Source organism: Bufo gargarizans, chromosome 3, assembly GCF_014858855.1.
Source record: "Bufo gargarizans isolate SCDJY-AF-19 chromosome 3, ASM1485885v1, whole genome shotgun sequence".
NCBI lineage: Eukaryota > Metazoa > Chordata > Amphibia > Anura > Bufonidae > Bufo > Bufo gargarizans.
This window is the reverse complement of record NC_058082.1, coordinates 127537015-127797518: the sequence shown is the minus strand read 5'-3', so window position 1 is coordinate 127797518 and position 260504 is coordinate 127537015. Positions and strand designations below refer to the sequence as shown.

Sequence of the window (260504 nt, the reverse complement as noted above, 5' to 3'; positions counted from 1 at the left end):
AATGCTATGGTGGGTCCCCCGGACACAGTTGAGGTGTCACCACGTGTTGCTGCTCTCTGGAAAGGATGGTAAGGCAAGGTCCACCCCAATGGGAAATAAGTCCAGAGAATCAGGGTCTGCAGTTAACCAGTGTGCTTCTTTACTGGAGGAATTTAGGTGCAAAACAATACAGGTGAGGCATAGGGCTGGCTTCTCGAGTCTCCTCCCTGGCAGAAGAAGGGTTTGATGCTGAGGAAAAGCCTGAGCTAGCTGTCCCCCTCTCTCTCAGAAGGCTGGTACCCTGGCCAAAGGCTATCTAGGTTCACGGTCTGTGGCTCCTTGGTCACAGTAATGGTGACACATAGTCTGTGGCAGAGCTGTGGAGTCGAGGAGTCAGAGGCAATTTTGGGTACCTGGAGTCGGAGTCAGCAAAAATTAACCGACTCCGACTCCTACAAAATTTAAATTGGAATAAATAAAAAGCAAGTTTAAATGTCCCAATTCACAAAAAGTTATAATTAATTACTTTTCTACTGTAAGAATAAAGGCCAATGCATGCAGTGCATCACGTTATCGCAAAACAAACACTCTAAGTGACCATGAAGAAGCATGACCTTGATTAAGTAAATATGTTTTTTAATGTGCTAATAGAAGTTGAAAAGTATGATCGCTCATCAAAACTTACTGTAGAAGAAGCCATCCTTGTTTATCCAGAGATCATTAGTGATGTGGCCAGTATTGTTACTGCAATGCCACCCACCCAAGTCAGTGTTGAAAGATTATTTTCAGCTCTAAAAATAATAGTCTGATTTAAGAGCCTCTATGAAAGAGGATCTGACAGAGGCAATTCTCTTCCTTAGAACTCTACATTGAATTGATTTTAAATTGCATTTGCTATAACTGCATTCCAAGATTAATATAAACCATTTCTAGGTTTTACAGATTTTGTTTTTGTTCTAAAACAACCAAATAATGTGGTTTGCATTTTTGAACTGGTAAAGTTCCTGTTCCTGATGTTTCTGCCTGCTGCTACTATCCAGCCACTTGATAAAAAATAAAATAAAACTTTGTTGTTTTCATTGTGTTTGTCTTTTGTTTAAACTGTTCAATACAGTAGACTGTTGGCTTCCTAGCCAGTAGTTCTGTTGTAATGACATGTATGTTGCCTTTCTTTCCTTCAAGGAATGTATAAAATACATTTGCATATTAAATACAGAGGAGTCTGAGTCGGAAGTACCAAAAACGTTGAAGTCGGAGCATTTATCTACCGACTCCACAGCCCTGGTCTGTGGTTCAGCGTCCCCATCTCAGCGTGTTCTTCTGGTCACTCATGCAGACTGGAATGCGTCTCCCCTCCAAGCACTGGTCCCTAACTGCAGAACACTAGGGCCTCTGACTGCTCTCCTTATACAGTTGCAAGAAAAATGTGAACCCTTTGGAATGATATGGATTTCTGCACAAATTGGTCATAAAATGTGATTTGATCTTCATCTAAGTCACAACAATAGACAATCACAGTCTGCTTAAACTAATAACACACAAAGAATTAAATGTTAATTGAACACACCATGTAAATATTCACAGTGTAGGTGGAAAAAGTATGTGAACCCCTAGACTAATGACATCTTCAAGAGCTAATTGGAGTGAGGTGTCAGCCAACTGGAGTCCAATCAATGAGATGAGATTGGAGGTGTTGATTGCAGCTACCCTGCCCTATAAAAAACACACACCCGTTCTGGGTTTGCTTTTCACAAGAAGCATTGCCAGATGTGAATGATGCCTTGCACAAAAGAGCTCTCAGAAGACCTACGATTTAGAATTGTTGACTTGCATAAAGCTGGAAAGGGTTATAAAAGTATCTCCAAAAGCCTTGCTGTTCATATACTACAACTGCAACTACAGGAAACGTTTGGTTGAAGTTATTGCTGCCAAAGGAGGTTCAATCAGTTATTAAATCCAAGGGTACACATACTTTTTCCACCTGCACTGTGAATGTTTACATGGTGTGTTCAATAAGAACATGGTAACATTTAATTATTTCTGTTATTAGTTTAAGCAGACTGATTGTCTATTGTTGTGACTTAGATGAAGATCAGATCACATTTTATGACCAATTTGTGCAGAAATCCATATCATTCCAAAGGGTTCACATACTTTTTCTTTCAACTGTATACAGTTTCTAGCTAGACTGGAACCTTCTAGTGGGAAGGGTGAAGTTGAGAAGCTCAGCACAAACAGATTAATTGTAACACTTTCCGTCTCTCATAGACCTTCAATGATACTCCATGGCAATGACACAGCAGTTTTTCCCCAAACAAAAATAAGTTTCCAGACATAACAACAGAGCTAAAATCAGACACTCAAAAGGTCAATCTGGTTTTGGTGGTAAACAAGTCTAGGTTTTTCCCTCCAAAACATGCTCTTCTTTAGCCCGTTCGCCACCAGCGCGGTACTTGAACGGCGCTGGAGAGATGTGTAAACATGGTGCACGTGCAGTGGGCGTCATGGCAGGCAGATCTCTGCTGTTTCAAACAGCAGAGATGTGCGGATAATTACCGTGACTGGCAATAATGCTGATCGCAGTAATTAAATACTTTACAGGCCGTGATAAAGTGAGATCACAGCATCTCGTGCCTCGGGGCTTCCTACCGATGCCCCAATTGGGGTATCGGTACTTGCGCTGAACAGCTGAAAGTGTTCATGTTGCAATTCTTATTTTGGCCACCATATGGCAGGCCAGGATAAGAAATGAGCAAAATCGAGTTTAAATTGCATTTTTAAAATCCCTGATAGACCAAAATGAAAAATTTAAAAACATAATTTATAGGCTCAATATAAGCCATAAAATAAATAAATAAAACGTAAAAAAATTATATAAAAAATATAAACGTTTAAATCACCCCCTGTCCGTATAATTAAAAAATAAATACCTAAATAACAATAAATATAAACATTATGGGTATCACCACGACCGAAAGAGCCCATACTATTATACTAGCGAATGGCGTAACGGAAAAAAGGGTCAAAACGGACGATTTGCCATTTTTTTCATTGCTTCTCTTACCCAAATTTTTTTAATAACATGAAAGTCATGCACACTTCAAAATGGTATCAATAAAAACTACAGATTGTTCCACAAAAAATGAGCCCCTAAACAGCTCAGTAGACATAAGTATAAAAAAGTTATGGGGGTCAGAATATGGTGATGTAAAAATAAAGAAATTTATCGAAATTAAAATTTATTTTTTACAATATTTAGACATAAAGAACCTATACATATGGGGTATTGTTGTAATCGTACTGACCCAAAGAATGAAGGGCATGAGTCAGTTTTGCCATAAACTAAACGCTGTGGGAACAAAACCCATAAAACTGTGGAGGAATTGAGTTTTTTTCCAATTTCATCCCATTTTGAATTTTTTTTACCGATTCCCACTACATTTTATGCCATAATTAATGGTGGCATTAGAAAATACAACCTGACCCACATGGCAGCTGTGGAAAATTACCAGCTTCTCATTCAAAGTCCCAAAAGTCTCCCAGTTCATTAACCCTTTCCACATAGCCTTGCAAATACAGTACAAATGAACAGGGTATATAAATAAAAAATAAAATAAAAAATATATATATATATATAGTACAGACCAAAAGTTTGAACACACCGTCTCATTCAAAGAGTTTTCTTTATTTTCATGACTATGAAAATTGTAGATTCACACTGAAGGCATCAAAACTATGAATTAACACATGTGGAATTATATACATAACAAAAAAGTGTGAAACAACTGAAAATATGTCATATTCTAGGTTCTTCGAAGTAGCCACCTTTTGCTTTGATTACTGCTTTGCACACTCTTGGCATTCTCCCGATGAGCTTCAAGAGGTAGTCACCTGAAATGGTTTTCACTTCACAGGTGTGCCCTGTCAGGTTTAATAAGTGGGATTTCTTGCCTTATAAATGGGGTTGGGACCATCAGTTGCGTTGTGGAGAAGTCAGGTGGATACACAGCTGATAGTCCTACTGAATAGACTGTTAGAATTTGTATTATGGCAAGAAAAAAGCAGCTAAGTAAAGAAAAACGAGTGGCCATCATTACTTTGAGAAATGAAGGTCAGTCAGTCTGAAAAATTGGGAAAACTTTGAAAGTGTCCCCAAGTGCAGTCACAAAAACCATCAAGCGCTACAAAGAAACTGGCTCACATGCGGACCGCCCCAGGAAAGGAAGACCAAGAGTCACCTCTGCTGCGGAGGATAAGTTCATCCGAGTCACCAGCCTCAGAAATCGCAGGTTAACAGCAGCTCAGATTAGAGACCAGGTCAATGCCACACAGAGTTCTAGCAGCAGACACATCTCTAGAATAACTGTTAAGAGGAGACTGTGTGAATCAGGCCTTCATGGTAGACTATCTGCTAGGAAACCACTGCTAAGGACAGGCAACAAGCAGAAGAGACTTGTTTGGGCTAAAGAACACAATGAATGGATATTAGACCAGTGGAAATCTGTGCTTTTGGTCTGATGAGTCCAAATTTGAGATCTTTGGTTCCAACCACCATGTCTTTGTGCGACGCAGAAAAGGTGAACGGATGGACTCTACATGCCTGGTTCCCACCGTGAAGCATGGAGGAGGAGGTGTGATGGTGTGGGGGTGCTTTGCTGGTGACACTGTTGGGGATTTATTCAAAATTGAAGGCATACTGAACCAGCATGGCTACCACAGCATCTTGCAGCGGCATGCTATTCCATCCGGTTTGCATTTAGTTGGACCATCATTTATTTTTCAACAGGACAATGACCCCAAACACACCTCCAGGCTGTGTAAGGGCTATTTGACCATGAAGGAGAGTGATGGGGTGCTGCGCCAGATGACCTGGCCTCCACAGTCACCGGACCTGAACCCAATCGAGATGGTTTGGGGTGAGCTGGACCGCAGAGTGAAGGCAAAAGGGCCAACAAGTGCTAAGCATCTCTCAGAACTCCTTCAAGACTGTTGGAAGACCATTTCAGGTGACTCCCTCTTGAAGCTCATCAAGAGAATGCCAAGAGTGTGCAAAGCAGTAATCAAAGCAAAAGAAGGCTACTTTGAAGAACCTAGAATATGACATATTTTCAGTTGTGTCACACTTTTTTGTATATAATTCCACATGTGTTAATTCATAGTTTTGATGCCTTCAGTGTGAATCTACAATTTCCATAGTCATGAAAATAAAGAAAACTCTTTGAATGAGAAGAAACTTTTGGTGTGTACTGTATATATAGATCACAACATATAAAATGCAGTAACACAATATTAAACAGTGCAACTTAACCCTTTCAAGTGAAATAAAGTAAGAAGTTTTAACTTTGCATAGGGGAAACAGGGGAAGTACCCCTTGCTCAAGTCACTACTACAGAAACCCACATTCTCCCTTGGAGAGACGAGGCACGGGTCTTTTGTTTTCCACTCTGTCATTTATTATGAGACCAATTTAAACAATCACAAGTCCAGGTTTGGTACACTGATTATAACACGGTAGAAAACTACAGACTAAGTTACACGTCCCTCCCCTTCTAAAATCAGTTTGGACTAAGTGTCTGAAATGCGTCAACTGGTATTGGAGTGTGAGGTTTTGATCCACATGCTGTGATTTTGCTGCCACAAATAAAGAGACAAGCAACAACAATAACTTTATCATTGTTTTGCTACCAAAGGACTTAGTTACAGGTACCGTGCACCAGGGGCTGATTAAATCTTCTCAAGGTGAGCTGGAATTTTACTATGGATATTATTATAAGTCCTATTTAAACAATCACAAGTCCAGACTAAGTTACACGTCCCTCCCCTTCTACTACCACACTGCACACTGGTGTTGACAATTTACAATGGAACATATATTGACGCATTATAATGAATTTAGTTAAACTTGTATAGTAATGCTGTAAAATGTGTTGAATTAAACTGGTATATTAGTGCATTAAAATGTGTTGAATTAAACTGGATTATATATTGGCGCAGTAAAATGTGTTGAATTAAATGAACATTTGCTCTGTACTTTATTATGGCAAAACGTAACTCCCTGCACAGTTTTCATTGTTACACAGGTGCAGCAGCACTTTATATGGAATGCATTTCATAAATATATATATATACAAATGGAAAAAAGCCAGTAGCACACCTTGAATTTCAAAAGAACACGTGCGGTTTATTCACCCAGTGTCAGGTAGCAGCTACCTGACACTGGGTGAATAAACCGCACGTGTTCTTTTGAAATTCATGGTGTGCTACTGGCTTTTTTCTATTTGTATCTAATTGCACCGCGGTGCTGGTCCACACCGGCCTGGCTTTGCACCCGATCAAGAAAGTGTGCTGCATCTTCATTTTCCCAAGTTTATATATATATATATATAATCTAGTCTATATATATATATATATATATATATATATTTAGTAGAAAAGACCGGCCCTCGCTGTAGATGAATCTTTGTGTTTATTCAGTCACATATACAGGCAATAAGTGACACGTTTCGGTGCTACCGCACCTTCATCAGACTTATCATCATACAAGAAACATCTCGTGTTTAAATAAAGAACCCAAACACAGGGAAATGACATCACACAGAAAACCACACCCACCAATCAGTGTTAAATCAAAAACATATGAACTAAACGAAAACACACTTTATAGTGACATTTCTCTGAATTCACTCTATATTATTCCTTCCTTATTGTGTTCTTCTTTCCTTAGGTCTGCTGTAAAAAATATATAAGAAAAAAAGATCTGTTTAATTTTTTTTCAAAAAATATTTTTTGTTACCCTTGGTGGAGAAATGTGCTCTTGACCAGTTACTGGAGGATAAGTCCCTTGTATTTAAGCCAACGGACAAAGGGGGTGCTTTGGTGGTTCTTGATAAAACTTACTATGTTTCAGAAATTTTGTCCCAATTAAGCGATGTAAATACATATCAGATTTTGCAGAATGATCCGGTATATCGTATTAAAGAAATGATCCAAATTGCTGTGAATACTGCCACGGAGGAGGGGGTCATTGATGCCACATTGGGCAGTTTTTTGGTCAACCAACACCCAATTACTCCGGTTTTCTATCCATTACCAAACCGCCTGGCCGTCCCATTGTGGCACCTACTGATTCAATCGTCTCACCTTTGGCAGTTTTTCTGGAAAAAATTCTCACACCCTTTACCAAATTGTCTCCCTCGTATTCACGTGACACTGAGCATTTTTTACAGGAAATCAAATCCTTGAACTCAGACAAAGATGATATACTTGTTACCTTTGTATGTAATTTATACACATCCATATCACATGAGAAAGGTTTGAAAGCAATTCATACACTTTTACGATCAAGTCACTATAAAAATGCAGAACGTGAATTTTTTCTGACGTTATTGAGGATTGTTCTTGAACAAGATTACTTTTTATTTCAGGGTTCTTTCCTTCGATCCTTTCAACAATTCACTCTTCACCTCAATTCCGTCTGGCCTGAATTAAAATTCACCCTGCATTTTGACGTACATAGAATTTCATTCCTGGACACGTGGGTAATTAAGGGAGACACGAGTGGGCTATACACGGATTTATTCACAAAAAGCACAGACAGGAACAGTTTACTTAGCTACACGAGTAACCACCCAGCAGCTACAAAAAAATCTCTTCCCTGCTCCCAGTTTCAAAGGGTTAAACGCATAGTGGGCGAGACTGAATTATGCAAGGTTAGACTAGATGAGATGACTCAGAAATTTAGGGAGAGAGGCTATCCCGATCATTTATTACAGGAACATAGGAACAGAGTTGATGAAATACAGCAGGATAAACCTTTGATACAACCACGGATCCCACTTGTAGTCAAGTATCATCCATGGACCCAAAGATTGAGAGGGATAATAAATAAACACTGGCATGTGGTATCAATATCTTACCAACAAGTGGTGGAATTTAGACAACCACCTATGATGTGCTTCAAAATAGCTAGCAACATATGTGACAGGATAGTACGGGCAGATATTGGCAGCAATAGAACTGGACCTATACAGAGAGTACTGGCTACCCCTAAATGGGAACTTTTCCCTGTTTAAATTGCGTTCACTGTTCCAGCGTCATCAAGGGTACACATTTTACACACCCACAATCGGGTGAACGCATACCTATTAAAGACTTTTTTACATGCGACAGTCGCTTCGTTGTATACATCTTGAAGTGCCCCTGTGGTCTATTGTACGTGGGTGAAACTTCCACGAGGATGAAAGATAGATTAAGCAATCATAAATCTACCATTAGAAAGCAAAATGTATTATTTCCTGTACCATTTCACTTTCATGAACATAGACACACAGTGGCACAATTGCGTTATCAGATCATTGAAAATGTACCCCTTCCACGCCGGGGTGGAGATAGAAACAAATTATTGCTTCAAAGGGAGGCTTATTGGATACACCGACTACAAACAATTGAGCCCCGCGGACTTAACCGTGAATATAATGTACAAAGCTTCCTTTGATAGATCACCTTAATAAAAAATATAATAAACAAAATATAATTTTTTCTTGATAAAATGTTTTAAAATCTCATTTTTGGAAAATAAGCAATAACAATCTTTATAAATATTATAGTTGCATAACAAATGTTTTTTTTTAAACCAATTTTTTTTGGGAAAAACAAAAAATATTTTTTGAAAAAAATAAAAGATCTTTTTTTCTTATATATTTTTTACAGCGGACCTAAGGAAAGAAGAACACTAAGGAAGGAATAATATAGCGTGAACTCTGAGAAATGTCACTATAAAGTGTGTTTTCGTTTAGTTCATATGTTTTTGATTTAACACTGATTGGTGGGTGTGGTTTTCTGTGTGATGTCATTTCCCTGTGTTTGGGCGCTTTATTTAAACACGAGATGTTTCTTGTATGATGATAAGTCTGATGAAGATGAAACGCGTCACTTATTGCCTGTATATGTGACTGAATAAACACAAAGATTCATCTACAGCGAGTGCCGGTCTTTTCTACTAATTTTTATTGGGAAGCCATCCCATAGACCCGTGCACTGCGACTTAAAACAGCAGTGCCGACCTGTGATTATTATTATATATACATGTATATATATATAAAAAAAAAATATATATATATATATATACACACAGTCTGGTCCATAAATATTGGGACATCGACACAATTCTAGCATTTTTGGCTCTATACACCACCACAATGGATTTGAAATGAAATGAACAAGATGTGCTTTAACTGCAGACTGTCAGCTTTAATTTGAGGGTATTTACATCCAAATCAGGTAAACGGTTTAGGAATTATAACAGTTTCCATATGTGCCTCCCACTGTTAAGGAACCAAAAGTAATGGGACAGTTGCCTTCTCAGCTGTTCCATGGCCAGGTGTGTGTTATTCCCTCATTATCCTAATTACAATGAGCAGATAAAAGGTCCAGAGTTTATTTCAAGTGTGCTATTTGCATTTGGGATCTGTTGCTGTCAACTCTCAAGATGAGATCCAAAGAGCTGTCACTATCAGAGAAGCAAGCCATCATTAGGCTGAAGAAACAGAACAAACCCATCAGAGAGATAGCAAAAACATTAGGCGTGGCCAAAGCAACTGTTTGGAACAGTCTTAAAAAGAAGGAACACACCGGTGAGCTCAGCAACGCCAAAAGACCCGGAAGACCATGGAAAACAACTGAGGTGGATGACCAAATAATTATTTCCCTGGTGAAGAAAACACCCTTCACAACAGTTGGCGGTATCAAGAACACTCTCCAGGAGGAAGGTGTATGTGTGTCAAAGTCAACAATCAAGAGAAGACTTCACCAGAGAGAATACAGAGGGTTCACCACAAGATGTAAACCATTGGTGAGCCTCAAAAACAAGAGGCCAGATTAGAGTTTGCCAAACAACATATAAAAAAACCTTCTCAGTTCTAGAACAACATCCTATGGACAGATGAGACCAAGATCAACTTGTACCAGAATGATAGGAAGAGAAGAGTATGGAGAAGGAAAGGAACTGCTCGTGATCCTAAGCATACCACCTCATCAGTGAAGCATGGTGGTGGTAGTGTCATGGCGTGGGCATGTATGGCTGCCAATGGAACTGGTTCTCTTGTATTTATTGATGATGTGACTGCTGACAAAAGCGGCAGGATGAATTCTGAAGTGTTTCGGGCAATATTATCTGCTCATATTTATCTGGTGATGTCTATGCGTTCCAGACTTCAGGCTGTAATTGACTGCAAAGGATTTGCAACCAAGTATTAAAAAGTGAAAGTTTGATTTATGATTATTATTCTGTCCCATTACTTTTGGCCCCTTAACAAGTGGGAGGCACACATGCAAACTGTTGTAATTCCTACACTGTTCACCTGATTTGGATGTAAATACCCTCAAATTAAAGCTGACAGTCTGCAGTTAAAGCACATCTTGTTTGTTTCATTTCAAATCCATTGTGGTGGTGTATAGAGCCAAAAATGTTAGAATTGTGTCGATGTCCCAATATTTATGGACCTGGCTGTATATATTAAAGTATATATATATAGAGAGAGAATGAGAATGCAACATATGGGATCATAAGCTAAAGAAGCAAAAATTATAACATCTATGAATATAACAAGCTATGGGCAAAAAGGATAGCTTCTATGTACAGTTAAAATTCCTGCTTCCAGTATTAAAGTATAACTCATATTTTTTTATTTTTTTTGTATTGGATTGTGGTGATTAATATCTCCTTGGTGGCCCTATTTCAACTTTTCACTGTGTATTCAATTACCCCTTAATTCCACAGTTTTGTTCCCTGTACTGCCTACTTTTAACTGTGCTTAAAATAGGGTTGCTAGCAGGGGTCAAGTCCTGGGAAAAAAAGTGTGGGAACTCACCCAAGATCCAGTGCCTCCGCGTGAAGTCACGGCACGCGGCGTACGCAAAGGGCTGGGAAGGTCACTCTCTTTCTCCCCCCTCCCCCCCTCTCTTGTCACTCTTTCTCCCCCCTCCCCCCTCCCCCCTCCCTTGTCACTCTCTTTCTCCCCCCTCCCCCCTTCCCTTGTCACTCTCTTTCTCCCCCTCCCTCCCTCCCTTGTCACTCTCTTTCTCCCCCCTCCCTCCCTCCCTTGTCACTCTCTTTCTCCCCCCTCCCTTGTCACTCTCTTTCTCCCCCCTCCCTTGTCACTCTCTTTCTCCCCCCTCCCTTGTCACTCTCTCTTTCTCCCCACCCACCTCGGGTGTAGCGTGGCCGAGCTCTGTCCGGTCCGTGATACAGGAGCATTTGCTGTACCCGGCCGGACTGACAGGAAGTGCACACTAAGTGAGCACTTCCTGTCAGTCCGGCCGGGTACAGGAAACAAAAGCTCCTGTACCACGGACCGGACAGAGCTCGGCCACGATACACTTGAGGCGCTTCCCTTCTGTCAGTCCCTCTCTTCATGCTGCGCCAGAGTGGGGCGCCGACAGTGTTGAGGGGCACAATGCGCTGCCCTGCTGAAAGGGAACGGCGTTCCTGCTAAGAAAAAAGTGCAGGAACGCCGTTCCCACACGTTCCTGCAGGACTTGAGCCCTGGTTGCTAGGCATGGTCCGTCTATGTGTTGAAGGACGGAGGAAGCAGAATCAGGCAGCGTGCAAGGTCACAGTACTGACAGCCAGGGACTGTAAGTAAATGATTAAAGCCAGGTCTTCCCCAGCAGCTGATAACAGTGCCTGGGCTGTGTGCACTTCTCCCTGTCCCTGCGCTTGGCAGACGCTCCCTCACTCAGCATAGCTGGAGAATGCAGAGTCGAAGCAGCGCAGACCAGGGAAGGGAGATCTGCCGTCCGCTCAGTGTACAAATGAAAGCCACATGTGGTAAGAGGACCCCTTTGTGCTGCAATAGATTAACCCTTTGGGGGGGGCTCTGGTTACTGACACTTTTGGGGGGCTATTGTTACTGGCTAGTGAGGGCAGGCGGGATTAGCCTCAGGGTGAGGGCAGTGGTGGCCATCTTAACTGAATAGTGAAATTGCAGTTTTATGCAGACTGGTTGCTAAGGGCTGAATCTTATTAAATATGGGGTAAGTCAGTCTAATAGTAACTGATTCTGGAATATCATGTTATTAGTAACTACATATACACTCACCTAAAGAATTATTAGGAACACCGTACTAATGCAGTGTTGGACCCCCTTTTGCCTTCAGAACTGCCTTAATTCTACGTGGCATTGATTCAACAAGGTGCTGATGGCATTCTTTAGAAATGTTGGCCCATATTGATAGGATAGCATCTTGCAGTTGATGGAGATTTGAGGGATGCACATCCAGGGCACAAAGCTCCCGTTCCACCATATCCCAAAGATGCTCTATTGGGTTGAGATCTGGTGACTGTGGGGGCCATTTTAGTACAGTGAACTCATTGTCATGTTCAAGAAACCAATTTGAAATGATTCAAGCTTTGTGACATGGTGCATTATCCTGCTGGAAGTAGCCATCAGAGGATGGGTACATGGTGGTCATGAAGGGATGGACATGGTCAGAAACAATGCTCAGGTAGCCCGTGGCATTTAAACGATGGCCAATTGGCACTAAGGGGCCTAAAGTGTGCCCAGAAAACATCCCCCACACCATTACACCACCACCACCAGCCTGCACAGTGGTAACAAGGCATGATGGATACATGTTCTCATTCTATTTACGCCAAATTCGGACTCTACCATTTGAATGTCTCAACAGAAATCGAGACTCATCAGACCAGGCAACATTTTTCCAGTCTTCAACAGTCCAATTTTGGTGAGCTCGTGCAAATTGTCTTGTCCAATTTGTAGTGGAGATGAGTGGTACCCGGTGGGGTCTTCTGCTGTTGTAGCCCACCATTCTTTCCCATTCTGACATTCAGTTTGGAGTTCAGGAGATTGTCTTGACCAGGACCACAACCCTACATGCATTGAAGCAACTGCTTGGTGTTGGTTGACTAGATAATCGCATTCATGAGAAATAGAACAGGTGTTCCTAATAATTCTTTAGGTGAGTGTATGAAAGTTTAAATTAGGGTCTAAGTGTGACAGTTATCCTTTAAAAAGCAATAAAACCTTTGTACAGTATGTGTTTTTAGAGGGTTTCTGTAAAAGCAGAGTATGAAAGCATGGAAGACTGTAGATGATCATGTGACTATCACATAAAATAGTTCTCTTATCAACAACCATGTTTTACAGTATGGACCTCCATTATTTATTGCCAATAGGGCAAATTTACTAATGTGATTGGAGTTTGACTTTCTCACGAAATGCCCCCAGCTTGCCAGTTTCAGTTTTCCAGCTTGACAAGTGGTTTGGCTTACAGGGGTTGTCCAAGATTTAGAAAAATATGTCTTCTTTCTTTCAAAAACAGCACAACCCCTGTCCCTGGTTTGTCTGGTATTACAGCTCACCTTCATTGGAATTAGCGGGGGAAGAGGTGAAAAACGGCAAGCAACCTGTGGACAGGTGTGGTGCTGTTTTTGGAAGAAAGCAGCCATGTTTTTCTATGCTTAGAAACCCTTTTAAGGTTCAACAACATGTGCCAAAACTTTGCCATAAAGTTAGACTAAATGGTGTAGCCATGCACCAATATTTTTCATCCAGTGTAAGCAACTGTGAAACATGTGCAACATCTTTAGACAGCTTATGTTTATGCTGTCTACAGTCGTGGCCAAAAGTTTTGAGAATGACACAAATATTAGTTTTTACAAAGTTTGCTGCTAAACTGCTTTTAGATCTTTGTTTCAGTTGTTTCTGTGATGTAGTGAAATATAATTACACACACTTCATACATTTCAAAGGCTTTTATCGACAATTACATGACATTTATGCAAAGAGTCAGTATTTGCAGTGTTGGCCCTTCTTTTTCAGGACCTCTGCAATTCGACTGGGCATGCTCTCAATCAACTTCTGGGCCAATTCCTGACTGATAGCAACCCATTCTTTCATAATCACTTCTTGGAGTTTGTCAGAATTAGTGAGTTTTTGTTTGTCCACCCGCCTCTTGAGGATTGACCACAAGTTCTCAATGGGATTAAGATCTGGGGAGTTTCCAGGCCATGGACCCAAAATGTCAACGTTTTGGTCCCCGAGCCACTTAGTTATCACTTTTTTCTTATGTGCTCCATCATGCTGGAAAATGCATTGTTCTTCACCAAACTGTTGGATTGTTGGAAGAAGTTGCTGTTGGAGGGTGTTTTGGTACCATTCTTTATTCATGGCTGTGTTTTGGGGCAAAATTGTGAGTGAGCCCACTCCCTTGGATGAGAAGCAACCCCACACATGAATGGTCTCAGGATGCTTTACTGTTGGCATGACACAGGACTGATGGTAGCGCTCACCTTTTCTTCTCCGGACAAGCCTTTTTCCTGATGCCCCAAACAATCGGAAAGAGGCTTCATTGGAGAATATGACTTTGCCCCAGTCCTCAGCAGTCCTTTCACCATATTTTCTGCAGAAGATCAATCTGTCACTGATGTTTTTTTTTGAGAGAAGTGGCTTCTTTGCTGCCCTTCTTGACACCAGGCCATCTTCCAAAAGTCTTCGCCTCACTGTGCGTGCAGATGCGCTCACACCTGCCTGCTGCCATTCCTGAGCAAGCTCTGCACTGGTGGCACTCCGATCCAGCAGCTGAATCCTCTTTAGGAGACGATCCTGGCGCTTGCTGGACTTTCTTGGACGCCCTGAAGCCTTCTTAACAAGAATTGAACCTTTTTCATTGAAGTTCTTGATGATCCTATAAATTGTTGATTGAGGTGCAATCTTAGTAGCCACAATATCCTTGCCTGTGAAGCCATTTTTATGCAACGCAATGATGGCTGCACGCGTTTCTTTGCAGGTCACCATGGTTAACAATGGAAGAACAATGATTTCAAGCATCACCCTCCTTTTAACATGTCAAGTCTGCCATTTTAACCCAATCAGCCTGACATAATGATTTCCAGCCTTGTGCTCGTCAACATTCTCACCTGAGTTAACAAGACGATTACTGAAATGATCTCAGCAGGTCCTTTAATGACAGCAATGAAATGCAGTGGAAAGGTTTTTTGGGGATTAAGTTAATTTTCATGGCAAAGAAGGGCTATGCAATTCATCTGATCACTCTTCATAACATTCTGGAGTATATGCAAATTGCTATTATAAAAACTTAAGCAGCAACTTTTCCAATTTCCAATATTTATGTAATTCTCAAAGCTTTTGGCCACAACTGTACATTGGACAGCAAAGTGGTCAAGTGTGTAAACCATGTGACCACTACCATTTTGCTTATCAGGAACCCGGTGGCTGTGGCGGTACGATGTTTGCATAGACAATGATCTGTTTAAATTCTTTTTTTATTCGAATTTTCAGGTTCAAAGAACAAATTTGTATTACAATAAAATGATAGTGTAAATCAATATTGTTTACGTAAATCAGAATGGTGAACATATCATTAATGTCATGACGTGTTACAATGAAAATATATAACAAACAAGTAACGAGATAAAAGTATTAAGTTTTCTAAAGCAATTGAACCTATGACTATTAACGCTGAGGCGACAATCAAACAAATAGCAAATTAGGACCGCAGTCTTTATTAACTAGATGATAGCATAGTTGCCATTTGTTATGCTCTTACGTCGCTACAGTTGCCCAGTATTGTGGTATTTAGCCAACTTCTTAATTACTGCATGTGACAATATTGTCGGGCCATCCCAGCTACATCACAAGAAGAACTATAACTTGGGGGGGGGGGGGGGGAGAACAATTTAACATGGAGTACATGAAGAATGGGGGGGGGGGGGCAGATCAGGCTTAATTTAACCTTATGGTTACAGGGTCCAGGCGTGGAAGCTAAATATTTAAAGATGTTCAACTATGGCATTTTTTTTCTAGAAGTTTGATCCAAGGGTCCCATATTTGGTGGTACCTGGGTATTATTATCATCTCTAATTAATCTCAGTTTCTCGTAGTTGTGTAAGATATGCATCTCCTTCAACCATTCTGAGAAGGATGGAGGCTCTTTTTCCTTCCATAGTTTGGGGATAAGTAGTTTGGCTACGTTTAACATGTGTAGTGTTAAAGGATGTCTAATATTAGAAGTTTGTATATTGAATATACTGAATAGAATCAGGTTTGGTGAAATATTTGCTATCGTGTTAAAGGTTTTACTTATTATCGTTTCAATGGATTTCCAAAATATTTCTAGTTTTTTGCAGTGAACCCAGATATGGGATATAGTACCCTTATCTGTCTCACACCTCCAGCACAACGGGGAAATGTCTGGGAGCATACGATTAAGTATAATAGGGGTTCTATACCAACATGAGACTATCTTGAAGTGAGTTTCCTGTATTTTGGGACTAATTGATTTAGATCTTGCATTTGAAATGATGTCTTTTATCTCAGAGCTATTGAACTCCCTACCTAGCTCTGCTGTCCATTTTCCGAGGTATGAGGGGGTGAGGTGGGATTGTTGAGTATGTTGTAAGTAGAGGAGATAGCTTTTTTTATCGGGGTATTATTTTTGATTCATTTTTGTATTGTCGTTAAGGGGTTGGCAGGAGAAGTGATACATTTCTGACTTTATTACATGGTCCTTGAGCAGCGAGTATTCCCTGAAGGAAATATCTAATTCCGGAAAGTAATTGTTAAGATCTGTATATGAGATGAAGACATTATCATATGCTAAATTCCCTATTTGTGCAAGAAATAATTCTTCCACCTTCATTATCTTATTTTTTAGATCTTTGAGATGGGGAGGGATCAATGTTCCGACCGGGGTCACTGCCACATCAGAAGTCAGACATTGCGTTTTCTTATTAGTTTTATGGCAGATTTTTAAGGAAAAACTGGTCAGAGGATCTCCTGTTTTTTTTGTTTTGTGAGAATAAAGGTTTTCTACTGATTTCCACAGCAACAAGCGGTGTTCAGGGAGCAGCGATTCTCTTTCTACATCTATCCATCTCTTTCTGGAAGGTTTAATAAACCACTCCATTAGTTTAGCTATGTGTATTGACTGGTGATATTTTAGGAAATCGGGTACTCCCAGACCACCGCTCGCCCTAGGCATAGAAACAGTACTATATTGTATCCTATTACTATCTGGCAGCTGGGGACTTCCTAACAGAAGTTGAGGTGAGATGAAAGCATGCTGTGGTATTATTCTGCTACAGCACACACTGTGTGGACATATCAGAAATATTCTTCTAAAGTGGACTACCCTTTTAAACAGGATTAGTAAATCTGTGCAAGCTATCATGCAGCAGTAAAACTCTTCTTATTCAGCTTCTTAACCGCTTCATTACCAGGGTGTTTACCCCCCTATTTTTCTATTGCTGGTTCTATGGCACCGTACTGCGAGAAAAATTTTGTACAGCGCCAAAACGTTATAAGCCCCCTCAAAGTGCCTTTTTTATGTTGTTCCTAAAAGTATTCATGTTGGCGAAATTTTGCATTTTTTTTTTTTATAAATGAAAAAATGTGCGTGATTGTATATGTTATGCAGAAAGAAAACCTGCTATACAAAATATAGCTAAAAAGAATATCTAGATTTCTAAAATATTAAATGTGTATGTTTGTATATCTTACACACACAAATACCACTATACTATAAAACTAATAAATACTGTATATAATATATCCCAGATCATCTGTGCCCTCTTCCCCTTTGGTTACGCTATTCTCCTAGACACCGAATAGTTGCACTCTACATAAGAATTCGAAAAAACAGTACCACCCCTGTCCATGTGTTGTCTGGTATTGCAGCTCGGCTCCACTGGAGACAATGGGACAGAGATCATCACACACATGGTCGTGACTCCTGATCCGCATGCGGTTGCCTGCGGTTTGGTGTTGTCAACCACATGGTGATGGCTGCTTGTCTGTTGTGGTTGCCGCTGGCAACATGGTTACATTTGGCAGTATAGCAGCCTGAGCTGTTGCTGGGCAGTTTGCTGCCAGGTCCATGCGGTTGTACCCGGAAACCTGTCTTTATAGGTGTGCCTTTTATCCGTTTGGTGTGCACAGGGTTTACTGTATATGTGTGTGTGCACTGTGTTGTTCCTTTCAATTGCGGTTGTCTGCGGCAACGTCGTCTCTCTGTACATGTGGTGGCAGTGTCTCGGCTCTCTGGCTGTTTCCAGGACATGGTTGCCACGCATGTCATTGCCGGCGGTAACAGCTGCACTGTGATACTTGTGTGTGTATTCCCCTTTAAGTGGTTTCACTCCCCTGGTTTGTGTTGGATGGGTTAACTCCCTTTCTTGTGTGTTTCTGTCTGGGTGTGGCCACTTTGGGCTATAAAGCCTCTGTGGAGATCAGAAGTCTGAGGGGTACTTCAGGCATGTTGCTGGAGTCATCCTCCTGGTATCCTATTCCATCTGCCAGTGAGGGCCACGCTTGTGGTCATAAAACCCATGTATGATGTCTAGTTGATGTGTTCCTTTCGATGTTTATTACAGCTATAGATGTCCTGGTTTCCTGTGTGTTTTGTGTGTTCTGTCTCCTTAGTGTTTGTGTGGACAGCAATACCTGGTGCATGGGTTCCAGTCAGCAAGGCTGTGGCAGATTAGTTTGGAACTAGTGTTGTTCACCTGCCATATCTATATGTCTGTATATGTCTCCCCTTCCTTGCAGCTTGGCCAGTGAGACTCCCGTTCCTCCGTATCCAGGAGGAACAGGTCGTCTTACCCTGCTCCTAGTAAGGGCCACCCTGAGGGCTAGTAGGGACTTAAAGGTTCCAGAGTATGAGCCCTCCCACCATCAGGGTTGGCTCATACAGCTAGGAGTCAGGGTCAGATTAGGGACGTTATAGGAGGTGACCTGCTCCCTGACCCTGTGCTCCTGGCCAAGTGGCGACTGAGCCACTAACATCTTCTGGCATCGCATGGCTGAGGGTTTTCCCCATCCTCAGCCGGGACACAGGAGTGCTGTTGTTTTTCGAAGAAAGCAGTCATGTTTTACTAATCCTGGACACCCCATTTAATATAGGAGCATCAGGCACGTATGCACCTGGTCAGCATCCGCATGTGCCCTCCTGAATTCAGCTATAAGTCTGTATGTAACTGTTGTCCTCAGAACAATTATACCGTTTCATATTTGGTTTTGCTAGGGGTGGTATTTTGTTCTGCACTAGGGTATTGCTGGCGCTGCCTATTTCTGTGGTCCCAGCCTACATGTGTTGGAGTTGCCTTCTGTCAATTTGGACCTGCCTACAACATGGGGCTACTTTTAGTTTTTTTGTGAATAGCATGATGAGGAGGACTGTTTAAATACCAATTCTAATTTAACCAGGAAATTTATTGGGCGATTCATGGATCAAACACCTGTTAAAGCTCCTTGTTAGAGAACAGTGCATTTTAGGTTATTCCTTAAATTTCACCCACAAACCAAATATCCCTAACTTTTGTGAGTAGTGTATGTCCAAACCTTCACTTGGAGGCGTAATTTGGGAAATTTTCAGATGGAAGGTTCAAAGTTAATTTAGGCCAAACATTAGTAATTCTCCTAATGAGATTTCGTTGGACCAGGAATGATCACTGAATCTTATAACTGAGCAAAAACAGCAAGTTGATGCTCCACATGTTACTTGTTTTTTTTACAGTATAACTCCAGGCAGAGATTTCACTTAGATGAATGGCACCACTAAGAGTTCCGGGTGTCAGACCCCTACCGATTTGATATGGATGACCTATCCTAAGGACTGGTCATCAACACCTTAAGGGTCCATTCACACGTCCGTTGTTTCTTTCCTGATCTCTTCCGTTTTTTCAGGAACAGATCTGGACCAGATCTGGACCCATTCATTTTCAATGGATCCTGAAAAAAATCGGACAGCACAATGTCTGATTTTTTTTTCAGGACCCATTGAAAATGAATGGGCCCAGATCTGGTCCAGATCTGTTCCTGAAAAAACGGAACAGATCAGGAAACAAACAACGGACGTGTGAATGGACCCTTAGGCAGGGCCGGCGCCACCACCCGGCAAACCCGGGCAAGTGCCGTGGCCCCCTGCTCCTGGGGGGGCCCACTGTGCACGCTCACTCCTGCAGCTGTGTCCTGCCTGTTCTGAATTCTAGGGCAGCTTACCCCAGCAATGCAGACAATTTTCGCCATGTGCACTGCTGGGGTAAGCGGCCCCAGGACTCAGAACAGGGTAGATGGAGTTGTTTCGGTAGATGATCGATCCTATGCTAGAATGTAGTTGCTAGAAGGAGGTATGTGACATCACTGGTCACATGCTCCTTCATGGTCACATGACAGACCCTGATGGCAGCAGCAGCTTGTGGAAGGAGGAGGGGCTGTGTGGCTGCAAGAGTGAGGTAGGATGTGCTGCTGGAGAACATAGAACTTGTGAGGGGAAGCATATGGAGCTCATATATGAGGGGGCAGGTGGAGCACTCAGGGGCAGTAGGGTTCAAGTGGAGTGGAATCTGGTGCAATTAAGGGGGGTTATCATACAGATCCAGGTGTATTCTGAGGGCCATGATGTGTGTCTGTCTATCCCTGTGTGTGTGTGTGTGTGTGTGTGTGTGTGTCAGTCTGTCTATCCCTGTGTGTGTGTGTGTGTGTGTGTCAGTCTGTCTGTCCCTGTGTGTGTGTGTCAGTCTGTCTGTCCGTGTGTGTCAGTCTGTCTGTCCCTGTGTGTGTGTCAGTCTGTCTGTCCCTGTGTGTGTGTGCCAGTCTGTCTGTCCCTGTGTGTGTGTGCCAGTCTGTCTGTCCCTGTGTGTGTGTGCCAGTCTGTCTGTCCCTGTGTGTGTGTGCCAGTCTGTCTGTCCCTGTGTGTGTGTGCCAGTCTGTCTGTCCCTGTGTGTGTGTGCCAGTCTGTCTGTCCCTGTGTGTGTGTGCCAGTCTGTCTGTCCCTGTGTGTGTGTCAGTCTGTCTGTCCCTGTGTGTGTGCCAGTCTGTCTGTCCCTGTGTATGTGCACCAGTCTGTCTGTCCCTGTGTGTGTGCGTGCCAGTCTGTCTGTCCCTGTGTGTGTGCGTGCCAGTCTGTCTGTCCCTGTGTATGTGCGTGCCAGTCTGTCTGTCCCTGTGTATGTGCACCAGTCTGTCTGTCCCTGTGTATGTGCACCAGTCTGTCTGTCCCTGTGTGTGTGTGCGCCAGTCTGTCTGTCCCTGTGTGTGTGTGCGCCAGTCCGTCTGTCCCTGTGTGTGTTCGCGCCAGTCCGTCTGTACCTGTGTGTGTGTGTGTGTGCGCGCCAGTCCGTCTGTACCTGTGTGTGTGTGTGTGTGCGCCAGTCCGTCTGTCCCTGTGTGTGTGCGCCAGTCCGTCTGTCCCTGTGTGTGTGTGTGCGCCAGTCCGTCTGTCCCTGTGTGTGTGTGTGCGCCAGTCCGTCTGTCCCTGTGTGTGTGTGTGTGCGCCAGTCCGTCTTTCCCTGTGTGTGTGCCCCTTTCTGTGTCTATGGCTTCATGCACACCGGCCGTGTGCATCACGGATGCGGACCTATTCACTTGAATGGATCCGCAATCGCTCAATGGGAATCCGTAGTGCTTCCATGGTGTTTCCGTCCATGCCTCCGCACTGCAAAAAAATAGAACATGTTCTATTTTTTTGTGCGGATGGATCATTAACCCATTCAGGTTGAATGGGTCTCAATCTGTCCCGGCCGCCGCATGGACGTTGCCAGTGCATTGGGGACCACAAATTGTGGTCCCCAATGCACGGAACGGACGCATAACGGCAGTGTGCATGAGGCCTGAGGCATTGCTTAGACTCCATCCCACAGTCTAGCCAGTGCCTAATGGGTTACAGTTTAGACCACCTTCTGGTACATGTTGATAATTCCCTTTTAAACCTCAGTCCATGTCTCCTTAGTACTGGGTATCAGTGGGAGTCATATTAGAAGGTAACAAAAGGTTGGAGCATAACTAAAGGTGGAATTCCCTTTTAATGTCCCCTAAAGGTGGCCACACATTAGATAGAAGTTGGTTGATGATCGCACAGGTGTCTGTCCCCGTGTGTGTGTGTGTGTGTCTGTCCCCGTGTGTGTGTGTGTGTCTGTCCCTGTGTGTGTGTGTGTGTGTGTGTGTCTGTCCGTGTGTGTCTGTCCCTGTGTGTGTGTGTGTCTGTCCCCGTGTGTGTGTCACCATCACCATGCCTAGAGTGTTCCTTTTGTCTTGACGCAGCTGCATCAGGACATTCTGTGCGGGGCAAGATGAAGATGGAAGAGGAGGCAGCACCACCAGCATGGAGTCCGTGGTAGAGGCACAGGGAGGCACACTAAGGACGCAGGTAACACTACTATATGATCTACACTAGTGTTATCTGTGGTTTTACATAGGACTGCAGGTAACACTACTACATTTTCTGTACTCAGATAGCCATGACTGTGTTATCTATGCTGTTACATAGGACTGCAGGTAACACTACTACATTTTCTGTACTCAGATAGCCATGACTGTGTTATCTATGCTGTTACATAGGACTGCAGGTGATATCTACTGTATTATCTGTACTCAGAGTTATCACTGTTTAAGGGGGCCCACTGAGACTTTATCGCCCAAGGGCCCACATGATCCTGGAGCCGGCCCTGCCTTAAGGGCTCATGCACACGAACGTATTTTTTTTCCATATCTGTTCCGGTTTTTGACTCGGTGTGCATTCCGTTTCCGTATATCTGTTCTGCAAAAAATAGAACATGTCCTATTATTGTCCGCATTACAGGCAAGGATAGTACTGTTCTATTCGGGGCCAGCTGTTCCGTTCCGCTAAATACGGAATGCACACAGCCGCTATCCATGTTTTGCGGACCTCAAAACAACAATGTCGTGCATGAGCCCTAAGTCCTGATAAACCTGTTTCATTTCGAATTTGAACCCCAATGGGAACAGGAACCGATGTTACTGAAGACAAACTGTGACCCAACACTGTGGAATATGTTGGCACTATATAATTTAATAAAATACTAATAATAACTGATCATCCCTGTCATGAGCCACTTAGGGAGTCGCATAGATCAGTGTTTCCTAACCAGTGTGCCTCCAACTGTTGCAAAACTACAACTCCCAGCATGCCCGCACAGCCAAAGGCTGTCCGGGCATGCTGGGAGTTGTAGTTTTGCAACAGCTGGAGGCACACTGGTTGGGAAACACTGGCATAGATATTAATTCAACTGTCAATGCCTCCATAAGGGCTCATGAAGAAGACCACATTAATGCCGCCACCTCCATTCCGCAATTTCAATCCCCGCAAGAAAGATAGAACATGTCAAAGAATAGTAATTTCTATCATATTGCTGGCCATGTGCGGACCGCAAAACACTACGACTGTCTGAATGAGCCTTAACAGTCTATCAGCCCTGTAATAAACCCAGCCATGTACTTTTCTATTTCCAATGGTCTCTTTTTAGTAAACCTAAAATTTGGCAGATTTTAAAATTATAGACTGAAAATATTCTACACTATAATACCAATATCGGTAAATTTCGTGTGTCCAGCTTAAAGTGATTATCCTATCTTTAATCCCTTAATGACCAGGTTTGAAAAGGCCTTAATGTCCAGACACTTTTTTGTGATTTAGTGCATGTGGTGACACATTGGGCTTTTTATCAATGGGTTTTTGTGCACTATTTTTTTTTCTTTTAATTGGGTAAAACTGCAAAACATTTTAAAGGGAATCTGTCACCTGCTTTTAGCATTTTAAGCTGTCACCATTGTCATGTTCACTAAAGTACCTTATTTCCTGCAGTCTACTTCTTACTTTATTTTGTTTTGTCCTTTTGATTAAAAAAAAGCCCTTTTTATGATATGCTAATGAAACTTCAAGGTGCCCAGGGGGGTGTTTTTTCCTCTCTGGTGCACAGTGACGCCCCCCCGCCTTAATTTGAATCTAAAGAACGCCTCCTGATCCTGAAATAACCTCCCACAGCCCCGGCAAACGGTTCCGCCCCCTCCCCACGTCATCGTCTACCTTCTAGAAATGCCCCGTCCTCCTTCCTGTCGGCGGCCAGAAATCTTGCGCAGGCGCAGTACCGCCTGCGGCCTACGCCTGCGCGATCATCAACCTCCTCAGGGCAACAGCCTCAAAAGTCTCACTGGGCATGCGCCGAGCCCAGTGACGTAATCTGCGCTCTGTTGCCCTGAGGAGGTTGATGATCGCGCACACGCAGCCCGCAGGCGGTACTGCGCCTGCGCAAGATTTCTGGCCGCCAACAGGAAGAAGGACTGGGCATTTCTAGAAGGTAGACGATGACGTGGGGAGGGGGTGGAACCGTTTGCCGGGGCTGTGGGAGGTTATTTCAGGATCAGGAGGCGTTCTTTAGATTCAAATTAAGGCAGGCTGGGCACTGCAGGGGGGCGTCACTGGGCACCAGAGAGGAAAAAAACGCCCCCCTGGGCACCTCGGAGCTTCATTAGCATATCATAAAAAGGGCTTTTTTATCAAAAGGACAAAACGAAATAAAGTAAGAAGAAGACTGCAGGAAATAAGGTACTTTAGTGAACATGGCAATGGTGACAGCTTAAAATGCTAAAAGCAGGTGACAGATTCCCTTTAATGTTGTCTACATCAGCGGTTTACAACCGCGAGGCCGCGGCCCAGAACCGGGCCCTGGAAGATAGTTTGCCAAGCCACAGAGGAGAGGGGAGCGCAGACGCGCCCGACACGCACATCATGCCAGAGTCAGTGGAGAAGGAGGGATAGAGGGAATCCCAATACAATGAGCGGGCTCTGACACTGCCCGCACCACTGCCATCAATGAATGTGTGTCTAATATTAAAGTAGGAGGAGGGACGGGTGAGGGTTTACCGCTGCACCGTCTCAGCCTGTGCTCAGTGAACAGCGGCAGCCTCCTCCTGATTCTTGTGTTTTCCAGCCATTACTGTTCTGAAAAGCGCAGGTACCCATCCCACACATTGTCCCACACACTGCAAGAGTATTAGCCTGCCTCAAAATAAAGGCAGGCAAAAAATATGTATCAGGCAAAAAATATGTATCAGGCAGCCAGCAAGAATTGGGGTTAATGTGACTCATTAACCGCAATGTTGCCAGTAGCCATAATTTGAGAAGATGGGGTCACCTATTATTAATCTGAGGTACATGGTGCAATTACATTAGTACCCCCATGTACCTAACATTAAAAGTAAGTGGCCCCAAGCATCTCATCAAATAATGGCCAACATTGGGTTAACCATTAATGTGAGGTACACATGATGAGGTTACTTACTATTAATGTGAGGCACATGCAGGTCCAAATTGATAAAACAATGTGCCTCATACAGTCCTGATCAAAAATTTAAGACCACCTGAAAAATGGCAAAAAATCATATTTTACATTGTTGGATCTTAACATGGTTCCAAGTAGAGCTTCAACATGCAACAAGAAGAAATGGGAGTGAGACAAAACATTTTTTGAACATTCAATTAATTTAAAATAACGATTAAACTGAAACAGGCTGTTTTTCAGCTGATCCAAATTTTAGGACCACATGCCACAATAGAGCTTCAGGAAGTGCAGGGGCGTCAAACGGCCTCTGGCTATGTCCAGATGTTGCAGAGAGCATTCCTCATGACTGAGGGCCCTCGTCTGTGTGGTAATGATTGGGTTTTTCAACAGGACAAGGGTACAGTACACAATGCCCGCAGGACAAGGGACTTCTTCCAGGAGAATAACATCACTCTTTTGGCCCATCCTGCGTGTTCCCCTGATCTAAATCCAATTGAGAACCTTTGGGGATGGATGGCAAGGGAAATTTACAAAAATGGACAACAGTTCCAGACAGTAGATGGCCTTCGTGCGGCCGTCTTCACCATCTTGGAGAAATGTTCCCACTCACCTCATGGAAACGCTTGTATCAAGCATGCCGAAACAATTTTTTTAAGTGATAAACAATAACGGCGGAGCTACTCATTACTGAGTTCATGTTTGGAAGTTGGATTTCTGTTATGGTTTTTTTTTTGTTTTTTTTTGGAGGTGTGGTCCTAAACTTTTGATCAGCTGAAAAACAGCCTGTTTCAGTTTATTCGTTGTTTTCAATAAATTGAATGCTCAAAAAATGTTTTCTCACTCCCATTTCTTCGTGTTGCATGTTGAAGCTCTACTTGGAGCTTGTTAAGATCCAGCCATGCTAAATAGGATTTTTTGCCATTTTTCAAGTGGTCTTAAACTTTTGATCAGGACTGTATAAACAGCAAGTTACTCCAGCATGTACCTGATGCCATTAACCCCATCGTTATATAGTGTTATATATTTTAATATGCACCTTGTGTTTTGTTATGCGTGTGAATTAGTCAGCATCGACCAGCACCCCATAAGCCCCACCCCAGAACCCACCCCCACCCCATCCGGTCCCTGGGAAAATTGTCTTGCATTAAACTGGTCCTTGGTGCAAAAAAAGGTTGGGGACCACTGGTCTACATGATAAATGCTATTTGCTCAAGTGAGAAAAATGCTTTAAATAGACCAACTAATAGGTGGAAGAAATGTAGGCATTGTAAAGATGGTATTAGCAAATGTGCCACAATACCTTTTATAGTGGTCATTTAAGATACTGTCCTGCAAAAATGAATTGCCAAAAAAAAATCCCCTCCCCAGCAGTACATTTTGCGACACATGCAAATGCAGATGAGACTTTATAAAGGTCACTATGACAGAAATGCCGTCATTGCACTTCATCTGTGAAACAATATAACATTCAGAACAACAAATTATTTCATATACTGCTGGGATAATGGAGAATTATATGTAAACACTTGATAAAGCAATAATTTACAAACTCAAAATTGCATCTACCGGTACTTACAAAATCTTACTTGCCTCATGATCCCCATCCTCTTCAGCCTCTGCAGGACTCTGCTTCCTGGTCTCTGCTTAATAAACAGGAAAAGCTTGGAGATGCCTGCTCAACTAACATATCCCAGGACATTTAACCTCTTACGGACACAGGGTGTACCTGTACGCTCTGATGTCCTGGTACTTAAGGACACAGGGTGTACAGGTACATCGTGTGTAGTTCCGATCATCTCCAGTTTCCAATAACTCTTGTGGTTAACAAAGTTTGTAAAATCTGTTTTGAATACCTTAAGGGATGTAGTTTGTAAAATGGGGTCATTTTTGGGTGGTTTCTATCATGTAAGCCTCACAAAGTGACTTCAGACCTGAACTGGTCCTTAAAAAGTGGGTTTTGGAAAATTTCAAAAAAAATTGCACTGGGATGTGGGCCGGGGGAGACTGATGTGTTCAGCAGAGCAGTGTTTTGTTGGCTGATGTATGGACGCCGGCTAGGGCCCCCGCGCAAGACGCAGATTTATTGGCTTGGCGTGGATGCATTTGTTAAGAGAACAATATATGAAAGGAACATGCGTTTGTTGTCTCTAGTGCGCCTGATCAGCCACTGGAGATAAATATGAATGAGGATCATAGTAATTTTATCTGGCATTGATCACTGAGCAAGGCTGGATAAAGTTAGCTCCAGTGGTAATGGTAGGTTATAGTATACATGTGTTTGTTGGCTAGGGTATTCTAAATGATGGTGTCTTGTCTTCCTATGTCATCACTTCCTGTATGTCATCACTTCCTGTATGTCATCACTTCCTGTATACTTGTTATGGGCAGCCCCTTTTACACCTTTTGTGAGTAAATAAAAGAGAACAGACTGAGCAGGGCGGGGCAGATGCTCAGCAGAACTTAATATAAGAACAACTTTGTCTGACTGCGGTTGAGATTTTTACCTTTCCTTACTCAAAGACATTGGAGAGCGGATTTCTAATATTAATATTTTACAACAGATATTTCTACAACAGTGTGAATACACACATTAAAATGAATGTGTATGTGTGCTGTCCATGGAGAACATGTACAGCACACGTCCATGAATCACTGATGTGTGAATGAGGCTTTACAGTTGCCCCCCCCCCCAAAAAAAAAAAACACATCCCTTCCCTGTTTCTGGTTTGCCCAGCCCCTTTCTCAGGACTACTTGCAACTATCACTGGCTGAAGTGAGTAACCACTGCAGTCAGTGATTGGCGGATCAGGCTTCTCCTGCCATTTCCTCTGTGTTGAGATGGGACCAGGAAGCAGAGCTCAGTTACAAAGAGCAGTTGCAGTGGTATGAACACCCTAGTAGAACTGTTACGGTATTATGTGACGTGCTACCTCATTGATATTGTGTGGCACTTAAAGGGGTTATTCAACCCCTATAATGCACCCCAAAATGCCTGGGCCACTCACACAGTTTGTAATTACCTCGCTTTCCAGCACCAGCATCGCTTTTGATGCCCGCACGGCCGCCGTTGCATCTCCCCATCGGGCGGATCAGCAGCCTATAGCCTGTGATGGGGACGAGCCTCGCCAGTATTTTGGGGGCATTATAGTGGTTGGATAGCCCCTTTTAGTGTGCTACATAAGATATACCATTCTGATGTTCTGATGTGCCTATAAGCCGCTGTGAGGTGCCAGTGAGGTATTGAGTAGTATGCGTAAAGCCTGTGAAACACAGACCGTGTGATACTGGCCTGGATTTTTTCTGAGTGCAGGAGCGCACGGTGTCATTGGTTGCTATGATCTATACCAGTGTATTGCTGTACTGCGACGGCAGCAGGAAGCGCACAGCGTCATAGAAACCAATGACACCGTGCGCTCCTGCACTCAGAAGAAATCCAGGCCGGTATCACACGGTCCGTGTTTCACGGACGTGTGCATGAGGCTTAATACTGTGGGTTAAACACTTTGTAAATGGTGGCCATATATAATGTACTGTCGTGGCCAAAAGTTTTGAGAATTACATAAATATTGGAAATTGGAAAAGTTGCTGCTTAAGTTTTTATAATAGCAATTTGCATATACTCCAGAATGTTATGAAGAGTAATCAGATAAATTGCATAGTCCTTCTTTGCCATGAAAATTAACTTAATCCCCCAAAAAACTTTCCACTGCATTTCATTCCTGTCATTAAAGGACCTGCTGAGATAATTTCAGTAATCGTCTTGTTAACTCAGGTGAGAATGTTGACGACCACAAGGCTGGAGATCATTATGTCAGGCTGATTGGGTTAAAATGGCAGACTTGACCTGTTAAAAAGGAGGGTGATGCTTGAAATCATTGTTCTTCCATTGTTAGCCATGGTGACCTGCAAAGAAACGCGTGCAGCCATCATTGCGTTGCATAAAAATGGCTTCACAGGCAAGGATATTGTGGCTACTAAGATTGCACCTCAATCAACAATTTATAGGATCATCAAGAACTTCAAGGAAAAAGGTTCAATTCTTGTAAGAAGGCTTCAGGGCGTCCAAGAAAGTCCAGCAAGCGCCAGGATCGTCTCCTAAAGAGGATTCAGCTGCGGAATCGGAGTGCCACCAGTGCAAAGCTTGCTCAGGAATGGCAGCAGGCAGGTGTGAGCGCATCTGCACGCACGGTGAGGCGAAGACTTTTGAAAGATGGCCTGGTGTCAAGAAGGGCAGCAAAGAAGCCACTTCTCTCCAAAAAAACCATCAGGGACCGATTGATCTTCTGCAGAAAATATGGTGAATGGACTGCTGAGGACTGGGGCAAAGTCATATTCTCCGATGAAGCCTCTTTCCAATTGTTTGGGGCATCAGGAAAAAGGCTTGTCTGGAGAAGAAAAGGTGAGCGCTACCATCAGTCCTGTGTCATGCCAACAGTAAAGCATCCTGAGACCATTCATGTGTGGGGTTGCTTCTCATCCAAGGGAGTGGGCTCACTCACAATTTTGCCCCAAAACACAGCCATGAATAAAGAATGGTACCAAAACACCGTCCAACAGCAACTTCTTCCAACAATCCAACAACAGCTTGGTGAAGAACAATGCATTTTCCAGCACGATGGAGCATCGTGCCATAAGGCAAAAGTGATAACTAAGTGGCTCGGGGACCAAAACGTTGACATTTTGGGTCCATGGCCTGGAAACTCCCCAGATCTTAATCCCATTGAGAACTTGTGGTCAATCCTCAAGAGGCGGATGGACAAACAAAAACTCACTAATTCTGACAAACTCCAAGAAGTTATTATGAAAGAATGGGTTGCTATCAGTCAGGAATTGGCCCAGAAGTTGATTGAGAGCATGCCCAGTCGAATTGCAGAGGTCCTGAAAAAGAAGGGCCAACACTGCAAATACTGACTCTTTGCATACATGTCATGTAATTGTCGATAAAAGCCTTTGAAACGTATGAAGTGCGTGTAATTATATTTCACTACATTACAGAAACAACTGAAACAAAGATCTAAAAGCAGTTTAGCAGCAAACTTTGTGAAAACTAATATTTGTGTCATTCTCATAACTTTTGGCCACGACTGTATATTAGAAGTAGTGACATTATACATTGTCCTTCACCTGGAGATACACCCAGAAATACATACGTGACAATGTCAGGGGTATGTGTAGCTGTCATGTCAAGAGCGTCTCCATGCACCTAAGCATGCTTCTAATTTTTACAAATAGAGATGGCTCTAAGGACCATGTCAGAAGTTACATGCAGAGAACGCCGAGAGCAATCACAAGAGACAACAATTCGAAATTCGTGAGAACCAGCTGCATCATGCTTGGTAGTTAGCTAGCTAGTGGAGGTGAGTAGTGATTGTCAATTAGCACACTTACCCATGGCCTATATACAGTAGTAACAACTGAAGCATGGGTAGCCAACTTGCACTTTCACACCCTTCAGTCAGTGGACCTGTAAATAACTACTGGTGGCACACTGGCTTGTCTATGCCTCTTCACCTAAAGAAAGACCTGTATGAAGAATGGCATTCCAGACTGTATGTGTCATAAGCAGCAATACAACAACCTGTGTACCGTGTGCATCATTGTGTCACAAGGAGAGTATATTGAGTGCTTCATGAGTAGTTGCCATGACCTTTAACTGTAAGCCAGCGGCATCATTGTTGACACAGATAGGAAGACTCTAGGGCAGGATTGACATTGCTGGAGGACTTTGAGTGCAATGTCAGAAGACAATGTGTGCCTCTTGCCAAATAGAGACTGTGTATTTGTCAAACCTGTTGCCTAAAAGGGAGACTGTTGTAACCACATGAGCTTGTAACCATCAAGCCATTTGCCTCTGGAAAGAACACTGTACCCTCAAAGCTGGTTGCCCAACGTAAGATTGGTAAAGCCATAGTTCTGTGTCTGCCAGTTTTCATCCACCATCCTTGAGTGGAGATCTACATATACCACTGAAAGATCAAAAAAATCCTATATAAGGGCTAACCTTTACATTGTAATGTTTATTTTTTTAACCTATTCTGATCCTTATATAAAAATAATAAAATGATCCTGCTGGACATCCCCTTCAATGGGTCGATTGTTTATGGGGTCGTCAGGAGAGATAGCTATCAGTCACAGGAGGATCCAGCCAACAGCTATTCAAGCTGTATGGGCACCTTTATTCTAAAGTGCACTTTTTTCTGGACGATCATTGCAGACCTCCTAAATGTCCCTCTTTTTGTTCTGAGGTATAGATTTGCAATATTGCATTATTACAATAAAAACAACTAATACACTGGGCACTCTCGGATATTGTGACCAATATTGAATTTATTAAATAATACTATGTGCTACCGGATGATAATGGGTACTAGGCACAATAAAAAATCGAAAACATACACAATCGTAACAATAAAATCTATAAATATTTGATTAAAAAATCGTTAGATAAAATCGCTAATTGTAATGCCTATATAAATATTCGCATTCAATAGCAGCATTCATAGGTGTAAAAGTATATGACATTCAAATCTAAATGTTCGATCCGAACTAAGTGTAGGAAGACAAGAGTCTCAGTCCCATATGGATAACTTCGAATAAACAAAAGTAATCTCTTAAAATTGAATATAACTTGTGGTGGATTGTTCGCTCAAAGTTTGTCCAAGCGGCGACCCGCTATAATTGGGTGCTCAGCGGCGATGCAACAAATGCCCTTGCGATGCTCTAGACGTTGGCCTTTCGATGTAATCAACCGTAGTCTTGCGAGTTATACGAATGACTTCTGTCTGAATTCCCCCACGCTGGCGGATTGTTTGCACGTGGACTTCAATATTTGTGCACGATCTTCACTTCATCAAGCTTTAAATCGCCTATTGCGTAGCAGACAGTATTTGGACGGGCAATTTCTTATATCAATATCCCATTGCGCTTGGCAAGTGATCCTTTGGGGGGTTTGAACCAGACGCGTTTTGGGGTATTGGATAACCCCTTGCTCAGTGGTCAGTGGTCCTGGTACCACTGAGGAAGGGGTTATCCAATACCCCGAAACGCGTCTGGTTCAAACCCCTCAAAGGATCACTTGCCAAGCGCAACGGAATATTGATATAAGAAATTGCCCGTCCAAATACTGTCTGCTACGCAATAGGCGATTTAAAGCTTGATGAAGTGAAGATCGTGCACAAATATTGAAGTCCACGTGCAAAAGAAGCCACCGGCGTGGGGGAATTCAAACTCGCAAGACTACGGTCGATTACATCGAAAGACCAATGTCCAGAGCATCGCAAGGGCATTTGTTGCATCGAATGGTAAGACTGTTTGAATTTTTATATCATCTTATTTGTGTTGGAAATACACATTAAAGCATTTCAGCGAGACGCCGCTGAGCACCCAATTATAGCGGGTTGCCGCTTGGACAAACTTTGAGCGAACAATCTACCACAAGTTATATTCAATTTTAAGAGATTACTTTTGTTTATTCGAAGTTATCCATATGGGACTGAGACTCTTGTCTTCCTACACTTAGCTCGGATCGAACATTTAGATTTGAATGTCATATACTTTTACACCTATGAATGCTGGTATTGAATGTGAATATTTATATAGGCATTACAATTAGTGATTTTATCTAATGATTCTTTATGGAATAGTTTTTGATTTTATTATTATGATTGTGTATGTTTTTGATTTTTCATTGTGCCTAGTACCCATTATCATACGGTAGCACATAGTATTATTCAAGAGAGTGCCCAGTGTATTAGTTGTTTTTATTGTGATTCTATTGAATAAATTGGGTGAATCTACTCTACTGCGAGCACCTCATTTGATCTCAGGTTTATCCAGTGCATCACATTATTTTATATTTGTCCAGCTTAGGAACTGACTTATCCTAGCAGTCACGCTTTCCATTGCTGTGGCCCCCTTCCTGACCACTTTGGGTCCCTGCCAGATGTAAAGGGGGAATATTAATCACCAATATTATGCGAATATCGATAATTAATATTCCTAAATAGGAGGAGCCGTCTAGTGATGACTCCGCCTATTTATGCCTTTATATAACAATTACACAATATCTTCGCTATGCCTTACACTAATCACTATACTAGCTGCATGCGCCTTACTTACTACCGCTAACAAATACACACTACACAAAGGGTACAAGTAACACAGTATTTATTAACACCTGACACTACGCACACAATACAGTAACAATACAATACTCAACTACACTACACGTTCCCAAATTCCACCCACAAACTAACTATACAATACACACATACAGGTATAACAACCCACCCCACCTGACTACTTCTATCCCTGGGTATACGACGAGGATCTACGGTGGTCTTGCTGGGGTTAAGCAGACCACAAACACAAAAGGTTTAACAATGGGGAGCTGTACAGCAATGCAGGGGTGAAGTATTCTGCAAGTGTACAGTGAGGGAGGGGTGTGTGCAGGGGTTAATAATGCACAGAGTTAACCAGGGGAATGGGGGTGTGGCAGGGGTTAACCAGGGGCACAGAACCCGGGGAAAATGGGGGTATGGCAGGGGTTAATCAGGGGCACAGAACCAGAGGAATGGGGGTATGGCAGGGGTTAATCAGGGGCACAGAACCAGAGGAATGGGGGTATGGCAGGGGTTAATCAGGGGCACAGAACCAGATAGTGGGGGGGGGGGGGTAGATAGAATGGGGTTTAGTGGGGGGTTAATAGCGTTGGTGGGATAATGGGGGGGGGGTTAATAGCGTTGGTGGGAATAATGGGGGGGTTAATAGCGTTGGTGGGAATAATGGGGGGGGGGGTTAATAGCGTTGGTGGGATAGTGGGGGGTTAATAGCGTTGGTGGGATAGTGGGGGGTTAATGATACTTAAGATCCTGCTCGTTGTCCAGGGGGGCTCGTCGGTCCAGGGGATGATCCTCAGGGAGGGTGGGCGGTCGGCTCTCTTCTGCTCTAGTGTCGGGCCAGCCGGACTTATATGTCCAGCCGCCCGCACTCCGTGCCGCCCACACAGCGGCGCGCGAGCGCGCACCACTGTGAGGGACACGTGGGCCGGCGCGGTGAGATGACGTCACCGCGCCTGCCTGCGCGCCGCAGGGCCGCGTGTACTTGCTCACAGGCGGGAGATCCTTTGATCTCCCGTCTGCAGCTCTCGGCATTCCGGACATCGCAATGGTAATTGCGATGCCGGAATGCGCATAATAGAGGGGCTGGAGATAATTAGATAATAGCCGGGCTGGAGATAATTAGAACAAAAGGATTCAAATTCATTAGAATTTGAATCCTTTTGAGGTCACCAGAATGACCGGACCTTATCCGGTCATCCTGGCGCCTTTACTCAGAATACATCAATGTGAATGCTTGGGCCACATTCACATTGATGCATCTGGGTCCATGTAGGGGGGGTTTATGTGATATGGGGCTGTGTGTGGCATATTCCGGGGGCACATTACTTCAGGGGGCATGAAGGGGCACATATATATATATATATTTATTGATTGAAGGGGCACATATATATATATATATATATATATATATAAATCCGGAAGAATGAGCGGCACTCCAATGGTAGAAAAAACAAGTGAACCTTTATTCACCCAGGTGCAACGTTTCGGCTCTGCTCTTGAGCCTTTTTCAAGCATGCTCAAGAGCAGAGCCGAAACGTTGCACCTGGGTGAATAAAGGTTCACTTGTTTTTTCTACCATTGGAGTGCCGCTCATTCTTCCGGATTTACTAATTGGGGTAAGAAGCCTATTCCCCCAGGGACGTGCACCCTACCTTTTGCAACCATATTGAAAACACCAGTGCCGCCATTTTTTCTTGAACTATATATATATATATATATATTTATTGATTGAAGGGGCACATATATATATATATATATATTGATTGAAGGGGCACATATATATTGATTGAAGGGGCACATACATACATATATATATATATTGATTAAAGGGGCACATCACATTAAAGGGGCACATAGGTATATATACATGTGTATATGCATTCGCAGGCCACACTATATGAATTCCCACAGGGGCATGGATGAGCCCCTGGGGAATATCGGAGGCGGATGGGCGCAGGTGCTGGGCACATCTGCGCACATCGCCCTCTGCACCGCCAATACATACACATACACACACCCATACAATACGCGCCACCCTTCCTCAACACCAGACCATAATTAGCTTGGTCCTGTGACTGCCATAGCATTCACTGCTAGTGGGAAGGGGGTGTGGTGCTGGAATGGCGGGACTGTCGATTTTGGCCGTGCCATTTTTTGCGGTCCGCAAACCGCAGATCCCCAAAAAACGGAAGCTGTCGGTGTTGCCTTCTGCAATTTGCGGAACGGAACAGGTGCTGGCAATATAAATGCTTATTCTTGTTCGCAAAGCGCGGACAAGAATAGGACATGTTATATTTTTTTTAGCGGGGCCACGGATGTGGACAGCACACAGAGTGCTGTATGCATCTTTTGCGGCCCCATTGAAGTGAATGGGTCCGCATCCGAGCCGCCGTTTTATGCGGACCCAAACAACGGTCGTGTGCATGAGGCCTTAGGGTCCATTTACACGTCCGTAAGTGTTTTTTGGATCCGCAAAACACGGACACCAGCAATGTGCATTCCGCATTTTACGGACCGCACATCGCTGGCACTATAATAGAAAATGCCTAATCTTGTCCGCAATTGTGGACAAGAATAGGACATGTTCTATATTTTTGCGGAAACGGATGCGGACAGCACATTACGGCCCCATTGAAAATGAATGTGTCTGCACCCGTTCCACAAAATCGCGGAATGGATGCGGATGTGTGAATGGACCCCTATTCTGAGGAATTGGTAAATTTTCTCCTAGGCCAGACAACCCCTTCGTCTATCAATATTGACAGGGAATAATAAAAATAGGAATTTTAGGTTTTCAATAGTAAAAATAAATAAATACACAATGGCTTGAAAAAGTGAACAAAAACAACTAAAAATATTTATTTTTATTAGGAAAAAACGGTGCCAAAATTTACAATGGCTTAAAAAACGTGAACAAAAACGGCTAAAAACATTTAGCTATAAAAGGGTTAAAAAATAACAGGTGTCGTATCGCCCATAGTAAAAAAATTAAGAGTGAATCCAGGAATCTGTTTGGCGGAGCAGGCTGTACATCGGTCACTGTACACGGCTCTGACTACAGTGTGCGCACAGCCGCCAACCAGCCCTGCCAACCAATGCGCCGGAGCGTGCGCGCCCGCTAATGACGTCAGAGACGTCAGTGGTTGGAACCACATCAGCTCGTCAGCTGCGCAGAGGATCCTGCACGGTGTCCGGGCTCTGCTGGGGATGCAGCGGCGGGCAGCACGAGCTCTGATCTCCGGTCCCTGATCTGCTGCAGCCCTGGGCAGGGACAGCAAGCAGGAGGGCTGCTGGGCCGCAGCTGTCACCGAGCACCGGCGGAGAGCTGAGGGGGCCTGACCCTGAGCGGATCATCTGGTAATGATGGCGACGGCAGCAGCAGCGCCTCTGTCACTTCTTTCCTTCTCCCTGTGTCTGGTGGGGCTGCCCCTGCATCCAACATGTCTGCCCCTGCATGATGTATAATGAAGGACACTCTGTCTGACAATATATTAGTATTGTTCCCTGGGAGGTGTCGCCTCTCCTGAGCCCCTTCCATCCATGTGTGACAGGAGCTCTGCAGAAGGTAGATCAGGATGAGCTGTAAACTGGTAAGGCTCAGTTCACACCAGTGCTTTTACGTCCCATAGAACTGATTGGTGGGCCCCAAGCTGATTGGACACTTCTAGGTGTTTGTCATGGGACCACCCCTCACACTGGCATTGGCATACATTGGGGGCAGCATTCTGTGTTGAGGGTCTTCCATGGCCCTGTACGGTGATCTGTGTGTTCTGTATAGTTTGTGCTCTCGGAGTGCGCAGGGGACTTTTATCGGACTGAAGACTTGTATGGGGGATTGTAGCTCAGTCACTTTCACTTCTATTCAGCTGAGCTGCACTATTAGATACGACCCAAGACCAGATGTGGTCACGGGTCACACTACATTTTATTTCCCAGCAGAGTATTAATACTTCTCTGCTTGAGAAGTATTTTCAGCCATGAAGGAGTATGAAATATTACAGTGCATGGCAGTTTTTTTTTTTTCTGGCCATAACAAGATTTTTAGTGACACTAATTTGGTGTCACTGTACCTCGTAACTAGTGTATTCTATGGGTCCGTACGATTCTGGCGATATGTATAGCTCTTATGTCACTGCATTCCAACAACCGGAACCATTTTGCGCAGATGTCGCTGTATGAGGACTTGATTTTTGCAGGGCGACACATGGTTTTTATTGGTGCCCTTTTTTAATAAACCCTTTATTTTTTTATATTAACAGGTAGTTTAAAATATGTTATCTTTATTATACGGATTCTGGTAAACAGTGTGATATCTCATGTGAGCTGTGTGTTTTAGCTCTTTATAAAAATAAAACCACTTTTTATGGTAAGGGTCCATTGACACGTCCGTAGTGCATTGCAGATCCGCAATACACCCGGCTGGCACCCTCATAGAAATGTCTGCGGACAAGAATAGGACATGTTCTATTTTTTTTCCGGAGCTCCGGACCAGAAGATCCGAAGTAATGGGGGCGGCTGGGCTCCAACTGCCGGAGGGACAACCCCTTGGGCCCCTTATTGAGGTACTTTGCATGTTAATAAAACAGATTTTATATACCAAATAAAAGACACAGGGCAGTAATACTAGTATATTTTAATGTAAATCGTGGTGATGTTATTAGCTCAGTAAGTAAAATCCAGGTGACAGTGTCCCTTTTAAAGGGGTTGTGTCACTTCAGCAAATGGCATTTGTCATGTCAACGAAGTTAATACAAGGCACTTACTAATGTATTGTGATTGTCCATATTGCCTCCTTTGCTGGCTGGATTAATTTTTCCATCACATTATACGTTTCTCGTTTCCATGGTTACAACCACCCTGCAATCCATCAGTGGTGATCGTACTTACAGACTATAGGAAAAAGCACCAGCCTATGTGAGCTCCCACAGTCCCGGCCATCAGAGAGGCTGGTATTTTTCTCCTATAGTGTACAAGCACGGCCACCACTTATGGATTGCAGGGTGGTCGTAACCATGAAAACGAGCAGTGTATAATGTGATTGAAAAATGAATCCAGCCGGCAAAGGAAGCAGTAAGGATAATCACAATACATTAGTAAGTGCTTTGTATTAACTGTCTCTACATAATAACTGCTATTTGTTGAAGACAACCCCTTTAAGCAGCTGGCCGTTACAGCGGAGCGGCCAGGCAGGGATATGTGCAGCCGCTCCTTTAATTTCTGTGGGAGTTCCGTAGATGGCTGAGCGCTGTACTCGGAACTCCCATAGTAATGAATGGAGTGGCTGCACATATGTCCAACTGTTTTGTCTGTTCATTTTGGGGGCTTCGCAGGGTTTGGAGTCCCAGTTCTTGTGATCGGCCCACCAGGAGGACCTCAATGATCTAATAGTTTTCATCTATGCTGTAGGAGATAACGTTACATAGCTGGAATATCCTTCTAGATTGCTCACAATAGCTTTTATGAAAGGTTCTCTAAACCAGTGGTGACCGTATGCAGACGTGCAGGATATGCGTATCAGTTGTGGATAGCTCTTCATGTCTGTTATCATGGACACTTGGTTTGGCGAGAGTGCCTAGCGTGCCAGCTTCTGACCAGTCTGATAACTAGGCCAATCCGGCATCAATGCTGAGATCAGTTACTGGATTACAGATGCCTCCTTCTATAGTCGCAGAGCTTTGATATTTCTTTGTCTGGAACTTCATATTTCTGCAAATGTATGTACATGTACAGTGCTGTGCAAAAGTTTTAGACAGGTGTGAGAAAAAATGCTGCAAAGTAAGAATGCTTTCAATTATAGGAGTATTATTAGTTTATTTTTATCCATAAAAAATGCAAAGTGAATGAGCAAAGGAGAAATCTAAGGGTACTTTCACACTTGCGCTAAACTTTTCCAGTTTGAGTTCCATCCTAGGGGCTTAATACCGGAAAATAACTGATCGTTTTTTTCCTAATGCATTCTGAATGGAGAGCAATCCGATCTCTTCAGTTCAGTCACTGTACAGTTTTTGGACAGAGAAAATACTGCAGCATTCAGTCCAAAATTCCAGAACACTTGCTAGAATGCCGGATCCGGCGTTATTTTCCATTGAAATGCATTAATGCCTGATCCGGCCCCAAGTGTTCTGGAAAAACGGATTCGGTTTTGCAGTCTGCGCATGCGCAGACTTTTAAAAATGTGAAAAAGATAAATACCGGATCCGTTTTTCCAGATGACAAACGGAGAGACGGATCCGGCAATGCAATGGGGTATCCGTTTCTGTTTGCATACAGATTGCCAGAATCCAACAACGCAAGTGTGAAAGTGCCCTAAATCAAATCAATATTTCGCGTGACCTCCATTTGCCTTCAAAGCAGCATCAGTTCTTCTAGGTAGACTTATACACAGTTTTTGAAGGAGCTCTGCAGGGAGGTTCTTCCAAACATCTTGGAGAACTAATCACAGGCCTGTCTCCATGTAATCTCAGATAGACTTGATGATGGCCAGGACCTCTCCGGTGGCTGAGACCATGGCCAGTGCTTTTTCCTATAGTGTGCATGCACAGCCACCACTGCTGGATCACAGGGTGGTCGTAACCCCTTGGATAGGAGAAGTGTACAATGTGATGGAAAAATGAATCAAGACAGCAAAGGAGACAGTATGGACAATCACTATACATTAGTAAGTGCCTTGTATTAACTTCCTCTACATAATTGTAATTTGCTGAAACCCTGAGCAAATCCTCAACTCCATTTTCTGAAATGCAGTCCTAAACATGCAGGTTGCTCCTCCACCATGCTTATTCTTGCCTGCAGACCCTCATAGTACCGCTCTCCAGCCCTTCTGTTAACGAACTGCCTTCTGGTACAGCCAAATATTTCAGAAGAGCACCTGCTGCCATTTCCTGCATCCCAGTTCCTAGGTTTTTGTGCATAGATGAGTCCCATGGCCTTGTTCCACGTAGAAGGTATCACAATTGGCCGCAATGTTTCCATATAGACTACGTCTGGACAGACTTCTACAAATGGCTGCTGGGTATTCCTGGCTTCCACTGGTTTCTGCCAGTTCTGAGCTGATGGCAGTGCTGGGCATCTTCCGATTTTGAAAGCAAAATGGTCCAGATTTGCTAATTATAAAGATGGTGTAAGCTTTGACAGGCTGTCTAGACCTGCGCCAGATTTATCACAGTGCTTCAGGCTGGACCATAGAGGTGTTGTAGGGCTAGACACTTTTCTCTGTCTCTGTACCAACTATTGGTTGGCTAAGACAGATGTGCTGAAACGTAGGTGCAAAATGGTTCATCTTAGACCTGTATGTGCAAAATTTTGTGGAACGTGTACAGACCCATTAATTTTCAATGAAGCTGGAATCTGCTGTCCGCATCCGTGCTTCCATTGCCTCTAAAAAATAGAACATGTACTATTCTTGTCCGCAATTGCGGACAAGATTAGACATTTTCTATTATAGTGCTGGCGATGTGCGGTCCACAAATTGCGGAATGCACATTGCCAGTGTCCGTGTTTTGCAGATCCGCAGAACACTTACGGACGTGTGAATGGACCCTAAGAACTTTCTTCAGTGTGAACAAGAACAAGGAGTCCTGGAGGTGATGATATGGCCCCTAAAGAGCCCTGATCTCAACATCGAGTCTATCGAGACAGAAGGATTTGAGCAAGCCTACAGCCACAGAAAATCTGTGATTACTTCTCCAGGATGTTTGGAACAACCTCTCGTCTGAGTTCCTTCAAAAAAAGTGTGCAAGCGTACCTAGAAGAATTGATTCTGTTTTGACGGCAAAAGGAGGTCACCTCAAATATGGATTTGATTTAGATTTCTATTTTGTTCATTCACTTGGCATTTTGTCAGTTGATAAAAATAAACTAGTAACACTTTATTTCACACTTTGCATAATACTGTGTTTCACTATGGTGTGGTGATGCTTCAGCTCTCTACCACATCACTTGCCCTATGTGTGGACTAAGTCTTCAGGCTGTTTCACACGAGTGATGCAGTCCTGATCCTCCGTTCTGGACACTGCTCGTCTTACAGGAGCACATGGCATTATACTGATTTATAATGCTGTGCGTCTCTGCATGACCTTATTGCTACAGAATCATAGTGGCAGCTTTATGTCAGTATGATCCTGTAGAAGGAAGGTCATGCAGAGACACACAGCATTATAAATCAGTATAATGCCATGTGCTCCTGTAAGACGAGCAGTGTCCAGAACGGAGGATCAGGCTCACGCACACAGAGCGTGATTTCCGGACTGCATCACTCGTGTGAAAGAGACCTTGTAATGCAGTGGGAACCTCATTTCAGTGACTGACATGAAGCTCTCCTCTGGAGATATTCTAAATTATGGTACATTGACTGCTATTACAGATGTGACTAACTGTGGAGCACAAACAGCTGCTGACTGACCCCCACTGACTTTAGTGGGTCCCATTAGGTTTCTGTATTTTTGTTGGCAAGATTAGCACTGCAGACAGTTCTGGTCTTCAAATACCAGAAGGAATGAAAATCCTATATCACAATGTTATCATGTTAGTTTCACGGACTACATTATTGGTTAACATGAGGGTCCTCTAAGGTGGAAGTTAGTTAGGTTTGGTTGTGGATTCTAAAGGGGGTCTCGATGCTACAGATATTGATGACCTATTCCCTGCTGCTGCGGCAGCTGAACTGGGAGAACATCACATATCTGATTAGGGTTGTTGCGGGTATCGAAATTTCGATACCCAATCGATACTTTTGTCCCGGTATCGATACGATACCGGGATTTCCGTTTTTTCGATACTGGGCTGCGCTTCTGCGCAGTCTAGTATCGCTGAACATGAGCGCGCTGCTATCGGCGCGCTCATGTTCTCTCAGCAGCACGGGGAGAAGGAAGCTGTCCTCCCTCCCCCCTGTGCTGCTGCCGCTGCCACCAATGAGAAGAGAGGGGCGGAGGAGGGGCAGCAATGCAATGAGAGAGGGGCGGAGGAGGGGCAGCAATGAGAAGAGAGGGGCGGAGGAGGGGCGGCACCACGGAGGAGGGGCGGCAATGAGAAGAGAGGGGCGGAGGAGGGGCGGCAATGAGAAGAGAGGGGCGGCAATGAGAAGAGAGGGGCGGAGGAGGGGCGGCACCACGGAGGAAAGGCGGCAATGAGAAGAGAGGGGCGGAGGAGGGGCGGGCGCACTGCGCCACCAATGATAGGATTATTTCCACACAGAGCGGCGCCCAGCGATGTCCCAGCACTCACCATTAGTCCTGGGCGCCGCTCCGTTCGCCCGCAGTGCCCCATTACTGTCTCCTCTCCTGCTCCACATGCTGCTGATTACTATCGGAGCGATGGGAGGAGACATCAGCTTCACTAGTGGGCGTTCCTTTTCCCTGCGCTGCGATTGGACAGCGCTACAGCCAGGGAGAAGGAACGCCGACTAGTGAAGCTGATGTCTCCTCCCATCGCTCCGATAGTAATCAGCAGCATGTGGAGCAGGAGAGGAGAGCAGTAATGGAGCACTGCAGGCGAACGGAGCGGCGCCCAGGACTAATGGTGAGTGCTGAGACATCGCTGGGCGCCGCCCTGTGTGGCCTGATAGTGAAAGTCTGGAGTCCCATATAGTAGTCAGTCTTTAACACATACAGGAGGCGGGTGCTGGCAGCAGAATCGCATTGCCGGCACCCTGCCCCTGACAGGGAGCTGCGATCAGCGGCAGTTAACTGCCGCTGATCTGCCAGTACCCGCCTCCTGTATAAAGGGGTAATTATCATTGGTAGTGCAGTGTGCCCCCCAACCCATTAAAATCATTGGTGGCACAGTGCGCCGGCCCATCTCAACCCCCCAGTATTAAAATCATTGGTGGCAGTGGCCACAGGGACCTCTCCCCTCCCCCTCATTGGTGGTGCAGTGGCAGCTTCTGATCGGAGCCCCAGCAGTGTAATGCTGGGGCTCCGATCGGTTACCATGGCAGCCAGGACGCTACAGAAGCCCTGGTTGCCATGGTAACATCCCTGATGCTGTGTGCACAAAGCACAGAGCAGCAGGGACAGTGTGAAGTCCTATTCACCCTGATAGAGATCTATCAGGCTGAATAGGAAAAGGGATGAAAGATCCCAGGTTCTAGCCCCTAAGGGGGGGAAATAGTTATTAAATAAAAAGTGTAAAAAAAAAAAAAAAAAAAAACACTAAAATATGAAGTATAAATCACCCCCTTTTCCCAATTTCACATATAAAATATATAAATAATAAACATATTACGTCGCCACGTCAGAAAAGTCCAAACTATTAAAATATAAAAAAAAATCTAGTTGGTGAATGCCGGAACAGAAAAAATAAAATAAAAACTGCGCGATTCGCCATTTTTAAAAATGAGGAATGCACGTGGCTTTTTTTTGTTTATTTTTTTTGCATGGTATCGAGTATCGCAATACTTTTTCATGGTATCGAAACCGAATCAAAAATTTGGTATCGCAACAACTCTACTATTAATAACCTATCCTGAGGATAGATCTCAATATCTGTAGCTGGGAGAACCCCTTTAAAGGGTAATCAGAGCTAATGTGAAAAAGACTATTTATAAAATACCTTTAATGTATCTCATAGATGGGTAAGGGAACAAATGTGCCCATATTAAAATTGCTGTATAGCCAGTGACAAACTCCCACACAAAAAAGTAAAAAAAAAAGAAAGAAATCTATAGAGTGAACAATGAACATATATGCAGTAGGGAGGTCGGGGGATGAGATTTGGTGTATATATTTAGGAGTGTGTATTGCTCCAGTATTCTATTCTTGTAGGGCTGCAATAGGGATATATCAGCTTTAAGGAACGGGAACAGGGAGCATCCACCATCAGGGGGTCTCCCTGGGCTAAGGGATATTCCGGAATGACGTAGGGACAGGTCACCAAATCTCATCCCTCGGTCACCCTGTATATCCCTTAGCCCAGGGGGACCCCCTGATGGTGGTGGCTCCCTGTTCCCGTTCCTCAAAGCTGATATGTCCCTATTGCAGCCCTACAAGAATAGAATAATCGTTAATTTCTAACAATAATTTGTTTTCCCTTAGTCCTAACAGCAGCACAGATGGGGTTAACTGCCCCCTGTGGACTGGTAGGACCGGCGGAATTTTTAATGAGCCCAAGAACCAATAAACGATCTTCAGCTCCCTGAAAGGGAGGAGATCGTCCCCCAGCCCACCGTGTTTTTAACGAGCATAATGTACTTGGGGTGGGATATTTGTGTGCTGCTGTTAGGACTAAGGGAAAACAAATTATCGTTAGAAATTAACGATTCCCTTACGTCCTACCAGCAGCACAGATGGGGAGATAGCAAGAAGAATCCCCTAGGGAGGGTCCTCATGCCTGGCAGAACTAAGAACTGTCTGCCCAAAGGCCGAAAACTCTGCCATCCTAGCATCTATCCTATAATGGGAGATGAAGGTTGATTCAGAACTCCAGGAAGCCGCCTTACAGATCAACTCTAAGGGGAGAAGTCTTCTCTCCGCAACAGAGGTGGAGACAGCCCTAGTAGAATGGGCTCTCACAAACTTCGGAGGATCTAGGGATTGGTAGACGAAGGCCTCCCTGATGGCTTCCTTAATCCAGCGACTAATGGTAGCTTTAGACGCTTTACGGCCTTTAGACTTACCGGCAAACAGGATGAGGAGATTCTCGTCTATCCTGAACTCTCTGGATCTATCCACATAGACCTGGAGGCATCTAGAAATGTCCAGCGGGTCTCTAGCTGGAGTATCCGAGGAGGAGGCTGAAAACAAAACTGGTAAAGAGATTACCTGGTTGATATTTTGGAAGGTTGGGACCTTAGGCCTGAAGTAGGGTAAAAACTTCAGGAGTACTCTGTCCTGCAGAAAAATGATATAGGGGTGAATTGCGGAAAAAGCCTGTAATTCAGAGATTCTTTTGGCTGAGGCTACAGCCAGAAGAAAAACCATCTTTAAAGTAAAATATCTGAATTCCACCTCCTCCAATGGCTCGAAGGGGGGAGATGCTAGCCCCCTGAGCACTACTGAAAGATTCCACTGGGGAATAGGTTTCAGTATAGCAGGCTTTAGTCTTTCAGCTCCCTTAAGGAAGCGTTTGATGAGTGGGTCCCGAGAATGTGGCCTGTTAAGACAGGCCGAGATGGCACAAATCTGTACCTTTCAAGGTAGCTGGAGAAAGACCTTTATCTAATCCATCTTGAAGAAATTGTAATATCGCAGGAAGGGGCGGATCTGCAGACGCCACCTGTTTGGAATCACACCATGACATGAAGATTCTCATGATCCTGGAGTAGGCCTTCTTCGTAGACTCTGCTCGGGAATGCGACAAAGTTCTCAGGACCGACTCGGAAAGCCCTTCTATGTTGGGAAGGGACTGATCAACCTCCAGGCTGTCAGGTTGAACCTGTGCAGATCTGGGCAGAGGTGAGTGTCCCACGACACCAGGGTCTGCTCCGGGGGGAGTCTCCAGTATTGTCCCCGACTCATCTGAATGAGCTGGGTAAACCAGGATCTCTTGGGCCAGAACGGTATGATGGCAATTACCGAGGCCTGATCCTGACGGATTTTCGTCAATACCGTTGGTATCATGGAAAACGGAGGGAAGATGTAAGCCAGCCTGAACCTCCACCGTATCGACAGAGCATCTATCACCAGGGGGTTGTCTTCCCTGTATAGGGAACAGAACCTCAGAACCTTGGCGTTGAACCTGGTTGCCATGAGATCCACCTCTGGCATACCCCATCTGTGAACTAACTGCCTGAAGATCTCCGGGTGCAGAGACCACTCCATGGTCGGTAATCCTCGGCTTAGGCGGTTCGCTATCATATTGAGGGAGCCTCGAATATGAGTGGCAGATAGATGGGAAAAGTTCGACTCTGCCCACCGAAGAATTACCCCGATCTCTGAAAGAAGGGGCAATGATCTTGTGCCTCCCTGCTTGTTTATATAGAGAACCGCAGTCATATTGTCTGACTGGACTTTCACAGCTTTGCCCCGAATCTGAGGGGCGAAGTGAAGGAGGGCTAGCCGGATAGCTCGCATCTCGCGAAGATTGGAGGAGAGACGCCGCTCCAGGGGAGACCAAGATCCCTGTACCGGGGATCCGTCTAGGTGAGCGCCCCAGCCTACAAGGGACGCGTCCATAGTCAATATGAGCTAAGCTGGTTGGGTCATAGACTTCCCTGCTGGCAGATGGAACCACCATCTGAGGGAATTCCGGGTTTGACCGGACAGGGAGCACAGAGAATCTAGCCCCGCAGGGCTGCCGTTCCATAAGCGTAAGAACTCCGACTGAAGAGGACGGAGGTGCCATAGTGCCCAAGGGACTGCGTCCGCAGCCGCTGACATGAGCCCCAGCATCTTCATGAGAGTCCGGATGGAGACTCGACGAGGGACATAAAGCACCTTTGCCAGGTCCTGAATCCGCACTCTCCTTTCTAGAGTCAACCGGAGGGACATCTCCACAGAGTCGACCACGAATCCTAGATAATGGATTGAAGTCGATGGGCTCATATTCGACTTCTGCCAGTTGATGATCCAGCCCAGGCGGAGGAGAAAGGAGATTGCGATCTGAAGATGGTGGGTAAGGATCGGAACTGAAGAGGCTATGAAAAGCCAATCGTCCAGATAGGGAATAATAGTCAGTCCTTGAAGTCTCAAAGCTGCCACCACCTTGGTGAAGATAAGGGGGGCGGAAGAGATTCCGAAGGGAAGCGCGGCGAACTGAAAGTGCCTGCGAACCCCTAAAATCTAGACCGCGATCCTGAGGAACTTCCGGGAAGTGGAATGGATCGGGATGTGAAGATACGCATCCTTGAGGTCCAGAGTAGCCATGAAGTCCCCAGAGTTGAGGATATGGCTGACTGACCTTATGGTTTCCATACGAAACCTGGTTTTCCGTATAAATTGATTGAGGAATCTCAAATCGATGATCATCCGGAGATCTCCCGTCTTCTTGGGAACCAGGAACACTGGAGAATAAATCCCTAGGCCTCTCTCCCCTGCCGGCACCTCCTCCAGGGCTCCCTTGGAGATATAGTCCTGAATATAAGACTCTAGGATCTTCTGTTTGGCCGACCCGAAGTTTCGCGTGGCGATGAATCTCTCTGGGGGGGGTGGGGCGAAGAGATGAGATCTACCCGGTAACCGGCAGAAATTATATCCTGAACCCAGGGGTCTGCAATTTGCTGGGCCCAAAAGTCTTTGAAGTGGGAGAGACGGCCCCCCGCGAAAATCTGTAGTCATCCATAGTCAGGAGGGTTTCGCCTCCCTGGTGGGTTTGCAGGAGCGTCCCCCCCCCCCCCCCCAAATCTCTGCGCTTAGCCTGCTGCCCTGAACGGTCTCTGCCTTTTTTATCCTGTCTGGGGCGTCCCCGAAAGGGCTGCTGGGGAGACTCTTCCCTTTCTTATCGGAGAGTCCCTCCATGATTTTGTCCAATTCGGACCCGAACAGCCTGTCCGGCTCGAAGGGGAGCCCACATAAATTAAATTTGTGCGCGTTGTCCGCGATCCACGGCTTCAGCCATAGTGGTCTGCGGGCAGCCGAAACTAGAGCCATTGTTTTGGCCGCCAGTTTCAACTGTATCTGGGAGGAATCGCACAAGAAATCCACGGCCAGATTGATTTAAACGCTGTCAAGATGTCGTCTCTAGAAACGCTCTGGTCCACGTCTGTCTGGATCTGATTGAGTTTGGAGCGTAAGAAGGAGGCTACTTCAGTGGCTGCAATGGATGTCGATGCGGAGGCAGCAGCCGCCGCGTAACCCCTTCTAAGGGTGCACTCTGCCCTCCGGTCTAGAGGGTCTTGCAGGCTAGACCCATCGTCTGCAGGGACCAGAGTGCGCCTGGACAACTTGGCTATTGCCATGTCCACCTTGGGAACGGAACCCCACGATTCCACCAAGGTTTTAGCCATTGGGTACATAAGCTTAAATTTCCTGGTGAGGACTGGACCTTTTTCAGGCTTTCTCCACTCTGTACGCATCACAGAGAGAAGGGTCTCATCCGCTCTAAAGACACGTTGTGTCCGTCCGGCGGGATCGGAGGACTCCCCCATGTCAACATCCTGGTCCCCCGACCTGATGGACTTCAGCAACATCTGCGTTTTCTCTGGAGGAAAAAAGCAAGAAGTTGATTCTTCCTCCTCAGAAGAAGACCCCACCGAACAGGGGGTAGGTCTCTCGACCGGTGCAGCCACTTCCATGGGAGTCTGAGAGGATCCTGGTAGCCTCTCATTAGGCAGGCACACTACTCCTTTAATGGAATCATCCACGTAAGTTTTCGTCCACTGGAACATCTTTTGCATTGTGGGTTCCGTGGATGCCTGTGTGCGACAACTTTCACACCTTGAGTAAGGGCAGTTGTCGTCCAAAGGTGTGTTACACTCGTAACAGGCCAAATGCTTCCTTTTGGCGGTGGACTTCCGCTGATCAGAATCCCTGGGGGAAGCCATAACTGTAAAGAAAAAGAAAAAAACAGGTCATAACACCTACAAACACCAGGTGGAGGTGAAACGAGACCATATGGGTGCCCACCAGCACTGAAGCAAATAGAGCTGTGAAGAAAAATACCCAAGCGAATCAATATATGTATGATAATTTATCAAGCACAGGGAACTCTGGAGCTAGCTTGTGAAAGTGATGCAACCAGAGCACTGAATGACAGGCTCTGGGCGTTTAAAAAAGGGAAGCCCTGCCCCCTGGGCGGGGCCTCGATCGGAACAAGCCCAGAGAAGTAAAAGAGCCTAAATGAGGCTCAGCTGGACCCTATATGTCTCCCCAAGCTATCCTGACAATTCAGGATGTATAAAAGGAGAAAACAACCGAGCGTGAGAAGAAAACCCCACCGCATTGGAGATAGCAAAAAAAACAGAAGTGACGAAGCGCAGCTGGTGCGCGTCACTTCCGGAAGATGGCGGCGCCCAATAGCGGCAGGGAGAGAACGGGACACCGCAGAGACGCCAAAATCCAGGCGAGATAGAAGAGGGGAGGGGAGACAGTTCCACCATGAAACAGTTCAAGGATCATATATATCTGGGGCTGTTGACCGACTTAACAGGTAAGGGTACTTTCACACTCGCGTTTGGTACGGATCCGTCATGTATCTGCACAGACGGTTCAGATAATACAACCACATGCATCCGTTCAAAACGGATCCGTTTGTATTATCTTTAACAAGACTATTGTGTCGTAGAAAACGACTCTGTCCTCATTGACTTACATTGTGTGTCAGAACGGATCCGTTTGGCTCAGACGGACACCAAAGCGGAATGGAGACGGAACGGAGGCAAACTGATGCATTCTGAGCGGATCCTTTTACATTGAGAATCCATTAGTGCCAAACTGACCCGTTTTGTTGTAAAATTATTTTTATTAAGGGTTTTACATGAAGTCTTAAATAACATACATTGAAATACAAGCGTATATAAAAATAAGCGCCATTAAGACATAAGAATATATCAGATATACACTGGCAATGAGGTAGTTATATTCAAATGGCTCAGGTGTTAGCTTGACCTCTCAACAATGTATTTTTACAGTTCAATATAGGTAACAAGTAATGAGTCCTAAAGGAACACAACCGGGGATATAAGGGGGTCAGAGGGGAAAAAAAGGGGGGGGGGGGGGTTAGATGTGATTGGTGTAGGTCTGTTATATATCATCACAATTTGACAGTCTTGCAGAAACATCAAAACCCTACATCTTATTGTCACTAATGGACTATCTTTGCCTTCAAACTGATCCGTTTTGGACTGCTTGCTAGAGCCCATGACGAATCTCCTAAACGGAAAGCCAAAACGCCAGTGGGAAAGTAGCCTAATGTGAACCTGTAATCCTCTGTAGTGTAGCGTAAGCAAGGTAAGACTGAAAAGAGGACTCAAGGATGTAATAAACATATTATCTGGGGTAAATGTGTCATCTCAGATCCTGTCATCTCATATTATCTGGGGTAAATGTGTCATCTCAGATCCTATTTAGCATTCTAGTACTTCAGCCACATTAGAGGTATACAAATCGTGTTCAAATTGCAGATCGAATATATCCCTCATTTGAAACATTAGCACTTCTGATCTACCGTTCAGAGTCAGGTGTCTCAACATTCTCCTCTGAAAGCTGCCTCTCCTTCACATGAGTCAACCAAGTCTTCAGGAGGCCTTTTCTATTATGTTCCCACCCTACTAGTTCTTCCATGCGACACATATTACTCATTTTCTCATACCACATGGCAATAGTAGGTGGCTCAACTTCTCTCCATTTCATCGGTATGAGAAGCTTCGCAGCGGATATCATGTGTGTTGGTTAACCTTCTTTTGTCGGGTCTATATGTGTCAGTTGGTTTCCACAATAATACTAATGGGGCCGAGAGGCGTAATTGAGTGGAGCATATCTGGTTTATGGACCTTTCAACTTCTGACTAGTGTTGAGCGAACTTTTGTTTTAAGTTCGGCGTCTAAAGTTCGGGTTTGGGTTATCGAAGAATCGCGTTATGGATTCCGCTACCACGGACATGGTCCGTGGTAGCAGAATCCGTAACGCGATTTTTCGATAACCTGAACTGTAGACGCCGAACTTAAAACAAAAGTTCGCTCAACACTACTTCTGACCAAAACTGTCTCAGTGCTGGCCACGACCCCCAAATATGGGAAATGCTACCTGTGCCACTGGTAGTTGGAAGAAGGTGTTTTCTATGTAGGAATTCAGGTGTCCGATACCATCTGGTCAGTATTTTCAATGAGTTTTCTTGAATATTTATACACCTGGAAAATCCATGTGAATGTGATATTATAAACTTTTTACTGTTATCCAATTTTAATATTTAGCTCTTTCTCCTATGCGATTAAGTATGTAGGAACCTGCTGATCTCTAGTGGTCAACAGTTGTTTATATATCATCGAGAGACACTTTGGTGGGAGAGAGGGTAACTCTGTGTCATTTTCTAACCAGGGAGAGGCAGGAATTTAGATTTTTTATTTAGCGCATGAGATCTCAAAGTCCCATTTCTGCAGAGTATTCTCTTTGTTTAATGGTTTCCCCGTGAGTGCAACATAGTAATCCTTGGATGCTGTTAAACGTACTAAATCTCCCATTTTTAGACCTGATACCGTCGACCAAATTGTTGTCGCTTGCAAGGGACGTTCAAACAGGATTTGTGGGAGTAAATAAAGAGGCGCTAAAGGTGATAAGTGGTTCCCATATAAGTTAAGTGCATTTGATTTACGGCGTAAACTGATGGTGTGGCTCATAAGCTCACTAGTCAGCTTCTCCCTGTCTCTTTTCCTCATTAAGCCATCTTAAATGTTCTCTATTGTTCCCTAATAAAGCTTTTTCCATATCTATATGTATAGAAGCCGGAAAGGGTCTGGTCAAAGCTAGCCATCTCTCCAAGTGGATGGCTTGAATATATACATTTATTTCTGGGAGAGAGATACCACTGTGTTTTCTTTTCCTAGTGAGTAAAGAAAAGAACAATCTAGCCTTCTTGTCAGCCCACAGGTATTTGCTCATGATCGCCTTCAGCTTATGAAGGTCTATTTTGGGCGGTATTATTGATTAAAGAGCGTAATGTGTATAAAAACTGTGGTAGGATATATGTGGTTAATACATTCTTTCTTCCCAACCAAAACAAGGGGAGTCAGCTGCTGGTCCAAAAGGCTTGTATCTTCCCTAATAATGGAGAATAGTAGCTTAGGGTTGCTAGGGATGTTGATTTCTAGGTATTTGATTGCACTAGGAGGCCATTTAAATGGAGTCATGTCCTTAACTCTCTTCTGTCGTATCGAGGATAGAGAAACTCCTAACGCCTCAAATTGATCTTAAAATTGGAGACCCTGCCAAACACCTCAGATTCTCTGGCATAGCCTCTTCTGTATTGTGATCATTAACAGTAAGTTGTTTGCAAAGGCAGCCATTTTATGGGGGAAGTTACCTACATGCAAGCCTCTAACTCTAGGAGATTGTCTAAACTTTAAAAGCCAAGTCTCTAAGGTAAGTATAAAAAGTGTAGGGGAAAGGGGAGGTCCTATCAGTGATTGACAGCCTTCCCTCTATGGCTGTGTATACAGAGATAGCTGTCAATCACTGATAGGACCGCCTCCTGGACTTCAAACATGTTAGGAGAGGATGGAGTTCCTCATTAAGGTTCTGTCCACACTAGCATCATGACTTTAGTTTCACAGGATCCATTCTGTGTATTAAGTGACTGTTGTTAAGGGGGCATTCACACGACTATATCAGTCCACAAAACATGGATACCGGCTGTTTGCGTTCCACATTTTGCGGTTCAGTGAATCCCACCCTTTGGATAGAATTGAATGGGATCACAGCGGAAGTTGCAAAAAATCCAACACCTCTGTGATCCCAGAGTTCACTGGAAAGGAAGGAAATACTGGAAAGAGTGATTTCATTCAATTATTGTGCGCATGCAAATTCACCCAGCATATGCAGTGCCGAAAGTTACATGAAATGAGCTTTTTACTTTTATATATATTTTTTTTTTAGTTTTACAGTGTAAATTGCTTGTATGGTCCTGATCCACACACTTGCGTGCCAGTGATATGGTTCTCAGCCTGATACCACAACCTGCTTTGTTTTTTCACACCTGTGCTATGATCTAGGTAGCTAGATACAGACATACATAACGAAAGCCACTGATGTGTTCAAGTTCTACCTTTCTCAGACCGTGCTGTTGAATTTGAATTTGTGAGTCTAGTCATTGAATAGGTGACAAGTGTGTGACCATAAATTCATCAAAAATGGGAGTAATAAGAAGTTGGGGCTGTGCTTCGTCTGAGGCCGCACTCGTCAGTGACCTTATTTCTGTTGTTCTGCTCTATCATAGGAGCAGAACAATAAAAATAACGGAAGCACAGGATCTGTCACGTGACTGTCACAATGTCATCCGACAGATGCTTTTGACTATAATGGAGTCCATTTGGTCTCCATTATCACAGCCAGCATTTTAGCAGACAGACTAGAGTAGCACCTTGTGCTATTTTGTCCCAGATTTTTACCAGAACCTGCACTGGGAACCCTCTGGAGCCCAGAACTTTGTTTCTGTCCATATACAAACCTTGAAATCTTGTTTTCACACTGGCTGCTAGAGCAGACTCCTTTCTATTTTCTGCAGCTCACCTGTCAGCTTTCCTGTGTAGACTGGGACAAGGTCAACTGAGGGCAGGGGATTTATTGGTAGCTTCACTGTACTGGTAGAGGCCTTGATACGTAAAATAGTAACACTTCACTGTATAGTCGTGGCCAAAAGTTTTGAGAATTACATAAATATTGGAAATTGGAAAAGTTGCTGCTTAAGTTTTTATAATAGCAATTTACATATACTCCAGAATGTTATGAAGAGTGATCAGATGAATTGCATAGTCCTTCTTTGCCATGAAAATTAACTTAATCCCCAAAAAACCTTTCCACTGCATTTCATTGCTGTCATTAAAGGACCTGCTGAGATCATTTCAATAATCGTCTTGTTAACTCAGGTAAGAATGTTGACATGAACAAGGCTGGAGATCATTATGTCAGGCTGATTGGGTTAAAGGGGTTATCCCACTTAGAGTTTTCATACTTACCTGCTGCCACCGCGCGTTCACTTCCTGGATTCTGGCTGGGGGCGGGCTTCATCTTGATTGAAGTCTTCTCCCAGCCGTGCCGCGCGCTGGACTGAATGCGCATGCCGCCGCGCATGCGCAATGGTGACTTATTCCTACAGAGCCGGCGTGCGCGTTCGCAGCTCTGTACTATTCTGGTTGGGAAGAAGTCACTGTCGCGCATGCGCGGCAGCGTGCGCGTTCAGAACAGCGAGCGGACCGGCCGGGAGAAAAGGAGTCGTCTTCTGGGCAAGCGCGACCTTCCGGCTTTTGGAGAAGAACAGTGGTCGTAACCAGGGGAGACCGAGTCACAACAATCAGGTAAGTGGGGATGAATTTTATCCTAATCGGTGGGGATTTGTTAATAAAGTATATTTACAAAAATGATCACTGTCAAATCATTAACAGATTTAACAGTGATCATTATGATGGGATAACCCCTTTAAAATGGCAGACTTGACCTGTTAAAAGGAGGGTGATGCTTGAAATCGTTGTTCTTCCGTTGTTAACCATGGTGACCTGCAAAGAAACGCGTGCATCCATCATTGCGTTGCATAAAAATGGCTTCACAGGCAAGGATATTGTGGCTACTAAGATTGCACCTCAATCAACAATTTATAGGATCATCAAGAACTTCAAGGAAAGAGGTTCAATTCTTGTTAAGAAGGCTTCAGGGCGTCCAAGAAAGTCCAGCAAGCGCCAGGATCGTCTCCTAAAGAGGATTCAGCTGCGGGATCGGAGTGCCACCAGTGCAGAGCTTGCTCGGGAATGGCAGCAGGCAGGTGTGAGCGCATCTGCACGCACAGTGAGGCGAAGACTTTTGGAAGATGGCCTGGTGTCAAGAAGGGCAGCAAAGAAGCCACTTCTCTCCCAAAAAAACATCAGGGACAGATTGATCTTCTGCAGAAAATATGGTGAATGGACTGCTAAGGACTGGGGAAAAGTCATATTCTCCGATGAAGCCTCTTTCCGATTGTTTGGGGCATCAGGAAAAAGGCTTGTCTGGAGAAGAAAAGGTGAGTGCTACCATCAGTCCTGTGTCATGCCAACAGTAAAGCATCCTGAGACCATTGATGTGTGGGGTTGTTTCTCATCCAAGGGAGTGGGCTCACTCACAATTTTGCCCCAAAACACAGCCATGAATAAAGAATGGTACCAAAACACCCTCCAACAGCAACTTCTTCCAACAATCCAACAACAGTTTGGTGAAGAACAATGCATTTTCCAGCACGATGGAGCACCGTGCCATAAGGCAAAAGTGATAACTAAGTGGCTCGGGGACCAAAACGTTGACATTTTGTGTCCATGGCCTGGAAACTCCCCAGATCTTAATCCCATTGAGAACTTGTGGCCAATCCTCAAGAGGCGGGTGGACAAACAAAAACCCACTAATTCTGACAAACTCCAAGAAGTGGTTATGAAAAAATGGGTTGCTATCAGTCAGGAATTGGCCCAGAAGTTGATTGAGAGCATGCCCAGTCGAATTGCAGAGGTCCTGAAAAAGAAGGGCCAACACTGCAAATACTGACTCTTTGCATAAATGTCATGTAATTGTCGATAAAAGCCTTTGAAACGTATGAAGTGCGTGTAATTATATTTCACTACATCACAGAAACAACAGAAACAAAGATCTAAAAGCAGTTTAGCAGCAAACTTTGTGAAAACTAATATTTGTGTCATTCTCAAAACTTTTGGCCAGGACTGTACACAACGTTAAGGCTAGTTTCAGACAAGTGAGTTCAATGTGAGAAATTTGCAGCATGTGCGAGTATGATTTTCCAATTCTAACCTCTGCTCCTCTGACAGGATTGCACGGCATTATGATGTATAATGCTGTGTGACCTGCCAAACCTGGAATCTACTGAATTGCATTGATGGCATTATATCAGAACAATTCAGTAGATTCCAGGTCCGGCAGAGACACACAGCATTATAAATAATTCTAATGCTGTGTGATCCTGTCAGAGTAGCAGAGGTCAGAATAGGAAATCACGCTTACGCGTGGTGTGTTTCTCGCATTGAGCTCACTCGTCTGAAACTAGCCTAATTCTGGTGATAGATGTTCTTTAAAAATGTAAGACATTGCCATTGATACTCCACCTCCAATGGTAAGCTTTTGTAGCCTAGCAGTTCAGATAAGTACCTGGAAATTGTTTCCTGTAAGGCAAGTGATTGTGAACAGCACAAGATAACAATTTCCTTGTAGCACCCAAATAATCAGCCACTCAACAGATAGACGGCCATAGAGTGGTTGCTTAAACCAGGACAAAACAACGCTGCTGCCTCAATTATGGTGAATAGATGGGTGAAAAGGTGGTATCCTTGGTGGCATAGGGTAGTGGAACGGTAGATTGAAAGGGCTTTTCTTTGACTTTAGAACTAATGACTATCCTATCCCCTGGATAGGTCATCAGTAGTGTTGGGCGAAGCGAGTTTCGGATGATTCATCCAAAGTCTCCTCGTTCAAAACTTTGGAATAATACTGTACGGAGATACGTCTCCGTACAGCAGGCATCCTCAAAATGCGGCCCTCCAGCTGTTGTAAAACAACAACTCCCACAATGCTGGAGTGATACCTGTAGGCTGTTCAGGCATGCTGGGAGTTGTAGTTTTGCTGGAGGGCCGCAGTTTGAGGATGCCTGCCGTACTGTATTAGAATATATGGGCTCCAATGAGCCAAAGTTAGTTCACGAAGTCGCGCTTGACTTTGTTGAATAACTTAGGTAATTGACTTTTAAAGTGGAAAATCTTGAAATGTAACTCTGCTTCGGTTCAGACTAATATCTCGGAAACGACGCTGAGTTCGGTTTCAAGTTTTAAACGGCTTCTGTCACTCCACTAAATTCATATATTTTTTTTTGGTCTCCCTACAATCCTTATGCTGCGATTTCTTAGTATATATAGCTATTACACTGTTTGGTTCAGTAGTTCTATCAAAAAACTGACTTTTATATTATGCAAATTACCTCTCTAGCAGCAGGTAGGGCGGCTACCTGCTGCTAGCAGCCGCATCATCCATTCATAATGACGCCCCCTCCTCATGTTGATTGACAGGGCCAGCGGACGCGCTAGTCCTCTGACTGGCCCTGTCTGCGTTTTAAATCTCGCGCCGGTCTTCAGTTGGCGCAGGCGCACTCAGAGGAGGACGCTCGCAGGGCCGCTCCATCCTCTGTGCGCCTGCGCCGGGTGTACATGTGACGTCATCGGCACAGGCGCGCTGAGGATGGAGCGGCTGAGCGAGCGTCCTCCTCTGAGTGCGCCTGCGCCAACTGAAGACCGGCGCGAGATTTAAAACGAAGACAGGGCCAGTCAGAGGACGAGCGCGTCCACTGGCCCTGTCAATCAACATGAGGAGGGGGCGTCATTATGAATGGAGGATGCGGCTGCTAGCAGCAGGTAGCCGCCCTACCTGCTGCTAGAGAGGTAATTTGCATAATATAAAAGTCAGTTTTTTGATAGAACTACTGAACCAAACAGTGTAATAGCTATATATACTAAGAAATCGCAGCATAAGGATTGTAGGGAGACCAAAAAAAAAAAATGAGTTTAGTGGAGTGACAGAAGCCCTTTAAAGTGTTTTTCCACTTTAAAAATCAATTACCGAAGGCAGAGGTCGCACTACATTTTTTCTGTAAGAGTAAAAATACTCCTCTTACCATTTTTGAGGAGTATTTTCAGCCGATGAGGAGTACGAAAGTTGCAGTAATTAAAATGGTTAATACGAAGGCCTACATAACATTAAGGGGTTGCTATTTATGCAGGGAGACCATTACTAGTACTCTAGAACCGTCTTCCATGCCTAAATAGCAAATTTAGACAATTTTAAATTTAGCCTAGGTTGCTAATATTTTATGATGTTTAAAGGGTTTGTTCTAAGATCAATATTTATCACCTGTCGTTAGAGGACCCCTCACCTCTCCTGATTTTGTCTGTTTTGGTAACTACTTGCACCTCTAATGTAATAACAAACCTGGAGCATCTATTCTTATGACCTTTATGTTGCACAATTTCTCTGTTATTCCTGTTATTAGTTATGAATGACTTGCTGGCAGTTTGCAGTGAAGGTCCAGATGGGGGTGTCTCTGCACGGCCTGACATTATTCAATCAGTGCTGTCAACTGGTAATATCCAGCTGGACCTTTATTGCAGACTACTAGCAATTTGTTCAAAATCTAGTAGGAATAATAGAGGAATGGTACAATCTAGAGTCACAAGAATTGACTCCCCACAATTGTTATTGCATTGGAAATGCAAGTCGTTACTTAAACAGACATGTCCCCTTCAAGTACATGATTGCTGGGGGTCCAACCTTGGTTACCATGTTCTAGTGTTCTCTGGGTCAAGTATGGATAGTTAAATAGTGTTGATCTTGGGACAATCCCTTACATTTTTGCTGCTGTTTCTGTGCCGCTGGTCGCTGGGGTATGCCATCTATCACGTGGCTATTGCTGCCCACCAAAGTTAAGTCCTTGTAGATGAGCTTTCAGGTGGGTATGTCGGTGCCCCCGGGGCTATTGGTAGACTCTGGAGAGACCTTGGGCACTGGCAGAGCAGGACACAGGCACAATGGATGGTGGTGCATGCTGGTGCCAAGGGCACAAGCGAAAGACCTTGGCACATACCTTGCACCGCCACAGTCACATGTTGTGGATCTGGGTGACATCATCACGCAGTGATAACCACTGATCTAGGGTGCAGCAACCTTTGGCACTCCAGCGCTGCTGTGAAACTATAACACCCAGCATGCACACTTGTAACCCCCAAAGAAGTGAGAGGAGGATACTGTGAGTTGTAGTTTCCCAACAGCTGGAGCGCCTGAGGTTGCTGATCCCTGATCTAGAGGCCTTGATGGATTCATAAGAAAGCTGACAAGTGACATGGGTAGAGGTCTACAGGTGACAGGTCTGTCAGTTATGGAGGTTGTATCGAGGTCTCCTGTTGGCGTGTCCAGCGCTGGGACCCTCACTGACTTGAAGCGCTCAGCCACTCTTCCTCACTGCTGAGCGCGGTAGTGAAGACGGTCCCATAGACCTTCTATTGAGGCCATCTTCACTACCGCACTCAGCAAGGAGGAGAGACAGCACTCGGCTGAGCGCTTCAGACTCCTCATTAGAGAGGAAAACAAGGCGCTTATATCTGGGACCCCTACTATATTTTCACAGCAAGCCCACTTACCCCGCCAGTGAGGATCGCGCGCCTCCTTCCTCCCTTCAGAGGGGTGTGCCAAGCAGCCCGCTCAAACTGAAGGAGCCTTGTTATTGGCTGTTTCAGGCATCAGCAGTATCGCTGCGCTTATGAATGGCAGGGAAAAGTCTAAGGCGTATTAGTATGATGCTTTTACAGGCGTTATTGCGACCTCTGACCGAAGGTATTCAATGAAGTCACGCGCTCAACAGTATCTGATCGTGAGGGGCCCAGGTGTCAGACTCCCACTGATGAGATACTGATGACCTATCCAGATAGGTCCTCAGTTCAAAAGTCTTGGAAAGCCTTTTTAATATCTCTTGTTGGTAATATAGAGATTGTTTCATACCCAGTGTCCTGTAGGTTACTCGCCTCTCCAGGGTATAGAGTTGGCCACTGTCTGTGACAGGACTATGCTCGCAGAGATCAGTGCAGAGCAGGGGCTGGAGAGTCCTGTTTTAAGTTTTTTTCTTTGATTGTCAGATGCTTCATAACTGTTCTGTCAGATCTCCAAGGAAGAGTTGTGAAGTCACTGTGTTAGTACATAGTTTTCCTGGATGGGAAAAAAATTGAGGAGAAATGCAGTCTTTATCTAGTGAATGGACCTCTTCTGATCTGCAGGGATATTTCTATGCGATTACCTATCGAAATACATGAGCAGTAAGTTTGGCCACATGATCTAATATTTAGGTCTGTTTCTTGCGTTATTAACTTAAGGCATTAACTATCCCTCCCAGAATTCCCTTTCCTGCCATGGTGGATTGTAGTGTAATGTTATGTTCGCTGCTGATGAATAATGCATTCCGGTCATAGGGCTGTCTTAATTGCTCCGCAGGGATAATATTTCTGCTCCTTTGCTACTTGAGGCTTTTTATACATCTGAATTGTTTGGGGAATAGAGATTCTAGAAAACAAAGAAACCAGAAGGGAAAATTGCAGTCGGAGACAATATAGGGTACAGAATGTGCCTGCATGTTTTTATAAATAGAAGCTGGTCGATTGCAGGAGGTCCAACTTCTCTAACCCTGCCACCGGGGCAGCAGCAGAATCTCTGTACTTGTGCCGATACTTGGAGCAGTGGCGCAGGATTGTCTTGGCCAGGCGAGACGTCTGGCCCTGTCAATCAAATGGCAGTGGGTAGCCTCTTGAGAAGCTGGAACAGCATATGCACTTACTTCATCTGTAGTGGCCCCTTTCTTAATTTCACTGAGGGCCACATGACACGTGATGTCAGCTTCTCTCCCTGTTCTGATGATGTTTCGTGCACAAGCCTGAGAGAGCGTGTCCGTGTCTCTGTCTGGTCACTGCACTGGCCGAGGTCCTGTCTTCCTCCCACTGGATTCTTCAGGAAAGAGTAACCCCTTCAGCAGCAGAGAGGCCTGGAGGCTTTGGTGAGAAGCTGCAGGCACTGAAGAGACACAGGATCCTCATCCTGCAGACACAGAGCTGACAGACTGGAGGAATCCTGCAGAGCATTGCACAAGAATAGGTAGGAGGAAGATCCTGTGTGCATCAGCAATGTGATTGTACAGCTGGTACTTGTAGTCCTACACATATAACATGCTGCTGAGTATCTTGGCACTCGGACATGTCATTCACGGCAGCACTTTTTTTCACTCCCTTTGCAGAGCAGTGGGGAAGGGGCAGATATTGTTGTTTATCACTGAGGTCAACTACCTAAAATTATAGCTTTTAATAAGTAATATTAAAAATTACCGTAAATCCCTCACATGGGGAATAATATACTAAACAGACAAACAAACAACAATGGGCTAAAATAAGGACAGGGGGGTAGGTAATATTGATGGAAGGAGGGCAGGCCAAAGGGGTCCCTAGTATAGCCCTAGGGTGTCCCTTACTCGTACTCTGCCAAGAGATGCACCCAGATGGTAGGAGCACTCTGTCCCCGTGCCTAACCTGTCTGTCCTTAAAACACCCCTACAACACAAAGTGGACCCTTATGGATGCCCGGGTCATATAATACTATTCAGAATTGGATACAAAATGATTGTCTAAACAGATGGTTCTCGTCTCGACGCGTTTCCCCTTATAGATTAGGTTTGTCAGGAGACAACTAGAAATCAACCAAATAAAACGCTGCCCCTCCACAGCGTATACACAATGACAATCCAAAAAAGAAAACAAAATAAACCAAAATACTGGAGCACCCGCAGGACGATGTCCAGCTGCCAGACATACAGGCAGTTGTGCAAAGATAATGCAGCTAAAAGGAAACTGTATAAGCAGAGCATGTGGCGGAAGGATGCAAACATCAACCTAAATGAAGATAATGCTATACTTATCCGATGATGTATGTCCGGCGGCTTGAGGTGCTCCAGGGGGCACTAAAATGAGGCTCCAATATGTGATCTGCGCCATTACTATTTAATCCTTATGTGGGAGGTTCCTACTTACACTGCTCCAATCGGGTTATGGGGATGGGTCACATGACCCCCCTATATATCCCACCTGTTGTAGGTACACTGGGTAACCAGGAGTTCCCTACCAAAGGTGTAATATACTATGTGTAAGGCTAATGAATTGTGTTACCCCCCGATTTTAAAAAAAATATATGGGGCATCAAAGCGGTGGTGAACTATATCTTTTATCTTCCAGGTGGAACGCACGCCGCTTTCCCGAAATGGCCGTGCGTTCCACCATGGACCTATCCGTACTGTGAGGTGAGGTGCAGGCCGGGATCCTACATGGCCATGCGTTCCACCGCGGGCCAATCACTCTCGATTGCGTGGAACGCACGCCGGAATCCAAAATGGCCGTGCGTTCCACCGCCCAGGAAGTGCCCAAAGCGTCATGTTCCTGTGCCTAGGACTCGAGTGCGGTGGATTTTTGCCTTGATCAGGAGTAACCCGTGAGTGTAATCGGGTGCCTTCTCACAGAATCGGAGTAAAGGAGGTCTTGGTGATCAGATGGCAAAGAATATATATATAAGAGCATAATTATAAAAATAATAAAATTGCCCACGGCCAATGCCCGATCGCCAATTAAGAGGTGTCAGCCCATATATCAGAGGTATATCACCCCCATCACAAGATATATGTCAGAGGTATATCGCCCCATTTAAGAGGTATATCAGCCCATATATCAAGGGTATATCACCCCCATCACTAGATGTATAGAGGGGTATCTCACCCCCATCACTCGAGGGTCCTACAAATCTCCAACAATACGTGCAATGATCCAACGCTCTATAAAAATTGTGTGGATCACCAATATTGCATATCACTGTCAATATGCGCACTAGTAATAACTACCTAGATCTAAATGGACTATCTTGGTCCCCCATTCCGCCCAGGGTAAATGCTGGCAGGGATGCGAGACCAAGGCAGTGTATGACAAATACAATTATGTCACCAAGATATTCCTACATAGCTCAAGGAAAGAGTATGCTCAGGACAAAACGGAATGGACCGGGACCACACTGATTGATATAATATAGAGTTAATGGCTTATCAATTGTTGGTGCTGTCTAAATACAATAATTAAACAATTTTATGGGTATGCCTGATAAAGGAAAACCCTAAGATTTACATATTTGACACTTCTTGTGTCGATATCAATTTCTGTCGTGTGAGGACGGGAAGTAGACTGGGGATAATCCCCAAAGACAGGAATGCCTAGGTCTTCTAAAGGAAACATGTAAATGTGAGTAATTCATTCAGGCCCCCTGGTGTCTGTGACCGAAGCCGGAAGATCCATTCGGTCTCTTTTTGGAGGATCTTGCGGTCCCAGTCACCCTTTCTTGGGAAGGGGCCGGTCAACTCTAATGCCGAAAAATTAATAAGTCGGGGGTCTCCATTGTGATGTTCCCACATATGGTTGGCTAGAGGGGTATCTTTCTTGTTCTTGATGTCATTTATATGTTCAAGGATACGCCTCCAGAACTCCCTAAATGTTTTCCCCACATAATCGTGGGGCGTTAAATATTTATCCATCGGGTTCCCGTGCAAGTATTGATGTTGAAGCATTGTATAGCTCGATTCCCCATGATAAGGGTCTGATGGCATCGATGGAATTTCTCAATACCAGAGCCGTCTGCCATAGATTGCACAGTAACTTTGTGGTGACCCTCCTTGAGTTTGTCCTCCAAACATAATTTCTTCCTCTTCAACGGATAGTTCTTCCACCAGCTCAGGGGGACCGCAATGGGGAGCCTGTGTGCCCCCACTTATGCAAATATTCTTCTGGGCTGGTGGGAGGATAAAGTGGTCTTCCCGGATATATACACCTGGTGGGATGACAAGATCGTCTTCTGGACCCGATACATCGACGATGTGTTCATCATCTGGAATGGCACTCGGGAGGAATTTGACCTATTTATCAGGGCTCTTAACATTAACGAATTGGGACTTTCGTTTACCTCCGAGTGTCATCCAGAATCCTTAACCTTTCTCGATGTTAGAGTAACAAAAACCGGAGGCGGTCTTGTCACCTTCAAGACGACCACGGCCACCAACAGCTTACTGCACTGGAACGGTCACCATCCATCTAGTTTAAAGAGGGGTATACCCTGTGGCCAATACCTGCGTATGAAGAGGAACTGTTCTGACAGAGAAGGGTTTCACCAAGATGCTAGGAAACTACAAAAGAGATTTACTATGAGAGGTTATCCACAACACGTCCTTAGGGAAGCATTCCAACATGTGTCTGCGTGCGAACGCAATACCCTGTTGGTCCCGAGAGAATCAAAAGAAGAAAATAAGGAGGTCATTAGAATAATCTCGAACTTTGATACTATGAACCAGGAAGTGAGGAATATCATCAGTAAATACTGGCCCATTCTGTTGATGGACCCGGATGTGTCGGATAAACTCTCTCCTCGACCAAGCATCTCATTTAGACGCGGTAGATGCCTTCGTGATCGACTTGTTCACAGCCATTATACAGGGTCTGCACCGAAGGGTACCTGGCTTGATCGTAAGCCCTTGGGTACCTTTCGTTGTGGATCCTGTCTGGCGTGTCGCAATATTAGGAACTCCAGGCATAACACCTGTTCAGTCACAGGAAAAATCTATGACGTCCGTAACTTTGTGAACTGCCGAAGTAAGGGGGTGGTGTATCTAGCCCAGTGCACCTGTCCAAGACATTATGTGGGGAAATCGTTTAGGGAGTTCCGGAGGCGTATCCTTGAACATATAAATGACATCAAGAACAAGAAAGATACCCCTCTAGCCAACCATATGTGGGAACATCACAATGGAGATCCCCGACTTATTAATTTTTCGGCATTAGAGTTGATCAGACCCTCCCCGAGAAAGGGTGACTGGGACCACAAGATCCTCCAAAAAGAGACCGAATGGATCTTCCGGCTTCGGTCACAGACACCAGGGGGCCTGAATGAATTACTCACATTTACATGTTTCCTTTAGCAGACCTAGGCATTCCTGTCTTTAGGGATTATCCCCAGTCTACTTCCCGTCCTCACACGACAGAAATTGATATCGACACAAGAAGTGTCAAATATGTACATCTTAGGGTTTTCCTTTATCAGGCATACCCATAAAATTGTTTAATTATTGTATTTAGACAGCACCAACAATTGATAAGCCATTAACCCTCTATTATATCAATCAGTGTGGTCCCGGTCCATTCCGTTTTGTCCTGAGCATACTCTTTCCTTGAGCTATGTAGGAATATCTAGGTGACATAATTGTATTTGTCATACACTGCCTTGGTCTCGCATCCCTGCCAGCATTTACCCTGGGCGGAATGGGGGACCAAGATAGTCCATTTAGATCTAGGTAGTTATTACTAGTGCGCATATTGACAGTGATATGCAATATTGGTGATCCACAAAATTTTTATAGAGCGTTGGATCATTGCACGTATTGTTGGAGATTTGTAGGACCCTCGAGTGATGGGGGTGAGATACCCCTCTATACATCTAGTGATGGGGGTGATATACCCTTGATATATGGGCTGATATACCTCTGACATATATCTTGTGATGGGGGTGATAAACCTCTGATATATGGGCTGACACCTCTTAATTGGCGATCGGGCATTGGCAGTGGGCAATTTTATTATTTTTATAATTATGCTCTTATATATATATTCTTTGCCATCTGATCACCATGACCTCCTTTACTCTGATTCTGTGAGAAGGCACCCGATTACACTCACGGGTTACTCCTGATCAAGGCAAAATCCACCGCACTCGAGTCCTAGGCACAGGAACATGACGCTTTGGGCACTTCCTGGACGGTGGAACGCACGGCCATTTTGGATTCCGGCATGCGTTCCACGCAATCGAGAGTGATCGGCCCATGGTGGAATGCATGGCCATGTAGGATCCCGGCCTGCACCTCACCTTGCAGTACGGATAGGTCCATGGTGGAACGCACGGCCATTTTGGGAATGCGGCGTGCGTTCCACCTAGAAGATAAAATATATAGTTCACCACCGCTTTGATGCCCCATATATTTTATTAAAATCGGGGGGTAACACAATTCATTAGCCTTACACCAAGTATATTACACCTTTTGGTAGGGAACTCCTGGTTACCCAGTGTACCTACAACAGGTGGGATATATAGGGGGATCATGTGACCCATCCCCATAACCCGATTGGAGCAGTGTAAGTAGGGACCTCCCACATAGGGTTTAAATAGTAATGGCGCAGATCACATATTGGAGCCTCATTTTAGTGCCCCCTGGAGCACCTCAAGCCGCCGGACATACATCATCGGATAAGTATAGCATTGTTTATCTTCATTTAGGTTGATGTTTGCATCCTTCCGCCCCATGCTCTGCTTATACAGTTTCCTTTTAGCTGCATTATCTTTGCACAACTGTCTGTATGTCTGGCAGCTGGACATCGTCCTGCGGGTGCTCCAGTATTTTGGTTTATTTTGTTTTCTTTTTTTGGATTGTCATTGTGTATACGCTGTGGAGGGGCAGCGTTTTATTTGGTTGATTTCTAGTTGTCTCCTGATGAACCTAATCTATAATGGGAAACGCGTCGAGACGAGAACCATCTGTTTATACAATCATTTTGTATCTAATTCTGAATTGTATTATATGACCCGGGCATCCATAAGGGTCCACTTTGTGTTGTAGGGGTGTTTTAAGGACAGACAGGTTAGGCACGGGGACAGAATGCTCCCACCATCTGGGTGCATCTCTGGGCAGAGTACGAGTAAGGGACACCCTAGGGCTATACTAGGGACCTCTTTGGCCTGCCCTCCTTCCATCAATATTACCTACCCCCCTGTCCTTATTTTAGCCCATTGTTGTTTGTTTGTCTGTTTAGTATATTATTCCCCATGTGAGGGATTTACAGTAATTTTTAATATTACTTATTAAAAGCTATATTTTAGGTAGTTAACCTCAGTGATAGATAATTCTGTATACAACTACCAGTTACGTATTTTTTCAGTGTTGAAAAATTTTGCAGATATTGTTGTTATTGCAGGTAAACAAAGGGCCAGAAGAGAACCAGGGAAATGAGGAAATAGAATTTTATTTTATTTTTTGCCTAAAACTTGCATAGCTTTATTTTATTTTGCTGCCCATCAGATTTACAGTGCTATATATTTTTTTTTCATAACTCGGTCAACCCCTTTATTATATGGTAAACATTTTGATGCACTTGTCCCATTAAAAGCTATGTATACCTTTTTTGAGGAAAACATTTTTGTGTTTGCATTTTACTTATTTTGGGCTAAAAAAAATTGGAATTGGTCTTTATAAAAATGTTAAGCCTGTCTGGTAAGGAATCTAAAGAAAAGTCCCCTTTTAAAAGTTTGACCATTTTCAGTGGAACTCTGGTGACATGCCCCATATGGACAACATATCCTTGTTTCCTTCTCCTCTGCTACGGCTGAGCTTAGTAATATTTTTGCTTATTACTTTATACCAATGACTAGTTGCATAAACCTGATGTGTTTTTTTTTTTTTTTTTTTTTTCCATTACAGATATCCAGACTATCTGAGAGAATCTTTGGCTGCTCATCATGGACTCTTGTACTCAAAGCCAGTGTTACCAGATGAAACCCAAATTATCTGTGAAAAAAGAAGTAAGTTTCTGATGTGATTATGAAGTCCAGTAACACAGCCCGTCTTATACGTGCACAGCTGAACAAAGCAGGGATTCATACTGTGTGGGAAAAGAAAACCTACCATGACATGACATGCGCTCCTTATTCCCCATGATGTTTTCTGTTAACCTCAAGGGAACATTCGAGATTTTACCCTGAATTACATTCCAGGATATAGTAGTGCTCTGCATTGTTATACAGTGTTAGGCTGCTTTCACATTTGCGTCGCCGGAACGGCCTGCCGGATTAGGCAATCTGCATGCAAACGGACAGCATTTGTAGATGGATGCGGATCCGTCTCACAAATGCATTGCAAGAACGGATCTGTCTCTCCGTCAGATCACGGTGGGCAGTTGTTAAAAGGGCTCTCTGGGAATTAAGAAAATAAAATGACTGAAAATACTTAAATATTACTTTATTATAAATATATTCCCAAATACCTTTCATTAGGTATAATGGCTTGATCTGTTTAGGAAATAATTATCAGGGGAAATAGAATGGGTGCCGTCCTATTAGTACACACACAACCTGTCCTTTATCACACAGCAGGAAAAGCTACTTCAGAACTGTGCTGAAGAGCTGCCTCAACCTTCTCACTGCTCTGAGTGTCAGGGATTATGATCCTGAATTCAGATGAGATCTGCTGATTCCCTGTAGGAGACATGAAGTACAGAGAGGAGGTGGGGGTGTGGCTAATGAGCATGCAGTCTCCATTACCATAATCTGTCGTGTCTGTCCTCTTTCTACTTAATGTCATCTCATGAACTCCATTCCTACAGAGATTCAGCTGAAGATCTTATCAGTTGTATTCAGGATCTTAATATCTGACAAGTAGAGCAGAGGAGGAAGCGGATGAGGCAGCTCTTCAGCTCAGTGTTGTGAAGAAACTTGTCTTCCTATGTGATTAGGACAGGTTTTGTGTGTACTATTAGGATGGCGACCATTTTATTTCTCCTAATGATTGCTCTCTAGACAAAATAAGCTATTATAACAAATGAAAGGTATTTGGTAATATATAGTAATATTGAAGTATTTTTCATTTTCTTAATTCTCTGAGAACCCCTTTTAAGGAGTTAAGAATACCTTGGCAGCAGTGACCTAGGACCTCCTGTAAGGCTTTGGTCATTTACTTGCATCTGTCTGTTGAAGAGCCATTCTGCAAGAGTATTGAAAGAGATGACTGACATCTTGATGTTGCCCCTTTGTAGTCCATGCAGAAAATGGTTCTGCCACCATGAACGGTATCACCATGATGGATTCTCTTAAAGGACTTATCCAAGACCTATAATGCCCCCCATATGTCCGGGCCCCTCATACAGATTTTCCGTCCCTTGCTCCCCGGCACCCACATCGCTTCTTTATTATGATTGCACGGCCACCTCTGCATCTCTCCGTCTTGCGGATCAAAACATCTGGCGACGGGGCAGCCAATAGAAGGCCAGGAAGGGAGCGAGCCTCCCTAGTGTTACACACGATGCTAGGGAGGCTTGTTCCCGTCATGGCCTGCTATTGGCTGACACCCCCGCGCTGGATGTTTTCCATCGGTGAGATGCAGCAGTGGCTGTGTGGGCCACTGGAGCGACACGAGGTAAGTACAACTTCTGTGAGGGGCCAGAGCATATGGGGGGCATTATAGGTTTTGGATAATCCCTTTAAGGTGTAACTCACCTTATTTTCTACCATCAATACACGGTGTATAGATTTCCATATGTTATCTCGGGGATGTCCTGCTTGGTGATGACTCCTAATAAAGTTCCTTGCTCCATAGCATGTACTGTATTCATGTTTGGTAGCGCTGACTTCTTTCACTTCACCTGTCTTTTCTGCAGTGTGTCAGCGAGGGGCTGCTGAATTCTGTGAAGTCATTACTACAGAGCAGGAAAGAGCTCTGCGCCATCACAGAGGGCTTGAAGAGTAACAATGCGGGGGATTTTATTGAGGTTAGTTCTTTCCGTCCTCATTTTAACCACACTTCAGAAGTAATGTTACTTTCTGCAGGCTTTATAGCAGAGCATTATAAAGGGTTTCAAGAACTGAGCAATTGTTTGCTCGCTTTGAAGATATCAAGCAGTTCTACATAAACCTGTTAGCCGGCTAGAGCGGGCAGGTCTAAAGTTCAAATCTAGCCAGACTATCTGGAAAGTGGCCGATAAGTAGCCCAGTGTTGATGACACATTTTATTACATACAGGTTAGGCCGAATTTACATCTGCATTTCTGTTATTCTGTTTTGTCAGACAAACAGCAAAATGGGGGGAAAAAAGTTGGCTTCTGCTTTCCACAAAAATAGCAGAAACCGAAGTCTGAAAATAACTTTATTTTCCACCGTGATAAAATTATGGCATTTTTTTTTTTGTTCTATAGTCAATGGATGATGGATAGAAATGGAAGTGTTCTGTTTGGATAGAAATGGAAGTGTATTTAAACGAAAAGATATATACAGGCGGCACTCACCGTTCGGTGCAAACGTTCTTTATTTCCTCCATGTCTGAGTACATAAAACTGGGTACATCACGGCAGGATACATAAAAGCTGGATACATTAATGGCTCGGGGCGGGCAAACATACAGTGCAGTGTGAGGATGTACGGCAACGGCCGTTTCATGCCTCCGCGCTTCTTCGGGCCAGTAACATAAACAACGCCAATGTTTAAATGTCAGCTCCCATGCGTTATCTGCATGACCTCACCAGCAGCATCGCAAGATGGTGCTTGCATGTGACGTCACACTGGGGTCGGCATTACGTAAAGTGTTACAAAACACAATTTTTTTTAAAACATAATCCTACATTAAGACATACTTGATATATTAAAAAAACACTCCAAAATGTTCCCCCCCCCCCACCCTTTAGGTCGCCATCCTTCTAGCCAAGTGCCAGTTTTATTTTCTATAAATCGGCTCCGGACCAACCTGTCCTTTAACGTGTGGCACCTCCTAAATGCTATGATTGGATGAGTTCCCCTAACATCTCTAAGGTTATCATCTCCTTCCAATATAGCCCAGTTGTCTCTTACTATCTTAATTTGGTCAGCAATGGGGCTGTATTTAAAGGAAAACACAAAGGGTCGTAAATTGGCCTGCTGGTGCCTTATCCCACCATCGTCCACTATGGAAAAGACAAAATAACTAAAGCTCGTGAGCGTCCAATAATGAAAAATAGTATACTTTATTAATTACAAAAAATCTATGGATAATAAATACCATAAAACAAGGGAGATAGGGAGCACAAACACCATGCCAGCATTACAGTGTCGACATGAATAACGTCAGCAATAGTAAGCATGAAATTAATAAACATGAGTCCCAATATTGAAACATCATGGCAATTACCGGACAATATAACTGTAGCAGGTAGTATCCAGGGGGTATGTCGCACAAAAACCCGCAAGCAAAAGCGGTTGTATGAGCCCACTGGAACTATGTCCTGCCTATATAACGCGCGTTGAGGTAACGCCATCCCAGGCATCCAGGTCGCTGCTATCTTCTGGTGAGTCCATGTTATTTCCATCTTCATCCATGGCTTCTGTTTATATAGGCAGGACATAGTTCCAGTGGGCTCGTACAACCGCTTTTGCTTGCGGGTTTTTGTGCGACATACCCCCTGGATACTACCTGCTACAGTTATATTGTCCGGTAATTGCCATGATGTTTCCATATTAGGACTCATGTTTATCAATTTCATGCTTACTATTGCTGACGTTATTCATGTCGGCACTGTAATGCTGACATGGTGTTTGTGCTCCCTATCTCCCTTGTTTTATGGTATTTATTATCCATTGATTCTTTGTAATTAATAAAGTATACTATTTTTCATTATTGGAAGCTCATGAGCTTTAGTTCTTTTGTCTTTTCCTTGTATTTAAAAGCTTGTCTAGTCACATAGAATGTTGGGAAGTCTACTTATATAGCCACACCACCGTAGTGTACACTCAATTGGATATTGACACCCATGGTTGTGTTTCGTGTTTTTATCATTGTCAAATATGGTAGCTCTCTTTTACTGATCTAAGTGTGTGGCCTTAATTATTGCATCATTTAGTACATTTATGGGGTAACCCCTGGAAAATAATATCCTTTTTAACTCGGTGCATCTCTAATGAAGTCCAAAAAGACCACACTTTTGTCAGTATTGCTAAGGACTTCCATTACTGCTTCTATGCCTTCATCCTGTGGGATACGCGTGTGAAGGCTCTCCACATCCAGGGACACCAGCTGAAATACCTCCTGCCACTGGACCGACTCCAGAGCCAGTAGTAAATCGGCCATGTGCCTGAGATGTGAAGGTGCAAAACGCACCATTGGTCTGAGCAACCATCGTTTGCACCGAATGTGAGTGCCGCCTGTGTGTGTGTGTGTGTGTGTGTGTGTGTGTGTGTATTTTTTTTTTTTTTTTTTCGTTTAAATTGGCTACAAGTCTTCTGTGGGCGGAGCACCGTCAGGTGGCTAAAGTTCGCACCCGTGTTGCACATGTGACATAGCCTGTTTACAGGGCAGAGGAAGTTAAACGCAGTGCCACTCTAACAGTTTTCTAACACTAGCCTAGAAATAGAAGTGTTCTGTTTGCTTCTGTTATTCAGTCTGTTTAAGGATACATTTTTGTTTCCCCTGTTACTCTGATGTAAGAGAACAGCTTAAAGGGGTTGTCCGGGTTCAGAGCTGAACCTGTGGAGGGCACTTATGGGGGATACCTGTGGAGGGCACTTATGGGGGATACCTGTGGAGGGCACTTATGGGGGATACCTGTGGAGGGCACTTATGGGGGATACCTGTGGAGGGCACTTATGGGGGATACCTGTGGAGGGCACTTATGGGGGATACCTGTGGAGGGCACTTATGGGGGATACCTGTGGAGGGCACTTATGGGGGATACCTGTGGAGGGCACTTATGGGGGATACCTGTGGAGGGCACTTATGGGGGATACCTGTGGAGGGCACTTATGGGGGATACCTGTGGAGGGCACTTATGGGGGATACCTGTGGAGGGCACTTATGGGGGGATACCTGTGGAGGGCACTTATGGGGGATACCTGTGGAGGGCACTTATGGGGGATACCTGTGGAGGGCACTTATGGGGGATACCTGTGGAGGGCACTTATGGGGGATACCTGTGGAGGGCACTTATGGGGGATACCTGTGGAGGGCACTTATGGGGGATACCTGTGGAGGGCACTTATGGGGGATACCTGTGGAGGGCACTTATGGGGGATACCTGTGGAGGGCACTTATGGGGGATACCTGTGGAGGGCACTTATGGGGGATACCTGTGGAGGGCACTTATGGGGGATACCTGTGGAGGGCACTTATGGGGGATACCTGTGGAGGGCACTTATGGGGGATACCTGTGGAGGGCACTTATATAGCATCTTATGCTATATATGTGTCATCCACGGATATCCCCCCCCCATAACAGTGCGTCATCCACGGATATCCCCCCCATAACAGTGCGTCATCCACGGATATCCCCCCCATAACAGTGCGTCATCCACGGATATCCCCCCCCCATAACAGTGCGTCATCCACGGATATCCCCCCCCATAACAGTGCGTCATCCACGGATATCCCCCCCCATAACAGTGCGTCATCCACGGATATCCCCCCCCATAACAGTGCGTCATCCACGGATATCCCCCCCATAACAGTGCGTCATCCACGGATATCCCCCCCCATAACAGTGCGTCATCCACGGATATCCCCCCCATAACAGTGCGTCATCCACGGATATCCCCCCCATAACAGTGCGTCATCCACGGATATCCCCCCCCCATAACAGTGCGTCATCCACGGATATCCCCCCCATAACAGTGCGTCAGCCACGGATATCCCCCCCCATACCAGTGCGTCATCCACGGATATCCCCCCCATAACAGTGCGTCATCCACGGATACCCCCCCCCCATAACAGTGCGTCATCCACGGATATCCCCCCCATAACAGTGCGTCATCCACGGATACCCCCCCCCCATAACAGTGCGTCATCCACGGATATCCCCCCCCCATAACAGTGCGTCATCCACGGATATCCCCCCCCCATAACAGTGCGTCATCCACGGATATCCCCCCCCCATAACAGTGCGTCATCCACGGATATCCCCCCCCCATAACAGTGCGTCATCCACGGATATCCCCCCCCCATAACAGTGCGTCATCCACGGATATCCCCCCCCCATAGCAGTGCGTCATCCACGGATATCCCCCCCCCCATAACAGTGCGTCATCCACGGATATCCCCCCCCCCATAACAGTGCGTCATCCACGGATATCCCCCCCCCCATAACAGTGCGTCATCCACGGATATCCCCCCCCATAACAGTGCGTCATCCACGGATATCCCCCCCCCATAACAGTGCGTCATCCACGGATATCCCCCCCCCATAACAGTGCGTCATCCACGGATATCCCCCCCATAACAGTGCGTCATCCACGGATATCCCCCCCATAACAGTGCGTCATCCACGGATTGCAGTACGGAAGGATTGCCATCCAAAATCATCCTGTCCCGCAGTATGTTAAAAACACACTCTGGGCTCATGCCCACGAATGTAAGGGCGCCGTGCCTGTGCTGCGGACCTCAAATAGCGGTCCGCAGTGCACGGACACAGACCATGGGGCAGCTGCATGAGGATCGCGGACCCATTCACTTGAATGGGGTTCGCGATCCGCATCCGATTGCCTGCACCGCAAAAAAGTAGCGTATGCTGAAGTGAATGGGTCCATGATGTGGGCTGCACACGGCCAGTGCCTGTGTATTGCGGACCCGCTGTATGCAGCCTGCAATATGGCAACGGTGGGCACACGGTCGTGTGCATGAGCCCTAATAGTCCTCACTGGTACTGTTGACGCAATATTTTAGGTTTTAAAAATGTGGCTCTCAAAAGAAATTTCAATCGTGGTTTTGGCGATATTTGGTTCAGTTGACAAAAAAGTTTGCCCACCACTGATCTTTTAGTTTATACTTTCAGGAACAGGAGCCAGCATCATTACTAGAGCAGAGATTGTCTGCTTGTGATGCTGCCCCCTGTTGGCTGTACTTGTAATGTGTTCAATAAAATTGTTGTAGACAGACACTCTATATTTAGAACCACCCAGGGACTTGAATATACAGTCCTGATCAAAAGTTTAAGACCACTTGAAAAATGGCAAAAAATCATATTTAGCATGGCTGGATCTTAACAAGGTTCCAAGTAGAGCTTCAACATGCAACAGGAAGAAATGGGAGTGAGACAAAACATTTTTTGAGCATTCAATTTAATGAAAACAACGAATAAACTGAAACAGGCTGTTTTTCAGCGGATCAAAAGTTTAGGACCACACCTCCCAAAAAAAACTACCCCCCCCCCCCCCTCCTTTCAAAACAGAAATCCAACTTCCAAACATGAACTCAGTAATGAGTAGATCTGCCGTTATTGTTTATCACTTCCAAAATTTGTTTTGGTGTGTGGGAACATTTCTCCAAGTGGTGAAGACGGCCGCACGAAGGCCAGCTACTGTCTGGAACCGTTGTCCATTTTTGTAAACTTCCCTTGCCATCCATCCCCAAAGGTTCTCAATTGGATTTAGATCAGGGGAACACGCAGGATGGGCCAAAAGATTGATGTTGTTCTACTGGAAGAAGTCCCTTGTTCTGCGGGCATTGTGTACTGTTGCGTTGTCCTGTTGAAAAACACAGTCATTACCACACAGACGAGTGCCCTCAGTCATTAGGAATGCTCTCTGCAACATCTGGACATAGCCAGCGGCCGTTTGACGCCCCTGTACTTCCTGAAGCTCCATTGTTCCACTGAAGGAAAAAGCACCCCAGACCATTATGGCGCCCCCTCCACTGTGGCGCGTAGAAAACATCTTGGGTGGAATCTGCTTGTCAGGCCAGTAACGTTGGAGACCATCAGGACTATCAAGGTTAAATTTTTTTCTCATCAGAGAATAAAACTTTCTTCCACCTTTTGAATGTCCCTTGTTTGGTGCTCTCTTGCAAAGTCCAAGCGAGCAGTTCTGTGGTGTTCAAGGAGACGAGGTTTTTGAAGATGTTTTTTGTTTTTGAAGCCCTTCAGTCTCAGATGCCGTCTGATGGTTATGGGGCTGCAGTCAGCACCAGTAAGGGCCTTAATTTGGGTCGAGGATCGTCCAGTGTCTTGACGGACAGCCAATTGGATCCTCCGGCTCAGTGCTGATGGAATTTTTTTGGGTCTTCCACTTGACATTTTTGTTCTATAACCCTAGGATCATTTAAGAAATTCCAAATGACTGTCTTACTGCGTCCCACCTCAGCAGCTGTGAGAGACCCTGCTTATGCAGTTCAACAACCCGACCACGTTCAAAAAGGGAGAGTTTTTTTGCCTTTGCCATCAAAACGTGAGACTACCGGACAGAAAAAGACGATGAATCCACATCTTTGCACAGATTTGGCAAACAAATAAGGGCTTGAAATATCTCGCTTTGCATGTAATGAGTCTATCTCTATCACCTTTTAAGTTGCATTACTGAAATAAATTAACTTTGCATGATATTCTAATTTTTCAAGTCTTACCTGTATATAGGTAAAAGTAAAAAATAAATACAATAAAAATAAAGGTAAAATTAAAAATGGAAAATACAATAAAAAGTTCAGTTTATACTTGTATGTGGTATACAGTCAGGTCCATAAATATTTGGACATTGACACAATTCTAAAATTTTTGGCTCTATACACCACCACAATGGATTTGAAATGAAACGAACAAGATGTGCTTTAACTGCAGACTGTCAGCTTTAATTTGAGGGTATTTACATCCAACTCAGGTGAACGGTGTAGGAATTAGAACAGTTTGCATATATGCCTCCCACTTGTTAAGGGAACAAAAGTAATGGGACAATTGGCTTCTCAGCTGTTCCATGGCCAGGTGTGTGTTATTCCCGTATTATCCCAATTGCAATGAGCAGATAAAAGGTCCTGGGTTCATACGACCTTCATACGCATCGGTGAGGTCAGCAACACCAAAAGACTCAGAAGACCACGGAAAACTGTGGTGGATGACCGAAGAATTCTTTCCCTGGTGAATAAAACGCCCTTCACAACAGTTGGCCAGATCAAAAACACTCTCCAGGATGTAGGTGTATGTGTGTCAAAGTCAACAATCAAGAGAAGACTTCACCAGAGTGAATACCGAGGGTTCACCACATTGGTGAGCCTCAAAAACAGGAAGGCCAGATTAAAGTTTGCCAAACGACATCTAAAAAAGCCTTCACAGTTCTGGAACAACATCCTAAGGACAGATGAGACCAAGATCAACTTGTACCAGAGTGATGGGAAGAGTATGGAGAAGGAAAGGAACTGCTCATGATCCTAAGCATACCACCTCATCAGTGAAGCATGGTGGTGGTAGTGTCATGGCGTGGGCATGTATGGTTGCCAATGGAACTGGTTCTTTTGTATTTATTGATGATGTGACTGCTGACAAAAGCAGCAGGATGAATTCTGAAGTGTTTCGGGGAATATTATCTGCTCATATTCAGCCAAATGCTTCAGAACTCATTGGACAGCGCTTCACAGTGCAGATGGACAATACCCAAAGCATACTGCAAAAGCAACCAAAGAGTTTTTTTAAGGGAAAGAAGTGGAATGTTATGCAATGGCCAAGTCAATCACCTGACCTGAGTCCGTTGAGCGTGCATTTCACTTGCTCAAAACACTGTTCACCTGATTTGGATGTAAATACCCTCAAATTAAAGCTGACAGTCTGCAGTTAAAGCACATCTTGTTCATTTCATTTCAAATCCATTGTGGTGTTCAGGTGGTGTATAGAGCCAAAAATGTTAGAATTGTGTCGATGTCCCAATATTTATGGACCTAACTGTAGGTCCACCTGAACTCTTATTGCCTCTCTATCTGGATCCAGAAAGAGGATCTATAGCTATTATTAGCTGATTCTCATGAGTTATATAGTGTGATTATATTGCAACCACATTTACTTATAATCAAGTTATAATCCAAAATATCCTCTTCTTATTAATATTTCACCTTTTATAGATATAGTGTCAGTCCTTATAACATTTCTTAGTATATTAATAGAGAGCTGGCGTAGGGTAGTGTAATACGTGAAGATACGAGATGTGCATCACCTGAAACTACGGATACTGGAAGCCTGTGCTAGCATTTCTCCTGCGGTGTTGCTATCAGTGTGTGAAGAGTGGGAGAAGAGGGTTGCATTGACAATCCAACACAATGGGCAGCACATTGAACACATTTTATAAGTGGTCAGAAACTTGTAAATAACTCATGAAAGAATAAGTTACGTTAAAACCAAGCACAGCATTGTTTTTCTTCTGAAATTCCCAAAAAGTTTGATGTCACATGACCCTCTTCCTATTGAAAAAACAAAAGTTCGATTCAAAATGGCCAACTTCAAAATGGCCACCATGGTCACCACCCATCTTGAAAAGTTTCCCCCCCTCACATATACTAATGTGCCACAAACAGGAAGTTAATATCACCAACCATTCCCTTTTTATTAAGGTGTATCCATATAAATTGCCCACCCTGTAGAGTACTGTATTTTCCTGCGTATAAGACTACTTTTTAACACATGAAAATCTTCTCAAAAGTTGAGGGTCGTCTTATATGCCGGTATACGGCGTGCTGAAACTTGCTTCCTAGCTGGACTGGAGGCTAGCTGAGCCACCGTGCGCTGCATCCAGGCCAGCCGCTCCTGAAGCAGCCCCCTCTCCCTGCTCTCAGTGGTTTTCTCATGCCGGCAGTGCCACATTGCGTACTACCGCTCAGATCGTCTTGAAGACAGGGAGGGCTGGGCAGGCAGGGAGAGCTGACCCACCCAATCCAAGCAGGCTTTGTATGCATTGTGCACAGAAAATACCGGTACATCGCTTGCCGTGATTGGCTGGTTGTTGTATACTGGGTTGGATTGGCGATTCTGAGGGAAGGCAAGGGGAAGCAGGAGCATCTGGACTTCAGCCAATTCTAATGTTGGAACGGCGGATCTCTAATGAAGTTTGGTGTGCATCTTATCTGTGGTGAAAAAACTGAGTCTATCTGGGGAGCAGATACATGTGGTGGTAAATACAGTACAGCACCAGTATCTGTACCGGTTCATACAGTACAGCACCAGTATCTGTACCGGTTCATACAGTACAGCACCAGTATCTGTACCGGTTCATACAGTACAGTATACAAATGGCTAACAGTCAAGACCCCATCATGGCTCTACCAGCAAGAAGAAAGAAATATGAAGCCAGTTTCATACTTACAGTTGTAAACTTTGCCATGGAACATAATGACTGCACTGCTGCAAGACAATATGGAGTAACAGAAAAGATGGTTTGGGACTGGAAAGCAAATGAAAAAGCATAAAAGAGTATGCCAAGGGGTAAGTGTGCATTAAGAAGAGGCACCCCACATTGGCCAGAACTCGAAAAACATGTAGCAGACATGGTGAATGACCATCGCCAAAACAGTTATGTAGTGACACAAAATAAAATACGTTTGTTTGCATTTCAGTGGGACAAATCTAACCCAGATTACAGCCACAGATTTAAGGCCACTGTATCCTGGTGTACTAGATTCTTGGAAAGGCAACTCCTGTGCATGCTCCTGATGAGGTGGCGGACGGTCTCCTGAGGGATCTCCTCCCAGACCTGGACGAAAGCATCTGCCAACTCCTGTACAGTCTGTGGTGCAACGTGACGTTGGTGGATAGAGCGAGACATGATGTCCCAGATGTGCTCAATTGGATTCATGTCTGGGGAACGGGTGGGCCAGTCCATAGCATCAATGCCTTCGTCTTGCAGGAACTGCTGACACACTCCAGCCACATGAGGTCTAGCATTGTCTTGGATTAGGAGGAACCCAGGGCCAACCGCACCAGCATATGGTCTCACAAGGGGTCTGAGGATCTCATCTCGGTACCTAATGGCAGTCAGACTACCTCTGGCAAGCACATGGAGGGCTGTGCGGCCCTCCAAAGAAATGCCACCCCACACCATTACTGACCCAATGCCAAACCGGTCATGCTGGAGTGTGTTGCAGGCAGCAGAACGTTCTCCACGGCGTCTCCAGACTCTGTCACGTCTGTCATGTGCTCAGTGTGAACCTGCGTTTAGCTGTGAAGAGCACAGGGCGCCATTGGCGAATTTGCCAAACGTCCTGCATGGTGTTGGGCTGTAAGCACAACCCCCACCTGTGGACGTCGGGCCCTCATATCACCCTTATGGAGTCTGTTTCTGACCGTTTGAGCAGACACATGCACATTTGTGGCCTGCTGGAGGTCATTTTGCAGGGTTCTGGCAGTGCTCCTCCTGTTCCACCTTGCACAAAGGCGGAGGTAGCGGTCCTGATGCTGGGTTGTTGCCCTCCTACGGCCTCCTCCACGTCTCCTGATGAACTGGCCTGTCTCCTGGTAGCGCCTCCATGCTCTGGACACTACGCTGACAGACACAGCAAACCTTCTTGCCACAGCTCGCATTGATGTGCCATCTTGGATAAGCTGCACTACCTGAGCCACTTGTGTGGGTTCTAGACTCCATCTCATGCTACCAATAGAGTAAAAGCACCACCAGCATTCAAAAGTGACCAAAACATCAGCCAGGAAGCATAGAAACTGAGAAGTGGTCTGTGGTCACCACCTGCAGAACCACTCCTTTATTGGGGGTGTCTTGCTAATTGCCTATAATTTCCACCTGTTGTCTATCCCATTTGTACAACAGCATGTGAAATTGATTGTCACTCAGTGTTGCTCCCTAAGTGGACAGTTTGATTTCACAGAAGTGTGATTGACTTACAATGGAGTTACATTGTGTTGTTTAAGTGTTCCCTTTATTTTTTTGAGCAGTGTATGTGTGTGTGTGTATGTGTATGTGTGTATATATATATATATATATATCTCTATCTCTGTCTATATGTCTCTTTATAAAGATGTGTGCCGCGATGTCACCATGATGGATGCCGCCTCGACACTAGATGTGCCATCCATGTTTTCACAATCAAACTTATATTGAATCTCTGGTCCTAATAGATCTGTCAGCCTATACCGATTTACTTATCTAGATGGTCTCACTGATGCTTTTTTTTACTTTGAGTTGTTTATAAACTTGTCCAGTACCTACGGAGACTGGACACACCCCTGTGGTGGATTGGCTTGGGTGGAGTCACATGGTTCGCTCCTTTCCTCCTCATGGTGCATGTGACGTGGTCTACGTCACTGCGCCTCCGATCACGTGGGCGAGTGTTGTGAGCCGCGCCGCTTGCGTCTGGGAGGATGGGGTGGAGTGTCGGGCCCCACGCTTGTGCATACAGGGACGCCGAGTACATGTGGCCACACTGAACCACCAATGGTAAGCTGGTTTTGGTTTTTGAAATATATTAGATTTAATACAGCTGCACCTTAATCAGTTGGGGATGCATTTTTAACCCTTTAGATCAGGGGTGTCAAACTCAAATTCATCTGGGGCCGCATCAGCAGTTTGGTCACCCTCAAAGGGCCGGTTGTATCTGTAGGACTTATGTGTCCACTCTTTATTATCATAAATTATTGTCAATAATGTAAGTAATAACTAGCTCTGAAAGCTTGACCTGCAAGCGCTGACTGGGGTCACATAGCATTATACTGATTTATGATGCTATGTAACCCTTACAGTTCTGGAATGTGTTGGATAACACTGACATAATGCTGTCAGTGTTATCCAACACATTCCAGAACTGTAAGGGTTACCGTATTTTTCGCCCTATAAGACGCACCGGCCCATAAGACGCACCTAGGTTTTTGAGGAGGAAAATAAGAAAAAAAAAATTTGAACCAAAAGGTGTGCTTTTGAACTAATTGTGGTCTGTGGGTGGCACTGTTATGGGGGATCTGTGGATGGCACTGTTATGGGGGATCTGTGGATGGCACTGTTATGGGGGATCTGTGGGTGACGCACTGTTATGGGGGATCTGTGGGTGACGCACTGTTATGGGGGATCTGTGGGTGACGCACTGTTATGGGGGATCTGTGGGTGACGCACTGTTATGGGGGATCTGTGGGTGACGCACTGTTATGGGGGATCTGTGGGTGACGCACTGTTATGGGGGATCTGTGGGTGACGCACTGTTATGGGGGATCTGTGGGTGACGCACTGTTATGGGGGATCTGTGGGTGACGCACTGTTACGGGGGATCTGTGGGTGACGCACTGTTACGGGGGATCTGTGGGTGACGCACTGTTACGGGGGATCTGTGGGTGACGCACTGTTATGGGGGATCTGTGGGTGACGCACTGTTATGGGGGATCTGTGGGTGACGCACTGTTATGGGGGATCTGTGGGTGGCTCTTATGGGGGATCTGTGTATGACAGTTATGGGAGGGATCTGTGGATGACACATATATAGCATCTTATGCTATGTGTCATTCACAGATCCCCTCCATAAGTGTCCCTGTAGTGAATAACCCTCAATACACGGGCTAGGGGCCGGCATCTGCTTTTATAATGACAGCGGGGCCCGTGCAGTGACTGTATCTACTACACGGGCCCCGCTCACTGTATAATCCTATGTCTAATAGTTAATTGTATGTAATCGCATAATCAGCGCTGTGTATTACGGTACTTACAACTACAAGCGCTCGCCGCTCGGTAGGCAGAGAGGAGGGAGGAGGCAGGCCGGGAGGACAGGCGCTGGCAGCGTGAGTCATACGTCATGTGCCCACGCCGCCTGCTTCATTCATAAAGTGGGCGGCGCAGGCGCGTGACGTATGACTCACACTGCCAGCGCCCATCCTCCCAGCCTGCCTCCTCCCTCCTCTCGGCGAGCGCTTGTAGTTGTAAGTACCGGTAATACACAGCGCTCCTTATGCGATTTATTATCACTTCCTGCAGGGGCCGCCTGCAGGAAGTGATAATAAAAGGTGAAGGCTGGCGGCCGACGGCGGCTACGCGGGCCACATGACGAGGTCTGGCGGGCCGGATTCGGCCCGTGGGCCTTGTGTTTGACACCCGTGCTTTAGATACTATGCACTTGCACTTTAGCACTAATGCACAGGCTCACATATCAATATTTTGATTATGTGTCATATTTATTATGTCTTCACCATAATTATGGAGATTCTTTATTAATTGTAATGTTTTTTTATGACATCTATGCAATGTTTTATTTTTTACTACTCTGTAATAGTCTTGGATACCATGTGATCAATTGTCTATTTGATGCATCTATTATGTGTTCAATTATCACTTAGTATGTATCATGTGATTTACTCACACTTTGGAATTATGGGTATGTATACTCACTTGGGACACTATTGCTTTGCTTGACAAAGGCCTCATTGAGTGGGCCGAAACGTTGCCTGGGAAATAAATTGGGTCATCACTTTTTCACCTGAAGTTGGAGTACTGTCTAGTTTTAATTTATTTATTTGAATATGAAATAAAGAGACATATAGATAGATCCTATCGCCAAATCCGGCGTTCGGAAGTTGCTGCTGCGCAAGGGCCAGGTTGTGTCAAAGACCTACTGCATGAGGTCACAGAGTACCGTATGTGGAGCATGCACTCTAGCTACAGGCGTATGGCCATTTTACAATTGGTCGAGACATCTGCTACCGTGCACGCATGCCCATTCGTGCTAAGATGCGGGCAGCGCCATCACGGGGTATGGCAGTTAACACAACATCATGTGTACAGGGTATCTTAGAGGATATATTTACGGGGAGGCTGTACCTCGTCAGAGGTATAGACCCTCTACCCAGGTGGGCATAGTGTGTCGGCAAGTATGACAGGGCACGCCACGCTTATCTCCACAAAGCCCTCAATTCGCCTCTATTTTATACCCCTATCAGGAATTTCCTAATAACCAAAGGTTAATATTCAGCAAAAGATGTGTGTATTTGACACAACCTGGAATACAACATAATTGCTGTTGATAATATATAATATAACATAAGCATGTGGACACTCTGTTCCTATGCAGGGCACGTCCGATCCTCATTCTCCAGCATCCATCCCATCTGTGAAAATATAAAAAATATGAAAATGAAAACAATAAATATAAGATATAGCTTGTTTGTGTTCATAATCCACTATCTACACCGAGGATCACGACTATATCATACATGCAGAAACATTGTAGGGCAAACCTCCTCCCTAAGAATACAGTCCCGGATTGTAATCCATGTTAAGCCCATTAGGTTTCAAACAATCCAAAGTATATATCCAATATAACTCCTTCTTTTTCAACATCAATACTCTATTTCCCCCACGCCTAGGCATGGGAATATGATCTATGATCCAGCATTTGAGATCCTTCTCCGAATGTTTGAAATCAGAAAAATGTTTCGGCAAATCTTGTCTTTTTTTTACGTATCGTGTACCGATGGTTATTTAGGCGCGTCTTTAAATCAGTAGACGTTTCTCCCACATATGACAGCCTGCATGGGTTTGGCGATAGTTCGCATGTGGGACTCAGGTGTTCCTGCAGGGTATGTCATTGTCCCCTCTCTCTGTTGTGCAGATTTCCATGCATCACATCACTCCTCCCACTTATCAATTGTTGATGCACACATGTATTCTATTGATGGCACTTGGCACTTTTCTGTGTAATTTATTATGATGGTTATCATGTATGCACTTCATCTTTATATGGGTATGTCCTCACATGGACCGTATGCACTTTATATGAATGTGTTTTTAATGTTTTTGTCACATTCTAATTTATGCTTAATATGTTGATTGATGTTTATTGCTTTGTTGATTATTGTATGGAGGGGTTGGACTATATATACCCCATGATGCACTTGTGTTCATTGCTTGAAAAAGGCTCTTTGTATGAGCTGAAACGTTGCCTGTACCACATGGGTGAATAAAATAACTTCTTTTTTACCTGGAGGGATGTCCGGTTTTCTATCTATTTCATCGGGTAAGCAGCTACACCCTTGGACCTAGCACCCGCCAGCTTATTTCTTGTCCAGTGCCGCCATTTCTATTTTGTGTGTGTGTGTGTTGTCGGGTATATAAAGCAAATGCTTTATATCAATATAAAAAAAAAAAATTATCGGGTCAAAAGAAAAATTATGCAAACTATATTGACCCAGTTAGATGGACATAAACATCTTAAAGAGTTCAATCAAGCACCTGATTATTTTGTGCAATCAGTAAAACAGGGTACAAGCGTCTATGCAAAAATATAAATGGTTTATTATACAATAGGTTAAAATACAAACGAAAATGAATCAATATAAATTTCAATAATATACAATGATATGCAGTACCCAGAATTCACCACTATATGATACCAACAAAACACTACTCAACCAACACAAGAATAGTATGCAATACAGCTTTAAATCTGTGAGAGATATACAATCAATGGATTATGCGGAAAACTCAATCAAGAAGATGACAGGTACAAGCCCTTGCTCTGCCCAAAAATGATGACCAATCTTTCAGATAATGGTAGTATTGCAACAAAACTTATAAATTATTGGCTTGATATAAAACTAGGGAATTCAAAGATTCCCAACAAAGAGTTTCTCCAATATTATCCCCTTCTTTCAGTTATATGCATCGTAACTGAAATCAGAGAAAATACGGATGTAGCAACTAACGTTACACGTCCGCAAATGAGCGGGTATCTGGCTAAGTATCAAGCCAATTAATTTAGATCAATACTACATAAAACAAAATATACATTACCCAAGGGTCAAGTGATGTGCAGAGTCTTGGGGCAGCCAGCTCTCAAGAGTTTTTCCCGATAATCCAAATGATTTTCCAGAGATCTATAATCCAAATGTTTGTTTCTCTTTTTTTTTTTTCTTCCTTTCCTTTTCTTCTTTTTTTCTGGTAACTGGTTTCTTAACCCAAAACTTATCAGATGAACACGCCCTCCGAGTTTGGAACTTACCAATCATTGTTGGAGGGGTGTGTGCATTGATAAGGAGCATGGCGTCATAATACTACCCAGAATGCAATTTTGCTACTGATGTAGTATTAACCGCTTATATCTAGATGGCACTGTTGTATAAGCAATAAGCATCATACCATTAAGGGTTAACTCATACATGCCTAATATTTTCACTACTTCACACCTCTGACATCTAGAGGCCTTGTCTCAGGGCTGAGGGACAAACTTTGATACATGAATATATACTTTGAGGAACATCTAGACCATTCTCACACTGTAGAATTCATGTTCAGATAGGAAAAACAATGAAGCCTCAGAATCTGCAGGTGCGGTGTATCTTCTAACTTTCTAAATGTATAATATATTGTTACAATAACAGTAGCTTTTGAACAGTACAGTAATCTTCTCATGGACTTACTTTGGCCTACATGAAACTTCATACAAAACAGTGAATATAAATCAACATTGCTCTTAAAGGCAATGAATACCCATTATAACTAAAATAAGTAAATATAACTGTTTAAACTTATGAAAAAGCACAACAAAATCCCCCTTCATTACAATGTAATCCAATAGAGATGTTGGGTTACATTGGAATGTCACAATGGGGTTTTCATTCAGAGTCTTTAGAGACATTAGTTCTTGTTTAAACTGTTCGTGACTCTCATGAAGATTCATTGAATGAGTCAATAACTTTGAGTGAAAGTCGGTGGTGACGACAGTATCCTCTACAACGGAATATAAGTCCGATAAATGTTTTTTCTGGTTCTCCATCTCTGCATGAATACTCATTAGGTTCCTTTTCAGTGAACCGATCTCAAGTTCCAATGTCTTAATAGAGATGGAATTAACAGCTGATACACCGGTGGCAATGACAGTGCCCACTACGGCAAAGATTATGGCGGCTGTAATTGCAGAAATGAACCGCTTTGGTCGTCGACTTGTTGAAAACTGTTCTCTGGTCATGGTTTTCCTTGTCTGTTCCAGGATCTGTGTAACTCTTTCTTGGGAATAGCCGATGTGCATTTGATACCAAATCTTTATCTCCGGAGACGAAATCTCAGAAATGTTGAACTGTCTCTCGACGAAGACACGTGGGTCCAAACTGACGTAGATCTTTTGGGATAGAATCCTCTTATTCGTCAAGATGAATCCCGTGGTATCCTGTAGCATGATCCCAGATGAAGGGCCTGGTACAGCAATCGGCTCGGCCTGGAACTCCTTCCCCAAGATCAGGACGATGTAGATAACGGCAACAACCCTCTGTGCCATTTTGCACCTGTAATACATTGTATGACAAATATAAGTACATACACCTTCCACTTTTTATCACTCCTGCAAGAAAAGAGTTAATACTACCATACATCTTTGATTTGGTAACATTTCTTTTCTTGGACAGAGCAAGTTCTCGATACAAAAGTGAGTCAAGAGATAATTAGTTACAGAGGAAAATACATGAGGATAGGTTAGTTCATGTGTATGTTCATACTATACCAATCCTGGGTTTCCGTCTTTAGCTGGAACCTTGTTATCTCTTTACTCTTCATCATCCGGCAATCCTTCCATTTGGCGAAGTTGTGACCTAGGATGACAAACACGTAATTGATTAATGTGCACCCATTTCTCTATAAATTCATCCCCCTTAGGAATTTTGATCTTGTAGACCACAGGTGACAATTTGTCAGTGACGACATAGGGTCCCTTCCAGGAAGGCAGGAACTTCCTTTCCTTCACCTGATCCCGGGCGAAGTTATAGAGATAAACCTGATCAGAAATTTGGTACTCCTTTTGAGTAGTCTTCAGATCATAGTAGGTTTTGGCACTCACGGCTGCTTTCTCCAGATTCTTCTGGGCAAATAACTATATGACAATATAGTGGCTTGTGATCCTGTGTCAAGTAAACCCCTGATTGGTCCGATAAGTTCATCTTGGAGATAGGAATCAAGAAAATATCGGCCTTCTATCTGAAACAAATCACATAAAAAATTAGGGTGATCACTTATTTGACATTTGTTAAGGATTTGACCTTTCTGCAGCGTCGCGACCTCTGATGAATTCTTGGAATTCCTGCTGCTCGCGGTGGCAGCAGCAGCAGCCCCCACCTTCGGAGAACACTGGATCACATCACAGCTTACAGGCGGCAGCTCACAGGTGGACGCTGAGATGATAGGATCACTCACTGGAGAAGACACATTAGTGCAGGAATCATCGTGATTAGACTGTAACATAGACAACATGTTAGACATCTCCTCCTTGGCCTCAATTTTAGGGTCAGGAACACTGCAAGGCAAAGTAGGATTAGAAATCACATCAGATTCTTTTACAACCATCTCAGTAGCCTTGCACCGGCCTGGGCTCTGACCCTGCCCTGCCTGCATTATGGGGCTGAGCTGGGTCCTGCAGTTGCCCCTAAAAAAGACTCAGGCTGTTTTCCAGTTGACACCTGGGACATTTTACTAACGATCTCCTGTAATTTGGCCACTTGATCTGCCAACTGATCCAAACGATTGTTTGGTTTGCGCACAGTTTGGACCTCTGGTGCGCCCTTATTAGAAGTGGGTGACCGACTTCTAGGTGAGGTAGGGGATTCAGGCCTATTTTCCTTCTGTTGTCTGGGCCTGTTGTTCCAGCGTCTGTATCCCCCCTGGGGACCCCTATTGTAATATTGGGGACGGTAGTTAAACCTGCCAGCACTGGAGTTATCCCCCTCTGGCCCATTGGGGCTCTGAGGTCTTGTTTGCTTGGGTCCTAACTGTTGTCGCTGGGTTTGTTGGACAGGTCCTGTAGACTGAGGGTACTTACGTGGCTGCGTTTCAAATTTGAAGCTAGGGTTTACCTTAGCTTCTGCTATGCTTTGTTCTGGGGACTTTTTATATCTCCTCTCACCTGTAGCATGGCATTCACTGATGTTATACAGTGAGGTGGCAGCCGTCACCAACCTGTCCAAGGGAGCTTTGAGATCAAGATCTCTAGCCAAGCTAAGTTTAATTTGCATGGGCATTGCATCATAAAACAGCTTTTTGAACTCCTCAGACTCCCAGTTTGGGGATCTATACGCCAACCCATAGGCATTTTTAAGGATAGGGAGGAATTCACGGGGACTCTGATTGGGTCTACATGTAAGTTTATAGATATCACGTTTTGCAGCAGTAACAGTACGGTAAGGTCCAAATTCTAATTTGACCTCATGCAAAACATCCTGCCAATCCTGAATTCCCCTCTCCCTAAATGAAATAAAGTAGTGGCGATATTTACCATCAAATGCCCATGGTAGGAATCTGATCCTGTCCGCATCAGAATACAATTTTAAAGAATCCATGGTGGACTGGTACAGTTCTAAGTGATTGGCAATTTCAGGAGAACCCTTTTTAGAGAATTTGGGCACAGTGACATTTAAAAACTTAATAATACTCGAGGAGTTCTGATCCTTTTCTGAACACTGAGTATTTTTCTTTCTAGAGACCACCTCAGCATATGTTGGTCGTCTGAAACTCTCATCCCCCTGATGGGCAATCTTATGCCTGCGTGGTAGGGAATGGATCACATGCTTTCCCACATCACTGTCACAATCACTCATGCTCCGCTCACTTCCATCAGACCCACTTGGCACAGGTGACTTAACCCTAACATTCCTCCCCAGGGGAGGACGTGGAGGGGCACTTCTGCGGCCTTTTGCGTCGCTAGCGCCTAGTAAGGCGGTTACAGCTTGACACGCCTGACTGAAATGGGTTAAGGCCTCCTGTGTAATCATGCCATCACCCTCAGGGGGCTTAAGGTCTCGGATGGATTGCGCTTTAAGAGCATGTGATGATGACATATCTACATTTTGGGGTGTGAGAATTGGGGGGTCTGGATATCCCTCATGATCAGACAGATCACCTTGAACATCAGCTACAGTTTGGCTTAGTTCATTTGTTAGCTGCAGACTGCTATAACGGATGTGCAGCTCCTCTGCCTCACTTTTTAATTTGTGATAGGCAGCATGGCGGTGATCGAGCTCACATTTTAACCCCTTAAGGACCGAGGACGTACCGGTACGCCCTATTTCCCGAGTCCTTAAGGACCGAGGACGTACCGGTACGTCCTGACTTAAAATCTGCATTCCGGCGCCGCGGGGGTTAATCGGAACGGGACGCCGGCTGAAATCATTCAGCCGGCATCCCGTAACAATGCAGGGGGGGGTCATTTGACCCCCCCGTGTCGGCGATCGCAGCAAACCGCAGGTCAATTCAGACCTGCGGTTTGCTGCGCTTTTTGCAGTTTCTGATCCCCGCGGTCCCTGACCGCGGGGATCAGAAACTTCAGAGTGCCTAAAATCAATATTGCGCACCCCCCCCTGCACCCCTGCATGATTTGATGGCGGCGGGTGGTGCAGGGGGGGTGTCGCAGGCAGTGGGGGCGTTGCGGGAGGCGGGCGGTGCGGCAGGCGGGATCGCGATCCCCCGCCCGCCTCCCATTGCATAATCGTTGGCGTCTAGTGGGTTATACCAGGGTGCCAGCACATTGCTGGCACCCTGGTATAAACGGCTGACATCGGTGATGCGATGTCAGCCGTTTAACCCTTTCCATGCAGCGGTCCGTACGGACCGCTGTATGGAAAAGGTTAACAGCGCAAGGAGCTCCCTCCCTCTCCGATCGGGGGGCTGCTGTGCCTTTGCAGCCCCCCGATGGGAGAGGGAGAGAGCCCCCAGAGAGCCCCCCGAAGCCCCGTCCTCACCCTTCCCCGTCTGCGAAGTTGTGACAGACGGGGAAGGTTCCCATGGCAACAGGACGCCTGCTCAGGCGTCCTGCTGTCCATGGTGCTGAACAGATCTGTGCTGAAAGCATAGATCTGTTCAGTGTAAGTAAAATACAGTGCAGAAACCTATATAGTTTCTGTACTGTATTTTACAGACATCAGACCCACTGGATCTTCAAGAACCAAGTGGGTCTGGGTCCAATTTTTTTTTAAAAAAGTGAAAAAAGTTAAGATAAAATAAAAAAACATTTATCACTGAATAAAAATAAAAATAAAAAAATACACTACACATATTAGGTATCGCCGCGTCCGTAACGACCTGATCTATAAAACGGTCATGTTACTTTCCCCGCACGGTGAACGCCATAAAAATAAAAAAATAAAAACTATGAGAAAATTGAAATTTTGCCCACCTTACTTCCCAAAGAAGGTAATAAAAGTGATCAAAAAAGTCGCATGTACGCCAAAATAGTACCAATAAAACCGTCATCTCATCCCGCAAAAAATGAGACCCTACTCAAGATAATCGCCCAAAAACTGAAAAAACTATGGCTCTTAGACTATGGAAACACTAAAACATGATTTTTTTTGTTTCAAAAATAAAATAATTGTGTAAAACTTTTATAAATAAAAATAAAGTATACATATTAGGTATCGCCGCGTCCGTATCGACCGGCTCTATAAAATTATCACATGACCTAACCCCTCAGATGAGCACCGTAAAAAAAAAAGAAAAAAAAAGTGTAAAAAAAGCAATTTTTTGCCATCTTACGTCACAAAAAGTGTAATAGCAAGCGATCAAAAAGTCATATGCACCCCAAAATAGTGCCAATCAAACCGTCATCTCATCCCGCAAAAAATTAGACCCTACTCAAGATAATCGCCCAAAAACTGTAAAAACTATGGCTCTTAGACTATGGAGACACTAAACAATTTTTTGGTTTTAAAAATGAAGTTATTGTATAAAACTTACATAAATAAAAAAAATTGTATACATATTAGGTATCGCCGCGTCCGTGACAACCTGCTCTATAAAATTACCACATGATCTAACCTGTCAGATGAATGTTGTAAATAACAAAAAAAAAAACGTGCCAAAAAAGCTATTTCTTGTTACCTTGCCGCACAAAAAGTGTAATATAGAGCAACCAAAAATCATATGTACCCTAAACTAGTACCAACAATACTGCCACCCTATTCCGTACTTTCTAAAATGGGGTCACTTTTTTGGAGTTTCTACTCTAGGGGTGCATCAGGGGGGCTTCAAATGGGACATGGTGTCAAAAAAACTGTCCAGCAAAATCTGCCTTCCAAAAACCGTATGGCATTCCTTTCCTTCTGTGCCCTGCCGTGTGCCCGTACAGCAGTTTACGACCACATATGGGGTGTTTCTGTAAACTACAGAATCAGGGCCATAAATAATGAGTTTTGTTTGGCTGTTAACCCTTGCTTTGTAACTGGAAAAAAAATATTAAAATGGAAAATCTGCCAAAAAAGTGAAATTTTGAAATTGTATCTCTATTTTCCATTAAATCTTGTGCAACACCTAAAGGGTTGACAAAGTTTGTAAAATCAGTTTTGAATACCTTGAGGGGTGTAGTTTCTTAGATGGGGTCACTTTTTTGGAGTTTCTACTCTAGGGGTGCATCAGGGGGGCTTCAAATGGGACATGGTGTCAAAAAAACTGTCCAGCAAAATCTGCCTTCCAAAAGCCGTATGGCATTCCTTTCCTTCTGTGCCCTGCCGTGTGCCCGTACAGCAGTTTACGACCACATATGGGGTGTTTCTGTAAACTACAGAATCAGGGCCATAAATTAATGAGTTTTGTTTGGCTGTTAACCCTTGCTTTGTAACTGGAAAAAAAATATTAAAATGGAAAATCTGCCAAAAAAGTGAAATTTTGAAATTGTATCTCTATTTTCCATTAAATCTTGTGCAACACCTAAAGGGTTGACAAAGTTTGTAAAATCAGTTTTGAATACCTTGAGGGGTGTAGTTTCTTAGATGGGGTCACTTTTTTGGAGTTTCTACTCTAGGGGTGCATCAGGGGGGCTTCAAATGGGACATGGTGTCAAAAAAACTGTCCAGCAAAATCTGCCTTCCAAAAGCCGTATGGCATTCCTTTCCTTCTGCGCCCTACTGTGTGCCCGTACAGCAATTTACGACCACATATGGGGTGTTTCTGTAAACTACAGAATCAGGGCCATAAATAATGAGTTTTGTTTGGCTGTTAACCCTTGCTTTGTAACTGGAAAAAAAATATTAAAATGGAAAATCTGCCAAAAAAGTGAAATTTTGAAATTGTATCTCTATTTTCCATTAAATCTTGTGCAACACCTAAAGGGTTGACAAAGTTTGTAAAATCAGTTTTGAATACCTTGAGGGGTGTAGTTTCTTAGATGGGGTCACTTTTTTGGAGTTTCTACTCTAGGGGTGCATCAGGGGGGCTTCAAATGGGACATGGTGTCAAAAAAACTGTCCAGCAAAATCTGGCTTCCAAAAACCATACGGCGCACCTTTCACTCTACGCCCCGCTGTGTGGCCGTACAGTAGTTTACGGCCACATTTGGGGTGTTTCTGTAAACAGCAGAGTCAGGGCAATAAAGATACAGTCTTGTTTGGCTGTTAACCCTTGCTTTGTTAGTGGAAAAAATGGGTTAAAATGGAAAATTAGGCAAAAAAATGAAATTCTCAAATTTCATCCCAATTTGCCAATAACTCTTGTGCAACACCTAAAGGGTTAACGAAGTTTGTAAAATCAGTTTTGAATACCTTGAGGGGTATAGTTTCTTAGATGGGGTCACTTTATGGAGTTTCTACTCTAGGGGTGCATCAGGGGGCTTCAAATGGGACATGGTGTCAAAAAAACTGTCCAGCAAAATCTGGCTTCCAAAAACCATACGGCGCACCTTTCACTCTACGCCCCGCTGTGTGGCCGTACAGTAGTTTACGGACACATATTGGGTGTTTCTGTAAACAGCAGAGTCAGGGCAATAAAGATACAGTCTTGTTTGGCTGTTAACCCTTGCTTTGTTAGTGGAAAAAATGGGTTAAAATGGAAAATTAGGCAAAAAAATGAAATTCTCAAATTTCATCCCAATTTGCCAATAACTCTTGTGCAACACCTAAAGGGTTAACGGAGTTTGTAAAATCAGTTTTGAATACCTTGAGGGGTGTAGTTTATAGAATGGGGTCATTTTTGGGCGGTTTCTATTATGTAAGCCTCGCAAAGTGACTTCAGAGCTGTAGTGGTCCCTAAAAATTGGGTTTTTGTAAATTTCTGAAAAATTTCAAGATTTGCTTCTAAACTTCTAAGCCTTGTAACATCCCCAAAAAATAAAATATCATTCCCAAAATAATTCAAACATGAAGTAGACATATGGGGAATGTTAAGTCATCACAATTTTTGGGGGTATTACTATGTATTACAGAAGTAGAGAAACTGAAACTTTGAAATTTGCTAATTTTTCAAAATTTTTGGTAAATTAGGTATTTTATTATGCAAAAAAATTTATTTTTTTGACTTTATTTTACCAGTGTCATGAAGTACAATATGTGACGAAAAAACAATCTCAGAATGGCCTGGATAAGTCAAAGCGTTTTAAAGTTATCAGCACTTAAAGTGACACTGGTCAGATTTGCAAAAAATGGCCTGGTCCTTAAGGTGAAAATGAGCCCGGTCCTTAAGGGGTTAATTCCTCGATCGATGCATTTGAAGATTCTAATCTTTCTTCCATATGGGATATATATGCTTTCATTTTTGTTATATGCATATGTCTACTCTCTGAGAAAATGCTGACCTCTAATAATGCATACAAAATTGATGGCAACATCTTTAAGAGGTGTTGGTTTTTACCTGCGGTATTTCTAAGCACATCAATATAAGTTAGTTGTCTCCTGACTGTGCCAAGTGGCGTCCATACATCCACACATTCTCTCTTGGCTTCTGCCTGCAACTCACTTATCCATGCAGCCACATCATGATCCAAATCTAAATGTGAATTTACATATTCAACAACGTTATGGATTAACTGCTCCGGGCTAGATGGACAATCTCCTGTTGCAACATCACAACCGGCTTCACTACCGGCTGCACTCATTTTCTTACAATAAAGTTATACACTGATCTATGAATAATCTGGGTAGCCAAGAAACGTATGGAACGGTTTACTATTTGCACAAATAATCAAAGAATTAACTCGATCTCGCTGGGGCCTCCATTTTATGTCGGGTATATAAAGCAAATGCTTTATATCAATATAAAAAAAAAAATTATCGGGTCAAAAGAAAAATTATGCAAACTATATTGACCCAGTTAGATGGACATAAACATCTTAAAGAGTTCAATCAAGCACCTGATTATTTTGTGCAATCAGTAAAACAGGGTACAAGCGTCTATGCAAAAATATAAATGGTTTATTATACAATAGGTTAAAATACAAACGAAAATGAATCAATATAAATTTCAATAATATACAATGATATGCAGTACCCAGAATTCACCACTATATGATACCAACAAAACACTACTCAACCAACACAAGAATAGTATGCAATACAGCTTTAAATCTGTGAGAGATATACAATCAATGGATTATGCGGAAAACTCAATCAAGAAGATGACAGGTACAAGCCCTTGCTCTGCCCAAAAATGATGACCAATCTTTCAGATAATGGTAGTATTGCAACAAAACTTATAAATTATTGGCTTGATATAAAACTAGGGAATTCAAAGATTCCCAACAAAGAGTTTCTCCAATATTATCCCCTTCTTTCAGTTATATGCATCGTAACTGAAATCAGAGAAAATACGGATGTAGCAACTAACGTTACACGTCCGCAAATGAGCGGGTATCTGGCTAAGTATCAAGCCAATTAATTTAGATCAATACTACATAAAACAAAATATACATTACCCAAGGGTCAAGTGATGTGCAGAGTCTTGGGGCAGCCAGCTCTCAAGAGTTTTTCCCGATAATCCAAATGATTTTCCAGAGATCTATAATCCAAATGTTTGTTTCTCTTTTTTTTTTTTCTTCCTTTCCTTTTCTTCTTTTTTTCTGGTAACTGGTTTCTTAACCCAAAACTTATCAGATGAACACGCCCTCCGAGTTTGGAACTTACCAATCATTGTTGGAGGGGTGTGTGCATTGATAAGGAGCATGGCGTCATAATACTACCCAGAATGCAATTTTGCTACTGATGTAGTATTAACCGCTTATATCTAGATGGCACTGTTGTATAAGCAATAAGCATCATACCATTAAGGGTTAACTCATACATGCCTAATATTTTCACTACTTCACACCTCTGACATCTAGAGGCCTTGTCTCAGTGCTGAGGGACAAACTTTGATACATGAATATATACTTTGAGGAACATCTAGACCATTCTCACACTGTAGAATTCATGTTCAGATAGGAAAAACAATGAAGCCTCAGAATCTGCAGGTGCGGTGTATCTTCTAACTTTCTAAATGTATAATATATTGTTACAATAACAGTAGCTTTTGAACAGTACAGTAATCTTCTCATGGACTTACTTTGGCCTACATGAAACTTCATACAAAACAGTGAATATAAATCAACATTGCTCTTAAAGGCAATGAATACCCATTATAACTAAAATAAGTAAATATAACTGTTTAAACTTATGAAAAAGCACAACAGTGTGTGTGTGTATATATATATATATATATATATATCTATATATATATATATATATATATATCTATATATATATATATATATATATATATATATATATCCGGAAAAACGAGCGGCACTCCAATGGATAAAAGTAAGTGAACCTTTTATTCACCCAGGTGGTGCAATGTTTCGGCTCTAAACTTGAGCCTTTTTTAAGCAAAGATACAACTCAAGCAACAGCATTATATACAAGTGAATCAATTAGCATATCAGACATGTGATCACACTCCACCCAGTGGGTGTGTTACAAATTGTGACAATAATGTGTTAAAACAATATAAACATATGATATTAAAAGTGTTAACATATAATGATGGAAGTGCAAATCAAAAAAAGGAAGAAGAGACCTGAATCATACATGTCATATGTATTATAGACCTAGTAAACAAAAAATTGTCGATCAGAAACACAAAGCTGATCGATCGGTGTATCAGATCCTTATATAACTTGCAGGGGGAAAAAGCAGAGAGGTGAGGTGATCCTCGCAGACATACCTAAAAAGCAGGGAGACTTATTTCATGCTGCTACTTGGCGTTGTTTACATCTCATTACGCAGGCGTAGCGCAGCACCAATTGGGGATGTAGACGAGAGGGAGGCGTCCAGCGTCATCGGACTGGGCCAGCGCTCCGACGTCACCTCAGCATCATCTTACCCAGACTAGAGGTCTCTCTCCAGGCGCATGCTCAGTAAGAAAAACTTACTCTCAGCGCCATCTTGCTCTCTGAAGAATTGCCCATGCCCCGTATAGCTCAGTGTACCGCATCCAACCCACATTAAGTCGGGTATGTACAACTCAGAGAGGCAGTGAGCTTCCTTAGAAACAGGGTGTCCACATACACTATCCAGGTGAAAACCTGCTACAACCACGAGAACCGCGGTTCATGCAGAGATATCGCCAAAGTCACTGAGTCGCCATCTCACCCGAGAGGGATCTCCTCTTGTGGGTACACAGATGCCACAGAGTACAGGTAGCATGTTGAGGAATTACATCACCATGGCTGTTATGTCGAAATAAACCAATCCCACGGTACTCGCCAGACCAGGCAAAATAAAATATAAAAAAGATACAGTAAAAAATAAAGACAAGATACAGAGCATGTAGAATGACCCTCTCCTGAACGGTATGCTGCGACCACTCCATCCAGACTTGCCATACCTCCTGATGTTGGATGTGTGTGATCTATGTAGAGGTAAGAGGAAAAAGAAGAAAAAATTATTATTAAAGCAAGAAAAAAATTGAGCAGTATAACTCTTAGTGTATACACGGAACACTGAGTTACATCTAGCCTAACATACGAGGCAAACCAACCCTCACAGAACATCACCGAAATTATATTCTACATTTAAACCATGAGGTTTCAAGCTGTCCAGCTTGTGGATCCAGCTGAGTTCTCTACGCTTGAGTATCCTTGACCTATCCCCACCTCGCCTGGTTTGAGGTATATGGTCAACTATCCAACACCTCAAATCACCTTCCTTGTGTTTGGCTTCCGTAAAATGCTTGGATACCGGTAGATCCATCAGTTTTTTCCGGATACTCAAGCGATGATTATTAAGGCGGGTCTTAAGCTCAGTCGTCGTCTCGCCTACATACAATAAATTACATGGGCAGGATAGCACATAGACGACATGACTGGAATCACAGGTTAGATGAAATAGAATGCCAAAGGATTCACCAGTACTGGAGTGTATAAAATTCCTCCCTTTGCGGATGTATTTGTAGTTAACGCAATTCAGGCAGGGAAAACAACCCAGACCAGATTGCGTTAACGTGGTCTGTCTCAAGTGCCCTTTTAAGCCAATGTCGGCTTTAACTAACTGATCCTTCAAGTTTCTGGATTGACTGTAGGAGAGCAGTGGTGGACATTTAAATTCTAGGATTTCTTTGAAGCATGAGCCTAATAGACCCCAATGCTTCCTAAGGATCCTATTTATTGAGGAGCTATGCTCACTGTACACTGAAATAAACGGAATTCTATCCACCTGTCAGTAATTCGGCCCTGTCCAGACTGTGAACCCTGTCAATATGCTCCTTTAGTAACCGTTTGGGGAAACCCATATCCTGAAATTTAAGGGCCATAGAATCCAGGGTCGCATCTAATTTAGTCTCCTCCGACACTACACGCTTAACCCTAAGGAACTGGGAGAAGGGCAATGATTGAATCATTTTTCCTTGGGTGAGAGCTATTAAAACACAGAAAAGTGTTGGTATCAGTGGGTTTCGTATATAACTCGGTGTGTAACACTCCTTCTTTTAACACCACTTTAGTGTCCAGAAACTGGATCTCAGTTTTGGAATGAATGAGGGTAAACTGCAGATCCGGATCATGGCTATTGAGAAAGCCATGAAAATCAGCCAAACCGGCCTCAGAGCCTGTCCATATGAGGAAGATGTCGTTGATGTATCTCCACCACCTCAGTACATGTCTGAAGTGGTGGGACAAATAGACGACATCCTCCTCATAGCAACGCATAAAAATATTTGCGTACGTGGTGGCCACGTGAGACCCCATGGCCACACCACGTTGTTGCAAATAAAATGTATCTTTAAATAGAAAGTAGTTATATTGAAGCACAATTTTGAGCAAATCAATGATAAACTCGGAAGCATGCGAGGTATATGAGGACATCATTAACATTTTCTCCACTGCCTGGATACCCCTCTCATGTACTATTGAGGTGTATAATGACGTGACATCGAATGATGCGAGTAACACTGAAGGTACCTGTGATAAGTCAATGCCCTGGAGCTTAACAAGAAAATCAGATGTGTCTTGTATGTAAGAAGACCCACCTATTGAGAAATCTCGCAGGACTTTGTCAAGAAAGATGGCTATTCCGCTAAAGATCGGTACCCGAGACGATAGGGTATCCCGGGGGATCGATGAGGGTCTTGTGAATCCTGGGCAGCACATATATCACAGGAGTGACTGGATGTGCTACCTCAAGAAACTCACAAAGACACCCATCGATAATACCAGCGGTCATAGCCTCCCTCAGACACCTGCATATGATATCAGCTATCATAAATTGTAGAGTGCTTGTCTTATCACACACATCCAACCTCAGGAGGTATGGCAAGTCTGGATGGAGTGGTCGCAGCATACCGTTCAGGAGAGGGTCATTCTACATGCTCTGTATCTTGTCTTTATTTTTTACTGTATCTTTTTTATATTTTAATTTGCCTGGTCTGGCGAGCACCGTGGGATTGGTTTATTTCTAACATAACAGCCATGGTGATGTAATTCCTCAACATGCTACCTGTACTCTGTGGCATCTGTGTACCCACAAGAGGAGATCCCTTTCGGGTGAGATGGCGACTCAGTGACTTTGGTGATATCTCTGCATGAACCGCGGTTCTCGTGGTTGTAGCAGGTTTTCACCTGGATAGTGTATGTGGACACCCTGTTTCTAAGGAAGCTCACTGCCTCTCTGAGTTGTACATACCCGACTTAATGTGGGTTGGATGCGGTACACTAAGCTATACGGGGCATGGGCAATTCTCCAGAGAGCAAGATGGCGCTGAGAGTAAGTTTTTCTTACTGAGCATGCACCTGGAGAGAGACCTCTAGGCTGGGTAAGATGATGCTGAGGTGACGTCAGAGCGCTGGCCCAGTCCGATGATGCTGGACGCCTCCCTCTCGTCTACATCCCCAATTGGTGCTGCGCTACACCTGCGCAATGAGAAGTAAACAACGCCAAGTAGCGGCATAAAATGAGTCTCCCTGCTTTTTAGGTATGTCTGCAAGATCACCTCACCTCTCTGCTTTTTCCCCCTGCAAGTTATATAAGGATCTGATACACCGATCGATCAGTTTTGTGTTTCTGATCAACAATTTTTTGTTTACTATGTCTATAATACATATGATATGTATGATTTATTTTTCTTCTTCCTTTTTTTGATTTGCACTTCCATCATTATATGTTAACACTTTTAATATCATATGTTTATATTGTTTTAACACATTATTGTCACAATTTGTAACACACCCACTGGGTGGAGTGTGATCACATGTCTGATATGCTAATTGATTCACTTGTATATAATGCTGTTGCTTGAGTTGTATCTTTGCTTAAAAAAAGGCTCAAGTTTAGAGCCGAAACATTGCACCACCTGGGTGAATAAAAGGTTCACTTACTTTTATCCAGTGGAGTGCCGCTCGTTTTTCCGGATTTGTTCATTGGGGTAAGAAGCCTATTCCCCTTGGGACGTGCACCCAAACCTTGTGTTTTTCTGAACCAGTGCCGCCATTTTTCTTGAACTCTATATATATATATATTTATATATATATATATATATATATATATATATATATATAAAATCATACTAAGTGCTTGAAAGAATGAGGTATTACTATAATTCAAAAACTTGATACTTTTGATAGGAATATTTATTCCACATTTTTAGAATACGTTTATTTTATTTTATGAATCTTTTGTGTATAAATATACTGTATATACATTATAGCAAGTTAATAATAAATATAGAGTACTGTTATTTGGCATGAAAGGCAACTTACCCCCCAAAAAAGCACATGCAGACTGCAAAGCTGCATTGGAAACGCATCAAAATCGCAGTGGGTTTTTGGACTTCCCAAATTGCTACAAGTTAATGTATAAGTAGAAGATCAGCCTCTTAGGAGTTTGGGAGTAAAGAATGATCAGATATGGAAAACTGTATTATTATATGATGATGCAGATAGAAAATCCAGTTGGGGTATTGAAGAAGACTGGAGGATGGGGTATATAAGTGGGCAGGATTGGCTAACAAAAATTGCCATTGATGGAGTTGGATTAACTGCGTCTGGTAATATAAAGATCCGAGACCCACTTAAGAGACACATCGATGTACTGAGGACAACATTCCATTCAGTGGCGTAACTACCGGGGAAGCAGCTGCTTCGGGGCCCGGGCTGCCAAGGGGGCCCGGGCTGCCAAGGGGGCCCGGCGCCCCGGCAGCGTGTGTGACAGTTTATTTTTAAGTTAGTTAAATATAGTGTTCAGGGCCCCTTCACAGCAGCCGCTAGTGTGATCTAATTTTACTGTCTGCTAAAGTGTCCTGGTCTGGGATTCGAACCCACAACCTCCAATCTATTAGTGAATCAGTGGCAAAGCATTTACCTTCACAGCCATAAAGGCTGCATTACAACTGACTGTAAAAAAAAAAAAATACATCTATACACATGACAGCTGCCCAAACACACCTAGCACTGCTATATCTGTATATGACAGCTGTCCCTGCACACTCAGCTCTGCTATATCTCTATATATGACAGCTGCCCCAGCAAACCCAGCTCTACTACATCTATACACATGACAGCTGCCAAAACACAGCCAGCTCTGCTACATCTATACACATGACAGCTGCCCCCAACACACCAGGCACTGCTATATCTCTATATGACAGCTGTCCCAGCACACTCAGCTCTGCTATATCTCTATATATGACAGCTGCCCCAGCAAACCCAGCTCTACTACATCTATACACATGACAGATGCCTAAACACACCCAGCTCTGCTACATCTATACACATGACAGCTGCACCAGCACACTCAGCTCTACTATATATCTCTATATATGACAGCTGCCCCAGCAAACCCAGCTCTACTACATCTATACATGACAGATGCCCCAGCAAACCCAGCTCTACTACATCTATACACATGACAGCTGCCGAAACACAGCCAGCTCTGCTACATCTATACACATGACAGCTGCCCCCAACACACCAGCACTGCTATATATCTATATGACAGCTGTCCCAGCACACTCAGCTCTGCTATATCTCTATATATGACAGCTGCCCCAGCAAACCCAGCTCTACTACATCTATACACATGACAGATGCCTAAACACACCCAGCTCTGCTACATCTATACACATGACAGCTGCACCAGCACACTCAGCTCTACTATATATCTCTATATATGACAGCTGCCCCAGCAAACCCAGCTCTACTACATCTATACACATGACAGATGCCTAAACACACCCAGCTCTGCTACATCTATACACATGACAGCTATCATATATAGAGATATAGCAGAGCTGAGTGTGCTGGAACAGCTGTCATATAGAGATATATCTGAGATACTGCTATATCTGTATATGACAGCTGTCTCAGCACATTCAGCTCTGCTACATCTCTATATATGAGCAGCTGCCATGTGTATAGATGTACACTTAGCCAGCTATAACAGTAGAAGTCTCATATTTTTTCAGCCAGCATCAAGGCAGCTCCTATGGTCTAGTGGTTAGCTGCTCTGCCTCTGAAGCAGAAGGTCGTGGGTTCGAATCCCAGCAGACTCTTTTCTGAAATACAAGCACTGACTCCATATAAGGACATACAGGGCGGGACACAATACAAGGCGGGACACAGGAAGAGGCTGCATCGCATCGCTGACATGGAGGTAAGTAGAAGTGTTTATTATTATTTTTTTAATACCCACTGTTACTGCCATGGGGGGAGCGGAAGGCACCTGATACTGGCACATGGGGGGGAGTGGGGTTGGCACCTGATACTGGCATGGGGGGGGGGGAAGAGAGGCACCTGATACTGGCACTTTTTTTGTGGTGGTGGTGGGGGGGAAGATGGCACTATGATACTGGGACATGGGGGGGGGGGGGGGAGGCACCTGATACTGACACCTGGAGGGGAGAGGGGGGGTTGGCACTATGATACTGGCACATGGGGGGGAAGAGAGAGGCACTTGATACTGGCACATGGGGGGTGGGAAGGAGAGAGGCACTTGATACTGGCACATGGGGGGAGATGGCACTATGATACTGGGACATGTGGGGGGGGGGGGAGAGGCACTTGATACTGGCACATTATTGGGGGGCATTATGGGGGACACTAGGCTGGCAGCCTATCAGAGGCCGGGCACTGAGGGGCATCTACTGGGGCACTATATATGGGGCATTTTATACTGGTACATTTTGGGGGGCACTAGCAGGAAGGGGGGAGAGGAGCACTATGGGGGAATTTACTGGGGGCACTATATAGGGGTATTTTATACTGGCACATTATGGGGGCACTATGGGGACATTAGCTCAACTGGGGGCATTACAAGGGGGTATTTTTTGCACTGTCACATTATAAGGAGAATTATTACTACTGGGGGGGGGGGGGGCATTATGGTGGGCTTTATTACTCCCCCATGGTATGACCCCCTAGTAGCAGCACCAGCCTCTCCCTGCTCTGCTATCCCTCTGCCCCTTCTCCAAATCCTTATTATAAAATCTTTCTCATTAGGATAAAACACAACATCAGCTCCGCCGAGCCCCCGGCCAAGTGTGGAAGTGGCGTCCGAGATCCCCAAGGGCCGAGCCAAGTAACTGTAAGTGTTCATGTGGAGTATGTTTATGTTATGCACATATAGCCTACACTGTGCCCCACAATGTACAGTATACCGCTACACTGTGCCACACAATATACAGTATACCGCTACACTGTGCCTCACAATATACAGTATACCGCTACACTGTGCCCCACAATATACAGTATACCTCTACACTGTGCCCCACAATATACAGTATACCTCTACACTGTGCCACACAATATACAGTATACCGCTACACTGTGCCCTACAATATACAGTATACCGCTACACTGTGCCACACAATATACAGTATACCTCTACACTGTGCCCCACAATATACAGTATACCTCTACACTGTGCCGCACAATATACAGTATACCGCTACACTGTGCCCCACAATATACAGTATACCACTACACTGTGCCCCACAATACAGTATACCGCTACACTGTGCCACACAATATACAGTATACCGCTACACTGTGCCTCACAATATACAGTATACCGCTACACTGTGCCCCACAATATACAGTATACCTCTACACTGTGCCTCACAATATACAGTATACCGCTACTGTGCCACACAATATACAGTATACCTCTATACTGTGCCCCACAATATACAGTATACCGCTACACTGTGCCCCACAATATACAGTATACCTCTACACTGTGCCTCACAATATACAGTATACTGCTACTGTGCCACACAATATACAGTATACCTCTACACTGTGCCACACACTATACAGTATACCGCTACACTGTGCGACACAATATACAGTATACCTCTACACTGTGCCTCACAATATACCGCTACACTGTGCCACACAATATACAGTATACCGCTACACTGTGCCTCACAATATACCTCAACACTGTGCCACACAATATACAGTATACCGCTACACTGTGCCTCACAATATACCTCTACACTGTGCCACACAATATACAGTATACCTCTACACTGTGCCCCACAATATACAGTATACCTCTACACTGTGCCACACAATATACAGTATACCTCTACACTGTGCCCCACAATATACAGTATACCGCTACACTGTGCCTAAGGAGTGGGGTTTACACAGGAGGAGGGAGGTGCGAAGCGCGCTGAGGGGGGCCCTTACAAATATTTGCTGTGGGGCCCAGTCACTTCTAGTTACGCCCCTGATTCCATTGTTTGATAGAAAGGAAAATTATGGAGCATGGATACTATAGAAATGATCCTATGAAGTTCTGAGTGGTGTGCAAGTAGCGAGGTGCCACGTGGGACACCGGATCAAACTAGCGGCACCACAGGAGATGCCGCGATCTGGCTAATACAAACTACGATATAGTGTAAACTCCACACCCAGCATAGCAGTATACTGATTGAGGTAACCACGTGGGACGCCACGGTCGGTGGAGAACCAGCTACTAACAGTATATTACTGACCTATAATGGAAATATACTGCTAAAGGAGAATAGCTACAATATAAAGATAAAGGAAAAACTATAAACTGATGGATGCAATATGAAACTTGTACTAATATATTATTAGATATCATAAGGACAGATATTATATTTATAAGTGTGGATTATTGATAAGAAGAGGAGCTAACTGGATTAAAAATAAATTTGGTTGAAGTACCATCATATTACACTACCCTATGCCAGCCCTCTATTAATATACTAACAAATGTTATAAGGACTGACAATATATCTATAAAGGTGGAATATTAATAGGAAGAGGATATTTTGGATTATAACTTGATTATAAGTAAATGTGGTTGCAATAAAATCACACTATATAACTCATGAAAATCAGCTAATAATAGCTATAGATCCTCTTTCTGGATCCAGATATAGAGGCAATAAGAGTTCAGGTGGACCTATACCACATACAAGTATAAACGGAACTTTTTATTGTATTTTCTATTTTTAATTTTACCTTTTTTATTTTTATTGTATTTATTTTTTACTTTTACCTATATATTTATATTTATGGGGTCTGATTTTAAATATTTTGTATCCTTAATCTGAGTACCGTATGTCACATGGTAATCTTACCATTTTGTGTAATAGATAATTTTGTATCGCAACATATCTAGACACATTACATTTTCAACAGATATATTCAAGTCCCTGGTGGTTCTAAATATAGAGTGCCTGTCTACAACAGTAAAGTGGTGAGCCGCTAATATATAACAATTATTGTACTGGTAATATGTGTTCAATATATCAAATACAGCACTCTAAAACACAACCCAATCTCCCTGAAGACCCAAAATCGAACAAGTTGAATAGATGAAAATCTGTTAGACTGCTAATCTAGCAAGTCAAGCCTAGCCTTTATAAAGCTATGGCTTTATAAAGTTTTTAGTATTATTGAACTGCCGATTGAGTACAAATAGTAAATTAGTCAAAAATTGAGAATTTGTTACACCGAAGTGCAAAAGCTATGGAATGTGGCACATTGTCCACCCAGAATATCTGGTATGCGGTAACCCATACACTTGCCCTTGCCTGCCCGTTGTGTTGCCTGCTGTACCTGTATCTTTTTGCTGGGTTCCAGGAGGCTTTCTGGAAATCAGATGTTCTCTTGCCTTATTTTCTGCTACAAGTGCCGTACTCTAGGGATTTGGTGTAAAATTGGTCCCCATAAGCACACATCCACCATACTGTCATATATTGTGAAATTTGAAGTACCAACTTATTTTCTGTAATACTCAACATGTAACGCTTAGTGGTGCTCTTGATCTGTCCTTGTTTGTGTTTTTTTTATTATTTTTTTTATGAAGAATGAAAACCTCAATGTTTCTGTGGCATGTTACGACGTTTATAGATGCCGGGTACTGTATACTCTACCACTAGGTGGTGCTCTGTGTCTATTTCTAGTTGAGTGCTGATCATCTAATGAAATGTAGGAAATACATATAGTAGAGTGGTTGTATTTAATACAGCTTCATTTTACATTTTTTATGTCTCTGTGTAACGTCCTCTTATTGATTGATTCTGACTTTTTGCATTCACTTTTGCTGTATTTTGAATGTTCTGCAAAATACAGTAAATCAAGTTTATAAATTTGGAATAACTGTAATGGTGTTCACAAATTTCTGTTGAAAATGCCATTTCATCTAAAAATATGTATCAGTGAGCAAGACAACTGCACTAATATAGGCCTTAATGGTGGTATCCCCACACAGTCTAAGGTTGATCAAAACAGACGATTATAACCAAAACAAATGTACTTTGCCTGAAATTTGACAATGAAAGAACATTTTAGTTGACCAATGACAGACCATTAACTCTGTCCGATGGAGTCAGATGAAAGATCTTTCGTTCAAAAAAAAAAATATTTGTGGCAGAAATATCTTTCTGGGAAAGAAGGTTCCCAGAAAGAACTTTCTTCAATCGCCCGGTTTCACTGAACGTGTAGGGGAACAACTGTAACCTCCACTAGGGACTAAAGTGTGTATAGCAGTGTCTGTGAAAGAATGTTCATCAGATGTTTGTTCAACCATCAACCAACTTCTCTCTAATGTGTATGGTCACCTATAGAAAGATATTGTGATTTTAGTAGCTGTTAATCTGACTTTATAATCCTGTTACAGGTTACTTTCCTTGGACTATTCGGGGAATCGGGAACAGGAAATATTCAGGTATTTAATAGATGTTTAATATGTTTGGGACTTGTGTACAGTCGTGGTCAAAAGTTTTGAGAATTACATAAATATTGAAAATTGGAAAAGTTGCTGCTTAAGTTTTTATAATATCAATTTGCATATACCGTATTTATCGGCGTATAACACGCACTTTTTCCCCCTGAAAATAGGGGGCAAATGATGTATGCGTGTTATACGCCGATTAGGGCTGAAACGTGTCCTCCGGAGGCCAGAGAGGCAGGACTGAGCCGGCCGGCACAGCAGAGGGAGGAGGAGGGAGGAGGAAGGAGGAAGGAGGAGGGAGTCCCTCCCTCCCCACTGTGCGCGGCTGCCGCTGAAGACCAACGAGGACAGAGTAGGAGGAGGAGGGGAGGGACTGTGGCCACTGCGCCACCAATGAATGTGCCGGCCATATCCCACAGTTCCGATCGGAGTCCCAGCAGTGTAATGCTGGGGCTCCGATCGCTTACCATGGCAGCCAGGAGTCACGCTACTGAAGTCCTGGCTGCCATGGTATGTTAGTGAGCAGAGAGCAGCGCATTATACTCACGTGCGCTGTGGCCGCCGGTCGCTCCTTCTTCTGTCTGTGCGGCGGATTGCTAATGCTTACAGCATTAGCAATGCGCCGCACAGACCTATGAGAAGGAGCGACCGGCGGCCACAGCGCACGTGAGTATCATGCGCTGCTCTCTGCTCACTAACATACCATGGCAGCCAGGGCTTCAGTAGCGTGACTCCTGGCTGCCATGGTAAGCGATCGGAGCCCCAGCATTACACTGCTGGGGCTCCGATAGGAACTGACACTGCCACCAATGATGGGGGGGAGGAGGGGGACCCTGTGGCCACTGCCACCAATGATTAATACTGGGGAGGGAGGGGGGGGGTTTGCGTTACCAGAGGGGGCAGATCAGAGGCTTTATTTGAAATTTAATTTTTTTTCCTGAAATTTCCCTCTAAAATGAAGGTGCGTGTTATACGCCCGTGCGTGTTATACGCCGATAAATACGGTACTCCAGAATGTTATGAAGAGTGATCAGATAAATTGCATAGTCCTTGAAAATTTACTTAATCCCAAAAAAACCTTTCCACTGCATTTCATTGCTGTCATTAACCACTTCAGCCCCGCTAGCTGAAACCCCCTTCATGACCAGAGCACTTTTTACACTTCGGCACTACACTACTTTCACCGTTTATCGCTTGGTCATGCAACTTACCACCCAAATGAATTTTACCTCCTTTTCTTCTCACTAATAGAGCTTTCATTTGGTGGTATTTTATTGCTGCTGACATTTTTTGCAAAAAAAAGACATTTTTCACTTTCAGCTGTAAAATTTTGCAAAAAAAACGACATCCATATATACATTTTTCGCTAAATTTATAGTTCTACATGTCTTTGATAAAAAAAAAAATGTTTGGGCAAAAAAAAAAAATGGTTTGGGTAAAAGTTATAGCGTTTACAAACTATGGTACAAAAATGTGAATTTCCGCTTTTTGAAGCAGCTCTGACTTTCTGAGCACCTGTCATGATTCCTGAGGTTCTACAATGCCCACACAGTAGAAAAACCCCACAAATGACCCCATTTCGGAAAGTAGACACCCTAAGGTATTCGCTGATGGGCATAGTGAGTTCATAGAACTTTTTATTTTTTGTCACAAGTTAGCGGAAAATGATGATGATTTTTTATTTTTATTTTTTGCTTACATTAAGTCTCATATTCCACTAACTTGCGACAAAAAATAAAAAATTCTAGGAACTCGCCATGCCCCTCACGGAATACCTTGGGGTGTCTTCTTTCCAAAATGGGGTCACTTGTGGGGTAGTTATACTGCCCTGGCAATTTAGGGGCCCAAATGTGTGAGAAGAACTTTGCAATCGAAATGTGTAAAAAATGACCGGTGAAATCTGAAAGGTGCACTTTGGAATATGTGCCCCTTTGCCCACCTTGGCTGCAAAAAAGTGTGCACACATCTGGTATCGCCGTACTCAGGAGAAGTTGGGGAATGTGTTTTGGGGTGTCATTTTACATATACCCATGCTGGGTGAGAGAAATATCTTGGCAAAAGACAACTTTTCCAATTTTTTTATACAAAGTTGGCATTTGACCAAGATATTTTTCTCACCCAGCATGGGTATATGTAAAATGACACCCCAAAACACATTCCCCAACTTCTCCTGAGTACGGCGATACCAGATGTGTGACACTTTTTTGCAGCCAAGGTGGGCAAAGGGGCACATATTCCAAAGTGCACCTTTCGGATTTCGCAGGCCATTTTTTACACATTTTGATTGCAAGGTACTTCTTACACATTTGGGCCCCTAAATTGCCAGGGCAGTATAACTACGCCACAAGTGACCCCATTTTGGAAAGAAGACACCCCAAGGTATTCCGTGAGGGGCACGGCGAGTTCCTAGAATTTTTTATTTTTTGTCGCAAGTTAGTGGAATATGAGACTTTGTAAGGAAAAAAGAAAAAAAAAGAAAAATCATCATTTTCCGCTAACTTGTGACAAAAAATAAAAAATTCTAGGAACTCGCCGTGCCCCTCACGGAATACCTTGGGGTGTCTTCTTTCCAAAATGGGGTCACTTGTGGCGTAGTTATACTGCCCTGGCAATTTAGGGGCCCAAATGTGTAAGAAGTACCTTGCAATCAAAATGTGTAAAAAATGGCCTGCGAAATCCGAAAGGTGCACTTTGGAATATGTGCCCCTTTGCCCACCTTGGCTGCAAAAAAGTGTCACACATCTGGTATCGCCGTACTCAGGAGAAGTTGGGGAATGTGTTTTGGGGTGTCATTTTACATATAACCATGCTGGGTGAGAGAAATATCTTGGCAAAAGATAACTTTTCCCATTTTTTTTTTTATACAAAGTTGGCATTTGACCAAGATATTTTTCTCACCCAGCATGGGTATATGTAAAATGACACCCCAAAACACATTGCCCAACTTCTCCTGAGTACGGCGATACCAGATGTGTGACACTTTTTTGCAGCCTAGATGCGCAAAGGGGCCCAAATTCCTTTTAGGTGGGCATTTTTAGACATTTGGATCCCAGACTTCTTCTCACACTTTCGGGCCCCTAAAAAGCCAGGGCAGTATGAATACCCCACATGTGACCCCACTTTGGAAAGAAGACACCCCAAGGTATTCAATGAGGGGCCTGGCGAGTTCCTAGAATTTTTATTTTTTTTGCATAAGTTAGCGGATATTGATTTTTTTTGTTTTTTTCTCACAAAGTCTCACTTTCCGCTAACTTAGGACAAAAATTTCAATCTTTCATGGACTCGCCATGCCCCTCACGGAATACCTTGGGGTGTCTTCTTTCCGAAATGGGGTCACATGTGGGGTATTTATACTGCCCTGGCTTTTTAGGGGCCCTAAAGCGTGAGAAGAAGTCTGGAATATAAATGTCTAAAAATGTTTACGCATTTGGATTCCGTGAGGGGTATGGTGAGTTCATGTGAGATTTTATTTTTTGACACAAGTTAGTGGAATATGAGACTTAGTAAGAAAAAACAAAAACAAACAAAAAATATCCGCTAACTTGTGCCAAAAAAATTTCTGAATGGAGCCTTACAGGGGGGTGATCAATGACAGGGGGGTGATCACCCATATAGATTCCTGGATCACCCCCCTGGTAAGGCTCCATTCAGACGTCCGTATTATTTTTACGGATCCATGGATCGGATCCGCAAAACACATGCGGACGTCTGAATGGAGCCTTACAGGGGGGTGATCAATGACAGGGGGGTGATCACCCATATAGACTCCCTGATCACCCCCCTGTCATTGATCACCCCCCTGTAAGGCTCCATTCAGACGTCTGCATGATTTTTACGGATACATGGATCGGATCCGCAAAACACATGCGGACGTCTGAATGGAGCCTTACAGGGGGGTTATCAATGACAGGGGGTGATCACCCCCCTGTCACTGATCACCCCCCCTGTAAGGCTCCATTCAGACGTCCGTATGATTTTTACGGATCCATGGATACATGGATCGGATCCGCAAAACACATGCGGACGTCTGAATGGAGCCTTACAGGGGGGTGATCAATGACAGGGGGGTGATCAGGGAGTGTATATGGGTGATCACCCGCCTGTCATTGATCACCCCCCTGTAAGGCTCCATTCAGACGTCCGCATGTGTTTTGCGGATCCGATCCATGGATCCGTAAAAATCATGCAGACGTCTGAATGGAGCCTTACAGGGGGGTGATCAATGACAGGGGGTGATCAGGGAGTGTATATGGGTGATCACCCGCCTGTCATTGATCACCCCCCTGTAAGGCTCCATTCAGACGTCCGCATGTGTTTTGCGGATCCGATCCATGTATCCGTGGATCCGTAAAAATCATACGGACGTCTGAACGGAGCCTGACAGGGGGGTGATCAATGACAGGGGGTGATCAATGACAGGGGGGTGATCAATGACAGGGGGCTGATCAGGGAGTTTATATGGGGTGATCAGGGGTTCATAAAGGGTTAATAAGTGACGGGGGGGGGGGGTGTAGTGTAGTGTAGTGTTTGGTGCGACTTTACTGACCTACCTGTGTCCTCTGGTGGTCGATCCTAACAAAAGGGACCACCAGAGGACCAGGTAGGAGGTATATTAGATGCTGTTATCAAAACAGCGTCTAATATACCTGTTAGGGGTTAAAAAATTCGGATCTCCAGCCTGCCAGCGAGCGATCGCCGCTGGCAGGCTGGAGATCCACTCGCTTACCTTCCGTTCCTGTGAGCGCGCGCGCCTGTGTGCGCGCGTTCACAGGAAATCCCGGTCCTCACGAGATGACGCATATATGCGTGACTCTGCGCAGGGCTGCCACCTCCGGACCGCACATCTGCGTTAGGCGGTCCGGAGGTGGTTAAAGGACCTGCTGAGATCATTTTAATAATCGTTTTGTTAACTCAGGTGAGAATGTTGACGAGCACAAGGCTGAAGATCATTATGTCAGGCTGATTGGGTTAAAATGGCAGACTTGACCTGTTAAAAAGAGGGTGATGCTTGAAATCGTTGTTCTTCCATTGTTAACCATGGTGACCTGCAAAGAAATGCGTGCAGCCATCATTGCGTTGCGTAAAAATGGCTTCACAGGCAAGGATATTGTGGCTACTAAGATTGCACCTCAATAAACAATTTATAGGATCATCAAGAACTTCAAGGAAAGAGGTTCAATTCTTGTTAAGAAGGCTTCAGGGCGTCCAAGAAAGTCCAGCAAGCGCCAGGATCGTCTCCTAAAGAGGATTCAGCTGCGGGATCGGAGTGCCACCAGTGCAAAGCTTGCTCAGGAATTGAGGCGACGACTTTTGGAAGATGGCCTGGTGTCAAGAAGGGCAGCAAAGAAGCCACTACTCTCCACAAACAACATCAGGGACAGATTGATCTTCTGCAGAAAATATGGTGAATGGACTGCTATGGACTGGGGCAAAGTCATATTCTCCGATGAAGCCTCTTTCCGATTGTTTGGGGCATCAGGAAAAAGGCTTGTCCGGAGAAGAAAAGGTGAGCGCTACCATCAGTCCTGTGTCATGCCAACAGTAAAGCATCCTGAGACCATTCATGTGTGGGGTTGCTTCTCATCCAAGGGAGTGGGCTCACTCATAGTTTTGCCCAAAAACACAGGCATGAATAAAGAATGGTACCAAAACACCCTCCAACAGCAACTTCTTTCAACAATCCAATAACAGTTTGGTGAAGAACAATGCATTTTCCAGCACGATGGAGCACCGTGCCATAAGGCAAAAGTGATAACTAAGTGGCTCGGGGACCAAAACATTGACATTTTAGGTCCATGGCCTGGAAACTCCCCAGATCTTAATCCCATTGAGAACTTGTGGTCAATCCTCAAGAGTCGGGTGGACAAACAAAAACCCACTAATTCTGACAAACTCCAAGAAGTGATTATGAAAGAATGGGTTGCTATCAGTCAGGAATTGGCCCAGAAGTTGATTAAGAGCATGCCCAGTCGAATTGCAGAGGTCCTGAAAAAGAAGGGCCAACACTGCAAATACTGTCTCTTTGCATAAATGTCATGTAATTGTCGATAAAAGCCTTTGAAACGTATGAAGTGCGTGTAATTATATTTCACTACATCACAGAAACAACTGAAACAAAGATCTAAAAGCAGTTTAGCAGCAAACTTTGTGAAAACTAATATTTGTCATTCTCTAAACTTTTGGCCACGACTGTATATACCATTGTAATGTCTGTCTTTTGGTTTCATTAGAAAGTCTATATAATCTCATTTCTGTCAGCTGTAGTTTGGCACATTAAGTAATATAATAATATCCTGCGACTGATGAATCTGTGACTTTTACTCACAAATTTTTTATTAGAAAATCAGAGCATACAGCATCTTCCATAGTGTCACAGTACAATGAAATACAATATAATTTGCGCATCACAGTACAGACTACCAAAATAGAAGACATTGGATGAGAAATTTACATTCATATAAGAAGAAACAAGGCCGTGAAGAGACGGCCAACAACAGTAATTAAAACTGCGCCACATTTAAAATTAATTAGTAGAAATGAAATATCTATCTCCTACAATTGCAAATCCGGTAAAGGATATGTTCTGGATATGTAAGATTATGTAGCGATGGCTAGATCTGTGTACTGTCTACAGACAGTTTGTAACGTTTTAATTATATTTTTGTGCAGAGTGCAGCATCTTTTCACTTGGACATTCCAGAACTGATTAGGTCGCTTCATCCGTGCAACCTAAATGAAAATGAAGTCCTTCTGTTAAAAGATGGAAAGGAAGAGACTAAATCCAATACACCAGAGGTAAGTGGTGAACTACACCAGACAGATAGTGTGGTGTAATGGGGTGTGCCATTTTCTACTAAATGCCTCTCTGATGTCATAAAATAAAAATGTAAGCCCATTACTGATACAGTGATGTCTCCTCTCCTTCTAACAGTTGCAACAGAAATTGAGCAGATAGTTATCTAGTTTTGTTGATAAAGATCTCTACACCACATTTATCATCTCTTTTATAATCTCTTTTACACCATGTTTTATGGGAAAGCGCATATTAGAGATGGATCCACGGGCCCCTATTCTCTGGAGGGAGACAAAAAGGGTATCCTTTTGGCCTTTGTTTGGCTGGTATAAGTCTGTATTGCCCTTTTTTGTGTATGGAATAGCACAGCGGATTTCCATACAGAGCCATTCAGTAACTTATACATCAATACCTGACTGCTCAAAGTGTCAGAAATAAAATCAGTAGGGAACTTTCTCCAAGATGCTCTATGATCCATGTAATAGATATCATGCCAGTTCCATATTAAGCATGCTTGGTCTGCTAAGCCCTCTGGTTCTACAGGGAGAAGACTCTCTGATACAGCCCTGATCAAAAGTTTAAGACCACTTGAAAAATGGCAAAAAATCATATTTAGCATGGCTGGATCTTAACAAGGTTCCAAGTAGAGCTTCAACATGCAACAAGAAGAAATAGGAGTGAGACAAAACATTTTTTAAGCATTCAATTTAATGAAAACAACGAAGAAACTGAAACAGGCTGTTTTTCAGCTGATCAAAAGTTTAGGACCACATGCCTTTTTAAAAGGCCAAATCTGGGCAAAGATGTGGATTCATTGTAATTTTCTGTCAGGTAGTCACACGTGATGGCAAAGGCAAAAAAACTCTCCCTTTTTGAACGTGGTCGGGTTGTTGAACTGCATAAGCAGGGTCTCTCACAGCGCGCCATCGCGTCTTGAGGTGGGACGCAGTAAGACAGTTATTTGGAATTTCCTAAATTCTTAAATGATCCTGAGGGTTATGGAACAAAAAAGTCAAGTGGAAGACCCAAAAAAAGTCATCAGCACTGAGCCAGAGGATCTAATTGGCTGTCCGTCAAGACACTGAACGATCCTTGACCCAAATTAAGGTCTTTACTGGTGCTGACTGCAGCCCCATAACCATCAGACGGCATCTGAGACTGAAGGGCTTCAAAAACAAAAAAGTCTTCAAAGACCTCGTCTCCTTGAACGCCACACAACTGCTCGTTTGGACTTTGCAAGAGAGCACCAAACATGGGACATTCAAAGATGGAAGAAAGTTTTATTCTCTGATGAGAAAGAATTTAACCTTGATGGTCCTGATGGTTTCCAACGTTACTGGCATGACAAGCAGATCCCACCTGAGATGTTTTCTACGCGCCACAGTGGAGGGGGCGCCATAATGGTCTGCTTTTTCCTTCAGTCGAACAATGGAGCTTCAGGAAGTGCAGGGGCGTCAAACGGCCGCTGGCTATGTCCAGATGTTGCAGAGAGCATTCCTAATGACTGAGGGCCCTTGTCTGTGTGGTAACGACTGGGTTTTTCAACAGGACAAGGCTACAGTACACAATGCCTGCAGGACAAGGGACTTCTTCCAGGAGAATAAAATCACTCTTTTGGCCCATCCTGCATGTTCCCCTGATCTAAATCCAATTGAGAACCTTTGGGGATGGATGGCAAGGGAAGTTTACAAAAATGGACAACAGTTCCAGACAGTAGATGGCCTTCGTGCGGCCGTCTTCACCACTTTGAGAAATGTTCCCACTCACCTCATGGAAACGCTTGCATCAAGCATGCTGAAACGAATTTTTGAAGTGATAAACAATAACGGCGGAGCTACTCATTACTGAGTTTATGTTTGGAAGTTGGATTTCTGTTTTGGGGGGAGGGGGGGTTAGTTTTCTTTTGGAGGTGTGGTCCTAAACTTTTGATCAGCTGAAAAACAGCCTGTTTCGGTTTATTCGTTGTTTTCATTAAATTGAATGCTCAAAAAATGTTTTGTCTCACTCCCATTTCTTCTTGTTGCATGTTGAAGCTCTACTTGGAACCTTGTTAAGATCCAGCCATGCAAAATATGATTTTTTTGCCATTTTTCAAGTGGTCTTAAACTTTTGATCAGGACTGTATATATGGATCCTTTCCTCACGCATGCTGAAGACAGCAAAAACAATTGCTCATAGCATAAAAGCAAACACTATTTTGTTTTCATCAAATATAAAAAAGGCTAGGGCACGACACGTTCCTGCCTGACCCAGGGTTTCACCCTCATAGCTTCTTCCTATTCATACAAGGTGTGTCTTCCAGTGAGCCGTAAACTGCCACCTTCACTCTATAAAAATAAAAAATTACATTTTGTAATACAAAAAGTGATTTAAAAACACACACATTTTTTTTAAGCACAACGTGAAAGTAGCCTAACTACATTCAAATCTCTTAGGAGTCCAGTGGTCGGTCACTGATTGGCAGCCTTCCTTGTGTGAGCGGGCATGCAGATGTAGCTGTATGAATGCCCATTGCACCCCTACTCCCGGAATGAGCAGGGATTTAAATGAATAATGAATAATTTCCCATAAAATATTAATGAATCTCCTGCTGTTGGCAGGTCAGACTGTATAAACAGCTTTATGACAGAATAATGAATGGAAAGAAGTGACCAAATCCTAAAGTGTGCTGAATGCAAAAATTAGATTTATCTCCATCACTCCGGCATGATTACAAATCTTCAGTGGTGAGGGAGTAGAGCAAAGTGTGTTCTTTTTGAATGTGACACCCTATAAAATTATCTTGCACCATAACATTGACTAGCATGGTGTCTGGGTTCAAAGTTCCCTATAATTCTGTTCTTCTTAGGCCTCTTTCACACTTGCGTTGTCCGGATCCGGCGTGTACTCCACTTGCCGGAATTACACGCCGGATCCGGAAAAACGCAAGTGTACTAAAAGCATTTGAAGACGGATCCGTCTTCAAAATGCGTTCAGTGTTACTATGGCAGCCAGGACGCTATTAAAGTCCTGGTTGCCATAGTAGGAGCGGGGAGCGGGGGAGCGGTATAATTACCATCCGTGCGGCTCCCGGGGCGCTCCAGAATGACGTCAGAGCGCCCCATGCGCATGGATGACGTGCCATGCGATCACGTCATCCATGCGCGTGGGGCGCCCTGACGTCACTCTGGAGCGCCCCAGGAGCCGCACGGATGGTAAGTATACTGCTCCCCTGCTCCCCACTACACTTTACCATGGCTGCCAGGACTTTAGCGTCCCTGCAGCCATGGTAACCACTCTAAAAAAGCTAAACGTCGTATCCGGCAATGCGCCGAAACGACGTTTAGCTTAAGGCCGGATCCGGATCAATGCCTTTCAATGGGCATTCATTCTGGATCCGACATTGCAGCAAGTCTTCAGTTTTTTTGGCCGGAGTAAAAAGCGCAGCATGCTGCGGTATTTTCTCCGGCCAAAAAACGTTCCGTTAAGGAACTGAAGACATCCTGATGCATCCTGAACGGATTTCACTCCATTCAGAATGCATTAGGATAAAACTGATCAGGATTCTTCCGGCATAGAGCCCCGACGACGGAACTCTATGCCGGAAGACAATAACGCAGGTGTTAAAGAGCCCTAAATGTGACATTGGGTAGAAACTGGGTAGGCAGAACAGTTCCTGGGACAAACGTACAGCGCCTGAAGGGTGTCGTGCCAGGGCCTCTAAGGGTTAGTCAGGCGTTATATAGCTGCCTCAGGAACTGTACATTCCAGCTTGCTCTGACTTCTCTCCACATCGGTGTCACATTAAGCAGGAGACCAGGATTTGAAAGTATTCTATTATGGATCATGTTGAGAAACACGTGGCACACATTTACTAAGCCTGTAGATGGGGTAAGCTTAGACAAGCTGTCTAGACCTGAGCTAGATTTTTTCCCAGTGGCTTAGGCTGGATGATAAATGTGGTGTAGAGCTAGACACTGACTCTGTAGCAACTATTCACTTTGAGATAGAATTGTAGGCCAGAATTGTGGGGCCTTCTTAGGCCATGCGCTTTCACATGAAGCTCCAGCTAAGCCCCACTCTTCAATCTGTGTTGACACCCTACTTGTGCCAATCTGACACGTTTTTTTAATACAGATTCTAGGTGTGGACACATTAATAAATATGGGCCATTCTGTGTGCTTCTTTATTATTGATTTCACTTTTTTTTTTTTCCCATCAGGGTCATTTTTCAGGAACAGTGTGTTTAATGAGTACATCATCATCTCCCTTCTGTACAAGTGATGCCTTGTTTGTAATGTTGAGCAAATATACAGCTGGTGTAAAATACGCAGTGGAGCAAGAATGCTTAAGCAGATTGAATACGAAGGCAGAGCACCATGAAGACGATGATACAAATCACTCTGTCTCTTCAATTGAGGATGATTTTGTAACTGCGTTTGAGCATTTGGATGAAGAGGAGCTTACAAATATAGGTGACAGCCAAGGTACTTTACAGTTACAGTGATCACTGCAATTAAACATAACTCTACCATTGCTTGTGACGTTCCACAGGGTTAGGAAAGTTGCAGTGAATACTGTAAATTAGTGTATTCTTCATTTCAGAACTACTGATTGTGAGGTCTGTTTGGGCCATGTTTCTAGAGAAATGTCTATTGTCCCGCTCTTTTGGAGGTGGAAATGAACAGGTCTTCACATTCTTACATAAAGTACCTGTCATTGCATACATGTGCAGTAATTCAAGATTTTCCTTTGCATGGGTTACATAATACAGGGTGGGCCATTTATATGGATACACCTTAATAAAATGGGAATGGTTGGTGATATTAACTTACTGTTTGTGGCACATTAGTATATGTGAGGGGGGGGGGGGGACTTTTCAAGATAGGTGGTGACCATGGTGGCCATTTTGAAGTCGGTGGATAGGTGGTGACCATGGTGGACATTTTGAATCCAACTTTTGTTTTTTTCAATAGGAAGAGGGTCATGTGACACATCAAACTTATTGGGAATATCACAAGAAAAACAATGGTCTTCACACACTGATAGAAACACTGCAGGAGAAATGCTAGCATAGGCTTCCAGTATCCGTAGTTTCAGGTGCTGCACATCTCGTATCTTCACAGCATAGACAATTGCCTTCAGATGACCCCAAAGATAAGTCTAAGGGGGTCAGATCTGGAGACCTTGGGGGCCATTCAACTGGCCCACGACGACCAATCCACTTTCCAGGAAACTGTTAATCTAGGAATGCTCGGACCTGACACCCATAATGTGGTGGTGCACCATCTTGCTGGAAAAACTCAGGGAACGTGCCAGCTTCAGTGCATAAAGAGGGAAACACATAATCAGTGTGTGAAGAGTGGGAGAAGAGGGTTGCATTTACAATCCAACACAATGGGCAGCACATTGAACACATTTTATAAGTGATCAGAAACTTGTAAATAACTCATGAAAGAATAAAGTTGCGTTAAAATCAAGCACACCATTGTTTTTCTTGTGAAATTCCCAATAAGTTTGATGTGTCACATGACCCTCTTCCTATTGAAAAAACAAAAGTTGGATTCAAAATGGCCGCCATGGTCACCACCCATCTTGAAAAGTTTTCCCCCTCACATATACTAATGTGCCACAAACAGGAAGCTAATATCACCAACCATTCCCATTTTATTAAGGTGTATCCATCATCAGCAAATGATCAATGATCTATTGTTTTCTTTTTTTTTAGTTTTTTTTTTCTTTTGTTTAAACATATTAAACATTTTCGATAAAACTTTTTAACATTTTCGATATCCTAAAATAAACACTGAGATCTTGCAGTTTTCACTGTGGCCTCTGAGCCTCACAGTCGGCTGACACTTCCTGTTTTGTAAATATCACAGGCAGGATGACACTGACAGATAACACCTCTGTACAGGTAATATAGGATCTACCACGAACAATAGATGATGGTCACATCTCCTTTACCTGCTTGCACAATACACAGGTCATAGAGCATGCACACAGAAATCTCCTATAGAAGTCAGAGAGGGGCATATGCTAAAGTACTATTGTGTCATAAAAAAGTCACAAATTATGGTCACACCACATTTACACTGTAATTTAGCCCAGTCCGCAAGATTTACTATAACTTGACTCCTTTTGCCGTTACTAAGGCGAGATGAGACACAGTCCCAACCACCTCCCGGCCGGGAAACAGCAGAGCCATGCACAAGAGCTACTGAAAAACGTAGCACAGCAAGCTATGCTGTTTTTCTCAGATAGCATAGCTTGTTGTGCTACACTGTTTCCTTACCTCTCATGCACAGCAATGAGGGCTACTAAAACAGCAAAGCTCTGGAGCGCTCTGCTGTTTCCCAGCCAGGAGGTGTTTGGGACTGTGTCTCATCTCGCCTTAGTAACAGCAAGATGAGACTACCCCTTTAAGTTTCTGGCGCATGGAGGGCTAGGGGATATGCCTAGTATAAGAGGCATCTGTCTCTTAATAAGTTAGATGTTTCTTACTCCAGCGCAGGGAGATCAACACAGGCATTTGGGATCGTCAGTCTTGATAAATCTCCTTCATTTATTCCATAAAAAAATCTGCAATCAAAAAATGAAAACAGATTAGAAAAAAAGAATGTGTCACTATCTGATTTTAATTAGTAGAAAAAAAAAATTGGTGATACATTCCCTTTGACTTACATTAAACTACTCCACATATAAAATATAACTACTTAAAGTGTTATTCCCAACGAAACACAGCACTACTACTCCATTCAGAAATTTTGTTTAAAGAAGCTTTCTGAGATTTTTATACTGATGAGATGACCTATCCTCAGAATAAGTCATCAGTATCTGATCGGTGGGGGTCCGACACCCATCCCCCTGTCGATCAGCTGTTTGATAAGGCAGCTGCGCTCCTGTGAGCAACGTGGCCTTTGCACAACTTTTCCTAGGCCAGTGATGACACGTTCATGTGTCACGTGGCTTAGGAGCATCTCTGCTCCATTCAAGTTAGCGCAATACCAAGCACAGCTGCTATACAATATACGGCACTGTGCTTGGTAAGCTGCAGTAAGTGCCGGGTGCCTTCTCAAACAGCTGATTGGCGGGGGTCCTGGGTGTCAGACCCCACGATCAGATTTTGATGACCTAGGTCATCAGTTAAAAGATCCTGTAAAACCCTCTTAAGAGATGATTTCTTTTAAGAGGTGTCTTATGTCTTAAAGTGTTTATTCCGAATGAGAAAAAATGTGGCTGATTTCTTCCACAAATAGTGCCACACCTATGAACAGGTTGTGTGTGGTTATGCAGCTGATCACCATTCACTTCAGTAGAGCTGAGTTGTAATACCAGACACAGCCCTTGGATGGGTGTGTCACTGTTCTTAGAAGAAAGCACTATTCTTTCTAATTCTGTATAACCCCTTTAAATTTACAATGTGGCCAAAACGCTTGCATAACTTGTCACAAGGCAGAGGCATTGAAACACATTCCTCTGCTGGAAGAATTAAACTAGTGGATACACTATTCTTATCCCTAAACTGGAGATTGGGAGGCCAGATACGCTATTTGGGATCGAACAGATAAAGATATTTAGAGGTCCATCTGTGTTCAGTTTTCTCATTGTAGGCATCCGTGTTATAGCATGTTTTCTGTGACCATTTATCCGTTAATTCAGTTAGTTAACATTCTCATTTTTCAAACTCCTTACATTCTAGGACTTGGATGGGAAACTCTGAAAAACCAACGTGATGCTTCTTCCCAAACTCAGCCTACTCATTGCTTAGATATCAGTGGATCAAAAATCCTATTCAGCTCAGTACGCCGTCGATCGTCTATCAAATCTGCAGTTCTAATGGGTTACTTAGGACTTGCAGAAATGTCATCTTCTGTTAAAAATACAGTTACAACATCAATGTATAATACCTGGACACAGAGAACTGTTTCTGCCCATGAGAAAATATTTTCTCAGTCTCCTGTGGAAACCTCCGAATCTGAGTGCTCAAGTCCAAGTCCTATAATTTTCTTAGATGAAGAGGGTTACCAGAAAAGCTTAAAAGCAAAGCTTAACCTGCCAAAGATTCCTGTTGGCAAAGATGGCATTGAGGACTCTGACTCTGAATTAAGTGAATTCTTCGATAGTTTTGATAGATTTGATGAACCAGAATCATCATTAGAAGCCCTCTCTCAAAATAACCATATAGCTGTTCTAGCAAGCCCATCCAAAAAAAGAAAGTGTGCCAAAGAAAACATTAGTACCGTTTGCATGAATCCACAAAAGTTTAAAATTGATTGTCCGACACTTTCAGCCAGTGTGAAGAAGCCTACTCCTCGTAAAGCAGAATCTCCCTTTAGTAGCATGAGTGATTTACAAGACTCCCCTCGTCCAAAAAAGACGTGTTCTGACGACAGTGGTACATTGTTTAGTCCTATTCGATCATCTGCTTTTAGTCCTCCTGGAGTTCCCTCTGCAACAGAGTGTACAGCTCATTTAGTTGGTCGTGGTGATATTCCTCCATCTAAGGACAACTCTTATGACCGGTTAAGTGAATACGCAAACCGGGTGTGCAGTGACATGTTTGACACGATTTTAAATGCCAAACCGCCCTCCAACATTGTAAAGAAAGAGAAAACTCCAAAACTAAAACGTAAATCTCATGGCAAAGAGTCGGAACGGAAGTCTAAGTCAAAACACAAATCCCTTAAGGGAGGAATTCAGAAATTTGCTGCAGACCTGGTAGAAAGGAGTTTAGGCAATGCATTTAAAGACTTGCAGAGAGGTGTTTCATCTTGCACCAGTGCACTGTGTCACCTAGCTGCAAGGCTAACTTCATATGTTTTCCAAATGGCGTTCTATGAAATTGGAAGGAGGCAGGCATTCTCAATTAAGAAACGTGCCATTAATAGCCTGGCAAACCTCATGGTGAGTGAAGTCATTACTAGTGCTCTACAAGAGCTCAGATATATAAAGAAGCAGATGGTTACCAATGCAGTAACCCGTTTTGCTGCAGATCTTGCTGAGGAGCTTGTTTTTGAAGGAATTATGGAAGTGTGTCAGTTTTCTCACCCACCTACTCCAAGTGCTTCTTACTGCCAATCATTTGATTATGAAGATGTAGTTGTTAGTTCTTATGCTAAAGACTTATCAGAATCAGTCATTCAAGAAGCTTTTATTGAGCTTTCTCAGATGAATGTGGGTTTTACACCAGAAGCTGCTATAAGTGTTTCAATGGATAACCTCAAATACGTAAGCTCTGAAGGTATGATGCAGGGAAGTCAATCATCGCCCATATTCCCTGCTCCTACAACTCAAGAAATTTCTCCAGTAGAACAGAAGTCTAAGAAAGACTACACTGTGCAGTATGCTTTGTTCTTTACATCTGGTCTTGTGAGCTCTGTTCCTGTGCCTATAGCTGCTAAAGTTTTGAGCCAACAACCAATATCAAATGATCAAATGGATATTTCAGCAAGCAAAAATTGGTGTGCTGACAATGTAAACAATTATCACATTTCTACAAACAGCATTGCTGATATGTCATCTGATAAACAGATTATACTTGGTAATGGCCAGCAAGATGGAGTCAATACCTACTCAGTGACAATGGTGGATATGATTGTAAATGAAGCATATGATGTTATAAAGGTGGCCAAAACTGTGGATGATTATGCTGAAATAATGACCAGAAACATAACTGGCATGCCTTTCCAGGACTCTTCACAAAATCGTGTTGAAGATTTAGGCAAGGTTATTTTAAAAAATTCTGTAGGCAAGAGCACACAAATGTCTTCTAACAAATTAGAAGAAATTAAATCCAGCAATCTGCTTGATTACAATAAAAATCTGACTGAAATGATTTATTACTCTACAAAATCTCCAGAGCAGCAAAAAAGAATTTTTAGATGTCCTCAAGCAGTGGGCCATGCCACTTTAAACCCGTACTTTACTGTTAAGCAGTTGGAGAACAGTTACAAATGTGACCCTACAGAGAAACATCCCTTAAGCACTTGTCCAGGAACATCAAATGCTTCAAATAATAAATTGGATACAACTTCTGGAAGAAATGTTCATAGTACTGGTGGGTCTGATCCCTCACTGTTTGGTCTTCACAGTTGTCTTCCTCATATTAACAGTTTTTCCTCAGTAATGTGTAGTTGTGGTGATGACTTTGTTGAAGAAAAGAATAATCAAAAAGACTCTGTGTCTACACTGCCTGGTACACCACCTCCAACACCGTTGACAACTTATGACATAAGTCCAGAAAGGAGTATGAGAAAGCTTAATAAGAGACTGAAAGGACAACTGGCAAAAGAGTTCTATCCGGCCACCCCACCTTCTACTCCTCATTTGTCTGTACATGAACATGACAATGGGAAAAAAGATGATTTTATGCTTAGGCTCATGAGATCACTTTCTGAAGAAGTTGAAAGCTCTAGCAGTGATGATAGTTCTGAAGAGCTTGAGGTATCAGAAGAAACCTTCAGATATGCAGACTACTTATCCAGCAACATCATATCTATTGCCACTGACATGGCTTCTTACTCATTAGATGATGACTCTTCACAGGGAGCAACATCAAAGAACCTGTCACAGTTAAGTGTACTGAGTGATAAATGGGGTTATCCTGCCTACATGAGAAATATTACAGAGGAGCTGTTAGAGACTTTGTGCAACTATGCAAACAGTGTTGCTGGTGAAGTCATCAGTGATGCAAAGGAAACCATAGGAAGCCGAAAGAACTCTTTATGTGATGTAGAGTATTGTAGTTCTCAAACATCTGGCAAAGATTGTCGACCGAAAGAGAGTTCCTTGAAGTATGTAGGTATGAATTTTAAAGCATATGATCCTACCACTCTTTCTCTGCCTAGTAACTGTGGTTTAGGTTTGACATCGAAGTACCCCAGCTGTGAAAGTGTGACTGAAGAATATGCAGATCATCTTATCAGAGTGCTAAAGATGGAAGGAGGGAATAGTGAGTTAATTTTAGATCAATATGCAAGCAGGTTAGTTTATAGAGCTATGAAGTCTGGCCTCCAGCAGGCCTCAAAAACTATTAAAGTTCAGTGTAACAGGAAGATTGTGTCTAGAGTTAAATCTGAGGCCAATACTAGCAAAGAAATTCTTCGATTGTTGAATAGGACCCACCATTCAGAGAAAGACAAACGTAGACAAAGTAATGTTACCCTTCATTCATTTACTGAGGACTCTGTACAGAAACCTGAATTTGCTGGACTACTTCATTTTGCAGAGTCCCTTGCACAGACTATAACTTGTGATGTAAGGAGAAAGCTCAAAATGTCTGCTGCATCTCTTCCAAAATCACTGACAGATTCTTGTCTTTACTCTAAATCAAAAAATGATTATGTCACCAGTGATCTTGTCAAATCCTCATTTCCCAAGTCACTCCTTTCCTCACCATATAAGCAGAAACTGTACCACAGCACCAGCAGTTTAAATGATCATGGTCTTAATGATGGGATTCTAAAAGCTATTGAGCAGTATGCTTGCAAAGTTGTTGACCGAACCTTGGAGGTTAGCATGGAAGCAGCCAGGCTGCAGGCTGTGGAGAGTAAGAAGAAAACTGGGAAAGTTACTCAAGCTGGAAAACTAATCCATTCTTATGGAACTGCATGCAGGCTATGTAGTGCAATAGAGCAGCATGGCAGCTCTGTATCGCCTTGTCACTTCTTGCTGGGACATGATAGCTCAAGAAAAGGTAAACTGTGCTGTAAGTCCAGACTAAATTCTTGTCAAAAATCAAGAATCTTTCAGCTTAACATCCCTAAAATTCACATTGACCTTGATAAAAGATCATTGATTGCTGATAAAATAGTAAGTGCCGCGCTAGAAAAAGCAGAACGTGAGCTGAGTAGCGGATGTCCGGGAGCTGATAGCGGCATCGGACACAATGGCATGAGCTTTGCTGAAAGTCTTACTGCAGAAATCATGATGTCTGCTATGAAGAATGTCGGGCACGTCAATATAAGGTAAGGAGTTGTCTGTATGAAACTGGAAAGCATTCCTCCAAAATTTTGGAGAAATACTCCAGAAAAAAATGTGTACTTTGCTTATTTATTGTTATACGTGATCAAGACCTTGGGTCACAACTAGTACAAACCGAAGGGATCACAGCACTCCAGTGATCCCCAAGAGGACACCCGCAGATGATGTCGAAACCTACTTGGTGATGTATGAGAAGGTGGCCACAAGGGAAAAGCTACCTCGAGACCAGTGGGCTGAGGTTGTCACTCCGTTCCTGGCATCCGATTCCCAGTGGTTCCTATTTCAGCCGACTACCAGAAAGTCAAGGGTGAGGTTCTGGCAAGACTAGGGGTGAACGTGTTGGTCCGGGCCCAGCTGGTGCATCAGTGGGGGTTCAACCCGGCTGAGCCTGCAAGACCCCAGTATTATAACTTCACTTCTTACAAAAATGGCTATAGTCTGACGTATTGAGTCCCACTGCTATGCTGGAGTGTCTGTTAGCCGATATGCTCTGGAGGGCTTTGCCATACCCTCTCCAGCACTGGATCGGTCCGGTGTCTCCTGTCAGTGCCCTTGAGATGGTGGACCTGATGAAACGCTATGAAGCTGCCAGAAATCTAAAGGAGGGTTCCGTTTGGGGGGGGGGGGGGGGGGTGTGTTGGCAAACCCCGGAAATCTCCACCCCAGACCCGTAGATTTGAGCCGTTAAAACCAGCCCGGGATATACCCACGGCGGACCTCCGATAGTCTGCTGGCGGTGTCAGGAGCCCCCATCGGGTTGAGCCCATGGAAACTATGGCTACCGTCAGTCGCTATATGCCAGGAGGCTGTGTGCAAAAGGTACCCCAGAGTCTCTAGATCACTTGGCCCAGGTGGGAGACACTCCGGAGGAGGCTCTGCTGGACTCGGGGACTCTGGTGACCCTAGTAAAGGCTACCCTGGTGCGGTCCACTGAGTATACTGTCCGGAAAGTCGGGGTGATGTGCATCTACGGAGACTTAAAAGACTGCCCCACCTCAATGTCTCCGGGGATAATTTTGGTACTGCCCAACGTCGGAACCCAACTCTATCCCGAGCCTGGGAGAATGTGGTAATAGTAGATGGTGAACCACAACAACCTGAGTCGGTGTTTCCCAATTTTGTGGTTCATCAGGGTATGCTGTATCGGGTAAACAAACTACGGGGTGAGCATATTGAACAGTTAATGGTCCCCAAGGCTTATCGCAAACTCGTCTTAGATCTAGCCCACCAGCACGTTCTCTGGGGTCACCTGAGGTTGCAGAATACACAGGATCGTATACTACAGTGGTTTTACTGGCCCAGCATATTCAGAGAGGTAGATGAGTTTTGTAAGTCTTGCCTGACCTGCCAGATAACTAGCCCCCAGCCACATTTCCGCTGTCCCCTAGTTCCTCTCCTGATTATTGAGGTACCTTTTGACAGAATAGCCATGGATCTCATAAGACTCGTACCAAAGTCCGCAGTCCGCCAGAGGGCACCAACACATCTTAGTCATCCTAGACTATGCCACTAGGTACCCAGAGGTGGTGCCACTGCGACATACATTGGCTAAACTCATAGCTAAGGAGTTAATGGACATGTTTTCTGGAGTAGGACTACCTAAAGAAATTTTGACTGATTAGGGGACCCCTTTTTATGTCCAAGGTGATGAGGGAACTCTGTAAGTTGCTTCACATAAAACCGCTATGGACGTCCGTTTACCATCTGCAAACGGCCGGTCTGGTAGAAAGGTTTGACCAAACTTAAAAAAATTGTTGAAAAGGGTGCTGGCTAAAGATGGGAAGGACTGGGACCTTCTTCTGCCCTATCTCATGTTCGCAGTGCAAGAGGTACCCCAGGCTTCTACTGGCTTCTCGCCCTTTCGGACTGCTATATGACAGACACCCTTGCGGTCTCTTGTACAACCCACTCCGTATAAAAGTGTTATTGAGTACATTACCCAGATGCAAGAACGGATAGAGACAGTGTTGCCTCTTGTTAGGGAGCATATGGAGGCAGCTCAGTCGGGTCTATAATCGTCAGGCTCTGGTCCGGATCTTTAACCCGGGTGATCGGGTTTTGGTTCTGGTACCGACCATGGACAGTAAATTCCTGGTAAGGTGGCAGGGGCCCTACGAGGCACTCGAGAAAGTTGTAGATGTGCACTACAAGGTGCAACAGCCAGGCCGTGAAAGATGGAACAGATCTACCATGTTAATTTGCTTAAGCCGTGGAAGGATAGGGAGACCTCTACGGAATACAATGTCCGGGTCTTCTAGGGGAAGAGGTTCTGGCCCCTTTGTCTGATGCAAGGGAAGCAGTTGCCGCCGTAAAAGTAGTTGACAGCCTCTCCTCTAAACAGGCTCAGGACGCCAGGGAGTTTTAGTCGGAACACGGATGTGTTCTCCGACATCCCCGAACGCACTTCAACTATCCAGCATGACATTGTCACAGAATCTCAGGCCAAAGTCTAGGTTAAAACTATACCGGGTACCCGAGGCTCTGCGACAAGCCATCTCGGAGGAAGTGCAGTTAATGCTGTAACTAGATGTTATTGAGTAGTCAAGACGAGACTTTGGTCTGCATGGTACCCCTGCCACTTTTCGACGGCTTATGGACATTGTGCTGCATCCACATCGTCGGTAAACTTCGGCTTACTTGGACGATATTGGCATCCACAGTACCGATTGGGAAAGTGTCCTACCCAAAGTGCAGACTGTAGTGGACTCTCTTCGGGAGGCGGAACTAACCGCTAACCCCAAAAAATGTGTGATAGGGTTAGAGGAAACTAAATTCCTGGGGTATGTCATTGGGCGCGGAGTGGTCAAACGCCAAGTAAACAAAATAGAGGCGATAAGAAATTGGGCCCGACCTGTCACCACTAAACAAGTTGTCATTCCTAGGTATGATAGGCTATTACATAAGATTTATTCCCCACTTTGCTACAGTGGCCATGCCATTGACAGGGCTCTTGAAGGGACACAAGTCAATGATGGTTCGCTGGGATGATCGGATGGAAGAGCCTTTCTCCTCTTTGAAGTCGGCCCTGTGCGGGTCCCCGGTTTTGGTGACTCACGATTTCAAAAGGGGGTTTATAGTACAGACTGATGCCTCCGAAGTGGGCCTTGGTGCTGTACTGTCTCAGGAAGTCAATGGGGAGGAGCATCCCGCTGTCTTCCTCAGCCGTAAGTATTTTCCTTCCTGCTGCTGGGCTGACTTACAGCCAGGTGAGGTCAAATACCAGACCGGATTTTAAGTGCTGGTCCGGGTTTTGGCAGCATCTGGCTGTCCTTAAGTAGGCAGCTTGGCTCAGAAGCCATGTCTGTGTGCTGGGATCTGAGGCCTGTGCTGGGCTGGAGAGCTGAGACCCGTGTGTCAGGGGAACAGGCCACCTAAAGCCTGTATTTGGACTTTCTGAGGCAGAACTGACACCAAGGTGACTTTTGTTATATTAACTTGCCATTGGGTGTGAAGTAACACCAACACTGCAAAAGTGACGTTTTGTTTTCGGCATCATGTGTGAATAAACACTGAAGTTTGAATTCCGAACTTGTATTTTGCCTCTGTATCGTGCCCGCTTATCCTAATTATATATAAAAATGGTGGCACCAATAAACAGGTAATACATTGAGTGCTATGTCCAAGGGTGTAGCTCCTTACCCAATAAAATAATCCCAAAAAAACGACAGCACATCCAGTAGAAAAAACTGTGGTTTATTCACCCATGTGGTACAGTGAGGCAACGTTTTGCCTCAAACACAGAGCCTTTCTCAAGCAATGCTTGAGAAAGGCTCTATGTTTGAGCCGAAACGTTGCCTCACTGTACCACATGGGTGAATAAACTACCGTTTTTTCTACTGGATGTGCTGTCTGTTATACAAACCGGATTCCAAAAAAGTTGGGACACTATAAAAATCGTGAATAAAAACTGAATGCAATGATGTGGAGGTGCCAACTTCTAATATTTTATTCAGAATAGAACAAAAATCAATGTACAATTTTAAGGGAAAAATATGTTGAATCTGAATTTCATGGTGTCAACAAATCCCCAAAAAGTTGGGACAAGGCCATTTTCACCACTGTGTGGCATCTCCTCCTCTTCTTACAACACTCAGTTTCTCAAGTTTAGATATAGGAATGCTCTCCCATTCTTGTCTAATACAGGCCTCTAACTGTTCAATCGTCTTGGGCCTTCTTTGTTGCACCTTCCTCTTTATGATGCGCCAAATGTTCTCTATAGGTGAAAGATCTGGACTGCAGACTGGCCATTTCAGTACCCGGATCCTACTCCTACGCAGCCATGATGTTGTGATTGATGCAGAATGTGGTCTGGCATTATCTTGTTGAAAAATGCAGGGTTTTCCCTGAAAGAGATGACGTCTGGATGGGAGCATATGTTGTTCTAGAACCTGAATATATTTTTCTGCATTGATGGTGCCTTTCCAGACATGCAAGCTGCCCATGCCACACGCACTCATGGAACCCCATACCATCAGAGATGCAGGCTTCTGAACTGAGCGTTGATAACAACTTGGGTTGTCCTTGCCCTCTTTGGTCCGGATGACATGGCGTCCCAGATCCCAGATTTCCAAAAAGAACTTAGAATCGTGACTCGTCTGACCACAGAACAGTCTTCCATTTTGCCACACTCCATTTTAAGTGATCCCTGGCCCAGTGAAAATGCCTGAGCTTGTGGATCTTGCTTAGAAATGGCTTCTTCTTTGCACTGTAGAGTTTTAGCTGGCAACGGCGGATGGCACGGTGGATTGTGTTCACTGAGAATGGTTTCTGGAAGTATTCCTGAGCCCATTCTGTGATTTCCTTTACAGTAGCATTCCTGTTTGTGGTGCAGTGTCGTTTAAGGGCCCGGAGATCACGGGCATCCAGTATAGTTTTACGGCCTTGACCCTTACGCACAGAGATTGTTCCAGATTCTCTGAATCTTCGGATGATGTTATGCACAGTTGATGATGATAGATGCAAAGTCTTTGCAATTTTTTGCTGGGTAACACCTTTCTGATATTGCGCCACTATCTTTCTGCGCAACATTGTGGGAATTGGTGATCCTCTACCCATCTTGGCTTCTGAGAGACACTGCCACTTTGAGAAGCTCTTTTTATACCCAATCATGTTGCCGATTGACCTAATTAGTGTTAATTGGTCTTCCAGCTCTTCGTTATGCTCAAATTTACTTTTTCCAGCCTCTTATTGCAACTTGTCCCAACTTTTTGGGGATTTGTTGACACCGTGAAAATTTGAATCAACGTATTTTTCCTTTAAAATGATACATTTACTCGGATTAAACGTTTGATCTGTCATCTACGTTCTATTACAAATAAAATATTGACATTTGCCATCTCCACATCATTGCATTCAGTTTTTATTCACAATTTGTTTAGTGTCCCAACTTTTTGGGAATCCGGTTTGTGTGTGTATATATATATATTGCAAAGAGTTTTATTTTTTTTCATGACTGAAAATTGTAGATTCACACTGAAGGCATCAAAACTATGAATTTACACATGTGGAATTATATACATAACAAAAAAGTGTGAAACAACTGAAAATATGTCATATTCTAGGTTCTTCAAAGTATCCACCTTTTGCTTTGATTACTGCTTTGCACACTCTTGGCATTCTCTTGATGAGCTTCAAGAGGGAGTCACCTGAAATGGTCTTCCAACAGTCTTGAAGGAGTTCCCAGAGATGCTTAGCACTTGTTGGCCCTTTTGCCTTCACTCTGCGGTCCAGCTCACCCCAAACCATCTCGATTGGGTTCAGGTCCGGTGACTGTGGAGGCCAGGTCATCTGGCACAGCACCCCATCACTCTCCTTCATGGTCAAATAGCCCTTACACAGCCTGGAGGTGTGTTTGGGGTCATTGTCCTGTTGAAAAATAAATGATGGTCCAACTAAACGCAAACCGGATGGAATAGCATGCCGCTGCAAGATGCTGTGGTAGCCATGCTGGTTCAGTATGCCTTCAATTTTTTATAAATCCCCAACAGTGTCACCAGCAAAGCACCCCCACACCATCACAACTCCTCCTCCATGCTTCACGGTGGGAACCAGGCATGTAGAGTCCATCCGTTCACCTTTTCTGCGTCGCACAAAGACACGGTGGTTGGAACTAAAGATCTCAAATTTGGACCCATCAGAACAAAGCACAGATTTCCACTGGTCTAATGTCCATTCCTTGCGTTCTTTAGCCCAAACAAGTCTCTTCTGCTTGTTGCCTGTCCTTAGCAGTGGTTTCCTAGCAGATATTCTACCATGAAGGCCTGATTTACACAGTCTCCTCGTAACAGTTGTTCTAGAGATGTGTCTGCTGCTAGAACTCTGTGTGGCATTGACCTGGTCTCTAATCTGAGCTGCTGTTAACCTGCGATTTCTGAGGCTGGTGACTCGGATGAACTTATCCTCCGCAGCAGAGGTGACTCTTGGTCTTCATTTCCTGGGGCGGTCCGCATGTGAGCCAGTTTCTTTGTAGCGCTTGAAGGTTTTTGTGACTGCACTTGGGGACACTTTCGAAGTTTTCCCAATTTTTCGGACTGACTGACCTTCATTTCTTAACGTAATGATGGCCACTCGTTTTTTTTTACTTGGCCGCTTTTTTCTTGCCATAATACAAATTCAAACAGTCTATTCAGTAGGACTATCAGCTGTGTATCCACCTGACTTCTCCACAATGCATCTGATGGTCCCAACCCCATTTATAAGGCAAGAAATCCCACTTATTAAACCTGACAGGGCACACCTGTGAAGTGAAAACCATTTCAGGTGACTAACCTCTTGAAGCTCATCAAGAGAATGCCTAGAGTGTGCAAAGCAGTAATCAAAGCAAAAGGTGGCTACTTTGAAGGACCTAGAATATGACATATTTTCAGTTGTTTCACACTTTTTTGTTATGTATATAATTCCACATGTGTTAATTCATAGTTTTTATGCCTTCAGTGTGAATCTACAATTTTCATAGTCATGAAAATAAAGAAAACTCTTTGAATGAGAAGGTGTGTCCAAACTTTTGGTCTGTACTGTATACACACACACACACAGTGGATATAAAACGTCTACACACCCCTGTTAAAATGTCAGGTTTCTGTGCTGTAAAAAAATGAGACAAAGAAAAATAATTTCTGAACTTTTTCTACCTTTTTAATGTGACCTATAAACTGTACAAATCAATTGAAAAACAAACTGAAAATTTTCAGGTAGAGGGAAGAAAAAATATAAAAATATGGTTGCATAAGTGTGCACACCCTTAAACTAATACTTTATGAAGCACCTTTTTATTTTATTACAGCACTGTCTTTTTGGGTATGAGTCTATCAGCATGGCACATTTTGACTTGGCAAGGTTTGCCCACTCTTCTTTGCAGAAACACTCCAAATCTGTCAGATTACAATGACATCTCCTGTGCACAGCCCTCTTCAGATCACCCCACGGGGCCATTCAGATCTTGTGAAGCCATTCTTTTGTTGATTTGGATGTATGCTTTGGGTCGTTGTCATGTTGAAAGATGAAGTTCCTCTTCATGTTCAGCTTTCTAGCAGAAGCCTGAAGGTTTTGTGCTAATATTGACTGGTATTTGGAACTGTTCATAATTCCTTCTAGCTTAACTAAGGCCCCAGTTCCAGCTGAAGAAAAACGGCCCCAAAGCATGATGATGCCACCACCGTGCTTCACTGTGGGTATGGTGTTCTTTTGGTGATGTGCAGTGTTGTTTTTGCGCCAAACATATATTTTGGAATTATGGCCAAAAAGTTCAACCTTGGTTTCTTCAGACCATAACACCTTTTCCCACATGCTTTTGGGAGACTTCAGATGTGCTTTTTCAAAATGTAGCCTGGCTTTGATGTTTTTCTTTGTAAGAAAAGGCTTTCGTCTTGCCACTCTACCCCATAGCCCAGACATATGAATAATACGGGAGATTGTTGTCACATGTACCACACAGCCATTAGTTGCCAGATATTTCTGCAGCCCTTTAATGTTGCTGTAGGCCTCTTGGTAGCCTCCCAGACCAGTTTTCTTCTTGTCTTTTCATAAATTTTGGAGGGATGTCCAGTTCTTGGTAATGTCACTGTTGTGTCATATTTTCTCCACTTGATGATGATTGTCTTCACTATGTTCCATGGTATATCTAATGCCTTGGAAATTCTTGTGTACCCTTCTCCTGACTGATACCTTTTAACAATGAGATCACTCTGATGGTTTGGAAGTTCTTTGTGGACCATGGCTTTTGCTGTGGGATGCAGCTAAGAAAATTTCAGGAAAGACCAACTAGAGCAGCTGAACTTTATTTGGGGTTAATTAGAGGCACTTTAAATGATGGCAGGTGTATGCTGACTCCTATTCAACCTGATTTTTTTTTTTAATGTGATTGCTTAATTCTGAACACAGATTCATCCCCAGTATTTTTATTTTTTTTGTTCCCTCCACCTAAAAGATTTCAGTTTGTTTTTCAATTGAGTAGTACAGTTTATAGGTCACATTAAAGGTGGAAAAAGTTCTGAAATTATTCATCTTTGTCTAATTTTTTTACATCACAGAAACCTGACATTTTAACAGGGGTGTGTAGACTTTTGATATCCACTGTGTTTGTGTATATGTATGTATAGATATAGATATATAGATATATATAGATATATATATATAGTGGAGGTTCGCTCTGGTAGACAGACAGGGTGTGTTGACGCAGTACAGAGGCAAATTACCAGTTCTTAAATCAAACCTCCATGTTTATTCACACATAAAGCAAAAAAAAACAAACGTCACTTTGCAGTCTTGGTGTTAGTTCACACACAATGAAAGGTCAACATAGCAAAAATCACCTTGTTGGCAGTCCTACCTCCAGCAGCATAGTAGGCTTTTAGGGGGCCCGCTTCCCTTACAGACTGGTCTCAGTCCTCCAGCAAGGCACAAGCCTCAGATCCCAACACACACACACACCTCCTGAGCTCCACTGTCAGACTGAGGTAATCCTCCTCACCTGTCAGTGCTGGCTGGTTTTTAGGCCTGGCAAAACCCCGCCTGGAACATGGGGAGTATTAAGGTGTCAAACAGCAACTGCTGCTGACACACAAAATCCTTCTCTTACTCCACTGAGGCCAGGAACCTCTGTGATACGTACCTATCATCCACAATGATTCCTTGTACCTTCTCACATACCTCCCCCCCCCCCCCTTGTTCAACCCTGAGGAAGTGAACACATGCCATACAGTATACTCTGGACAGGGCAGTCCCTGCAACCGGCCTGCCCTGTGTTCTACGGAGAACTTAGTTTTGTAAGGACAGGAACTACCTGGTGACTCAGGCATTTCTGTCTTTGGCCTGGCTCATCCACTTGAGAGGGGAGTGGTCAGTCACCAGGCGGAATGTTCTCCCCAACAAATAGTGGAGACACTCGAGTGCCCACTTTATAGCCAGGCACACACTCTCCACTATACTGTACCTGGTCTCGGTGGGATGAGCTTGCGGCTTAGGAAGACAATGGGGTGCTCCTCCCTGTTGACTTCCTGAGAGAGTACAGCACCCAGGCCTATTTCGGAGGCGTCTGCACTATTAATTCCTGCTTTAAGTCGGGCGTCACCAAAACCGGGGACATAGCCTATCATTACTAGGAATTACTTTACTTGTTTAGTGGTGACAGGTCGGGCCCAATTTCCTATCGCCTCTATTTTGTTTACTTTGGGTTTGATCACTCCACGCCCAATGACATACCCCAGGTACTTAATCTCCTCTAACCCTATTGCACATTTTTGGGGGTTAGCGGTTAGTCCCGCCTTCCGAAGAGAGTCACTACAGCCTGCAGTTTGGGTAGGTGACTTTTCTGATTGGTACTGTGGATGACAATATTGTCCAGGTAAGCTGAAGCGTACCGACGATGTGGATGCAGCACAATGTCCATAAGCCATTAAAAAGTGACAGGGGCACAAATGCAGACCAAAGGGTAGCACCTTGTACTGATACAGCCCTTTAGTTGTGATTAAGGCAGTTTTCTCTTTGGCAGCCTCCGTTAAGGGTACCTGCCAGTACCCTTTTGTGAGGTCCAAAACAGAAAAATAACGGGCTTGTCGTAACCTCTCGACAAGCTTATCCACCCGGGGCATGGGATACGCATCGAATTTGGAAATCTCGTTCAGTTTACGAAAATTGTTACAGAAACTGAGTGTCCCGTCCGGCTTGGGTATTAAGACTATAGGACTAGCCCACTCACTTTTACAGTCCTCAATGATGTCTAGCCTCAGCATCATCTGCACTTCTTCTGACATGGCTTGTCGCCGAGCCTCGTGTACCCGGTATGGTTTTAGCTGGACTTTCGCCTGAGGCTCAGTGACAATGTCTTGCCGAATTGTGGAAGTGCGTCCAGGGAGATCTGAAAACACATCCGTGTTCCGGCCGATAAACTCCCTAGCCTCCTGAGCCTGCTTAGAGGAGAGGCTGTCGGCAATTCTTACTGTGTCAGCTGCTTCCCTTGCTTTAGACAGAGGGGCCGAATCCGCTCCCCCTAGAAAACCTGGCCGCGGGCTGTCTTCAGTACAGGTTTCCCTATCTTTCCACGGTTTGAGTAGATTCACATGGTACACCTGCTCTGGCCTTAACCTCCCTGGCTGGTGTACCTTGTAATTTACCTCTCCAATGTTTTCAAGTACCTCGTAGGGCCCCTGCCACCTGGCCAGGAACTTACTGTCCACAGTCGGCACCAGAACCAAAACCAGATCACCCAGGTTAATGATCCGGACCCGAGCCTGCTGATTTATAGACCCGACTCTGGGCTTGCTGAGTGGCCTCCATATGCTCCCTGACAAGAGGCAAAATGGTCTCTATCCGCTGTTGCATCTTGGTAACATACTCAAGGACACTTCTCTGCGGAGTGGGTTGCTGTTCCCACGCCTCTTTAACTATGTCCAACAAACCACAAGGATGTCTGCCATATAGCAATTCGAAGGGTGAGAACCCAGTAGATGCCTGGGGCACTTCTCGCACAGTGAACATGAGATAGGGCAGAAGAAGATCCCAGTCCTTCCCATCTTTAGACACCACCCTTTTTTAAACATGGTTTTTAATGTTTTATTAAACCTTTCAATCAGACCGTCTGTTGCTCCCTCATGACCTTAGACATAAAAGGGGTCCCCTGGTCAGTCACAACCTCTTTAGATAGCACAACTCGGGAGAACATTTACATTAGCTCCTTGGCCATCAGATTAGCCGATTGTATGTCGCAGTGGCACTGCCTCTGGGTACCGAGTGGCGTAATCCAGGACGACCAGAATGTTTGTGTCCTTTAGCGTACTTCCATACTGGGCCTACGAGGTCCATCGCGATTTTCTTAAATGGTACCTCGTTGATTGAGAGAGGTACCAAAGGACTACGGAAAAGGTGCTGGGGGCTAGTTGCCTGTCAGGTCGGGCAAGACTTGCGGAATTCGTCCACCTCTCTAACACACTGGGCCAGTAAGACCGTTGTAGTATCCAGTCCTGTGTCTTCTGAATTCCCAGATGCCCCCCGAGAACATGTTGTTGGGCTAACTCTAACAAGAGTTTGCGATATGCCTGTGGCACCACTAACTTTTCAATATGTTCACCCCGCAGTTGGTTTACCCGATACAACATATCCTAATAAACCACAAAATGTAGAAATACCGACTCTGCCCCTGGTTGTTGTGGTTCACCATCTTTTAATACATTCCCCAAGCTCAGGATAGGTTTGGGTCTTGGTGTTGTGCAGTACCAAAATTATCCCCAGAGATATTAAGGTCGGCCATCTCAGGCCCCGGCAGGCAAGTCCTCTCCCATCATTACATTCAGTGGGGTTGTCCCACCCACTGAAACAGAAGTGGCAGTCACCACTACCGCTGGTCCTTTGGCCTCGGGTTCCCAGGGTTCTGGCCTCCCCCAGGAGCCAGGCCACTCAGGGGTTACCCCTGTATTATAGGTATCAGTCACTCTCGTAGCAGGCCACAGTGCCGGAAGCCTCTCCCTATTATAAGTTCATAGTGTAAATTTGTGGCAACTGCCACTTCGTGAGTCCACCTGCTGGCCCCTGTGGTTAGAGACACCAGGGCGGTGGGATAGTCTTTTAAGTCCCCATGAATGCACATGACCCCGACTTTCCGGCCAGTATACTCCGTGGACCTGAGTCCAGCAGAGCTTCCGCTGAAGTGTCTCCCACTTCCACCCGGCTCAAGTGGTTTAGAGTTTCTGGGGTACCTGCTGAACACAGCTTTCTGGCAAAATTATTTGAGCCAGTCTGCCGCACGTCAAGGCGATCTCTGTTAGACTGGTTCCTAACACTAAATTCTACCTGTTAAGTGCCATGACGACTACCATACACTTCAGGGAGTGTAGGTTCCACATGCATGCTGGGTCTGCTTCAATAACTGTCATTTTGGGTGCCAAAATAGCCTCCACTGTATCCAATGAGTGCAGGTACCAACATGCATACCGGCCCACTTCACAACACTCCCGGCGCCAAATGGGCACCACAGACTGCAGTGAGAGTCCACAAACTATCTCACTCCTGGTGCCAAATGTCTTCAGTGAGTGAGGGGGAGCAGGCCAGACTATATACTCACACTAATTAAAATCAGCCTATAGGGCAGACAAGGTGGTCAGGAGTGCATGACTGAGGAGGCAGCCACACCTCCAGTACAAACTACAAAGAAAGAAAAAAAGGGGGGTCAGTCAGCACATCCCAAACCGCAGGAGCACATTGCTATGGCAGGGAACAACACTAAAAGACAAAACATGCAATGTGACAACTCACTGCAATATAAAGTACAAAATTGCATGATAATTACATCACATTGCATGTTTTGTCTTTTAGTGTTGTTCCCTGCCATAGCAATAGTGTTAGGAACCCGTCTAACAGAGATCGCCTTGACGTGCGGCAGACGGGCTCAAATAATTTTGTACAAAGCGATTTGCCAAGTATCTCTCACTTATAGTGTAGCACTTGTAATTATTATGCAATTTTGTACTTTATATTGCAGTGAGTTGTCACATTGCATGTTTTGTCTTTAAGGGCCCTTTCACACTTGCGTTGTCCGGATCCGGTGTGTACTCCACTTGCCGGAATTACACGCCGGATCCAGAAATACGCAAGTATACTGAAAACATTTGAAGACGGAGCCGTCTTCAAAATGCTTTCAGTGTTACTATGGCACCCAGGACGCTATTAATGTCCTGGTTGCCATAGTAGGAGCGGGGAGCGGTATACTTACAGTCCGTGTGGCTCCCGGGGCGCTCCAGAATGACGTCAGAGCGCCCCGTGCGCATGGATGACGTGTTCCATGTGATCACGTGATCCATGCGCTTGGGGCGCCCTGACGTCACTCTGGAGCGCCCGGGGAGCCGCACGGACGGTAAGTATGCTGCTCCCCCGCTCCCCACTACACTTTACCTTGGCTGCCAGGACTTTAGCGTCCCGGCAGCCACGGTAACCACTCTAAAAAAGCTAAACGTCGGATCCGGCAATGCGCCGAAACGACGTTTAGCTTAAGGCCGGATCCGGATCAATGCCTTTCAATGGGCATTCATTCCGGATCCGGCCTTGCGGCAAGTCTTCAGGATTTTTGGCCGGAGCAAAAAGTGCAACATGCTGCGGTATTTTCTCCGGCCAAAAAAACGTTCCGTTCCGGAACTGAAGACATCCTGATGCATCCTGAACGGATTTTTCTCCATTCAGAATGCATTAGGATAATCCTGATCAGGATTCTTTTTCCGGCATAGAGCCCCGACGACGGAACTCTATGCCTGATCCGGGCAACGCAAGTGTGAAAGGGCCCTTAGATGTGGAATAAGTCATAATACTGGGGTCTCACAGGCTCCGCTGGCTTAAACCTCCACTGATGTACCCGCTGGGCCCGGACCAACACATTCACCCCCAGTCTTGCCAAAATCTCACCCTTCACTTTTTGGTAGTCGGCCGCTTGATCGTCCGGCAAGTCGAAATACACTCGCTGGGAATCGGATGCCAGGAATGGAGCAACGACCTCAGCCTACTGGTATCGGGGTAGCTTCTCCCTCATGGCCACTTTCTCTTACATCGCCAGGGAGGTTTCGGGGGTCATCATAGGAATCGCGGCACAGACTGCCTTCCGGGCATTGTGGACGTTCGGGATTGCTCCTGCTGTCTGCAAAGCCATCACATGTTGTAGTAGCAACTGGTTGGTCTCCTGCTGCTGCTCATTAGCCTCGCGTTGGTGCAGATTTGTTTCTCGCTGCTGAAGATTAGCCTCCATGAGGGGCTTCACAACAGTCTCCATTTTGTCGTGGGGCACTGGTTGTAATACAGCTGGTTTAATGTATGACATACAATCGTGCCTGGAAAAATGCAGAACCCAAAAATATGCTCTTGGGGTTCACTCTGGTAGACAGGGTGTGCGGACACAGTACGGAGGCAAATTACCAGTTCTTAAATCAAACTTCCGTGTTTATTCACACATAAAGCAAAAACAAAACATCACTTTGCAGTCTTGGTGTTAGTTCACACACAATGGAAAGTCAACATGGCAAAAATCACCTTGTTGGCATTTCTTCCTCCAGCAGTCCATATCAGGCTTTTATGGTGCCCGTTTCCCTTACAGACTGGTCTCAGCCCTCCAGCACAGCACAAGCCTCAGATCCCAGCACACACACCTCCAGAGCTCTGCTGTCAGACTGCGGTAATCCTCCTCACCTGTCAGTGCTGGCTGGTTTTTAGGACTGGCAAAACCCGTCCTGGACCATGGGGAGTATTAAGGTGTCAGACAGCAACTGCTGCTGACACATAAAAAACAGGTCTTACTCCACCGAGGCCAGGAACACGTACATATCATCCACGATGATTCCTTACACTATACACACACACACACATATATAGTAATATACTATATACATACATATATACTACAATGACAACATCTGCATGTACTTTTTAGGAGGGAGGGGGGGCAATTCTAAGTTTTGCTATGGGGCCCCATGATTTCTATGTATGCCCTTGCCCACGGACAATCTGTATGTGGTAATGCTTTGGAGAAGTCAAAAGATGACATCCATTGCCTCACCCCGGTCCAGTCTAGAACTTACCTCCTCATATAAACTGATTAGATTAGTTTGACAGGACTGATCCCTCATAAACCCATGCTGATACAGTATTATACGCTTATATTCATTGAGACACTCCAAAATAGCATCTCTTAGAAAATCTTCAGACAGTTTACCCACAACAGATGTTGAACTTGCCAACCAATAATTTACAGGCTCAGTTTTTGACCTCTTTTTTTGAATATTGGCATCACATTTGCAAACCTCCAATCCTGTGGAACTGAATGTCATTTTATAGTCCTTAAATATTAGAAAAAAGGGTCTGTTAGGATACGAGGGTGCATGCCATCTGCACGCGGTCATTTGTCTATTTTAATCATTTTAAGACTCTGCTGCAGTTCCTCCTGGGTCATACGGGCCACATTTAATGGGGAGTTTACTTTTGACTCTGCATTTCATTTGACAGTTGTTTTTCCTCAGTAAATAGAGTGGAGAAAAACATTATTTACATTTAATTCTCTTTATTGCTGTTTACAACGCCTCCCTCATCACTCTTTAAAGGACCGACACTTCAGGTTTAACTTTTTTACTATTTATATAATTCAGGCATGCTCAACCTTCGGCCCTCCAGTTGTTGCAAAACTACAAATCCCATCATTCCTGGACAGCCTACAGCTATCAGCCTACAGAAGGGCATGGTGACAGTTGGAGGTTTACAACAGCTGGAGGGCTGCAGGTCAAGCATCCCTGAAATAATTGAAGAACATTTCGGGGTTAGTTTTACTTTCTTTGGCAGCGAATCTCTTTGTCTCCAGCTTGTCTGCTTTTATGTGTGTGTTTTTTAGACCCTATTTGCTGCCTTCATGTTTGTTTGTTTTTTTTTTTTTTTGGTAATTTCTTTCTTTATATTGCCCACTTTACATTCATCCACATCGTTTTTATTTTTTTCGGTTCTTAATCCTTTTATTCCCATAAGGTATGTACCTCTCACAGTGAAAGTTTAGGATGCTTTTAAAAATATCCCATTTTGTGGCTGTATTTTCATTTTTGAGGACATTGTCCCAGTTAGTGAGGCCGATGGACTCTCTAAGCTGGTAAAATTTTGCTTTTCAGAAGTCCAGCGTTTTTGTGCCTCCTTGAAAAAACACACCCCTTTGATTGACAACTGGAAGTTTATTATATTGTGGTCACCATCTACCAGGTGTCCCCCAATCTGCACATTTGTTGTTCTGTCAGGTCTTTTGATTAATACTAAGTCCAGTATGGCCGTCCCTCTAGACCAGGCATGCTCAACCTGCGGCCTTCCAGCTGTTGTAAAACTACAACGCCCACAATGCCCTGCTGTAGGCTGATAAATGTAGGCTGTTTGGCATGCTGGGAGTTGTAGTTTTGCAACAGCTGGAGGGCCGCAGGTTGAGCATGCCTGGTGTAGACGCATCATGAACCGGTTGGGAAAGGTAGTTGTCTTTAGTTATTGACAAGAACCTGTTTCTATTATGAGATCCATGGGTTTCAATTTTCAAGTCTATATCTGAGTAGTTGAAGTGCCTATCAGTATTTTATTATTGATTTATTTTTATTTTATTCCACCATGACTGAGTAAATGTTGTACTTGTGTAATTGAATGTGTTCTCCTGTGCTTAGTTCTATTGGCAAAGATGGCTCCCAATCAGTGGACTCGGTTACCAGTCAACATACAAGTGTCAGTGTGGGTGATGACAGTACAGGCAGCTGGTCAAATCTGAGCTTCGAAGATGAACACCAAGATGAATGCAGCAGTTTTCTTCATCTTAGTGATAGGTATGTGACATAGTAATATAACACATCAACATTGATATATTGTTTGTTAAATGGTTACTAAGCTAAATTTTACTTATTTAACATCGTTATATCTAGAAGTAATCTACTGAAAAAGTTAAGATTAGCTGCATTACTTATCTTGAGCTGATACTAGTTGCAAGCCAATATTGTCGTCCAGAGCTGCATTCACAACTCTGCTGCATTCTGTTGGAAAAGGCTGGTGAGCTTGCAGTTGGATATTTAGTTGTACTGTACAGTGCCTGGTGTAAAGACTACATATCCGGGAAGACAAAGCTTTATACTGGCATCGAGCTGGGTATTAAAGGGGTGTACTCCTAGGGTTATGGAAGCAGCGTAGCTTGCTGCACTAAACTATTTGCATAGCTCCCTTTATTGCAATGGGAACTACAGAAACAGTGGAGCGTTAGCCTCTGACAGTTTCCGACAAAAGCGGCCACATAGGGCCGGCGTTTAGTCCTATCTCGAAACAGCAAGATGGGACAAACCCATTAATGCTAGGAGATCTGAAGCATGCAGGATTGTGAGTGCATCTGTGTGCTGGAAAATGGTATTCTGACTCCAGTAACACTGTGCTACTGATCACTGACAAAATCCTAATGATTTCAGATCATGGAGTCCATACCTTGGGTGTTTTTGCAATTATCAGAATTATGCTGCAATTCCAAATCTGTAGTATTAGCTAGTACCCAGGCTCAAGAAAGCGATTCTCAGTTGAGCAAAGCAGTTGAATTTAAAAAGTCATTTATTTCATAATTTTAAAAAGTACAATACATTCTGGGAACTGATCTATTTCAAGCCTCAACAGAAGGCTTCTTAATCATCATGCGTCAAGATCCCAGGATGTATTGTACATTTCAAAATTATGGAATAAAATATTCTTTTTAAATTTAAAGGCCTTGCTGCTGGAGAATTACTTCCTTGATCCTGGATTCTAGGTACCACTTGCAGGTGTAGCATTCCTCCTTCTCGTACACAGCCCAGAATCGGATTTCAACCAAGCTGTTACATGGTGTGGGTGAGCTGGAATAGACACTTTCTTTTTGCTATGTACATATAAATATCAGCTAAAAGTGTACAGATTGAACAATCCCATGAGTATTTAATTTACAACAAACGGCAGAAAGTGCCCAGGGTCTGCCCAGTGGTCCCTGCTCCATACCTTCCTCTTTTCTTGATTGATGACCCCTTAGCTGCCTGATGTCCCTCTTTGGCACTGAAATCTCATACGTGCAGAGTGTGATCCTGTGGGTATTGGCTAGCCATGTGCCGAACATTTATGTTGCACGTGTGCAGTAGCACATAGACTAGAGTACTGTGCATGTGCTATCCTGAAATTGCCCGGTGCATGCGCAAGATTTCAGCATTGGAGAGAGCAACTTCAAACCGCAAACTATGAAAGTTCCATTGAAATAAATCATAGTTCTTGAAAATCGTGAGGAATTAATACACAAAGTTTATTAGGAAATTGTGCATTTAATAATTCTATAATAAATTCGCTTTACTCCCATAAATCATTAAACCTTGGGGAGGAGGGGGTTGTTAGTAAAGAGTTGTTAGTTACATAATAATTTAAAGTTTATAATTACATTTGTAATTTCAAAATAATGATAAATGTGATCTTGCTTTGGGATTATATTTAAGGGGCACTCTCATGAAGAAAATCCCTCTTTATAGGTAGTCGAGCCAGTAATTACTTCTATCATCAGAACAATCTCCTTTTACTGCCATGGAAGTACTGTCTAGCTTTAAATAAGTTGTACCAAGATTTAAGTTATCCCCTATCCACAGGATAGGGGGTTACTAGCTGATCGGTGGTGGTTTGACCCCTGGGATCCCCAACAATCATGAGAACTAGGACCCTGTTTCCCTGCTCTGCTGGAACAGCAGGTCTCATGTAGGCGCACTGCGCTCCATTCATTCTCTATGGGAGTGCCAGATATGGCCAAATACAGCTCACAACCAAATCTCTTCTACATTGGCATTGCATATTACTGTCTCTTCACCAGGGTATCATCTTTGTAATCCTGCATGTATTTTATTCCGTCAGTGCTTTAAATACAGAAGGTGAGATGCACCATGTCATTTATATATGCTCTACTTGAAAAATATGACCCAGTCAATATTGTCTTCTTCTGCTAGTAATGGTAACAGCAGTAGCTGGAGCAGTCTGGGATTGGAGGGAGACATGGGTGAAGAGAATTTATCCTTCCCACCATCAGACAGGTTGGTTTAGTTAGCTGCTATGCATGCAAATAGGTAATTTATTTCTGGAATATAGACCAGTCTCTGATACCGCACACTACCTTCCCCGAATAAGATATGATCCCCCTGCTGAAAGATACCCGCAGTAGTACAATCAGTTTCAATTCCAAATGACCTTACTGATGGTTTCTTTCTCTGCAGCATCCGTCTTTCTCTAAATGCATTGTGGGACTCGCACTGTAACGGGTCTGGTATCTAGGCCGGACCGCGCCCCGGTGACGTCACTAGTTGCTCCTTAAGAGCTCGAGTTGCAATTCTGAACGAACGGAATTGCACCACTGGCCGGGGTGTGATACATAGCCTAGATACCAGACCCATAACAGCGCGAGTCCCACACTGCATTTAGAGAAAGACAGATGCCGTAGAGAGAGAAACCATCAGTAAGGTAATTTGGAATAGAAACTGATTGTACTATTGCGGGTATCTTTCAGCAGGGGGATCATAACTTATTCGGGGAAGGTCGTGCGCAATGTCATAGAGATTGGTCTATAATTTACATGTTGTGTGCAGCAGTTCGTGCGATTTTGCTGCGATACCACAGCCAAACATAGAGGAGCGGGGCAAAAGCTCCTGTGGATTATCCAGCTATGTTAGTTATTTTTGGAATATGCATGAAAAATGCTTCTGGTAGCTACTGCATGTGACATCTTTCTTTGCATGATTTCCTTTTATTTAGCAGAGCTAGTTGTTCTATAGTTTGTTTCTAGAATAAGCATGTGTATTGATAACTTGGATATACAGTATTTCTTTGATATGAAACGTAACACGTATGTTCAGTGGAGTGAAAGCATATAATGCTGGGTGAGTCGGGGTGACAGCTGTTAGCTGAATGATTGTTAGCTGTTAGGCCTAACATCAAGGACCAAAGTTGGGGGGCACCACAAGAGTCCCCCCCCCCCCCCCCCCCACTTCGCAAGATATTAGTCTTCATTTGCTAATTATTTCTCAACAGCGGTACTCTATTCCCGATAGGATATAGGTGTGCCCCATAGACATTATTAGCTAAATGTATGTTAAGAGTGTCTTTTTGGCATATGTTTAACTATTAAAAAGTGTAGTTAACTTTGCTTTCCAATACAAGGGGATTGTACAAAAAACAATTGCAGGCATGCTACCATATGGGCAGACCGTTTTATACATTATACCTACAGTAAGGCCACTTGCAGACGAGCGTGAGCGGAATAGGTCCGGATGCGTTGCGGATGCATTCAGTGAAAAATGCGTGATTTCGCAAGCAAGTTCATTCAGTTTTGTTTGCGATCGCGTTCAGTTTTTATTGCGCCTGTGCAATGTGGTTTAATTAGTTTTGCACGCGCATGATTAAAAACTGAAGGTTTATAAACCACATCTCTTAGCAACCATCAGTGAAAAACACATCGCGTCTGCACTTGCGAAAGCGATGTGACTTTCACACAGCCCTATTCACTTCTATGGGGCCAGCGTTGCGTGAAAAAGCAGAATTTAGAACATACTGCAATTTTCACGCAATGCAGAAGTGATGCTTGAAAACCAACGCTCATGTACTGTCACGATAGGGAGTGGAGGAAACCCCCCACCGTACAATGTCAGCTATAATGGGGAAGCAGCTAGGCCAGGATACCGGAATCGGGGAGCAGGTCACCTCCTAAAGAGTCCCTAATCCTCGCCCTAACTCCTCACCGTATGAGCGGACCTGGATGGTAGGACGGCTCAAACTCAGGATAACTAGAGACCCTAAGTCGCCCTGGTAATCCCTCACCAAGCAAGGATAGGGGAACACATACAGCATATGGAGTTGGCAGGTAAGCGAAACCAATAACACACTTACCTGCCACAGACACACACTGACTGGAACCTGTGCACTAGTGCTGCTGTCCACACCAACATTAAAGGACACAGCACGCACCACAAACCACACAGGAACCCAGGACAACCATAGCTGCAATAAACATGAGACGGGAATATCTAGCAAACATGCTGGACACCAAACACCACCAGACATGTAACGCCAAACTAGACATACAAACACCCTGAACGTAACCCACTCCATACAAATAGGGACAGGAAGGGAAGGAGACACCGGGATGACATTGAGCACAAGGATGGCTTTAACTGGAGAGATGGAACACCCTGGACTGGAGCAGAGCTCCAGCACCAACGACAGCTGAAGTACAACTGACTCCAGCCAGGAACCCACAGAAGATAACAGCCAAGTGACCACACCCAGTCAGGAAGTTATCCCTTACAGCACCAGACAGAGGGAGGCAACAACTTAAAGGGGAAGTGCACACACAAGCATACTAAACCACGTAACCACCGGCAACAGCATGTGTGGCAACCATGTCACGGCAATCACCCAGAAGGCTGAGACACTGCCACCGCATGCTCTCACAGCAACAAGTTGCCGCGGGCAACTGCAAGTGTGGCAACAGTGTCACAGCGTAGACCATAGGCTGTGACATGTACACAGACCCAATGAAATGAATGGGTCCGGATTCAGTGCAGGCGCAATGCGTTGGCATCACACATTGCACCCGCGCGGAATACTCGCTCGTGTGAAAGGGGCCTAAGTGGCCCATTTCAGATGTCCACGCTGAACATGCAGGAAGTCTAAAAGTGGTCAGAGCAGTCAAATGATGGCTTCTGCTTAGAATGTTACAGCTCTTCCAGGGCAACAGACACCCAGTCCTTTAATAAAGAAAGGTATAAGTGTAATGTGCAAGTTAAAACTGGGGTGGAAAAGTTTTCCGGTGGCCATGCACATTAGATCATTGTCTGCCGAAGCCACTGATAACCTACACTAGACAATGTCTGGCATCAGGCTAGCGCCCTCTCCTCATTGAGAAGGTACATATGTATGGGAGATCGAATGGATACTTGGCTGACTGCTACCTACCTCACTCAACACTGGAGGATAACATCCCCATATGTAACGATCACAGTACAGTTCTCGAATCTTAATCTGATCAGTTATAACTTGTATTCACTTGCATTTTTCTCAGTTGAAGGTTTTGGATGAGTGCATTACTCAATGAAAACATGTTTGGCAGGTGTTTTCATCTTCAGTTAATCATTTTTTGCTTGTTGAATATTAGTGATGGCACAGAAGAAAAAGATGAAGACCCCAAAGTAACTGCGGAAGGTAATTTATATGTTGCCCTACATATTATTAGCTACAGCACTTTAAGTGTCAGATGTAAGAACATATGCTAAAGATTTGAGGGAGACATTGTGCCCCGTACTATGGAGAATAGACGTCAAAGAAATCTAAATTGTGGATGACTGAAATATTACAGAAAGAAGCTGGGGAACATATTAGAGGTAAATTAAAGGGGTTTTCCCATCTCAGGCAGTGGGGTCATATCACTAGGATATACCCCCATTGTCTGATAGGTGTGAGTCCCACCTCTGGGGCCTGCACCTACACCGATAACAGAGCCCCAAAAGTTGTGGAGGGTGCACTGCACATGTGCAGCCGCCCTCCATTCATTTGTGTGGGTCCACCGAAAGATTCCCGTCGGCCCTATAGAAATGAATCTGATCCTGGGCTCCTCCAGCCACCACTTTCCCTGCTCCAGTTCTCTGTGTCGGTGCGGGTCCTAGATATATGCCCCCAGATGGGAATACCCCTTTAAGTTTCTGTGAGGTCCTTGAATATAGCAATATATACGCAGTTCTGCTGTGCTGTAAATTGATGTAGGTTGGTTATAGAAGGTATAAAGTTGCCCAACTCATAGGATAGCAACAAATGGCTAGAAAAAGTGGCCTTGTTTAGCTTGGGAAAATACTTTCTAGAACCTTTTAGGTGCTCGTATTAATCTGTATGTGTGTGTAATATGCAGTGGCTATGGAGACATACACTGTAGTTTACACACGTTTCCATCATCCGTATAGGAAAGCATTCATGAAAGTCACAGTAGTTAGAGTTTGGAATATCTGACCACAAGAAATAATGGCAATTGTTGTAATTGTAATAATGGATAACAGGGGGGCACTCTCTATAGCAATGAGAACAGTGGATGATAGTACATATAACATGTATTAATATGTCTAAAATAAATTGTTCAGTTGATTAAATAATAGCAGCATTAGTAATAATATTGGGCATATTAAAACAGCAATATAAATAAAATAAATGGGAATAAGGATTAAAAAAAAATGGTAGTCTGTCAATAGGTCACAGTTGGGCTGCTACCTGGCACCAAAAAATGTATGTATATATGTGCTCTGGGTATACGCAGTTAATTTCCAGTTATTTGTATCAATTGGACTCCAATCTGAGGTGCAAGTTAGTGCTGGTAATATGCAGAGCGGCGTCCCGCTCCTTAACCTGAGACAGCAGCGTCCCGCTGTAAATCTCGAAAAGCGATCGCTTACTATTGTAGACACTTCGATCTTACCCGGAGGGCTTCGATTAAATCGCCTACAATCGTCTCGGTGCGCCTTCTGTGTGTATCGGTGCTCCGGTCCCGAGGGCTGTTAATCTTCAAGAGGATCCCACGCCAACACCGGAAGTCCACGTAGGTTCTAGGAAGTAAAGATTTCCCTTATACAGCAGAGCCCTCCCGCGGCTGGCTTTATCGGATCTATAGAATAATAAATCCTGCTCCTCCTAAATCGATCGAAAATATGTGTCTGTAATCCAATCGTGGGGGTCCGTACCAAATGCGTTTCGGGGTTTAAGAAATTGACCCCTTCATCAGTGTTGGTGTGGGATCCTCTTGAAGATTAACAGCCCTCTGGACCGGAGCACCGATACACACAGAAGGCACACCGAGACGAGGGTTGGCGATTTCATCAAAGACCTCCGGGTAAGGTCGAAGTGTCTACAATAGTAAGCGATCGCTTTTCGAAATTTACACCGGAACGCCGCTGTCTCAGGGTAAGGAGTGAGACGCCGCTCTGCATATAACCAGCACTAACTTGCACCTCAGATTGGAGTCCAATTGATACAAATAATAACTGGAAATTAACTGCGTATATACATCAATTTTTTGGTGCCAGGTATCAGCCCAACCGTGACCTATTGACGGACTACCATTTTTTATCATTATTCCTATTTATTTTATTTATATTGCTGTTTTAATATGCCCAATATTATTACTAATGCTGCTATTATTTAATCAACTGTGAACGATTTATTTTAGACCTATTAATACATGTTATATGTACTATCATCCACTGTTCTCATTACTATAGAGAGTGCCCCCCTGTTATCCATTATTACATTATTTCCTCTTTCAGATTGGGTGCCATCTGTTAGTGGGTGCACCTCACGTTGTTCCCTAGTTTATCCCTTTTTATTAATTGTTGTAATTGGCTTGAAGCAAAGCTGCTGGTTTGGATTTATGCTGTTCCATCGTGCAAACAAATTAGGAATAGTAACAAAGAACCACTATTATGTTTTTATGTAGCCTGTTTGCTAAAGAAATCCAGTTTTTCTCATGTACACACAAATAGTTTCTATAATTGTGTTCCAGTTGTAAATGAAAAATGCAAGATTCTATACATCAGAAATGTGGACATGGGACCAAGCATGGTGGAGGCGCAGCTGAGGACCATGTTACAGTGGATCGCTGCCTCAGACTCTGGCGTTTCTGAGGTCCACTTTCTCCATGCCAAACAAGACCTGTTGCCTGTAAGTAGCTGTTTGCAGCCTACTGTATGTGTGAACACGAGAATTGAGAAACCTGTCCTTACTTACTGGATTTATCTGCACATTATAAGCAGTGTAAAGCAGGCACATTGGCTCTAACGTGACTATAACCAATTTCATTAATCCCCTATAAATGTGGTTCCCAAGTGTAGTCATCCACAAAAACCTTAAAGCAAAGGTTGATATAGCCATAGAAAATCTGCTCTGATCCATGGCATTCCTGAATATAACATACTATCAGCCTTGATTGTAAGGGCAGTACGATTCTAGCTTCTGTACAGTAGTGTGGGGATTCCCAACATTCAAACTGCATGTCCTGCTAGATGAAGTAGTCAAAGTCAGTTTTAGAATCTGCTTGCAGTCCCCATTTAATAATACTGTGTTGTTCCATTCCTCCATTATTAATACCAGAAATGTATTAATGACTAGGTAACTAGGTGTTACCTGTGGTGGGTGTGGTAACTTCCAGTTGCAGAATCATTAGAAGGTAGTCCAATCTTAGGATATTAATGACCTATCCCCAGTATCGGGGTTCTGCCCCCCCCCCCCCCCCCCAAGCTCGGTTCTTATCGACTTGAATGGGAGCTGAGCTGCAGTACCCGGACACGGCCACTACACGTGTATGGAGCTGTCACTTCCAGCTACATACACTGTACAGTTTCTTGTGGGGTGGCTACCTGAAACATCTGATTGGTGAGGGTGTGACACCCAGTACCCACCCCAATCTCATATTAATGACCTATACTGAGGATAGGTCATCAATATCCGTAGCCCAGACAACCCCTTTAATAACCATCTAGTTGCCCTAACCGAGGAATGGAAGAATATAGACTTGTATGAAAAGATGTTACTTTAAAACGGACCCATCAGGAGAGGTGACGGGTCCTCCTCAAGTTTTACTGGCTCTTGTTTGCACATACAGATGTGCAGAATGACAAACTCAGGACTGTTCCAACTGGTTAATGATTTCACAATGTGCTTTCTGTGGTTTTCCATTACTGTAACTGAACTTTTGTGATGCACAAAGACAACAGAAAACAGCTGAATGACAGACTCGGCTCTGCTATACCTATAGAGTGATGTCCCCTTCATGGGTAGGGATTGTAAACGGAAAGCATTATATATCATTGTTTGCTGGAAATGCAGAGTGTGAAAACCTAATTCCAAAATATACAAGATATTTCGGTTTAAGGTGGAGCAGAACCCACAAAAGCCACTCTCTGCCACAATGGGAAAATCCACATCAATAATTAGGCTTGTGATACCATGTGTGGTATTAGGGTGCGGTGACAAACGTATTACCTTCTCCAAAATTTCCTGTTTTTACCTTCTTTTTTTTTTTAAACCCACAAACCACTAGATTGTAAGGGTTTCTATGTCAAAATGTTTAGCTTGTCAATTAAGACACAATATCTCGAAGACCTAGGCTACACTGACATCGAGTTGATTGAGTATTTCCATGGCTATAATCCACTTACAATATTTTTTTCTTCTTTCAGCTTTTCAGACATATTAGAGAAAGGGGCTGGAGAATTGGTGACCTCCTACAAGCTGTTCTACAGTACTGTGAAAACTCGGATATGTCTACAGATATACCCAGTGCTTTGTATGGCTGGCTTTTGGAATATTGTTAACATGCACTTTATTACTGAAGAGACAGATGTAAATTTATCTGCAAATGGTTATTTTAACAAACGTCTTTCTTTTTCTGTTCACTTGCTATACTGTAGCTTTGCATTGTGGAATATGTGTGTACAAACCTCTCCATATATAAATGAAGCATATCTATGTGATCGGTATCTAAATCTTCTGAGTACCAGTAGTGTTCTTGGCATAAAGTGAAGAGACGTTTATATAGCACTTGTTGTATCGGCTGCAGGACGCTATTTTTTATGTCACATATCTGTATCTGATAATTGCTTCTAGGGTATTTTTTTGTAACATAAGTGAAGTTAGAATACTACTTTATCATTTAGAGCAGTTTTCCTCAACTCCAGTCCTGAGTTCCCACCTGCCGGTCATGATTTGAGAATATCTCACAGAATGAATAACTGTGGCAAGTCCCGATGCATTGACAATAATATATCTGCCCAGTAGTAAGGAAGTCCTGAAAACATGACCTGCTGGGTGATGGAATGTCTGGAGTTAAGAAACACTGATTTAGAGGATTTGTACACACAGCACACAAATATTGTGAGACACATGTGATTGTATAATGTATCATTTCTCAGCACTTGTATAATGAGTTCACTCCACAAATTTGTGGCCCGAGAAAAAATATGGACATGGCACACAGCAAAATAGAAAATAATTGTCTTAGCTAGATTTAGAAGTGTAAAGTACTGTAGACACATGGCCTTCAAGATCAACCCAATACTCTTGTTGGTGCCTAAATGAATGAGGCAAAGAAGGGTGATAGTGGATTCAAGTCTAACCCCTTCACTACCAGCACTGTACATGTACGGCGCTGGAGCGATGGGCAGACATGGCGCCTGCTCGACTGTGCAGCGGGCGTCGTATATTGCGATACTAAAGTAAGAAAAACTGAATGAGATCACTGCTCATAATTAAAACACTGGTTCTCTGTAGAAAGAAAAGGCAGATGACATTTCTTTTAACTTCTGGGTAATGCTGACTTGACATTTGTTTTGTACACTGGCCACTCACAGTAGACACTTTTCAGACTGGGTTTACACAGGGGCCCAGATTTACTAATGTATCTGCACCAAAAAATCTGTCTAAAAAAAAAGTGGTGCAGATTGGCACAATTTTATGCATCTCTGGTTTCTAGACTTTTCCCAACATGCTCAATAAGGGGGTTTGGCTTAGTGGAAAGTAGGCGTGGCTTCACTGAAGGGGGCAGTCTATTAGTGGTTCGGAGACAGCAAGTAGCTTTGTATTCAATCTTTATTTTACCAGTGGTATAATCTCATAACATTTATTGCTTATAGCAACTTTTCGGACCCAGTTCGGTGCCCTTTGTCAAGCTGTGAGGCCGGTCATGATATTTCCACGGAGTGCGGAAGGGGGCAGGCCTAAGATGTGCAATTTTGCACCAAAATTTCAGCGTATTTCTGGCTTAAAAATCTGTGTTAAAGTAAGCCCTCCAATAGTTGGTATACAGAGAAGTGTCTATCCCTGAACCAGATTTATCGTCCAGCCTGAGCCATTGTGATAAATCTGGTGGAGGTCTAGCAGGTCAATACGTACGCCCTCTTTCCGATTAGTAAATCTAAGCTACAGTGTTTTTTATGGCGATTTTGTGTTTTTGAGCCATTTGAAAACGCATCAGAAAAACTACCACTACCGCCATCTTCATAGAAAATTGTCGCTGATAAGACCGTGGGGTCTTAGTAACTAATTAGATCATGATTTATTCAGTCGGTATTCATTGTTAATGGCCAGTGCGTAACCCGTAAAACCGTACATCTACTGTGTTAACAACGAGCACCAAAATCAATAACTTGTTTAGTTAATGATTCTGCAGCCGCATCTCAACAGCAGCACAGCCGTACCATGTGACTGTACCCTAAGGGCTCTTTCACTCTAGGGATGTGATGCGTGTTGTGAACTCATAGCATTTGAACTGACTCCTGACGCAGTCATTTCAGTGCGTCTGTGCAGCTTTTCACGTATCATCTTTGTGTTCAGGAAAAATCGCAGCATGTTCTATATTGTGCGTTTTTCACGCAGCTCCGGCTTCATAATAGTGAATGGGGCTTGTGTGAAAAACGTAAGGCATCTGAATGCAATGAGTTTCTCACTGATGGATGCTAGGAGAGGCAGCGTGTTATTCTTCCGTTTTTCTTCACGCATCCGCGTGGAGAAAGCTGAAACACTCAGCACAACCGCAGAAAAAACTGACTGAACTTGCGTGCAAAACCAATCGCGCTCTCCGCCTCATCATTGGTTCTGGTTGCTTCTCTCTCTCCCCTCTTGCATCTCTGCCTATTCAGACTGACTGAGCTGTATAAACACTAGCTGTTCACTAGGAAATCAGTGCATGGAGAGATGATTTCTGCTGCACTGTAGAAAGCGCAGAATGATTGACAGATTATCAGGTAAATGCCACACATGGAAATAAGCCTCTGGAAGTGTGCTTTACCGCTGTATCTATTTTAAGTGAGTAGAGTACATTTTAACCTGTTGCAGAAAATAATAATCAAAAAAGTTCCAATATATTTCTTTGGGTAAACCTTCCATTTTTAGGAGCCTTACATCATTTGCTGTCTCTTTAGACATTGCTCTGTGCAGTATGTTGTTACATATTTTGCGTGTACCTTTGCACAAAATGTACATATTAATTAATATTAATAAAGCTATTGTTGTAATGTTGTTTTGTTTTTTAACCAGCAAAGATGAGCTGTTAGCTGCTCTTTAGCCCTTATCATTGAACTATGTGACTGGACTCCATGTAAAACAAAAAGTCACTGTCTGCAAATAGACTGGAACTTACAGGGGTTGTCTCACCAGCAAATGGCATTTATCATGTAGAGAAAGTTAATACAAGGCACTTACTAATGTATTGGGATTATCCATATTGCCTCCTTTGCCTGCTTATCCATTTTTCCATCACATTATACATTGGTCATATCCAGGGGTTACTACCATCCTGCACTCCAGCAGTGGTGCTCGTCCTTGCACACTATAGGGAAAAAAAAGCCGGCCTCTCTGGTGACCGGGACCACAAGAATGCACATAGGACGGCGATTTTTGGAAATATGCATGGGAGGTCAATTTCCACACATAAAAAATATGCAAAGTGTACATGAGTTTTGTGTAATCTCGTACACTTTGCTGTTACTGTACTACATTGGGGTTTCTACACAAGGAAAAACTGCACATATTCTGCAGGTGGCCTAAATGCAAAAACACAATCAAATCTGCTTGAAAATAGGAACTGGACACTTCTAAAAAAAAATAATTAAATTAGCTGCAGAAAGAAACATGACCATGTGAATGTGGATTTCACAGCAGAAAACGTGAAAATAACTCTTACCGGTAATCGGATTTTCCATAAACTGCACAACGGAACTGAACAGGAGGGATTCCCTGCCTCCAAGGACTAGAAGCAACTTGGAAGACCTAGTTGAAGAATAAAATCCTTCCCATCACCTGCTTCAGTTACAGAGGACATGAAAGATATGCTAGGTATTTCATTACACATAAACATTACATAAAATAAGGGTGGGAAAAAAATGGGCTGTTGTGTCAGTTACCAAAAATCCAATTATAGGTAAGAGTAATTTTAATCTTTTCCTAACACCTTCACAACTGCACTGAACAGAAGCATTAACAGAGAAAAAAAAATACTAGGGAGGGACAGTGGCAGGAAGAGAATTGCTAAGAAATGGTAAATCTTGATTGACTACATTATATAAATTATAGTAAAAGATTTATCAAAATGGTGTAACAGAAAACTGCCTTAGTTTCCCATGGCTCCGATCGGTAACCATGGCAACCAGGACACTACTGCAGTCCTGGTTGCCATGGTTACTTAGCAATATTAGAAGCATTATACTTACCTGCTGTGATGTCTGTGACCGGCCGGGCGCTCCTCCTACTGGTAAGTGACAGATCTGTGCTTTAAGCAATGCGCCGGGGGGGCCGCACTGGCCACCAATGAATGTAATACAGGGGAGGGAGGGGGTCTGCTGCCTGGCAGCCCCTGATCTCTTACACAGGGCTATGATATGCCCAATTAACGCATCAGGTGCCGCACCTGAGGGGTTATTGTGCGGATCACAGCCCCCTGTAAGAGATAGGGGGCTGCCAGGCAGCAGGGGGCAGTCATGTTCACAGTTCTTAGTATATTCTAACTTGAAGCGTCCCTATCACCATGGGAACGCCTCTGTGTTAGAATATACTGTCGGATCTGAGTTATCATGATCTAACTCAAATCCGATGGTATATTCTAACATAGAGGCGTTCCCATGGTGATGGGGACGCTTCAAGTTAAAATATACCCTGCCTTTACATCGAAAGTCAATGGGGGATGGATCCGTTTGCAATTGCACCATATTGTGTTAACGTCAAACGGATCCGTTCCCATTGACTTGCATTGTCAGGTCAGGACGGATCCGTTTGGCTCCGCACGGCCCAGCGGACACCAAAACGACTTTTTCCTTCATGTCCGTGGATCCTCCAAAAATCAAGGAAGACCCATGGAAGAAAAAACGGACACGGATTACGGAACCTGTTTTAGCGAACTTTAAAAAAAACGGTCGTGTGCATGAGGCCTAAGAGGTAGATACTGCCCTTGTAGAGTGGGCAGTGACAAAGGATGGAGGAGCCAAATCCTGAGCTAGAAAAGCTTCACGGATTGCCTTGTTTACCCACCTACTTAAAGAGGGTTCAGAGGCCTTAAGACCTTTGTTTTTCCCTAAAAAGGACACAAGGAGGTGTTCGGATCTTCTAAAGTCCACAGTTCTGCTCCGGTAAATTCTGAGATTTCCTGAAATATCCAAGGAATGGAGGGCTTCTTCCTCAGGAGATGAGTGAGAGGGACACACAATCGCTAAGGTATCGGTCTGATTAGTGTTCCTGAATGACGGAACTTTGGGAACAAAGGTCGGTAGAAACCTTAACAGGACCCTGTCCTGGAAGAAGAGGGTATAAGGCTCAACGGCCGCCAGGGCCTGAAGTTCTCCAATCCTCTTGGTCGAAGTTATGGCCAACAGAAATGTGACCTTTAAAGACAAAAATCTAAGGTCTACAATTTCCAAAGGTTCAAAGGGGGAGAGGATAGCCCCTTTAGAACGACAGATAAATCCCATTCAGGGATAGGTCTCAGGATGCTAGGTTTCAGTCTTTCGGCTCCTTTGAGGAACCTCCTGAGTAGGGGGTCTTGAGCTAGAGATCTGCCTAAAAAGGCAGAAAAAGCAGAGGTCCTCTTTATCAGCACACCACTTTAGAAAGATCTTGTATATCCTTGAGTAAGCTTTGTTTGTGGACTCCGCCCTGGAGTGTGAAATGTTTCTCAAGACCTCCTCAGAAAGCCCTCTAGCGTTCTGCATTTTGCAGACCGGACATTGCCGGCACTAAGAGAATATGCCTATTCTTGTCCGCTATTGCAGACAAGAATAGGACATGTTATATTTTTTTCAGGATCGGAATTGCGGACCCGGAAGTGCAGGGCCGCAATTCCGGATCGGGGCCGCACAACGTGCGGCCCCATAGAAATGTATGGGTCCTGCAATTCCGTCCGCAAAATGCGGAATGGAATTACGGATGTGTGAATGGACCCTTAGACCACCTTCCTGGAGAAGAGATTGAGATCTTTTGCCTCCCTGTCTGTTATCCAAGCGGACTCTTACTGCCTTCCCGCGGATAAGAGGAGCAAAATGGTAGAGAGCAAGACGAACTGCTCTCAATTCTCTTAAATTGGATGAGAGAAGCCTCTCCTGCAGACTCCAGGTACCTTGTACTGGTTTCTCCTCCAGATGGCCTCCCAACCTAGAAGGGAGGAGTCTGTGGTCAACGTGATCCAACGAGGTGGAATCAAGGACCTCCCATCTGATAGGTGCCTCCACCACCTGAGGAAGGAACTGACTTCGGCAGACAGGGACTGTGTCTTGTCCAGCCCCCTGGGGTTGCGAATCCAGACGGCTAACACTTCTTCCTGAAGTGGACGTAGATGCCATAGGGCCCAAGGAACTGCCTCAGCGTGGCTATTTTATTACTCGATCCTTCCTCTCCGGAGAGAGAGAGTCATCTGTTCGGAGTCTACGAGAAAACCCAGGAACATCCTGTAGGTAGACGGAAGGATTTTTCCCAATTTATAAGCCAGCCCAAGCGCTGGAGAGACTTAGGAGCCAGCTGAAGATGAGATAGAACGTCTAGAGTAGCGGCTTTTAGAAGCCAGTCGTCTAGGTATGGCACGATCTCTAGTTCTTGAAGCCTGAGTTGGGCGACAACCGGAGCCACAACGTTGGTGAAGGTGTGGGGAGCGGAAGAAATGCCAAAGGGCAGCACAGCAAAATGGCAATGTTTTACCACCCCCCTTATGGAGACCGCAACTCTTAGGAACTTCCTGTGAGCTGGGTGAATGGGAATATGAAGGTACGCGTCCTTCAGATCTATAGTGATCATTAGATCCCCTGGATTTAGAACACTGATTAGTGATCGAGTGGTCTCCATCCTGAAGCGCTTTGGCCTTATGAACTGATTTAGGTAGCGGATATCTATGATATTACGCCAATCATCCAAAGGCTTCGGGACTAAAAATATGGGAGAGTAAACTCCCAGACCTCGTTTGCGAGGAGGAACCTCCTCCAAAGCCTTTTTCTGCACATAAAGGAGGACGGAGTCCTCCCAACACCGACTGCTTGGTATGGGTCAGAGGCTTGGTAAGGACAAACTTCTCTTGGGTGGGGGACAGGAAATCTATCCTGTAACAGAACATAATTATATCCAGGACCCACTGGTCCGGGATGTCTTGCAGCCAGGCCTGCTGAAATAAACTTAGGCGACCTCCAACCGGAGGGAAACTGAAAATGTGTGCACCGCACAGAAGGTTTGGAGGGGAAGTGGGAGGGCAGGTGGGAGAGTCATAGGTCCGTCTTGCAGTCTTTCCCACGACTGCGACTCCGTCCGCGTCTGGACGAATCTTGATGCCTCCAGGATCTGGAGGAGCCTTGGATCCTTCTTCATCTGTCCCTACCACGGCCATGAAAGGCTTGTTGGGGGAGGGATTTTCCCTTGTTATCAGCAAGGCTCTCTATTAACCTGTCCAATTCAGAACCAAAGAGCCTCCCCGGTTCATACGACAGGCCACATAGATTAAATTTGGAGGTATTATCAGCAACCCAGGGGCGCAGCCATAGGGGCCGACGACTAGCAGAAGAGAGGGCCATGCTTTTAGTGGCCAACGTGAGGTGCTGTGTAGAGGCATTGCAAAAAATATCTGTGCCGAGAAGCAAAGTTCTGAACTGATCCAATACGTCAGTTCTGGAAACACCAGATTCCAGATCTAACTGGATTCTGAGGATGCGGGACCGAACAAAATCTCGGAGGGGGGAACATCAGTTTAAACCTCTTGGTGAGGACAGGACCTTTTTCAGGATGCTTCCATTCGGTCAGCATCAGTTTGCTTAAATTTCCGTCCACTTTTACCACCTCAGCTCCCCTAGCTTAAACACCCTTAATGACCAGACCACTTTTTACAATTCTGCACTACACTACTTTCACGGTTTATTGCTCGGTCATACAACTTACCACCCAAATGAATTTTATCTCCTTTTCATTTGGTGGCATTTCATTGCTGCTGACATTTTTACTTTTTGGTTATTTATCAAAATTTTTGCAAAAAAATGACATTTTTCACTTTCAGTTGTAATTTTTTTTTTTAAACTACATTTCTATATAAATTGTTCTCTAAATTTATTGTTCTACATGTCTGATAAAAAAAAAAGGCAATAAGTGTATATTTATTGGTTTGGGTAAAAGTTATAGCGTTTACAAACTATGGTACAAAAATGTGAATTCCCGCATTTTGAAGCAGCTCTGACTTTCTGAGCACCTGTCATCTTTCCTGAGGTTCTACAATTCCCATACAGTAGAAAAACCCCACAAATGACCCCATTTCGGAAAGTAGACACCCTAAGGTATTCGCTGATGGGCATAGAGAGTTCATAGAACTTTTAATTTTTTTGTCACAAGTTAGCGGAAAATGATTTTTTTTTTATTTATTTTTTACAAAGTCTCATATTCCACTAACTTGTGACAAAAAATAAAAACTTCCATGAGCTCACTATGCCCATCACGAAATACCTTGGGGTGTCTTCTTTCCAAAATGGGGTCACTTGTGGGGTAGTTATACTGCCCTGGCATTTTAGGGGCCCTAATGCGTGAGAAGTAGTTTGAAATCCAAATGTGTAAAAAATGCCCTGTGAAATCCTAAGGCCCCTTTCACATGGGCGAGTTTTCCGTGCGGGTGCGATGCGTGAGTTGAACGCATTGCACCCGCACTGAATCCGGACCCATTCATTTCTATGGGGCTGTGCACATGAGCGGTGATTTTCACGCATCACTTGTGCGTTGAGTGAAAATCGCAGCATGCTCTATATTGTGCGATTTTCACGCGGCGCAGGCCCCATAGAAGTGAATTGGGTGCATTAAAATCGCATAGCATCCGCAAGCAAGTGCGGATGCGGTGCGATTTTCACGCACTGTTGCTAGGAAACGATCGGGATGGAGACCCGACCATTATTATTTTCCCTTATAACATGTTTATAAGGGAAAATAATATCATTCTGAATACAGAATGCATAGTAAAACAGCGCTGGATTGGTTAAAAAATAAAAATAAAAATTTAACTCGCCTTAGTCCACTTGATCGCGAAGCCGGCATCTCCTTCTGTATCCTTTGTTGAGCAGGACCTGTGGTGAGCATTAAATACAGGTAAAGGACCTTTGATGACGTCAGATCACATGCTCCATCACCGTGGTGATTGGAGCATGTGATCTGACGTCACCACAGGTCATTTAGCCCACAGCTAGTAAAGAAGAGACCGGGAACTACGCGATCAAGAGGATAAGGTGAGTTAACTTTTTTATTTTTTTAACCCCTCCAGCACTATTATACTATGCATTCTGTATTCAGAATGCTATTATTTTCTCTTATAACCATGTTATAAGGGAAAATAATACAATCTTCAGAACATCAATCCCAAGCCCGAACTTCTGTGAAGAAGTTCGGGTTTGGGTACCAAACATGCGTGATTTTTCTCACGCGAGTGCAAAACGCATTACAATGTTTTGCACTCGCGCGGAAAAATCACGCATTTTCCCACAACGCACCCGCCTCTTATACGGGCAAAAAAACTGACACCCGTGTGAAAGAGGCCTATAGGTGCTCTTTAGAATTTGGGCCCCTTTGCCCACCTAGGCTGCAAAAAATTGTCACACGTGTCACACTCAGGAGAAGTTGGGCAATGTGTTTTAGGGTGTATTTTCACATATACCCATGCGGGGTGAGAGAAATATCTCTCTAAAAGTCAACTTTTCCAATTTTTTTTATACAAAGTTGTCATTTGACAGAGATATTTATCTCACCCAGCATGGGTATATGTAAAAAGACACCCCAAAACACATTGCCCAACTTCTCCTGAGTACGGCGATACCACCTGTGTGACACTTTTTTGCAGCCTAGATGCGCAAAGGGGCCCAAATTCCTTTTAGGAGGGCATTTTTAGACATTTGGATTCCAGACTTCTTCTCACGCTTTAGGGCCCCTAAAATGCCAGGGCAGTATAAATACTCCACATGTGACCCCATTTTGGAAAGAAGACACCGCAAGGTATTCCATGAGGGGCATTGCGAGTTTATAGAAGATTTTTTTTGGGGGCACAAGTTAGCAGAAATTGATTTTGTTTTCTTTTTTCTCACAAAGTCTCCCTTTCCGCTAACTTGGGACAAAAATTTCAATCTTTCATGGACTCAATATGCCCCTCAGCGAATACCTTGGGGTGTCTTCTTTCCGAAATGGGGTCATTTGTTGGGTGTTTGTACTGCCCTGGCATTTGAGGGTCTCCGCAATCATTACATGTATGGCCAGCATTAGGAGTTTCTGCTATTCTCCTTATATTGAGCATACGGGTAATGATATTTTTTTTTTCCGTTCAGCCTCCGGGCTGAATGAAAAAATGAACAGCACAGATTTCTTCATTCGCATCGATCAATGTGGATGAAAAAATCTCAGGACATAGGATCTCCGCCCAACATCCAAACCCACTCAGCTCGTATTCCCTGGCAAACCCTATTTCTCCATTCACATCAATCAATGTGGATGAATAAATCATTGCCGGGCTTTTTTTTTTTTTTTTATATACAAAGTGTTATGAAAAGCGCCCCTCAGCGCAGAAGCCTCGGCAAACGTAGCTTTTTTACTGCAGAGGAGAAATCTCGTCTTGCAGCGCCGCATACACGACTTTTGTGTAATCTGACAGCAGCGCAATGCTTCTGTCACAATGCACATCAGTGCTGCAGCTGGTTCATCGGTTACCTAGAAGGTAAAAAAAAAAAACAGCCCGCAACGCAATAAATTTATTAACATTAACTTTATAGAACATTTGAACAGAACATTAACTTAAAATTAAATTAACTTAAAAACTTTTTTGAACTTTTGAAACATTAACTTTTTTGCTTACCTGTGATTATTTTTTTTTGGACCTTTTATAGGACAAACCTCTCCTTCCCCATGGGACAATGTGCAAAGCGCAAATCGCCCAGAGATGTGGCGAAGTACATTATGCACTTTGTCCAGGTGAAAGGAGAGGTTTGCAGCAGCTGTGAGTGAAAGGGCCCTAACAGCCCTGTGTGCCTGTCCTGTGTAACGCAATCCCTATGCTAAGTGTACCTATGTGTGGTACTTCCGGAAACACTCCCCTAAGCATAGGGCAGGGTGGTCAGGGCAGTCAGGACAGAAATAGCAGGTGTCACGCCTTATTCCACTCCTGTTACAGACACGAAAAAAAATTCGGGGTGGCGGTTGGTTTGAGGTACCAGCAACGACACTGGGGAAATGTCGCTCGTGTATACAGCTCACTACACTGGTGGATGGGGCCACGGAACCTCCTGGATACAGGAGGTTCTCGATGATCTCTTCCTGAAATTTGAGGAAGGATCTTGTTCTCCCAGCCTTACTGTAGAGAACAAAACTATTGTACAGTGCCAATTGAATTAAATATACAGACACCTTCTTATATCAGCGTCTGGTCCTGCGGGAAAGTAAATAAGGAGCCAACATCTGGTCATTGAAGTCCACCCCTCCCATGAGTGAATTATAGTTGTGGACACAGAGGGGCTTTTCAATGACTTCGGTTGCTCGTTCAATTTCGATTGTCGTGTCTGCGTGAATGGAGGAGAGCATGTAAACGTCACGCTTGTCTCCATTTCACCGCGAGCAGTTCTTCGTTACACAAGGAAGCCCTCTCCCCCCTTGCAAGACGGGTGGTAACGAGCCGTTGGGGGAAGCCCCGGCGACTAGGTTGCGCGGTGCCACAGCAGCCAATCTGTTCTAAAAACAAATGCCTGAAGAAGGGCACACTTGTGTAAAAATTGTCCACATAAAGATGGTACCCCTTGCCAAATAAGGGTGACACCAAGTCCCAGACTGCCTTCCCACTGCTCCCCAGGTAGTCAGGGCAACCGACCGGCTCCAGGGTCTGATCTTTACCCTCAGACTCTAAATTTAAATCAATAGTTTTTTTATTCAAGTTTTTGCAGTAAATCATTGACAAACATTGATAATATTGAAGTACCAATATACAATTGTTGTTCATTTCCTTGGGCGGTTTAATAAAATCATACGCATAAATGAAGAAAAGGGGAGGAAGGGGGGAGGGAATGGGGGGGGGGGAGGTGAGGGGTGGAAGAGAATGAGAGGAGGGCTAGGGGAAAACAAAAACAGCACATAAGAAAACATACAAGATAGTAAATATATACTCAGATAGTAAATATATACTCAATCAGGTACATACATATCCACTCGTTGTGCGTAATTACAATTTGTTCAGCAATAGCCAGTATTATTGTGCTTGGTGTAAGCTCGATACCCGAAGTCAGGTCAGATCAATTGGAGCTTAGCTCTATACTCTCCCCACCTACTCCAAGCCTTATCAAACTTCAGAGAAGGTGAAAAGTTGTATGACAAAATCCTTTCATATGAGTGAGTTTTATCTACTCTGTCGATTACTTCTGTAATCGTGGGAATTGTTTGTGATTTCCAGTGCTTGGCTATAGATATCTTAGTTGATATAAGGAGGTGTGCTACGCTCACACGATAGGATGGCGGGAACCTTCCCATATCAATCAGAAGCAATGCCAGTTGTGGGGATGGCATTGTTGAGATTCCGGTCATATCGGAAATTATCTTGAAGATCTGTTTCCACAGATTATTTAGAAGGGGACACTGCCACAAAATATGAAGCAATGTACCTCTACATGCACATCCTCTCCAACAAAGGTGCGATGAACCTGGGTATATTATACTGAGTCTGTCCGGGGTGTAGTACCATCGCAAGACTGTTTTCATATATGACTCATAATGAAGAGTGCATCTAAAACATTTAGCAGCAAACTTAAGGGCATGAGTCCATTGGGCCTTTTCAATCGATAGCTTTATGTCAAGGTCCCATGATTTGAAAGGCGAGGTTTTCACAAATACCTCTTTATCACCTAGTGCGGCATATAAGGGCTTTATGCCTTTCTTTGTTGGAATTGCTTGAGACCAGGTTATAAATATCTGGTGATCAGCCTTTACAACGAGTGGATCATTAGAAGTCAAGAGGTGTCTAATGCGGAGGTACTTGTAAAAATCACGATTGGAAATATCGTATACATGGTGTAAATGTTCGAAACTGCTCAGTTGGTCACCCATATACAATTCAGAAACCTTATTCAGCCCTTTTTTCCTCCATGAGGATAAGTCAATGTCCTCTAAGCAAATCTCTAGGAATTCTATAGGGGTCCATTTGCATATAGATTTTTCCCCTTCTGACCCTATTGAATGGTATTCTTTCCAGTTAGTCAGGGAAGCCGAGACGCTGTATGGTATATCTTTGGGCATTTTGAATGAAGAGCATAAGGTAGCTAGAAGAAGGGCTTTCAGATTATGAGATGGGGACAAGGCGGCTTCTATAGACACCCACGGGTATGTTTGGGCATTTATCCACCAATGTTTCAGATGTGAGATTTGGGTTGCAAGGTAGTAATGTTTGACATTGGGAAGACCTAAGCCTCCAGCCTTCCTATCTCTTACCAAAATGTTATAGGCTATACGGGGTTTGCTTTTGTTCCAGACAAAGTTTTTTAAGGCCAGGTGTGCTTTGTGAAAGAAGATCTGTGGCAAAATGATTGGAAGGTTTCGGAATAAGTACAATAATTTCGGAAGTATAAGCATCTTGTATGATGCAATCCTCCCTAACCAGGACACTTCACATTTGGTTAATTGATCCATCTCCGCATCCAGATTCGCCATCAGTGGGACATGGTTAGCAGTATATAAAGACCCGATTCGTGTGGTAATATATATCCCTAAATATTTTATCTTATGATCTTGCCAATCTAATGGAAATTGCCGTTTCATTTGTTTTCGGGTTGCATCCGGGAGTTGTAAAGGCAGTACTTGAGACTTATCTAGGTTAAGTTTGTAGTAAGAGAGGTTACCGAAATTTTCTATGATTTTCAGTGCTGCGGATAGGGAGTTAGGGGGATCAGTGAGAGACAATATGATGTCGTCCGCATACAAGGATATGCGGTGATCTAATCCACCTATATTCACTCCGTGAATGTGTGGACACTGTCTGATCGCCTGCGCTAAAGGCTCTATTGTGAGAATAAAGATGATGGGAGACAAGGGACATCCTTGCCTAGTTCCGTTTGTTATGGCAAATTCATCAGACATGGTGCCATTGACAAGGACTCTCGCTGTAGGTTCTGTATATAATGCTTTTATCATGGAGATGATTTCCGTTGTAAAACCCATTGTACCTAGCACTGAAAATGCAAAAGACCAGCTAACACGGTCAAATGCCTTTTCTGCGTCTAAGGCCACCAACGTTGTTGGTAATTTCCGTTTATTCACAAAATCCAAAATGTTTACTATTCTTCTTGTATTATCAGAGCCACATCTGCCCTGAACAAAGCCAACCTGGTCGATAGTCACTAATTGTGGGATGAGCGAGGTCAATCTGTTAACTAAAAGTTTGGCGTAAAGTTTGGTGTCTGTGTTTAAGAGGGATATGGGGCGGAAATTTTGGGGATAAATGGGATCTTTTCCCTCAGACTCTAAATTTGTGCGTATAGCCTGTGGCCCTTTCACAGAGCTTATACAATTTGACCTCATACCGGGCGCGCATGCTTGGGATGTATTGTTTGAAGACAAGGCGCCCGGTAAAATGTATAAGGGACTCGTCAATGTAGATGTTTTGCTCAGGGGTATACAAATCTGCAAATTTGGTGTTAAGGTGGTCTATGAGGGGCCGAATTTTGTGGAGTCGGTCAAAAGCTGGGTGGCCTCTGGGACGAGAGGTGCTGTTGTTACTAAAGTGCAGGAAACGCAGGATGGTCTCAAATTGTGTCCTGGACATGGCAGCAGAGAACATGGGCATGTGATAAATTGGGTTTGTGGACCAATATGACCGCAATTCATGCTTTTTTGTTATGCCCATGTTGAGGAGAAGGCCCAGAAAAATGTTAAATTTGGAAACTTGGACGGGTTTCTACCGGAAAGACTAGGCATAAAAGCTTCCCTGGTTGGCGGCTATAAATTGAGTGGCATACCGATTTGTTTCTGCCACGACTAAGTCCAAGGGCTCCGCAGTCAAGAACAGCTAAAAAAAAGTGCCGAACCGATCTGAGCTGTCTCAACCCGAACTCCAGACTGGGCGGTGAAAGGGGGAACTATTGGTGCGGCTGAAGTTGGGGGCTGCCAATCAGGGTTTGCCAGCACCTCAGGGACTCTAGGGGCTCTACGGGCCTGTCTGTGCGCTGGCTGCGACAGGGGAACTAATGCACGTGCCACCGTACCAGCTTCAACTGCCCTTCTGGTGCTCGCAACTTCACCATGTTGTACGGCAGTGCTGGCACTAGGTCCAGGATGGGCTGCGCTGTTGGTGTATGCCTCACCATGTAATCCGACAGCGCCAGCCACACTCTGCTGCCCTTGAAGCGGATCCTGCGCAACCTGTGGAGTAGCAACACGGGGCCGGGTACGCCTGGTGGTATCAGGGACCTCAACCTCCTCGTCCGATCTTTGGGTCAGACTGCCACTACTTTCTACAGGTTCATATTCTGACCCGCTGGATTCGTCAGATGAGGGTTCCCATTCCTCATCCGACTAGGTCAGAAGCCTGTAGGCCTCTTCAGAAGAATACCCCTTACTTACCATTTGGTCAACTAAATTTAGGGGGTATTCCCTGAGACTGCCCAAGAAAAAAAGCAAGCCTGTCTTACAAATGGGAGGCTAGCGAAGTACTGGAAGCTGCTGCGATTGATCAAAAATATAAAAACAGATTTTTTTTTATCACCGCAGCGCTTGTGAAGTGATTGTGCAGTGATCAAAAAATAATAATTTTTTGTCACTGCGGCGGGCGTGGGTGAACGCACGTGTGGACGACCGATCAGGCCTGATCGGGCAAACACTGCGTTTTGGGTGAAGGGCGAACTAAGGTGACACTAATACTATTATAGATCTGACTGTGATCAGTTCTGATCACTTACAGATACTATAAAAGTACCAATGCTGATTAGCGATACGCCAATCAGTGACTGCGGTGGGCTGGGCGCTAACCGACGCTAACTGCCTAACAAAGGGGCCTAAACTATCCTAAACCTAACCGTCAATACTAGTGAAAAAAAAAAGTGACGGTTTACACTCATCACTGTTTTCCCTTTCACTAGGTGATTGACAGGGGTGACCAAGGGGTTAATTGGGGTGATGGGGGGTGATCTGGGGGCTAAGTGTACTGTTTGTTTGGTGTACTTACTGTGATGTGTGCTCCTCTGCTGGGACCAACCGATGAAAAGGACCAGCAAAGGAGCACAGAAGCCATTTAACACCTTATATTTATAAATATAAAGTGTTAAATGGCTTCTGATTCGATTTTTTGAAAATCACCAGCTTGCCAGCGATGATCATTGGTTGGCAGGCTGGTGACGAAATTCTCCTTTAACTTTTTCCGGCCCGCAATGCGCATGCGCGGGCCGGCTCTGCCCGAAATCTCGCGTCTCGCGAGATGACGCGCTGGTGCGTCCAGGAGGAATAGCAGGGCCGCCGCCAAGACGCAATCCTGCGTACAGCGGTCCTGAGGTGGTTAAAGGCCCTTGGCCCCCTAGAGGTGGACAGTGGAGCTTCCCTTTGCTCAACATCGTGATCCCTTGATCGGATGGAGCGTAAAAGTCTTTGCGTCCTCTCGGCAGGAAAAAGAAAGATGGCATCTTCTTCACCCGAAGAGGAGGAGTGGTCTTCTACGGATATGACATCAGCCATAGGTATAGGACCTGGCGAAGATACTCTAGCCCTTTTAGAGGAAAGGGCATTTTTAATTTCCATAACGGAATTTCCCATGAACTCTTTCATCCATCCAAACATGTCACCCATAGTGGGTTGCGTTTGGGGAGGACGGCATCCAGGACATCTATTATACTCATAGGAGTCTGGCATCGGCGTACCACAATTGGCACAAGTTAAGTGCCTCTGTTTATGGGAGGATTGCCCATGCTGGTCGCCGTTAGGAGATGACATTGGAAAACGAAATTACGTTACAAAAACTTGTAAACGCAGAAGCAAGCACAGAAACAACAGCGTCTGGCTAGCAACTCAATGCAGGGCAAGAAGGAGAGCCTGGGAACTGTCTGGCGTTTAAATAGCCGACAGCTCCTGCCAAGCAAGGCTCCGCCCCCACCGGAAGTGAGGTCAGAGCTCACTTTCAAATTATAATTTTATTTTATTTTTTTAAGAATCAACTCAGAAATTTTATATAAATACACAAGGCAGGACCTAATCCTGGTTACTATTAAGTTCTTGGGTATGCAACAAAGCAAAATTAGATGTTGGAAGCCCCAGCACAACGCAATCCCGGCCCGGAAGTCGTCATCCGACGTACTTCTGGGTCATAGCAGCGTGGTGTGGCCGCCGCTCTCGCACCGCCGCCGAATTGTGGCGAAGAACGCAGTGCCCACAGAGCCGGACACGTCACGTGTTCCGGAGTGCAGCGGCGAGCCGCACCATAGTCGAGAGGACCGCAGGAGAAGGCAGCATAGGCCGCACAGGTAAATAATCTACAACCGGTCACTGAGCAAATGCTCAGGAGGAACCAACAAAGTACAAATTATGGGCAATATTTACATAAAAAATATATGGTAAACAGGCAGCAGAGCCTGGACCTGTCCTCTGTTCACAGGACAGATTAAAAAAGCACTGTCTGGGTTGGGGCGGGCGTCCCTTTATGGGGGTTAATTGTTTAATTAATCTTGGGTAGTAATTTTATCAATAAAAATTCCACCTGTCCTGCCAGTTTTACAGGGGAGAACTCCCCACTTGTGCTGCTGGTTAGGACGAAAGGGAACAGCAGATTGTTGGGAAGGAAGCATTACAAACCGGCCGTATGGAGCTTTACAAATTTACAGCCATGCTGAAATGCAGAGCGATCCATCAGGCAGTTCCCGGCCAGAACACCGCTGCTAGTGTGCAGCTAGCCTTAGAGAGAAGTTTTGCTTCATCTAGATCAATATCTACAGATTCAGGTCCATAAATATTGGGACATCGACACAATTCTAACATTTTTGTCTCTATACACCGCCACAATGGATTTGAAATGAAACGAACAAGATGTGCCTTAACTGCAGACTGTCAGCTTTAATTTGAGGGTATTTACATCCAAATCAGGTGAACGGTGTAGGAATTACAACAGTTTGCATATGTGCCTCCCACTTGTTAAGGGACCAAAAATAATGGGACATAATCATAAATAAAACTTTCACTTTTTGATACTTGGTTGCAAATCCTTTGCAATCAAGTACAGCCTGAAGTCTGGAATGCATAGACATCACCATACGCTGGGTTTCATCCCTGGTGATGCTCTGCCAGGCCTCTACTGCAACTGTCTTCAGTTCCTGCTTTTTCTTGGGGCATTTTCCCTTCAGTTTTGTCTTCAGCAAGTGAAATGCATGCTCAATCGGATTCAGGTAAGGTGATTGACTTGGCCATTGCATAACATTCCACTTCTTTTACTTAAAAAACTCTTTGGTTGCTTTTGTAGTATGCTTTGGGTCATTGTCCATCTGCACTGTGAAGCGTCGTCCAATGAGTTCTGAAGCATTTGGCTGAATATGAGCAGATAATATCGCCCGAAACACTTCAGAATTCATCCTGCTGCTTTTGTCAGCAGTCACATCATCAATAAACACAAGAGAACCAGTTCCATTGGCAGCCATACATGCCCACGCCATGACACTACCACCACCATGCTTCACTGATGAGGTGGTATGCTTAGGATCATGAGCAGTTCCTTTCATTCTCCATACTCTTCTCTTCCCATCCCTCTGGTACAAGTTGATCTTGGTCTCATCTGTCCATAGGATGTTGTTCCAGAACTGTGAAGGCATTTTTAGATGTCAGTTTGGCAAACTCTAATCTGGCCTTCCTGTTTTTGAGGCTCCACATCTTGTTAGTTTCATTTTAAATCAATTGTGGTGGTGTATAGAGACAAAAATGTTAGAATTGTGTTGATGTCCCATTATTTATGGACCTGACTGTATATGTTAGAAGTCCTAATTAAGCGGCAGGATGGGGGAGCTAGAAGAGGGTAGTAGAGGCTTTAGGGGAGGGCTCTGTTATATGGCAGAATTAAAGAGGTTGTGTCACTCCAGCAAATAGCATTTATTATGTAGAGAAAGTTAATACAAACCACTTTCTAATGTATTATTATCCATATTGCGGAGCAAAGAATGCGGACAGCACACGGAGTGCTGTCCGCATCTTTTGTGGCCCCATTGAAGTGAATGGGTCCGCATCCGAGCCGCAAAAACAACGGCTGTGTGCATGAGGTCTAAGACCATTTTCACAAAGCAGTTAAAATGTCAAATGGACAACAACAGAGTGGTGCTGTCCCAAGTACTTCAGAGTCAGTATAAGAAATATACATGGGCTGACCTGCAGGATACTAACAGGACACCGGTGAAAATGAGGAATGTATAGGACTAAGTCACCTCAGGTTTATGTCCCTAAGGCTCCATGACATCATTGACTCCAGTATCACATTTTCACCTCTGTGGGTGCCGCTTATGTATTGAGAGAAAACTGCTATAAGCTGACTCAATTTCTAATCTTTAAGGGATTCTGTCACCTCTTTTTACCCTATAGAGATGCGGACATGCACGGCTAGATCGCCGCTAGCATGTCCGCAATATACCTGTCCCATATCTCTGAGTGGTTTTATTGAGTGTAAAAAATGATTTTATATACCGTATTTATCGGCGTATAACACGCACTTTTTCCCCCTGAAAATAGGGGGCAAATGATGTATGAGTGTTATACGCCGATATAATGTTAAGAAGCCATGTTTTTACATACCGAATGTATAACATTAAGACGGCGCAGCGCCTGCCGCAGCTCCCTCCTCATGCGCCGCCTGTCCCAGCTCCCTCTGTCATGCGGCGCATGCCCCAGCTCACTCTGTCATGCGCCGCTTGCCTGTTCATTCATAAAGTGAGATAAGCAGGCAGGCGGCGCATGAGGAGGGAGCTGGGGCAGGCGGCGCATGAGGAGGGAGCTGGGGCAGGCGGCGCATGAGGAGGGAGCTGGGGCAGGCAGCGCATCAGGAGGGAGCAGAGACAGGCGGCGCATGACCGAGGGAGATGCTGGTCTGCGCCGTCTTAATGTTATACCTCCGGTACTACAGTAAGTACCGTACAATTAGATATAGAGTCAGATTGAATGTTTAACAGTTGCGGGGCCCGGTGTATTAGAGTAGAGTCACTGCACCGGGCCCCGCCATGAGTGTTCCCGCCTCCTCTCTCCACACTTATCCATCTGATGGGGGATCTGTAGATGACACTTATGGGGATCTGTGGATGACATAAGTGTCATCCACAGAGCCCCATAAGTGTCATCCTTTTACATTATTTACCTTATAAGTGGTATTAATATTAATAAAAAAAAGTTCTGAGCTACCCTTTTTTTCCTAAAATTTCCCTCTTAAAATGAAGGTGCGTGTTATACGCCTGTGCGTGTTATATGCCGATAAATACGGTATATATATATATATATATATATATATATATGTAAATCAGCCTGGTGAGGAGCCCAAGGGGTTGTACTAACCGTTCTGGAGCCCAGCACTGCCTGTATCCACGAATCTCCTCCTTGCTTACAAAGTCAGATTGCTGTAATCTCACGATGCGAAGTGACGGCATAGTGTTCCTTTCCTGTGCTGGTATCAGCTTAAGGGAAGGAACTGCGCATGCGCGAGCTCGCGGCGGTCTGACTTTGTGAGCAAGGAGGAGATTTGTGGATACAGGTGGTGCTGGGCTCCAGAACGGTTAGTACAGCCCCTTGGGCTCCTTACCAGGCTGATTTACACACACACACACACACATATATATATATATATATATATATATAATCATTTTTTTACACTCAGAGATATGGGACAGGTATATTGCGGACATGCTAGCAGTGGTCTAGCCGTGCATGTCCGCATGTCTATAGGGTAAAAAGAGGTAGCATGGGGAAAATGTAAACGAAGGGAACACATATAAATACCATATAACGGATGATTTTTAACTGGAGTGGTCCTTTGACTGTTTTCTCCCATTCATGACCACATTTATTTTTTTAAGTATACAGGTCCTTCTCCAAAAATTAGCATATTGTGATAAAGTTCATTATTTTCTGTAATGTACTGATAAACATTAGACTTTCATATATTTTAGATTCATTACACACCAACTGAAGTAGTTCAAGCCTTTTATTGTTTTAATATTGATGATTTTGGCATACAGCTCATGAAAACCCAAATTTCCTATAAAAAAAAATTAGCATATTTCATCCGACCAATAAAAGAAAAGTGTTTTTAATACATAAAAAGTCAACCTTCAAATAATTATGTTCAGTTATGCACTCAATACTTGGTCGGGAATCCTTTTGCAGAAATGACTGCTTCAATGCGGCGTGGCATGGAGGCAATCAGTCTGTGGCCTGCTGAGGTGTTATGGAGGCCCAGGATGCTTCGATAGCGGCCTTAAGCTCATCCAGAGTGTTTGGGTCTTGCGTCTCTCAACTTTCTCTTCCCAATATCCCACAGATTCTCTATGGGGTTCAGGTCAGGAGAGTTGGCAGGCCAATTGAGCACAGTAATACCATGGTCAGTAAACCTTTACCAGTGGTTTTGGCACTGTGAGCAGGTGCCAGGTCGTGCTGAAAAATGAAATCTTCATCTCCATAAAGCTTTTCAGCAGATGGAAGCATGAAGTGCTCCAAAATCTCCTGATAGCTAGCTGCATTGACCCTGCCCTTGATAAAACACAGTGGACCAACACCAGCAGCTGACATGGCACCCCAGACCATCACTGACTGTGAGTACTTGACACTGGACTTCAGGCATTTTGGCATTTCCCTCTTCCCAGTCTTCCTCCAGACTCTGGCACCTTGATTTCCGAATGACATGCAAAATTCGCTTTCATCCGAAAAAAGTATTTTGGACCACTGAGCAACAGTCCAGTGCTGCTTCTCTGTAGCCCAGGTCAGGCGCTTCTGCCGCTGTTTCTGGTTCAAAAGTGGCTTGACCTGGGGAATGCGGCACCTGTAACCCATTTCCTGCACACGCCTGTACACGGTGGCTCTGGATGTTTCTACTCCAGACTCAGTCCACTGCTTCCGCAGGTCCCCCAAGGTCTGGAATCGGTCCTTCTCCACAATCTTCCTCAGGGTCCGGTCACCTCTTCTCGTTGTGCAGCGTTTTCTGCCACACTTTTTCCTTCCCACAGACTTCCCACTGAGGTGCCAAGGCACCTCAGTGGGAAGTCTGTGGGAAGGACTCTGGGAACAGCACTCTGGGAACAGCACTCTGGGAACAGCCTATTCGTTCAGAAATTTATTTCTGTGTCTTACCCTCTTGCTTGAGGGTGTCAATGATGGCCTTCTGGACAGCAGTCAGGTCGGCAGTCTTACCCATGATTGCGGTTTTGAGTAATGAACCAGGCTGGGAGTTTTTAAAAGCCTCAGGAATCTTTTGCAGGTTTTTAGAGTTAATTAGTTGATTCAGATGATTAGGTTAATAGCTCGTTTAGAGAACCTTTTCATGATATGCTAATTATTTTAGATAGGAATTTTGGGTTTTCATGAGCTGTATGCCAAAATCATCAATATTAAAACAATAAAAGGCTTGAACTACTTCAGTTGGTGTGTAATGAATCTAAAATATATGAAAGTCTAATGTTTATCAGTACATTACAGAAAATAATGAACTTTATCACAATATGCAATTTTTTTTAGAAGGACCTGTATGAGGGTTGAAAAAGATTTTTTTCATTCGGTTATTCATATATTTTGTGCAACTTTTTTTTAGCAAGATATGGAGCTTTATTTTTGTTATTTTTATTTTAGGCTACTTTCACACCAGTGTATTTGCTGGATCCGTCATGGATCAGCAAAAATGCTCCCGTCATGATAATACAACCATCTGCATCCGTTATGAACGGATCCAGTTGTATTATCTTTAAAATAGCCAAGACTGATCCGTCATGAACCCCATTGAAAGTCAGAGGGGGACGGATCCGTTTTCTGTCATGTCTGAGAAACCAGATCCGTCCCCATTGACTTACATTATGAGTCATGACGGATTCGTCTTGCTCTGCACCACATCGCAGACAGAAAAACACTGCTTGCAGCGTTATTCTGTCCGCAATGGGGACGCAACCAAATGGAATGGAATGCATTCTGATTCTTTGTTTAGTTCAGTTTTGTCCCTATTTATAATGAATGGGGACAAAACGGAAGCGTTTCCCCTGCTAATGAGATCCTATGATGGATCTCAATAGCGGAAAGGGAAAGCGCAGATGTGAAAGTAACCTTATTTTTAAGGTTATAAGCTGCAGTGTAGGCTAATGGCAGTGTTCTTTGCATTTTTATTTATTTTATTTTTTATTTTTGTCTTTATTATCCCCAGTTATAAGGCAATACAGCCTCCGAGACAGTTATAGGAGGAGACTCATTGCAGGGCTGATCCTGGGTCTGCTAAGACCCAACAACTCCTGCTGTTACCCACCATTCAGTGATCACATGATTGCTGGGATAGATGGAGGAAGCATCATGGCTGTTTTTTTAACTGTATACACTGCGCTCAGTGGGTGTATACACTGATTAGGGTAGTAATTATAACAGTCTTTACCTATTCTACAGGAACATCTGTCACCCCCAAAGGCTCCCCACTACTGTAGCTGGAAAGCATAGTTTTAAAATGCATAGATGTTTTTAATACGTACATCAATATTCAGGCAGTTTGTGGTGAAGGTCTGTTAAAAAGTAGAAAGGCACTTACAGCACATTTACAGAATCTAGACAAAGCACAATAAACACTTTAGAGATGAAATCACACTTCCAGTAAATATGTATTTACAGAAATTGTGCTTTATAGTTTCATGTGTCATCCAAACTATTATTTTATCAAGAAATCAGACGGCTGCCTTAGTCAAAATAATACAGTTTACAATAAATCCTTAGGTGAGTGATTTGTCATCAGCAGAAGTAATAATGATTCATCCTACACATATATGTGGGAGATGCGAGACTGGTTTCACTGCTTATTTGGTTTATTTGCATGACATTACCATATGAAGAACTCTCACTGGTTCCTTATAGAATGGAAACAAAAAACAGCATAATACTCATCCGAAATAGCTGTCTTAAAGGTACAATATAACTGCAGCTAAAAATCTTAATCCAATTGTACCAATGCACATTAAGGCAAGGGATACATGGCGACGTGTGCTGTGTGACAGCAAGTTATGTGACAAAAACGGATACAGATACACAGTGTTGTGCGATTTTTTTTGTTGCTGAAAAGTTGCTTTACGTTTTTTAGAATGATAGTGGTGTCGCATTTTCGACACGTTGCAACGGCGATGCAATAGTCACACAAAAAAATCTGACTTGGATTGATTTTTTTGTGATTGTTGCATCGCAGTAGCACCATGCAACACCATTCTTTACCATTACAAAAAATGTTCGATGACCTTTCAGCGACAAGAAGTTGTGCAAAACATGCCACCACGTAGCCCTAGCCTAATCTTTGTTTTACCTATGCAAACATTTTGATTATGCATTTATTTAACCCTTTCCTGATATGCAGTGTGCATGGAACTGAGTGGCTGCCATACAGTAGCTGGTGGGTGTCTGCTGTATTACACAACAGACATCCATCTATGGTGTTTGTGATCGGAGGCCACTCCAGTCACAGCATTTAACCCCTCAGATGTCATGGTTAACTATGACACCCGAGAGATAATTTACTGGGCACAGTCTGCTCCTGGTGACCGGAGCCGCACCACCCCGCAACGAGATTGCGGAAGCTTGCTATTGACTTTTCAATAAATCATGTGGAATATTAAAAGTACAACTTTTTGGGATTTGTTTTTTTAAATAAAGAAGCCCTCAGATGACTATGTGATCAGAAAATAAAGAAATTATGGTTGAAGGAAGGCAGGGAGTAGAAATTGAAAATGAAAAAAAAAAAAAGTGTTTACAACTAGAAGGGATTTGTCATTTTGTCACTATTTTCTAAATATCTGGTTGCTGTCAATAAATGAAAACATTCTTGTTTCAGCTAGAGGCTAAAACGCTCTCCTGCTATAATAGCTTTTTACAATGTATCAGTGTAGGTAACAACTATCAGCATTAAAAGGGTTATAAGGGTTGTTTCATGAAAACAACCCCTATGTGCCCTATTAGGGTATATGGTGAGTGGCATACCTGCAATAGAGGCAGACCACCTGACAGTTTTGAGGCCCTGGGGTAGGGCAGGTTGCCCGTATATTGTGGACCCGCTGTTTGCGGGCTGCAATACGGGTAGCGGCCAACAACGGCTGTGTGCATGAGCCCTTACACAGGACAATATGCTGCCAACAAATGATTTTACAAGGGCCAATTATTGGGAATGTATCATTCCCATTAACTGTTCTGACACTTGACCCTTTTAAAAGGACTTTAAGGCATGCCTGAGTTTTTAAACGCAGAGCAGTATTATGGCTAAGAAAAAAGTAACTTCAGTGCATCTCTCCAGGTCATTACAGTTCTCATATTCAGAAACCCAAAAGGTACTATAGGATCCATGTTGCCAGATCAACAAGATATTTCAGTAGGCATATAAAAAAAAGAGCACAACCATGAAGAACAAAAATATATTAACTGCAGCATGGAGTTTATTACAGCTGAGAACTCTGTGCCCTGTTTGTGGTTTGGGACAAAATTTTATGACTGCTGGTTTTCAGGTCACATTGCACAGGACAGCTTGAGCACTGTCACACAAGAATATATTTTTTCTGTCCTAAAAAAATGTTGTTAAAAATAATTCAAACAGAAGCAGATTGTATATTTCCTCAGTAATTGTACAGAGTTTAGAATGGAACCCTTCATTGTCACAAACTTGTCATTTTAATTAAAAAATAAATTAAAATTCATGAAAAAAAAATCATCACATACAGTTATATGAGAATAAAAAAAAAAAGGAACAAGACCATCAAGTTAATCAAACAGTTAAACAGCAATAACCAGTAATGTAATGAACCAGAAAGATGATGGTTAAAGGGGTTGTCTCCCTTCAGCAAATGGCATTTATAATGTAGAGAAAGTTAATACAAGGCGCTTACTAATGTATTGTGATTGTCCATATTGCTTTCTTTGCTGGCTTGATCACTTTTCCATCACATTTTACACTGCTTGTATCCAGAGGTTACGACCACCTGCAATCCAGCAGTGGTGGCCGTGCTTGCACACTATAGGAAAAAGCACCAGCTTAGGCCTCCTGCACACGACCGTTGTGTGCACCCGTGGCCATTGTGCCGTTTTCCGTTTTTTTTGCGGACCCATTGACTTTCAATGGGTCCGTGGAAAAATCGGAAACTGCACCGTTTGGCAGCCGCATCCGTGAGCCGTGTTTCCTGGCCGTGAAAAAAATATGACCTGTCCTATTTTTTTCACGGCCAACGGTTCACGGGCCCATTCAAGTCAATGGGTCCGTGAAAATCACGGATGCACACAAGATTGTCATCCGTGTCCGTGATCCGTGTCCGTGATCCGTGTCCGTTTTTTCCTATCATTTCAATGGCAAACTTGACTTCGATTTTTTTTTTCATTTTTCATGTCCGTGGATCCTCCAAAAATCACGGAAGACCCACGGAAGAAAAAACGGGCACGGATCACGGACCTACGGACCCCGTTTTTGCGGACCGTGTAAAAAAACGTTCGTGTGCAGGAGGCCTTATACACACTCCTACTGTCCCAGCCACCAGAGAGACCAGTGCCTTTTCCTATAGTGCACAAGCAGGAGCACCACTGCTGGATTGCAGGGTGCTCGTAACCCATGGATAGGTTATGGAAAAATGAATCAAGCCTTGTATTGTAATGCGGCTTGCATTGAAGTGCGATCCTCTTTCCCCCACTGCTCCCTCAGAGAGAAGTCGGCTTGTGTGTATTGTCTTGAGATACAGCACCCTTTCCTCTACAGGACTATCTCCTCAGTCACCACCCATGCAGCACCAGCACTTGTAATTGCAATACAGAGATTCGGGAGCAGGTCAAAGGAATTAGGTTAAGGCCTCCTGCACACGAACGTTTTTTTACACGGTCCGCAAAAACGGGGTCCGTAGGTCCGTGATCCGTGCCCGTTTTTTCTTCCGTGGGTCTTCCGTGATTTTTGGAGGATCCACGGACATGAAAAATGAAAAAAAAAATCGAAGTCAAGTTTGCCATTGAAATGATAGGAAAAAACGGACACGGATCACGGACACGGATGACAATCTTGTGTGCATCCGTGATTTTCACGGACCCATTGACTTGAATGGGCTCGTGAACCGTTGGCCGTGAAAAAAATAGGACAGGTCCTATTTTTTTCACGGCCAGGAAACACGGCTCACGGATGCGGCTGCCAAACGGTGCAGTTTCCGATTTTTCCACGGACCCATTGAAAGTCAATGGGTCCGCAAAAAAAACGGAAAACGGCACAACGGCCACGGGTGCACACAACGGTCGTGTGCAGGAGGCCTAAGGCTGGTTTCAGACGAGCAAGGTTATGCTCCGGACTCGCAGCGCAGCCCCGTCCTATACTTCCAGCACTGCCGGGTTCGCGTAGAATTATATTGATTTATGATGCTATGTAACCCTTAGGGCTGTTTCACACGAGCAGATGCCGTGCGTGACATCCGCTCCGTGAATGACAGCCAAGACCCGATGCAGACTGCAGAGGCACGGAGCATTAACATGACTGATAATGCTCCGTGCCTCTCTGTGACCTCTTTACTACGAAATCACAATGACAACTTTATCTCGCTGTGATTTCGTAGTAAAGAGATCACAGAGAGGCACGGAGCATTATCAATCATGTTAATGCTCCGTGCCTCTGCAGTCCGCATCAGGTCTTGGCTGTGATTCACGGAGCGGATGTCACGCACGGCATCCGCTCGTGTGAAACAGCCCTTACAGTCCTGGAATGTACTGGTTAACACTGACAGCATTATGTCAGTGTTATGCAGTACATTCCAGACCTCTAAGGCCCCTTTCACACAAGCGAGTTTTTAGCGCAGGTGCGATGCGTGACATGAACGCATTGCATCCGCATCCGCCTTAGGCCTCTTTCACACGAGCATGACGGATTGCCTCTGGATGTGTTGAGGGTGCGTTCAGTGAAACTCGCACCATTTTGCAAGCAAGTTCAGTCAGTTTTGTCTGCGATTGCATTCATTTGTTATTTTTTTTCCCTCATGCGTGCAATGCGTTTTTTACGCATGTGATAAAAAACTGAAGGTTTACAAACAAAATTTTTAGCAACCATCAGTGAAAAACGCATCGCACCCACACTTGCTTCCGGATGCAATGCATTTTTCACTGAAGCCCCATTTACTTCTATGGGCCAGGGCTGCGTGAAAATCGCAGAATATAGAACATGCTGCAATTTTCACGCAACGCAGAACTGATGCATGAAAAAAACACTCATGTACACAGACCTATTGAAATAAATGAGTCAGGATTCAGTGCGGGTGCTATGCGTTCACGTCACGCATTGCACCCGCGTGGAAAACTCACTCGTGTGAAAGGGGCCTAAGGGTTACACAGTATCATAAATCAATATAATGCTATGCGACCCCAGCAGTACTGGAAGTTCAGGACGGGTGCTGTGCTGCCAGTCTCGAGCGTGACACTCACTCGTCTGAAAAGGGCCTAAGGCACCTGTACTGAATCTTGACCCGTTCATTTCAATGGGTCTGTGTACATTATTTTTTTTTATTTTTTTTTTATGCATCAGTTCTGCGTTGCGTGAAAAACCCAGCATGGTCTATATTCAGCGTTTTTTACGCAGCCCTGGCCCCATAGAAGTAAATGGGGCTTCAGTGAAAAATGCATTGCATCCGCAGGCAAGTGCGGATGCAGTGCGTTTTTCACTGATGGTTGCTAAGAGATGTTGTTTGTAAACCTTCATTTTTTTATCACACACGTGAAAAAACGCATCAAAACGCATTGCACCCACGCGGAAAAAACTGACTGAACTTGCTTGCATAATGGTGCAAGTTTCACTGAACGCATCCGGAGCCAATCCGCCACGCTAATTTTTCGCCTGGTCTGCGCCGCGGCTCCTCTTCAGCTGTCGCGCTCCCATCTTCCCGGCCTGTGCTGCACTGTCCTGACCCTGTAGAGCGTCAGTACGTAGTGCACACACTATGACCTGACGCTGCATGCAGTCATGTGACTGAAGAGGAGCCGCGGAGCAGGACAGGTAAGATGATTTTTTATTTTAGTCTGATCTGAGGTCTGATGGGATATTCTGAGGTCTGTGGGTACTGATGGGCTATTCTTGACAGTGACCTCCACAGGGGCCCGCCCCCTTAACAGTGGCCTTTACGAGAATGGGGGCGTGTCCTTATGAACAGCTCACTCTAGGACAGCAGCACTGTACTGTCTGAGTGTGAGCTGCAGGGAGAAATTCATCCTCCCTCCCACCTCTGCAGCTGACAGAAGTTGATTTTTACCTTCATTTTTTCAATCCCTGTCAACTGGGGAGTGGAGGGGCGTGGCCTAATAAGACTGGGCGTGGCTTAGTGGAACCTAGAAGTTGATTTTTAACTTCATTTTTTCAATCTCAATCGGCTGAGGAGTGGGAGGGGGTGTGGCCTAACCGGATCGGGGGCATGTCCTTTTGAACAGCTCACTCTAAGACAGAAGCACTGTTTTGTCTGACTGTGGGCTGCAGGGAGAAAGTCACCCTCCCTCCCACCCCTGCAGCTGACAGAAGTAGATTTTTACCTCCTTTTTTTAATCCTTGTCGGCTGAGGAGTGGAGGGGCGTGGCCTAACGGGACCTAGAAGTTGATCTATAACTTCATTTATTTTAATCTCAGTTGACTGAGTGGGAGGGGGCATGGCCTAATCAGATCGGGGGCATGTCCTTTTGAACAGCTCACTCTAAGACAGCTGCACTGTGCTGTTTGAGCATGACCTGCAGGGAGAAAATCACCCTCATTCCCACCCCTGCAGCTGACAGTTGATTTTTACCTTAATTTTTTCAATCACTTCGTGCGGCCTGGATCCGGAAATGCGGACCCACACTTCCGGGTCCGCATTTCCGTTCCCCCCAAAAATAGAACATGTCCTATCCTTGTCCGCAATTGAAGACAAAAATAGGCATTTTCTATAATAGTGCCGGCGATGTGCGGTCTGCAAAATGTGGAATGCACATTGTCGGTGTCTGTGTTTTGCGGATCCGTGGATACACAAAACACACACGGACGTGTGAATGGACCCTTAGGCCATAGCTTTAATTCAATAGCGATTATCCTGGTGACAGATTTCCTTTAAAGCTCTCCTACAGCAGTGAAGATAAATGGCTGGGTTGTTCTGAAACCTGGCGTGAAACTGTGTGTATGTGGAGGCTGGAGGACCTGCGAGCTTCTATTGGCTGATAAGGGTCATGTGACTAAGCTTCTATTGGCTAATGCATTTTTTTGGGAATATCTCAGGAACGGTACGTCCTAGAGAGCTGAGACCATGCTCTAAAACCTTCCCGGACACCTGATGTACCTGTGTGCCAAATTTCGTGATTGTAAATGCGACGGTGCAGATTATTTAGCGGACATAAACACACATATACACTCAGCTTTATATATTAGATATATAGTGACTCATTGCTTGCGGTAAGCACCATCCTACACAGAAGTCAGAAGTTTCATTAAAGTACCGGATACCTTATAGTTAGAACAAAAAGACACATAAACTGCATTCCCCTATTTTATATGCTAATTACAAAAATGTATTTTCTTGCAATGGAAAATGAGCACCTAAAAATTATTATTAGTGTTATTTCTTGGTCCATCATTGACTCCCAGATAAAGTGCCAGCTTTAGAATCCCCTTATATACCAAGGAGAGCACAGAACTTATACAGTCCCACCTCAACCAGTGACTGGCATAGCGGCATCTCCATGCATTTTCTGTGTGTTGACAGAGGACCAGGAAGCAAAGACCATCTGGGACCTAGTAAGCTTCTAACGGAAGTGGTAGTGAGTCAGTGAAGGTGTGTATCCATTTTTTCCTTTTTTTTTTTTATACCACTCTGAACCTTTGCTAAAATATTCTGCACCTATGGACAACTCCTTTAAACCTTAATCTTAGGCATGTACAATACACATAGGTGGAGGGAACCTTTCAGATGTGCTAGGTGATTCATTCTCTAAATTATTCCTCCCAGAGTCAGCATCTCCACATATTAGATAATACAGTATAGTGAAATTGTGAGTTTTAAGACTAGATCATTTGCTTATTATCATGTATTGTTAATCCACAGGAAGGCAGAAACAAACCTTTATAGGGTAGTTGTTGAATCTCTGCACATAGCAGAATAAATCCAAGGCTCAATTACCCATCTGTAGCATCAAATACAGCTAAAATGTAATAGTGCTTACTTCCAGAAAGATGCCCAAACACCTTTCCCCTTAGTGACCACTCGCATTTTTTTTTAAAAATTGCATTCCAAGAGCTATAACTTTTTTGTTTTCTCATCAATGTACTTGTATGAGGTCTTATTTTTTGTAGGACAAGTTATAGATTTTATTGCGCCATTTTAAGTACATGTAATGATTGATTAAAGCCAGCTGTTTAGCTAAAACCCCCTTTGTTTACGTCAGTAAAAAGGCATATTAGTGGTCACTAAGGAATTAAAGATCATCTGTCAGTAAATTTGTACCTGTGAAACTGGCTGACCTGTTTTATGTGCGCTTGGCAGCTGAATGTTTCTCAGCTATGTGGGTAAAGGTACATCAGATGTATGGCAAGGATGAGAGTTATGGCCCTCTTCTTTCTCTATCTGTTCCAATGTGTCCCTGTAGAATCTATGGTAGTCAATTGTACTTGTGTAATGATGGCTGTAGTCAGGGGCGTACATAGAAATCACTGGGCCCCATAGCAAGAATCTGAATTGGGCCCCCTAACCCCGCCCACTGCCCACCCCTGGCCCATCCCACCTCCTGTCCTGGCTCCTCCCCTGTCACCCCCCCACACATCAATAAAGAAATGTATACATACGTTTGTACGTATTTATACTGACCCAGAGAATGAAGGGTACAGGTCAGTTTTGCAGCAAAGGGAATGCCGTAGGAACAAAGCCCTGTGGTATCTGAATCTATGGGACTCCTGTGGATATTCCATAAAAGTATAAAACTGCAGTCCTTTGTAACACTACCAATAACACAGTGATACCTCTCTGAGTACAGATCATGTAGTAGATGGTACCTGCAGTCCTATGTAACACCACAGATAACACAGTGATAACTCTCTGAGTACAGATAATGTAGTAGATGTCACCTGCAGTCCTATGTAACACCACAAACAACCTAGTGATGGCTCTCTTATTACCAAAAATGTAGTAGTGTTACCTGCAGTTCTTTGTAAACCCACAGATAACACTAGTACTGATAATGTGGCAGTGTTACCTGCAGTCCTATGTAAAACCACAGATAACACTAGTGCTGATAATGTGGTATTGTTACCTGCAGTCCTATGTAAAATCACAGATAACACTTGTGTAGAGCATGTGGTATTGTTACCTACGTCCTTAGTGTGCTTTCCTGTGTCTCGCCCATGGACTCCATGCTGCTGGCACTGCCTCCGCTTTCTTCTTCTTCTTTCCCCACACAGAACGTCCTGATGCAGCTGCGTCAAGACATAGGAACACTGTCGGCATGGTGATGGTGACACACACAGAGGGAGACACATACAGTACATACAATAAATATGATCACCAACATTATATATATATGCGCACACACACACAGGCATACATAGATATATATAGACATAAATGCATACATATAAATATGGACACATATACACACATGCATACCTATATATATATATATATAGAGAGAGAGAGAGAGAGAGAGAGAGACATACAGTACAGACCAAAAGTTTGGACACACCTCATTCAAAGAGTTTTCTTTATTTTCATGACTATGAAAATTGTAGATTCACACTGAAGGCATCAAAACTATGAATTAACACATGTGGAATTATATATAGCCACCTATATATAGCCACCTTTTGCTTTGATTACTGCTTTGCACACTCTTGGCGTCCTCTTGATGAGCTTCAAGAGGTAGTCACCTGAAATGGTTTTCACTTCACAGGTGTGCCCTGTCAGGTTTAATAAGTGGGATTTCTTGCCTTATAAATGGGGTTGGGACCATCAGTTGCGTTGTGGAGAAGTCAGGTGGATACACAGCTGATAGTCCTACTGAATAGACTGTTAGAATTTGTATTATGGCAAGAAAAAAGCAGCTAAGTAAAGAAAAACGAGTGGCCATCATTACTTTAAGAAATGAAGGTCAGTCAGTCCGAAAAATTGGGAAAACTTTGAAAGTGTCCCCAAGTGCAGTCACAAAAACCATCAAGAGCTACAAAGAAACTGGCTCACATGCGGACCGCCCCAGGAAAGGAAGACCAAGAGTCACCTCTGCTGCGGAGGATAAGTTCATCCGAGTCACCAGCCTCAGAAATCGCAGGTTAACAGCAGCTCAGATTAGAGACCAGGTCAATGCCACACAGAGTTCTAGCAGCAGACACATCTCTAGAACAACTGTTAAGAGGAGACTGTGGGAATCAGGCCTTCATGGTAGAATATCTGCTAGGAAACCACTGCTAAGGACAGGCAACAAGCAGAAGAGACTTGTTTGGGCTAAAGAACACAAGGAATGGACATTAGACCAGTGGAAATCTGTGCTTTGGTCTGAGGAGTCCAAATTTGAGATCTTTGGTTCCAACCAACGTGTCTTTGTGCGACGCAGAAAAGGTGAACGGATGGACTCTACATGCCTGGTTCCCACCGTGAAGCATGGAGGAGGAGGTGTGATGGTTTGGGGGTGCTTTGCTGGTGACACTGTTGGGGATTTATTCAAAATTGAAGCCATACTGAACCAGCATGGCTACCACAGCATCTTGCCGCGGCATGCTATTCCATCCGGTTTGCATTTAGTTGGACCATCATTTATTTTTCAACAGGACAATGACCCCAAACACACCTCCAGGCTGTGTAAGGGCTATTTGACCATGAAGGAGAGTGATAGGGTGCTACGCCAGATGACCTGGCCTCCACAGTCACCGGACCTGAACCCAATCGAGATGGTTTGGGGTGAGCTGGACCGCAGAGTAAAGGCAAAAGGGTTAACAAGTGCTAAGCATCTCTGGGAACTCATTCAAGACTGTTGGAAGACCATTTGAGAGAATGCCAAGAGTGTGCAAAGCAGTAATCAAAGCAAAAGGTGGCTACTTTGAAGAACCTAGAATATGACATATTTTCAGTTGTTTCACACTTTTTTGCTATGCATATAATTCCACATGTGTTAATTCATAGTTTTGATGCCTTCAGTGTGAATCTACAATTTTCATAGTCATGAAAATAAAGAAAACTCTTTGAATGAGAAGGTGTGTCCAAACTTTTGGTCTGTACTGTATATACATACATATATATATATATATATATATATATATACAGTCATGTGAAAAAATTAGGACACCCTTTGAAAGCATGTGGTTTTTTGTAACATTTTTAATAAAAGGTTATTTCATCTCCGTTTCAACAATACAGAGAGATTAAAGTAATCCGACTAAACAAAGAAAACTGAAGAAAAGTCTTTTCAAGATCTTCTGTAAATGTCATTCTACAAAAATGCCTATTCTAACTGAGGAAAAAGATAGGACACCCTTGCCCCTAATAGCGAGTGTTACCTCCTTTGGCTGAAATAACTGCAGTGAGACGGTTCTTGTAGCCATCTACCAGTCTTCGACATCGGTCTGAGGAAATTTTACCCCACTCCTCAATGCAGAACTTTTTCAGCTGTGAGATGTTTGAGGGGTTTCTTGCACGTACAGCCCTTTTCAAGTCACCCCACAGCATCTCAATGGGATTCAAATCTGGACTTTGACTTGGCCATTCCAGGACTCTCCATTTCTTCTTTTTCAGCCAATCTTTGGTTGATTTACTAGTATGTTTTGGGTCATTGTCATGTTGCATGGTCCAGTTCCGCTTCAGCTTTAATTTTCTAACTGATGGTCTCACATGTTCTTCAAGCACCTTCTGATACACAGTAGAATTCATCGTGGATTCTATGATGGTGAGCTGACCAGGTCCTGCTGCAGCAAAGCAGCCCCAAACCATGACACTTCCACCTCCATGCTTCACAGTTGGTATGAGGTTCTTTTCTTGGAATGCTGTGTTTGGTTTACGCCAAACATGTCCTCTGCTGTTGTGTCCAAATAATTCAATTTTGGACTCATCTGTCCAAAGAACATTATTCCAGAAGTCCTGGTCTTTGTCAACTTTATCTCTGGCAAATGTCAGTCTGGCCTCGATGTTTCTCTTGGAAAGCAAAGGTTTCCTCCTTGCACACCTCCCATGCAAGTTAAACTTGTACAGTCTCTTTCTGATTGTAGAGGCATGTACTTCTACATCAACAGTAGCCAGAGCCTGCTGTAGTTCTCGAGATGACACTTTAGGGTTTTTGGAGACCTCTTTTAGCATCTTGCGGTCTGCTCTTGGGGTGAACTTGCTGGGGCGACCAGTCCTGGGCATGTTGGCAGTTGTTTTGAAAGCCCTCCACTTGTAGACTATCTTCCGGACAGTGGAATGGCTGATTTCAAAATCTTTTGAGATCTTTTTAAATCCCTTCCCAGACTCATAGGCTGCTACAATCTTTTTTCTGAAGTCCTCTGACAGCTCTTTTGCTCTCACCATGGTGCTCACTCTCACTTCAACAGTCAGGAGCACACCAAACTAAATGTCTGAGGTTTAAATAGGGCAAGCCTCATTCAACATGCAGAGTAACGATCTACTAATTATGTGCACCTGGTGTGATATACCTGTGTGAGATCTGAGCCAATTTAAGAGGGAATACATGTGAGGGTGTCCTATCTTTTTCCTCAGTTAGAATAGGCATTTTTGTAGAATGACATTTACAGAAGATCTTGAAAAGACTTTTCTTCAGTTTTCTTTGTTTAGTTGGATTACTTTAATCTCTCTGTATTGTTGAAACGGAGATGAAATAACCTTTTATTAAAAATGTTACAAAAAACCACATGCTTTCAAAGGGTGTCCTAATTTTTTCACATGACTGTATACACACACACATAACAAACACAGATTGGTCACTTACCTTTCTACTTGGAGGCTGCAGGTAAGGAGCAGTCAGGAGGCACGGATGAGGAGGGGGAGCACTGCTGATAGCATACAGAGAGAGTTTTTTTCTTCCTGACCTCTGCTCTGCATGCTTCCTTCTGAACGCGGACCTGGCAGCATCAATCGGTAGATGATGGCTACTGATGGAGAGTCATGTGACCAGGCAAAAATAACTCAAGACACATCTGTACTTGCCCTATTGGGAGGTTGGTGCAGGTGTACTGTATTTGAATGGAGGAGAATGAGTGATTTGCCCGGTCACATGACTCTCCATCAGCAGCCATTTTATGGACAGTACCTCTATATGGACAGCACAAAAGAGTTTTGCCAACAAGAGAGAATACCTTATGAAAAATAGAAAATGGTGAAGAATATCAACAATTACTATATTAGTAAGTGCCATATAGTCATCTTACACATAAGTCACAAGTAGCCAGTAAAGTGGCCACCCCCTTTAAGCAAAAAATTTATTTTTCTTTCAGTTTTTACATTTAAAAAAAAAAAAAAAGGAAAAGGGCCCAAAGCAAAACTTTGAGCACCCTGCATGGTTAGTACCAAGTAGTATTCCATTTGGCAAGTATCACAGCTTCATCCATTCTTCCTTGCAAAAGTCTTTAAGTTCTGTGAGATTCCTGGGCTGTCTTGTAGGCACTTCTCTTTTCAGGTTTATCCACAGATTTTAAATTATGTTTGGATCAGGAATCTGTGAGGGCCATGGTAAAGCCTTTAATCTTGTGGTTTTTTTTTTTTAGGTAATCTGTGGATTCTGAGGTGTGTTTAGGATTATTATCCATTTGTAGAAGCCATCCTCTTTTCAACTTCAGCTTTTTTACAGTTGGTGTTATGTTTGCAGAATTTGCTGGAATTTCATTGAATCCATTCTTTCCTTTACCAGTAAACTGTTCCCCTGTACTTGGTTGGGGTTGTTTGTTTCACGGTCCGTGCCCTGGCCGGTGGCGCAACACCGTTTCTACAAATAGTAATTAGCATTCTCACGAGTGGATAGTGACGTCACTGTTCCAGGTACAGATCGTAGCTCGTACCAAAATTCCTAACAATGTGTTTTGGACAGTACGTTGTCCTTCGCAGGTAAAGAGGAACATGGTGATGCTCCTGAGTGCTCAGTACTTATACCCTCTAGCGAACCCACCTTAACTGTTTCTATCCTGTCTTGTGTTCTGATTTGCCTGCAGTGAAATCTAAGCTTAAGTGTATTTATCTACCGCAATGATGCTTTTCTCATTCAAATGCAAACAACTCTATCTCCAAGTTTAACCCTCCGGATACCAAGGTATCCATATTAAAAATCCATTTACCTGATGAAGGACAGCGTACTGTCCGAAACGCGTTGTTCGGAAATTTGGTACGTGCTACGACCCGTAGCTGGAACAGTGACGTCACTATCCACTCGTGAGAACGCTAAGTACTATTTATAGAAACGGCGTCAACAACAACCCCAACCAAGTACCCACTTAAAACTATTTTAATAGTTTGGACTTTTCAGATGTGGCGATATTTGATATGTTTATTTATTTATTGTTTATATATTATATATGTAAAATTAAGAAAGGGGGGCTATTTATACTTAATTTTTTTTTACTTTTTTTTTTATAATTATTTGCCCCCTTAGTGGCTAGAACCTGGGTACTGCGCAACCAATGATAATTAACCTTTAATACAGATACAGGAGGCGGGTGCTGGCCTCTATGACAGGGCGCTGCGATCAGCGGCAGTTAACCCCTCAGGTGCCGGCTGTGTGATTCTGCCACCAGCACCCAACTCCTGTATCTGTATTAAAGGTTAATTATCATTGGTGGCACAGTGGCCAGGCCGGGTACCTGCTATGCTGGATGCTTGACTCTGGGGTTTTGGCTGAAGCTGGGGAGAAAACAAAACACTCTGGAGGAGGAGGCTGCCGCTGCTATTTGCTGAGCTCACTAGCTCAGACGGCGCAGCAGTTTATGACCTCCTCTGTCCCACCTCCTGCTTTAATTAGCCACACATTTATTGGTGGCAGTGGTGCAGGCAGCTTCAGAGCCCGCTCACTTTATTGGGTTCAGCGACGGCCGTTTCATAGGAGGGAGGGATTCCCTATTTCCTCCGTCCCTCCCTCCTTCCCCACTGTCTGGCCGGAGAGAACATAGCACGTGTGGAGCGCCATGTTCTCTCATAAGAGGAGATACTAGACTGCGCAGTAGCACAGCCTAGTATCGAAAAAATGAACATCCCGGTACCAAATCGATACTGGCATAAAAGTATCGATTAGGTATTGAAATTTCGATACCCAAAACAACCCTACTGCAAATAACTGATTAATTTCTGAGCCAACCTACATGTATTTGATATTTTTTTTCACGGGACGCCTTAGTCCTTTCTTTTGTGCCATTAGATGATGGATATAATATTTTTGTAAAAAATATTTAAGGAAAAACTGAAAATTCTGAAAAAAAACATTTTACCTTTCTTATCAATTTTTCTAAAGGTCCTTATCAAAATGACAAAAGGTTTAAAGACCAAACATTTCTAAAACTATTACCGTACGTATGTACCCTGAAAATGGACTGTATTTATATAATTTATCTACTGGCTAGGCCCGTCGCAAGACTTCAAAAGACTGGATCGCATCTTGGATTTTGGTGGCCTATTTTTCTATTGCCTGTTCTATGGCACCGTACTGTCAGAAAACTTTTGCACAGCGCCAAAACCTTACAAGCCCCTTCAACGTGACTTTTTTTATGTTATTCGCCTAAGGTATTCATCTTGGGGAAATTTGGACAATTTAAGGGTTTTTGTTTTATTTTTTTACATGTGTTTGTATATTTCACGTAGAAAAAAAATCTAAATATAGCTAAAACAAATACCTAGATTTTTTAAATATGTGTATGTTTTACAAAAATTCCACTATACTATTGCTAAAATGAAAAAGGGGCGGGATGTTTGTATGGGTGTGTACGTGGTCTAATTACTATAGCTAATACTAGTAACTATTGCTATATCTTTAAAAAAATATATATAATTTTTTTTAATTTACTTTTTAAGTGAATTAACCCCTTTCTACCACAGTCAAGGCAGGAAGAGGTGTATTCCCAGCCTGCAGGCTGACATTTCATTTTAAAGCCAGAAGGTGGCGATCTTTAAATAAGAACTAGCACTCCCTGCTGGCTTTCAGCTTCTTCAATGTAATACACGCTTGTAGGGGCACCGGCAAATAGCGATGTAACCCGACGCTTTTATACGTCGGGTTACAGATAAGAGCCCACCTCTGCGAGGTAGAAAGTCAGGCGGCAGTAGGCAAGTGGTTAAGCTGCATTTTTTGCTGCGTTTTTTTTTCATTACATTTTTGTAATGAAAAAGACTGCATTCTGCCAAATAATTTCAGCAAAAAAGTAGTTTGGTAGCATGGATATGCCACTGATTTTCCATGCAGAATTTTCTTGCAGCAAATCTGCAGCACTGTTCAGTACAAATAAAGTGGATAAGATTTTTAGAAATCTCATTCACAAGCCGCATAACAAATCCACAGCATAAATTGACTTGCTGTTCAGATTTGAAATGTGTAGCATGTCATCTTATTCTGCAGATCTCCATGTCACGATCAGTGTGGGGGGGAAATTCCACACTGAACACAGGAGGGAAGGGGAACAGTAACTGGACCTGGAAACTAGGGAAGAAACAGGTCACCTCCTAGAGAACCCTAATCTTGGTCCTGACTACCTATCAATATGAATAATGCCCTGGAATAAGTATAGGCACCATAGACAACCCATTCCTCCCCAAATGGACGAATGGAAGTCTCTGTCTCAGGCCCAGATACAACAACAATACAAGCAAACGCGACACTTAACTTCTGTAGAGATGGAAGAACAGGAACACCAGAGATGATCTCACACCAGCTCAGCCAAACCCAAATGAAGCTATCAGCCGCATAGTCAGAAGGGTGGGGTGAGACTATAAAGGGTAGAAGCAGGGCTTTTTTTCTGGTGGAACACACCGGAACGGCGTTCCGCCACCTTTTGACATCGCAGCCTGCCATGCTCCAGCATCGCAGGCTGCGATGTATCAGCGGGGAGGGACTAGGAGGAGGAGCTGGGGGCCGGTGCGTTCACTGTGCTCCGGCCCCGCTGCTCCAGTACAGTTATAAAATGTGTAATTCAATTAATAATGATTCATGCTGCCCCCTCTGTAGTATAACATTCAATATATCCTACTCACAGGGCTACTGTTATATTGTAATGCAGGCCGGCCGGGCAGACGAGCGGCAGCGTGACTGACTGATGTCACGTGCCTGCCCTGCCTACTTTATGAATGAAGCAGGCGGCGCAGGCACGTGACATCAGTCAGTCACGCTGCCGCTCGTCTGCCCGGTCGGCCTGCATTACGATATAACAGTAGCCCTGTGAGTAGGATATATTGAATGTTATACTACAGAGGGGGCAGCGTGAATCATTATTAATTGAATTACACATTTTATAACTGTACTGGAGCGGCAATGGCAGGTCTGTGGATGACACTGTTAAGGGGGGTCTGTGGATGGCACTGTTATGAGGTGGTGGGGTCTGTGGATGGCACTGTTATGGGGTGGGGGGGTCTGTGGATGGCACTGTTATAGGATGGGGGATGCCATCCACAGATCCCCATAACAGTGCCATCCACAGATCCTCCACCCCATAACAGTGCCATCCCCAGATCCCCCATTAACAGTGCCATCCCCATCTGTTTTTTTTTGTCTTTGCTGGGCTGGACTTTTATAGCCCCCCAAATTTTACTTGCATCCCTGTTCTCTAAAGGGGCGGTTTTAGGGGGCGGTCCTAGGGGTGGGTAGGGGCGTGGCCAGGGAAGGGGGGTTGAGTTCCACCACCTTTTCTCTGAGAAAAAAAGCCCTGGGTAGAAGTGATGACCACTGAGCAACAGCTGAGAAAAGGGAAGTGGTAATTAACCCTATTAACACTAAATCAAGAGAAATCAAGGAGGCTGTTAGATTCCTCCACGCTCAACCAATCTCCTTGATTTCCTGACATGTCACCTGAGGGAGATTTCCCCCTGTGCATTGGAGATGGTGAGATTCACAGCCATTTCTGCTGAAAAAAACACATACAATGCAAAATGTTGTTGCTGTTTTGCCACAGTCTTTGCTTTGTATCCATGGCAAAATCCACAGTGGACTTTTCTTCTGTATTTTATGTCCCGTGTGGATATACCCTAGGTGTGTTGGAATAATACACAATACATTACAATAATCCATGACATGAATGTTTGACTAATGGCTGTAGTAGAGATTTATCTGAAGTTTAAAATGTTTAAAAATGGCTATTAAATATATACAATTCCTCAGACATGAGTAAGAACTAAACCTAGAAATGAATGATAGAAGTAAAGGGAAAAAACATTGCCCTCACTGTTTTCAGTCTGCAGCACTTTTGGCATGATTGTGACATGTCAGTAGAGAACACATGGGTTAATTCTCTACTGATCTGGTCCATTTTTAACTGAGGACTGGAGGTGGGGCTTAACAATCTTTTTATTCTATTGCAGACAGGTTCCTGCTCCAGCCAGTTGTCTTACAGCTTGTCATAGGACTGTGAGGAGTAGGAGAGGGGCATGGATGATCTCCTGGCACACAAGATTTCTTTATATATTTATTAGTTTTAATTAGAATTTGAGACCAAATAAAACCAAAGAGATAGAGGAGATAAAGGGAGAAAGTATTTTTGTGCCTTTTCTGCGTTTAGTAGTTCCTTTAATATAGCGAATTAACTGATGCCATTCTCTTACATGTGAGGCCCTGTCAAAAAATAATCTGTAAATACTAAAGGGTTAACCACAGGAGAGATTAGCTACCCTAATATTCTCTTTGACCATTCTCTGATAAATTCTGAATGTCTTAGTAACACTTTTTAGTTTGTTTTAGGGCTCATGCACACGATCGTGTTTTTTTTGTCCGCATCTGATCCATATTTTTTGCCGATTGGATTTGGACCCATTCACTTCAACGGGGCTGCAAAAGATGCGGACAGCACACTGTGTGTCCATTCAACGGCACGCACAAAAAAATAGAACATGTTCTATACTTGTCCATTTTACAGATAAGGATAGGACTGTTCTATAGATGGCAGGACATTCCATTCCCCAAAATGTGGAATGCACACAGCCGGTGTCCTTGCTTTGCGGATCCGCAATTTGTGACAGTAAAAATGGCAACGGCCCTGGGCATGAGCCCTTAAAGAGGCTGTCTCCCTTCAGCAAATGGTATTTATCATGTGGAGAAAGTTAATACAAGGCACTTACTAATGTACTGATTGTCCATATTGCGATATTGGCTTCACTCATTTTTCCATCACATTATACACTGCAGCAAGAAAAAGACCATGCCTCTCGAGTAGTCAGGACCATGGGAGTGCACATAGGCAGGCATGCGCAGCAGCTCCTGCCCCGGACATCTCGTATCTGCACTGCAGCGTGGTCATAACCCCTGGATACGAGCTGTATATAATGTGATGGAGAAATGCATGAAGCCAGCAAAGGAGGCAATATGGACAATCACAATACATTAGTAAGTGCCTTATATTAACTTTGTCTACATGATAAATGCCAACACAGGAGTGACCTAGGGACATCTCTATGAATGTATTTCAGTGGCCCTGACAAAACCCAATCAAGCATCTCTGGAGAGACCTGAAAATGGTTGTCCACCAACAGTCCTCATCCAACCTAACAGAGTTTGAGATCATCTGCAGAGAAAATTGCAGAAAGTCCCCAAATCCAAGTGTGTAAACTTTGTGGTCTTATACCCAAAAAGACTGGAAGCTGTAATTGCTGCCAAAGGTGCTTCAACTAAGTGCTGAGTAACGGGTCTGATTACTTATGTCAATGGAATATTTTTATTTTCAATAAATTAGCAAACACTTCAAGCATTCTGTTTTCGCTTTCTTATTATGGGATATTAAGTGCAGAATGATAGGGAAAAATGTATACTTTTTTTTCAATTTTAGCAAAAGCAGCAACATAAAATATAAAACACAGTGAACGGTTCTGAAGACTTTCCAAATGCACTGTATTAGGTAAATGCTGAGCGTACATGTCCTGTATCTGTATTTTGCAGATCTGTGGTTAGACAAATCATTATTAGTGTTGGTTGAGCACCAAAGTGCTCGGGTGCTTGAATAGAACACCTCGGGATTCTCGGGTGCTCTACCGAGCACCATGGAAGGGTGAACAACCAGTGATCGGTGTTGGCCAAAATGCGTACAACGCGATGGTCACAGGAAAGGCAGCCTAACATAAAGTCAGCCATGTGTGCCAGAGTTCCAACAGACAAGACTTTGCTGTCCTCATCAGGAGGATGACTCTCAATCTCCTCATCCTCTTTCTCCTCTTCTACCCATCCACGCTGAACAGATAGAATAAAACTTCCATGGGTGCTACTCTCTGTAGCGAAGGCAACCGTCTCCTGCTCCTCATCATCATCCAATTCGCACTGAGAAGACGAACGGAGGGTGGTCTGGATATCACCCTGTGTACTTTCTTCCCCCATTTCCACTCTTCCACATGCAAAGCGTCTGCCTTAAATGTGAGCAGTGAGCGTTTGAGTAGACACAGAAGTGGGATGGTTACGCTGATAATAGTGTTATCGCCGCTCACCATCTGTGTTGATTCCTCAAAGTTGTGTAAAATCTCAAACATCAATGCCCACTCGTCACTTGTGTAGAGCGGAAGCTGACTGGAAAGGCGACCATGTTGCAGCTGGTATTCCACTACAGCCCTCTGCTGCTTACAAAGCCTGGACAACATGTGGAATGTGGAGTTCCAGCACCTGATCACGTCGCACAACAGTCGGTTGCAGCGTTGCCAGACCAGCGGAAGCTTTCGATGACTTGCGGAAATTGGCACACACACCTTCACCAGTAGCTCAGGCAAATTGGGGTAGGTTTTGAGAAACCACTGAACCACTAGGTCAGAGGTGGGCAAACTTTTTGACTCGAGGGCCACAATGGGTTCATATATTAGACCCAGGGGCCGGACCAAGAGTAGATGGATGGGGCGTTTGTGTGAATTAATATAAATTAAATTTAAATTTTGTAACATTAAAGGTTTAGTTTAGTTCAAGGTAAAAGCATAAAAAGAGTTATTGTACAAAACTTTTATGCACTGTATTTCTTTCATAACATAGTATGTATAACCTATGTTCAACTTTAGTGGGAACAGTGTTGTTGGTCTCCATCAAAGTCTGGAGTTAGCTTTGTTGTTGCAATTCGCAGAATATATACTGTGCCAGTATATAGGGCCCCTATAGTGCCCCCCATAATGTGCCAGTATATAGGGCCCCCATAGTGCTTCCCCTCTTCTCCATAGTGCCCCCCATATTGTGCCAGTATATTATAGGGCCCCCATGGTGATTCCTCTCTTCTCCATAGTGTCTCCCCCATATTGTGCCAGTATATAGGGCCCCATAGTGCTTCCCCTCTTCTCCATAGTGGCCCACATAGTGCTTCCCCCTCTTCTCCATAGTACCCCCCCCCATATTTTGGCAGTATATAGGGCCCCTATAGTGCTTCCCCTCTTCTCCATAGTGGCCCCCATAGTGTTTCCCCTGTTCTCCATAGTACCAATCCATATTGTGCCAGTATATAGGGCCCCCACCCCCCTTCTTGCCACAATATACTATAAATAATAAAAACAATAAACACATATACTTACCTTATGCTGCTGTCAGTGATGTGATGCAGGCCTCTTCTGGCCTGTGTCCTGCTCTGTACGGCTCAGGCCTTTGATAGGCTACAGGCACTAGGCCTGTAGCCTATCAGATGAACGGGCAAGGTAGACACCTCTCCCCTGCTCCTCCGCACCATTCATCTGTATTGCTGTTCTGAGGACGGCGATACAGATGAATATGGAGATGAGCGCTTCCACAATAGAAGCACTCATCTCCACTACTGCTGCTTCCGGACAGCTCTGCGGCCAGATAAAAAGGTCCGCCGGGCCGTAGTTTGTCCATCACAGCACTAGGTTGAACACGTGGGGTAGGCAAGACATGTGTGTGAGCTTGGTCAGGGTACGGGTGATGTTGTGAGATTGTCAAACAGCTCTTCCTGTCTGATGTTTATGCCTAATTGTATTGAAACTGTCATTTGGCATTTTGGGCACTAGAGGCCACTGTTTTGCAGCTACAACCAGCACACTCTGGGATTTGCATATGTAAAGCAGGTGATGACTCATGCAGGCTGCTACTTAGTGAACCAGGAAGTGCTGATCTGACATGGTGGAAGCAATGTTCTGTGAGAAACTGAATCCGATTCCATCTTGGCTCCTGGGTGTCCAGGAGTGAACGGGCACGCAGAGGAAGGAGACTAGTTGCTGTCTTTACTTGGATCCGGCTCTTTAAAAGAGATATTGTTCCAGGAAGACAGTGTACAGCGTGTGGGCAGAAGTCTGTATACCAAGCAAGGCCGCACGGTTGCTGGAAGTTTGGTGGCCATCCCGAGTATGCGGCATGCTCGGGCTCAGAACGGACGCAGGTCAGTACACCTGGTAACTCATTGTCTTATACTGAGTGGTGCCTGAAGTAACAGAGACTAAGCCTAGGCCTGAACATAGTTAGATAGTTAGGGTTTTATGTTTTGCTAGGCCGGACAGAACTGTTCTGCGGCGCAGTATTTTGACTTGCAGGCTCTGCTGCATTTGCCACCGGCTAGGTGTGTCCTCTTTAAAGGCACAGCACAACTTGCAGGCTCTGCTGTGTACACCACCGGGTTAGGCCTGTCCCTCAGACAGGGACAGTGACTGGGAGCCAGGGGCATAGCTTATTCTGTGTATATTCATATTGTTGTGTTATTACTATTGTTAAAGTAAAGTTTCTGTTCTTGCATATAAAGCTGGTGTCAGTGTTGCTTTTTTTGTCTGTAACTTCGCTGTATCCTGGGGAGCCCAGCCCGGTACATGGCCTACAACTTGGCGTAGTCGGCAGGATACAGCGACCATTATGGATGGGAACGCGGCAAGAGCCCGCTCGGCGCCAGTGGTGCCGGATCAGGACCCAGCCCAGGGTGCACAGGCGCAAGACCAGCTTGCCCACAACAACATGGCTACCCCAATAGTATACAATGACTGAACAATGGCCGACATAACATTCTACAGCGTCTACTTAGCCGCCGTAGAGAGAGAGGAAGAACCCATACCTGCGGCGGCGAGAGTAGTGAATAGCACGCATGTTACAAGGGACCGGCCGGGGTCTGAAGAATCAGAGTCCTTAACCACTTCAACCCCGCTAGCTAAAACCCCCTTCATGACCAGGCCACTTTTTACACTTCTGCACTACACTACTTTCACCGTTTATCGCTCGGTCATGCAACTTACCACCCAAATGAATTTTACCTCCTTTTCTTCTCACTAATAGAGCTTTCATTTGGTGGTATTTTATTGCTGCTGACATTTTTACTTTTTTTGTTATTAATCAAAATGTAACGATTTGTTTGCCATTTTTCACTTTCAGCTGTAAAACTTTGCAAAAAAAACGACATCCATATATAAATTTTTCGCCAAATGTATTGTTCTACATGTCTTTGATAAAAAAAAAAATGTTTGGGCAAAAAAAAAAAATGGTTTGGGTAAAAGTTATAGCGTTTACACACTATGGTACAAAAATGTGAATTTCCGCTTTTTGAAACAGCTCTGACTTTCTGAGCACCTGTCATGATTCCTGATGTTCTACAATGCCCAAACAGTAGAAAAACCCCACAAATGACCCCATTTCGGAAAGTAGACACCCTAAGGTATTCGCTGATGGGCATAGTGAGTTCATAGAACTTTTTATTTTTTGTCACAAGTTAGCGGAAAATGATGATTTTTATTTATTTATTTTTTTCCTTACAAAGTCTCATATTCCACTAACTTGCGACAAAAAATTAAAAATTCTAGGAACTCGCCATGCCCCTCACGGAATACCTTGGGGTGTCTTCTTTCCAAAATGGGGTCACTTGTGGCGTAGTTATACTGCCCTGGCAATTTAGGGGTCCATATGTGTGAGAAGTAGTTTGCAATCTAAATCTGTAAAAAATGACCGGTGAAATCCGAAAGGGGCACTTTGGAATGTGTGCCCCTTTGCCCACCTAGGCTGCAAAAAAGTGTCACACATCTGGTATCGCCGTACTCAGGAGAAGTTGGGCAATGTGTTTTGGGGTGTCATTTTACATATGCCCATGCTGGGTGAGAGAAATATCTCGGCAAATGACAACTTTTCCCATTTTTTTATACAAAGTTGGCATTTGACCAAGATATTTATCTCACCCAGCATGGGTATATGTAAAATGACACCCCAAAACACATTCCCTAACTTCTCCTGAGTACGGCGATACCAGATGTGTGACACTTTTTTGCAGCCTAGATGCGCAAAGCGGCCCAAATTCCTTTTAGGAGGGCATTTTTAGACATTTGGATCCCAGACTTCTTCTCACGCTTTAGGGCCCCTAAAAAGCCAGGGCAGTATAAATACCCCACATGTGACCCCACTTTGGAAAGAAGACACCCCAAGGTATTCAATGAGGGGTATGGCGAGTTCATAGAAATTTTTTTTTTTTGTTTTTTCTCACAAAGTCTCACTTTCCGCTAACTTGGGACAAAAATTTCAATCTTTCATGAACTCAATATGCCCCTCACGGAATACCTTGGGGTGTCTTCTTTCCGAAATGGGGTCACATGTGGGGTATTTATACTGCCCTGGCTTTTTAGGGGCCCTAAAGCATGAGACGAAGTCTGGAATATAAATGTTTAAAAAATTTTATGCATTTGGATTCCATGAGGGGTATGGTGAGTTCATGTGAGATTTTATTTTTTGGACACAAGTTAGTGGAATATGAGACTTTGTAAGAAAAAAATAAATAAATATTTCCGCTAACTTGGGCCAAAAAAATGTCTGAATGGAGCCTTACAGGGGGTGATCAATGACAGGGGGGTGATCAGGGGGTGATCACCTCATGTACACTCCCTGATCACCCCTCTGTCATTGATCACCCCTCTGTCATTGATCACCCCTCTGAAAGGCTCCATTCAGACGTCCATATGATTTTTACGGATCCACGGATACATGGATCGGATCCGCAAAACACATACGGACGGTCTTACAGGGGGGTGATCAATGACAGGGGGGTGATCAATGACAGGGAAGTGATCAGGAAGTCTATATGCGTGATCACCCCCTTGTCATTGATCACTTCCCCTGTAAGGCTCCATTCAGACGTCCGTATGTGTTTTGCGGATCCGATCCATGTATCCGTGGATCCGTAAAAATCATACAGACGTCTGAACGGAGCCTGACAGGGGGGTGATCAATGACAGGGGGGTGATCAATGACAGGGGGGTGATAAGGGAGTCTGTATGGGGTGATCAGTGGTTCATAAAGGGTTAATAAGTGACAGGGGGGGGGTGTAGTGTAGTGTAGTGTTTTGTGTTACTTTACTGAGCTACCTGTGTCCTCTGGTGGTCGATCCAAACAAAAGGGACCACCAGAGGACCAGGTAGCAGGTATATTAGACGCTGTTATCAAAACAGCATCTAATATACCTGTTAGGGGTTAAAAAAAAACATCTCCAGCCTGCCAGCGAGCGATCGCCGCTGGCAGGCTGGAGATCCACTCTCTTACCTTCCGTTCCTGTGCGTGCGCGCGTTCACAGGAAATCTCGGCTCTTGCGGGAGGACGCGTATATGCGTCCACCCAGAAGAGCAGGACCGCCGGCAGGACGCAATCCTGCGTACGGCGGTCCGGAGCTGGTTAAAGGATGTGGTCCAGGCCCTGTGGGCCGAATTGAAAGAGCTTTGGCTGGAAGTGGCCCAGATGAAGGCAGAGCCATCCCGGCCTCCAGAAACCGCCCCTGCACCTCGTTCCACTCCATCCAGAACATCCCAGTTGAGGGGGTCGATCAGAAGAGGGCCCCTCTGTTGGGCTTGCCAGAAGTATGGCCATATGACCAGAGAGTGCCCAAAAGAGGTAGCGTCTGAGCCGACGTTAAACATCCGTCCGCTGCAGTAGCTGGGCGTCCTGCAGGCGGTGCACCAAAAGTTAAGCCCTCTGCATGAAGAACATGATCTCTATGCCAGCAGCCCCGTATTAGAAGCTGAGTTGGAAGCCTGTAAGATCTGCTGCCTAGTTGATACAGGGTCAGAGTGCACCCTTATGCCTCTGGAGTTCGAGAGGTACTTCAGGCATATGATGGAGCCCGAAGAAGGGAGCGTCATCAGGCTGACGGCTGCCAATAACAGAGAGATGGATGTTCGAGGGATAGTCTGGATGCGGGTCGGACTGTTTGGGCAAGACATCGGCAAAAAGGAAGTCATGCTGGTGGACCATTCGTCCCGGAAAGGAATGGACATGACCCTGGGCATGAATGTACTGAGAGACCTAGATCCATCAACTCTACGCCAAGGAAGGGCCGAAGTACTGGCAACGGGCCACCACACACCGGCCTACCCAGAAGGTCTTACAACAAATTGTGAGAAACTGTAGCCTGCAAAAGAGTAACCTGTCCGATCAGGCCATTGGAGACGTGAGGGTGCTACTGAGGATCCCGTTGAAGATCCCACCTCGACAAGAGTGAATATTGATGCTGCCAGTGGGGGCTGGATGACGACTGAATGAACTGGAAGTCCTGATTGAGCCCGCTTATCAAGAAGAAATGCAGATTCGCTCACTGGTAGCCCGGGCCCTCACCATTGTGAAAGACGGATGTGTGCCTATACGCTGCTGTAATGTTGAGGACTGCGAGTTAACCGTCCCTGCAAACACCCTGCTGGCCAAAGTTTATGTGCCTGAAGGGGGTATCGCTCTACAAAGGGGCTTCACGCTGCAGCTGGATAGGAGATCAGCCTGGACCTATGCTGTTGAGATCCATTCAAGGGAAATCCCGACAGCAGAGTGGAACTGTCGAGTGATCATAACCCGTATGGGGGTGGACTGCAGAACCCTGACCCCGGGGAAACAAAAGCTGCTGGAAGACACCCTCTGGGGATTTCAGGAGGCCTTCTCGAGACATAATGAGGACTTTGGGTGTGCTACTGCCATAGAACATGAAATCCCAACCGGCGATGCTGCGCCGATCAGGGAACGTTACCGGCAGATCCCACCTAAGATGTATCAGGAGGTGAAAGATATGGTGGCCAGCATGTTGGAGAAACGGGTGATACAGGAGAGTCAAAGTCCGTGGGCTGCTCCCGTGACATTCCAGCGATTGATGGAACACTGTCTGGGGGACCTCAACTTCTAATCTGTATTGATATACCTGGATGACATAGTAGTGTTTAGGGCTTACTTTGAAGATCACCTCCAGAAGCTGCGACAAGTCTTCGGATGGCTACGAGACCATGGGCTCAAGATCAAGCCCCAAAAGTGCCAGCTGTTCTGACAGCAGACTGAGTATTTAGTTCTTGTGGTCACTCAGGAGGTGGTAAAACCGGCTCCAGCAAGGTGGAGGCCGTTCAGAATTGACCCCGGCCAAGTACACTACGGGAGGTACAGGTGTTCGGGGGACTGGCAGGCTACTAAAGGAGGTTTATACCCAAATTCGCTCATCAGGTGGGCCCGGTAAACGAGTTGCTAAGAGGCACGGCTGGGGGCCCCGAAGAAACGTTCCGTCGACTGGGGGCCCCGACAACAAGAGGCATTTGAAGCGGTGAAAGAGGCGCTGACCAATGCCCCGATCCTGGCTTACGAGCGGTTTGATACACCATTCCTGCTGTACACTGACGGAAGCCTATATGGTCTGAGGCAGTACTATCCCAAGTCCAGGATGGACGGAATAGAGTAATTGCCTATGGGAGCTGGTCCCTAAGAGAGTCAGAACGCAACCCTGATAACTATAGCTCCTTTAAACTGGAACTACTGTCACTAATGTGGGCCATGACCGAAAGTTTTGCAGAATACCTGACTAGTGCAGAAGTGACCGTGATAATGGACAACAACCCGTTGGCACACCTGGAGAATGCCAAGCTTGGTGCACTTGAGCAAAGTAGCAATACCACATCAAATTCCGGTCCGGTAGGGAGAACGGCAATGCCGATGCACTCTCTCGAGTTCCAGTAGGACAGTCGACTCAGAGAGCCGATGAGGAGTTAGAGGACACTGAAACTCCTGACCTTGATTGCATACCTCTGTTCCCGGATGTGGCACATTCAAGTGGGGTGGTGTCTGGAATGACCCTGATGCTGGGGAAAACGTTGACTGATTGGGAGTCCAGAATGGCTGCCGGGATTTGTGGAAAGTGAAAGAATGGGTTGGAAGCAAGATCTGGCCTCAGCCAGAAGAACGATCCCGCCTGACCCCAGAGGGTCAGAAGTTGTTAAGGCAGTGGGAAAAGCTGACAATTACCCAGGGCCTTCTGTGCCGGATCATATACTTACAGTCAGAGCTGCAGTATCGGCAACAGATTGTCATTCCCATGTCATTGGGACCGGAGGCCAGCAGGGAAGCTCATGAAAAGGGAGCTCATTTTGGAAGCGACAAAACGTTCAAGTGGCTTCAACGGCTGGTATACTGTCCAGATCTGGACTACATGGTGGCCGCGGCGTGTCTTAAGTATCGATCCTGCGGGCTGAGTATAAGTACTGAACAGCGGGCTCCTGTGTAGACCATCTGCACCTCAGCAACCCTAGAACTTCTGATGATCGATTATGTACAGATTGGATACTCTACCTCTGGACACTCGTACTGTCTAGTCATGACAGATCACCTTACCAAGTATGCGGTAGCTGTGCCCACCAGAGACCAAACCGCAGAGTTGGCGGCCGAAGCTGTCTGTAAACACTTTATACAGGTGTTCGGGTGTCCACGAAGGATACATTCTGACCAGGGAGCATGCTTTCAGGGTACTCTAATGAATGAACTGTACCAGCTGTATGGGATTGAACGCTCCCGCACCACTCCGTATCACCCAAAAGGAAACGGGGCGTGCGAACGCTTCAATTGCACCTTGCTTCAGATGCTGCGGACTCTGGAAGACAGTCAAAAATCCCAGTGGCCCGCGTACCTAAATTGATGTGGGACTATAACGACCGGGTTCACAGTACCACCGGATACTCTCCACATATGCTCATGTTTGGAAGAGCTGGACGGGAGATTAAAGATCTCAACATGCCCAACCCGATGGAGCCCCCACCAAGAAGTACCACCGCATGGGTGCAGGAGCACCGCCGCCGGCTGACAGCAGTCCACAAGGGGACTGGGGGAGCGCCTGGGACAGGTGGTACACCCTAACCCAAGACCAGTGCAGAAATATGGGTATGTCCCGGGTGATCGGGTGATGGTCAAAACCAAACGGCCATCTGGGAAGTTGGATGGACGGTGGGAGGTGGTTCCATACACGGTGAAGAGAAGGGTAGACCCCGCTATTCCGGTCTATGAGGTAGAGCCAGTAGGGACAGGGGGACCCTTACAGAACTTACACTGTGATATGTTGAGACGTTGCAACTTTGATGAGCCGGTGTGCATGGAGGGGGTGCCTCCTCACGCACAGGGTATGGAGGAAAGTCCCTCATATGAGGAAGAGGAAGAATGGTGGCTTGTCCCTGCCCAAGTGTGAACTGAGGTTCTAGCTGTGGAAGGTTTGCCACCCCGATGCAATGCTGAACAGCTCCTCCCTCGTCAAATATGCCTGACATCCCCAGTATTTCTGAGCCCCTCAATCTGAGAAGGTCAGAAAGGCCCAATGCTGGTGTGCCTCCACAGTGCTATGCACAGGATGAGTTTGTATGGGGAGGGTTGCCGAGGACGAAACCTCTAGTGGGGTGGCATGTGAAATTGTGGAACAGCTCTTCCTGTCTGATGTTTATGTCTAATTGTATTGAAAGTATCATTTGGCATTTTGGGCACTATCGGCCACTGTTTTGCAGCTACAACCAGCACACTCTGGGATTTGCATATGTAAAGCAGGTGATGACTCATGCAGGCTGCTTCTAAGTGAACCAGGAAGTGCTGATCTGACATGGTGGAAGCAATGTTCTGTGAGAGACTGAATCCGATTCCATCTTGGCTCCCGGGTGTCCAGGAGTGAACGGGCACGCAGAGGAAGGAGACTAGTTGTTGTCCCTTACTTGGATCCGGCTGTTTGAAAGAGAGATTGTTCCAGGAAGACAGTGTACAGTGTGTGGGCAGAAGTCTGATTTCTGGGAGTTTGGAGGCCATCCCGAGTAAGCGGCATCCTCGGGCTCAGAACGGACGCAGGTCAGTACACCTGGTAACTGATTGTCTTATACTGAGTGGCGCCTGAACATAGCTAGATAGTTAGGGTTTAATGTTTTGCTAGGCCGGACAGAACTGTTCTGCGGCGCAGTATTTTGACTTGCAGGCTCTGCTGGGTTTGCCACCGGCTAGGTGTGCCTTCTTTAGCGTCACATCGTGATTTGCAGGCTCTGCTGTGTACACCACCAGATTAGGCCTATCCCTCGGACAGGGACAGTGACTGGGAGCCAGGGGCATAGCTTAGTCTGTGCATATTCATATTGTTGTGTTATTACTATTGTTAAGGTAAAGTTTCTGTTCTTGCATATAAAGCTGGTGTCAGTGTCGCTTTTCTTGTCTGTAACTTCGCTGTATCCTGGGGAGCCCACCCCAGTACACGGCCTACAATTTTACGAGACACATGCTGGTGTAAGGCTGGTACTGCACACCGTGGAAAATATCGGCTGCTGGGGACAGAGTACCATAGGACAGCCGCCGCTATCAGGCTGTGGAAAGCCTCAGTGTCCACAAGCCTCAATGGCAACATTTCCAGGGCCAGCAATTTGAAAAGGTGCGCATTTAGTGCTATGGTCTGTGGGCGGGTGCCTGGGTATTTGCGCTTTCGTTCAAAGGCCTGGAGTATAGACATCTGTATGCTGCGCTGAAACACAGAAGTGAATGTGCTAGCTGATGGTGCTTGCGAAGGTCCAGGTGCATGGCCGGAGCATCTGGGGCTGCATCTTGGACAGGGGATTGGCCAGCACGTAACACAGGGGAAGAGGAGGCAGTGGTGTTACCCGCAGACACTGGTTGTGGACCCAGGCGTTCGGCCCACCTAATAGGGTGCTTTGATGCCATGTGGCGGATCATGCTGGTAGTGGCGAGGTTGCTAGTGTTCACGCCCCTGCTCATTTTGGTACGGCACAGGTTGCAAATGACAATTCTGTTATCGTCCGCACTTCCTCAAAAAAGCACCAGACTGCGGAACACCTAGCCCTTGGCAAGGTAGATTTCCACAAGGCAGTGATCCGGGGAACAGTTGCGGGCTTTTTGGTGTCGTCCGCCTTCTCCCTTTTGCCACTCCACTGCCTCTTCCAGCCTATTGCGGTGCTGCGGATCCCTTCTCCTCTGTACTGCTGTCCTCGCTCTGCTTGCCACCTTCCCAGGTTGAGTCAGTGACTTCATCGTCCAGCATCTCCTCTTCCACTTCCTCATTCTGGTCATCCTCTTGACTTGTTGACCTAACAACATCAGTTATTGACAACTGTGTCTCATCTTTATCATGAACTTCTTGAGACACTAATTGCGGTTGACATATTGGCAACTGTGTCTCATCATCATCCTCCTCCTCGTGAAACACTAATTGCTGTTCCCCACCGTCACCTTCTTCTGACTGTGGATGCTCCAGAGTTTGAGAATCAGGGCACAAGATCTCCTCATGTTCCTCTTCAAGCCGACTTGGCGAGAGGCCCAAATTAAGGAATGGCGATGAAAACAGCTCCTCGGAATATCCGAGTGTGGGATCACATGTTTTCCAAGACTCTCCATGGTGCGTGGAAGGAGTATCAGGGTGAGGAGCTGCAAACTATGCTTAATTAGTAGACAACATGCTTACAGCATATGAACAACTTGGCTGCCGAATGTCTTTGAAAGTGCATTTCTTACATTCCCATCTTGACTTTTTTCCACCCAATTTGGTACACGTAAGTGACGAACATGTAAAGCGGTTCCATAAAGATATTTCTACAATGGAGAACAGGTATGAAGACCGCTGGAATCCCAACCTGATGGGGACTACTGCTGGATTTTGCAATGGGAAGATATGACTGTTCACAAACGCAAAAGCAGATGCCTTGCTCAAGTAAGACTTTTAAACTGAAAAGTGAGACCTTTTGAAATGTTATTTCATTACATTTTCATACACTGTTTACTACGCAAACTTTGATGTAGATCAGGTAATTGTTGCAGCAAAACTCGTTCTGTTCAAAATTATTCAATGCTTTCCAAGTGCCTAATTCATTTAAGCATACTTATGCATAGCAAAATTACGTGACGTGTTACAACAATTCTGACTTTGGATTTGTAATCTGCACACTCGATTTAGTATAGGACAAATGGTTTTTGCCAAGTAGCAGACGAACATTTTTTTGTTGCGTGGTGTATTTAGGATGTGCACACGTTAAACAGGAGGTATAGCGCAAGTAATGTCGCTGTTACCACCGGCTATTAAAAATTTACACTGAATGAATGTCACTGATATTTAGGATGCACAAACATTATACAGGAGGTATAGTGCAAGTAATGTCGCTGTCACCACCGGCTAATAAAAAATTATACTGAATAAACGTGACTGATATTTAGGATGCACAAACGTTATACAGGAGGTATAGCGCAAGTAATGTCGCTGTCACCAGCGGCTAATAAAAAATTATACAGAATGAATGTCACTGATATTTAGGATGGGCAAACGTTATACAGGAGATGTAGTGCAGGTAATGTCGCTGCCACCAGCAGCAAAAAAATTAGACTGAATGTCACTGATATTTCAAATACGCAAACGTTATACAGGAGATGTAGCGCAGGTAATGTAACTGTCCGCAGCAGGACACCGTCTACAGAAAAGTACACTGGATGTCACAGATATTTTTAGGCTGCGCACACGTTACACAGGAGATGTAGTGCAGATAACGTCGCTGTCGGGGGCGTGGCCTAACTAGCATGGAGTGAGGACGCTTCTGGCATCGGCTCCTCCATTATCCTGTGCTTGTCCTGGTCATCCGTGCTATTTTCTGCACTAAAGTACCGGTCTGCCGTTATTTCAGCAAAACAGAGTTGTCTGGGGGCTATATTTTCAGTTGCCTGGGTCTTGTTACCTGATAGAGCCTGCCACTGGCCTTCACTCTGCAGCTTCCGGCGCCATCTTGAATCCGTGTGACTCTGGCTGGCGGCGCTTGTCTCCTCTCCGGGCTCGCAGGACTGTGACTACTGGTGAGCGGGTAGGTTGATTCCCCTGGCTCCCTCCTCGTGGTGCTCCCTGAAACTCTAAGCTGCGGCTTGCTGGGGATCGCGGCCGTGCGGGTACAGGACACAGATCGGGCGTGTATGCCGAGACCTGCCTGAGCTGTCGCGGTGAGTGGAGGACGCAGTGCTGCTAGATCCTGGGCTGTGAAAGGGGTTGTGGACCGGTGGGGCTGACCAGTGGCCCTAGCATCATTAGTTTGGGTCCCTACCTGAATCTACCTAGCTGAAGCCTGCGCTTACTTGTCTGGTGTCACCAAAAGCTGAAGATTCAGCTGCCAGCATATCCAGGTACTGGGGGAAGGCTGCTGGGATTCTACTCCACATTGACTGTACTATTTCTTACTTCTGAGGCCCTTAGGAGTGGCTGGGTCCCTTTTACACTGCGCCTTGATTTCAGTGGAGCTTGGACTGACTGACCTAGAGATCGCCTGCTCCACGGGGGTCTAAGGGGTGAGAGCCCTCTTCTGGCACCCCATTTTAAGAAGTATATACATGGGCCGCAAGACTGGCTTTTCTGGTGGTCCCCTTCCTCCAAAATTAATGGTGGACGTCATGAGTCAAACCGAAGACAAGGGTCTTGAGACTCCGCCTGACCAAGGGGCGATTGACTTGAATTAAATAATGTCAGCTATCACGCAGTGTCAGTCCACCCTCACAGTTAAAATTGACCACCTACAGTCTGACCTCATCTGTCTTAGGCATGACATTGATAAAATCCGTGACAGAACCACTGAGGTGGAGAGGAGATTGGGTGAGGTGGAGGACGTGGCTCACTTGGGAGAAAATCACGTCAGAGCCCTGCAGCAACAGGTGAAGACCTTGCAAGCAAAAGTGGATGATGCCGAAAACCGTAATCGGCGAAATAACATACGTATTATGGGCCTACCCGAGAGGGTTGAGGGTCAGTCGCCTGAGATTTTTGAAGAGCATAGATCTTTCCACCACATTTGTCGTTGAAGGAGCGCACAGAATACCTACCAAACCCTTGCTGCCGGGTGCTCCGGTGCACCCCTTCATATTAACAGTTCTGAATTATCGGGACCGCGATACTATCCTGGCGGTGGCCCGTCAGATACAAGATATTATATTTGAAAACTCCAGGATCTCGTTCTATCCGGACTTTTCATCGGAGGTCCCAAAAATGCGGCGACAGTTCTCTGCGGTGAGGGCTCACCTGAGGGAATGCTGTATGTATCCAGCTCACTTAAGGATCCAGGATGGTGACTTTGTTAAATTCTTTACTACTCCAGAGGAGGCCTCGGACTGGCTTGACGGGAGAGGCTGAGCTTTCAGGGCCCCCTAAGCCTCAATGTCATGGTACACAATACGGATGTCCAAATTATCTGCGGGAGCTGAAGATGGTCTGAACGTCTTCACTTACTTTGGATTTATATGTTCTCAGGTTTTAAATTGGGGACTGTTTAGTATATGTTTCTTAGGTCTCTTTGAATTAGCAGGGATTGCTAGCCTTACGTTTGGGATGATAGGCTCAGATAGGTTGGGGTGGTCTGGGCAGGGTGGGGGGATATGCTTAACATTGCTACTGTTAAGGGTTACTAAGTGTTATGTATGTTTGTCTTTTGTCTTGTGGTGCGCGTGGATGTGTGATTGGCTTGAATGTCCTGAGATTCTTGTGATATATGTGGTCTGCCCTATTACATGATGGCGTGCTGTAACTTTATCTCCTGGAATGTCAGGGGTCTTAATGATAAAGTGAAAAGGTCTCTAGTTTTTAATTATTTGAAGAAATTTTCCCCAGATATGGTATAGCTGCAGGAGACTCACTTAAGAGGCCAAAAACTGTTGGCGTTAAAGCGTCCATGGGTTGGTTCATCATTCCACACGGTATATAGTAATTACGCTAGGGGAGTCTCTGTCCTAGTATCTAAATCAATCCCTTTTAAACTACATTCGGTGCAGACTGACTTGTCGGGGCGGTATGTTATTGAACATGCGGCTAGGCGGGGAAGAGACTACATAGTGGTGGGCCTATATATCCCCCTCCCCTTTCAGAGAGGAATACTGGATGATATTATGGGAAGGGTGTCAATTTTGCCGACTGATCCTCTAATTATGCTGGGTGATTACAATACGGTTTTAGACCCGATCGCAAATAGACTCCATCCCCAGGCCTCACACAATAGAGCACTTGTCAATTGGGACCGATGCCCATGCTCTGACGGAAGGATGGAGATTTCTTCACCCGAATGACCGTCAATATTCCTGTCACTCGGCTTCTTTTGATACCCTGTCCCGTATAGATCTGGTGTTTGTTAGCAGGGAGCTTTTGCCATGGCTCTCTAAGGTGGAATACCTCCCGCGGGGTATCTCTGACCATGCCCCGTTACTCGTGATTTTAGCTATGCCGCTGGCACCCCCAGATAGGCAGTGGCGTCTAAACGCTAAATGGTTGGAGTTGTTGCCGGTGGCCTGTGCAGATCTTGAGGGAGCAACTGATTATTGGGCTTGCAATGAAGGGTCAGCTAATCCTACTGTTGAATGGGAGGCCTTTAAAGCGGTGCAGCGCGGCACACTTATACATGCCATTGCCTCGCATAGGAAAGAATTAGTAAGTACTAGGACCAAATTAGAGGAAGAAATAGCTAACAAAGAAAACTATTATACTCAAAATCCTTGCCCTGAGACCAGAAGAGATTGGGAAGAGGCCCAGAGGAGATATCATCTTCATCTTCTAGATTATACTCAGAAGAAGCTATTGTATAAGAAGCAAGTAGTGTTCTCGGAAGGGGATAAAAACGGGAGGGCTTTGGTTTATTTAGCGAAAACAGAAAATCCTCAGACAGTGGTCTCCCTTATTACTAATGCGGAGGGAACCCAGTTTTCCCAACCAGGCGATATTTGCACTCAATTTGCCTGTTACTATTCTGACCTATATACCTCTAGATCGCCTTACATAGCTAGTGACATTCAGGAGTTTCTGAAGAAAATCCAGCTTACGCCTCTTTCCCACGCAGACAGATCTTTTCTGGACACTCCCATTGAGGCGGGGGGGGGGGGAGTCAGGACGGCGATAGAAAGCATGATGGTGAGGAAGTCTCCTGGTCCGGATGGTTTCCCGGTAGAATGGTACAAGACAGACAAAGTGCGCGGTTGTTGAAAATCTTTAACTACGCCTTTGAGTGCAACAGATTGCCCCCATCATTAATGGAGGCGACTATTGTGGTAATCCACAAACCTGGGAGGCCTCAGGACCAGTGCAGCTCCTATAGACCGATCTTCCTTTTGAATGTAGATGCGAAAATCCTAGCTAAACTTCTAGCTAGACTTCTCAGAGATGTAATTTTGTCAGTGATTGATCCGGATCAATCTGGTTTTATGCCGGGTAAGATCACTGATATTAATATTAGAAGATTGTTTACCAATTTACAGGTCTCACATGATAACGCGGGTTCCCGGGCGATTGCCTCTCTCGATAATGAAAAGGCATTCGACTTGGTTGAGTGGAATTTTATGTCGGAGATATTGCGCTGTCTAGGCTTCCCCCAGTCCTTCATAAGGTGGGTACAGTTACTATACCAGGCCCCTATGGCAAGGGTTAGAGTTAATGGGTATCTGTCACACCCCTTTGGCCTTCATAGAGGTACTAGACGGGGTGTCCCTTATCACCTATGTTATTCGCCCTAGTTATGGAACCACTTACCCAATTAGTTAATGGATTGGGTCTTATTGAGGGATGGTCTATAGCGGGAATACAGGAAAAGATCTCGCTTTATGCCGACGACCTACTGGTATATCTAGCTGATACTGGTCCTTCCTTGGAAGCACTATTGGATATCATAGATGGCTTTATGAAATACTCGGCCTTAGGGTTAACTGGAGTAAATCTAGTCTCTGCCTAATAGACAAAATGTACCCCCCAAGATATAACGCCCTTGTCACGTTTAAGAGTAGTTGAATGCTTTGTCTATTTGGGGATCAGGATACACAGAGATCACAGGCAGTTTTATCGGCTTAATATAGTGCCCACCATGGAGTATATTACGCGTAAACTGGAAACTTGGGAAAATTTGCCACTGACATTAATCTGTAGAGCAAATATGATAAAAATGGCCTTATTACCGAAACTTTTATATCTTTCCAGAGTAGCTCCCACAAAGATCCCACATCTCCACTTTGCTTCCCTAGATAAGATTTTTTTCCCTGTTTCTGTGGAAACACCAGTCCCCTCGCATTGCTAGAAAATCCTTGAAAGCCTTTTATAATCAAGGGGGTCTGAGATTACCAGATATGTACTTGTACTACATCGCTGCCCAATTAGTGTATGCCTCTTGGTGGATTAGGGCGGATGCCAATAATCCTGCAGTGGTATTGGAGGCGGCTCTGGTGGGTTCCTATGAGGCATTGGCCAACCTGGTGTATCGGGAGGGAGGGACCTCAGCCTTGCACTACACTGAAGCGATGGCTGCAGTGGTGATGGCTTGGAAGCAGTTTGTGGTGATGCACATTGAGGGTGAGGGGAGTGCTACCTGGTCCCCGTATATACCATTGTGGCGCAACAGGCAGTTGCAAGAACTGTTTCACTTATCTGACTATGAATTTTGGCCCCAAAAGGGTGTGAAGTACCTTACTCAATTGTATGAGGATGGGGTCTTCTGTTCATTTGAGAGCCTTCGCAAGGAATACAATCTGCCCCATACATGTTTCTATCGGTTCCTCCAGCTGAGGCACGCCTGTGAGGCCCAATTCAAATCCTTATCCTTGTCTTTGAGTTGTGGCCCCATTGAATCTGTGGCTCGGTTGAAACAACCTTATAAACCTATCTCATCATTCTATGTTGAGATTATGAAAATGCAAGACTCACCGCTCCATCGCTCCTTTGAGCGTTGGAAGGTTGATATTCCAGAGCTGAAGGCGTCTCACCTGGAGGAACTGAGCTCTGCCTGGAAGAACACGGTAATAAGTGCTCGTGACCAGCTCATTCAACTTAAGTGGGTGCATAGGGTTTATCTCACTCTGGTGCGCCTGCATCATATACGTAAGCTCCCAGACCCTTCTTGTTCCAGGTGTGGTGAGCCAAAAGGATCTTTATATCATATGGTATGGACTTGTCCGGTTGTGCGGGGGTACTGGAGTGAGATTTGTGATTTTATCTCCTCGAAGTTGGACCTTCCGGGGATACTTTCTCCTATAGTCTGTCTGTTGGGTTTGGTGGCAGAAATAGTTCCTACCAAATATGGAAGGAAGTTGGTCCGTTTACTCATGTTCTATGGGAGGAAAATAATCCTTTTGAATTGGAAACCACCAAAGAACCCTACCCTTGGTTCCTGGATACAACTGATAAATGCTGACCTGCAGATGTACAAACTCACTTATGCAGCAAGGGGAACCCCTGATAGATTTGATCAGATTTGGGGCTTATGGTTAAGTGCGCAGGGCACTATCTGATTTTATGTGCAGGGATCTGGGACTCCATGATGTATGAATGTGTGAGTGAATTGTTGCCTGGTCCCGTACTAGTGAATATGCCACGATGTATCACGGGACTACCTTATTGTCTGTAACATTTTACCACTGTGTTATTCTGACGTATTTCCCGTTCTGGGATCTTTGTGTAAGTACTGGAGTACGGACTTGTCGTCTGGTTGTCTTTGTTTTCTGTATCCCTTTGGGATTTGGAGAAGTTTGCAATTTAAAATGCTTTCTATAAATAAACACTATTAAAAAAAAAAGGTCGCTGTCACCAGTGGCAAAAAAAATTACACTGAATGTCACTGATATTTCGGATGCGCTAACGTTATACTGGAGATTAGTGTTGAGCGCGAATATTCGAATAGCGAATTTTAATCGCAAATATCGACACTTCGAGAATTTGCGAATATTTAGAATATATAAATAGCGCTATATATTCGTAAATGCAAATATTGTTTTTTCTTTCCCACAGTACACATGATCCCTCCCTGCTTCTATCTTGTGGGCAAATGAGAAGACTGCAAGAGCTTAGCAACTTCCCTAGCAACCAATAAGAAATTTGCCTACCCCTTACTATATAAGAGAACCTCCCTACAGCCATTTTCCTGATACCTCATATATATAATCCAGATAGTGTTAGCTAGTGTAGGTTAGTGAGTGAATAGTGTAGCTGATAGGTTCCAGTGTAGGGTGTTAGGGACATTATATAGTTAGCTCATATATATAATCCAGATAGTTAGTGGTAGATAGTCAGTGTAGGTTAGTGAGTAAATAGTGTATCTGATAGGTTCCAGTGTAGGGTGTTAGGTACATTAGTTAGGTAGCTCATATATATAATCCATGTATAGTGTAGTCTTTTGCTGTCTGTTTCATCTGTGGAAAAAAAAAAGTTTTTTTCGTGTGGGTAGTGATTAGTGTCATCGTCTTTTGTCTTTGAAAAATAATAAAAAAATGTATTTTTCTGTGTTTTAGAGTTAGTGTTTTAGGGATTCGTGTGTGTAGTGATTAGTGTCAGCATCATTTGTCTGTGAAAAAGAAAAAAAAAATTCTGTGTTTTAGGGTTTCATGTGGGTAGTGATTAGTGTCAGCATCATATGTCTGTGAAAAAAAAGTATTTTTCTGTGTTTTAGGGTTAGTGTTTTAGGGTTTCGTGTGGGTAGTGATTAGTGTCATCGTCTTTTCTCTGTGAAAATTTTTTAAAACAAAAAGTCTTTTTCTGTGTTTTAGGATTAGTGTTTTAGGGTTTCGTGTGGGTAGTGACTAGTGTCAGCGTCTTTTGTCTGGGAAAAAAAGTATTTTTCTGTGTTTTAGGGTTTTGTGTATATTGTCATTATTTTCCTTATATACAGTATATTTTTTGTATATAAAAACACATCATGAGTGCACGTGGGCATGCCGGCAGGCGTGATCGTGGTAGGGGAGTTGGTTCCAGTGCTGGACCGCTGCCAGCACTGGGCTGCTCCTCTACCCACGGAGGGGCGGGCGGTGGTGGCAGGGGCGTCCGCCTCATCCGTGATTTTTTGGGGCATGGCAGCTGCCCTATTTCATCTCAAGACACTGAGGCAGTGGTGTCATTCATGACACATGCTAGTGCAGACCGAGTGCCCAAACTGTAACCCAAAACCCACTTACTTGTCACAAAGTGCCAACACGGCAATGTAACCTGAATACTACAGTCCAGTATAGTATATCTTCCATGTACTCTATCATTTAGCTATAATAGCCTGCATACATTTAGTGCGCTGCCTGTGCTGTTCATAGTTTGTCCTGAGCTGATGAATGGCAGGAAAAGTCATATCGATACACCATAGACTTTTTCCAGGGTGCGGGTGCCCACAGAGAGGGCTCTGAGTGCCGCCTCTGGCACCTGTGCCATAGGTTCGCCAACACTGTGCTAGTGGCACGGAGTCCTCTTTTCCGGCTCTGAGCAGCAGCAGCTCTCCGCCTCCTGCAGAACCAGCCCCCAGGAATCGACCCTGATGCTGTTTGACAGCAACAGTGAGAGGGACATCTTGGGGGTGGTAATGCAGGAGAGTGAGCTAGAGCTTGTTCCTTTTGGAAGGGATGGAGGAGGAGGAGGGGGTACTGCCCATAACTGCCCATCAGTACCCCAGTGACATCCCTTCCAACTGGTGAGGGTGGTTTCAGCCACAGAACCCCCGCACCTAGTCAGACCCAGGTGTCAGCGAGGGGACAGAGGAGCCAGGTCAGGGGCTACACGTCTGCTGTTACCCTCAGTCAACCACTGGTCGACCTTGGGTCTGACATTACAGGGGATGAAGAGGAGGGTGACTTAGAATGGGTGCCAACTCCCTTGTCAGATGACAGCAGCACTGATGAGGAAAGTAGGCACCCTAGGCAAACGGTGCGCCAGTTCACCAGGGAGCCCAGTGGCAGGGGCTCCACTGGTAATGGCAGCAGGAGGCAGCGGCAGCAGCAGCAGGTGACGCCTCCACCTGTGTGCACTGAGCCCAAACAGGTGCAATCCAGAACCACCCCATCTGACAGAAGGTCGGTGCGTAAGTCACATGTTTGGGCTTACTTCACTCTGGCAGCAGACGATACGACAGTTGCCATCTGTCAACTGTGCCATGCCAAGGTGAGGAGAGGGACGTCTGTTGCTCGGCTGGGTACCACTGCCCTTACCCAACACCTGAAAGTCAACCACTGGTGGGGTGGGAACTGGTGCAGGGTGTTTGCAGCAGCTCCAGCAGCAGTGCGCAGGGGACAGCAGATCCTGCCACTGTCCGGCAGCCACCCCACCACCTTCCAACAATGCATTCCCACTCCCCTACTCCCTCTCCTAGAGGTACTGGTACTGGCATCTAGACCTCTGCCTCCTCTGCACCCTCCTCTATCTCCTCCACTGCCGTCCAGGTCCAGCCGTTGGTTGCCAACGCATTTGAACGCACCACACCCTACGCCCCCGGGGACCGACGTGTGCGTTCACTCAATGGGCTCCTGGCAAGGGTTATCGTTATTGGGTAAAACATCTGCTGCCCTTTAATATTGTGAACTCCAATCCATTCCGGCAGATGTTGGAGCAGGCCCAAACCAGATGGCGTGTCCCCAGCCGCCATTTCTTTGCCAGGATGGCGTCTCTGCCCTACACCAGCACATTGTGCAGAATGTATCCCTGTAACAGGATCATGCTGTCAGCGAAAGGGTGCATCTGACAATGGATGCCTGGACTGGCAGACATGGGCAGGGATGATACATCAGTTTTACAGCCCATTGAGGCAACGGGGAGGGATCATCAGATATGGCGGCATCTCAGTTTGTGGTGCCCCCCGGGGTGTCCAGGAGAGAACTGCTGCTCTCCCTCAAGCCACTGTCTCCACCGCTGCTGAGCCCCCAGCAAGCGTCCCCGTAGCTACGCAAGTGTACTGCACGTCCGCAGCCAGGCCGTGCTCCAGATTGTGAGCTTAGGGGAACGTAGACACACTGGCCCTTCAGGCTCAGGTCCACAAGTGGCTGACACCCCGAAGGCTCCAGGCAGGTATGGTTGTCTGTGACAGCAGCAGCAACCTCCTCACCGCCCTCAATGCTGGCAGTCTAACACACGTGCCCTGCATGGGACATATCCTTAACCTTGCGGTACAGAAGGTCCTACGGACATACCCAAGGTTGAGTGACATCGTGCAATGTGTACGTAGGATTTCCAGCCACTTCCGATGCTCCCCAACCGCCACCGTGTCCCTGTCCAAACTGCAGCAGGACAACAGCCTGCCACTTCACAGGCTGATTGTTGACAGCGTGACGCGGTGGAACTCCACTCTCCACATGCTGGAGAGGTTCTGGGAGCAGCCACAGGCGGTGAAAGAATACTTGCTTGATCAAGGCACTTCCGGGCCATCACACCCACTCCCCTACATCACCAATGCGGAGTGGGGGCAGATATACCAGGTCTGCCACGTGTTGGCCCCATTCGGGCAGGCAACCAATATGTTCAGCAGGGAGCATGTCGGCCTCAATGACATGCTCCCCATAGTGTTCCTGCTGGACAGGATACTAGATCGCCTGCTCAATGCTGGGGATAGTGCCTTGGTGGAGCAAGAAGAGGCAACAATGCTCCATCAAGACAAGGACTAGGACGATGAAGAAGAGGAAGAATTTGTTGAGGAGTTTGCTGACGTCCAGGAGTCTGGGCCTGGTCAGGAGGGAGAGCCGGTGCTGGGGGCACCGTTAGTCCGGGCGTGCGGCGGCTCCCACAGGGAGCAGCAGCAGGAGGACCAAGATGTCATGGTCCCGAGCAGCCAAAGTAGAGTGACAGCGAACTCTCCTCTTCCCCATGGCTGCCCACATGCTGCGATGCCTCAGGAGGGACCCCCGGATCAAGAAAATTAAGGAGAGGGATGATTTTTTGTTGGTCACTCTTTTACACCCTCGCTGCAAGGGGAAACTGGAGCAGTTCATACCCATATGAATAACCTGCGGGCCTGTCTGATCCTCCGGCTGGAGCAAGCAAGCCCTCAACCTCACGCTCCAGTTCTCCCCGCCCAACTCACCCAGCAGGTGGCTGACCCAAGCAGCTCCAGCCGAGTAGATGATCTTATGGGTGAGATGAGGTTGTTCTACCAGTCTGCGTGATCCAGTAGCAGCAGCAGCAGCAGTCACCACCAGCGGCTGGCCCGCATGGTGGCAGACTACATGGGGTCTCTCGGTGCTTCCAAAATAATCCAAAATACCTCCCTATTTAGTAACTTGTGTTTATGGTCGCCTCCCCTAGTAGGGGGATTAACCCTTTCCAGGCCTAACAGCTGTATACCACCAGACTACAGCGTACTGGAGACGAGAGCAAAACTTTTTTAGAACCCCTGCGTTTACCGGTTTTAACGTCGGAGCAAAGGGATAGTTTAGAAGCACCTTTGAGCCTGGAAGAACTACTGTAGGAGAAGCGGTAAACGGGCTTCCTAACGAAAAGGCACCCGGGGCGGATGGGATTCCTGGGGAATTCTTGAAAAAATATGGTGATTTTATTTTGCCACTGCTCCTCACGGTGTTTGAACAGGCGGAATTACATGGCACCTTACCAAAATCTATTGGTGAAGCCATTATAATTTTACTACCTAAACCGGGTAAAGATCCCTTGGATCCAGTCTCATACAGACCCATATCGCTTTTGTGTACAGATGTCAAGCTAAAGTTTTGGCCAACAGATTGTCTACTGTTATCCTCAGCTTGATTCATGGCGACCAAACGGGTTTTATGCCTGGTAAGTTAACAGCTATTAACATTAGACGGTTGCAGCCTAATCTGCAGATGTCTAGACACACGATGGGACATAGAGCGGTCTTCTCACTCGACGCGGCAAAGGCTTTCAATAGCGTCAAGTAGAGGTTTCTATGGGAGGTAATGGAGATTATGGGTTTTGGGCCTAGATATATGAAGTGGGTCCAACTCCTGTACAACCAAGGCCACGGGTGCGTACTAATGGGTTACTATCAGAACCATTTGCCATGGAAAGGGGCACACGCCAGGGCTGTCTGCTGTTGCCGCTGCTCTTTGCGTTGGCCATTGAACCTTTGTCCCAAATGGTGCGTAGAGACCCCCAGGTGACAGGGCTTTGGTATGGAAATATAGAGGAAAAAAAAAAAAAATATCGCACTGTACGCCGACAACATGTTGCTGTTTCTTGATAAAATCGCAATCTCAGTACCATATGTGATGAGGCTGATAGAGAGTTTTGGCTTGTATTCGGGATTTTCTTTAAATTGGGATAAATCTGAGGTTGTTCTACCAGTCTGCGTGATCCACAGGATGTCAGGGATAAAATACTGCCCGTGCGAGTGGATACGTCCTTTAAATACCTGGGGATAAATATTTCTTATAGGCCACGAGAATATGTAGCGTTAAATCTGAACCCGTTAATAGATAGAAGTGCACAAAAAATAAATAGCTGGTGTAAACTGCCTCTCTCAATCATAGGTAGGGCCAATTTGGTGAAAATGGTGCTCATGCCGCAGTTCCTGTATGTACTTCATAACAGCCCAATTTGAATACCGATGAAGTATTTTTATAAAATACAGGGGTTTATAATTTGGAACAATAAAATCTCCCAGAATTAGGTTAGAAATGCTACAAAGGGGTAAAGATAATGGAGGGCTTGCAATCCCCAATCCGTGGTTGTATTTTTTGGCATCACAAGCACAACAATTCCAATCATGGGGGAAGGAAGGTGCTTTTAATTCAGTGGGTATTTTAGTCTCACACTTAATGGGGGGTAAGCCACCAAATTATATTTTGGAGCTCAGCTCAGATACCCATCCACAAGACAGTCTCCCGAGTATTCTTTTATTCCGTATAGTTTGGCAAAAATTTAAAGATATCACAAATATATGGTTTACCTGAGCTTAAAAATTTGCAGGCTTCGGGATGTGGAGGGATAAAGGAGTGATGTGGTTATCGCAATTATATATCAATGGCACCCTTAAGAACTTTGACCATCTCAAGGAGGAGTTTAAAATTGAGAACTCCAGTTTCTATTAATATCTCCAACTGCGTCATGCGCTGGCTATGCAGGGGAAGGTTACTGACTTCACTATAAAAAATTCTCTCATAGTGGTTCCCTCTAAAGGTTAAGGATGCATGGGGTGCAGATGTGGGACTCCTAACTGATGGGTGGAAGTACTGGAGAACGGCCCAAGATTATCAGTCTGCAAACCTCAGATATTATCACAGCTCCATAGAGTATATAGAACACCAATGTTTCTTCAGAAGGTGGGACTGCGAGACACTTCTCAAAGCCCTAAATGTGGCACTCATGACGCACATATTATACATATGTTCTGGGAGTGTATGGCTTTGGGCCCCTTTTGGCATGATGTCTTAGATATCATCCTTGAAGTATATAATATCAGACTCCAGGCTAGTCATTTAATTTGTATCTTGGGCCTCCTACAAGAAGAAACAGTGGAGGGAGTAGCTATTGGTATTGGTAGATTACTATATAATGCCAGAAAACTGATTGCAAAATATTGGATTAGTACTGAAGTGCCTACCAAGGTGGTGTTTATTGCCCCTATGAACACGTTAAAAAAAGTTGGAGAGAGGAATATATATTAAGAGAAATGCCTTTAAGAAATTTGAATTTATTTGGGGGCTGTGGATTTCAATGCCAGGGTTACCGTCTAGGCTCCTTTTGCTTCAGAGGAAAGGGGGAGGGTAAAACAGCATGGTTGCCAATGAGGACATAAACTTTTATTGTCACAACCACTGGTACAGTAAGAAAAGAGAATGTTAAAGGTATAATTACTGCATTAGGTTAGGTGCGGTTCAGGGGGGGGGGGGGGGTGGTTAAGGTTTGTTTACATTTGTATGTAAATGTACAATTATCTTATATTTCTTCAATATGTGTATTATCCGATACCCGAACTGGGTGTGTATACCTCTGGTTTTCTAAGGCATATATTTGTACTATGTATGCATATGTACTGTATATGTACTGTATATGAAAATAATAATAACAATAAAAAAGATTTGATAAAAAAAATTTTTTTCCAAGGCCTTATACATAAAAACCTGTTACATTGCCCTGCTGAACCGCAGCATAATGAAGGCTAACTGCTGATGCATTTCTTGTTTTAGTGAGGGGTATGTCTGACAGGTGTCTGCGGATTCTAACCTTCAGGCTGTTGGTTGTGCAACCAACATACTGAAGGTGACAAATAGAGCACGTGATGCAATAAACTACGTAACTGGTATTGCAATTTATGTACTGTTTTCAAAAGAGCGTTGCATAGCAAAAGAATAAATAAAAGAACCAGTCAGAATGTAATTGCAGCACATGCAAATGTGATGTCCACATCTATAAGTTCCCTTATATCTCAACCAGGTAGCTGAGGTTCGGTTTTTTTTAACATACAAACTGGGACTAATCTTCTGCGCCAGGGTAGGTGCCCGGCGCACAATACATTAAATCCCAGATTAAGCTATACTCGTCCATTGATCATCAAAGTTCAAAACCACAAGATGCTTTTTTACAATCATGCATATCTGAGGATACTCAGGACTGTAATTGGTGACAAGTGGCACCAGATCATCCTTTTTGCTGTCACACTGTCTTCTCCTACTCCTGACAGATTGAAACCTGTCAGGAAGGACAAGATCAGTTCTGGACCTTGATGCTGCAAATTTCTGTGCCCGATTTATAGTCCAGGAAGAATAATTTTGCAAGTATAATCTGGAGGCACCAACTGCCACCTCTTTATTATAGGATTGATCACTAGAGCAATTACGTCTTGCTCTGATGAGTTCGCCCTTGGGAATATTATGTATGACATGAGGAGGGTGACACGATGTGGCAAATAGAGTTGTATTACCAGCGGTATCCTTGCGATATGTAGAAGAAGATACAGTGTTGGTTATGGCATCACCAGAAATAGAGAAATTAAGATGACATTTATTGTTATTGAGGAAATTGCCAAAGAGTGGGACGGCTGCCACATTGCCTGACCAGACAAATAGCAGGTCATCGATGTAGCGACCGTACCACCTCAGTGAGGCTCCCCAAGGGTTATCAACTGAAAATAAATAGTGATGCTCCCACCACGCCATGTAGATATTCGCCATGGATGGTGATAATTTTGCCCCCAAGGAGCGCCACAACTATTCAGTTTTTTATATAAAGGACCCCTCCCAATGTCCTGTGTAAGTTACATTGTTAATGAAAAAACCATCTGCAAATGCAGGAAATGTCTGTTGCATTGGTCAATTTCATTGGGTAATTATAACGTGAATCATGGCAAGTCTGAGAGTTGTGGCGTGTAAATTCACCACATTAAGTACAATTATTACATCAGTAGGTTACTGCCTGGGGGCTTACACAAACAGATTTGTTTGGGCACTAGTCAGCAGAGAATATAGTTTTTTTTCCCAAGACACAATTAAATGCTATTAAATGCTATTCATTTTATATGTTACGTGGGGAAGACTTGGTCAATTTCTCTCCATTTACAGCATGGGACTGTCTGCTTGTCAAGCTTGGTTTTATAGAATAGTAAGAGTCACAGATGCCATGTGTTCTTGTGGCCTCTTATTAATATAGAGTCATATAAAGCAAGTAGGCAGTTAAGAATTTATAACACCAGGAATTGCCTTTCCAGTTTTTCACAAGAATTAACTTTCTACCGCATTTGCCAAGCTTCTGCCGTCACTGTGTGGTTTTCTGTGTTTGTAGCAGTGACTGTGCCAGATTCCTGGATTTGTGGTTGAGTTGTCACTTTCATTTCTAGTAGAAAGCCCTTGATTGTGTTAAAAATGTTAGTAAAAAGTGAGAGGAAGGTGTCACCTATCATTTTGTCAGCTATACAGGATATATATATATATATATATATATATATATACAGTACAGACCAAAAAATTTTGGACACACCTTCTCATTCAAAGAGTTTTCTTTATTTTCATGACTATGAAAATTGTAGATTCACACTGGAGGCATCAAAACTATGAATTAACAGATGTGGAATTATATACATAACAAAAAAGTGTGAAACAACTGAAAATATGTCATATTCTAGGTTCTTCAAAGTAGCCACTTTTTGCTTTGATTACTGCTTTGCACACTCTTGGCATTCTCTTGATGAGCTTCAAGAGGTAGTCACCTGAAATGGTTTTCACTTCACAGGTGTGCCCTGTCAGGTTTAATAAGTGGGATTTCTTGCCTTATAAATGGGGTTGGGACCATCAGTTGCGTTGTGGAGAAGTCAGGTGGATACACAGCTGATAGTCCTACTGAATAGACTGTTAGAATTTGTATTATGGCAAGAAAAAAGCAGCTAAGTAAAGAAAAACGAGTGGCCATCATTACTTTAAGAAATGAAGGTCAGTCGGTCCGAAAAATTGGGAAAACTTTGAAAGTGTCCCCAAGTGCAGTCACAAAAACCATCAAGCGCTACGAAGAAACTGGCTCACATGCGGACCGCCCCAGGAAAGGAAGACCAAGAGTCACCTCTGCTGCGGAGGATAAGTTCATCCGAGTCACCAGCCTCAGAAATCGCAGGTTAACAGCAGCTCAGATTAGAGACCAGGTCAATGCCACACAGAGTTCTAGCAGCAGACACATCTCTAGAACAACTGTTAAGAGGAGACTGTGTGAATCAGGCCTTCATGGTAGAATATCTGCTAGGAAACCACTGCTAAGGACAGGCAACAAGCAGAAGAGACTTGTTTGGGCTAAAGAACACAAGGAATGGACATTAGACCAGTGGAAATCTGTGCTTTGGTCTGATGAGTCCAAATTTTAGATCTTTGGTTCCAACCACCGTGTCTTTGTGCGACGCAGAAAAGGTGAACGGATAGACTCTACATGCCTGGTTCCCACCGTGAAGCATGGAGGAGGAGGTGTGATGGTGTGGGGGTGCTTTGCTGGTGACACTGTTGGGGATTTATTCAAAATTGAAGGCATACTGAACCAGCATGGCTACCACAGCATCTTGCAGCGGCATTTAGTTGGACCATCATGTATTTTTCAACAGGACAATGACCCCAAACACACCTCCAGGCTGTGTAAGGGCTATTTGACCATGAAGGAGAGTGATGGGGTGCTGCGCCAGATGACCTGGCCTCCACAGTCACCGGACCTGAACCCAATCGAGATGGTTTGGGGTGAGCTGGACCGCAGAGTGAAGGCAAAAGGGCCAACAAGTGCTAAACATCTCTGGGAACTCCTTCAAGACTGTTGGAAGACCATTTCAGGTGACTACCTCTTGAAGCTCATCAAGAGAATGCCAAGAGTGTGCAAAGCAGTAATCAAAGCAAAAGGTGGCTAGTTTGAAGAACCTAGAATATGACATATTTTCTGTTGTTTCATACTTTTTTGTTATGTATATAATTCCACATGTGTTAATTCATAGTTTTGATGCCTTCAGTGTGAATCTACAATTTTCATAGTCATGAAAATAAAGAAAACTCTTTGAATGAGAAGGTGTGTCCAAACTTTTGGTCTGTACTGTATGTAGAACAGAAAGTGGGCCAGTCCTTGAGCCTGTCCGTGTCTGCCAAAGTGCACGGCAGAGCCTACGTGTGGAGCTATAACTACGGTCAAGGGCAATATATTTTCTTTACGGCCCACTAGGTAAATGTGGTTCCTGCCCAGCCACACCAGCAACTTGGCCAGGTGATGCCGCTTCCACCTCCACATTCTCACACCATTGGTCCTGCGACAATTTCCGCCTCTGCCTCCTCATCCTCCACCATGTCCTGAGCCGGGACAATTGACAGTGCTCCTCCAGCATACCACACGTGCAGGGCACGGTGGTGTCACGCTGTTCTACACCTAGTTTGCCTGGATGAACTGAGTCACACAGGGGAGGAACTGCTCAGTGTCCTTCATCAAGAAATTGAATTCTGGCTTTATCCTCGACAACTCAAAATCAGAATCATGGTGACCGACAACAGGAAGAACATGGTGTCAGCAAGGAGGGCTGATTGTAAAGCAGTTCCTGAAGTCTTCCACCCATCTGCAAGACATCCTGAAAATGGCCAGGAAACTTTTCATGCACTTCAGCCACTTGTACACTGCAAAGCACACCCTCCTTGAGCTGCAGTGGCTGAACTGTGTCCTCCAACATAGGCTGATATGCAACGTTTCTACCCATTGGAATTCCATCCTCCATATGTTGGACCGATTATATGAACAGAGAAAGGCCATAAACAATTTCTTTATGATACAGGCGGACAAAGGTACTCCCCTGTGTAACTTCGATGTTAGCCAGTGGCAGCTCATGCGTGACACCTGCCGTTTGCTCGGGCCCTTTGAGGAGGCCACTTTATTTGTCAGTCACCAGGACTACTGGATGAACAATGTCATTCTACTGATTCATGTCCTGGAACAGATGCTGCTAAATCTGGCTGGCCAGGGACAGGAGACGTGGTAACTACATCTCACGGCCACATAAGCCCTGTGGGGGCTGAACTAGAGGAGGGGGACATTCAAGCACAAGCAATGCGTAGAGAAATTGCAGTTTTTTTTCTACACAGGTGACAGGAGAGAAGGACCAGGAGCAGCCGGAGGAGCTTCAGGGCAATGAGCAAGACGAGGCAGATGACCCAGACACACCGTGGCAGTATGCAGTGGAGATGGAGGCAGAGAGTCCCTCCAGGTCACTTGCGAAAATGGCCCAATGCATGCTCAGTTGCTTGTGTAGTCACGGCCGAATTGTCACCATTCGGCAGAGGGATGACTACAGGCTCTCCACTATGTTAGACCCTCGCTACCGCTACCCGCTGACAGGGAGGACAAACTGAACTACTATCAAGACATCCTATATAGTCAGTTGGCCACTGTCTATGTGCGCCATTGCCCATCCTCATGCAGGTCTGGCTGGGGGGGTGCCTCTGCGCTCACGTTCCACTGCTATGGCTGCTGGTGGTGGGGCAGGAGCAGTACCAGCTCCATCAGCAGCAACTTAAGTCTAGAGTCGCTGATGAGCAGCTAGACAGAGCAGAACCTGAACCAGCAGGTTGTGGCATACTTGGAGTGCACACTGCCACCCCACATTGAACATTCCCTAGACTACTGGGCAGCCAAACTCGATTTGTGGCTGCAACTGGCCGAGTTTGCCCTGGAAAAGCTTTCTTGTCTGGCTAGCAGTGTGGCATCAGAGCGGGTGTTTAGTGCGGCGGGGGCCATAGTTACCCCAAGGAGAACTAGCATGTTCACCAAAAATGTCGAGAAACTGACCTTTGTGAAAATGAATCAGGCGTGGATCAGCCACGATTTTCAAACACCAGTGCCTGATGCATCAGACTAGATCATCCATGGTGCCACACCTAAACTTTGTAAAAAAAGACCAGTTTCTTCTGGCTATCCGCTTCAGCTACTATTCTGATGCTGCCACCTGCCTGATTCCAGGTTCTCCTACTGCCACCCACTATCTTCAGCTGGTACTGGTATTGCCCCCCACCTCCCTACTCTGTCACTGGACCACTCTGTGTTCTCCTCATGCCGCTGCCACTTCACCACTCTGTGGTCTCCTCATGCTGCTGCCACCTCACCACTCTGTGGTCTCCTCATGCTCCTGCCACCTCACCACTCTGTCACTGGGCCACTCTGTGGTCTCCTTATGCTGCTGCCACAGCCATAATCATTGCATAAGTACAAAAGTAAACATAAATTGATACGCCATACTGACCTGGAGGGGGAAAGAAGCAGTTTCCCTGACGCACGTTTCGCCTCGCCAAGCTTTTTCACAGGGATACATATCTCTAGAACTGAACATCCTTTATACCCCTCACCCTGCTGAAGGTAATCGCCCTACCTATATAATCAAGTGACCAATCGGTATCTAGGGGGCGGGGTATCCTATATAGGATCCAATTGGATCACACTGCAAGTAAAGTATCTGCCCAGGCACATACACAGTATCGGGACCTTCAGTATCATCATAATCACGTGGATGCTCACATGACCGAAACACATGATCGAAAGAAGGACACATATACATCATTCTCAGGGGTGCAAGTGAACAATTGTTCTAAAGATAGGACCAGTTGGATCCAATTCGATCACGCTGCAAATAAGATGTCAGCACTGACATAAATAAATAAGCAGCAGGACCTTCAATGTAATCATGGTCACGTAGTTGCTCACATGACCATATTCAGGTCACGTGACCATCCCACCTGATCAGATGGTTAAACCACCCACATCCTTCTCAGGAATGCAGATAAACACATGTTTTGCATATTATCATTCATTAACCCTTGTGTCATCCCATCCCAGGGGAATGAATACCACTATAATTCCCTGGGTATAGGGGCAATCTAATACCAATAAGGAATACTTTAAATAAAAAATGAATGAGAAAATATCCACACAGGGCTATAATATATATATATATATATATATATATATATATATACACATACATATATATATATATATATATATATATATATACATATATCAAATAACCAATTATAGAATCCATGTTTAAAGCCCAGACAAATAAACATTGTGTAAATAAGATGACGGAACCATATTCTGACTCAGATTGTTGTAATAGCGATTTATCCCTAGTGAGACCTCTATGCCTGGCCTGTATAAGCAGATATAATCACTGCGGACAATCCTTATCAGATAGCTTGAACTCACCAACACAGAGTTTATCCGTGTAAGCACAGCAGATGGATTCTGGTATTGTGCGGTCAAAAGATGATGCTTTTGTAAGCTTACATGAGAATACATGTGTACCTGTTCAATGCCTGGAGCAGTATGGAGAAACAGGAAGTGAGGTACACAGAAAAAGGGGTGAAGCAATGAAATGAATGACATATCATGAACAGAAAAACAAGTGCAATGCCAAAAACGACCGCTAGATGGGAGCATATAACTAAATATAGAATATCATATGAATTAAACTATATAGATTTTAACTGCGTAGCAGCACACTACCCGTCTGGCATTGAAAATTTCACTATTTAAACCATAATGGTAGTTATATAATTACAAATAAACAACAGTAATTTGCTTGATGTCCGAGGACCTGAAAAACATAAAGAGAACAGGCATATAATGCAACAACTAAATGTAAGGCTTCAATTGTATCAATTAAAGTTCAAAGCATAGGCAATAAGTTCATTCTCCAAAGGGCAGCAGAACAAGTTCCGTGATAGGCCTGATGAAAAGTCTTTACAGTCCCTTGTCTTGCAACTTTCACCTCCACCTTGCGAACCTTGCCGTCAAACGCTTTTAACAATTCCCATAACATAACATAACAAGTCCCATAGGCCAGCAATTCTTTCGGCTTGCTGGTCCTTGAGCAAAACGAGATCTCCAACTTGTATGTTAGGGTACTGTCGTTGCCATTTCCTGCGTCCTTGAAGAGTGGAAAGATACTCCATCTTCCAACGATTCCAGAAGTGGTTGGCAAGGTTCTGTACTCGCTTCCATTGATCAAAGCACAGATTTCCATCTTTAAAGTTTCCAAGTGGAACAGGAAAGGACCCAAGCTTCTGGGTAAGCAGGGTAGCTGGGGTAAGGATAGTTGGGTATTCTGGATCTGTAGACACTGGAACAAGTGGTTTTGAGTTGATTATGGCAGATGCTTCTGCCAAGAAGGTGGTTAGAATCTTGTGGGTAAGTCTCGTGGAGTTCAAGTCCATAAGCATAGAGTCCAGTATTTTTCGTGTGATGCCTATCATTCTCTCCCACGAGCCGCCCATGTGGGAAGAATGAAGAGGATTGAAAATCCATGTACAGCCCATGTTCAGCTAAAAGTTCTTGGATTGGCTTACAGTTGAGTTGTAATTCTCTACAGGCTCCAACGAAATTAGTTCCACAGTCAGACCTCAGTGTTTTGACTGGTCCTCTGATGGCAAGAAATCGTCTTAGATAAATCGTCGTTGATAAAGCTTGAGGCATCCATAGATTCTATCACTTCAATGTGTACTGCGCGCACACTCATTCAAGTGAACAGCACTGCCCATCGTTTACTGTTTGATTGGCCACCTCGAGTTCTTTGGGCTGTTACCATCCATGGCCCAAAGAAATCCAATCCAACATGAGAGAAAGGTGGGTCAGTACTTAATCTGTCAGCTGGCAAATCTGACATTAGCTGTAGCTGTTTACCTCTTAATTTACAGCACTGAACACAGCTGTGCAGCATAACCGTAATCTGTCTTTTTGCTCCTATGATCCAAAGGCCGGCAGCCCTTATGGCACCTTCAGTGAAGTGTCTTCCTTGGTGCTTAACCCTTTCATGGTAGTGCCGTATAAGCAGAGTGGTGATATGGTGGCAAGCAGGTATTATGAAAGGATTCTGTTCTTGTTCTCCCAATTCAGCCTTGTTTAAACGTCCACCAACTCTTAACATGTCATCATTGTCAATGAATGGGTTCAGGTTAGCATAGCAATTGGACTGTTTTTTGGAATGTCCCTCTTGTCACGGATACACTTCATTTCAGAGCCAAAGACATCCTGTTGTACACTGCTTATTATGATCATTTCACCTTTAGCAATGTCCTTTGCATAAAGCGGCTTTTGACACACATGCCAACCTTGACATTGAACATCCATGGGCTGTGTGTGAAAGCAGTGTACAACATGGACTAACCTTGCGATGGTGCGCACAAGCCTTATCCACTTGGAAAAACGTTCAGTGCATTGACAGCCCAAGACGAGTCTTTGTTCAGTTCTGGTTACGAGGATTGTAACTTCAGGATGAATCTCTGGATCTTTGTCAGGTTCTAGAAGACCGAAGACATTAGCCGTGGCCTCTTCTGTGTGATCCAGCAGTGAATTGAGGACCTGTTAAGCAAGAAGAATTTGCAAATACACTTGCAGACACTGGCCTAGTAGCATGATCTGCAGGATTAATTTCAGATGGGACATAATGCCATTGTTCAGGTTTAGATGATTTCCTGATTCTTTCTACACGGTTGCTGACATAGACATAGAAACGTTTAGTCTGGTTGTATCTGTAGCCCAGAACAACTTTACTGTCTGTGTAGAATTTGGTGTCAGCTGAATGTCTAGCTCGCGTAATATGAAATCTGTGATTTCTACAGCTAGCACAGTCCCACAAAGTTCAAGCCTAGGAATTGTGTGCTCAGGCTTAGGTGCTAACTTAGCTTTCCCAAACAGAAACCCTATGTGGTTTTGATTAGAAGAGTCTCTCACCTTGAGGTAGGCAACAGCCGCTATGGCCTCAGTAGATGCGTCTGAGAAGATGTGAAGCTCTTTTCTCCAGCTCGTAGCAAGGGAAGCTGAAGTGTAACAGCGTGGTATATGGATTCCATCTAAGGCGTGTGGAGATTGCTTCCACAACTCCCACTTTGAAAGCTTGTCAGATGGCAGTGGAGCATCCCAATCTTTAATAGCTCTGAGAGCTATATGTAAGGCTTTACCTTGTATGGTGATGGGAGCCACAAATCCCATTGGATCGTATAGGCTGTTTACCACTGACAGAACACCACGCTTGGTAAATGGCTTGTCTGTAGAGCTGTCTTGAAAGCTGAAAGTGTCCTTTAATAAGTCCCACCATAGGCCCAGACTTCTCTGTGTAGGTGGCATGTCCATTCCCAGATATAAGTCCTTAAACCCTGTGGCATGATCGCCAGGTTGAAAGGCTTTCATAACAGCAACACTATTTGAGGCAATTTTGTGTAGTCTGAGGTTAGCCTCAGAAAACATACCTTGTGCCCTTTGGAGCAGGTCTATGACTTCTTCGTCTGTAGGTAAAGACTTAAGTCCATCGTCAACATTAAAGTCTCTCTCAACGAAGTGTTGAGCATCCGCGCCATACTCCTTTTCTCCATCAATGGCAGTCCTTTGTAAACCGTATGTTGCAACAGCGGGTGAGGGACTATTTCCGAAAACATGTACTTTCATGCGGTATTCAAAAATTTCTCTTTGTCCATATTGTTGTTACGGTGCCACAGAAAACTTAGGAAGTTCCTATGGTCTTTGTGTACAATGAAGCAATGAAACATCTGTTCAATATCAGCAGTAATGGCAATTGGTTCTCTTCTAAATCTCACCTACAAGGTTGTTGTTTAGATTCGGGCCAGTGAGATAAACTTCGTTTAGGGATACACCGTGATGCTTGGTACTGGAGTCAAATACTATCCTGATTTGTTTTGGCTTATGTGGATGATACACTCCGAAGAAAGGCAGATACCAGCACTCATCGTGTCTTTGAAGTGGTGGCGCTGGTTCGGCGTGAGCGTTGTCAAAGATCCTTTTTATAAAGGCGATGAAACGGTCCTTCATTTCAGGCCTGTTCCTTAGTGTGAGTGGAAGTGAGTTGAATCTGGATAAAGCCTGTTCATGATTGGTTGGGAGTTTGGCCCTTGTAGCATGAAGAGGTAATGGTATAACCCAGCTGTTAAGAATTTCTTATCCATTATTTTGATGAATTCTCTGTCTTCAACTGACAAGGCTATTTTGTTGTCCTCACTTGTAGTACAAAACACTGTTGTACCTAGGTTGTCATTACAAAGGACAGGAATAACATCAGGTACTTGGATGATGTCAAGAAGCTTCTTTACTTCATAATGGTGAGGGCACTGTTTGAAGTGGGATGCACATCCGTTTCCCAACACGTAAGTTTTGAAGGGGTGGATCGCAGATGGCGTACACATCCTGTCAAAGCATACATCACCCACTATTACCCAGCCTAGGTCAAGTCTTTGTTTATAAGGGTTGTCGTCAGGCCCATCGCACTAATCGCGTACTTTATGTACCCTGAGAATGTCCCTTCCTAACAGGACTAAGATTTCAGCACTTTTGTCCATTGCAGGAATCTCATCAACAAGGTGCCTTAAATGAGGATGTTGATACGCAGCTTCTGGAGTGGGAAACTCTTCCCTTTTCGTCTGGTATCTGGTCGCACTTGACTAACGTTGGTAGGGGTATGCACTCTTCCTCGTTGATATGAGAGACCATGAATCCATCAACCCTTCTGCCGAAGGCTCTATTTAAGTCTCTACGTTTAGCTGCTGTATTATCATACCTTGATGATGGTGAGGATGAAGCAGGCAGGTTGGGTTCACAGAAGCTTAAGCTGGGATCGTTTCTCATCCAGGTATGATCACTAATGAACCTGCAGAAGTATGAGAATGGACAAAAGGATACATTATAGTCTTTTTTGTATCTTGAGCCCTGTTGTGCCCATTTCTCTTGTTGGCCAATGGCAGTTTAGACACCACTGGGTTGACACCATGAGCGGTATCCAGGAATCTTAGGCCAGGTAGACGTGGGTCAGTCTTTGCCAACTCTAGCTCCATGAGAAGGTTACTTAGATCTTGGAGTTTGCGATAGTTTTTGTTCCCTATTTTTTGGAAAGTTTTGCAGTCTTGAATAGAGCGCTTTCTATGGCTTCAGAGCTACCATAGGCTTGCTCAAGTCTTGCCCATGCAGCAACAAGACCTGCATCTGGGTGGTCAACATGTACTGTTCTGAGTCTTTTAACATGACCTGCAGATTCTGGTCCCAGACAATTTATGAGCAAAACAAGTTCTTCCTTAGCAGTAAGGTTGAGATCGGCAATAGTAGCCTTGAAGGTTGATCTCCAGGCCCTGTAGCTCTCTGGATAGTCGTCAAACCTTGAGAGCCTGGTGTTAATGAGCTCACGGAGTACCATGTATCTGGCAAAGTCATTCATGTCTGGTCTCTCACTCCTTGGTGTCAAAGTAACTTGTGGAACCCCTTGGTAGTGAAAGTTCTCTGGTGATGTAGGGTGAGGTTTACCAGGGTAAAATGATGTTGCATGAGTGTTTAACTGTGGTGTAGTCTCTAAGGCTTGTGTTGTCTTTGGTTTGAGATGCGGCTTATCACTGGAAGTCACCTTGTTGACATGAGTTAATCCTGTTCGCTGCATAGATGTACTTGCAGCATAGACTTGAAGAGGCTCAGGTCTATAGAGCTGAGAGGTCTCTGCGTTGGGAGTCAGAACAGTGTTGTTAGTAGGAGGTACAGGAGATGACTCTGTATCTTTGCAGATGTTATGCTTTAGAACGTATTCACTGGTGCGTTCAGCTGGATCTTCCAGTTCTGCTGGGATAAGGCAGTCTGAATTAGTACTTTGTCCCATTGCTTGTTCAAGGACTTTGATCCTTGCTAGGGAAGCTGCTTCCTCCCCTTCCATTTCCAGAAGCTTTATTTGTGAATCTGCCTCTGCTTGGAGAGCCTTGCTTTGAGCTTCCATCTTGGCTTGATGAGCTGCCATTTGAGCTTCTATCTCTGCTTGTTGAGCTGCCCTTTGAGCTTCCATCTCTGCTTGCTTTCTGGTAAAGGAGCTATGCGCCTTTTTTAATTCGGCATCAGCGCGGGCCTCTATTAACTTGCCGCTTAATGTTGATCTTCTGGAACGAGAGGATCTGAAAGAAAGTGCAGGGCACTTGGTTGTGGTGGATCTGTGAGATCTGGTCTCCTGCAGTTGAGTAATGCAGAGTTCTGCCTTAAATTTAGCATTTTGCACTGCAAGATCCCATTGTTGGTTCAGTGCATCAGTCCTGGTCAGTTCTGCTGAAGAATTCTATATATTAGAGTCCTGCAAGAAGGCTGCGTATTTTGCAGAAAGCTGCTGGAAGTGTACATACACAGCAAATAGGTGATTTATAGAGTCTCTTATTTCAGCTGGTTGATCATTAGAGTGTGACAAAACTGACATGTGGTGTGAGATTATTTTCCAGAGGTCTGACAGATTACTGGAGAACTCATCTCTAGTGGCTTGATAGTTTTTTTCTGAGGTTCTGTGTTGGTTTAATTGTACATTTGGGTCTTACACTCTGTTCAGTAATATCTGCAGAATCTGCTCCCTGTACGTCTGCCGGTTCAGAGGCATGATGTATCTGCATTGGTTCAGCCATAAAAGAGTGTTCAGAGCCTTGTCTAGACATTTTTTACAGTTTTGCAAAAAACTGTACTGTCTCTTTAAGAAGATGAACAGCAGCTTAGACAGGTGAGGTAACACAGTGCGACCATGTGCTTTCACAAGATGGCGGATGGCACTGAGCTTGATTGCAGATTAGGCACGCGTATATACACAGCAGGCTGTAGGAATTCTATGCATCTTTTGACTATTCTGACTCAGATTGTTGTAATAGCGATTTATCCCTAGTGAGACCTCTATGCCTGGCCTGTATAAGCATATATAATCACTGCGGACAATCCTTATCAGATAGCTTGAACTCACCAACACCAAGTTTATCAGTGTAAGTAAGTTGTTTTATTCTGTAAGCCAGATAATAAAGTACAACAGAACAGATGGATTCTGGTATTGTGCAGTCAAAAGATGATGCTTTTGTAAGCTTACATGAGAATACATATGTACCTGTTCAATGCCTGGAGCAGTATGGAGAAATAGGAAGTGAGGTACACAGAAGAAGGGGTGGAGCAATGAAATGAATGACATATCATGAACAGAAAAACAAGTGAAATACCAAAAACGACCACTAGATGGGAGCATATAACCAAATATAGACTATCATATGAATTAAACTATATAGACGTAGCAGCACAAACAATCAAACCTAATATAATATATAGTGACACACATAATTGCATGTGTATTACCCAAAACTAAATATCAATATAAAAAATGCATAAAGGATTCAATGTTGAATAATAATTATCAAGATTATCAGAAAAGACACACAAAGTGACGTGAGAAAGTGCCAAAAATACAAAGTAGGTGCATGTGTGAAGTGCCCAGTGAAAGTGAAACACACGTGGAAGAAAAAAAAAAAATTTGTATATTCAAATATTCATAGACATGTATACAAGGACCAAGTCACCATCAATCGAATCTACTGAGAATTTCACCATCTAGATTATTCCCCCATCTCTCAGCATTAATACTTAAAATATTTCTAAAAAACAATAATAAATATTTTGCCCTCTGACGTATATTAAAGTGACACAATGTCACCACTATGTCACTGGGCCCCTTTGCGGTCTCCTCATGCTGCTGCCACCTCACAACTGTGGTCTCGTCATGCTGCTGCCACCTCACCACTATGCCACTCTGTGGTCTCCTCATGCTGATGCCACCTCACCGCTATGTCACTGTGCAACTCTGTGGTCTCCTCATGCTACTGCCACCTTACCACTCTGTGGTTTCCTTATACTGCTGCCACTTCAACACTATGTCACTGGGACACTCTGTGGTCTCCTCATGCTGCTTCCAGGTCACCACTATGTCACTGGGCCACTCTGTGGTCTCGTCATGCTACTGCCACCTCACCACACTGTCACTGGGCCACTCTGTGATCTCCTCATGATGCCGCCACCTCACCACACTGTCACTGGGCCACTCTGTGATCTCCTCATGATGCCGCCACCTCACCACTCTGTCACTGGGCCACTCTGTGGTCTCTTCATGCTGCTGCCAGCTCACCATTATGTCACTGGGCCACTCTGCGGTCTCATTATGCTGCTTCCACCTCACCACTATGTCACTGGGCCACTCTATGGTCTCGTTATGCTACTGCCACCTCACCACTCTGTCACTGTGCTACTCTGTGGTCTCCTTATGCTGCTACCACCTCACCACACTGTCACTGGGCCACTCTGTGATCTCCTCATGATGCTGCCACCTCACCAATCTGTCACTGGGCCACTCTGTGGTCTCTTCATGCTGCTGCCAGCTCACCATTATGTCACTGGGCCACTCTGTGGTCTTGTTATGCTGCTTCCACCTCACCACTATGTCACTGGGCCACTCTGTGGTCTCCTCATGCTGCTGCCACCTCACCACTCTGTGGTCTCCTCTTGCTGCTGCCACCTCACCGCTATGTCACTGGGCCACTCTGTGGTCTCCTCATGCTGCTTTCACCTCAACACTTTGTCATTGAGCCACTCTATGGACTTCTCATGCTGTTCCCACCTTCCCCCCTCCATGACTGGGCCACTATTTTGCCTTTTTGGCCTGGTTGACATAATTTATTTGACCCTTCTGATCTGTTAGAAGGAAGGAAAAATGAGTCTCACAACAGATCCTGTCTATGTAGCAGCTGTAAGGCCTGTATGACATGATTCCTATTTTGCATCAGAATTGGCTTATGATTTGGTAGCCAAAAGAAGGAGTGGGTACAAAACACAGAAGACATGCAAATATTTCATTCACGTCTAATTTCTGTTTTGGATCCACTCCTGTATTTTTTGGGCTTTAGCAATACTGATTGATAACTGACCAAATGCTGACCGAGTGAAGGCAAATGCTCAACAGACAGGATATGTTTTTTGGGGGTTATTCTTCTGACGGATCAAAGGGCAAAATAATCAGTGACGTCAACACAAACGTACTGCTGATACCCTCTCCACTCTGTCAGGGGGGCTCGACTTGTATAAGCGTTTAATAGAACAGGTTCTGTAGAAATCTATGAGGAGTCTGCTTACGACGGTGTAAAAGGATTGGGCTCTTTCGCGCTATAGTAGGATCTTGGGCCTCTGCACGGTTCTTTATACCTAGCGCTAACATTGACCTGTAAGGCTGAGTTCACACTTGAGTTATTTGGTCAGTTTTGGCCCCATAACTGCCCAAATCAGTGAAGTGTGCATTGATTCTAAGAGAGATGCCTGTGATCTGCGTGTCATACTGACTCACAGAATTGTTTCACTACCACAGCAGACTCCCTATGTGTGTGTCACGGCGGACGTACACTTAGTATCAAAGATAACACACCAACCAGGCTCTGGACGAGAGACAGGGGAAGGGTCACCTCCTAGCTTATCCCTGACCTCTTTCCTTGCACTGCTCAGCCCACAGTAGATCTTGAAGGTAGGTGTACTAGTGTCCTCCAGCCTGGGCTAGCAAAAACCCTGAACTCCCTAAGATGGTGAAGTGGAGAGATAGGAGCAGTCTGCTCGCACAGAACCTGGATGGACAAGAAGACACAAACAACCGAACAAGCAATGACACTTATCTCTGAGAGCAGGAACAGACAGCCAACCTTCTCTCCAAACTTCCCAGACAGAATGAACAGTATAATCCGCTCAGGGCACTGGGCAGTGTGCTATTTAACCTAAAGACCCCACCCAGTGCACCTGAGAGAGGCGGATCCAGCACTGCTCCAAAGCAATCACTAAACTCGTGCTGCTATCCTGGCTGACCTCCGCACATGGTCAGAGTGGGGCATGACAGTGTGTTTCTGCAAGGGACAGTGTTCTACACCACTATACAGGCTCTCTGCAGCCAGGAAATAGACGTTTAATGCGATTCGCCACAAATAAATTCGGATCTAATCAAATCTTTTTGGAAAATTCGTCTTACCGACTGAAGAGAATTTTTTAGAAATTCGCTCATCTCTAAAGATGATCGCAGAGTACCACTCTTCCTTACCCCAGCAATCAACTGTAATCTGGACAAAAGACAAGACCCTCTCTATTAACTAATAATTCCTTATTAGCCTATATAAAACTTTCTAAATGGTAAAAGCCCTTTTGGCACAATTTTATTAAGGGAAAGATTAGGGTTAATAAACTTTCTCTCACCTCAGTATTAATTAAAACATCAGATATAAAGTACATGGTTTAAAAGAAAATAGGTTCTGCTTTACCACTTCCACCAACAATTAACAATTCCAAACCACATGCTTACGCACATATGAGATTCTAAAGCCAGTGAAGTAATGGCTGGAGTCCAAAAACCAGACGAAAAGTACTTGAAAACTAACCATATGCTTGAAGGTATTGTTTATTTACCTGAAACTGGGGAAATCCCCATGTCTTTCTGCTTATTGAATATGTCATTTCCTCACTGACCATTTAATGCAGAATTTCCACCTAGTCACTAGGTTTCATTTACAAAAAATATAGATAAAGTGGTTCCATCATATTTTCGGAAATTAGTGAAACACCAAAAGATATGTAGTGGAATTTACCAAGTTCATAGTTCCAGTATAGCTTTCCCTGAAAGGTAGTCTCCTCTTTTAGAAACTACCAAGAACTAGAATACAGCGTGTTTCCATTTAAACTGCACTATTCGATTAAATCATATGGAAATGACTTTTTTTTTTATGTCACCTCACCAAGTCAAATTTAAAATATTTGAAGTGTCACAGAAACACTTTCATCTGTCATAGGAACATATCAAAGGTTTTGATTGGTGTGGGTTTGAATGCAGAGACCCTCACCGATCACTAGAATGACAATCTTGACATGCTTGTACAGTATAGTGCACTCTCTGTCCTCACTGCAGGAGACAGAATCGAGACAGAATCGAGGTGAATTTATCATTCTTCCCAATCCAGTTTTCTGGCGTTCAAAAGTAGCAAACACTGTGTCTGCGACTTTTTTTTAACTCTACTTGTGCAAAATGTTTTGCTTAACTGGCGTCTCTCCACTGCCCTTGCCACTTTCCCAAAAAGGAAACTTTGCAAGGTAAAAGGGGATGAGACCAGCTGCCCCGGCATATTTATCTTCTTTTACATCAGTTTTTTGGCATAAAAAATACTAAAATCTGCACCAGTTAGGGGCTGGTATAGATTTCAGTTTAGGTACAAAGACTGCCGGAACCTTAAGTCATGATGAGGCACCTGCCTCCGGCAGCTCATAGACTGGTGTAACTTCCTGGTCTAGGATAAATTTCCCCATAGACTTTCTTTTGAGCCTGTCTCCTGCAGCGAAGAGATAGAGCATACTATGCGGGTCTCACCTCTCAAATCCCCACCAATCAAAACCTTTGATATGTCACTACAATATATTAAAATATCTTAAAGCTCAGTGACTCTCTAATGCAGAACTGAAATAACTATATCACAGCACTCACTGAAAATGGACAATGGAGCTGTTGGTCGGAGGCTTTCTCTCTCCTCTCACATAACAGACGAAAGAGCAAACCTTTGGTGCTCGGAAGTGTCCAGATCTACTCCTCTATAGGCCCCCAGCTCTCCTATAAAACAAAATGGCACACACAAGCGCACACAGTTACTGTGCTCAGGCTTTGCCTGTGCAGTATCTCAGACCTGGGGCAATCTGCAAATTGTTTTCTTTTTTTGTACCGTTATGTAGTTTATGATTTGGCTGAAAAGGTATGGATGGCAAAAGGTTGACAGGAACAGGGCTTTAGGGGTGGGCTGGTCCCGCTTTATGCTAGGAGGGGGAGCTCATGTGCAGAAACAGAGAGGAAAGGAAGCACACTGTAGAACTCATGCTCCTGTTAGAAATGCTGCAGAGAGATCAAGCTATTCAAGCCTCAAGCAAACACTTGAGAGACAAGACATCAGAGCTTTTTTTTCTCTGCTGTAAGTGAGGGACTACAACTGAGACACCCATCACCCAAGACTACTACTACCAGGCCAGTTAAAACTAACGTCTAGACCTGATAGTGGACACCTACACCCAGAAGTGCCAAGTTGCAGCCATCCAACCTACCTCCATACTTCCTTACTGGTGCTAGAAATTGCACTTTGAATCTGCTGCGATTGAATGTACCAAACGTTATATGCTGCACTTGCTGCAAAATGAGACTGTTATATGCTCACTTCTCATTCTTCAAGCTACATTTTCACTGTACCATCCACAGGGAGCAATCGCCTGAGGGAGTACACCATGACACAACACTTCATCAGGGCTGCTACCACTCCTATCCTCTGCACCAGGTCCTCATGGGCTCGCTGCACTTGCGGCCCTGTAACTATCAGGGACCATTACCATTGGTCTCTGATCATGTGATCTCTATGATAACCCTATCATGGAGATCACATATGATATATTTACTAACCCAGCCAGGATCAGGGCTGTGTTTCTCTCTCCAATCACTGCAGTTGCTCTGTCAGTCAGTGGACATCCTATACTAAGCATCCACTGGGTTCAGTGGGTGTCCATTACTAGGCATCCACTACTGTCCATCTGTTACTGTCGCTCAGTGGGCATCAGTTACTATCCATCTCTAACTGGCAGTTGAAAGAATATTATCCTTCTCTATGCACCTTGATCTCTTCCTTTGGGCGTCCATTAGTATCTGTCCGTTACTCTTTAACTACAAAATAAAAAAAGGTTACTTTAAGGTGGTATCATTTTTGGGGTGTGCTTCTTCATTTTCAAGTGTGCTGTACAAATAACTGTTTGCAAAATTACACTTTTATGTAAAAAATGAAATTTTAATATTTTTCTCTTGCTTAACCGCCTCCGGACCGCCTAACGCAGGATCGCGTTCCGGAGGCGGCTGTCTCAGGCAGAGTCACGCATCTATGCGTCATCTTGCGAGAAGCGAGATTTCCTGTGAATGTGCGCACACAGGCACGCGCGTTCACAGGAACTGCAGGTAAGCAAGTGGATCTACAGCCTGCCATCGACGATCGTTCACTTGCAGGCTGTAGATGCGATTTTTTTAACCCCTAACAGGTATATTAGACGCTGTTTTGATAACAGCGTCTAATATGCCTGCTACCTGGTCCTCTGGTGGTCCCTTTTGCTTGGATCAACCACCAGAGGACACAGGCAGCTCTGTAATAAGTAGCACCAAGCACCACACTACACTACACCCCCCCTGTCACTTATTAACCCCTGATCACCCCATATAGACTCCCTGATCACCCCCCTGTCATTGATCACCGCCCTGTAAGGCTCCATTCAGACGTCCGTATGTGTTTTACAGATCCACAGATCCATGGATCGGATCCGCAAAACACATATGGACGTCTGAATGGAGCCTTACAGGAGGGTGATCAATGACAGGGGGGTGATCACCCCAATGACAGGGGGGTGATCACCCCCCTGTAAGGCTCCATTCAGACGTCCGTATGCGTTTTGCGGATCCGTGGATCCGCAAAACACGGACACCACGGATCCGCAAAACACATACGGACATCTGAATGGAGCCTTACAGGGGGGTGATCAATGACAGGGTGGTGATCACCCCATATAGACTCCCTTATCACCCCCCTGTCATTGATCACCCCCCTGTAAGGCTCCATTCAGACATTTTTTGGGCACAAGTTAGCGGAAATTTATATATATTTTTTTGTTTTTTTGTTTTTTCTTACAAAGTCTCATATTCCACTAACTTGTGTCAAAAAATAAAATCTCACATGAACTCACCATACCCCTCACGGAATCCAAATGCGTAAATTTTTTTAGACATTTATATTCCAGACTTCTTCTCACGCTTTAGGGCCCCTAAAATGCCAGGGCAGTATAAATACCCCACATGTGACCCCATTTCGGAAAGAAGACACCCCAAGGTATTCGCTGAGGGGCATATTGAGGCCATGAAAGATTGAACTTTTTGTCCCAAGTTAGCGGAAAGGGAGACTTTGTGAGAAAAAAAAAAACAATTTCCGCTAACTTGTGCCCCAAAAAAAATCTATGAACTCGCCATGCCCCTCATTGAATACCTTGGGGTGTCTTCTTTACAAAATGGGGTCACATGTGGGATATTTATACTGCCCTGGCATTTTAGGGGCCCTAAAGCGTGAGAAGAAGTCTGGGATCCAAATGTCTAAAAATGCCCTCCTAAAAGGAATTTGGGCCCCTTTACGCATCTAGGCTGCAAAAAAGTGTCACACATGTGGTATCGCCGTACTCAGGAGAAGTTGGGCAATGTGTTTTGGGTGTCTTTTTACATATACCCATGCTGGGTGAGAGAAATATCTCTCTATAATGACAACTTTGTATAAAAAAAATGGGAAAAGTTGACTTTTAGAGATATATTTCTCTCACCCAGCATGGGTATATGTAAAAATACACCCCAAAACACATTGCCCTATTTCTTCTGAGTACGGCGATACCACATGTGTGACACTTTTATGCAGCCTAGGTGGGTAAAGGGGCCTACATTCCAAAGAGCACCTTTAGGATTTCACAGGGCATTTTTAACACATTTGGATTTCAAACTACTTCTCACGCATTAGGACTCCTAAAATGCCAGGACAGTATAACTACCCCACAAGTGACCCCATTTTGGAAAGAAGACACCCCAAGGTATTCCGTGAGGGGCATGGCGAGTTCCTAGAATTTTTTTATTTTTTGTCACAAGTTAGCGGAAAATTATGATTTATTTTTTTCTTACAAAGTCTCATATTCCACTAACTTGTGACAAAAAATAAAAACTTCCATGAACTCACTATGCCCATTACGAAATACTTTGGGGTTTCTTCTTTCCAAAATGGGGTCACTTGTGGGGTAGTTATACTGCCCTGGCATTTTAGGGGCCCTAATGCGTGAGAAGTAGTTTGAAATCAAAATGTGTAAAAAATGCCCTGTGAAATCCTAGAGGTGCTCTTTGGAATGTGGGCCCCTTTGCCCACCTAGGCTGCAAAAAAGTGTCACACATGTGGTATTGCCGGAGAAGTTGGGCAATGTGTTTTGGGGTGTCATTTTACATATACCCATGCTGGGCGAGAGAAATATCTCGGCAAAAGACAACTTTTCCCATTTTTTTATACAAAGTTGGCATTTGATATTTAATCGAAATTTCGGTAAGAGATTTAATCGAAATTTCGGTAAATTTCGATTAATAACAAATAAAGTAAAAATGTCAGCAGCAATGAAATACCACCAAATGAAAGCTCTATTAGTGAGAAGAAAAGGAGGTAAAATTAATTTGGGTAGGGGGCGTGGCCTGGCTGCTGAGCGAGATGGCCGCATGTTAGAGGAGCTCCTGCACCACAGCGACTAATCCGCAGCCAGCCCATAATCAATAGCTTCTGAGTGGCCGTTCTTCCACCTCCCGCCATCACTGCCGTCCCCTACAGCCATGGGAAAATCGAAGCGGTCCCTCCCGAAGCTACAGTACGGGTCAGTGGACTCTTTCTTCACAAGGGGGAGAGGGAAAGATGGCGCCGGCCTCATGACGGAATCCCCGCCAACATCCCCTCTCAGCGCTCCGTCGCCCTCACCTGCAGTCTGCTCCCCATCCCCACCGGACCATTTAGAGCTGACTCACCTCCTCCATGGCCCCCAGCCGTCGCTCCCTCCGACTCCTGCAGATGTCGCAGATCCGGCACATGCTGGACAAGATGGCGCCCGATCCCCCTCAGTCAGCGCGGGCCTCTGTGAATGGCCACAACTTAGAGACTCACAGCAGCTGAACCTGGATGTCTCCGAATCACAAGCTGTGCAGGTCAGTGACTTTGTCAACAAGTCTCATGTTGCTGAACAGCCGGATGACCCGTTCCAGAGTCTCCCTACATCTAATAATTTAGTCACTGAGGATTCTCTAAAGAATATGCTGCTGGCCTTAAAATTCTCTCTCAGCACTGATATGGGGAAGCTAATTAACCCCGTGCTCGCCAGAATGCAGGCAGCTGAACGAAAAATTGACCATGTTGAAACAAAAATGGGCGAGTTTGCGGCGTCCCAGAACGAGCTTATTGACGCTCATAATGACATGGCGGACCAGATTGAAGCCATTAATTTAAAGATTGCTGACATGGAAGATCGCTCCAGGCGAAATAATATTAAGTTTAGAGGCATCCCTGAAGAGGTGGCCCCAGAGGATTTGCAACCATACTTGAAAGGCCTCATGAGATTGCTCCTGCCTCAGATTCCGGGTCCAGACATGATTATAGATCGAGCTCACAGGATTCCAAAGCCCTCTCATCTAGGGTCCCATATCCCGCGCGACACCCTTGCTCGCATCCACTTTTTTCATACCAAGGAAGCCATGATGTCGGCGGCGCAAAGAAAACAACCACTCCCAGCGCCGTATGAAACGGTGAAGCTTTTTACGGATTTGTCCAGATTTACGCTCCGCCGTCGCAGAGAACTAATACCTATAACTATGGCTCTTCAGGACAGTGATGTCCCCTACAAATGGGGCTACCCCCTGAAAATTCTTATTCGCAGGAACGGGCAAGTTCATGCGATCAAAAATCTGGATGAGGGGAAACATCTCCTCCAGCTCTGGGGTATCCCTTTATCTGCTAAGTCCACTGGGGATAATCCCCCTGTCTCACTATAACCTTATTCATTCTTCATAGGGACTGCTACGGGCCCTTTACTTGATATGCAGCACTCCTGATAGGAATGGACGCCTTGAATATATGGAACCCACCGGATGACGGAACTAACACGGCATTTGGACTCTAATAAGGGGCTGCTTTCTATTGCTCACACAGAACCGGTGCGATCTCCTACCTCCTTCTACTTGTTCTCTACCTCGCCAGCCCTGGCAGTGGACTTTCGCCCCTAGTTTGTCTAGGTGACTGGATAGTCGCCTCCCATCCTAATCTGTCCTAACCCTCTTTCCTTCCTCCCTTTGTCGTATAACCCTTCCTTCTCTGTCTAGGAAAGTTGTTTTTATTTCTGTCATTTTAAGGAATATTTGTCTGTTTTTATAGTTCCACTTTGTATTGCACTGAGCTGAAGTTGTATCTCCGTTGCTTTCCTAATATATAGGTGTTCTGCACTGTGTAGAGATGGGTCTCAAGATTATGAGCTTCAATGTCAAAGGCCTCAACTGCCCTCAAAAGCGTACCTATCTCTGGGCTGAAGCATTGGCTTCCCACGCCGATGTGCTGTGTATTCAGGAATCCCACCTGCTCCAAGCAGACGCCTTTCGAGTACATCATCGCCTCTTTTCAAACGTCTTTCACTCACACTTCTCCAGGAAAAAACGAGGTACTTTTATTGCAGTTAAAAACATGGTAGCATTCACCCTAATTGCCTCCAAGACAGCCCCTTCTGGCCGTTATGTGATCTTAGTGTGCTCCATCAATAATATAGTATACACTCTTGTCAATGTATATGCCCCTAATTCACATCAGCTGGCGTTTCTACATAAAGTCATGCGCCAGGTTCACTCACTTAAGCAAGGTAAACTGATTATTTGTGGAGACTTTAATTCGGTCCTGCAACCTACCTTGGATTCTTCCTCCCCTTCCCGTAGAACAGATGTGGGTATAACCTCCTTTTTGCAGTCAGAGGGATTGTATGATGTGTGGAGGGCCCAACATAGCCTGGAGAGAGATTATACCTTTTTCTCGGTCCCGCATCTCTCCTATTCTAGGATAGACCTTTTTATGGTGGACCATACCTCCCTGCTCCATACCATCTCCTCAGAGATAGGCTTGATAAAGTGGTCTGACCATGCCCCCATCACTATCACTCTTGAGGAACAGTACCAATCCCACAGGGCCCCAGTGTGGAGAAACAACACTTTTCTTTTTAATAACCCTAAATGTATTGAGGAATTGTCTGCCCACCTCTGCGAGTTCTTTCAGTTCAACGTTGGCTCTGTCTCGAGTAACTTTGTTTTATGGCAGGCCCATAAAGCCTTCATGAGAGGTTCCCTAATTAAATTGAATATTAACTTAAAGAAGCACAGGGAGAGGGAGATAGCGTTGATCTTGAAAGAAATAGCGGATCTGGAAACTGCTAACAAGTCCTCCCCCACTCTACACGGCTCTAATTCCCTCCGGGTAGCGCAAAATAAATTGAGTGCTTTATTGTTGCAAAACTATCATAAATCTCTTCTTAGAATGAAATCAAAGTTCTACGCTCAGGGAAATAAGGCCGGCCGTCTCCTGGCCCAGCAGCTTAAAAAGCAAAAAGCCAAATCCAAAATCCCATACTTACTTCACCCGGTTACAAAGGCGAAATTGATGGACCCAAGAGACATCGCTGATCAATTCAAATTATATTATCAAACCCTGTACAATTTAAAAGACCATACCCCTCTGCCGCAAGACTACCCGACACTGGTGGCAGACTTCCTTTCCAAAGCGTCTTTGCCCACTCTAAACGAAGCGCAACTTCAATCTCTCAACTCCCCTGTTTCCTCCCAAGAATTGACCAAAGTAGTCATGTCATTACCCCAGGGTAAATCCCCAGGCCCTGACGGGCTGTCGAACGAATATTATCGTCATTTTCTACCCGCCCTCCTCCCACACCTACTAAGTCTGTTTAATAGGGTAATGGAGGGCGACCCATTCCCTGCGGACATGTTGGAGGCTCTAGTGGTCACAATTCCCAAACCTGGCAAATCCCCTGATGTGCCCCAAAATTTCAGGCCGATCTCCCTGTTAAATTCTGATATAAAACTTTTTGCCAAGCTCATTGCAAGCAGGCTCTCTCCCCTGATTCCTTCCTTGATCCATTCTGACCAGGCCGGCTTCGTGACGGGAAGACAGGCTTCCGACAATACCAGACGCATTGTAGATCTGGTTAATTTCGCGGAGGTTCATTCTCTTCCAATGCTTGCAGTGACCTTGGACGCCGAAAAAGCGTTTGATCGCTTGCATTGGGATTACGCTTTTTCCACTCTCCGGTGGATGGGGTTCTCAGGTCCGATTATTCATGCCATCTCCAGTCTGTACTCACATCCCTCGGCGAGAGTATGGGTTAATGGAATCCTGTCGGACCCGTTCATAATAACTAACGGGTCGAGACAGGGCTGTCCACTGTCACCGCTTCTATTTATTCTTGCATTGGAGCCACTGGCACAACATATCAGAAACCTGCCCACCATCTCTGGGATGGTAGTTGGTAATAGAGCCCACACCATTACCCTGTACGCTGATGACATCATTCTCACGTTGACAAACCCTTCACAATCCCTCTCGGCCACACTCGATGTGATCTCTCACTATGGCTCCCTCTCGTATTACAAGATTAATAGCTCGAAATCTCAGGCCCTCCCTATCAACATTTCACCCGCAGATTTAGCCACTCTGAAAGCTTCCCACAACCTTGACTGGCAGTGTTCAGAGATTTCCTATTTAGGAATCAAGATCACCTCGCCCTGTTCTTTATTATACACACAGAACTATGTCCCCCTTCTCACTACCCTGTTTACTGACTTCGCGAGCTTCTCTATGCAGACAATCTCTTGGGTGGGTAGGATTGCATCGTTCCAGATGATGACCTTGCCTAAGCTGATTTATATCTTTCGGGCCCTCCCAATCCCGATCCCAGCTGCATTTTTTCAGAAAGCCCAGGCATTATTGGGCAAGTACATATGGGGAGGTTCTAAGCCTAGAATAGCTCGCGAACTCTTGACCAAAAGGAGACGCGCTGGTGGAGCGGGTCTCCCAAACATTAAAGATTATTTTATAGCAATCGGCCTTTCCTTTGCTAGGGAATGGTGGGCGTCGAGTAATGAAAAAGCGTGGCAACAGATTGAGAGCCATGCGTTGCAACACGTTCCGGTTAGAGACTACTTAGTTCACCTGTTGTGGGGTCCTGCTTCCCCCGCACGCACTCTGCTCACAATATCACATGTTGGAGCCCTGTGGACCACCATTCATAACACATCGAAAGATGAATCATCCCAGCTCTTCAAAATTGCCTCCACACGGGCTATCGAGTTGTCCATACCCGACATTAACTTAGCGCCATGGCAAGATAGAGGGGTCGTCACTATTTCCCAACTGATGGCTGACCACTCCATTCTCCCGTTTCCTACCATTCAAAGTGCTTTTGCATTACCTCACTCTGAAATTTTCACATATTTAAGGATACGTCACTTCCTTTCAAAGACCCTTCAATCCCCTCCGCAGGTCAACTCATCCGTAATGCGATTATTCCGGTTCCCCTCCCTGTTCAGAAAACACTCCACAAGATCACTTTATGACATACTGGGGGATAAAGCTTCTTTTGTTAAATCCCCTCCCGTCCTCAGATGGGAAAGGGATCTAAATAGGACCTTTCCAGAGGACTCATGGATTGATGCTATTGGATTTGTAGCTTCAAATTTCAAGTGTGTCACTCACTATGAGGCAGGTCTAAAAACCATCCTACATTGGTACTTTACCCCCCAGAGACTTCATATAATTTATCCTTCTACATCGCCATACTGCTGGAGAAACTGTGGAGGAGGCGGATCCTTACTCCATATCCTTTGGTCATGTCCCATCCTAAATGACTATTGGAAGTCAGTCTTCCGTTTGGTTTCTAATCTAGCGGGGCGAAAAATAGACCCATCCCCAGAGTTAGCCTTGTTGTTCATTGGGATTAAAGGGTTTCTACCACTTAGGTGTCACATATTTAGCTGTCAGACACTAGCAATCCGCTAGTGTCTGCTCTGGCCAACCATCCTAATATAATTGCTTTTGGGGCGGTGGTTTGGCTAAAAAAAACTACTTTTATGAATATGCTAATGAGCCTCTAGGTGCTATGGGGGCGTCATTAGCACCTAGAGGCTCCGTCTACCTTCAGAAACTGCCGCCGCCCAGCGCGTCCCTCCAGCCCGCCCATCTCTTCCTGAATGCGATCCTCCTTGTGAGCGCCTGTATTCTGCGCATGCGCAGTGAATGTCTGACAGCTTCCCTGCTCAGACATCTCCACTGCGCCTGTTCCTCGGAGCACTATGGCGTCATCGCGCAGGCGCAGTGGAGATGTCTGAGCAAGGAAGCGGTCAGACATTCACTGCGCATGCGCAGAATACATACGATCGCATTCAGGAGGAGATGGGCGGGCTGGAGGGACGCGCTCGGCGGCGGCAGTTTCTGAAGGTAGACGGAGCCTCTAGGTGCTAATGACGCCCCCATAGCACCTAGAGGCTCATTAGCATATTAATAAAAGTAGTTTTTTAGGCCAAACCACCGCCCCAAAAGCAATTATATTAGGATGGTTGGCCAGAGCAGACACTAGCGGATCGCTAGTGTCTGACAGCTAAATATGTGACACCTAAGTGGTAGAAACCCTTTAAGGGAGTACCGCTCCCGAATAGACACATTGTAGGCCACGTTCTGCTCAGCGCCAAACTGGTAGTTACCCGACACTGGAAAAATCAGGTCCCTCCTTCGATTTCCGAAGTTATACAAGAGATTAATCAGACTTGCAGGTATGAACATTCTTTACCCTCATCAACCATTCCCATTAAATTGAGGCAGGCGACTTGGAGTGAGTGGATCCATAGTCCCTTCTACTCCCCTTGAGGAGGGAGCCCTGGATACAGGTGGAAGCAGCGGAGATACAGCTGAAATACGATACAGGTATTTCTTAACCCCTTCCTTTTGTGTTTTCCTTTCCCTCTCTCCATTATTTCCTCTTCCCTAGAAGCGGCCTTACCCTAGGTTGCTCTGTGGTAACCCACAGCTCTTGGTTTGGTTTGTTTATACTGTTGGTGTCACTAAACAGCGACCTCTCGGGTCACTCTTTTGTGTATCTGTGTGCTCTCAGTTTGTTATGTCGGCAAGGCCTATGCTGCGGAATGTGGATAACACCTGTAGGTGTTTTGGCGTTACACCTGTGTTACTGCTGATATTTACGGCTATGGTGTCGAACATACTCGATAGACCTCTGATAACAGTATTGTGTATTATTGTGTAGTAGTGGCTGCGTCCACAGATGTATTGTCATAGCGCATGTTCTCATCTGACTACTGTGATGTTGTCTATATCCGAATTCTTCTTTGTTTTTATTGATAAAATAAAAAACTATTGAAACTAAAATTAATTTGGGTAATAAGTTGCATGACCGAGCAATAAACGGTGAAATTAGTGTACTGCAGAATTGTAAAAAGTGGTCTGGTCATTAAGGGTGTTTAAGCTAGGGGAGCTGAGGTGGTTAAGGCTACTTTCACATTCGCTTTTGGTACTGATCCGTCGTGGATCTGCACAAATGCATCTGTTCAGATAATACAACCGCATGCATCCATTCAGAATGGATCCGTTTGTATTATCTTTAACATAGCCAAAATCGATCCGTCTTGAACACCATTGAAAGTCAATTGGGGAATGGATCCGTTTTCTATTGTGCCATAATGTGTCAGTGAAAACAGATCCGTCCCCATTGACTCACATTGTGTGTCAGGATGGATCTGTTTGGCTCAGTTTTGTCAGACGGACACCAAAACGCTGCAAGCAGCATTTTGGTGTCCGCCTCCAAAGTGGAATGGAGGCGGAACGGAGCCAAACGAGCCAAACTGATGCATTCTGAGCGGATCCTTATCCATTCAGAATGCATTAAGGGCAAAACTGATCTGTTTTGGACCACTTGTGTGATCCCTGAACGGATCTCACAAATAGAAACCAAAACGCCAGTGTGAAAGTAGCCTAACATTGATTGCTGTAAAAAAAACAACAACTGTGGGGGTCAAAACACTGATAACAACACTAATGTATAACTCAAGGGATGTAGGTTTCAAAATTTTGTAATTTCTAGGGTGTTTCTATTATTCTGGCAGCTACAAGGTTATAGAAAACTTGGCTTGGTGCAGGAAAAAATATGTACTTCAAAAATTTTAAATTAACCAATTAAAATTGTAAGTCTCCCAAATTTTTTTAAAAATGTGCACGTTTTTCAAAAGTGAAGCCAAAATAAAGTTATGGAAATATATTACTGACACAAATATTGAATATTATTTATGTAGGCTTTTTTTTTATAAATATACGCAAATCGTATTGTCTAAATGTTACCACCTAAATAAAGTACAATACGTGATGAAAAAACTGTCAGAATTGCTGTATTTTTCACTCTATAAGATGCTGTGAGAAATATGGATTATTATTTTATGTCAGCCATGTTCCCACACCAACCATCTGCTGAAAGGTAGCAGATGTAGTGAGCTTCGGGGGGGCTTGCTTCAAAGCCAGCCAGATGGCAGAGAGCCTCTAGCAGTCCACCTTTGTTTACATTTCTCACCTCCATTCAGCCAGCCAGGAACTAGGCTACTCCCTAGTTCAATGAACATTATCAGACATCATGGAACCAGCGGTTCATAAGGAATTATGAATCGCCCATCCAACACAGACATAAACCAGATACATATTTGTGTCCCTGTGGCCACGATGAACAGGCCCGTGGTCATAGCTTGGTGGTGGGATACCTCCCACAGAAACCAATTAACTGTACCATGCTTGGACTCTACTGGTTGCCAGAACCCAAGTGGATCCATTGGTCCCAGAACCACTTCCCTGCGACATTCTGGTCTGGAGCCATGAGCCCTAATCGGTTTTGTGGCTCATGTGCTGCCAGCCCAGCAGAGGGGGGAGGACCCCTCCCAGAGGCCAGGAGGGGAGGGGCCGGCCCAGCAAGCGGGCGTGTCTTTCTCTGAAGGGAGGTCAGATCGTGCCATGTGTTTAGAGGGACCTGCAACCAGCTGACATCACTGCTTCCCATGGGACCAGAGCTAAGAACTCATCACAACCCAAAGGACTCTTATACCTGGTAAACTGACTTTTGTTCTGCTTAACCCCGTTTGTGCCACGCCATCTGTATTTGTAATTTAATCTTGTACTGTCTTGTATCTCGATCACAAATCCCCACGTCCGTCTTTCGGCAAAGTTATACGCTACCGGGGGTTGGATTATCATTCTATATAATCCAGTTAGTGGACCGGGCTTATATCAAATGAGAAACTGGTGGCAGTATACCTGGGCTGAGGAAGCGCTGATTCACTGGGGCAGTGAAAAGGCTCTCTCAGCTTCTCAGGGTTGGGAACGAGTGTCTCTAACCCTGTGCCTTCTTGTGCCCGTGTGGACAGGAGGCAACTTTGAAAACTGTACCAAGACTGACCTTTCCCACTCCTCCAGGAGGGCGTAACGTCACGCCTTGGTAACCAGAGACCATACCGTATCTTGCTGGCTCTAGGTATTTCACGCCCAACGTCAGTCGGGGTACGATATTCGTCACAGATGTACTCTTTAGCAAGAAAAAATATTGCCAAAATATAAATGGCAGTGAGGAAGATCCACCATGGCCTGACGCCTTAACTGCTTCCTTAATGGTCCGGCGGAGCGTACATACTGTATATCGCTTTGACCAATCAGTGAGAGAGCTGTGCATCTGCACACACTTCTCTCTCCCTGCCAACAGCGATCTGTATGATCAGCCGCATGCAGAAGAGCAGGCTGAACCATCTGTTCAGTGCATGCAGAGGAAAGTCATACGTTGCACTCAAAGGAAATGAAAATTCCAAGTACAGCTTAAGGACCTTTGGTGATGTCCTTAATGGGAAGAGCCAGAGCAAAAAAACAACACAGCTGGCACTAGTGCAGGGAAAGATGATAAGTGTCTGTGTGTGTATATTTGTGTGTCAAGATCCCTACTCTCGGGTCACGTCACTGGGGTGAATTATACTAGTGAACTCTTCTAGTTACCACAGAAATTCCCACTCACCTATTCTAGATAACGGAATTATGCTAACTTACTCCCCTAGATCACAATAGCTGCCACCACCTATACTATAAGGCAATAGTGACCTATACTCAGATATTCACTCAACCTAAATTTAACACTGTAACACAAGTTATCTATATGGGACCTAAAATCCTCTGAAACACTACTGGTAACGTTATTCCCTCCGAAAGAGCAAGTTCTATAAGACTTATCAAGACTTCTCTAAGGGACTTATCAATTTTTCAATTTAATACACAATAGAGTTATATTCCGGCTGTGGGGACAGCTGAAGATATGGGCAGTCACTCCAAACGATGTGGATCCCCAAAATGGCTGACAATTACCTGTTCCCAAACACCCATTTTTATCCCCCCTTTAGTCGAGGGGTGGGCTGTGAGGGAGCCTCCCTCCTTTTGGTCTGGCCTTCTGATATTATTCAGGTTTTTGCTCCACCTTCCCACAAGGCTAACCATGTTATAAGGGAAAATAAAATCTACACAACACCTAACCCAAACCCAAACTTCTGTGAAGAAGTCCGGGTTCGGGTACCAAACATGCTGATTTTTCTCACGCGTGTGCAAAACGCATTAAAATGTTTTGAACTTGCGTGGAAAAATCACGCATTTTCCCGTGACGCAGCCGCATCCTATCCGGGCCAAATCCATGATGCCCGTGTGAAAGAGGCCTAAGAGTAACAGGAGCTGACCAAAACTATTCCCCCCACCACGCTACATCCTAAACTTACTGACCTTGACCCTGATATAAATTGTTTTAAATTTTCTATTGTCTATATCTGGGGTGCGTCTTATAGTCCGGTGCATCTTAAAAAGTGAAAAATAAGATACATGGATTTGAAAAACCTTTACGTAGTTTTTCTCTGCTAAAGTGACACATGCCAAATTTCCAAAATCTGGCTTGGTCATTAAGGCCCAAACAAGGTGGGTCACTAAAGGGGTAAAACTTATAAGCAAAGAACAAAATAAATAAAATGGATTTCCTAATTTGTGATTTCTCTTTTGATATATAATATAGTCTTGGCAGGGTCAGGTTTACATCACTGCTATTTTTGTCCATTATTCTGCTTGGCTAGAGGAGCAGAACAATGGAAATAACGGAAGTGCCAGATAGGGCACATAACTGACTACAATGTAGTGCTTTCAATTACCCTTTGGAATTTAATTTTTTTATCTCATGAAAAAGGGTAGTAGTAGTAGCTGCGACTGTGTAGTGGTAATACTAGTGCCAGTAGAGGTAATGGAAGTGGCAATAGATGATTAGCCACAAGTAGATGGGGAGAAGGAGGTAAGACTTGTCCTGATTTAGAATTCTGGACAGTTTTATTTTTACACAAGATCTGGTGATGCCGCCTCATGTGCTACAATGGTACCTTTGTGTTTGAATGTCAATGGTTTATTTTAATCATGCAGATCTTACACACTGTTGTGGTTTTCTGGTTTTTGGTCTTATGCAGAAAAAATACCATATGGGAGTTGCTCGAACAGAGCTAGAGGCAGCCTAGCCTGCTCCACAGTTTCAGTGACATCATCAGTTCCCAAACTGACCACAGTAAAAGCAGATTTGGCCTAGCCAGTTTTTTGGGGGGATGATTTGGCCATACAATACCTCTGCTTTTTATTGCTGCGCCTGCCACTACCCTCCTCCGATGTCACCTTCTCCTCAGCACCCCAATCTGGTTCCAAGGTACTGTTCAACACACAGTCTTTGCCATAGACAGCAGCGGTGAACATGTGCAGTCTCCCTTTTTTTTCCCGGTCCACTGCTGTGGTCTATGGACTTTACTATAGACAGCAGCGGTGAACAGGAAATGAGACGGGAGAAGACACATGAGTGTGCCGTCTCCTCATACAGCTGATCGGTGGGGGTGCCAGGTGTCGGATCCCCGCCGATCTGATATTTATAATGACCTATTCTGAGGATAGGTCATCAATAGTAAAAGCCTGGGGAACCCCTTTCAAGACTACAGTCTCCTACAGCTAAAAAAAATTTTTTAGTTACGACCGATGAAGGAACACAGAGGGGGCGGGGAGATGTTTAAAATGCACATCAGTTACCTGAGATGTGCATCAGCTATATTTACCTGAGACATAAATTCAAAATCTACATTTTTGGAAGCGTTTTTCCAGTTTTTGTGTGACTGTTGAGCGGTTAAAAGTGTTGCCCAGCCTTTTTTAAGGGATAGCCTATCCTCAATAGGCAGTCAGTAGCTGATTGGCAGGGGACTGGCACTCCGCACCTCCTCCGAACTGTTTTGTGTAGCATTGAAGCTACAGAGCACCATCAACATTGTAGTAGACAGTGCTAGTCACTGCAGCCCTACTCCCATTGAAGTTAATGGGAGCAGCGCTGCAGTAATGACAGCTGTCCTCTACAATTTTGACAGTGCAGCAGTAGTTCAGGTGCCAACCTCTGGTGATAGAGCTACACAGAAAATCTGATTGGTGCTGGAACCTCACCGATCAGTAAGTGATGGCCTATTCTAAGGATAGACTAGAATAGAATAAGGCTGGACAACCCATTTACATTTACTGTTCCAACCCCCCAAAAAAGTAAAAAGTAAATGGACATTTATATAAGGATGTCAGAGACTCAGATGACCATTGCCATGGGAAAGGCTGACATTTTTTTTATCGTTTTATGTCCATAGGGATCATTTTAGGGGCTGGAAATCTGTTTAAGAGGCTGTAAGATTAGATATTGTACAGAACTATATCCTGGTGACCTGTTTTCACTTCAAAGAGAGTTTGAAGTAATAACATGAAATCAATTGTGAAATTACAGGCGTTCACCACAACGGAAATGTTGAGTTATGAGGAAACTATTTTGTTTTTAATACACTATTTACAATTAAATTCACCAGAAAATTTAGGTAAATATACATTATAGGGGACATTTATCAAAAGGTTTATATAAAAAGGTGCTAAGGAAAACTGGCTTAGGCTACTTTCACACCTGCGTTAGGTGCGGATCCGTCTGGTATCTGCACAGACGGATCCGCACCTATAATGCAAATGCTTGTATCCGTTCAGAACAGATCCGTTTGCATTACCATGAAAAAAATATATAATAATAATATATATATATATATTTTTTTTTGTTCATTATAATGCAAACGGATCCGTTTTGACTTACACTGAAAGTCAATGGGAGGCGGATCGGTTTTCAATTGCACCATATTGTGTCAGTGAAAATGGATGCGTTCCCAGGACGGATCCGTTTGGCTCAGTTTCATCAGACGGACACCAAAACGCTGCAAGCTTTGAACGGAGGCAAACTGATGCATTCTGAACGGATCCTTATCCATTCAGAATACATTGGGGCTAAACTGATCTGTTTTGTGCCACTTGTGAGAGCCCTGAAACGGATCTCACATGCGGACCCATAAACGCCAGTGTGAAAGTAGCCTTAGCTGCCCATAGCAACCAATCAGATTCCATGTTTCATTTTTCAAAGCCCCTTCGGAAAATTAAAGAATCAATCTGTTTTCCTTAGCACCCATTTTGATAAATGTTCTGACTCTTTCAATAAGTGCACATCTATAAGAGAAGGCAAGGACAAAAAGCTGACTGTGCACATTATATAGACATTGGAGGAAAGATTATTTGTTCACTCTGGAGATCAGTGCTGCTAGAGGTGTCAATCAGCGGCTTATGATGCTTGACCAATCTTGGTGTACCATTGGGGAGATAGCAGACAGCTGAACAAGAATCCAGCCTAAACTCAAGATTAGACCTACTGCACACGGCCATATGGCTTTTACAGTATTCTTCCGTTTTTTGTTTCAGTAGTGTTTCCGCTTCCATTCCATTTTGCCGTTCTGTTTTTCCGTTTGTGATCCGTTTTTTGCGGATCGCAAACGGAAACGGAAGAATCTAATAATCTTTAAACAGTAAGTACATTAAAAAAGCTTGGGCTGAGCATAAAATTTTCAATAGATGGTTCTGCAAAAACAGAACGGATACGGAAGACATACAGATGCATTCCGTTTTTTTTGCAGACCCATTGACCTGAATAGAGCCACGGATCATTATTTGCAGGCAATAATTGGACATGTTCTATGTTTGAACGGAACAGAAATACGAAAACGGAAGGCATACGGAGTACCTTCTGGTTTTTTTGCGGATCCATTGAAATGAATGGTTCCGTATACGGAACGCAAAAAACGGAACGGGAACAGAAAAAAAAATGTTTGTGTGCAGGAAGCCTTAATGTGAAGCAGTTTACTTCCAATAAAGTGAGGCACAGTGGCCCAGATTTACTAAACATGTAGAGGTTAATGTATCAAGTGCACTGTGCCAGAAAAGTGATTGTTGGTGGAGTAGGCATTTGCGCCACATTTATTGCACATTTGTGCCATTTTAGGGTGATTTGTGCCATCTGCAACAGTTTTTACATTTATCTAGGGGTGGCTGATGTTTTGTGGGTGGAGCTACTGTATATTTTTAGCCAGATTTATCACTGACTTTTTGCAAAAAGTTGCAAAAAAGTTGTAAGCATATTCCAGTCACCTAGTGGCATACAAACTGACAGAGCTTTTGTAATAAATATGATTAGACGTTAAAATCCATTGGCATTTTGGCATAAAAAACCTGATGTGCAACATTTAAAAAAATTGTTACAAAAAATTGGCTTCAAACCAATCAGACATTAAAAAAGGGCCAAAATATATTATATTATCATATATTAGTACATTACCCTCTCAGGCTGTTTAGACCTGCACCAGTTTTATCACAGTGGCTCAGGATTTTAAATGTGGTGCAGTGATACACACTATTGTCTAGCTCTATAACAAATATTGTTTGGCTTACTTTCAATAAGAATTTTACACTAGAATTGCGGAGCATTTTTGTTGCAAAAAGTCATAAGACCATGTTCCCATGTGCCCATCCTCTTTTAGAGCAAATCAGAAAAAGTGTAGAAACCTTAGGCTAGTTTCACACTAGCAGTAAATTCTTCGGGCAGGCTGTTCCAGCAGAGGAACAGCCTGCCAGAAGACATTATATCCAGAATAGACAGTTACTACCTGAATCTGCCGAAGCCTACTGAGTATAATGGGACTCGGTGGGAATCCAGCTTGTTTCCAGCATTAGTGCAGGGATTTAGCTGGACAAAAAACACTGCCTTCAGCGATATTTGTCCAGCTGAATCCCAGCACTAATGCCGGAAACAGGCTGGATCCCCACCAGGTCCCATTTTAGTCAATGGTGCCTGACAGAGGAACAGCCTGCCAGAAGACATTGTATCCAGCATAGACAATTACTACCGGATTCTGTCAGAGCCTACTGACTATAATCCCCAACAGGCCCCATTATAGTTAATGGGGCCTGGAGGTGCTCCTGCCTTTTCCGGCTATGCTGGATACGATGTCTGCTGGAAGAATTTACTGCTACTGTGAAACTAGCTGTGATGGACAGAACTATCACTGGGGCTGCTGGAGAAGCCTGAGGGCCAGCCTCTTTCCTACAGACTATGGACCGAGAATTATGGAGACCCCCTCAGACCTTTTGGGGTTACAAGGAACTATGAACCCTGATTTATGTGTGCAATTTATATGCCACATATTTCCTATTGCCCATTAAAAAGGCATGGTGTGGATTCAGTAACACAAAAAGGGTTAACTCTTCAATGAGACTCCTACTGATTGTGTTAGTGATGGGATTAAGATAGCTATAAGAGCAGCCGACTGCCCTATGATACACTCAGGAGATAATCCCATCACATGTGTCTCCCCGTCCCCTATTCATTCATTATGGAGGGCGTGAAGATATCTGTTTGCATGTTTATTGTTGATTGCGTCAAAGACAATGCCAGTGTGTTTGTTAATTGCGTCACAGACAATGCCATTGTGTTTGTTGAATAGGGTTAGTTATGTGTTTAAACTGTACAGGATTGGCTGCTATGTCATGTCCTCAGTATGTCATATGTATATAAGTCAATGCTGTGTTTAATAAAGAGTTCCTGTTTTACATTCAACATAGAGCCTCGTCTCATGTGTATGGGGATTGTTACTCCTAGCTCTTGTAAGAGCTGTTCCTGCTCTCTGGATTTAGGAGAGGTTCACCCACTGGAGCCTTGTCATAGGTCCAGGGTGGGTAGGAGACGGCGAGACCTCAACCAAGCTTCGGCGGTTCGTGGGGTCTGCAGTACTTACGGTGTCAAGTGGAGTGCTTGGAGTCCTCGGGAAGCACTAGGAGCATCCATCGACGGAGGTACCCGGTCAGGGTGCTAGGAGATCCGTTACACTAGCCTTACTTGTGCAAAATTGCGTCAATTTGCACCACTTTATATGCAGATTCTAGGTGCAGATAGATTACTAAATCTGGGCCAGCATGTGCAACATAGCCTGTTTCTTCTATAAAAAGATAAATATAAAAATATTGTCTTTTTGACAAGTAAATACATTTAAAGGAGATTCATACTAATTTACTTTAGTGAACCATTATTGTTGCCCCCTTACTACCAAAAAATACCATCTGTATAAAAATGGAATGTGATTTTGTAGGAATGGTATTATGCGCATTACCTAATATCCCTGCAGTCTAGAGTAGTGAAAATGTTAATACCAACATCTCTAATGATCTAGGGGAGTTAAGGGTTTAACTCTATTAAAGGGATCTGGGGTTTTGATATTGCTGGCCTATCCTCAGAATAGGTCATCAACTGTGACCCCCACCAATCAACTGTTCAAAGAGACCACAACTATCTGTGAGAGCTTAGGCGTCTTAATGGGACATTGATGTCATCGTTCATCGGTCACGTATCCTAGACGCAGCTCAGTTCCATTCGAGTGAATGGAGCTCAGCTGCAATACCAAGCACAGCCACTATACAATGTATGGCAATGTGCTTGGTAAGCCGTGAAGAGACCACATTGCTCTCCGGAGCTCCGATTAGCTCTTCTGCCATTTTAAACAGCAGAACAGCGGGGGTGCCAGGAGTCAATCTGATATTGATAACCTATTCTGGAAAATTTGCGGATAACCCAATTAAACATTTTATCACAATGTTTGCATGCAGTAGATCTGTTGCAGAAATTTCTATAAATGTCTCATTCATCTGGGCTTACAGAACTCTAGCACAAAACAACCCCATTTATATACAGTACAGACCAAAAGTTTGGACACACCTTCTCATTCAAAGAGTTTTCTTTATTTTCATGACTATGAAAATTGTAGAGTCACACTGAAGGCATCAAAACTATGAATTAACAAAAGTGGGAAACAACTGAAAATATGTAATATTCTAGGTTATTCAAAGTAGCCACCTTTTGCTTTGATTACTGCTTTGCACACTCTTGGCATTCCTGTTGATGAGCTTCAAGAGATAGTCACCTGAAATGGTCTTCCAACAGTCTTGAAGGAGTTCCCAGAGATGCTTAGCACTTGTTGGCCCTTTTGTCTTCACTCTGCGGTCCAGCTCACCCCAAACCATCTCGATTGGGTTCAGGTCCGGTGACTGTGGAGGCCAGGTCATCTGGCGCAGCACCCCATCATGCTCCTTCATGGTCAAATAGCCCTTACACAGCCTGGAGGTGTGTTTGGGGTCATTGTCCTGTTGAAAAATAAATGATTGTTCAACTAAACGCAAACCGGATGGAATAGAATGCCGCTGCAAGATGCTGTGGTAGCCATGCTGGTTCAGTATGCCTTCAATTTTGAATAAATCCCCAACAGTGTCACCAGCAAAGCACCCCCACACCATCACACCTCCTCCTCCATGCTTCACGGTGGGAACCAGGAATGTAGAGTCCATCCATTCACCTTTTCTGCGTCGCACAAAGACATGGTGGTTGGAACCAAAGATCTCAAATTTGGACTCCTCAGGCCAAAGCACAGATTTCCACTGGTCTAATGTCCATTCCTTGTGTTCTTTAGCCCAAACAAGTCTCTTCTGCTTGTTGCCTGTCCTTAGCAGTGGTTTCCTAGCCGATATTCTACCATGAAGGCCTGATTCCCACAGTCTCCTCTTAACAGTTGTTCTAGAGATGTGTCTGCTGCTAGAACTCTGTGTGGCATTGACCTGGTCTCTGATCTGAGCTGCTGTTAACCTGCGATTTCTGAGGCTGGTGACTCGGATGAACTTATCCTCCGCAGCAGAGGTGACTCTTGGTCATCCTTTCCTGGGGCGGTCCGCATGTGAGCCAGTTTCTTTGTAGCGCTTGATGGTTTTTGTGACTGCACTTGGGGAAACTTTCAAAGTTTTCCCAATTTTTAGGACTGATTGACCTTCATTTCTTAAAGTAATGATGGCCACTTGTTTTTCTTTACTTAGCTGGTTTTTCTTGCCATAATACAAATTCTAACAGTCTATTCAGTAGGACTATCAGCTGTGTATCCACCTGACTTCTCCACAACGCAAATGATGGTCCCTACCCCATTTATAGGGCAAGAAATCCCACTTATTAAATCTGACAGGGCACACCTGTGAAGTGAAAACCATTTCAGGTGTCTACCTCTTGAAGCTCAACAAGAGAATGCCAAGAGTGTGCAAAGCAGTAATCAAAGCAAAAGGTGGCTACTTTGAAGAACCTAGAATATGACATATTTTCAGTTGTTTCACACTTTTTTGTTATGTATATTATTCCACATGTGTTAATTCATAGTGTTGATGCCTTCAGTGTGACTCTACAATTTTCATAGTCATGAAAATAAAGAAAACTCTTTGAATGAGAAGGTGTGTCCAAACTTTTGGTCTGTACTGTATATGAAAAATATTTTTAGTCGCCAAAATTTCTGCAACAAGTCTGCCATGTGTAAGTATACACTTAAAGGGATTGTCTCATGAGAGACAACCCATCTGATATGGATTCCACATAACAAGGTCTCCTGACATGAAGCCACAGCCAGTCAGACATTTTCACTGCAGCAGTCTCTGTAGTTTCAGATAATAGTTTGCCCATTTAATACATGGATGACTTAAAAGCATTGTACATGTTTGGGAAGGGTGGCGGGAATAAGATGCACCAAATATATTACAAGGGATAGACCTATTAATAAAATGTGGGTAATCTTCTGGCATTCTGAGAACCAGAAACTGAAATCTACGCCAGCTACAAGCTGGTGTAGATTTCATCTACAATTTACACCAGTTTCTGGCGCAAATTATAGTAAATACGGTGGGCCGAGCCACATTTCTGGATGCTCAATAAGAAGAGATCAATAATGTGATATAAATGGCAACTTTATTGCT

At 44.3% G+C, this 260504-nt stretch overlaps 2 protein-coding genes across 9 annotated transcripts; one reads left to right on the top strand and one right to left on the bottom strand.

Annotated features, from left to right (window-relative positions):
• Window positions 1-36364: 36364 nt before the first annotated feature.
• Window positions 36365-154103, top strand: AKAP11 (A-kinase anchoring protein 11). 3 transcript variants are annotated; one of them, XM_044287756.1, is made up of 12 exons: window positions 36365-36573; window positions 66892-66992; window positions 68843-68953; window positions 106235-106282; window positions 112958-113083; window positions 117283-117535; window positions 120763-125029; window positions 141695-141850; window positions 144011-144094; window positions 147208-147254; window positions 149593-149750; window positions 151268-154103. In XM_044287756.1, the coding sequence occupies exons 2-12, from the start codon at window positions 66930-66932 to the stop codon at window positions 151400-151402; spliced, it is 5448 nt and encodes a 1815-aa protein (XP_044143691.1). In that variant the 5' UTR covers window positions 36365-36573; window positions 66892-66929; the 3' UTR covers window positions 151403-154103. The 3 variants fall into 3 exon arrangements, with proteins under 3 accessions (XP_044143691.1, XP_044143690.1, XP_044143692.1); XM_044287755.1 differs by having other exon boundaries at window positions 117283-117547; XM_044287757.1 differs by lacking the exon at window positions 144011-144094 and having other exon boundaries at window positions 117283-117547.
• On the bottom strand, window positions 85295-88775 carry LOC122933025. 6 transcript variants are annotated; one of them, XR_006388371.1, is made up of 3 exons: window positions 86695-88775; window positions 86357-86449; window positions 85295-86146 (listed from the first exon to the last, which is right to left on the bottom strand). XR_006388371.1 is itself a non-coding variant. In XM_044287758.1 (3 exons), exons 1-3 carry the CDS (start codon window positions 86792-86794, stop codon window positions 85339-85341), a joined length of 996 nt encoding a protein of 331 aa, XP_044143693.1. In that variant the 5' UTR covers window positions 86795-88486; the 3' UTR covers window positions 85295-85338. The 6 variants fall into 6 exon arrangements, 2 of the variants coding, with proteins under 2 accessions (XP_044143693.1, XP_044143694.1); XR_006388370.1 differs by having other exon boundaries at window positions 86362-86449; XM_044287758.1 differs by having other exon boundaries at window positions 86362-86449; window positions 86695-88486.
• Window positions 154104-260504: the final 106401 nt, after the last annotated feature.

Excerpts from the sequence above, each read along its gene's own strand:
- AKAP11 (XM_044287755.1), top strand. The coding sequence starts at position 66,930 with ATGGACTCTTGTACTCAAAGCCAGTGTTACCAGATGAAACCCAAATTA. Across the intron at positions 141,851-144,010 it reads TTTCTTCATCTTAGTGATAG|TAATGGTAACAGCAGTAGCT; the intron begins GTATGTGACATA and ends TTCTTCTGCTAG. Across the intron at positions 147,255-149,592 it reads CCCCAAAGTAACTGCGGAAG|TTGTAAATGAAAAATGCAAG; the intron begins GTAATTTATATG and ends ATTGTGTTCCAG.
- LOC122933025 (XM_044287758.1), bottom strand. The coding sequence starts at position 86,794 with ATGAACTTATCGGACCAATCAGGGGTTTACTTGACACAGGATCACAAG. Across the intron at positions 86,450-86,694 it reads AGAATCTGGAGAAAGCAGCC|GTCACAACTTCGCCAAATGG; the intron begins GTGAGTGCCAAA and ends TTGTCATCCTAG. Across the intron at positions 86,147-86,361 it reads AAGACGGAAACCCAGGATTG|GTGCAAAATGGCACAGAGGG; the intron begins GTATAGTATGAA and ends AATGTATTACAG.